At 47.6% G+C, this 278819-nt stretch overlaps 2 protein-coding genes across 5 annotated transcripts; one reads left to right on the top strand and one right to left on the bottom strand.

The window, feature by feature from the left end:
* Window positions 1–51575: 51575 nt before the first annotated feature.
* On the bottom strand, window positions 51576–55838 carry SOX8 (SRY-box transcription factor 8). The gene is made up of 3 exons (XM_075767402.1): window positions 55085–55838; window positions 53474–53712; window positions 51576–52535 (listed from the first exon to the last, which is right to left on the bottom strand). The coding sequence occupies exons 1-3, from the start codon at window positions 55525–55527 to the stop codon at window positions 51799–51801; spliced, it is 1419 nt and encodes a 472-aa protein (XP_075623517.1). The 5' UTR covers window positions 55528–55838; the 3' UTR covers window positions 51576–51798.
* A 7603-nt stretch (window positions 55839–63441) lies between these two features.
* Window positions 63442–268042, top strand: LMF1 (lipase maturation factor 1). Of its 4 annotated transcripts, XM_075767498.1 has the most exons (11): window positions 63442–63631; window positions 73943–74252; window positions 88743–88753; window positions 123426–123574; window positions 146656–146721; window positions 204352–204519; window positions 239717–239894; window positions 242997–243150; window positions 246245–246428; window positions 256661–256773; window positions 267712–268042. In XM_075767498.1, exons 1-11 carry the CDS (start codon window positions 63451–63453, stop codon window positions 267884–267886), a joined length of 1689 nt encoding a protein of 562 aa, XP_075623613.1. In that variant the 5' UTR covers window positions 63442–63450; the 3' UTR covers window positions 267887–268042. The 4 variants fall into 4 exon arrangements, with proteins under 4 accessions (XP_075623613.1, XP_075623610.1, XP_075623611.1 ...); XM_075767495.1 differs by lacking the exons at window positions 63442–63631; window positions 73943–74252; window positions 88743–88753 and adding exons at window positions 109009–109141; window positions 172389–172457; XM_075767496.1 differs by lacking the exons at window positions 63442–63631; window positions 73943–74252; window positions 88743–88753 and adding an exon at window positions 109009–109141.
* Window positions 268043–278819: the final 10777 nt, after the last annotated feature.

The following is a 278819-nucleotide window of genomic DNA, read 5'->3' as shown; positions in this document are numbered from 1 at the left end:
GGCATGACAGCATGAGGCTTTCTGGAAGAAAAAGGGAAGAAGTTCCTGCTGTCATCCTTTTGGGGCGAAACGTGCTGAGTGCTGAGACATGTGCTTGGGGGGGGCGGGGGGTTGGTGAGGTCTGGAGCTGCTCTCCCTGCTCCTGCCACCCTTGTGCAAGGGCTGCACTTCCCTCTGGACCTCACTTGCCCAGTATGGATGTTGGGAGCCCCTTTGGAGACTTACACCCTTTCCTCCTTCAGGGGAAAATCCTTGCGTGGATTCACCAGCACACCCGACTTTATTTGGGAACCAGCTTCACCTTCCCCATCCAAAACCCAGAAGAGGTGATGGCTTTGAACCCAACCTGATACATTTCATGTAGCCATCGCAGAGGGTGCTTGCCCCCAAAACTCTTGTTGAAAAGCTTCACTTGCACCCACCCAGCTGTGCGTGAGGGCCCACAGCTGGATTTGTCTTTTACCTTTTCTTCACACCTTGCTTAACAGTATGTCTTTTGCAGCCAGGACTGCAAAAGACAGTTGCAAGTCTGTTTTGTGGCTTCCAGTGGCCCTAAAACCTGCAAATAATACACACTGGAAATTCCCTAGCCTTGCCCATACTTTTGCTGTGTAAGTCTTGGTACCTCCCATATCATTAGTCCTCCTTCGGCAAACAGCTATTGTGCATTTGATACTTTTATCTTTTAACAGTTTTCCTTTACATTTTTCATCTGCTAAATTGCATTTTTGTGGGCTTCTCTCTCTCTTTTTATTTTAGTTTCTGTTAGTTCTTTCCCTGGTGTAACTGTACTCTTAGGAAGATTTTAATTACCTTTCTTTAAAGCCAAATGACAAGTAGAGCATGTCATTTGTAGCTAAAGTATCACTTGAAAATGCAAAAGCCCCGGCTTTATCAGGCTTAAAAGCTTTCCTGGAATATGTTCAAAAACTGCTGACTGGGCAAGATTAAACATCGCAATGTTAAGTAAAAGATCTCCGCATGTGGTATTCTTTTATTCCCCCGGGTGATCAAGTTAAACTGCAATGCAGCCCTCAGGCCTTCTTCTAAAATATTATTAAGTTTTTTTCTCCTTTGTGCAATAGGGAGAGGGGCTGGGGCTTTGGTGATGAGAATCTCAAAACAACTACGCCCGAAAGCACAGGGGAGCTGAAGCCACGATGCCTTCAAAAGAGATCAGGTGTTTCTAGAGCAAAGCAGCGACAACGGAGGGCACCTGAGGAACAGCCCTTGTGCAAACACACCGCTCGCACACATCACGCTGAGCAAGAACCTCCTGCAAGCCTGGACAGACTTGTAATCCCGCGGCACAGAAATGGTCTGACTGCATCAAGACATTAAGGGCAACCATTTGTTAAGATGATTTGTCACGTGGGGGTCAGCAAACCCAGCATGGGACCCACCTCTTAATTGCCAGGACAATGACTGAAAGTGGGACTGTGGCATAAGGTGAGCAGGACGACACGAGCCCAGCAGCATCGAGGGTGGCCACAGCGCTGGCTTCTGCGCCTGCCTCTGCCTGGGGAGCCTGGTGCTTTGGAGCAGACCCCCAAAAATCATACATGCAGGACGCCTGTTTGGGTGTGCCGAGGGGATGCCCATGCTCCCTGATCCCAAGGTGGCCAGGTCTGGGCTACTCATCAGTGCAACCCGTGTTTGTGCTGTACCCAACCTGCAGTCCCTGGGATCACCAAAGGGGTTTGCATCTTTCCCCCTGCATAAGACACTGCATGCAGACAGCCGGCAAACAGCCTGATGCAATAGCAGGAGCAGTAGGACAGCACAGGGTCCTTGCAAGAATCCAGCAAGGCAGAAAGCTGATACTGGGAGAGAAAAAGCCGTGGTGATAACCAAGATACACACCCACACCTGTAGACACACAGAGGTGGCTCTCACTGGACCCTGAAGCACAGCAGTGATTTGTTACATGCTCGTGGTATAAACCTCCTTAGATGCCAGCAGCAAAGCTAACAGCACTGAGAGAGTCTTTGCTCCAGCGTAACGCAGTGCAATGGGCAGTGAACACCCCGTGCTGGGGCACACCAGAGTATTTCAACCAGGCATGAGCATAACCCAGCACAGCACAGGTATTAGAGAGCTTGGAGGCACGAGCCATGCTGGTGGACCCCAGGGAGGCTGGGGATGTCACCCCATCAGGGCAGAGTCCTGAGGGCAAAGGGACCAGGAAAGGGGTGGGCAGGACTGGCCGTTCCCCACCCACCACCCACAAGGAGCTTTGGTTTGGATTTCCCTGAAGGCTGCAGGGAGCGGGGGATGTCTTAATTTATGGTAACAGGCTTTCCCTTCCCCGAACGCAATGAGATGATCCTGATCTGCTGGCCAAGAGCTCCTTAAAAATACTTGGAAAGGAGAATCCTGGGATGTGGAGGGGAAACACTTATGGTTTAAAAGGCACATTGGACTTCCAGGTCTGTCCAGATTGTCTCTGAAGAAATCCTCTGAGAGCTTGAATTACTCATTTTTAATACGAACAGGAACCACCTGCCTGCAATCACAGACATAAACTGTTGGTTACTTTGCAATGGAAGAGCAGCTTGAATGCTTTTTACTGTAATGTTTAACCCACTGTGTGTTTTGGAGCTTTTTCTTCTTTTAATTGAAAACACACTTTTCAGATGTGCAGTGTGCTCGCCTCTATCTCCCCCAGCCTCCCCAAGAAGCAAGAACAAATCCCAACCCTTGCAGAGGGTGCTCCGCAGTTTGAAGTGGGGAGATTTGGGGTGACAAAGCAAGTTGCAGGACTCGGCGTGCAAATACTACTGAGGCAGGGCTGATGAAGGGCCCAGCTCACCCACTGCATCGCCATGGAAAACGATCCACCACACCTTGCCCACCTCACCTGCTCGCTGCCGATGAGCCCACGCTTGGCACCCACCTTTGGCTCCCTCTGACCAGCGTCCGCATCCCTTCGAGCCACTCCTAACAGCACAAACATTGAGCTGCTTCTCCCCTTTGCCCTCTTCCTTCCCCAAAATCCACCAGGTTGATAGAGGGACACATCTTCATTTCTTTCTCCAATTGCTGAAACCTCCCAGGCTCAAGATCTGCCAGGCAGAAAGCTCAGATGGCAGCAGGAAGATGCTCTGTGCATCATGTCCCACCAGTTCCTGGGCAGCACCCTGCAGAGAAAGGACAATCCCCAACAGGCCAGCTCTTCACCCTCACTAACTGTTTTGCATCACTGAAAGTAAATCTCAGAAAGTTTTTTTCACTTTTTAAAAATTCCTTTCAAAACCCACTGAAAAAAGAAAGCAGCTGACCAAACAGTGAGAGAAACAGACAGAGGTCTCAGAGAAGGTAGCCCAGAAAGATTTCCTTTTTTTTCTTTTTTCTGCAGATTCATTGAACCTGATCAAGTTTCAAAAAAAAAACCACCAAAAGACAAAAAAACAAAAACCACACAAAAAAACCCCAAAAAACCCAACACCATTAAGACTTCTAGATCATTTTCTCTTTTTTTGGACAGACAGGCCAAGTAGTGCTCATCACCCCAAATTTTAACCATCTGGGAAAACACAGCTCTTAGTCTTGAGCCAAACACCCAACATTGGGGTGTTTTGCTGTTGTTCCTTTTTTTTTTTTCTCCCTCCCATCAGGCAAACGCAACAGTTTTGCATCCTTGACCTGTGTGTATGTTTGTGTGTGTGTGCGCAGCTGTGAGTGTCTTAGCAGCTAGAATCGCCTTTTGTCCCACTGGGTTTCCATAGGGACCGAGCACTCCCTTCAATGAAAGGCTCCAAATGAATGTAGCCTTCTCAGGGATATCATACAACCAGGCCTGCAAAAGCCTTTTATTAGGACATTCACCTCTGATGGGATAATTTTACCTATCAGATCACATAATCTCTTCCCCTGATGCTGAGCCAGGAAATGAAAAAAGACCAGTGGGGAGATTTTTGACTCAAGAGCTAGGTTCTGCTGTGATGACAGCCTTGATTACTTGGTCACAGTTGTCTTAAAAGACGAGTACATCGAGCGAAGCCTAAAATTACAATGCACAACTAGACAATAGTTGGGACAAGAAAAAGAGCAGCGACCAGACACTTTTAGATCAAATTATCAGCATTTAGTCTATTCATAAATATTTTAGCAGGTTAGTTGACTAGTGGAGCTCATCAGGCTGGAAGTGAAGATATCTTCTGTTGCTCAATTTTTTTGTCCATACTAGTAATGTTTGATACAAACACAGGTGACTGAAAAAAACACAGAGGTTAAGAGGATTTAGGAGAAGAGGACCGAGATTAGCACACAAGCAAACTGAAACGTTAGCCTTCCTCTGCTCCCGTGCTCTGACTTGTTACCACATCTCCTTTTCCATGGAGTAACATAATCATAGCAAAGAGAAAGGCTGCACAGCCAGGTGGAAGGTAATTAACAAATGCCTGGTTGCAAGAATAAAGTGTTTCTACCCCAGAGGAATGGAGCCAAGGTTTCCGCTAAGCCCTTTGGGTGCAACTCATCAGCCCCATGAAAACAAAGCTACTAACAGGCTGATGGAGAGGGCTCCTGCTGCTCTCTGCCCGGGGAATGGGTAATCATACTGCCAAGGCATGAGCCCCTGCAGGGAGGAAGGGCTGAGATAGTCCATTCTGCCCGAAAGCAGGATCAGCTTCTCCACTGTCCTTTCTGGCCAATCTGCTCTTAAAGCAGACAAATCTTGTCAGGAGATCTGTAACACTGCTTCACTATCCTCCCCCCCTTAGCAGCTTTCAGCAAAATTCAGTCTGAACCTTTTTGACTGAAATTTAAGCCTTCTCTTCTCCACCATGCATGTGGAGAACTGATCATTCCCTCTTTTTTGCAGCAGTGTTTTGAAGATTGCTCTCATCTGCTTTTCCAATTCTGTCTTCCTGAGGCCGAACAACCCTCGTCCCTTCACTTTATTCGTCAAGCTGTTGGTTCATGCTCACCTTGTGGCCTGTAAGAATCTTCAGGTTGTTTTCTGAAGAACCCCTACCTGTCCGGATGTTTTGCATCCCTTCCAATTGCTCATGGGTTGTTCCTGCAGCACCTCACACTTGGTCCTCAGTACACCCTATTTTGGGGGTCCCCCACTCAGCCTTGTTGGGAGCACTTTGAATTCCAACCTGTCACCCTGTACAAGGCAGTCCCTCCAGCACAAGGGTCACCTGCTAATATAGTAAGCATAGACTCAGTTAGGGTATCCTGATCATTAATTAGAAGATTGGGTAGCATCAGACCTTGGGCAGATTCCCCAAGCCCATGAGATCCAGCTTCCTCATCCAGGTGAACCACCACCGGCTTCTCCCCCCGAGTTCCTCGTTTCACACCCACCCTAACATAGACAGTGGTTTTCAAAGGCCAAAGAGCAGAGTCTTATACGTCTACCAACAAAGTAAGTCCAATGTAAGTAATCTGCTTCATGCTTGCACTTCTGTCACTGCACCTGAACAATTCAGCTTTTGAAAGTTAAGGCTTTTCCCTTCCAGAATGTCAGCATTTTGCTGGAAAACAGTGGCTTATACTAAAATGTCACCATTGTTCTCCCAAAATAACTTATATGCTTGTATAACATATTAGCTACATCCACTGAGCTGCTTGTCAAAACACTGGTTGTGTTCCCACTAGCCCATCTGAAAGAGCTGGGTCCTGTTCTTCCATTTTTCACCATAAATAAAATTACTTTTCAATATGAAATGCACAATATGGTTGCAGAGTTCAGTTGGCTCTTCAGTTAGGAAAATATCCTGCTTGATCTAAGCAAATATGCCAGAGCAGGGTGGCCAGCCTTCCTCGCCCCATGAGCCACAATGCAAAATCTCCACCGCACCAAGAGCTGCAAGAGCCACGTCACGTACATCAAAAACCCAAAGGGGAGAAAATTGTCTGGGGCATCATAAGGACTAAAGGCTGCGGGAGCAAAAAGGAGAACTATGAAGAATACATCCCTGATGGAAACTGGTCCATTCACCCTGGATGGAGTCCAGATCACCCTCCCTGAATTCAAAGGCATGACTCCACATTGACGGGAGTGCCACTTAATCAAAAATGCTTGTTTATAGTTTGTGCTTAGTGGAGGAAAGCCCTCTCCATCACTGACAATCTGTATCTATTTATAGGGATCTGAGGGGCAGAAGACAGAGACTCTCTTTGTCCTTACCTCGGGATGATAATTTCTGGGAATTCCACCTTTCCCTTGCCCTACAAGTTCATTATTGTCTTATTATGGGGAAGCAAGGCAAGGCAAAGGCATGCGATCCGCTGACAAGTCACCTCCTAGGGTATTTTCTAGCCAGAGCAGGAAGTTGCAGCTGGGTTGGTAACAAAGACATCTTCCCTTTGATTTTCCCCCTGAGCCATTCCCCACAGCCTCAGCTTGTTGCTTCAGCGTTGATCTGCCATTTCACCTCCACTGTGAGCCTTCCTCAAGAATATTCATACATGAAAGAGAAGGAAAACCCACATGGGATGTTATTCTCTTACAGCCAGACAGAGCCATTATGATCATCAAGTCTGACTTCACACGTCATACAGGACATACCTTTCCACACCAAGCTTATAAGCCCTGCGTGAGCCATAGCAGATCTTTGCGTAAAACTCCTGGGGTTAAAGTCTTCAAGTGACGGAGAATCTGCAGCACACCCAAGTGATTCCCTGCTTGCTCCTACTGGTGTCTGCAGCTTGCAATTCCTGGAGAGGGCAAGGACAGAAGGCAGGCACAGGTCCTCGTTCCTCTGCATCGGGAATGTTTAAATCGGCTGATGGGCACTGAAGACAGTCTCCATTCCCAGAAAGATCAGGGTCATTGCTAAGCTGCATCTTATTTATCACACAAAACCAGCATTTTGATCTGTTTGTAAACTAATCTTCTTGACAACGAAATCACTCCTGAAAGTCAGTATTTAAGAAAACTCGGTGGTGGAAATGGGGATTTGGAAGGACAGGACGAACAGGGAGGTATTTTCCATGCTGTTTCAGAAAAAGCCAGAGCACCTCTGTCAGTACCAGGGTGGCCAAACCAGCCCACCTCAACACCACAGACCCTTAACCCACAATTTCCTCTCTCCTCCTTGTTGCCACCACCATGAATTAGGTAGCCAACAGCTCAGGGTGGGGATTGCCTTGGCAGGGAGCTGCAGCAGCATCGCATTGCTGTGTCGGAGGATGTGCAGATCCACACACACCCCCATAGGATTGCACACCCCCCGACCAGGACATCCCCAAGCTTTAAGTTATCACCTCCTTCCTCTGGAACATCTCAAAACCATGCCAGGGGGAGCGCCGGGTGCCGAAAGGGTTAATCGGGGCTATCTGCTGGTTCCTGGTGGAGGCTGGTATGCCAGTGACCAATTAATCAGACCGGCCACTTTCCACTTTCCCCACTTCTCCAGCTGGGCTGTGTTATGATCCTGACCGCAAATAAAGACAGCGAGGAAGGAAAACACGGGCTTTCAGTCGGGCAGATAACCCAGCCTCCATTCCCAGGCAGATCCCCCCAGTATCAAGGGAGAGGCAAATCCAAGAGAGGCAGGTCACCCCCTCTCCTGGGGGGGTTCAGAGTTCAGGCTCATTAACGCTGACTGAACGCGAGCTAATCAGGGAGGAAGGGCTGATGTCAGAGCCCTCTTCCCACAGGGAGGAGAAGCCCTGGGCTCCCCCTGCGGCAGCAGGGCCATTAATTAGCTCATCGAGGAGCCGCAGACACCCTGCCCTGGCACTGCCTCTCCCACGCCCCGACCCCGGTTGGGGTGCAGGTGAGCGGTCCTGGCCAGAGCCCTCCACCACGCTGCAATGTGAGAGGGGAAAGGCCACGTCCACAGGTTTCATCACGGGTTGGCTCGAAGGAAAAAGTCATGTTTTAGGTGAAACACAGTCTTTGTAGAAGCTGAAGGACCGGGTGGAAGCATGGGATTCATTAAGGGCAGCAGCAAAAACCACACTGACTTTCCCAAGGTTGGGATTTTAGCCTGGGGAGAATCCAAACAACGAAGCAGAGTCACTTCCTATCATTCGCGCAGAGCTACGGTATCATCCTGCGAACGCTGCTTGCTGCTAAAGATGGACCAAGGTCCCTCCCCAGGAAAAGGGTTCATTGCTTTGAAAATCATTACAGAAAGTTGGCACAGTTGGTCAGTCCGGTTCATAATAGCTTAATCCAAAAAGGGCTGCTGAAATGCACGATTTTGGTTCAGTCCAGCTGGGTCCTTGTGTCGCATTCGTCATGGTGGTATTGGATGGCAGAGCTAGGCAGTGATATCGAGCGGGGGGGCTGAGACGGGACTCCCAAACATCTGCTATGCAAACCAAACACAGCCAGTTGGGAGCAGCCACAATCCTCAATCCATCGCACAGGGCAAAATTCTGGGAGCCGTGACCCCGCTGTGGTGGGTTGCTCAGGTGAGCCAGGTCTCTGCAAACACCTTCTCACCAGGGGAACTCACAAAGTCCTGAGTCTACACATTGGGTTCACCTGCAGCTGGTAGCACCCCAAACAGACCACCGTGCGAGACCAGCCGGGAGCCAAAGGAACATCATCTCGCCATTAAAAACATGCAGGGGAAGAGCTGCCCCTGGCTGGGTGCAGATGTCCAACTGCACCCGCACATTCCAGGCTGAATTCAATTTTCTGCGCCTCACCCAGGGCCCTGGAGAGCAGCAGCTGCCTCAGACTGCACCTAAGATGCATATAAATAGAGGCATAATACCTTATTATAAAGGAATGCATGCCTAAGCAGGAGATACTGTTACCTTCTGAGGAGGAAGGGGGAGGAGGCAAAATGCTGCGCAGAGGAAGGAAAAGTGGGCTGACAGGGATCTAAAATGACTTACAGTAACAAGACGTTGTCAAGATAAAAAAAAAAATCACATTAACCCCCTCCCCTTGCATTGCAGCAAAAGAAAGGGCCGAGCTCCGGCACTCTCCCCTGTGCTGTGCTGGGAGAGGTCCTGGATTTGCTTCCAAGATGGTGGGATGAGCTCTGCATCCTCGACTGCACAGCACAACCATGCACGGTGCCATCAACCCCTCTGCACAGGGGTACAGAGCAAAACCGATGAATTCCGGAAAATACCACCTCTGCACTGCAAGTCTTGAGGCCAGGTTTTAATTTGAGGGCTGAAAATTACTTTGAGCTCAGAGGAGAATTGGTGTCCTGCAGCATGCGGGAACCAGTATGACATCCCTGCTCTGTACCACATCCCCGCTGTGTGTGACGTCCCTGCCGTGTATGACACCCCCGCTGCGTATGACATCCCCGCTGCATATGACATCCCTGCTGTGTATGACACCCCCGCTGTGTATGACACCCTGGCTGTGTATGACATCCCCGCTGTGTATGACACCCCCGCTGTGTATGACATCCCCGCTGTGCGTGTGGAGTGTGGACACAACCAGGCTGAGTGACTTGGCAGAGGCCGTGTGAGCAGTCAGTGGCAGAGCAGGGCTCCGACCCTGGGTCTGGGTCCCCTGTCGCAGTCTGCTGTTTGTGCAATTTTGGGACAATCCTGCCCCTCGCCTGCAGCCAGCAAACATGGGCAGACGTCAGGGCTCTGCCTCCAGACCTGGCAGAAATCCTGCCTGACATAAATCAGTGGGCAACACACAGCAGAGGAGAGCAGAGCCAGACCCCAGCGCTCCCCGGCCGTGTGTGCCCTCTTCCAACGCAGCAGCCTTCGAGGACCTCATGGGTTTTTCTCGAGGGTTGTGTTATAATTGCGTGGGTCCCTGCGGAGCCCTGATGTCCCCGTGGGCTGTGCCCCCGGCACACCGCACGCACGGCTGCTCAGGGAGGTTAGAGCAGAAATGAATCTGTGTTGGGCTGAGCTTGCCAGCGCTTTGGCTTTGATCTTCCCAGCCGGGGATGTGATGTAACACCTGCAGAATTATACAGTAACGAGTGAAAGGAAAGTTTCTGGCAATTAAAAGGCACCGAAAGAGGTTGGGAACCCGTTGGGCAGCCCCGGCTCAGCGCAGCGCTCTGCTTGTCTCAGGTTTAGGGAGCTGGTTTTCAGAGGGATTTTTAAAGTGTGTTTGTTTTTCCAAGACCTATTGCCTCAACTTCGCACTTGTGCTCTTGCATTTGTCTGAGCGCCAATATCCCCTGTTAGCTATTGCCGTTGCACATCAAGAACGGGCGGCCGGGGCAGCCCCGCAGCCGGCGATGCCCCTTCCCTGGGCTGCGGGGCGGTGGCCGTGCCCGCACACACCGGTGGCCCCACGCAGACCCCGGGGCATCGCTCCGCTCCTCCAGCCAACTTCTGAGGTTTCTTAGCAATATTATGTGCTACCTCAGACCAAAGAAAACACATTTGCGGAGCATCTACTTTAGAACAAGGACACGAACCAGTGCCAGCAACCATGGAAACCCCAGAGAAAACAACTGAAATCCATGTCGATGTGCAGCTCCCGGTAGCTGCAGAAATTGGATTCCCACATGAAAGGAGACCTTTGGCGGCCACTGTACACACTGACAAACCCTCCGGCTGTCACCTTCCATCGATGCGCTGTTTAATAAAGCTGGGAAGAGAGGGGAAATGGAAAGCTCTGCTCATTAGTTAATGCTCGCCAAAGTACTTGGTAGGTGAAGCTGAAAAGCCTTATACAAAGGCTGGACATTCATCTTTTAGAGATATTCCTCAGCAAATTCAGGTATCAGCAACTTTGGGTTAGACAAGGGCTGACTCGAAGGCATTACACAGTTGTAAGGGAAGAGCAGGACCTGGTCCAGTTTAGTCTGTAGGACTTACACTGGGATAAAGCAGAGGGATGGGAAATGCACTCGAGACTTTTACCAACAGTGTCAGAGAGATCAAACAAATGTCCAGATTGAACCCTGCCACAGCAGTGGGTCCTTAGTCCCTTGCAGCAAAACTGGATTAAGCCAGGCCCTCCAGTCCAAGTATTTTTGTGCCCCTGACAGTGAATGGAGACTGTCATCGGCAGAGCCATGAGAATCTGCACCACTGAAGATGTGGCCCCCGGCTGATGGAAGCAAATGTCCTGAGTTTGGTTTGTCTTTGGGTTTTGTGAGAAGGCTTTTCAGGGAGAGGAGTTGGTTTTCATGTTAAGGATCCTTCAATTTCTGATGATTTGTGACAAGTGTAATCCCATACTAATTAGATTTCAGTGCATGTGTTGAAAGCACTGTGCGCATTTAGATCGGTTGGGGTTTATGGAGATTCTTGCTTGTTCTGCATAATTGTTTCAAAATTAATCCTTGGAAGCCAGAAAGCTCAGACCAGATAGAGCAGCCAGAAATCCAACAACCACAACAAAAAAATCACTTTTTGTTTTTTAATTCTCCTGATCTAGTCGGGTACTAGGCAGGTTACAATTTCTGACATTACCCTACCACTCAAAAATGTCCCAAGCTGTCTACTTTCATTGCATTAATGATATCAGCTGTGTTGACCTGCTCTTAGAGAGTTTTAATTCTGTTTGCTCTTGGCTAAACTCCATTCCTAATCCTATTTTCACCCATTTCTATCCAATTTAATACAGCTTCTGTAAGTCAAAATTAATTACTCCATGTGCTCTCCCAGCCCTGTGGTCTAAAGGAGTAATAGAGAAATCCCATCTCGTCGTTAACGACACCTCATGGCTGCTCTCATCCAGGGAAGCTGTGAGAGGGAAAGAGAGTTGGATAAGAAAATCATAACACTTTACTCATTTTTGCAATTAGTATGTCATCCTCGCAGCTCTCTCCTCAGTAAGTCTCCGCACGCCCATTTTCTCCTTGTTAGATGGTGATACCCATGGAGGAATGCTGATCTCCTGGCTCAGCACCTCCAGGTCAACCTCTCCCTTTTCCTTTACCTACTCAGAAATAGTTAATTTGCCTTTCATTTCCAGTATTAATTACTCCTTCTGTCCAACCTTTGCCAACGGAGCTCCCAAGGGGAGGAAGGATGGTTGTCTGGTCACACGTGTCTCGTGTTTCTTTAGTCAGGCCTCCTGGTTATGACTTACCCCACCTAGAAACTGGGTTTGTTCTTTGCCGTGATCCTGTAGATTTCAATTTAGTGAGATTTGTTAGTAAAGCAGAGTTCCTACTAAACTCTATAATAATAATTTCATCCCTGGTTTGTAGGCACCTAGGAGCTCTCGTATATCTATGTTATATTTATTCCTATTTTTTATTTCTAATTGTTTTAACCTATGTGCAGTCTCATGTCCTTCTTTTTCTTCTGTCTCTATAGATCTCATCCACACACTACATAGTTGAGAGGCATTTGAAATTTAGGGCTCATTCTCTGGGTTTGACTTCCATGGCAGAAGACTCAGAAAACATGCCACATCAAGGACACAAGAGCTCACCCAGCTGCTTACGCCTGTATGACACATCTGCACATCTGCAAAACCACCCTATCACGAGGCACCTTGTGTAAGAGCAAAAATTTGATTAATATAATATAATAGTTATATATGCAAATGTCTTTTCTCCTTTGCACAGACCACCAGAAGTTTTTTTCATTACACACAGCCCATGGATGGGAGTAAGCGTAACTTCAGTCACTGTCATTACAAAACTCAGGTAAAAGGGAGCCGTGCTAGCTGGGCAGCAACGCTATGGCAGGGTACTGGACTTAGGAGAGGATTTGGTCTGGCCCTTGTGAGGATGGGCTGGCTGGAACAGGAGCAGCAGGGGATATTTTGGGGTGTTTCCTGAGCTTCTGCTCCAAAGGATCTGTGGTCCAAGGTATTGGGACTCCAGGAGGTCATCACTTGTCTGGGGACATCAGGGGGCCTGCACACTCTCAGAAGGGGAGAGCTTTTCTATGTGAGCTCTCTAATTAAGGAAAAATTAATTACTAGTAGAGCCATAAGCTGGTGAAAGAGAAAAAAGAGATGTTTGTGTCTCTGTACACAATTGTGCACACCCAGCAACCAGTCTGGCCCAAGCTATTGCCTGTGTTAATGTGTTTCAGGGCTAATTACCCTTGTTGGAAATAGGACAGTGCAAAGCTTTAGAAGGAAACTTCAAATGCAATGTGACCAGCTTCTCAGCCAAGAGGATGCAAAGGGGAAATTTCCTCCCTCGTATTCAGTAAATTGTATGCAGAGGGTAGTCAGAGTCCACCACAAAAAATCAAATGGCTTTTCCTGGGAAGTGGAATGAACCACAAACATCAACTGCATGACACCAGTGAGAGCCTTACAGGGCTAAAAACATCCAGACAATAAAAAGGTTTGAATTTTCTATGTCAGAGAAGAAAATAAACCCACAATATAGTAAAGCAAGGAGTTTGCTTTCATATAAGATTAGATCATTCAAGCAGTCCCATGCTCTGTACAAAAGGGTACAATCCAGTTACAGAAGAAACTATTAACAATGTAAAAATAGGCATCATAAAAAAGATCCAAGAGAAGATGCATTTCTGCCATGCTCAGCTTGGCAAGGTATCACTGCAATGCTCAGACACATTATGCAGCATAGGTTATTTGGCATTTGGGGAAATATTTGCTTGGCTTCTTTCTTAATCATCTTTAATGCACCTGCTAAACCTTTACTAGAGGATTTTGCATGCTCCAAAATGCCTTGTGTTTTTGCAAGCAGCAAAATAGTATTATGGATATTAGGTAATCACCAGAAATTCAATTTGAATATATTTCCTACAGCAACACAGTATTTATGTGATGTTTATGAACAGCACACAACTTCAGTTTGCTCTCAGAATAAATGCCATTTTGCTTGTACCTCTGCAAACTTCCTACTCCAGTGGCTTTGATGCAGATACTTGTCATTAAGCTGTTAGAAAAAAGTCAGAATTGAGAGCAAGATATTAAAGAAGGGAGGTTGCCATGCCAAGAAATTACTTTCCTATGCAACGTATGAATGTCCTGCAGCTAATTTTAACAGAGACAGATACTCATCTTGAGTAACTGCAGTGTCCCAAGTATCCAGGAAAACAACTTTGTGGGCTGGAAATCATAATTTTCCTATAACGTATGCTAATTCACGTAAACAAATTGAAAATGAAAGCTTTTCAAAAATGAACTTGATTTCCATCACTTCATTGCCATTATATATGCTGCGTTGTGTTCTTTTTAACCTCAGTAAATTGTTCCTCTTTCAATTCTTCAGTAATTAGCACATCAGTAGGTGTTGGTCAGGAAATCATTTTAGGATTTGCTTACCACAAAGCAGTAAGACAGAAACATGCGGAAGAGTATTGCGAGGCGCTGTGCCTTTCCTAAGCGTCTGGGTCTTATAGAAAATAATAACATACTGTTGCTATTTCTTAATAGCGTTACCCCTTTAGCTTAAACAGCAGAAGTTCACGTTGCAGAGCTGACGTATTTTGCACAGGACCAGCCAAAAAATTATGTTCCTTCCTAATGAAGAATGTCAAGGTTTCTTAAGTCCTTTTAATCCCCACCAAGGGTTTTGGAAACTATTTGTGAAAAAAACCCCACACAAAAACACGAAGAAGAGAAAGACCCTGATTGACCACCCGCACCACAGAAGCCAGTAGCTTACTTGGTGGTAAAGCATCTCCTAAGGGAAGGAAAGGCCAAAACTGCTGGTTATATTTCATCTGCTAACAGGCTTGTGTTCCTAAACGATGATATGTAAGTGCTAAACTACAGCAAGCACAAAGGTGCTCTTTCATTAGTGGAAGCCATCATCTTAAAGTAATTAACTGGGGATTAGTCAGAAATGATGCCCAAACAAATGAGATATGGAAGGGCAAGAAATTGTATTCCTCTCTTGAACCTTGCGTTACGTGGAGCGCTGCCAGTGCAAACAGCAAAGAGAACAGAGCGTTATGTCTTAAGAACAATGAAAAAATAAGATTGGCAATTAGAGTTGGATGGTTGTTTTCAAAACAAAACGTCTTGGCGGCGGCCAGTGCTCTGCCTGCGACAGTGCTCTGTCATCTTCCGCTGCCCGGCATCCCGAGACGCCTTTCTTCTCTCTCCAGTCGGATCTAACGTGGATTGCAAGGGACTTGCTGCGGCTTCCACGGCTGTGAATCAAAGGCTGTGTCAACAGTATGTCAGCGGCATGAAGGAATAGCACCGCTCCTCACGCAAAGTTTTCTTCTAACAATCTCCTCCTTTTCGTTTGCCTTCCCATGACTGACGCATAATTCAGGAAGCAAGCGCAGGAACCGTGGGTTTGCTGGGAATGAAACCACACCGGCTATTGCAAGAGGAAGTTTTATGGCTGCGAAGCACCCATACAGCAAGGCTGGACCGGCCTTGCTTGGAAGGGAGCATAAGAACTGCTCAAGCACCATGTGCAAGGGTCGCTCACATCAGGTTCTGTGTAGACCAAAGCCCCGGTCTGCGTTGTCCCCCCCCAGCACAAAGCTGGGCCCAAGCTCTTCCCCCGGAGCTGTAAGCGCAGCGCAGAGAGCCAGCGCTCCCGGCCCCCTGCACGAGCCGGACCACCCCAGGGAAATCATGAGTCAACACAAAAATCCCAACCCCGCTCTGAACGAGCCTCGTGGCTCCCCCAAAACCTTCACGAGGCGCATGGGCTGCTGTCAAACCCTGGCAGCTTGTGTGTCCGTGCCGCTTCTGTTGCTGATGTCCTGATAAACACTGAATTTGCTCCCTTGGGAGCAGCAACCAGCGCTGCTGCTACTGAGGAACACCACAACCCAGCGCCCCGGGGCTCTGCAGGCAGCTATAAATCCTCTGACCTCTGCCATCCGCCTGCTCAGCAGCCACTGTAAATCCAGCCTGTGCTTCGCTTCGCTGCAGCAACGGAGCTCCCCTGGTAAAAGGCAGGCGGTTGCCTTGCAGACGCGGCGCACGGCGTGCTGATTGCGCTGGGAACAAACCTGCCTTATTGTAAAGCCCATATGGAGGAGAAGGAGGCAAGTTGTATAACCTGAGACCAGTAATTGAGTGTGTGTGTTAAGTAACTTTACAACCATGCTTCACTAGGAAGCCAATAAAATGGCAAAACACAATTGCTGGGTTTTAATTAAAAAGCTAACATTTAAATGAGGTGCATCATCTGTTTGTATTAAACGTGTTTAATTTAATTTGTTATAGTACACTTATTAAATAAATCAGCTTTATTGAATTTGCTATGCTGGTGGCATGCTGAACAGAAGTGAATGGAAAGAAGCCGGGTCTGGAATTTTCCTTTTAAATCAACTAAGGCTCTGTCTGCATGCAGCGACACTCAGGAAAATTAATTCCAGTTAATTAAAGGTGTGAATTTAGAGCAGATCAGTTCAGCCACCCTAAAACTCCAAGCAGACCTCTTCATTCAGAATTCAAATGCCATTGATTCAGTTCGGCTTGGCATGTGATGTGAAAAATTGAATTAAGGCCATTTTTAATCTGAATGAATGCCTGCCCCAGCCTTTCTTGGAGTTTAATTTGTCCCCTTCTTTTTTCTGAGCATCTCTGCATGGACCAGAGGTTTGCAGGAGCCACGCAGGTTGGGTCGGCAGCCTCCACTCTCCCAACCTGCAGCCTTGTTAGGATTCTCCAGCAGCCAGAAAAGCAAAGTGCTGATGGTAATAAACTCCCCTGGCTGGCACCACCTGGCTGATCTCTGCCCTGCTCTGTCCTCTCCCATCTTCACTTTGCTGTGGAAATGCAGTATTTCAGTTCATTGCTATGGGAGATCCAGTCTAGAGCTATTAATACATACCAGCTGGGAAGAAATTTTCCTGCAAACTTCGGCCTCTGTCCAGACCGCAAATCACTGGATGCCGCAGCTCCTGGGGCCAGAACTCCGGCTGTCCACCGGTACCTGGCCTCATGCTTCGGCTCCTTCATCTGCATCACGGATGGTCTTACACCTCAGCCGGGGAGCTGACAGACCCCCAGCTTCGCTTCCTCCAGGCACGGGGGTTAAAGATGCATATCCAGCACTGGTGTATCCCAATGTACCCCCAGCATCTGACATTTTGAAAAACACCGTTACGAGGCTCGATCTTTTCCTGGCTCGCCTCCATCCCTGCGCACAGTCAAGTAATACCTACTTATTTTACAGGATAGCCAGGAAAATTTCAAAGCCGCTTGCAAGCCCCTCTGAACTCCCCAGACAAAGCAGCGAGGCCGAAGCGTCGAGCATCGGGCAGCTCGCTAACACGGCACGTTGTCTCCGCGCCGGAGGGGAGCAGCACGCGAGCACCGCTGCCTCCCGGGGGGGTCGCACGTGCCGAACCCTCCCGCCACCGCCCCGCGTGAAAGAGCCCTTGTGCTCCCTGCTGCCGCGCGGCGAGGCAGCCCCTTGTCATCCCTTCAACTTTGTGCGCGCTTTTCCTGGGAGGAAAATGAAATTCCTGCCTTGGAATTGGCGCCACCGTGCCAGAACGGCAGTGACCTCTGTAACCACACAAGATTTAGTGGTTACTTTATTTCAGCTGTAATGAGGCTTTGTAAACCGCTAAAAGCCAAATGTTTTCTTCTCCTTTAACTCTTGGTGGATCGCGCGAAATAAATAACAGAACAGACGTGCTGTCTGTGCATGAATTGAGAATTCACTTAAAATTACCCAGCATCTGAAGTGGGTGAAATGGTGGTACTGAGAGCAGGTAGGTGCTGAGTGAGAAGTTATTTGGAGAAATGAGCCCTGAGCTCCTTCCAGCAGGCGCAGCCGTGGCTGGCCCGGGGCATGGGGAATGGCTCTGGGTGCACCAGGGAGAACATGATCTTCCTCCCTGCACCGAAACCTGCGGGGCAATTTCCTCCAAGCCTCACTCAGGCACACGTGAGAGGTCACCTAAGCTTGGCCAGCATGTGCCCATCCTTCTGATTTTCTCTACAAGCTGCATCTGCAGGAAGGCTCCTTCCCGTTAAAAAGAGGTCCTGGCTGCACTCTGCCAACTAACACCACCTGCCTTCGGCACTGACGACAGACACCGACTGATAAATTCAGTTGAAATAGTTGTTAGAGGGTATTTTTTTTAGTGATTAAATGCTCTTTCTTTAAATATACTACTTATTCCAGAGCCTGCTTCGCTGCGCCGAGAAGCATTAAAGATGGCAATGATCAAAATGCGCCGATGTGGCCGTGCTTTATAGGGAACTTCTTCACCCTCTGCTGCTAATAAACAAACCCATCCGGTTTTTACACTTTGGAACAAGTGTCCAAACCTTTGCCACTCCCATGCCAGCAAGACTCAAGGGCTGCCGGGGCGGTGAGGTGGGCTGTTTTGAGATGCAGCAGAAGGTCTGGAGAGCAGCACCATCCCCAGGACGTAGTCAATGCCACCACTGTGCCACCGCTGTGCCGCTGCCGCTGGGAGCAAGGGAGCCACGCAGGATTCATCCTGGGTGACCCAATTAATTTGGAACAACTGGAAACATCTTTCTCCAGGTTTAATTTGCTGCATGACTGAATACAGCCTGTGTGATGATTTAATGTGGGAGAGGGGCAGGGCCCCAGGCAGAGTGATGGCACTGCATCATGGAAATGGAGGCTTATTTCCTGATCCCAGCCCAAATCCTGACTCCTCGTCAGTTTGGCCCCACTACATGCTGGCTCCTGAAGGTTTGGGAATTCCCAAGCTGATTAACCATGAAGCCAGTGTGTAGCGCTTGGTGCAGGGCACCCAGAGACCAGGGATGTGCTGCACAGCGTGCACCCAAAACGAGAAGGGCATAACTTCTACCTGCTCCTAACAGAGACCAGCTGCTCATCACATGTAACTATTAATTGTCAGAAAAGAGTATCTTCTGCTATCCAGACAACTGCAATGAACAGTGCCCACTATTCCTCCCCACAAGGTGAATTCAGCTGCACAACTCTCCCTTCGCAGTCAAGATCAGCCCTTTGGGGTGGAGACACCAGGAGTCTGCAGAGGGTGAACCGAAAGTCAGGATTGCTGGTTTCAACCCACCCCTAGCTCGGCCCCGAGTAAATAATAACAAAGGAGCAACAAGCTTTCATCAGGAGACTAATCCACTCATGCTCAGGGAAGCTGAAGAATTTCCATTAAATTCAACTTGTGGGTATTTTTTGCCCAACCCTTTGCCCAACCAACGCCATGCAGCAAACTGTGGCTGGAACAAGGGGCTGGTTTCAAAGTGTTGGAGGGATTCACCAGATTTTTCCAAGCACACCATTTCTTTGTTCGTTTTCTGGTGAACTAATCTAGCTTGATATTCTAGTCTTTGTTACAGCCAGGACCTTTTCTATTCTAATTCACATATATAAGTCTAACCATTTTGGCATCTGTTAAGCTATTTGCTGTAACAATAATCTTGCATCAGTTTATAACTTACTGTACTGCACCAGTTTTATTTAAATAGATAAAGTCAGATTCCCACCTGCACTAAATTGGAGTGAAGTCAATTTATGCCATCAAAAGAGCTGGCCCAAAGTTTTAATTTCATCAAAAACCTCTTTGATCTTCTATTAGAGGAAAGGGAAAATAGAAGCACTTTATAACTGGAGGGGGTTATGCCACACGTTTTATCTTCTGCCTCTTAATCTTTCAGAGTGGAACTGTGCTGTCCCTTTCAACTATGCCTAGTTAGAGTCTCCCATCGCTGACTCTCTGGTCTGGACTGACGGTCAGGAAAGCCCAGGGGATCACCTCTTTGGCTTGACCTGCAGGACAACACTCCTGCTGGGTTATCCATTATGAGCGGAGAAGACACCTACACGTTGCAAATGTCTTTTAAGAAAGGCAGCGATTAATTCCACACCTGCGGTGTGCTTTGCACCTCTCGGCAGTGTCGGGTGCAAGACGAGATTCTGCACTACATGGACGTGGTCTTATCTAATCTCGCTGCTCTCAGGTTAAGGAAGGACCTTATCCTGTCATTTGCTCTTGCTACCAGGAAGAAACATCTCTGCATCTATGGTGCTTCACACGTAACACCAAACAAAGGCTTTACTGTGCAATACCCAGCAGCGTTCTCCTTCTCACCTTCCTCTTTAGTCCCTCCCTTGACCTTCCCGTGTTCCCTCAAATGAACCAGCTCTCATCCCATCGAGCAGCCTCTCTGCAGCCAAACAAATTTCCTGTCCATGTTACCAACGTAATTTCTCTGTGATATGGCCTTTGGGTTGAAGAGGAACCTGGGAAGGTTTCTGGAAAGGCATCTTTATGCCTCCATTGTTGAGTGGGCCAAGGAACACCATATGCAAAGGCATTTTTCCAGGTAGATTCCTGTTTTTTACACATTTTGTGTGTGTGTGTGAGATCAGTCTGAGCTACTGAAAGGGTCTGAAAGCTCAAACTAGGTCAATGTGCAACAATTGCATCATTGGATCGCTGCCTTGGTGATATGTATCTCACCGAGGACAAAGCCACCTTGCCTTGGCAGGCCTCTGAGCTATCATCTAAAGCTGATCGTTTTCTATCTCCACCAGCCAGGGCTGGATCTGAAACCCCAGGCAGTGATGGATGTATAAGCTGCCTACTCAATAAAACAGCTTACCCTGGAGCCACAGGAATCCCCATGCTGAGCTCCAAGCGAGGAATTTAATCAAGTTGGGTCTCCCTCATCTTCAGGAGTGACTCAGGCCAACTGCTTCAGAGGAAAGTGCAAAGAGGCAGCCATGGGCCAATGTGCCCAAAAGGGAAGTTTTGTCCTTACCCCTGTTAGTTAGAGCTTTGCAGAGCACTGAAGCATGAGGATTTATAACCTTTCCTATCACTTCTGGGTTTCTGCTAAGGGTCTCCGGCTCAGGGTGCTGGTGTTGCTCTGCTGTCCCTGCTCCCTCCTGGAGCCCTCCACTCCAGCACAGCTCAGATCACCTGCCATAGCACAAGGCATCAGCAAGCCCAGCCGGCGGTTGTGCAATAAGCTCTTGGAAACTCTGAGAGGTTAAAACATCTTTATAAACAGAGGAAGGGCTATAAAAGTTGTATTTCCAACCCTCTGCCTCTCCCTGGGTGCCTTTGAGTCATGTTCTTTATGGCAAGGCAAAAAACCCCAGAACTTTTAATTCAGAATCTCTGTGCTGAGAGCCACTCAAGATTAGGAAGAGGGCACTGGGTTCTCTTCTGCTTTTACAGAGTCTACACTGGGCCATGCAAGATTTTTTTCTAGAGGCTCTGTTAATGGGGACAGGACACAGATCTCAAGAAACACTGATTTTTGGCATCTGACACTAATGCCAAGTTGCAGCCTTGCACTGTAGAAGTGGGGACTGGAAGTCCCGAGGACCCAATATGGGAAACTGTTATGTGCATCGCACCCAAGCGGTGTCAGTGGGTTCAGCAGGACCACGTAGATGTGTGAGTACCACCTGGCTGAACAACAGGTACAACATCAGGGCCAAAGGGAGAATGAAAACAACATGCCAGAGCATGGGTCTTCCACACCCTGCCCAAAGGCTGACCCAACAGAAGAGGAACCCTGCATTTAATCCCCACTCCCTTTAGCTAACATAAAATAGTGAAGCGTGATCCAAACTCTACCTGCTGCCCCAGTACTGATTCAGCATCAGCAAACCAGCTCACACTATTCACGTATTCTATGCTCCTTTCAACTAAAGCTGAGCTAAAGCTGCATCTCCAGAGGCAAACCAGGTAAAGTCAGGCTTAGTTAATTCATTTTAAATAACTTTGACATGAGCCTGATATTTTCTTTGCCTAGGCAAAAGCAAGAACGGATTCATTCATGGTGTGTAAGACCATTGCCAGGCATACACCTGGAGCAGCAGAGGCTGTGACAAGAGCATGTGGGCAATTACCACGTAAACGTAGCTGTGACCCACAGGAAGATCTTACCAGCCAAGAGCTGGGAGTTACTCCCTGCACAGGAAGGAAAATCCATTGCAACCGTACATGAAGTAAGCCTGCACACTGCAAGAAGGTGTCTGCCACTTGGCTGTGCAGCAGCAATCACGACAGAAGTCCCTGGCTTGTGAAGTTGTCAAACTGTAAAGTTAATGAGGTAGAAATGAGAGTTCGGTGCAGGCGTCTGAATGTTCGAATTACTCCCCAACGGGTTCGCCCTCCTCTTATTGCAGCCTGCGTAAATGAAGTGACTAAGGGTCTCCTTGGACGCTGGCCAACTCGCCACTGCTGCTGCTAAAAGTGCGGAGTCTTGTTTTGCAGATTAATAAATACGAAGTTGCCGGTGAAGGAAGAACATGTGGTTTCTAAGAACTAGACAAGCAGGAAAAGCAGACAGACATTACACTGCTCCTTGTCCCAGCGAAAAAATAAAAGCCATACAAGCCATGCATGCACAAACACCCCTCCGTCGAGCACGGGAAAGCAGCGTTGGTGTGAGACAAAGCAGTGGTGTTTCGAGGAGGCTGGGGGATGCTGGGGGAGACAAGGGCTCAGGTGCTAGATGGAAAAAGTTGGATATTTTCGTGCTTTGCCACTGAAAGAGGAACTTGGACTGGATGAATTCGGCTGGCGTTGAGGCCTGCTTTACCTGTGTGGAGGGACAAGTTAAAGAGCACACAGCTGGCATGCCAGCAGGAGAAACCACCTGGTGAAGAAAGACCTTCCCTTTTGGTACTGGTGAGCGGGTGGCTCTGCAGAGAAACTCCCAGTAAGCATAGGTGTGCCTTCAGGGAGCCCAAGGGCGGCATGAGTAACACTGCAGGTGGAAACAAAATCAACAGACTTATGTGCTACGGAAGGGTGAGGGATGAATTGAGACATCTGCAAACAGCCTTGCTGGCTGGCTAACTCGTATATCCTTTTGGGAGCCCCACCAGCTGACCTGCAACACTATGTTGAAGTGTAGGAAGAATATTAATCGTAGAGAGCAAGCAGTAGAGCTAATTCCACGGAGACGTTCATGTCTAAGGCTTGGGACTATGAGATTTTGTTTCTCAAAACCCCTCCAAGTTCGCGTACAGAAGTGGGTCATGGTCTTCATCATGGTCCTAAAAAGAATTATGCAAGATCTCTGTGAGTAAAACTGAAGGAAGAGAAGAGCACGCACTGCAAATTTTGAATCATTTTCTTAATTGCTGGAAAACTTGGAGAAGCCTGGAGCTGGAGTTTGGGCTTGAAGCCCCAACATAACCACAAAGTTAGAGGTGTACCGATGATGGCCATGAGGTCAGTAAAATACCCTCCTCTTGAAATGAATTATTTCAAATAAATCCTGTCCATCCCTTCCTCACTGCTCAAGAGGTGAGGGGCCCTGTTAAAAAGCAGGGGCTCAAAGAACAACTTTTAGCTGAGGATACAAGCAAATTCAAAGGGATTTGGAAGTGGGAACAAGGGCTGGAACAAGCCTTTCACTACTATTAAGACCACAGGAGCAATCTAGTTAGGTTTAAAAGAGGATTTGGACGCCATCACTGTGTCTTCTCCACGCCAGAGGAACTGATCCATATGTCAGCTTTGAGAATAGACATCCCAGCAAACCCAAACCGTTACCGACGTGCTGATCGTCATGTAAAACAGGCCAGACTCTCACTGCTAACATCTGTACGCTCTGCATTATCAGCACCATCAAGTTTTCTGTACATAAGGCTTGAATCCATCCCCAGTGCATGTTATTTTGATAACGAAGCATCTGTTTAGATCCTGTATGGTATCCAGTGTGCAGACAGACACATGTAATGGCAGCCCAGGGGTACTCCGCTCTCTGATGATGACACATACAGCAAGGGGGAAATTGTGAAGATCAATTTTACACCTAATTTAACATGAGTTAACATGTCTCTCTAAGTTTGCTAATGGAACACAGTCCCACTGCATGTCACTTACAGCTGTTTCCTTTATTTTGTGACTTCCAAAATTGCAGAGCTGTGACTTTAGGAAATTGCCAAGCTGCGACTTTGGATTTTGCCGACTTGCGGCTTCCAAAAGGCTCTGGAAATGCTCCAGGGAAGGTCTGCAACAGCTCTGGGAAAGCTTTGAAGTGTCTCGTTGGGAGTGGGGATGTCTGAGATGATTCTAGAATATGTCCAGAGAAGCTCTCAGATACCTCTAGGACAAGGTCTGCCTGGGCTCTGGGGTGGTTTTAGAAAGCCCCTATGAGCTCCGGGAAGGATTATTGAAAAAGGCCAGAACTGCTTCAGGAGACTTTGTACTTGTGCTAAGGGGTTGGATCTCTGGGGCTCCAGAGAAGCTCTGGAGGGGTCTTTGTTGCCTCTAGAAAGGCTTTGTGGTGTTCTGAAAAGCTCCAGGAAAGGTTTGGTTTGCCTCCAAAGCAGCTCTGGAAAGGCTATAGAAAAGGTCTGGGATGGCTCGTGCAAAGGTAATGGGGAGCACCATGAAGGGTCTAGAAATGCTGCGGGATCTCCAAGTCTCTAGAGATCTGCAGACACCGCAGCACCACCCTGCAAAATCCTGAGTTGCAACTCTACAACTTCGCAGAGTTTCCACTTGGCCGCTTCAGGAGGCTGGGACTGCAAAATTCACATTTGTGACTCAGTGAATCACAAAGTCTGTGATTTACTGTGTTTTACTAATATTTGCAAGTGTTTCACATTTGTGGGTTACAAATCTGAGGACCTGTCAGTTGAAGGGCAATTTTCAAGCATCCGTTTGCTACGTTGCTGTTGCTCCATTACTTCTGCTGTTTCCTCCTCTCTGGTAGAGAAGAACCAGAGTGCAAAGAGGGCTTGTGCATTCCCATGTACCTGCACACCTTCCTCGTCTTCATTTCTTTCACCACAGAATCAGTGATTCTCCATACACACAATTTCCTTCCAAATTGCTTCTCCATATTTAATCACTACTAGGAAGTCCGCATTTCCCTGCCTTACTTTCTTCTACCCCTGCCTTACCTTCTTCTACCATAACAGATTACGTTTTCTTACGGGTTTCATACCAGTGTCCAAGGGCACACATTTTCCTCTGTCTTGCCTTGTCTCTGCTTTAATTTGTGCTTCCCTTCAGTATCCCTTTACCTTCCCAAGAAGGAACTAGGGGCTTTCTTCCACGTGTCTTCCAAGTCTTACTGGATCTGTGATTTTAACTCCTGTTTTGCTACTAAGACATTGCTTATGCTTGGTAGTAATCTCTAAAGAACAGGACTTCATGAGAAGGATTTCAGAAAAAATCAGATTGCAAAGTCAGCATACCAATCCTGTTTAATATAATTCCAACATTTAATTGTAATTCTTATTTAAAATATTTTCACCAGAGGATGTTTTGGCCCTAGTCATTCAAAAATGCATGAGAGTCTCATTTCCAGAACACAAATCATACGAGAGATGCCAATTCATATGAGTCCACTCAAGCAAGTCAAATTTTGCAGGGCTGGCACCACCTTAAAAGTGCTTTGTCCCATTGCTGGACTCTCTGTCCTCACCTGGGGACATCTTTCCTTAGGTCTCTTTCTGCAATACCAGTCCTGGCTGTATTATATCCGTCCACTGCCTGCTTCTGCCGCAGAGAAGGAGCTGAAGCCCGGTGCCGTTAATGGGGTGAGATGTTTGCAGAGAGCCCTGCTAGCCCCTAACATGCACGGGCTGGGATGTGTGCCGGCGACGGCTCCTTCCCACGCCCCAAACACAGCTCCTGCAAGGAAGGCAAAGAGCTGCTCACTTGGTGTCTGCATCGCCTCGCGGGGCACGGAAACACAAGATCTTGTTCAGGGGGAAAATAATATATTTCCAGAGCGCAGATGAGTTTACACACTGCAAGGCAACACTCTTTTAAAGCGGTGGCAACAGCTCCTGTTCTGCAAACCTCAACTTTATTAGCTCCCATCCCTGAGCTGGAGCTTGGGGTTGGTTGGGTTTTTTTTAAACACAGGTTAAATGCTGCAAGGAATCAAAGTGCTGCTTCTTCCAGCTGTCTTAATCCTCGGAAAAACAGCACAGCGGTTTCTTCCTATTGCAGTAACTAAGACTTGTTTCTGCTGTGTCCAAAGCTTGAGTTTATGCCATGTTCGCAATTTTACATGCCAAAATCCTCATTTACCCAAAGATATGAATTAGGCACAGTTCACATCGCCTTCTGTGCCTTCCATGCCTGTATTTTTCCCCTTTTCCTATGAGGGCTTTTTCATCTAGGCTGAGCCACCGGGAAAAATGTGAGCTGCCTCTCAGCTCCTTGGCTCCACTGCATGGATGCTGGGATTATGTTGCAGATGTTGCCTGTGCTGAATGTGTAAGGATACTACATGGTGGTGTCACAGCTGGACATCCCATTAATAGGAACAATATTTGGTTTGAGCCATTTTAATTGAAACCACGGCTGTAGCAGAATGTATTTTTTTCTTAATCGTACGCAAACGTGTTCCTCTCGGCCCTCCCCGCCTCCTGTGCGATAGTTATTGCTCTAAGACATCTGGTTTCACAGTTCAACAAGCACAGGCGTATTTCCACCATGTAGTTCTTCGCTTGTTGACAGGGCAGAATTTTTTAATATGGGGTTACTATCATCCAGACTTCCTCCACCTCCTCATTTATGTGACGGATACCTCTAAACAGTCCCTCAGCTCCTCCATCTTCAATCTGCTGGCCCAGTTTTATTAGCTCGCATACATGACACCTCGATGTCTGATTTCCCGCTCCCCTCCCCTTCTAGGTGAAATCTAAACCCCAAACGTGAACCGGACCTAATACTTTTTTTTCCCCCTTTTGTTAAGGTCTGTTCCATAGAAACAAGGCCAGAAGCTTGGAGCCCCTTCATCTTGCAAATAATTTACAGGCAGAATGAGCCCCCTCCCCATTCCTGACCAGGGCTGTAGGACAGCTCAGAGCAGAGCAGCTCTAGAATCTCAATTTTTTTTCTCTGTAACCTCAGATTTTGCACAGACATTAGACTTTGCAAACTGCTTTGCTGCCTGTATGAGTGTGAAGGGTACCACTGGCTCCAGGGTGCTTCAGGCTTCAGATTTTTTGCATCACAAACGGCTGTTTCACATCTGCCACAGTCACCAGCTTTGCTGATGTCCAAAAAGAAAAAGCCCTGCTCAGTGGCGAGGCCCTTCTCTGCAGGGTGGTTTCCGAAGGGGAATTGATTGGCAAAGGGAGAGGTGCCCTTCGCAGGGGAGCACCCTCGTCCCTGGGGTCGGGACATCAGTGGCACTTTGCCCCAGACTGAGCTGCCTACCCAACCTCCCGCTTCACTTGTGAACATCAAAACAAAAGCAGTTTTATCACCAACGCACCCCAAAACACACACCGCGGACCCTCCCACAGGGTCACGTTATCTCCCATCACCCTCCCTAATTTGTGCCTCATGCAGCTGAGAAAACCTGTGCCGGCAGCTCCAGCCCAGCTCCCTCCCCGGCATCCTGGAGCTGCTTCCAGCGTTTCCCTGCTGCACCGATGGTCTGGCCAGGCTGGGAGAGGAGCCGCCTCCGCCTGCCAGTGCCCTTCCAGCTCCAGCACGGGAATACTTCAGAGCCGCCGGTGACTCACGGCCACGGCTTGGGGATGCTGTCGTCAGGGGAGCGGACAGAGCTTTTACTGCTCCAGCTGAGATAGGGATGGCATCGTATGGTGTGAGTGTGACATCTCATGTAGTCACCCCGCTCAGCATTGCTCTCGACTCAACTTTGCGTCCTGCTGTCTTGGAAGGTTTTCTCCAGATATGGATTAACTCCTCCAGCGTTGGATGAAAGCATCATCAGCCCTGCTATAGAGACTGAAGGTGGGAAGGGAACTTGCACAGGGCAGAGTGGGGGTGACACGAGCCGCCAGCAGCAGGGACACACATGTAGATTGTGAAGATGGAGTCAGTTTGTGCAGATCATTGAGCAGATGAGAAAAGGCAGAGCTTATATTGCATTGGACTGGAGGGAGCCCAGTGGCAAAGCAAGGACTGCAAACGAGAAGTCTTCACTCTCCAAACCATGTTTTTTCCCAGCCTAGAGCTACATGTAAAATAACTCCAGCAGACCCCCGTTATCTGAATTCATGCACCACCTAAGAGGGGTTTAAGCCTGGCTCAGTGAGGTGCACTTTCACTGGAACAATTGCACCTGCTTGCCCAAGGTGTGAACTTGGCTCTTTATTTTCTTTTTAGGCTTTATTGTACAAAAAAGGCAAAACTCAGAAAAAAATAAAGTTGTTACGTAAGCTAAAAACAAACTTTACCTTTCATTCTTGGTTTATTGGTTACTGGAAAATAAGTTTTACAAACTATCTCTTGCAAAGGACTTGTTTTCAGCTAGTTTATATAGTAGCTTTTGTTCACATAAAAATTTAGAAAGCTACTTTCCCCTTCTCCTTTCCCCCCCCTCCAATACATAAGGGAGGTATTACAGTGTGAAATATATCTACCACTAGCAGGGCTGTGTTGTGAAGCTAAAATGAACACAGTAAATTCTGAGAAGGAATTTGTTTAACCTATAACCTTAAAGTAATAAGTGGAGTGCTAAATGTTTTGGCTCACACTGATATATTTTTATAACACTTGGCAAGGCAGCTTGGAGTCTGAAAGAAAAACTTGAGCGCTGGAGAAACAGCTCGCTGCCTCTCCATCTCCGGGAGGCCGAGTCTCGGCCCAGCACGGACCCCATCCCTCCATCCGGGCACCAGGAGCACGCGTGTGGCCACGTGTGCACATGAGTGTGCACACACGTGTGCCCGCAAGGTCCGTGGGATTCAGAGCGTGGTGGGACAGCAAAGCTGGCATGGCTTGACCTGGTACACCCTGTCCAGCCTGCCTGGTTCAAGTTGCATTAGTTGCATTCACTTTATTTTAATTAAAATCCCTCTGGAGGGTTTTGGAGAGAGCAGGGGCACCGGGAGCCGGTGCCTGAGATGGTGCGTGTCCAGCAGTGCTCCGTCCCCTCTGCGGGCAGCACCGGCTCAACCTCGGCACCGGCCGGGACTGACCCCAGGGGCCCCGGTGCTCCCCCGCGCCCCCATTTCCCCATCTGCCGCTGGAAGCAATAATTACCCTCCTCCCTTCAGCACGCAAACACGTCTCCCCAAAGATTTAAGGGGGACGCAATACGCAGGCCTGGTTTTTCTTCATTAACACCCGTCTGACGTGGATTTCAATAACATCGCCCCCTGCTCGTGCCACCACCGGAGCTGAGCAGCGGGAGCGCAGATGCTGCCAGTGTTTTGCCGTGAACTCCCTCCTGCACCACGCCAGCTTGAGCGGCAGGGCTGAGGGCGGTGGGCTGACCTTGGCTCCCCCGCCGCTCCCTCGGTGGAAACCCGGAGTGAACTGCCCTGAAACCGCCGAGCAGCAGTTTGCACGGCCGAGATGCAGACCAGGATTTGGCCCATCGCCTGGCGGGGGTCCAGGGTACAGTCTAGCCTGAAGCCCGCCTGTATACTTTGGTTGCAAACCCACGCGCCGTTGGTTAAAGCAAATCCTTCTTTCTTTCCAGACAACGTCACTTCTGTTGCATCTCGGCCCAAGGTGATATTTTTCCTGGGGAGAGACCAAGGGCGCAGCGTTTGAGCTGGGTTGCAGAGCCGTGGCAAGGTGCTGCCACTGCCACCCCGGGCAGAGCTTGCAGGGAGCCGTGGGGGGATGCAGGGGCTCTGGCTCCACATCTCCATTGCTGGGGGTCTGCCAAGGTGGGAAATGAGGGGATCTCCCATCGGGAAAACACCCCAAGGACCGCGGGCAGCCCAGATCCTGAGCAAGGCATTGGGGTGGTGGTATCCTCACACTGCAGCAGATGGGAAAGTGGATTTTGGGGGGAATCATAGGAGAGCCACGATGTTTCCCAGCCCTCCCAGTGGGAGCTGCAGAAGCATAGTGAAGGGGTCTCACCTGTAACCACCGATGTTGCCTTGATAAAGAGTAAAGTGTCTGTGCTCAGCCCAGGGTGGCAGGGATCCCCTCCGGTGCTGGATGCTGCCAGCCACCCCCTTCACTTGGGAGAACAGCATCTGACAAAGACCTTTCACGTGTCCTTAGTTTAAATATATCTAGTGGCACCCATTGCCGTAGCACTGAGCATCCATGCCTCTCGTCCATGTAGGACACTGCCCTTGGGAATTAGAAAGCGTTAATATTCTGTGCTTCAAGATGGGGAAACTGAGTCACAGCACTATTAAGTGACTTTCTCCAGGGTTCATGGCAAGCCCATGGCAGGTCAGGGGATGCCACTTGTCAGGACAATGTGAGAAGCTCGACCCATGTCTGTCGGCCCTCTAAAGCTCATGGGAGACAAGGGGGGGACCCATCTCCTGATTAGGGTATTTCCCCTCCCGTTAGCAGCCCCAGCAGAGCACACTGCTCCCCCCCGGAGCCCTACCCCAGGGAGCAGGGATGGTGGCAGCAGGAGTGTTTCACGCCCCTCGTCCTCCTCTATTTTTTTCTTTTTTTTTTTTTTTTAATTTGGCATTATTAATCTCTGGGGGGTATAAATAACCTTGCTTACCCCTTCCCTGCCTCCACCTCCCAGATCATTTACTGTGGATTAATATTTGCTAGCTCGTTTGCACAGTAGCCTGTAGATTTTCAGCCTCCTCGCTGGAATGATGTTGACTTGCAGAGAAATTACAGGGGCTTTACCCTGGTACAAAGCAAACAGTGTGTGCTGTAATCAGACTCAACACCTCAGCAAATAATGAAAAGAGATATTATGTGGCTATAATTTCCATGCGGGATTAGGTGTTTGTCTTGTAAAGCATTCAGGTGCCGCCGGGTGTATAAACGAGTGTGTAATTATGGTCATCAGGTTAAACAGAGGGAGCAGGAATCCGACCCGGGGTTGGGGCGTGCACAGATGGGTCTGACGGTAGCCGTTAATTTGCAGCTATGAATGGCTCTTACAGGTCCTGGGTATTTGAGTGACTCGGCTTCTATTTATGGTTCCCGAAAGCAGAGCCCGGTCCAAGGCTCACCGGGGTCCGCAAGGGCCTTTCCACGGCTCTGCGCCGAGCCCCCTTCAGATTTTGCTCATTTTGTTTTGGGGGTAGATCAATGGCGCGCTGTCCCCCTGGCTGGCACGGAACCGCCTTGTCACACACCAGGAGAGGGACCTCGCCTGCCTGTGGGGTTTGTGTTAGATCAAGGAAAAACACCTGGGACAGGAGAGCGTGGGGTGACGCTGCCGTCCCAGAGACACATCCCAGAAACGGCTCCTTGCTCTTCAGCTACTTTCTGGAGGGGTTTAGGGCACCAAGTGGGAAGGTACGATGGGACAGGAGCACACACTAAATTTCCTCCTGAATCGGTGCCTTGTTCCCTAAAGGCTGGACAGGGACCAGCCCGTTTTTGCCCTGGCCAGCCAAGGCCTGACAGCTATCCCTGGAAAAACCACCAAAGGCACCGAGGGCAGAAAAGTCCACCCACAATGAAAAGGTGGGGTGGTAACAGGCTCTTGCCAACAAATCCCAGCAGGGTCCAGCATGGGACAACCAAAGCCCAGAAATGGAAACCAGGCAAAACTCAGACTGGGAATAGGGACTGGTTTGGGGTGGGAAGATGTGCTAGCTGCTGTCAGAGACCCCATGGAAAAGTGACGGACTCGGCACCTCTGGATGGACTGCAGGGCATGGGCTGCTGTTCGGCAGCGAGGCCCCAGCCAAGCACTCCCTCTTGGCCCAGAACAGAGATAACCTGATGGCACCTCATGGCCAACAAGATGATCCAATGCCATCCCAGCCTCTGGCTCTATGAAACCGATACATTTTCCCCTGCATGGGCTAAGCCTACTCAAGCAGCTCAAACCAGCGATCTAATGTCCAAGCAAAAAGCCCTCCTGGATAGTCTGTTCCTCCCTGTGCCTGCAGGGGACTGGAGTCATGGGGACGAGGTGACTCCCAGGAGGCTCCCGGGCAGCCTGGCAGGGAGAGGAGCAGCTTTGCAAAGGAGGGAGCATTGCACAGTGGCCGTGCTCAGCTCCCGGCGCGTGTCCCAGGTAGGCAGAGCCCGGCAGGAGCCCAGCTGCCGGCAGCGGGATGGAGGAGGCTGGAGGAGGAGGCTGGGCTGGCTGCCCAGCTGGGAGGACAGGGCATCTGTCCAGGCTGTGGCACAGAAGCTAGAGGCCAAGGGGACGGTTTGCAGCCCCAGCAGCTGCCTGGAGCCATCCCGGCTGCCCAGCCCGAATTTACTCCATGGGGGAAGGCAGGAGAGCAATGCACCCCCTTAGCACCCGCAGGGAATCCCCCGCTTTTCCCTGCCAACGCGACCCCATCGCGCAGGTTTCCCTGTGCAGAGCCCCTCCAAGCACTGTGGGTCAATGCGCACAAGGAGATGGGTCCGCAGCCCCCCTGCTACCCCCAGCACCCCCACACAAGGGGAACAGCCGGGCCAAAACGTCTACGCCCCACTCACGCCTTCCCCGAAACGGAGTCGCGGCTTATTATAGCAAATGTTATTGCAGCGGCGAAAGAGGCTGAGTCCAGGAGCAGGCAATATCCTGCCTGAAATGTTCAGGGACCTCTGCCATGTGCACATTCTTCCACAGCGTAATTAGGGTGGCAGGCGCTGGCGACAAGCGCACAGTCTGCTCAGGACTGGGTTGTTGGGTTGGTTTTTTTTTTCTTCTCTTTGCAGGAGATTCACCTCAGATGGGGAACACACTGGTTTATTGAACACAAAATGTTCCAGAGGAAATCATTAAAGTGGGGTGGAGTGACAGAGCTCTCAGTTAATGTCACCTAAGAGAAAAAGGGCTTCCAGAAAAGAAGAATTCAGGAAAGCCCTAATGGCCCGACATGCTCTCGGTGAGAAACAGGGACGTGAAGCCGATGCTCTCCCGGGGAAAGGATGCAGCAAACCGATGGTTTCTGGGATCATCATAAATAAAATGTAGTGCTCGGTGCAGTACGGCAGGAGGGACGGAGAGCCTTGCTGAGGGGTGGTGGCAGAGGGGACGTGTGAGCTGAGCCATGTTTCTGGCTGCCTTCAGCCAGGGATGCAGGTTTGGGGGAAGCTGCCTCCACATCTTCTGAAGGCTATGCCTTGGCCACAACATTATTTTCGAATTAAAAGGTTTCAACTATCTCTTTTCGATACTCCAGGGCCTCTGATTTCGGCAGAGCCCATGCATCCCTCCTTGTTGGAAACTCATGCTTTCAGAAAAGGTCCTGGCAGCTGGAGTTGCTGGAGCCTGATGTGTCTCGGCTCCTGACAAGCCCCTCTGGTCGCTGCATCTCTCCTATCTCCTCCCATGCAAAGTCCCTGCTGCTCAGGAGGGGTTGGGTTCAGCCCTTTCCCTTAACACAGACATGGGCAGCATCTCATAGGAAACTGGGATTTTTTGCTTTGAGTGGTCTTGGGACCACTCGCAGGGCTGAGCTGAGCAAAGAACTGCAGATCTTCAAGCCTGCTTGTACCAGAGCCTTCATGGGCAATGAGCTCCGGGGTGCTCGGAGGGAAGGATGCTGTAGGTATGCGACCGGTAGAGTCCGGATGTTTGGTGCCCTGAAATAGTCAACATCGTACCTAATAATAATTCAGTATTTAAGTCCACTTCAGCTAGGGAAACACAGACTTTTAACCCAGACTAAGTAACCATAAAGCCCATCTCCTTGGATTGCAGAAGAACTAAAGAGTTTAGGGGGAAAATTTAACTACTGAGTAGGCTTGTGTTTGCTGAGGATGTCTGGAAATAACTTCTTAATTCATTCCACGCTAGGTGGGTATATGGGGGAAATGTGTTACCCTGAGTGCTGTTTTTGGGTTTCATGTTAAAGAATACACTTAATATTTAACTTGTTTTCCTGTTTCCTCTCTGGGGTGACCGAGTCCCCAGGGAGAAACCTCCACAGCTATTCTGGAGCCCAAGGATGTGATTCACTTCAGGCAACCTATGCAAACAATAACCTAAGTGTCTGTCATGCCTGTCCCCAGGAAGCGGAGGAAGTCTGTCATGCTTTAAGCTCCTTGGTGGGCACATCACTGCAGAGCAATTTTCTCCCAGCAGCGGCACGGCTGGGTGCGACAGTACCACTGCCAGGCGTTTGCCAGGCTGACACTCCAACCTTTAGACCAAGCTGAGTGCAAGCTTGGGGACTTCAACCCACCGGGAGCTGCTCCCTTCCTGAGCATCCATCCCTTTTGCCTCGCAGCTTCCTATCCCCTTACAGCCGTGGCCTTGCCTTCCCATTGCAGCAGGCTATCCCACAGAAAAACAGCACAAAGCAATATGAAATATATGTCCCAGAAAAAAAAAAAAAAAAAAAGGGCTGTGCCTTGGCTAGAGAATGAATAGCCACCTCCCAGCTCTGTGCCAGTCGGGTTTTCTGTAAGAGGTCTGGCAAGAGGCAGGGACAGCGAGGGCAGCCAGGGCTCAGCAGCCCTGCAGCAACCCAGCACAGCGGGTCGCCCTTTCAAACCGGCTCCGCGCCCCAGGCCGGGCTGAGGCTGAGCGAGAAACCTCTTCACAGCAAAGCAGGGGGGATATTTATTGCCACTGTCAGGATTTGGGAGTCAGACAGTGGCAGCAGAATACAAAATCCAAGCCCAGGGTACAAAATCCAAGCCCCTGGGGGTAGGGAGATGAAATAAAAGGGCTCTGTCCCACCTCTCCCTCCCGCTCTGAAGAATGGGTTTCTGGTCCTGCTGCCCGCATGGAGAAGCACTGTAAAAGCAGTGCCTGCAGCCTGGCCCGGGGCTGCTCCTTCCACCACCACGGCACAGTCCCCGCTGGAGCATCCCTCCGAGTCCCGGCACATGGCTGTGCCAGCTTCGGCTGAATGGCGAGGTGGGTGCTGTTGTGCCGATGGAGGAGCAGTGGGCAGGGATAACGCTGTTAAAAAGAGGGCAGGATTGGTTCCATGTTCCCCTCGGCTTTCACACCCTGCTTTCATCTCATCCAAAATTATGGCACCTTCTGCGGGCAAGGAGCAATCCAAACGGAGTTCCCTCTCCGTTTGCAGCTACACGGGGCTGTCTCCTTCAGGAGGAGCCAGAGAGACGCGAGTAACGGGGCCGTGGCCGCCCCGGCGCCGCTTGTACCAGGTTTGGCTGACACGGTGCTGCCCAAGCCCCTCGTTCCAGCAGAAACCCAGGGACCCCCTAAGGTGCAACACCCAGCACCCTCTCGAGGACTTGCAGGCAGAAGGGACCTTTCTGATGACATGCCAGGACCTTGGGCATCTGCCAAAGAGTTTTATTTGCTACAGGCGGAAAAGTTCTGCCCTGTTATGTAAAGCAACATCATCACGCTCGGTAAGAATGCAGCCATCTCTGGAAAGACTCGGATGAGCTATGAGAGAGCAGGTTTTGGGTGCCCGCTGAGCCCCTATCCCAGCACAGCTCCGGCAGGGCGAGGGACCAGCTGGAGGGGATGCAGATCTCTGGGATGAAAGGGAAGAGTACGTTAATCAGCTAAAATTCAGGTAGTTTCACAGAGGTGATTAGTAGATAAAATTTAGCCAGCTAATTGTGACAGATGCAGCTGCATTTGCACAGAGAGGAACAGGATTTTTAAAAGTTGAAAAGAGAAAGCTTTAAGGTCCTTGTCCTCCCAACGCTACGTCCAGAAATCCCTTTTGTAGGTGCAGCAGCAGAGCCATTGATATCCACCAAGAGAGCTGTAAAACAATTCCCTCCTGCCCTGGTATAGTTTCAAGTAGCCTCTACACGGAGCAAATGATGCAAATCCGTGCCCCTCTCTTTTGCATCTCATCTGCATGCCTCCTCTTGCACCACGTCAGTCTGCCCACGCTGCAGCCCTCAGTTCGGGGGGTTGAGGGCAAACGGGGAGGCACTGCCTACGCGGGATGGGGATGGGGATGGGGATGAGTCATTGGTGCCTTCTCATTCAAGGCAGGACCCAGCTTTAGAGCCAGAAACATCAGCTGGCATTTTCCTTCCTTATTTCCTCTGTAGGAACTGAGATGATTCAGCTTTGATCATCTTTAAAAAGTGAATGAAAGTTGCAGAGGAGGCTGATTTCAGGAGAAGATCCCTGAGTCTGGCCAGAGTAAGAAGGCAGACAGTGGGCTGCTCCACCGTCAGCAGAAACCACTTCATCTCACCCTTCCTTGTGCCTGTGTGTTGTCTCCAGCATCCCTCCTCAGAGAAAAGAAAAAGCAGATACTCACGGCAAAAAAAAAGCCCCTTTGCTCTTGGAGCAGTCGAGCAGCTGGGAATACCTCCAAGGGGGGCCCTCAGAAATAACTGCTCCCGTTTGTGATCCTGGTTATGGGCCTGGGCAGCTCCTGAGAGCTGTTGGGGGGCTGCGCTGAGCTGCAGCGTTCTCAGCCAGCAAAGCTGAGAGTGAGGGGCTGCAGGAAGCACCGAGGGGAAGCAAAAGCACAGCCCCCCGCCCCACACCGAGAGCCCCCAGCCTGCCCACGGCCACCCGCAGCCCCCAGCGAGTGCGAAGGCATTCACAAACCCTTCAGTCCGGATGATCACACCGAGTAATAATATTAATAAGAGTAATAAAACCCCGCTCTAACTGTGATAGGAAAGCCGGAGTGTGGAAGAAAGAAAAAATTATGCAAATGAGGCTTATCGGCTGATCAGAATAACAAGTGAACTTGATCTGGAAGGGGACAGCCTTCCTGGGTAATGAGGATTATTTACCCATGATTTCCCTTGCAAATCAGCAGCGGGTTCCCAGAGCCGGGCGCGCACGGGGCGATGCTCAGCGCCCAGCTACACCGCTCCGGGGCCGCGGTGCAAAGCCCAGGGAGCGCACGGGGCGCCTGGCCAAGTCTCCAGCTTTTTGCAATAAGTGCCGACTCTTGGGTAGGCGCTTCCACGTTGCTCCGGGGTTTAAGCCAGGTGCCTTACGGATGCATTGTTTTGCTTTTTGTGGCCATGCTGCATGTGTAAAGCAAAGGAGAGTTCGTGTCGTCCGCAGCCTCTGCTGAAGAGGGAGTTGCAAACCACAGAAGCGAGTTTACATTTTGGCAATTAGCAGTGTTCATAGCTATTTTTCTTGTTATTAGCGGGCAGAGCGTCTGTCCTGTATCACGGAACAGCACTCGCCAACGGCCTTGAAATCTCCTGCAGCAAGGCTGGGGTCTCAGCAGGCTGGTTGTCCTGTTTCCTCGGCTCCAAGGGATCTCCCTTTATTGAATCCAGCTTCCAAGCGGCGTTCAGAGAGCTGTCTCTTCGAGCTATTTGGGTCTTACCCATGCTTTCCGGGCCAGGACTATTCCCATATGCATGATCCATGTGTTCCAAAATATTAGTGCATTGGAAAGGTCCTAACTCAATTTCACTCTGCGTTTTCCAGACATTTATTGAAACAGTGAGCTGTGAAATTCTGTTGTGGATTCCCTCCGGCTCAATTTGTGTCTGAGATGGAGGAATCTGGAGAAGACCCATCCAGCGCGTACCAGCACAGGGGACATGCTCGCTGGGTGCTGACGGGAGTCTCTCGCAGGGATCCCAGTGCAATTGGTGAAGTCAAAGCTTTTTCCTTCTGAATATTCAGTGCAGGACACAAGGAAACATCACAAATAGCCAGGGCCTCATTGTCTCTGCAAGAGAGATGTTTGTAGGACTCTCGGGAGCATCACCTCCCTTTTTATTGAGTGCCCCAGCTCACTCTGCAGCCTTCTGCTGCCCCGTGGGAGGAGCAAATACCTGGGAGAGGGAGCAGATGTACCACAGACGTTGTGCTCATGCTGCTGGAGATGGACAGGATGTCAGGATAGAGCCCATCCCAAAGCTGTGTACTATCATCTTCCCTGTGCATGCTCTTCCAGGCTTCTGGGAGCAGGAATTCAAGGTGTCACCCATCACTGTGATCTACCACTCGGGCTCTGAACCAAGCACAATGGTGAAAGATCTCTGAGCTGAGGTTCCTGGTGGGCATACTGGTTTGCAGGGCAGGGGGTTCAGCAGAAGACATCTTGCCCTCCCAAATCTTGTTTCTGGTGAAGGACCTACTGTGGGACTGTGCTGGACCTCTCCTCCTTCCCACCCTAGCTCTGCTGGGGGATTTTCCATGGAACAGTAGGATGTGGCTCCTTGTAACAAGCGTTCAGCTCCAGAAACACCTGGATGGGGTGGGCACGTGGAGCTTCCCTGTGGGCAATCTTGCATTGCCAGCAGCACAGAGGAGCCACCACGGCACTGGTGAGGGCACGGAGAAGTCTGAGAAAAGGGGAACAAAATTATTAAGGCCATGTGAATATTTGGGGCAGAAGTCCAAGTTTGGCAGGCTCAGTGTGTTGAAACCCACCACACCCATGCCCAACAATGCATATTCATTTTGGTGTATGGGGGGGGGGGGGGGCGGGCAGCTGCTCACACGCTTGCGCTAGGACTTTGTTTCAGAGCATCATGCTGTGGGATAGGAACATCCCAGCACAAACATTGTCCCATTGTCCCTCTGCCCCAGTGCTCCCACAGTCCAGAGCCGGTCTCCAAAGAACAGATAGAGGAGGTAGTTCAGGGTCATGTTTCCAACCTCGAGGCCATCTGCACTGTATGAACTTGCCAAGTGCAGCGTTGCTCACCCCAGTAATCTACAGAAGGATTTGCACCATTGTTAAAAATGTAGAGGCCAGCTTGTTACAGGAGGTTATAGTTCAATTCTGGTAATGGTTTCACCAGGAGTTGCTGTAATAAAGAGCTTGGTGCTTCACAGGCTTTGAGCACTCTCTGGCCAGGTTCGGCTCTCATTACCCTTGTGCAAGCCTGAAGTAACGTTCCTGGTGTCAGGAAAGATGCTGCATGTTTGGAGGCTTATGAATGAAAACAGGATTTGGCCTAAGATTTCTCCCAACAAACCTTTCTCATGCAAATATGGCCATTTTGCACACGCCTTGAATACCAAATCAGTATGTTTTACTGCTCAGTCTCGCATTTCCCCACGTACCCCACACCACCACGGCTGTCCGTGCTGAGTGCCGGCCCATGGCTTTCCCTGTGCCTGAAACCTGAGGGTATATTCTGCTGGTGGTAACTCTGCTCATTGCAAAACCAAATCACTGTTGTTACACCAATAGCAATGTTGACCCATCAGATGGGATGACCAAGGGCTGCTCATGTGGGAGTATTTGGCCCTGGAAATTGGGAGGAGCAGAAGAAATCAGGACGTGACGGGGAACCTGAGAAGCCCACGAGGAGCTTTGCTCCAGCTCTTGGTCGTAGATGAAGGTGCCCAAGCATCACAGCACCGGGGAGGGGATGGGTTTAAAACCCCCAGATTAGGTAAATGACCATTAGGCAGAAGTGCTGGAAGAGAATGGCATATTTCTGTCACGCCGACCGTAACCAAGGAGCGGACCCCTCATTCCCCAGCCCCTTCAGGTGCTGCGCGGGACCGGAGCTGGGGGAATTCACTTTTGTCTGGCTCCGAGTCGTACTGATCCCGCTGCAGCTGGGAGGGGATTTCCCGTCAGCTCCAACCCAGCTGCTTAAAAAACTCTTCCACTAAGTGAGCTAATATTTCATGAATAAATTGAAGTGGTCAAGTCCCATTTTGTGCAGAAAGCACGGTTCCCTGCCGATTAGCCTCCTTGGTACTTTTGGGGATATAAATAACTTCACAGGCTCATTCTCTGCGCCTTTCAAAATAAAAGCAACATTCAGTTATTTGATTTTTTTTAATTTTATGCAAATGATCTTCTGTTCTGTGTTATTATGTAAACGAGCCAACTGAAATGGTAATGAGGGAACCCAGAAGTATGCATATATTAACTGCCGCTATAGAGCTTTACACCTACAGAAATGGCACTGAATTACATTTCTAAGGGAGGGACAGGTGTCCTGAGGGTGAAGATTTTACTCCAGTACTCGGTTACTTCAGAAATCCCTGTATATGAATGCTTCTTCCTACAGAGAATAGTCAGGCATTCAATTCAAAGAGCAAGTCAGTACTTCAGTCAGAAATTGCTTATTTTCAGTGTGGGAAAATGTGTTGCATTCAGTTGCCATCAGTCTGTGCAGCAGCAGTTCACATCCCACCTCTCACACTCCTGTAGGTCTAGCTCAGATCAGAGCTCACCTGAGGACAGAGAGCATCCGATAACCCACGATGAAAGCAGAGCTGTAGGAATTTTTCTCTCCATACGCTCCACTGCAACAGGGGAACCTATGGGGAAATCATTCCTATGTACGGTGGTCTAGGGCTTGAAGGGGGGAAGGAACATTTCTGGGCTCAGGTGAGCCCATGGCATGATATAAGTATAGGATGATATACATTGAGAACAACTTTTGGAGTGCTTAAGGTAGAGGCAAAGCCCATTTCAAAAAAATTATGTCCATGGCAAAATTCAGTGGTGTTAAAAGGGTAAAAATGTTTCTGCATCCTAAACCACATCCTTGCATGCCCAGCGGGGTCCTCTGCCTCCTCCCCTCCAAGGTGCTGCATGGGACACATCTCAAGCTAGAAAAACCGCTGTGAGAATAAGACGACAAGTAATATCTTCATTTTCTACACTCTTCAAGAACATTCAAGGGTTTTAACCGAGATAAAAGCATCATAGTTTCTCACCTTTATAAAACACCCTGAGAGCGCTGAAGCTCAGATCACAAGGGAACAGATGCCTCAAATCCTTCCTAATCCCCATGTTTAGCAGTGATGTTTGAAGCGATTAGAGGCACGGCAAGTACCGTTCCCAAGAAGGTAGAGCAGATGTTATACGCAGAGGTGCATTAAGCTCTCAGTTGTGGCTGGACTGCAGAAATGTTGGCCAAAGTCCATTGCAGTGCGTCTGACCGTTACGACTATTTGGCTCCAAACAAGGTGGACTGGACCTGTAACATAACAACACGGATCCGTTTTTCACAGTTTGTGAACTCACCGCTGTGTCAGGAGCCGGAGTGAAATCCAGGCACCTCCTGAAGGCAATGGGAGTCTTGTCCTTGATTTCAAGGCACTTGGAAGGTCAATACCTGCAGCTTCTATTTAATAATTAAATGAGAACTAGCAAGTAATGGAAAGTTTCTTATAGGAAAAACTACACCAAGTGCCTAGGTCTGATCCAAAAGCCTGTGAAAGCCTTCTGCTGAGCCGACTGGGTTTTGGAACAAGCCCGTAGTGGTAATAAAAATAAATCCCTGTAATTAGGCAAAAGGAAAAATCCAAAAGATGCCATTTCAGCCATTTAAGGCTCAAAATCTGTATCCTGGGGTTTGGGCTGGGTGGCCCTGAAACCTCAGGAATCCCATGAGCCCGCAGGAGATGGGTTGTGGGGGAGCTCAGCCATCCCTGTGGGGGACTCCTGCACCCCAGGTCTCAGTCTCCTGAAATGGCAATTCCCAGGTGAGCCTGGGTGCCCCGAGCTTGGGCAGGATGAGGAGACATCACCCAGTTTGGGATCTGGCTGTCCCAGATCTGGTGACAGACCAGCCCCAGGTCTGTCTGCCTTTCCCTAAGAAAGCTCCATCTGCTCCACCGGGTCTGTCCGTCCTTCCTGCAGGCATGCGTACGGCAGTCCTGTCGGGGCTGCTTTGCCATCCAAGATACAAATGTCATTTCAGGCAATGCCACAGACTTTTCTGCCTTGTCTACTTTCTCTAGAGTGTATTTTCCCAAAGATCTAGAAATTTATCACTTGGAAGGCATGGCCCAAAAAGCATTGCTCAGAAACCAGGAAACCCTGACTTTTGAAGAATGTTTGAAGTTCATTTTTCACACTGGGATGAGACAAATGTCACTAGCATCAGCACCAGGAGAGTTTTGGGCCCCAACATGGAGTCAGAGATGGGGACAAAATTCTCCCCAAGGTGGATATTTTAGGTTTGGAGCTAAAATATGCTACTTGCTTCCAGGAGGGTCTTTCCAGCCCAGACCAAGGTCTTTTGGGGTAGACAGTGAAGTACAGGTGATGGGGAACGGTGTGAGAAGGAGAAAGGAGACTGATTCCATGATGGTCTAGGAGACCATTCTCCGATTATTCTTGCCATAACCTGGTGTGTCTCACAATACGGTAATTGAGCAGAAAGCTGAAATTAAATAAAAAGAAAGATTTTTTTTTTTTTTCCAGAATAACTACTTCAGCCACAGAGCTCTGCCACAGGCAGAGGCCAAGAGCAGAGCTGGGTTCAAAGGAGGGTTAGATAAATTCGTGGAAAATATGCAACTTCTAGGCATAGCATTGAGGCAACGCAAGTGTCTCACAGCAATTACTAATGGCCAGAGGCTGGCAGAGACCAGGGGAAGGACTATTTTATACAAGCCCTGGTTGTTTCTCTGGTTTGAGGGGGGTTTTGTTTGCTCCTACATGTGCCTTTGCCGGATACTTTTGAGACAGACCTTTGCTCTCTTCCAGTGCAGATATTTCCATCTCCCCTCTTTCCTCCAAGCAGATCTGAATATCTACGTAGTTTGGGGATGATTGTTTTAGCATTTCTTTTTTTTTTTTTTTCTGGGCAGTTTCAGAGGATCTTTCCTGCATTCCCAGAAATAGAACACAAACATCTACTACTCGGATGTTTTGTTAAGTTATTTTCATTAAAAAAATAAACTTGCTTCCATCTGGGAGTTTTGTTAAGTGTTTTAGATATGTTTTTAACTTCTCTGTATCCCATCACCAGGAGTGGATTTCAGCCAACTATTCCAGGGCTTGAACACACAGCTCTTAAGGGATGGTTGGAATCTGGCTCTGAAGCTCTCACCTGACTTCGTTCTGATAGACATCGCTCCAAGCTCCTCCTCCGCAGATCTGATTTCTCCCAAATGTTGAGAATATCTGGATTCCTGCCCAAATTTTGTCAGTTTGGGTCCAGCTTTATCCCCATCTCCATCTGGTGAGCAGGAGAGGCTCTCAAAGCCAGCAGACCTTCTGGGGTTCAGGTGGCCCCGGAGCAACAAGAGCTTCAGAGGGGCGGGAGCAAGCGCTGGAGGACCTTGACAGCCTGGGAAATTGCTACCCACCTACAGAGAGTCTCATCGGGGGGTTGCATTAAATCCTCCTTGTTAGGAAAAGGGGGTGTTTGCAGGAAGAGGTGACTCGCTGGTCTCAAATAGCATGTGGGTGACTCACAGCTCAGCTCCAGGGGCCAAGATGCCAAGACGATTGCAGCAAGAGTCATCTCTGGTGGCAGAGCAAGTGGTGGTGGCATGCCCCGGCTCAGCAGGCACCAGCACTCCCCAGCAGATGTACCCCTCGTCACTAATAACAGCTTTTCCTTTGCCTCCTTCCCAGCTGCAGCACAAACAGAGAAGCGCAAATGGCAGTGTGTGTGTGTATATATATATATATATTTTTTTTTTTTTCTCCTTTCACAGTGTTAAGAAGCTGAAGTCTCAGGAGGAACATTATAATTTCCAGTGGAACCAGCTACCTTCCCACCTCTTTTTTTTTATTATTTTATTTTATTTTTGTTTGACATGCATGCCTTTACTTTCTCGAATGAAGAGTGCCACTAACTACCTCTTAAAATATTATTACAGAAGGGTTGTATTCTACTGAGAATGGCATTTTTTGTAATAACCCCATTTTCCTTTTCACTTATTCTTACCTAAAAAGTTTCAGATTGCAGCTCATCCATCTCCCTGACACCCAAATCCCCTCTCACGTTTTCAAATTTATATATATATTGTTAACCCGTTATTAGCCCATAGTACCCAGGAAAAAAAAAAAGAGAAGTGTGAGAAAGGGCCAGGCCCTGAGTGGAGGTGCAGGATGCGCGTGGGGGTACATCAATTTGGGATGCTGTTTTGGGGAGATTTGTCTGCAAACGAGTGGCTGCCGTGCCTGCTTTCTCTCTGCAGCCTCCCTCTGCAAAGGGCTTTGTGGGGACTGCTCGGTGTCACCGGTGGAGGGTGACACCCCTCGTTCTCCCCCTGGGTCTTGCTCCAGCGCCTGGTGGCAGCTCCAGCCTGCTCTGCCCCACATCACGTGGGGGATGAGACTCTCTCCATCCCCAGCCTGCCCAGACAGGAAAATCGGGGACCAAAGACTGCAGAGGAGGAGAAAAACAAACTACCCCTGCTGTTTCCTCCAGCCGGGACCGGAGAGGTCATTTTCGGAAGGATATGCATGTGTGAGCTCGTCCCAGCGGGACAACGGCAATGCACATGGTGCTAAAATGTCCCAGACCTGGGTTCCTGGGGTGGGAGGAGAAGGACAGGGGGTGGGAACGGCTTGGGATGCAGAGGCAGACCTGGCAACTCCGTGCTGCCCATGTGAGCCAGGACCCGTCCATCCCAGTCCATCCCAGTCTGTCCCAGTCCAGCCCAGCTCCCTCAGAAGAAGTCAGCAGGAGATTTCAGGCAGGCTGCAGGACGAGGTGCATCAGAGCTCTTGCTCCTCTGTTCCTTGGAAACACGGGGTTCATCCATGGCACCGTGCTGCTCCTCGTTCGGCAGCAAGCACGTCGGAGCGCGGCTCCCCGGTACCCGGGCAGGCGGAGGGGTGTTCGCTGCCTGTGCTTCGGGAGCGGGAGGGCATCTTGCATCTGGTTACCACACAGCAGCGAGGTCGGGCGGCATCCTGAGGACAGGAAGGAGGATGTTAGAAATGAAGTTATCCTCTGTGAGCTTCTGAGCAAAATTTAAAATGTAATCTTTATCACGTGAAAACCTCTAGGTTACGTGAAGGTGACAGCTTTCTATTTTCATTGGGCTGTAATGAGTCACTTGCAGGGAAAAAAAAAAGCTGTGTCTTCATTAAAGTTTCCCTTTTTTCCCCTGAAACTTGCAACCAGCTGCGTACAGACGTGACAGTAAACTGCTATTCCTGTTTGTTATCCTCTCAAAAAAATAACACGTTCCTCATCAAAATCACACCTACCCAACGTGCTGGGAAATTTTTTTTATTCTTTCTATCCCTTCGGTGTGTGTGGGTTTGATTATAACTTGCAGGCAACTGCTTAACATCAACAACAACAAGGAAACTTTGGCAGAAGCCGCCTCAAAGGATCCGTGTGCGAGATGTTCAATGAACTTCCTAGCTACCAATAATTCCAGTTGGCTGCTTTTCCTCGAGCTGCATCCTCCCGGCGTCGGGGTGTGGAAGTGGTCAGTGCCCCATCGCTCGCGGGGGCTCCTCCAGCTGCACGAGGCTTCCCCGAACAGCGGCTCTTTGGGAACGGGAAGGGGGGGAAGTGGGAGAAGTTTATTAGTTCTTTTCGTTTTTCTAAATGAAGCTACTTCTCGCAAGTCTAAATATTTACTGCCGTTTCTGGACACACACACAAAAATTAATAAAACTATCCGTGGAGCGAGATTCTGATTCCCAATTATTTTGCCTTCACAAAGTTAAAAAATAAAATAAAATCCCAACTTTGTTTGTGCATTCTTACTGCAAACACAATGCCAACAATGGCTAAATAGACAGCATAATAAATAGCACCACAATGCCAACATAAAGGCCTTTCTGGTACTGCATACAAAATATAAACTGTGCCATGCCATTATTATTCCGGAGCCCTTGCTGAAACAGTGCAGTTGAAATTCCACCCCCAATGTGCACCTAATCAGCCATTCAGAGCCCCTTAATGACTTGTCAGTTCTTTGCCCTGCCATTTTCTGTCCAATTAATTCTTTTATTGTGCACCGGATAAAGGAAGACAAAGGCCTTCCATGCAATAATGAATCATTAAAATTCAGCAGCTCCTCTCTTGTGCTCTTGGCTCCTCACCAGCAATTCAGGCTGTTTCGCATTCGTTATGTGTGTGGTGGTTAAAATTCACTCTACCTCAAACAAGACCTTTCAAAATGCTTAACCCTTTCCTGGGTGAAGACCTCCATCACTACATTGGGAATTTAGACATACACACACACACCCCCCAAAAAAAAAAAAAAAAAAAAAAAAGAGGAGGGGGACGAGCGAGGGGAGGAGAAAGGCAGGCAGAGGTATTTTGGGTAAATGTTTTAATATCACGTCTCTGACAGTCACAATATTGCCTGCGCACACATCCACAAACAAATACGGGGAGCAGGAGCCGATGCCAGCGCGGCTGCGAGAGCGGCCAGGCTGTGGAGCCGCGGCGGGACGGGTGTGTGGGTGCCATCGCCCCCGCCCGGGCGGCACTTTCCGACCCACGCCGGCAGCTTTGCATCGCTTTCCCTAAACCAACACAGCCCCGGGAGCGGGTGGCGGAGGCAGGGACGGACACCCTCTTATTTTGGATTAGGAGTGGCTTGGTTTTCATTCCTAATTGGTTTAAGATAAACTGAAAGAAGCCGGCTTTTAAACCTGAATAAGTGTGTCCAACCGGCTTTTTTTGCACGGGCTTCACTAAATCAGGTCAAAACCAACACTCCAGTTAAGCCAGTGACACAGTGTGCATGGCTGAGCTCCGCAGCCATATGGGAGCGGCTTAATAGGGGTCAGCAGGAATGCCGGCGGCTCTTTCAAGCGCAGGGAGGGCAGAGCCCCACTTTCGGCAGCACCCACCGTGTTTATCCAAGTACCAAACCGTTTCTGAGCAAGAGCCCCCAGGCTGGTGGCAACCACCACCCCACGGGTGACTCCCGTCCCACTGCGGTGGCTCTCCTGCCGGCAGCACCGCAGGCAGGTTGCAACAGAAGCCGGGGGTAGGTTTTGTTTTCTGAGCCCTGTTAAAACTGTTTTTTTCAGTGCAGGCTGTGTGGTTTCAGGGAAAGTCATCGCCTGCCATTTCCCTCCTCGTGCGGCAAGGTTCTGCAAAAAAATAAACTCACTTTCTACCTAAGCCACAAAACCAGCCGCTGCTCCGGCCACAGCCCCGCTACTGAAATCCGCACTTCTCCACAAATACTCTGCGACAGAAACCCCGTGGCCCAAGGCCCACGATGAGCCGCCTGGGCTGACCGAAGGGCTGTCGTTCATGAAAACCCCTGCTCATCGTCAGGGAGCAGCCCCGGCATCGCATCGCATCTCATCGGCAGGGATTGCCCTGCAACCTCTGCAGCTCCGGCGCGGGCTGGGGTTTCAGGATGGGAGGAGAACAAAGCAATTTGTAATAAGCACCATTTTCTGTGGTTTGTGCTCCAGGGGACTATTTTTAGCTCCTGCTGACTCATTTGGGAAATGGCTTCCCCTCCCCAAGCCTCATCCTTTGCCACTTGGTGCCATCCTTAATTCCTGCGTATAACATGCATAAAAGGAACTTAAAATGACACCACCTCGGCTCAGCTGGCCGGTGCCGGAAGAGATGGGACCAGGGCTGGACCAGGCCTCCCTGGCTCCCACGGTCCTGGCCAGCTCCCCTCACATCGTTAATTAGGGTGCCGTGTGATGAACCCCGAAAAAAACCTTGTGGAGCCTCTGCTGTGTTCACCACAGCACCTCCTCCTCTCGCCCAGCCTTGTCCCAGCAGCTCCCATGGCCACCAAGCCTTCCCATGGCAAAGGAAGGCTTCACACACTGCTGCTCCTGCTCCCAAAATCTCTCCAGCTTCGCACAGCAGTGTAGCTCTGCCTTACCAGGGTCACTGCCCGCAGCATCTGCCCGCTCCCCTGAAAATGGCTTTTGCTGCCCTCCTGGTGCTTAAACACCACGTACTCCAAATGGCACTCATGGCTCTAGTTATTTTCATTTTATATTTATTTTTTTTTGCCTCCAGATAGCAGGCAACGTGTAGCCAGGGGCTGCGAGCACCCAGCCTTGGCCACGGGAGGATAAACATCTCTTCATCTCCTCGAGCATTAGGCTGGAGATGCCGGGTGAGGACAGGCAGCCCCGCAACTGCTGCTTCCAGGAGCAGCATGTGAGGATGGCCAAATCCCTGCGTTCAGATCCCCGGGGATCCGGTGGGAAGAAGTCCTGCATGGGAAGAACCGGGGAGCTCCCCCGGCAGGGGCTGTCCTGTACCCCCACTCTTGTGGCCCCATGTCTCGCAGCAGAGCAGAGCTGCGGGTCGGCTCCGGCGAGCCCGGCTGGAAAAGCCAGATGTCCCGAGGAGGTCAATCCGTAGACAGGGAGCAGAGATATACCCATGCAAAAGTTTATTAAAGCTGAACGCTGTCGTAGAAATGCCATTTAAGAATTTCTTTGCTATGAACCTAATACACAACTGTAAAAAAACGTGTAACAAAAGTTGATATCACTCCAGGAAAAATTACAATAAGGAGGATGGGAAGGGACTTTTTCTTTTTCCACCATGCAGAAGGAATGTGGCTACGGTCTATAAAATTAATTTCCTCTTTCTTACTAAACAGTACCTTCTGAGCAATTCAGATAAATAGCAACATTCATTATTCTCTGCACCAAAAATAAAAAAAAGAGGAACTTTTATCGCTTGTGTATTCCTGCAATTATCTTGAGAACTCTTTTTTGTTGACAGCCAGGGGTCAAAAGCTGGTCTTGGTTTCACCTGATCCCATTGACTTCTGCAGAGACATTCCAGATTCACGCCAACACAAGAACCATCAGAGCCGAGCTCGGGACACACAATGCTGCCATTCACGTCAGGAAGACGCTCGGCTCATGGAAATTCACTTCTCTTTCTGCAGATGACATCTACACATAAAAGAGAAGAAAAGGACAATGCATGAAAATGCATTTGTACAAACAGCATTAATTTCAAATCAAAATGCTCTTCTCTGAATATAAACTGTGGCCCCAATCAGTGATTCTTTTCCTAGGGAAATGAAATGGGAGACTCGTATGTTTAAGCATAAATCTGGGTGTGGAGAATGCACTTCTGGTGCTCTTAGAAATTTCCAGCGCACCCTAAAGCCTGAGTCACTGGGATTATCCAGGCCAGTGAATTTTACCTGCCTATCACCTTCTTGAACATCCGTGTTGTAATGTCTCTGAATTTTACTCAACAGCAAATGTGCAGTGAGTATCCCTTACTCTGAGGGCAATGAAAAAAAAGGTTGAATGTCACCATTCAGCATTAGCTGGTCAAACGGGAGCTGCTTCCAGGAGCTGCAGAGGGGTCTCGAAGGCTCTCATTATCGCTTGTACCTACGGAACGGTATAGAGCTACAGCATTTGATTTCTGCAAATGTTAGCAAAAGCTAACTTGATTTTCCAACGCTTATAGAAAGCAAAACCAAGCGTGGCCAAAAGCAAACGGCTTTCGAGTCTGCATATTTTGGACGTGCATTTCCTTGGTGCAGTCGCCAGGCTGGCCCGGGGGCCCCTCGGCTGCGCAGAGCGGAGGAGAGCAGGGCTCTGCACAAACCCCCTGCAGCTCTGGGCCGTCCCCAGGACGTTGCACTCCCTGGATGTCACCCCGTGCCAGGAAGGCACGGCTGGTACGACACACCGGGAGGAGAAGAAACAGGAGAGAGGGAAGAGGTTGGTAATGTTCCCCAAGCCTGCGACCGGGCCCCATTCTGCTGGGTGCACAGACCCCCGTCACAGTCTCCCACGAGCCAGAGACGCTTTGGTGCAATTTTTAATTTCAGTATTTTGGGTGATTTACAATACCATCGCATACCAATATTTTCACTGTGTTTTAAAGATTAGTCCAAGTATCGCTGAAGTCAAACTTTGCTATTAAACACCAAGAACGAAGCAAAGCTAAGCACTGATATTCCCATCTCACCCTTTTTTCTTCTTTTTTCCCCAAAGCGCGTGACTCGGGAGAGGAAGCCCTACCTCAACACGCAGACCAGGCAAAGCCAAAACGCATCTATTTTTCAAGCACGAGTTAGGATAAGACTTGAAACTTGCATTGTAACCGGAGAGAGGAGAAAGGAGGAAAGAAAGTCTCCTCTGAAAGTTACTCTGCAGCTTTGGCTTACAGCGTAATAAAGTCATTTTGCCAGCAGTTTGTAAATGAGCGCAGAGAAAATGGTGTCCAGTTACAGACACTCTGGCAAGATAGCTCTTGGCAGATACTGCAAACTGCAAACTTGCATTGGGACACCGGTGTTCAGACTTTGTTAATGTTCTTGAGCTTCATTAATTGTCATCATCGCATTTATTTCCCCCCCCCCCCCCCCCCCCCCCCCGCGTTAAAACATTTTCCACAGCGCTGCACTGCAACCACGTCCTGAGCGCGTTTCTCAGGCGGGAGCATCTGAATTTCCCTAATCCCAACTCTTTCCTCCCAATTAGGGCCCAGTCTGAAAATCTTGAACTGGTAAAACCAAACTGCAACTTAGTTTATGTAACAAACAAACAAAAAAATAAAGTCACAAATGTAACTATTATACTGACTGCATTTAAAAACAAAAACACTACATGCAACATATAATTTTGTTGCTATCATAATTAAGAGGTATTTACAAGGGCTTGCCAACCAGAAAACAGAATTTGTTACTGTAAAATTCCTACGTGCTGTACAGAACAAAATGAACTTGGTCTAAAACCATCCAGTCTGACCTTGCAAACCCTTACTCATGTGAGCAGTCTCAATGAAATCCTATGAAATCCCTGGGATTACAGTCATGGAAATATACTTCTCAAGGAAGTAAAAAAAAAAAAAAAGAAAATAAAATCTCATAGTAAGACACCGTTTAAGTACAGGGAAAGGGAGCAAGGACAAAATAAAACCCAAACAAAAAACCCCCACCAAACCAACATATTAGGAGAACAAACAAAAGTGATCAAAACATTTTATTCTGAATAGCCTGCCTCTTTCAAAGCTGTTGTCCGCATTTCTTTTCAGCGCAGAAATAGGCTCAAGCAGAAAGAAAACATAACACGTACTTGATAAAAAGCAATTTTTAATTTTATCAAATTGATCTGTACAAAAGTTAGCATTGCTTAGGCAGAAGCTAGTGAAGAGAACAGATAAGTAACAGCCAAAGTCTTTTAAACTTTATACAGAAAAATAGATTGCATAAAAATGAGTTTTCTGTATTCTCCCCCACCCCCACGTCCCCAAAAGGAAATATGCAAAAAATATTTTTAGAAAAAGAGTAGGAAACGTAGAAAAGGTAAAAAGATGATAACCTCTGAAATGTGTTTTTAGATTTACAAAGTTTTAAAAGGCACAAGTTACCATAAAATAGATGGTTATTATATGCTCAGCATACAATGGAAGAAGTAGAAATATATCAATGAAATATTAGTCTAAAACTAAGTACCTAAAAAATTTTTTTTTTAGTGGAGAAGATTTTAGTTTCACAGCTTGATGGATGATATCTGGTCCCTAGAAGCCAAAATTAAAGCAGAAGTTGATAATTTCTCATTAAATTACATCTTCCTATAAAGTAGTCCTGGTTCTGAAAGTGTACAAAGACTCTGCAAGCCTTGAATTCAATTTTAACACCCGAAAGCAGGTAGCCAGAAAAATCGCCTGCTCCTTTTTGCAATCGTTTTAGCCTCCCAATTTAATTAGTAACTTTCCCCCCCTCGTTATTTTACATTCCCGTTTGAGTTTCTTGTTGGTGACCAGGTCTGCGATGGGCAGATTCGTTCAGTCCCTCTCTCAAACACGACTGCTGCAGCGGTTCAAAACGAAAAAAACCCAAAAACCAACGAAAATCTATAGACTCATAACACCATTTTATTGTATCATCTCCACTATTTTTATGCTCCCTCCCCACCCCATCTTTAAAATCTTTTAAAATTCTACTTTTTGCACGAAATTACTTCATTAATTAAAAGACAAAATAATACAGAACATAAATACATATTTAACAGATTTAAAAAAAAAAAACAAACAACAAAACACTTTAAACTTCCAAAAACAAAACAAAATGTTAATTACAGCCAAACCTTGCTTAGAAGAACTCTTGACTAAAAAAACAAACACTTCAGACATTTAATTGGTTGGTCCCACCAGACTCGTTTGTTCCCACGAGATTGTTACACGGAATAGCCGGGTTTTGGGGTTTCATCCACGTTGGTCCGAGTGAGTTCTTGCCCTCAAGGTTGGTCCGTTCCTCACATTGCAATAGACCCTTAAAGTCTCGAACAGCTTTTTTGTTTTTTTTTTTTTTTCTTCCCCCCCATTCCCACCCCACCCCCCCCGCTCCACTTTTGCACTTGTCAACTTCCACGACGAGTAAGTTCAGTTCAGTCCTCACAGAGGAGTTGAATGGTTTTGTCCTTCATTTATTCAAAAGGAATCGCCGGTCCTTTTTTTTTGTGTGTGTGTGTAGGGGGGGGTTTAATTATTTTTTTATTTGTTTAAATTGTATTAATTAAAGAAAAATAGAGCTCTGTCCTTTTGGAGAGTTTTGAAGCAAGGGGACATCCAGTCGCAACGAGCAGAGTTCCCAGTGGCTCAGGAGGCACTTCGGAAACTATCGCGGCACTCCACGCTCTTCGTCTTCATTCCTTCATTAGTGCATACATTGGGGAAGCCCTCGGGGGCTCCGCACATCCTTTAAGGCCTTGTCAGGGTCGTATAGACCGGCTGGTCCCAGTTAGCGGTGGGGCTGTGGGCCGGCGGGATGGACAAGCCGTTGAGGATGGGCGTTGCGTAGGGACGGCGGGAGGAGTGGAAATAGGGATACTGGTAAATGCTGGAGGGGTAGCCAGGGTAGGGGTTGTAGTAGTTGGAGCTCTGGAGGTCCGTGTAGTCGCACTGGGAGCTGGAGAAGGAGGCGGCGGCCGTGGCGGTGGAGGCGGTGGTGGCGCAAGCCTGGGCGCTGTAGGAGCCGTAGTCGGAGTGTGCGGGGGAGCCGTGGGACTGGTCGCTGTAGTGGCTGGGGCTCAGCTGCTCCGTTTTGATGTGCGGCCTTTGCTGGCCCGAGTCAGCGGACGATGGCGATGCTGAGGCCGGGCTTTTGTGAGTCCAGACCTGGTTGGTCCCACCGGTGCCCGTGGCAGAGTGGGAGTAGGATGCGCCGTAGGAGCCGGCAGCGGCGTTGGGGCCATGGTCGGCCGGCATGGCAGCGTGGCTGTTGAGCGGCAGGTACTGGTCAAACTCGTGCACATCAAAGGTCTCCATGTTGTTGATGACCTCGCTGCTCAGCTCTGAGATGTCCACGTTGCTGAAGTCGATGTTCTGGCGGCCGCTCTCCACGAGGCGGCGGCCCTCGTGCTTCAGCTCCTGCTTGCTGCCATGGTGGAGGTCGGTTTTGGGGGTGGTGGGTGGGGTGGGTGGCCCGTGGGTCTGGCCTGGGGACGAAGGGACAGCAAGGCTTTAGCAGAAGTGACCACAAAACACCCAACTCCTTCAAGGACAATTAAAATAATGCACATTTTTCCCCCCCTCTTATTGCAAGAGGGGAAGGGGAATTTAAATCTATGGTCCCGTGTTGGAGGTGGCTGATGTCCCCCTGCAACCATGCCAGGGACCATGTCCTCAGCTGGGGCAAACCACCCGCATGGGTGACGGTTCACAGTGGGGAGGAGAAGCTGGGGAGCGCACCGTGCCCACCAGGATCACCCTGGGACATGGCAGGACACCCCCGGCTGCACAAACTCCCCCTCCCCTCAGAAGCACAACCAGGGGGTGGATTCGGAGGGACCCGCTCGGCCTCTCCCTGCCGGCAGCCTGAAGCCAGCCCAGCTCTCCCGGAGGCAGAGAAGCCGTCCCGGCAGAGCGGGCCGGGGCCGGGATCCCCAGCCAGGCTGGGTGAGAGCGCAGACGCGTCTGAAGCTGCAGGACGTTCGCAATCCTCCTGGAATCTGTCAACACGCGCCCCGTGCCAATTCGCAGTGCTGCCGAGAAGCGGGGAGCTTCGGGGGAAAGCTGCGTCTCTGGGACCCGCTCCCCCAGGCGCCCTTCACATGGCCAACAGATTATTAACCCTTATTAGCTCGCCATTAATTCTCCCTGCTCCTGGGCCAGCTGGGAAACCGGGGTCCCTGCACTTTAGGGATTTCGTATCGCACAGTCAGCTCTATAAGCATTTACTAAAGAAAACCTTGGCCACGTTCACAACCTGCTGCAAAACCACAGCTCTCGGGGCAATGACTCCTGCTTTCGGATGGCCCCAATCCCACCGATATTCGTTTGGGGGGCAGATGAGCCCATGCCTGCCAGCGGGTTCATGTCCCAAATCAACATGCCTGGGACCTGCAGATTTTTTTTGCCCGTGGGGGCTGTTTACCTGTGTGATCGCCGTGATGGTGGGAATCGGCCATGCCTCCCAGCCCGTTGTCCGCTTTGTAGATCTGCGTGCCCGCATGGTGGCTGAGCTCGGCTCCGGAGTCAGAGTCGCTCTGCCCGGCTTTTACACTTTTCCTCCTCCGTGGCTGGTATTTATAATCCGGGTGATCCTTTTTGTGCTGGACTCTGAGCCGCTCAGCTTCTTCCACAAAGGGACGTTTCTCATTTTCACTTAATAAACTGGTTTGGGATGGATTTTTTTTTTTAAATAAGGAAGAGGGGGAAAAAAAAAAAAAAAAAAGAAGTCCAAAATTAATATCTTTTCCTTACAAATTTTCAGCCTATTTCCAGACCTACGCATTCCCACTTCCCATACACTGATTTGGGCAACCAGAAAATTAATTACAAAATGAATTTGCCGTGGCAAAAAAGTATTAATGTACTAATGCAAAAATGTATTAAAATACCAGCTATAGAGATGTGGAAAAAACTGACCGCTACCGATAACTGGGCAAACCAAAATCCCCGTCCCATTTTAAATGCCTTTGTCAAATATTATTCATATGTTTGCCCTACAAATGCCACCCCCTCACCGTGACAAACAACGCTGCCCATTTCCAGCTTTGATTAGTGCTTACAAAGAAACCACGAAGACAACAGCGATGGGATTATTTCTTTCAAAACTCTCCCCCACCCGGACCTCTCTTTGCAAACTCTTGGAGAGTCTGAAACCACAGCGGGAGCATCGCTGGCCCAAGCAGGCAGGAGAGATGCAAGTCTGGTACGGCCAGACATGACCGAATATACCACGCGGTAAAACGTGGCTCGTCACAGAGCCTTGGAAAGCAGAGCGCAGTCAATCGCTGCCCAGCAAAAAAAGTTTGCATTGGTGGGCAGTGCTGAGCACACGAGCACAGAGATAACAAGGGAAATTAGAAGATTAAAATAAGTGCTAAAAGTCAGCTTGTTCGGTTTTACAGTTTGTTAAGCAGCAAGCAAACCAAAGAAAAAACTTTTAGAAAAAGCCATCGTAAAAGAAGCGATTTTGTAAGTCTCCATCTCCTGGGGACAGGGACATGGGAAACTCTAGCCAGGAGAGGAAAGGGCCCAGGCTGCACATCTCAGCGATGGAGCAGGGAAACATCCACGCGTGACACAGCGCTGGGGCAAGACCCATCGGCAGCGCCCGGCCGAGCCCGCTGCGGCTGTGGGTGCCGGGCCCCTGCACGGGGCTTTTTTCGGAGCGGAGACCGGCATGTCCTTTGCAGCGTGCCCACACGCTCCGGGGGATTTCTGCAGTTCAGCCTGAAACGCTTCAAGAATCCCCCGCGGGCAGAGACGGCCCCAAAAAAAAAAAAAAATTAAAAAAAAAAAAAAGAAGAAAAAAATATTTTAAAAACCGGTGGGAGGGGGAATCCAGCCGCGCACCCCGAGGCAAAGCCCCCCTCGCCTCCCCGCACAGCCCGGGGGGTCCCGCAGCGCGGTGTCTGTGCGCGGCTCCCGCGCCCTCAGCCCGGCGCGGAGCGGTGTCCCGCGGGGGGTGCGCGGCGCGGAGCGAGGATGCGCGGAGCGGAGCGGTGCCCCGCGGAGGAACGCGCGTCCCGGGACTCACCGCCAGAGCTTGCCCAGGGTCTTGCTGAGCTCGGCGTTGTGCAGATGCGGGTACTGGTCGGCCAGCTTCCTGCGGGCGGCCTGCGCCCACACCATGAAGGCGTTCATGGGCCGCTTGACGTGCGGCTTGGCCTTGAGCGATCCGTTGCCGCGGACGGGCATGGGCACCAGGCTCCAGTCGTAGCCCTTCAGCACCTGCGAGACGGCGTCGCGGATGCAGGCGGGGAAGCGCTCGTCCACCTCGGCCGCGTCCACCTTAGCGCCCAGCGGAGCGGCGCCGGGAGGACGCGGGGCGGGTGCGGGGGCGCAGCCCAGACCCTCGGAGCCGGCGGGGGACAGCGGCGAGTCGGAGTCCGAGTCCACGTGGGACATGGAGCTGGTGGTGCCCGCGGGGCTGCACGGAGCCTCCAGCGCTTTGTCGTGCTCCTCGGTCATGTTGAGCATTGGTGGCCGCGGGAGGGGCGGGTGGGGGGAAAGGGGGCGAGGGGCAGAGCCGCCCCGAGGGCGAGGAGGTGCCCGGGCGGAGCGGCGGGGGCCGCGCACCCCTCCGCGGGCGCCTGAAGAGCGAGAAAAGATTTTAAAAAAATAATAATAATAATAAATCTAGAAGAACAAAAATAAAAGACACAAACGCGCAAAAATCAGCCGAAAAGCAGAAAACAACCAAAACCAGTCCTGCTGCCGTCCCGGCGCCCCGCTCCGCTCCGCGCCCCCCGCTCCCGGCCCGCCGCCGCGCTCCACGTCCAGTGCGAAACTCGGCCCCCGGCAACAAGTTACTTTAAGGCGAGGGCAAGCGGCCCCTCCTCCGGCGCCGCTCCCCATTGGCGGAGCGGGAGGGATTATTTACATAAGGGGCGGGGTTCCCCGCCAGCGGGCCTCGCGCTGCCCGCCCGCCGCACTCCCGCCGCTCCGCCGGCCGGACCCGCTGCCGCCCGGAGGTGCCGCCGCCCGGGGGGGGGGCGGCTGGATGCGGCCCGGCTGGGGAAGGGCCCCCCCTTCTTTCGGGGTCTGTGGAGTTCGCCTCTGCCGCTGCGTATTGTCCGGGGGGGGTGGGTTTCGCCGCACCGCGGTACTAGCGGGGACCCCCCGGCGGGGGGTGTGTGTGTTTTATACCCCCGGCGTGCGCAGAGGACCCCCCGTCTTGGGCGGGGGGGGGTACCGGGGAGCGGGTACGGGGCGGCCCGAGACTGCGGGGCTCGGCGGTGGGTTGCTGAGCCCTTTTCTAAGCCCCGCGGGACGCGACCGCCGCGGTGAGGAGATGCGGAGCGGGGACGGGGCGGCAGCACCGGGCGGGACGCACCGGGCGGTTCGTGCCCTGGGGACAGCTGGTAACTTTTTAAGCCCCCTTTCCAAGGGAGCTTCTAGGGAGGTCGGTGCGTGACAGAAACATCGGCGCGTCCCGGTTGCAAGCGGGGCTGGAGCTGCCCGTGTGCTCCCGCGGCCGGTGCAGCCCTCCGGCAGCCGTGCGCCCCCCGCACCCCCGAGCGCGTCGTTTCTCTCCAAGGGGCACATAACGGAGGAAAGCGGCGGATTACTGGAAGGAACCGAAACGAGCCCCTCCGCGTCCCCCGCCCCGTCTCGCCTCTCCTCTCCCCGCAGCCTTCCCACCTCCGGGCTCGGTCCCGGGCACCGGGGAACCTCCCCGGGAGGGCAGAGCCGGGGCTGCGCTGGCCGCGTCCCGCCCGACGCCGGCGGCTTTGCACCGTCCGGAGGAGGATGCGGCACCTCGGGGTGAGCCTTTGGGGTTGGGGGGGGGGGGGGTTGTCCGTAAAATCTTCCCTCCCTCCGGCAGCACCGGCTGCGGGAGCCTCCGGTGCGGGGCTGTGCGCCTCGGGCCCCTCGGCAAAATCCCCTTTTAAAAAGATCTCCCTGCTCGATCCGGAGGGCTGCCCCTCTTCAAGCGAGCCCTGGGTTTGCAGCATTTATTTGGAGCATTTGATTCTAATTATCCGTGGAATCCAGCCTTCTAATTGCGACTGGAAAAAAGCAACTCCCCAAATTCCAGTTTTATCCTCTGCTTCCCCCAGCCCGGCTACCCCCCGGAAAAAGAGGGTCAAGTACAAGATTTACAGGAAAAAAATAGAAATTGTGCGAGTGTTTCAAGCATTCCAGCATTTACAAAGTAACAGGAATGTGGTGGTTTTGAAAGCATTTTGTTTAATTACTGCAATGTATAAGAACCTCAAAATAAAACATATACATTGAATTTAAATGTAACACTGCTTACATGTGCTTTAATGTCTGTATGCTTCCTGTGTGAAAATGAATATATTCCGTTAAAACGCAAAGTGGGATTTTATTTTATTTAAATATTCTCTCATTTCCTTATTAGTAATTTCTCAAGATTTAGGCTTTCAGTTTGTAGAGTCACAAAATGAGTTACCCTTAGACAAAGTTTTTATAAAATATAATTTCACAAAGCATCTTTAAAAAAAATAATAAAATACTGTCTTTAATGCTCAAGGCATACTATATGTGTTGAACTTGCAAGTGAGGAATAACTGAACTTTTCTTCCAGGGCCCAATCCAAAGCTTAATGAGATTGTGGAAGAGTTTCTGTTTCTCTGGGCTTCAGACCGGTGGCTTTGCGCTGCTGTTGGCAAAACTTTTTTTCCCCCTCATGTGACATATAATTAACGCACAGTTCTATAATGCCTGTCTCTTTGGGTTCTCATAGCTCTTTAATAAGTTTACCTTACAAATTACCCGAGTCACAGAATTTCAGTATTTCATCTGTTTTTAGAGGTGGCTTAGTCAAAGCAATAATCACTATTTTTAGTCCATCTTTTCAAAGACAGCCTCTCTTGCGGAGCACCTTCCTCGGGAGATTCAAACCTCTTTGCAGGACTGAGGCTGGGAAGGGATTTGTGGGACACTTGGAGCTTTGGGGCAAGCCCATGGAGGCAGGAATGAAAACAAGAGCTCCTATTTTCTGATCCCTGTCTTCAACTACAAGTCAAGAGGCAGAAGAGGCCTCCAAGGACAGCAGGAATTAGACTTTGGTTTTCTTCCCCCTTGCATGCTGCTGCCTTTCACAGCTCCCCAGCTCTGCCCGAGGCAGGGAATTGCATTTTCCAGCCCACATGCTTGAATTCCTCTCTGTCCTACGCAGGTAGAAGGAGGAAGACAACTTTCTGTAGTTGCTTCCTCTTACTCCAGAGATGGGCACAGGGAAGAGGTAGTGCCTGGAACCAGAGCGGGGTACGTGTCCTCCTTCACGTTGATTTTGTGATCTTGCACAAACTATTTCATGTCTCTGAGCGTCAGTTCTCAGCCGAGCTGGCGGAGGGAGCAGCATTGCCCTGCCTCGCAGACTGATCTGAGCTGGGCAAGGCTGTGAGAAGCTGAGATGACACAGGGAGAGAAGGGACCTGGGAGCACCTGGGAAACTTCAGTAGCTCTGGTTTCCTGAGAAGGTCACTCATCCATGAAATGGAACAAGATTACGCTGGGACAAAAAGCGGGTTCAAGTGGTGTCATTTGTCTTACGGGGTCTCATGTTCAAATGTTGTGCTACAAAGTACCAGTGATGTTTGCACAGGGATGGGCAAATGATGGAGCTGCAGGGCAGGTCTTGCAGTGATCCTACGTGATGCATCATCTAGACCTGGCCTAACACTCCTCTGTCTTGACCCAGCCCACTGCAGAGCAGGCCCTGACAGCAGGATTTCCAGGAAAAGGGTGCAGATCTGGGAAGGAGGAACTGAGGTTCCTGTTTCCCAGTGGAGCCTTAAAGAGTGCACCCAAATGGGCTATGTTCAGAGAGGACTTGGTGGAAAAAGAGAGCTGGCTGTTCCTGACAGAAAGCAGGCACAGCAGAGGTCCACCAGCTGCCTGTCAGTATTGGTAATATTGCTTGATTTTCTTTAGAGTCTGACACGGTCTCCAATAAAGTTCCTGGCCAGCTCACACCAGCATTGCTTAAGATCAGGCACTAAATACGAGGTCTGCATGCTCGGCTCCATCACGTTGTCACTTGTCACCTGGGAATGCGCAGAATCCCCATGGGATGGAGATGGCTTGACCTCCCATGCCGGTTCCTCTCTGCCGTACCTATTCTTTATGCAGGAGTAAAGTGTGTGTGCGTGGACTTCAGAGTAGTTGGAGCCCCACAAATGTCAGGGAGGAGACATTTCATCTTCAGTAGAAGAGAGGGAAGGCATTTTCAGAGCATGAGAGCACACGGAAACCACTGCACATGATGGGATATGCTCTGCAAGGCGCACACATGCTGCAGTCCTTCCCTCGCTGGATGGAGGGCCAGCCCAAAGGTAAGCTCTATCGCTTAATCTGATCAAGCGGTAAAGTCATCATTTTTCAAAAATTGGCTACCTTTGAACTGTGAGCAGATTTTACATGGGAATTTCAAAGAGCAAATAGAAAGAGCCTTACAGGGGAACTAAAAACAACCCCGATCAGATAAGAGTAACCTATGCGTCGTGTTAAAATAAGTCTCCGACATCTGCAGGATTAATGCTCTGCCCAGAGGATTCAGCAGTTCAGTGGCAGCTCAGAGATTGCTGTGAAACAACGTTCAATCCTTTTCAGGAAAGCTCCTGATATGTGGAGAAAAAAAGGAAAAAAAAAAAAAAAAAAAAGGAAAAAAAAAGAAAAAAAAAGAAAAAAGAGACCTTTAATTTCAATTAAAATAGCAGCAGAAGAGCTGAAAAGCTTTGCTCTCAAGATGAACCATAGTGGTGGGTCCAATCCTACACTCTCTGCTTGTGAGGCTTCCAGCACACAACCGGTGCCTGCTTATGCAACTGCATAAGACTAAATTTATATTGCTCGGCTGCTTGCAGATCAGTTTAGGTCCAAAATTTGTCTTCCGTTTGCATGAAATGAGCCTTGCTCCTCTGAACAATTCAGGAGTAAAACGGACAGAACCTTTTTGCAAATTTTCATTAAGACTTGGGGTATTTAGTCCTTGGCATTTCCACAGCTCCCACCACTGTGCCTAGCTGTGCTCTCGAAATACTTGTTTTCACCTGCACAGCAGGAGTGAAAAATTACTCTGTACTGTCATGAAAGTCACTGTGTGCTCCCATCACCGCAAGAGCAAGTCTATTGCACAGCTTCATCCAAAGCCTGTCATTAGAGGTGTTTCCATGGATTGTGAGAAGCTGGTGACTCCAGGCTCCCACCACCATGAGTGGATGCAAACTTGCACCCCTTGCACAGCTGCTGCAGTCTGCTGAGAACAGGGGGGAAAGAGAGAGGCTTAAATATTAGTTTAACATTTATTTTTACCGTGTTAATGGGGTGCTTAGCTCCAGCATCCCTCCTCTTTCTGGTCAGGAATGGATTGGCAGCTGCAGGGCGAACAATGGAGGAACATGTCCCCCAGCAGCTCTTTTCCAACCCATGAACATTTACCTGGCGTTGATACAAGAAACTCTGCACACCTGCACTGGGCAAGACTCTGCTGACCTCTCTCCAGATTGAAATGCAAGTGGAGAGGAGTGCATGGCATTCCTAAGCCCTTTTCTAGGTTTTATCACGGCAGCAGATATCGGAGAAAAGCTTCAGTGTGAGTCAAAGGCAGCGAGGGCTTCATGAAAATCTTTACATGTTACATTGGGCCCGGTGTGGAATTTCTGCTAAAATAAAATAGCCCTTACTAACAAACACTTTTATGATTATTAATTTTTTAATATCCCAGTGGAAAAAGTTAACTAGCAGCTTGTTCTGAGTTTTTGTCTTGCAGCTTTCCCAGCCTGAAGCTGCACAACCATGCTGCTGGCAGTCAAGGACCCGGAGGGGAAAGCGATTACAAACCCGAAGGGGATGGCCTTCTCTTTCGGTCTCAGAAAACATACATGCATAAAGACCAAAACCCATGGAAAGGAAAATATATGTCTATGTGTTATTTCTGTTCAAATATTCTAAGATACCAGCATCAAAACAAAATTTGCTTTTGCGGGATCAACAACACATGTGTGCATTACACGTTAAAGGCCAGGCAGGACGCTGGCAAAAGATCTCGTCTTTCCTCCTGCACAGCACAGGCTGGGTGGCATCTTTTCAAAACAACGGAGAAGCACAAGTCTACTAATTATGATTACTGTGATTATGAATTTTGTCCTATGGTACTGCTTAGGAATCCCTCTTCCGAATCAGCACCCCCTCATTATAGATGCTGTACAAATACAGGAGAAAAAAAGGTAATTCTTCCTCTGAAAATCTTGTTCAGCCTTAATCCTGCTAACCCTGGAGTTAAAGATCAGATTTCCACAGGGAAGGATCGGGGATTTTAATGGCAAAAAATATTACCGCTGGAAAAATCTTCACTAGTAGAAGGAAGCTCCCAAATTTTTTGCGAGATCCCCATCTCTCATTTAGCAAACGCAGCTGAATGCTCAGTGGGATTGTGTATAACTGCATTATACATAATTGAATGTATGTTTTCTTTAGAGGAGTCCCCAAATGTTAATGCTGCTTTACAAAATAGTTATTTCTGCACACATTCACTTTCTCTGTTTTATTTAAACCCAATTCCTGGCAGCCAGAGGGGCAAAAGACTAGACCTGAATGAACACAGAGTAATTTAGGGTGCCAGGGACAGCGCGGTTGAGGTGCTGGCGGGGACAGCTGCTGGGTGCTGTGACAGTAAATGCTTGTTTCTCTGTCACTTTTGCAGCTGTTTGGAACACAGCAAAATAGGGTCGGGCGGGGGGACGTGGCGGCGCGCATTTTGTTGAATGAAGCTCAGCATCAATGATGCCTCAGCGCCTCCCTGCCGGCCTGACATTTATGAATCGCTTTCCCTTTGAGATTTTAAGGCGCAGAGCCTCGCTCTTAAATATCTTGTTTGCGTTACTTGCTTGGTTCTTACATTGTTTTCTTTTCTGATACCTTACTTCGAAAAGAGGGAACGTGAAGGGCAAAATCGTGACATGGAAATAAAAGCTCACAGTAAATAGATAAGCAAGCGGAAAACCCAACAGCGATGATGGTCCGTGCAAAGCTGTGTACCAGCCGGAACTCAGAACAGAGAGGAGGTCACTTGATGTTCTAATCTACCATTTTATTGCACTTTTTCCTTTATAGCTTGATCCATCCTCCAGTAAAGCTAAAGGAAAGGCTTCCATTGCCTTTTATGAGAGTTGGATCGGTCCTTTAGAGTAACAACATTTTCCTGCCATTTAATAGGCTTCAAACTTCGCAGCTCGTGTTGTTGAAAGGTGCTACTGGCACACAAGAAACCCCAAGCTCGGGTCAGCCGAGTTTGGTGTTTGTTCCTCATCATCCCAACCTCGGGGCGATCCTCGGCAACAAAAATCGACCCAGCTCAGTGCTCCCTTCCCAACTCTGGTTATTCCTTTTTTTTTTTTTTTTTTTTTGCTAAATCTTTACCCTAAACCCTCTGCTCTTCCTCAGTAATTTCCTCAATTATCCAGTTTGTTTTACAGACATGTGGAATCTGCTGTAAAAGTTTCATAAAGACCCCACAAAGGAAACTATTAGCTTACATCTATTTAAATTTATCTAGCCAAACCTCGTGGCTAATCCAAAGGGAGAGCGCAACTGCAGTATACCAGAGGCCTTTAACAAATAGCTTATTTTTCTTTCCCTATACAATGCACCATTATGTAGGTTTTTTTCTAGGGAGAACAATGCAAGCAGCAGTGATGGGAAACTGGAAAAACAAAAGAGGCATTTAGAAGGGACTGGTTCACAGCCTGAAAAGCATTGAATAATGTTACACCTGATAACAGATACTTTCTCAGAGACCATCGAATGGTTTAGCACGCTGGTATTTACTTAAGTGGGATACAGGACGCACGTCTGAACTCATTGATGACTGCCGAGGCCGCTTTATTAAAGTGGTTTTGCTAAAAAACGGTATTTATGAACACAAGATGGAATCAAGCACTTGATGGCTGTAGACAGTATGAAGTAGAAATCACGGCAGCATCAGGAGCGGCAAATGCTGAAAGCTGGAGGAATTTCACTTGACGCTTTCCCTCAGGGATGGAGCACAGGGGCGGCAGGGAGAGCTGAGGGGGCTGCGGTGCCGCTGAGGGCCCTGGCCGCCCTGGGCAGGAGGCGGATGACGGGTTTTGGAACCAAAGCCTTCCGTTTAGGTTTGGGGGGCTGTTTTGGTGGTTTGGTTTTTTTTAACTTTGCACTTTCTCGCTGTTTTTGCAAGGTCGGTCCCTGGGGCCGGGCCGTACGGACGCCACTTTTCGACAAACCACCCCCCTCCGCCCGGCCCCGCTGTAGTAATAAGGCCGCCCCGGGGCAGCCTCCCAGCAGCCGCAGGACCATCTCCCTCACGGCCCGGCCCGGCCCGGTGGCGGCAGCCCGCGGCGCGGCGGGGGGGCGGGCCGGCCGGCCGCACGCATGCTCGCTGCGGGCTCCGACATGGCGGCGCCCAGCGCGGCGCTGAGGCAGAGGCGGGCGGCGGCGGCGGCCGACGGCGCCCCCGAGGCCCCGGAGCGGGCTGCGGCGGGGCCGGCGGGCAGCGGGGCCAGGCCGCTGCCGCCGCCGGGCACCTTCTGGCTGACCCGCATCGTGCTGCTGCGATCAATAGCCCTGCTTTACTGTGAGTCTCCGGGCGCTGCCCCGCGCCTCTTTCCACTGCCCGGGGAGCGGGTGGGGGCCCGGCCCGGCGGAGCCCGGGGCTGCTGGGGGCGGCCGGGCTCGTTGCCACGCAGAACCCCGCGAAGTCCTGGGGTTGCCCCGTCCCTTAGGGCCTTTCCCGCTGCAAAGCCTCAGGTGGGGCAGGCGGGACCCGTGCCACGGGGAGGGGGTGAGCCCACGGGTGCCCCGACGGTGGATGCTCGCCCTCCCGTGGGTCCTGCCGCTGGTGCCGTGCGAGGCCCTGCCGTGGTGGGAGCAAAGGCCCGTGACCGTCTTACATACTCGGTGGTGAATTTCTGTTTGCGGGACGGGGGGCTGCAGGGTGCCTTGCCCCAGCTCCCGCGTCCGGGCCCCATCCTGCCATGGCAGGGGTGCAGCAATTGCACTGAGGAGCCCTGCCTGCCTTTTACCAAAGTACTGCTCAGTTTTGGGTGTTGGGGCTATGTGTTTGCATACGCAAAGCTTGAGGAGGTGACTGAGTTGTGAAATGGAAAGAGCCTCTTGTTTTCAACTCTTGCTTTGATGGTGGGATGGGGTCCCTGCAGTTGGCAGCTGGGACGACGTTGGGTGATGTTGGCGCTCCTGTGTTGAGCTGGAAGGAGAGTTTGCTCGCACCACGAGGCTGGTACCTGTCAGCAGAACAGGGCAGAGCTGGTAGTGCTCTTTCTTTGAGGTAGACGTTGTGAACTAACGGCAAGAGAGAAACTCCTTGTCTTACACAGAAGTGGGTGTTTCGCATTTTATGTAGCACTGGAGAAACACGACATCCTTGGGTGCCAAAACTACTGGTTGGGACCTGACGTGACCTTAAAATGGTTAACGGTGAAATCGGTTCCCTACCTCGGCTGTGCTCGTTTGGCTCTCACTTTGGCAAGGAACGCTGAGAGCCGTGCTCGGAGCCCACTAGTGCTCCACTGAAAAAATATTCACAGTGAAACCTAAACTGACATGTAACACACTATGTTACAAATTCTAAACTTGCCCCAGATTTGTCCACAAAATCATTAGGATTTGTAGGCTGCCAGCCTGCTTAGATTATTTTGCATCAAAACCATGCAGAAGTTGTAGTTTTGTATGGTTTTGACACGTGCTCTGTTTCTAGTTTGGTTTCAGCTCTCGGTAAAATGCGGGGTTATGACTCTTTCAGTCAAAATGAAAGTGATTCTGATATTCCCCCGTGTGTAAATCCAGACCGCTGAGTTTCCCGTAGCTCGGTTTGCAGTTTCCCTATGAAAAACTGATTAGCGTTCTCCGCTGTGTGTTTGGTGGAGGCCACTGATTTCTGATCACGGATTTGGGGTTATAAATGTGCCACGTTGGTGACCAAATGCCGTCCTGTAGGGTGGCAGTGGGAGTTGGTAAGGGGGCGATGTGGCAGAGAAGGGCAAAGAGCGAGTCAAACATATGGGACCTTCTGGTGAGTAGGAGACTTGATTTGGATCAACAAGAGCATTAAGAGGTGGGGAGTGAGTATCCCATGCAGGGTCAGGTGAGTTACTGCGTGGAAATGATTGAAACCTACAGGCTGCAGGGAGAAAGGGAGAGTGAGAATTTGTAAGCTAGAGGATGAAGCGGACGTGGCACGCTGGTGAGTGAAAGCAGCATGACAGAAAATAGGGAGAAGAACTGGACTTGGCACTTTCTGAAAGAGGAAAGGGGAGTGGGAAAGCCTGGGAGTGGCAGAAGCAGGGAGGAGACCCCAAAATCCTTCTGCAGTCCAGAGTGAGGAAACCTTTCTGAGAGGTGGCCTCAGAGGAAAGGATTTGGGTACCAGAGCTGGAAGGAACAGAGGAGGAGGATGGTTCTGCCCTCTGTAATGGAGGAGGTGCAAGAAAGGAAAAGTTTACCTGCTTATTATGCAATTTCAGCTTGATTGCTGTCAGATAACAGTGATTTCTGCTGTTTATTTTGGTTGAGTAACAGCCAGTGGACCCAAAGCAAAAACTCTGGGGTGGATTTGAGATTGGTCAAATTCCGACTCGGGCTGTCACTTGCAGTGGTGTTGGGGCTCCAGCTCTGATCCCAGCGCAGGGGAGACGCTGTGCAGCCTAACCGAAGCACTTGTGGGGTGGAAACTAATTGATGTGCCTGCGATGGAGAGATTGTGAACAGGCAGATTCCTCTGTCAAAGGCTGCAAAACCATGACACGGCTGTTGGGGTGGGATGCTCTCAAGGGAAGGTGGGTTGCCTTTTGATCTCTTCTGAGAGCCTGGGTTTAGAAACAGCAGAAAACAATTTAAAGCCTCTGTGCCAAGCACCTCTTCCAAGCCCTTTTCTGAAGATGGAACCATTTACTCTGACAGATTATTTTTTTCCCAGACGCGGTGATTCTGCACACGCCGAGTCTCAGACTTGCTGAGGAAATGGTTGATGCCGTTGTGACAGTTCGACATTCCTCAGTTGTGGGATGTTTTCCCCCTTCTTTCATTTCACCCTTTTAAACGTAACCCTTTCATTCCTGCTGTGTTAAGCAACAAATCCTTTGGGGGGGGGAACCTTGTGCTAAAAGTATCAGGGAAAGTGGTCACCCCTTGATGACTGTAGCTTCTGCCTATTAGTGCAGGTGTGTGAGCTGAAAGCTTGTTCACCTAGGTGGAAAGGGAGGGATGGGAGAGGGAAGGACCCTTTGGATGGGATGGAGAGAAACATGATTTGGGGTGTACGGTGATGCTGAGGTGAGAATCACTAAGCATGATTGGGGGGGCTGTCATCTCCTTCCTGCCCTCCGCCCCTTGAGAGGCTGTTTTATTGCCTGCTGTGGGCTGGGGAGATGCTTTCCCTCTGGATCTCCTCCTGTGGAAGGAGGACAGGGAGAGCAAGGCAGGTGTGAAGTGTCCTTCTGTGTGTGCTCCCTTCTCCCCACCCCTTTGGTTATAACAGCTCTCCTTTTTTTTGAAGGGAGTTTCCAGAAACAGCCAGAGCCTGGGAAGTCCCTGGCAAAGCAGCTGTTGTCTGAGAGGCAGGTTAGAGATGGGAAGGTGGGAGAGGATCTGATGATTCGTGGGGCCGGTGACCAAAACCACCTGCTGCTTGCAGGAATGGGAAGGAAGGGGAAAATGGATCCAGGCTGGAAGTGCTCAGTGAGGTTTGCTCTTTGTAGCAGGGCTGTGCCAGTGTGGTCCTCCCAGCTAAGCACTAACGTAAATGAAATGCCTGTCTCTGCAATTCTGTTTTTAATAGTAGCTAGCACGGTGTGCTTGTAAATGAGGTGACACCTAAATTCCTTTAACTGAAAGCCCTCAGAGGGACCTCTTTCTCTACTTCACTAAGTGAGTTGGTGCACACCAAGTTGTCAAACCTTTCCAGTGGAGGAGAATGTGAAGTAACACAGAATCCAGCCCTGAACAGTGAGGAACAGAACAATTGTGTTGGTCTTACCCTGTGCTCTGCTCCCCAGATGCCTCTCTTTTTTTCTGTAGGGGCGTCTTTGTATAGATGTGGGCCAATCGAAGAGACTTGTGTCACAGACTTCCACCATTGCATCCTGTTCATCACTCACTAATTGCAATCTCTAATATGGTAATTCACGGGACAGGGAGGCTTTGAGAAATGCTATTTTGAAGTCTGAAGGTTTTCTGTCCTGGTCTTGCGCTGTGTGATTGTTCTTTATGGCAGGAATTGACATTTTGTAAATACAGAAAGCCTTTGAGGTCTTGTTGGAAGTCCTGTTACAGATAAATAGCTGGTCCCAAAGCTCTTGACAACAAATATGCATTATTTGCTCCCTTCACCCTCCTTCTAAATCATTAAGTGCCCTTTTTGGATGATTACTATCATCAGATTCCAGATGTAGATGTTTAAGTAATTGGATACCACCCTTTCCAATTTACAGAGCCAGGCTCTGTAGAGTGCTTTGAAATAAAAGCTATTATTTAAATCCAGTTTATCTTCCTTTTCCTTATGTATTGTTTAATAGTAGTATTTTCTTTCCCTAGAGCTATGGGAGGTTCATGCTATTTCTTCCTAATTCTGAAATCTAAAGCCTTCTCAAGGCGGTTTGGCTTCCTGCAGGTTCCCAGCTCTCCCCAGTGTCCTTCCTCCTCTCTCTCTCCGCCATCTCCTCTGCTTTCCCCCTTCTCTTCCCTCAGTTATATTAAAAGGCTCCCAGTAGCTTTCAGCTTGCCTGACCAGGATTATAGTACATCTACAGACACTTTTTCTCCCCTGAAAGGTTTTATTTCATCACAGTGCTTGTTAGCAAGTCTGGACAGCAAAGGCAGTATGTTAGCACTGTGTCCCTCTAGCAAGCTACGTGTCCTCCATTTAACTCTGCACGAAAGAGCTGTGTAAGCGAGACAAGCACATTTGGTCCTGAGCAAAGCGCTTTCACCATGGGAAGGTAAATTAATAGCAAGCAGTGACAGTTTAAGGGAAACGATAACAAGAACCGAGAAGGAGAGAATCTGTCTCCCAGTTTGCTGTGTGCGCAGAGCTGGTCGGGAGCAGAGGGATCTTCTCGGGGCATCCTCCAGCTGCAGGCTGGACTGTCCCTGGTGTGGTTTTGAACAATCTGGGACCTATGGGGAGGCTTTTTAGCAGTGCCATGGCCCAGCCTTTTCTATTTGCTTTCACTTTATTTCAAACAAAGAGGCAATGGGGAGATAAGCACTTAAAAAGCCTCCAAAGCAACCACCCCAAAGTCTTTAGCTTTGCTGCAAATGGCAATAAAACAAAAAAGTGTTAAGTACAGACTACTTTGTTGTGTGTTTGTTTGTGGCTGTAGGCTTGCAGGATGAAAAGGGCGTGCTTGGTTTCACTCTGGCTCTTTGCTCAGTACTATAGTGTTGTTGCTTCTCTGTTGCAAAACTTTGCAGGGGAATTTATCAATTGAAAACTTATTTGATTACTTTCTCTGATAATCATGAAAAGACCATGCATATTCTCCCCCTTCTTCTTTTCAGTAGTACAACCTCAACTTGCCAGAATCCAGCACAGGGCGTTTTTTTGAATGCCTTGTTGGGTCAAAGGTGCACTTGATATATGGCTCCAGGCAGATTTTTTGTGTGTGTGCAAAGTGTAGTTTGGTTTTCATGCAAAGCTCTGTGCTCTTGGTTCATTTCTTCTTGTGGTTTGGGCTTTAAGTAAAAGTTAAGACTTCTTTTAATGGGGGGAGAGAGAAAGCCATATGACCGGAAAGGTTTGGATTTCACATCTTTAAATCTTTACAGAGCATGAAGAATGGGATTCTCTCATTCTCCTACCATGACAGGCTGAGCCTGGACTGGAGGAAAGGAACTGAGGTGACAGGGCAATATGGATAGACCAAATCATTTCAGATGGGTGACTGTTGTGTTGCATGCTTGGGTTGTGTTTATTGGTAGCACGTGGGTTTGAACAAGGAACGCGTTCAGTTTGAGGGGAGAGAGGAGGCTGGGAGGGGAAGGAGAAGGTGGAGGGGGGAGTTAATGGAAAAGTACGGTAAAGCACCTTGTGAGGTGAGGATAAGTAGCGAAGGTCTATTAGCAGTTGATGACAATTTACATGTATTACTTATATAAAGATCAGCTCACAGCAGGTAGAGGAGCGTGCTCCCATGTGAGCTGTCAAAGGCTCTGTCTGCCTCCTGAGTGGGAGGGAGCATGGGAGTCGCTGAGGCTGAGTTGTTGTGGTTTTTTTTTTTTTTCAATCCACAAAGGAGCGAATAGTCTGAAAAATGGCAAAGTGCTTCAGGTGGAAAGAGAGGAGACTGGCATGGACTGAAGATACTGAAATCTAGGAGTATTGGTAAAAACTCCAGGCAGTGAGCAGCCACAGGAGTGATGGGCAGGGTGATGGGGTTTTACGCTGGGTTTGGAGACTTGGAGGTGTGCAGAGCTATGCTGGGAGTCTGTAGGGGATGTCCCTGAATTAGAAGCCCAGCCATGGTCTCACATCGTTCCTGTCTGTGATGCTGGAAAGGATAACTATGGGAAAACATTGGCTTCTGCATCCTGGTCAGCAAAATGCATCCTGAACCCTGAAAAAGCGCTCTTCTCGGTTATGCTCACATTTTGTAAGATGTTACTGGAAAGTGAGAGTCATTCTGAGGGGTTTGGCCTGCTAAACAGGCTGGAAGGGGTGGGTGAGTCAGGATTAGGCCCTGCATTACCTTGTTCCATCCTGGCGGAATCCACCGTGGACTCCTGGTGCTGTAAATGCTGGAGCTGGAGGTAGCTCAGGCGCTGGTGGACGCAAGCTGCCTGGCGCATAGGAATGCGAGTCTTTGTGCTGTTCTTGCAGGAAAAATTAAACTCTGAACCAACAGGAGACACTGATGAATGCATTGCCCAAAGTTTGCAAATCCAGAAGTCAGGTATGCTCAGGAGGAAAGCAGCTTCTCCGGAGCAAGATGCAGAGTCTTGCAGCTTTGTTGGTGACTGAGATGCCACCCACTTGCCTGGCTAACAGCGGTGCTCAGCGTCTGCCAAATGCCTGCTCAGACTCTCCTTCACCATTCCAGCATCCCTTTGGGTAAGACCCTTCTCTTTGCTGCCAGAGATGGGAACATCCCTGGGTGGCATGAACCTTGCAGACACCCAGGAGCACAGCTTCACAGAGCACCTGGAGAGGCTGAGGTGGATGCGGTGCCCTTGCTCGAACAGTCTTAGTGCCTTGGACCCCATGGTGTGGTTGAACCCAGCACGGTGCATGAGTCCCTCGAGCATCAGCTGACTTACTAACCAGTGAATTCCAGTTCATGTAGTATAACTGCTCTGCCACTCTCTTGCCAGGAAGAAGCTACAGGACAAATGAGAGAAGCGATTAACCTTGCCCCATGCCCTGGCAGTGCAGTGAGCATGCTAGCCAGTGCCCAAGGTGGAAGCAAACTTGTTTGACCATGTTTACCTGGAGGGAGTGGGAGGATGGAGTGGAAAATCCCCAAATACGAGGCCAAAGGGAGAGAGGTTTCAGAATAGGGCTTAAGGAAGAGGAAGAAAAGCACAGGCTTTGGGGGCAAAAGGGACTTCCCCCCCCGACTAAGCCAGGATCAAAGGAAAGTTCCTGGAGAAGGGAGCAGGGACTGTGTTAGTCAATTTAGGGATACAGTTCTTGAGAGGGGTTCAGGGAGAGGAAGCAATGACAAGCCGATAAATAACTTCCTTTTTTTCACCTGGATCTGTGCATCTCCTGTGTTGCTGAAATCCTTTGCAGAATCTGTCTTAAGTTTCAACTATTGCATGTGCCTGGTAACATGGGAACCACGGCCTACAGGGTGAAGCCTTTTGAAGGCTTAGCTGGTGCCTTGGGAGAGTAAGTCTGGACGATTTGGTGGTGGGGTTTGGGAAGCGAGTGTGCCTAAGGGATGTGCCCTTCAAAGGTGCTCCAAAAGATGCTGGAGATGAGTGGAGAGGGAGCACAGTATGAGACAGCGGCTCACCTTGGGGAGTGTCCAGGAGAGGGAGCTGGATCCAGGACGGAGCAGCGCGTCTAGGAAATGCTGCACATGTGTGAGCAATAAACAGCACTCGCCAGACGTGGGCCCCGATGGCTTGGGAGGGCGATGGATCAAAACATAGATGGAACGATCAGGATTTGGTTTGGGTTAGATGAGTTCTTTGTCAAATTAGGGCTGTTGCCAATGGGATTTAGTTGTGAAATGGTAAAGTGTGAAATATCAGTGGTGCAGCATCTTGTGAGAAATTGATGTTCTGGGAGAAAACCACTTTGGAGGCCAAGCTGGGCAATCTTTAGATGTGCAGTTCATGCCAACCTATAATGCAGTCTTTGCTGCTTTCAGACTTAAAAGCTGTACAGTATTTTGTACATACAATGTGTACTTTTCTGCAATTGCTATAGTTTGTTTTTCCTAATTTACCCTTTCCTTGTTTATCTTGCATACTGTGCAGGGGTCTAATTTAGATTTTTTTTAGAAAAAAACCTGCTTAGCAGTTATGGGTTGAGGCAGCAATTTCTGTAGCATTTAGAGGTGAATTTGATTAGCGCTTTTGGAAAACTGTGCAGCAAATAGCAGTGCTAATCAAGGGAAATCAAGCTATGGAGTTCTAAGGCAGAGTTGGTCCTTTTTTTTTTTTTTAAACCAAAAACGAAGATATTAAGTTGTCTGAGGCTCAGAAGCATTATATTTCTGCCTGTTTCATGTGTCAAGCTTTCTGATTACACAGTTGTGCCTAACAGAGTGTTGGTAGAAAAATATGAATACTCTAAAATATAAAACACTTAATTTGTGGTCCAAAGCTGATTCTTTAGTGTTGCAATCTGGTTTTTTTCTCTTGTCCCTCCTTGTCCATAATTGAGTAAAATATTCTGCATGTTTTTTATTAGTTTGTAAAAATCCTTTGCTGTGCGTAGAAGATGGACAGAAAGAGATGTAACCAATTGAACCTCCAACTTTATTGTGTTAGTGCTGTGATTCAGGATCTGTTGAAATCAATGGGAACCCTCCTGGTGACCTCAGATATGGGTTGGATTGTGAGCTTTAGTGGTTTTTCAAATGAGAACAAAATACATGCCATGTGCAAAGAGACGGAGTACGTGTTAAGTGGATTAACTGAAATCCACTGGACGCCTTTGTGTGTGTCTGGGGGGAATGGGACATTTATTTTTATTCCCCGGGGCTGCAGACTTTTGGTTGCCAGTTGAACTTCAAAGAAATGGGAATCCAGGCCAGAACTCTGGGTATAGTTTCACAAAGACTTTCCACCAGCGTTCCCAGTGAGAGACACCAATCAGATGAACACCAGAATTCTTGTTTGCAGAATGACAGTATTCAGATAAGGAAGGAAACAGATTTGATCATTAACTAAGGAGGATTGGGGGGAAACAAATCGGCCTTTTGCAAGACCTCTGGTATTGCTGCGTGTGACGTGGCTGCTGTTTGGATAAAATTTGAAAGATGGGTAAGTTAGCTGCTGGGAGCAAAATGTATGGAGCCTAATCAGGAAATGTTGGCCTTCGTTTTTTTTTTTTTTTTTCTGAGAAATGGAGATTACTGCAGTTACGAACTGCAAATTGGTAACTGGAGGAGATTCCTAAAATATGAGATAATCCCTAGAAGCCGACCAACTTTCTCTGTAGAACATCAAATTCTAGGTCTATAAACTGTAATTAAATTGCTTATGTGCTGTTAAAAAAAGCATCTGGCTGTTCTAAGATTGTCCAGTGCAGGGGCATAGACGCTATAAATGAGAGAGCTGTAGTGACATGTAAAAAGTAGCAATTTAGAGCAAAGGAAAATATTAAGACTTGTATTTCCAACCTACCAGGATGTGAGAGGATCCAGAAGGTCAACCCATAGCATAACTACTGTCTTTTGCAGTTGTGATGGATAACCATTAACCATTATGCTGCCAAAAGAATTAAGGTGTCCTTTGAATGCCTCTTTAATGGTGTGTATGAGTTTAAGCTGTGTCATTAACAATATTTTTAAATATTAAGTGTTTTCAATATAAGGGAAAAAATTTCAGTACTTGATAAATGCACAGATAATGTTATGTAAAAATGGAGATATGTTGTCCTCTAAAGTCAAAGCATAACCTTGCAGGCACAATCTGCTATCAGTCTGCGCTGGGTTATTTGTATTGGGAGCAGCAGACATTGTAAATCACCACCACCAAAATGCATGCAGGAGTTGTTGTCTATTGATACTGCAAAGTGTTTTGTGAAACTGAAATAGGAGGTGTCGAGAAGTGCAGCTGTGTTTTGCTGCTGCAAAGCTGAAGGGAGCTGTGTGTGTTCTTCTGGCTGCTTCAACTGTGCTCCCCAGTATCTGTGCATGAACTGAGGGTTTCTCGGTGTCTCCAAATGCTTTTGCAGAAAGGAAATTCTGTCTGGAAGTCTTAAAATTAATGTGTTACTTTCAGTTGTACTCTGCAGTGTGATTAAGCCATTTTTCTCATCTGCATTAGGAGATGAATAGCGTATGTGACTAACCTAGGGTCACGCAGAGTCTACCAGAGCTGGGCTGAGCCTCCTATTTCTACATTGGGTCAGGTCGCTCAGTTACAGGGAGCTTTTCCCAGAAGTGCATCACTGAGTTTGCCTGAAGCAAGTGACATGTCCCTTACAGCTGTTGAGGAGAAAATTATCTGAAAACAATCTCTGTGCCGTTTCCTGGTGTGAAGGCAGAGACAGTATTTATAGAATTTCTCTGCCTTCAGCATCGTGGTTAATAGAAATGACTGTGTTGTATTTTAATGGAGTTGAGGATCTGTGAATAAATGCCTTCCCAAGGCATGAATAGACTTCTGTAGCTCTGGACTCAAAATATGTTCTTCAGCCTGGATGATTTCTAATACTGGGTTTTGTTTTTTTCTTCTCCTTGTTTTCCTCTAGTTGTGGCTTTCCTGGTGGCATACCATCAAAACAAGCAGCTAATAGGAGAGAAGGGACTGCTCCCTTGTAAACTGTACCTACAGAATGTCAAAAAGTATTTCAAAGGGAAGATAAACCTGGATGCTTTGAGCTATACACCAACAATCATCTGGTTTCTGGACTGGTCAGACATGGACAGCAACTTGGACTACCTCTCCCTGTTTGGCCTGGCAACTTCAGCCTTTGTATTGGTAACTGGATGTGCAAACATGGTCCTCATGGCTGTCCTGTGGGTTCTCTACCTCTCGTTGGTCAATGTTGGACAGATCTGGTAGGTTAACAATCTTCCTGCTTTGCTTCTCTCTGTAATCTCTTGCTGTTCATCGTACGCATTGATTTTTTGTTAGCATTTGAGGTTAGTAATCTGGTAAAGAGCAATGTAGGAATATGAGGTAAGGAAAGTGTTTGCCGAGTTATGGGCATGCCTCTGCTCTCTCTTACCTGGGATATCTGCCCTGATTTCCGCTGTCCTCTGCGAGAGGCAAATTGGCTGCATAACATGCCACGCTACACATCCCTGCTGTGGAGTTCTTTCCCTCGTGGCTGTTGCAAGGGAATTCCCCTAATAATTACCTTTGAGATGGTTTCTCAATTTTCAGTTCTATCCAGAAGAGAGCTGGGACACTCAAAATAAGCACATAAAACCTGTGGGGAAGAAGTAAAGGAGAAATAGTGAGTGTCTGCACATCTCCTTGCTGCAGGGAAAGGCTGTGGTGGAAAAGAAAAGGCTTTAGGTGGTCCTCACGCTTGTTAAGGCACCAAATACATTGGTTATGAGGATGGGCCCTTAGGAAACCACATTTCATTAGCTGACCTCTTCAAGTACCTCTCTGCATGTAGCAGAGGTGATGTGGTAACTTTGGGGAGGTAAGATGTCATGCTATGAAGGGGTGCCCAAGCTGTGAACGTGATATAGCTGTGTCATTGAAATGTTCTGGCTCTACAACATGTTACAGGACACCTTCCCTATAGATGAGCTCAGTGAATTTAATTTTAAGGGTTTACACGTGCCTGGACAGCCCTGCGTCTTGTCCTGTCCCATTCATTCCTATCCTACTCCAGATGGTATGTAAGTGGGTGAAGGATTACAGCTTCAGTTTTCTGAAAAGCTCTATTCTCTGAGCTCTTAACTCAGTGTGAACCTAAGACTGTGAAAGAAAGCCACAAAATTTGAAAAATAACTGGGTGGATAGTTTTCCATATCCCATTTCCAAGTTATTCCAAAATTGCTCATCTGTTTTTCTAGATGTTTTATGTTTCAGGGTGAGAACTCAAGCATCATCCTGCTCTCATTTCCAGAGATACAGGAGTCTGTGTCATTGTAGGAGCAAAATCTGGATGTGTTCCTTCACTTGTTTCTGTTTGTGTGTGTGTGGGGAAAACCCCTAACAACATCCCCCTCAAGCTGCAAAGGTTTTGTAGCTGGAAACTGGACCTACAGTGACTCCCAAGGCTGAAAGTTTAATCTGGCTTGCTCCTGAAGTAGTGGGCTAAGACATTAATGTGACAGACTTTCTTTGTTAGTGCCCACAAGGCACTCTGGGATGCTCAGGCTACTGGTGCTGTGGCTATAGTGGTGCTGTAATATCATGATAGTTTTGATTTTAAAAAAAGCTAGCTGGAATGTGTTCTCCATGTCTCATTGGGCAGTCGTGTTCTGTGCTGGTCCTCTGCTCCCAGTTGCTTTTCCTGGCAGAGGCAGACTGAAGGCAGAGGTGTGATGTCTTCTCTGCCAGTGCTGGAGGGGTGACAGTCCTGCAGAACTCTGGAGATTTTGCCAAAAGAAATCCAATTGTGCCTGTTGAAAGATGACCAAACAGTCAGGCTTTCAAGTCTTTAAGGGAGGGGTGAAGGGCAGGGGATAGAGAGGGGAGACTTCTTCCACTGCTGTACTGAACCACCACCAGTGTCCAGCAGACCATGTCCAAATGCCTCTTCCTGAGGGGGGTTAGAAGCTCACGGCCAAGCATTAGGTCTCTGCAGCTCTGAAGACAATGAGCTGGCCAGCAGGAATGCAAGCGGATCCCAGAGTTTGCTGTTTGTGGATGCTGTGGTTGAAAGGAATTGGCTCTTGGTATTTGAGATAAGGCTGTATTTTTCCCTCCTTTGCTATAGATTTGGAGTTTAAAAGTTACTTTGGCACAGGCAGGTGACTCCTGGTATACAGCAGTAACACACAAAGGGAATGGGTCAGGTTCTTCTGGGGAGAGGGTGAGAGAGAAAAGAAGGGGGGACAGGAGGCGTTGCCTCAACTTCATCTCTTCTTAATTGTGGCATTGAATATATTAAACAGGAAATGAGGTGGTTCTCGTAAAGGGCTGAGGGAAAAGAATCAAAGCAACCCAGCAGTACAGTTCATTCAGCTGTGGTTACATTTTTCATTAGATCCTCTGAAATGGGTCACTGGGTGGTCAAAACCATATTATTATTGTGCATACAGTGTGACAGTGAATTCCTGGAGAAGGGGACGCTGGGTGCCTAGGTACTTACAGTGCAAGTAAACATGGGGAAAGAGCAAAGGGGGGATTAGCTAATTTCCCCACCATCCTTCAGGGAATTGTGGTGACACTAGGGATGAGCTGAGAGTACCTGAAATCTCATGGATTCTATTGCTGATCATGGGTGAGTGGGTGGCAGCATTGGCCTTAAAGCTAAGGCTGGCTTTAAAACTTCTTTTTCACACTGGTTTGTAGGCGGAGTTAGATAGTCCATTAACTTTGTCTTACTCTCGAATTTGGGCAGATTGAGAGGTTTTGATGAGTTCTGATTGATCTCCAAAGTGTCTGTTGAAGACCACAGTGACTTTCTTATAAAGGGGGAAAGGACAACATCGTCAGGTGTTCCTGATCAGAGTTACGAGATAGCTCAGCAAAGAGGTGTCTGAAATGAGGAAGAAATTCCTCCTGTGGCCACATTGTTTTATAGTTACTGTGTGGTCTGTCTTAGGGTTCCTCTGCTGCTGTCAGGTGTGGACTCCTGCGAGCTGGCACAGCCAGTCTGGGCATGGACCTGTGGGCTGACCTGATCCAGAAAAATTCTTTGCAGTAGCTGCCTGGGAAGCCAGTTCAAGGAAGATACGGAGTGATAAGGAGGAATAAAGTTCTCTTCTTTAGGCCAGTGAGGAACAATTTATTCCTTTTATCGCCTTTTCTTTTTCTATTTTAATTTTAAATGTTTCTATTTGTTTTGGGCTGGAGTCTCCAGATACTTGCTGCTGAAGGAGCAAGTCTTTCAACTGCTGTCCAGCTGGCTTGGGCTCAGAGTCAGAGGAAGCTTTAGAAGAGCAAACCGTCTCCTTTGAAGGGCAGGACGTGTTGCCTGTGTGCCCTGGTACTGCAGACCTCCACCTGTGAACTGGGGAATACACTGTGTGTCTGGGGACAGCTGAGCCTGTGGAACAGCACGGCAAGGGACTAGCTAAAGGCCTTTGAGGGTGTTATAACCCTTAAGAAAGCTGCTGCTGGAGCAGGCTGATGTGAGCTGTTTGTAATGGATTTTGTGGTATAAGGATTACTTTGGCAACCTAAAATCCTGAGAACTGGGGCCAGGATGTTGTCCTGGCCCTAAATTCTTGACTTTGTTGGTTTACTGTTGGCTTTACCAAAGTGCAGGTGAACCATCTGAAATAAGATGTACTTTGGTGGTTCACAAAACTAGGCTAGCTTTTGGAGAGCAGCAAATTAATTTTGGTACCTGGGAAATGTGGGGAAAAGATTGTGCCAAATTTGAAAGAGGAATGCACTGGGAAGCTTTTGTAATTCTGGGCATTCTGTTCCCAAACCAGCTGTGGTATTTGGGGTCTGCTCAAACTGAACCTGGGCATGTTCTCTGGGGCATGCTCCCGTGGTGCCACACTCACATCACAAGGTCAATGTATCTGTCTTAAAATACTGGATTTTTTTTCCCCCCTCTGCCATTTTGAACTTTTCCTTTTGAAGTAGGAGACTGCCAAGAATCTAAAAATATGCCCGTGCAGAAGAATATTTGATGTCTGACCCATAGGTTGGGTGAAGTGCTTAATCATTATGTTAATTTTAGCCTTGATTTTTCTTGTAATTTCTGCAGACTATGCCTTATTTCACTAAAATAATAATAGTAAAAAGTGGTCCCAGTTTGAGTATAGTAGAAGCTATTTAATGAAGCTAAAGAGGCTTAAAAAGTTTTTGTGGGAATTCCTCGTACTTCAGCGCCCATTTTGCAGACTGCAAGTCCTGCTTGTGTAGGTTGAGTCATTGGAAGAACAGTGCAGCTCCACAGGTCCAGTACAAATGGCTGTGCCTTTCTCCTCGCTTCCTCCCTTCTGAATATTAATATAATGGATTGTTGTACTTTTAAACAAGAATGGGAAAAGCTGCTCCTTTGTTTAAAAGTAAAAATACTTGTTTCAGGTGACTTCATGAAACCTCCATTTGTGGTTTTATTCCCTATGGTTTCTGCTGGGGCATACGTCTGCAGAGATGGACCGTGGGCAGTCGAGGTCCTTTGTTAGTACAAGCTCTGCGGGAGAGGCGTTCCGGCAGAGGTTAAATCATTTTTGTACCAGAATAACTAATGCACTTCTAAAGTGAATTTGTAATTCTGGAATAAAATCACTTTTATCCCACAGTAAGGTGTCTCCAGAGAGCTATTACATTTTCTTATATAAACAAACTTTTAAACTACTCTGCCACTGATCTCCTGTTTCTTCTTCTGTTGTTTCCTTACTGAACCACCCCCTGGCATTTTCAAATGTCATCTGAAAACCCTTCCTTTCTCCTGGTTATTGTGTTGTTTCATTTTACAAAGTATATTGTCCACTGTTAGACAGTAGTATGGTTTGTAAGACATTTGATATGAAAGCTAGAATTGTGGGGTTTTTAAATCCTATTGCATTTTTTTCTTTCATGACTGAGATTCTGGTAGAGTTATAAGAGCTCAAGGGAATAGGTTAAACAAGCCAATAAATAAAATGTTACAGCATGAGGTGGCTACAGCATTCTTTTCAGTGTGTTCTTCCCTTGTGGAAAATGTTGGTGGAGCTACTGCTAACAGGTATTTAGGGTAAAATAAGACTAAGCAGTACGCCTTTTTTCTTCTGCAAGGAACATGAAACTGCGCAGTGCTTCACTACTGTGCGGCCCAGAGGTTGTTGGCGAGTGCCATTGGAGCCGTAGTCTTTGAAGCCCGCATGCCCAGGTGGTTTCCGAGAAGTTGCACATGCTGCTAGACTTTTCCAGAGCATGGAGAACAGGACGTGCCTCCGTCCTTCTGGCCCCAAATACCTGGTGTTTTTTCATATTTAGCTGATTGAACATAATATTACTAGCTTTTAACTTTACTGTTAAGGACTTATTGAAGGGACAGATCATGAAAGCATGTCTCTGAGGCATGTAATATAATAGCAATTAAATTACCATCCTCAGAAGTTCATTTACAATAGAGAAAGAAGAAAGACTTGTATGTCATGGAGGTTTTGTGGTTTACATGTCTCATTAAAAAACACTTGACCTATGCAGGACTTCAATCACGTCTTCTGTGTGCTAGCGGATGAACTTGTGAATGGTTCAGGCTGAACTTCATTAAATGCTAGGGGGCTGATGAGATGCTCAGGGCTGTGTTTTCACTCTCCAGGAGGATGTTAGTAGCCATTAAATGGACCTCTTCCCCACTTTCTTTCCTCTTATATTCTAGAGCTTTGTTTTTTCAGTCTAAAGCAGTTGGGTTTTTGTCTAGTGTCATCCCATCCAGTAAAGGTTAGAAACACATCTCTTCTCAGTTTCTTATTTCAGCTTGTAAAACAACCAGTGTGTGAATTGTGGGCTGGATCTGGCAAAATAACATTCCCATTTTTAAGTGTAGTGATTTGTGACCCTCTTATGATGAGGGCACAGCACTTATGGAGATACTCATTTTATGAATAGAAGAGTCCTAGTCTGACATGCAAAATACAGATGGAAGAATCACCCTTTGAGCTTCCAGCAGACCGGAGCCAGATCATGGGTGAATGAACGTATCCACGCGGGTGCGTTTGAGCTAATGCACGTTTATTAAGTAGCATGGGTAATTCGGTAAGAGTCTTTTAACTGCCCTCAAGCAAGTAGGGAATAGGAACTTGTGTGTCCTGGGTTTCATCAGTACGCTTGACTCACTTGGGAGGTTCACTGAGACCTCACTGTACAGGCAGGAGTGGATGTGTTGGGCTGTATGTAACTGTGTGACCTTGGCAAGGTCTTTCCATCAGTTTGTATTCTGCTTTATCTGCCTGTCTGGAAGTAATACAAGCTTGTACTGAGGGACTGTGAGGCTTAATTGATATCAGCTTTACAGATATTAAAGTTTGAAGTGCAAGCAAAAATTAATGTTGTGCCTGAATCCAGTGTACAATTTTGTGTGTTGGAAAAAAAAGTAGCTTTTTAGATGAATCACATTAATAAATATTACCTTGACGCATATGCTAAATTAGGAGTCATCTGATGTTTGCTAGGGGTTCTGCAAATAACCCTCTTGCAAAGAACCCTTTTTGCAACCTGGCTTTATTTTTCTAGCTCTCCAAAATATCCCAACCACAACAACAAGAAGAAAACTTAGAATATCCTATTCCTTTATCTGGCCCTGGCCTTGGCAATAAACCTCAGGAATTTCTTTGTTATTGTGGATTGCAGCCTTACATCCCTTTACTCCGAACTCCCCTCCCTCTTTCCCCAGAAAGAAAAGATTATCTCTAGAAACGTAAACCAAAAGTTGAAGGATCTCAGGGGGTCATCCTTCCTGTTGAGGAAGCTGCTTTTTGGCACTTCCTACTCACACAGAAGAGAGGGAGTGTATCGGTTTCAAAGAATGCTGTGGGCAGCCATGAGCAGTTGATATGACATATTAATGAAAACAAAGATTAATACCATGTGACACTGTTGCCTTGCAGTACAACTGGGAACTAATGAGGCTAATGAGAACCATATTTTTGTTTGAGAGATTAAAATTTAATCATGGCTGATGTCAGAAACGAATCATTTAGCATTTCCCCCCCAGTGTGTGTAAGGTTTCCCCTCCCTGCCCTGGGCTGGCTTTTGGTTTAGCAGCAGTCCTTGAGAGGAGCCATCCCCTTGCCATCTCCTCACCTGGCATTCAGTGTGGCTGGGAAGGAGGGGATTGATGCCATGGCCGGCTGGCCTTCCTTAGGCCCCAAGACCTGTGAATGCATGCTCTGTGGTGTGAGGTTCCTTGTTTTGGTTGAGTTAAATGCAGGTGGCAATGGGTTGTGTGTGCCATTAATTTAGCTTGGTCTCTTTAAAGGGGCAAGTAGGAGCAGAGAACGCGGTTGCCATAGGATGTCCGAGGAAGTTTGAGTGTGCTTCTGCCCGCATCTACTCCAAAAGCCATGCATTAGTCTGTGAGAGTTGAGTGGACTGAAAAGGCAGGTGGAGATGAACCTGATTAAGAAGCCAGGTCCAGCTATGTTATAAATTTGAGAGGATCTGCATGAGCTGTCGGTAGAAGAAGAGCTGCCAAAAGCTTTAAGGGCTGTCAGGGGATGCTTCGGTGGGGTCTCAGGCCGCAGCAGGTCTAGTTGTTGCTTGCTTCTGTGAATATATTCCTGGAGAAGAACTGACCCGCGGCAAGTTTAACTTGCCATTGAAACACGACAGGAAAAATGAGAGAAAGCGGCTTTGGTAAAATGGCGTGCCAGGGTTTCTTGAACAGCTGCAGCATGGAAATTGCAGCATTGCTGCTGAGGCTATTGATTTTGTAGCAAGTAGTGCCTCTAAGATTAATGTCATCTAAATAATGTAACTGCCTGTAGGATCTTAAATAGGTTTAAAAAGAGGGAAACTAAAGAGGAATTTAAATATTTTACATTAATTGGTTGCACGTGTTGTTTTGACTTACTGTAATTACTGGCTTTGCTTCACTTAATAGCACCTTTGGAGAATTTTTTTTTTATTTAAATCTGCTGTAAGATAGCCAGAGGTCTATAAAAATTATTCACCTTATGTAGAAGAGATTGTGTCTTTGTCTACAGTAGAACACTGTGCCGAGGGTCTCCTTAAGGTGTGTGCAGGGGTTGTAGCGTTATGTCCATACCACAGCGGGTGTTGGGGTGCTGCTCCCATGAGCGTCCCATTGCCAGCCAACGCTCCTTCTGCCCCGATGCCTGCTCCTTCTGGTAAACAGGCAGCGTGGAATTGCCCTCTGAGTCCTGGTTCAGAACCTTTTATCGTATTGATCCCAGTGATCGCTTCTGTGTAAATGTCAGGACTGTTACCTGTATCTGGCATGAGGAGAGCATAGAAAAGCAGCGGTGTGTGTCTGCTACTTCGCTTTGCAGAAAGCCTGACAAAATAACTTAACGTCGTAGAGCGTAATGCTTTGATAGCATAGCAAATGTCAGCAAAAGGCACGTAGCGATATTCTTTCACCTCCTTCCTGCTTCCCCTGCCCCTAACTTGATTGCATGAGAAGACCATGTTAAATCATCAGCGGCAATTGGAATGAGATATGGGGTAAAGCCATTGCGCAGGGAGCTGTGTATACTCTATGGACAGTTAATAACACCCCACTGTTTCCTTTGCGCAAACTGTCTCTAGCTTCCAGTCACTTCTGCAAATCACAGCCGATGAGAAAATGAGAGCAAAGAAATTATCAGAAGATTATGTGGTTAGTGGCGTGGCTGTGCAGTGTCTGATGTACCACAGACCTTTGCCAGAGACTAAGACAAATATTTTTTAATTGCTTATTATCTGGCACATCTAATTGCCAGCTGTATTCAGTATGTAGACTTGGGTATTGATTCCACAGCTGAAAGATTTAGGGAAAGAATGAATAATGGTTTTTTCATGATTTTTTTTTTTTTAAACTGTAACCTGCCAAATAGCTTCATGCACCCAGTCTGGTCCAGCACACGTTCATGTTGTTTAACTCATCTAACTTCTCAAACAGCTGTGGTTGGAAAGAATGTTAATACAGTGATTGGTACAGCCGAAAAGCAATCAGGGGTTAGGGAAGGGTCCAAGCCGTGGTGGGATCTGTGTTTACTAACTTCCCAAAGGGTCTTAATCAAGAAATTTATTCTTGAGAACAGGGTTTGCTACCAGTAGTGCCGGCTCATCGCTGGACTGGGGTTACTCCACAACCAGTTATTTGCAGGGCTGAACCATGTTACTGGAGAAACGTTCCAGGCCTGTCTGTGGCAACAGCAGCGCTGTTCTGGAGAAGAGGAGGCAAGTGACTGCAGGAGCAAGCAAGCTCTCTTGGGGGAAGGGTCTGTGGTAGAAAGTAGGTGGAATCTTGCATTAGAATAACTCATGTCTTTATGAACTGAGTGTAGAGGAAATGACTGTGCTTTCACTGAAACCTGTAGCCTTGCTGCAGGCTTCTTCGTTTAATGTGGAATTGCACTCAGTTTGCAGAATGGTTGGCAGTGAGGGGCCAACCTTTGGAGAGATTAATTAATGCAATTAAATGACTTTTTTTTTTTAATCAAGGAATGGAATTACTGAAATGCAGTTTTTCTGAGATTTTACCTGCCAGCATGCTGGCAGCAGAAATATAAAACCTTTCTACTTGCTGGTCCTGAAGAAGGTGGCTTGCAGCACTCATTTTGTGCTGCCTCCGCGTGCATGCATGTGCACCAAGACACCGCAGCGGGACTGACCTCTTGTTCTAGGGCTTGAACATGTTCAAGCTGATGCTGACCCCTTTATTTTCCATCAGTGTCTGTTTCCACTTGCTGTGCATGTGCTTTTCAAGTTTATTTCTGCCTAGGGAAATGCAGTGATTTTGGCAGGTCTGGGCAGCCTGGTGCTCCGGCGGGATGAAGCGGGTCAGAGGAGCTGTGGTGCTGCTGCAGTCGCCTTCCTGCTGCCAGCTCCTGTTCTCACCTTTCCTGCCTTGGACTCACCATCCGGCTTAAGGAGCAGCTCAGAGTAGGGTTCCCGAGGCTGCCACTTCAGCATCTGGTTTTGGCACTGGAAGGATTTAACCAAAGCAAACTTCACTTGAGTTTGGCAAATTCTGCAGTCGCGTAAGCCAGGGCTTGTAATAATTTTTAGCTTTGGAAATAAGCACAGACAGAACAGCGGGCGAGTGCCGGGGCTTAGTTGGGTAATTCACATTTGGTCTCTTAACTGAGCCTGGTTCCCTGCCTTGCAAGGGGAAGATGAAGCAGTGCTTCGATGACTTGCCGCCTGGGAGCTGCCGCTGGCTCAGCCGTGGGGAGAGCCGTGCGACGGTGCCCGACCGCGTCGCGGCTGCGCAGGGTGGGCGTGGGTGCGAGCACCCGGCGTGGCGCCAGGAGGGCGGCCGAACCGTTCCTCATCCGCTGGTTGGCTCCAGCTCTGCTCAGGCACCTTTCCCAGCACCACGTGCAAACTGAGGAGTAAACCTCATCCCCGGGCACTCTTTTTTTAATGTTATCCCTGTTCCTTCCATTTAAATGTGGATGTTGTAATTACAGAGTGCAGAATCCCAGTTTTTAGAGATCTGTGACCACAATAAAGTGAATCCAGAAACCAGACGAGTGGTTTCATTTACTACCATTCTAGCTTATTTCCTCCCCCCACGACCGCTGTGCAATACTAAAGGCTTGGCAGCAACTGAAACCAGCTGTCAAAAATGTTTCTTACCCCCGCACTTTTCAGAACAAGTTAATGATGTTCTGAAACTAATGGTGCACTAGACTAACTCTGTCATCTCATTTTGATGGACTCTGTCTCAGTGATGTTTGCCAACTGGCTTCTTTGTTTTGAGGCAGTGTGTTGAGGAAGTGGATCCCCAGGTGCCAGGTACTGTTCATATATATACATTGAAAAGATGGGGGGTTTTTTGTCCTGAAGTGTTTACAGCTTTAATTTGGTTGGTATATTGTGGTTCACCAAGCAAGCTTTCAGGCACGTAAACCAGTAACTTTTAGGACCATCATGTGCAAGACAGCCATGGATGAGGTTTTCCACTTCTCAGAGCTAGGGAGGTGTCAGCCAGCATCTTGTGTCTGGTTGTCACGTTGCGCTGGAAGTGGCTGTGGCCCCGTGCTGGGCAGAGAGGAGGCACAAGCCTTGACGACAGGGAGGAAAGTGGCCTGTTGTGGTGAAAAGTTGAAGGAACTGAGTTTGATTAGTTGAGAGAAAGGAAAACTGGGAAAGGAGACAAAGATCTTCAAGCATGTGAGAGCAGCAGAGGGGATGGAAAGTAGCTGTTCTGTGTTGACTGTCTTCACGTGGATAGGACAAGAAGCTGTTGGTTTACATGCTGGAAAGGAAGATACATGTTAAATGTAAGGAAAAGCCTTCTAAATGAACTATGGAGGAACACTAGGCTGAATACCTGGAGAGAGAGGTGGAGTCTCCATCACTGCTTAGGCAGGCATCTGTCAGAGGTGATTTTCATAGTCTGTCCTGTCTTGGGGCAGGTGGATTTTCCATATTTTCTATACTTCCATGACTTAGCCCTTTTTTTCCTCCTCTAATGCAATGCCTGGATTTATGGCAAGCAACTCATCCAGCTTTCCCTGTTACTGAAATTTTGGAAGCAAGCTCCTCACTCTGCCAGTTGTGTGTCCATTGCCTGCTGCAGTCTGAGGCCGCTGCTGTCTCCTGGGGAGATGGTCCCCTGCTTCCTCCTCTCCCCAGCTGGGTACTGGGGGTAAGACCGGGGTAGTTGATATGTCACATTTCCACCCTTCAGAGGGAAGGGGTACCTCACAGTGTAGCTTCTGCCTGGTTTCCATTGTGGAGAGGTGCTGCTGTGGAAACCTTGTTACAGCAGATTTTGGAGCCATATCCTGATGGAGAATAGAAGCTGTCTCTGCACTACTCAAATACCCTTTCCCCCATCCCAAGTAATACAGCCCAGAGAATGAGATTCATAATGGAGATGAAAGTTGACATCTGGGTTCACTTTCTGTAGAGGATGTTCTCTGTGGAGAACAGTGAGAGAAGCTGTTAACACCAGCTGCAGATTAGGGATGCATCAGGGAATTATCCTGCCTGTGGAAGTCAGTTTAGTTGGAAGGATCTTGTGGTGTTGGGCACTGCTGGGATGTGAATGGTGGGTAGGATTGGGTTTGTGTTTTTGGTTTGTTTTCCTTTTTTTTTTTTTTTTTTCCCCCCTTGGATTATAAATACAGATGTATTTTCCTAGTAAGCATCAATAGATGTGAAGTTCCTATCTGTGTTCTAATACTAATTCTTAATAGACTCTATATAGAATTTTGTCATGTTTTACAGACTGATAAGAGGAGTCCCTGTCCCAGACGACTCTTGCATTAAATAATCTGTGTAACTATGGGGTAGGTGAGCAGAGAAGGAATGCAAATTGGTGTGGCAAATCTGGCCTATCTGCTTATCCTCCTCCTTGAGCAAATAGGAACCATCATCCCGCATGCTTTGCGCAAGAAAAAGGCGATGTTTTCTGCTGGGTTGGTTTGGGAGCTCCCTGTTCATTTGCGCAGTGGTGCCTGCACATGGTGTGGAGACATGTGAAGCACTTGCAGAGCTGTGTCTGCAAACCCAGCTCAGCTCCGTGCTGCTTCCACCACGGGCACTGATGGCAGAAAGTATTTTCATCAGGAGTGATGTTGTTTAATGTAGTTTAAAGTATGTTTTGTTGTCAATTTTTGCTTTCCAGGAATATACTTGAGCTAGAATTAATCAGCATGACAATGTGGTGAAAACAGTTTAACCCAAATATTTGATGATGTTTATGATTCCCAGCTGATACTTACAGTCTTTCTAAATGTGACATGAAGTTTGCCTCTAACGACAAGTCATGGCTAATTACATTGTTTCTCCAGGCAGAAAACAGAAATGACATCACATTTTAATTTGATTTAGAAAATCCAAATGGAATATACTTTGAATTTGTAAAATTTCTGGTTTTGACAGTGTGCAGATCAAAAGTTACTCTGCTGAAATTTGCCAAAACCCCCAAACCCACAAAATCAAATCCATGTTTTTACTTGCTGTTATCTATGGGTGATACTTCAAATGCCCAGGCAGGCAGTAGGGGGAAAAAAAAAATTTAATAAACAGTTCTGTTTACTCCATATAAGCAAGGAAGAGGACCTTGAAAAGGAAAAATGGTAATTAGGTTCCAAACAACAACCTGAAGTCTGCAGGAACTGGGTACCTGCGTGTTTGTACCTATTAAAAAAAAAAAAAAAAATCCTTGCAAGAATCCCTGCTGCTTTTATGTATTTGGAGTGGGCCATTTGGTTTGGTTTCCTTGGCATTTGTATCGCAGGCTTCTTCAGAGAAATAAATTCACAAGTGTTTGCCTGTCATCACATGACAAGTTATGGAGCCTAGATTGATGTAATCAGCAACAGACACACGTCAGAAAACTTAATGTGGTTCAGAAGAATACAATATTTTATTAATTCCTCATTTCGTGTGTGTCTCTGTGTGTGTGTTTTAAATGAGCCTCAGGGGGTTCTTAACTTCTGCCAAGAAATAAGAATAATTCGTACAAGTTTATGTTTAACTGCACCACAACTGTGGTGGAGAATAGCGAAGTTAGGTTGCCCTTAATGACAGATATCTTTATAAAGAGCTGTTTTTATTAAGAAAGTTAAAACTTATTGTGCATTTTAAAGTTATTGCTCTCTATACATCAGTAGCTTTGTATGAAATTGTTGTTAAATATGTAGTAAAATATTTAGATTGATGGATTTTTAGAGCTGTTCAAACTACATGTGTATGAGTAAAATTTGCACACCTATTCAAGACGTTTTCAGCAAGAGCAAATCTTTCTGAAAATCTTTAAAAGTCTGGGGTATTTTTTTTGTTTTGGGGTTCTGGGTTTTTTGGCTTTTTTTTGTTAGTGCAATGTAATATGCTACAGATACAAATAATAAAGCCTTGATGTGGGATTGAAACCATCATGGGAGTAAACACAAGCTGTCTGTTGAAGAACAGCTTCTTAACTTGTTAACCTTTGGATTTTACTTTTAATTGGAACTTGTAATCTTACAGAAAATCACTAGGTTGTAGCTAAGGCTCAATGTAATTTCAATGAGAAGACCAGTTAAAAAAGCAAATTAAATGATGCACTAGAGTGTGGAGAAAATTCACATGAAAATGGTACAGTAAGCACGTGTTGCTTTTCTTTAGACACGGAGGATTGATGAGCAACTGATGCACAGCACTCGGCTGGCAGATGGCACAGTGATATACTTTTCTATGTTAAAAAGGCAAAAAAAAAAAAAAATAGTTCACCTGTGAGAAGTAGCTTCTTGCTTTGCAGCAGTGTGGGCTTCACCAGAGCAGAAGTATACATTGAGCTTTGCATTGTTAACAACTTCAGTTGTTGTCTTCTGCCTGGGAAGTGCTTAGCGTGCTTTGAAAACCGTAAATGAATAATCTTGCAGTGGAACCTGGTTAAGCTGTGCTATCGACTAGATTTCTCAAGTCAGAGAGAGGGTGAGGAGCAGCCCTTAGTGAAGCCTGGTATCTGTTGTGATTTGGGACTGTGCTGTCTATTCTGGGTATGCTGTGTTAGCAGCTTTATCCAAAGAAGGGTGGCCAGTTGCTTGGAGTGTTACATAACAGCTTAATTTGCCCAGAAATAAGGGAATTTGCTCTTCTTGCGTTTCCAGGTAGCAGAAATTTTCCCTTCAGTACGTTTGAGTTGCATGTTGTGTGGCTCAGGCATGTTTCTGTACTCCTTAGCAGATGTGTTTTGAAACTCAAAATGTGTGAAGTTTTATTTAAAACTAATATGAAACATAGGTTCCTACAATTGATCAACCAGGATTTTAATTTTTTTGCTTTTTCTGCATTTTGTTTTGCAGGTATTCCTTTGGTAAGTGAATAAAAATGAGAAAAAAATCTGCAGTAATAATTTATTGGTGCATTCGTGGGTATGTAGCTTTTACATTACTCTAGCTTGCTTTCTCTATCTCTGTTAAATATTTAAGTTACTATTGTCTCTATCCTCTGCCTTTCATTTAATTTCTTTCTGCCCATGTGCCCTTAAGGACAGTAAAACTGGTATAAATTCTGTAAATTGAGACTGAGAGAGACTTGGTGGAAGAGTTGTCTAAGTACCAACAGCATCACTTGGAGGTCTGAAGGACATCCCTTGGGAGGAAACATGTTCCTCCCAAATTCCAATTCCTTCTCCACTGGTGATTTGTATGAACGTCAAGAATCTCTTACTCAATCGTCTACTTTCCCACTGGTGTGAGGTGCCAATAGCACTTCTGGGAGGTTGATTCGTGCTTTGCACAGGCTGGGTTTTTTTCAGTACTCCAGCTCACAGCTGGAGTCTAAACAGAAAGTTAGAAATCCCAGTAGAAACAGTAGAAAACCTGTTTCTATCTGTGGAAGGAAATATTAGGAAAACTGCTAGTGTATATCCCAGAAAATCAAAAGTACTGGCATGGCATGTCTTAAAATGGCCTGTTTGGCTGTGTCTTCTCATCCTTTCAGCCTGGTGCTCATGCTGTTGGGTGGGTGGGTGGAGAAGGATGCTTTGGCTTTGTGTGGATGAAGAGGGGATTTGTTGTCACTAGCCAGTCATAAATAGAAATTTGGTTATTCTAATATAAGGCACAAGAACAGGTAAAGTCTCTTTGTGTCTGTGTATTATGGAGACTTGAAAAGTAATGCCCCAGTATGCCCTTCCCCTTCTCCTTCTGGGAATTGCATCTCTCTGTTTACCAATTGATGGTTTTAATCAGTTGTAAGTGAATGAACTGGTTTGGTGCATGTGTCATCATTAAGATGGTGCTTCACCAAGTGGAGAAGCAGAGGAGTGTGAAGAATTGTTTCCACTCCTGTGTGGTTTAGATAATACTTTTGCCTTGGATGTGGATATGTTAACCAGCTGGACTTTACAATATGAATCCAGACTTTTGTGGGTTACTGAGGACACCCATCTTAGTTTTAACTCAAGCTACTCATCTTCTGTGTGTGTTTTCCACTCTCACTGATGGTTGTAGAAAAACTGCTTTTTGCAAGTGGTGTTTTATCTTTCTTTGGCCTTTCTTTAAGTCCCAACTGGATAGCCACCCTATGAGGATTACTAAAGTCCTTTGTACGCAGTAGGGTCTCCCTTCCTTGTTTTTGGCTTAAGGGCTACTTCTGAGTAAGATGAATGAGATGTAAATCTTGAGTTACTTTTGTTAGAATACAGGAAAACCACAATATTTTTGTTATAATATAGCTGAAACAACAACATTGTCATCCATTGCTGTAGAAGTACATTAAATATTGCTGAGCTCTGGAAGCCTTTTTCTTTGGTAGCATCTACTTCAAAGCAAGATCTTTAAAAAAAAAAAAAATATTCCTGGAGAGATCTTTGTAAATGCTGACTGTTTCCTATTCCCCTCCAGGAAATGTGTGCTTTTTTTTGATACGTCTTAGGATGGATTTTGGTAGCCTCTATTAAAACTGCAGGCTGTCCCTATGAATTTTAAAGAACTGCAGAGTCTGGAAATAACAACAAGCTGTTAGGCCAAATGGGATCAACTGGTATTGCCACAGGTTTTGCTCTTTGCTCTTACTTCTGTCAGGTAACAGTTATTAAAAACACTCCTCACTTCAGGGAATGAACTGTGAAACAGCCGTGCAAGAGCTTTCGCAGTGCAAAGCACTGACCGCGTTGGACTATTTATCTTCGAAAGGTGAAGAGGTGCTCCACAATGCAAATCCTGGAGCGGGTGTCAGCCGGGGGGTTAGCACTGTTCTGAAATTAGCCGAGCTGTAATAACTTCTCGGCTTTATTTATTGTTATTTGGGTATAAATTTGGCTTTAGACGTAGCGTGGCATGTTTCAGTGGGCGTGTGGGGGTTTTACTTTGGGTCCCTCCCCGTGGTTAAGCACAGCTCAGGCGTGCGAGGCTCACTGCCAGGAGATGGGAGTGCCTGACTTGATGGCCGCTCTTCCTCCCTGCTTTTGGCAGTGCAGCGCTCTGGTTTTTGAGTGTGGACTGTACTCTGGTGGGACTGCTCGTTGGCTAGAGTATGCTGGATGGCCCTGCTTCTTAGCTGAGCTGAAGCTGCCAGGAGCCTCAGGGATGGATGGATGGATGTGCTGCCTGTCCTTGGTGGAACACACCTGCAGGGCCAGCAGCCAGGTTGCTTCTGGAAAGCTGAGCTTTCATGCCAACTTCACTCTCAGCCTAAATCTCTTCCTTGAGCTTTGGTATACCAAGGACTTTCCTCCATGGCCCTCTGTTCGAGCCCCTTTCTAGGTGCCCTGGTGACCTGTGTGTGCCACCATGAGCCAGCTGGCCACGCTCAGCACCCTTGGTCCTGGCTCAGCTCCAGAAATGGCAGGTCTCCCTTTCTCTGAAGGTTGCAGCTGTGGTGCTGGGACTAGAAAGAACCAGCAAGGTCAACTTGTTATTTTATCCTTCTTTAAAATTAAGACATCTTTTCTCCTGGCTTAGAATGAGACCAAAGCTGCTTCAGCAGATTGGTGGTGTTGACAGCTTTGCTGTTTCTGACCCTTTCTGAGCAAGAGTGTGTTCTCCTAGAGCAGTAGTTCCTGATAATGCTTCTGTCTGAGATACCCCCAAGGACTTCCCACCCCCCCAGTGGAAGCCCAATTTAATATGTTATCTCCATTCTAACAGAGGCTTTGGAAAAAGATGATGCTCTTTTACAGGCTTTCTTGTCCTCTTTCTTCTAGCCCCAGATATTCAGAAGAGAGTTTGATGGCCCTAAGTCTGTCCTGAGATATTGGTCAAATGAGATACCAGTGGGAAGCTAAGCAGAGCTGCAGAAAAGCTGCAAAGATCGTGTGAGTTGTAATGAATGGCCATGTCTCTCTGCAGCATAAAAATCCAGGTGTGGTGTGGGAAAATGATGTAACTGTCCAGGGAGATTCTGACTCCACATCGTCACCTCGGCTGTCGGATACCTCTCGGAGCAGCAATCTGGATTCCCAGCAAGGAACACGCAGAAAAGACAGAAATGTGTCTGTTTACCTTTTGGCTATCAATGGGATCATTAAACTGAAAGGATTGAGAAGCAGCTGATGTTATTTGACTCTTGATGCACAAAAGTGTCCTATTTGGAGCCAAAGCAAATGTTTCCTTGGGGATTGTTCCAGAGAGCCTTGCTTCTGCACTCTTTGCAGACCAACTGTATGGCGAGAATTAGAAGCCTATTTTAAAAGTAAGAGCTTTTTTTACCTCTCCCAGTAAACTTTCTTGTTAACTTTGGTATGGAGAGAAGACGATCACTGAAGGTTGAATTAAACTCCTAGGTTTTTTTTCTATTATCTGTAAGCATGGAATAAGCAAATAACTTAGTTCATACCCATGCCTGCCCCCAAATTTTATATTGCATCTATTATCTCAGAATTTAAGATGAAGTGTGTTTTGATTAGAAGTAGAATAAAAAGTTGAGAACCGAGTGTATGTAATTCTCCATTACTTGTTAAATCCTCACTCTTTACTTCAATGCAAATTGTTCCAAGGAGGATTTTCTTTTAAAAGGTCTTCAGGGATCTCGAATTTTAGATGTGCATTGACATAAAATTAAATGTTAGAGTGCACAGCTGGGGTTCTGGCTGTACAAGATTGAGCTGTTTCTCCTTTGTGAGTGCATGTTTCCAAGGAAGGGGCAAAGTTTTCATATTAGTTGCACTATACTCGTGAACAGTGCTATGGTCATGGAAGAAAACGAGAGTAAGTCGAAATGACTGAGGTCGAACTTCACTAGTGCAGGTCTAAAGCTTAGTTTAAAAGCATACTGAGATGGGGATGTGTGTGGGCTGAACTGTGCCCAGAGCTAACCAGCTGATTGCTGCAGACCCATTTGCAGTCTCTGCGTGGTGGGTGTGAGGTTGCCCAAGTGTAAGAGGATTCACTGGCAGAGGTTTGCTTTCTCATATGGCAGCACATAAGTATCATGCCAGCACCCGGTGGCACTTGTTACTCTGGCAGCTCTCTGTACAGACGGCATGCGGGAGAAACACTGGCAGCAGGACGTGGAGGACGGGTTGATCTGTGTTATTCCCGGAGAACTTTGTTCTGTTCACAGCAGGAGACTACGGAGCTGTGGCGTGAGTGTCCCAGCAAGCCCCTGGGAATCGCTGCAGGGTTGAACACCCAGATGGCCATAGGCTGCTATTTATTCATCCTCCCCCCCCATGCCGAGATGGGAGGGACGGGGCTGCTTACTGACTGTTCCTGGCTAATATTGTGATCTGCTGTTCCTATTTCTCGTGTAAGAGTGGGAAACTTTTCTCTCTGTCTTATTAAATCTATTTTTCAAGCTGTCACTTAACCAGGTCTAGTGACAGAGTCGGATGTTTATGTGGCCCTGGACACTTGAACTCTGGTGTTTTCAATCACAACAGCACCTTTTGCCAGCCGTTGTGAATTAAATACTCCTCGTGACCTTTTACCCTCGCCGCTCTTAAATTCATGCTTTAAAAACAGCTTAATGAGGGGTTTACTGGCCCAATTGGAAGTTTTTATTAAAACCTATTAGTGTGCTAGAGTAGCCTGCCTGAAGGAAACGATTAGCCCAAAGCAACTAAACTCGGAGCTGGCCCCTAGCCACACCAGGTTTTCACTAAACTGTTTCCAGACCCACGTTAACCCTAACACTGCAGCTTGCATGGTATTCATATCCTCTGCTTTAATTTATAGCTTGTCTGATTCTCTCCCCAGCCTTTCTCCATGTTCACGAAAGCATTTCGGTTTAATGTAATTAGAACTGTGTTAAAGGGCAATGTGCCTTCATTCAGGCCTGACTCGTTTGAGAACCTCAATTAAGTGGAAGTGTTGCTCCAAAGTCTTCTGCTGCTGCTGCCGCCTGGGGAAGGAGCTGCCCTACAGTCGGGGCGTGGAGCCCACTGGGACAAAGCTGTGATGCTCCCGGGGCCCTGGTTAAGCATCCCGTGAGGAGCATCCCAGCATCAACTCGGTGATGCAGCTGCGTTGGTGCAGCACCCCCGGGTTTGAAGTGAAGTTTGTGTTATCTGGAGGATGCAAACCTCAGGACAGCACACAGGTGCTAGAGGGTAGAAATCCTGGCTGGCTTCTGCTGCTAACTTCCTGTTTGCTTTAAGTCCATACTTTACATTCAAAACTAGACCAGTGGCTCTTGCCCATCTTAAAAATAAACTTTACAATGCTACTGAAGCCCTGCAGCCACTATCTTTGTTTTCTTGTGCTCGTGTCTCCATGAAGCTGAGAAAAGCTGGCCAGAGCTCCTATACATTCAAATAATTGCTGTAGCAAGTCCCATGCCCCAAAAGTGCTGAGCACCTATCAACTTTGTATGTATTCCCTCCCCATCCATGTGCCTGGCTGCTTCTCCAGGCTTCCTGTGATGTCTCCTGAATCCCCAAGGTCTTTGGGGAAGGGACTTCCAGTTCTTTTATATATATATATAAAATATATATTTTATTTTTTTTGCACAGTAGCTTGCCTGTTTGTAGATGTCTGCAACTACTGAACTGAAGGCATGAGATAATACAAAGCTTGTAAGCTGTATTTCATGTTTTGCTGGTGGTTTTCTTTGTTGTCTGGCTGCTGAAATGACTGTCCATGTGTTAACGGTACCTCCCCAAAGTAATGATACATCACCGAGGGAGTCACTGATGTACGTACTGAATGCACTTGTCAGGCTTTGTTTTTTGTTGCTAACTTGTAATCAGGGAAGGCAAGTTGAAGAGTGAGACATAGACTCTCATTTACAAGCCCTTGTCTTAGCCTGCAAAAAAGCCAGATTCCCCCATAATAACATTAAAGATAGTAAAATATCAAAATTAATAGGAAAAAAAAATTAATCAAGGAGTTGCCCATGTATCAACTAGGCTGCTGTTTAAGTGACAGAGGCTTAGTTTGTGGGATGTGTTTTGAGCATCATAAAATGATTTTCCATAAACGAAGCACATAACAAAAAGCAACTGGTCCCTCTCTACACCATGTATTTCCAGAGTGTCACCTCCTGTCTTTATTTTTACTGGCATATGGATGCACCAACCTTGGGAGGTACCTTTTAAAAAGAATGTTTAAGGAAAAATCTGCCATTAAAGTTATTACTGTAAAGTAGTGCCTTTGATTGCGGCAATTATGCAAATGATTTTAAGGGATAAAATACTTCTTAACAAGGACTGATGTAAATGGTGGTGCTGGAATGAGTGCATAACTTCTTCAAACGAGATCTTTCTGTGCAAGTAATTTTCTTTCAGCCGTTTGCCGTATTGCCTGGATGTCGACCTGTGTAACCGATGACTGGCCTGCGGATGTGATTTTATTTTCTCTTAGTACAGGAATGTAAGTGGGTGGAATGGGAACGCTGGTCTTGCAGAAACTGGGAAACCCTTTCCCTAAGCAAATTGTTTCTCCACAGCTCTTGTGACTGACGTTTGTCCTAGCCTTAATAAAAAGGAAACAAACAAAAATGCTTTTTGCAGGCAGAGCTTTTCCTCAGAAAAAGGCAAATTGGACTGGGTCCAATATTTAATATTGGACTGGGTCAAATATTTAATTTCAAGCAGAGAAGTTGGATCCTTGTCTCCCATAGTTTGGAAGAACATTGACCACAATTAGAAGACAAGTAAATGTTGTTGGTGTGGCTAAGAGACTTATCTCCTATTTCAGTCTGTGGTACTTACACTAAGCTTTTAGCTCTTGGTGGAGCAGCAATGCAGTGCTGCATGGTGCATGGCATCAGTTATGAGAAGGTTTACTGTTTCAGTTAAAATTATTCCCAAAAGGTTTCAGTGGACAGTCAGTGTCTTGACTTTGGACTAGGTCAAGGATGTTCTTCCCATATTACGGATTTGTTGTCATTGGCCCTCCTGCAGCTGGCATATAACGGCATAAAAGCCAAAAGCCTTTATAAAGTCATTACAGTGAGTAGCCATGGACATGGAGCAATACGTGACGTGAGGGATAGCTGAATTGCTGCATCTCTTTGAAACCTCAGATTAAAAGTATGGTGGGAACGCAAAATGGGTGTGTGTGTGTGTGTTAATGATGTGTCTAGTCTGCCTGGAAACCTCTGTTGTGGGCAGAAAGCTGCAGGAACTAAACATAGTGGAAAAAAAAAAAAAAAGATCTTGAAGGTCTGGTAGCACAGATGTTGTGTATGGGTTTTGGGATGCAGTGAGTTACAGGGTATTTTGTTCAATGTGTGCTTCAAAAATGGGCACGGCCCGCCCGAGGCTGCAGAAGCCTCTGTCTTTGGCAGCCGTGGCCACGGACAGCCCCGTTGTTCGGTTGGCGTTGGGCTTGCACGCGAGCGCTGCATCTCTGGCGAGCGCTTGGATGCTATCACACAGATCAAGCTGCGATGCCCAGTTTGACTGGAGCAGGTGTAGTAATTTGCAATTATAATCATAGCTTCTGTTTTTGCAAGTCTGTGTGCAAATGGCAAGGGTATTGTATTCAAAGCTTCATAACCTCCATGTTTTCTCCTGAAATTCTTCCCTTTTTGGGTGCTTTTGGGTGCTTTTCCCCCTTTATAAGGGAAGGATTTAATGTGCTGACTGCAATGGTATTAATGTCTGCTTAGATTTTTATCCTTTTAACAAGGTTCTAACAAGCAAAAATTTGTATATGTGGGTATTTATTTTAAATGTGGGCATCTTTGTACTAGGAGAAAGACAACGCAGTTCGATTAATTGCTATAAGTATGTAAGAGTGCACCTATTCACAAATATACCTGAACAGTTTGGGACTGAGTTCACTTGTGTGCATTATAAAGCCAGCACTTGTTCTCCTTATCTTGCATTAGTGTCTCCGTTATCTGCTATCCTAAGCTTACGTTGGATTTGTGTTAAACCTTTCCATTAAACTTGTGACTTTGTGCAGCGTTCTCTGTTGCAGCTTCCTGTGCAAAAGTGAAAACAAGATTAGGGTTAATAAAAATGCCAGCTCATTTCTTTAAAAAATAAAACAACAATAACAAAACCCAAAAAACAACCAACTTTATAGTAGCCTTTTTTGTAGAGAGGTGTATCTGAACAAAGGCACTGGCTCTGATCATGCTCAAATTCTTGAGGAGGATTTGACTTATGTCCAAACATCCCAGCTTGGACTGATTGCTACTTGTTTGTGTAAAAAAAAAAAAAAAAAAAAAAGGCATTTTTTTGCCAAAGAATAAAGCTTGTTCCAAGTGCACGATAGGCAAGGGAAATGCTGCCCACCGCCGTGAGGCTGCCACTGCTTCGCCGTCTAATAACACACAGGGATGGCGCACTGTGTGAAACGGGGTAACCTGAACACGATGCCCACTTGTTTGGGGGGGTTTAAGAAGGTCGAATGTAATTACTCCAATTGGAGTGTGGTCAGGAGAGGGTATGATTAATTCCCCAGATCCCTCAGAAAAGCCTGTGGGAATTTTAATGACCCTCGTGATAAGATCCTGAGTTTTGCGCATCATTCAGAAAAGCGGAGTTCACCTGCCCAGCCCTGTGGACTGCTGGGTGTGCTCGGATTCGGGACGGATTCAACAGCGAGGTGCAGCGCGGACGAGGGTGCCATCTGCAGAGCCACCATCCGTGTCCTACAGCACAGACGGTTTTCCGAAAGGTGACCAGGCAGGTACGACCGCTCTGACCTTGCTCACGGTGTGAGTTAGCAAGAGGTTGCAGTAGTTGTAGTGACTGTTGGGAGTTGTTGGTTCTCCCTCTTTTGGTTGTTCTGACTGAATCACACAAAAGCGTGAGTTTTCCCTCAGCAAAACTGGAGCAAAGTCTTTCAGCAAGGCTAGCCTTGTACAATAGCCACAAAATTGTTCCTGTAAATACTGCACTATGTGATTATTTTTTCCTTTTGCTCTGTTTTTAAAAACAAAACCAAAACTCGGACAACTGTTTGAAATAGGATGTTGTTAAGTGCTTAGGCAATTCCAAAGGACTAGGCTTTATTTTATGTCTTCACCTCATTTATGGGTTACTGCTGGGTTTTCTGTTTCTGAACAGTATCTTCTTTCTGGCCGTAGCGCTCACCTATGTGTTACCATGCTTGAAGGATCTTGAGTGTGCTGCTGCGAGCTGCCAAGCAGGAATAATGGCACTCTTGTTGTCCCCGCGTTATTTGCCAGTTGTCATAGATGCCAAGAGTCAGTACAGCCCAGGCATAGTCCATCTACTTGTTTTTTCCGTGTAGAAAGCAGTCGGTTCTAGCAAGTATGTCTTGCAAGCCAGAAGGCCAACATAAAAGCATTCTACACCTCAAAAGTGGGAGATAGTAAAGTTTTTTTGATTTTTAGCGAGAAAGACAAGTTGGTGAGAATCCAGTGAAAACAATGGATTAGCTCCATGACAGTGTTGGCTTCAACAGGCTGACACTTCTCAGCAAGGTGCTGTTTAAATTCATTGAGAGATCGCCAGGCTTTTGATGGAAGGAGGATGAGAGATGGGCAGAGTTGTCTTCAAGGCATGCTTCGATCAAAAGTTCAAGTCTGGCATGGGAGAGCAAGTTTTATTTTTCTATTTTTCTGAAGTTAAATAAACCTTGATGTGCAGAATAACCCCTGAATAATAATAATAAACTGAAGGACATCCAAGGAACTGCTGCCGGTTTTATTTTTCATTAACCACACTGTCATTTCTAACGTGCATCTGATTTATCTGTCTGGTTAACCATTCAAATGCCCTTTTTCTGACCTGATATATATCACATAAAAGCTTTATGGCAGTAATTTATAGAGGATGATTACAGCTCTGAATGTGAAGTTTTGGAGCACCATTCTTCTTGGGGATGATGAGTCCAGTTCGATGTTCCCAAGGTATATAGTAGAATTACAAATTAAAGGGTTGTGGTCTTGGGACTTGGCATCTCAGGGCAGCAAAAGGAAGTTTTGTGGGGGCCTCTGAGGAAGGTCAGTGAGAGTATGGGCCCTTTTTAAGGACTCCAACTCTATTGGTATTTTCTTCATCCTTCCTTTGTTCTGAATTTGATCTGGAGTGTGGAAGTTTGGGTGGAAGTCCACAGATCTTGGATGCTTTCCATCAGGAATGTTTGATGAATCAGAAATACACTGCAGTTTGGGTCAGGTTAAACGGTCTAGATATTTTTTCTTTTTTAATCAGTGATAGGATTTATAAAGCAATTTGTCTGGAGAATCAGCAGCAGACCTGCACCGTACCCCAAATGTCTCTGTTCACAGTCCCAACTGCTCAAATGCAGATGTGGAGGGAGCAGTAACAGCATTGCAATGGAAACAGCATTTTGGAAGGAGGAAGAACACTTCAGTGTTCCTGCCTGTTTGTATCCGGTACTGACTTCTCTTGTCCATGCATTAAAAGCCTGTATTAACCCAGTGACTGGACCAATAAAACAAAGGGCCGGTTTCAGGACACGTACCCTAGCGTGCTCTTGTCTTCTTTTTTCTCCTTTTTCTTACTGCAGTGGGAGGAGTGGGGTGTATGGTTCCTTCTTTTAAGTCGCCTTTTTAAGGGTATTTATTTGACTGCTCAGCACTACTGAGGGCTAAGAGGTTAATGTATTTATGCCGGCAGAGTCCCTTTTTGAAGCCTGTGTGTTTCTTCACAAGTCTGTATTTTGAAGTTTATTGCATTTTCTGTGTTCACTCCCTGTATAAAGACTGGTAGAAGTACTGGCGTTGGGTAATGGAGTGAGAGCCAGAGGTCAAGTTTGATCTTCCTCTAAGACTTGGACTCCTTGATCTCCCCGGAGCCGGGAACAAGCTGTCGCTCTTCGCTGTCTTTGCAGAAATTGATGCAAAAGTGAGTGGCCGCATGAATGGAGCCATGTATGGATTTCTTCTTAAAGTTCCTTTGTCCAAAAATGTCACTTCCTTGAAATGGAGATTATTTGTGAAACTGCATTGGTTTGAACAGATTTCTGGATCAGAAAAATAAAGTCAGCGTTTCTGAAATTGTTGAAACTCGTTTTGTCTTGCTATCTTTAAATTAGAAAAAAGTGTGTCATAGTTCAGAGAGATTTAGTATATAGAAATTTAGACATCAGTTGCGCTTATAACAAAAAGCACTTGCACTAGTGTGTTTGTGCATGTGGAAAAATGGAACTGTGCAGCACTTCAAAGTTGAATTAAGATCAAATCTGTAGGTTATTAGCATCCAGAAATACTGCATTTCCTTTCCTCTCTCCAGATTTAAATGGGAGCAGACAGACTGATTCGTGTGAAGAAAACGTTTAATGACTTAGCATCATTTAAAACCTGTATCTTTGTAAACTTCATGGGATTTGACTGCGTTCTTGAGCATCATCTGAAACTTCAGATTTTGGATAAAATCATTCCAGGAGCGAATGTGCAAAATTTGAAACAAAACAGAGGGTGTGCAGGGAAAGGTGTGTGCTGTGCTGTTGAATTGTATCGAGTGGTGCCTCAAAGATACCGGGTCAGGGAGCTTGAGCCTCAGAGCTGCCAGTTTTCTTACTGTCCCCAGAGCATCTTGTTTGACTGTAAGGAATTTACTGCAGCAATGGGAGTTGAAATATCTTGTGTGTTTTTACATGGTTTGTGGCATCTTTGAGCAGAAGTCGAAGCTGATGCATCTGCTTCCTGCTGAGCCCCCTGTGCTTCAGCACGTTGCTGAGTGGGATGCCCTTATTTTCTTAAATACCATACTAGCGCTTGAGTGCTACAGTTCTATGCTATCAGTTTTGGTTTAAGGAGAATGCTACCTAGCCAAATACTTCTGACCGCCTCCTCGTTGGATCCACCATGTTCCATTAAACTCTTAAAAAATTTGATTCATTTATTTATTTTTAGTCTAGCGAAATAATTTTCTCATGGGTTTCTTTTCCGTTTCTAAACTGGGTAAAACCGCAGTGTTAAGCCATCCTCTTCCCAGTCATATATAGGAAGTGAGCGTGAGCCAAGGTACATATTTTATGTTAGTCAAAAGAGATAAGTGTCAGGATTTCAAAGTAAATTCCACCCTGCGATTTCCAGCACTGAAATCTCTGCTGTACCTTGGCTCTCATGCCTTGATTCAGAACAGTTGGCGCTCTTATTGCAATTCTCTTGTATTTTCATATCCTTTTGTGTGGAGGGGTGCCCGCATGCATGCCAAAATTATCTCTGAGTCATAATCCCTCTAGGAAAACCCTTGAATGGCAGGAAAGCTGCCGGTAGCAAAGCCGGAGAGGGTGCTGGCCCGTGAGCCGCAGGTGTGCCGGCCGGGAGGGCAAGAGGAAGGCGCGTGATGCCCGGCTTTATCGTCTCGGAAGGAGCAAAAGCGGCTCCTGTCCTCACCGAGCAGAAGGCTTATCGCCTGAAGGAGGTGGTCCGTCCCCAAGGGTACGTACCTGTCGTGGGGAGCACGCAGGCTGTGTTACCGGTGGGGAGGGGGGTGAGCCGTGGTCCCGCTTGCCTCGTGCGCATTAACTGCATCTTCTGCATCCTGTTTCCCGTGACATCGGATGGGGATAAGCTTTCCCCAGGGTGCTCCCAGGCCGTTACGTAAAGCCGCTACGTAAGAGCGAGAGGTTGCTACTTGGTTAAGGCCCAGTGCCTAAAATAACAGCGTTTTAGTAGTGGGATTTTGATTTCTGTCCTATACTTGCAGGCTATTAGGTGATTAAACTACCATTAAAAGTGGACTAAGCAGCTGAAGGTTTTAGTGGAGCAGGTAGCTGAGGTGGGGAGGTTTATGAGGTTATTTCTTAATTTACCATTTATTGTGAACATTTATCAGGGGTAATTTTCTCTTTTGTTTTATGTTTGAGCCATGCTGGGTCGTGTCCGATTCAGCAACTAACCTCAAACTCGGCTGGAAAACCTGTAGGATGGAGCCCTTCGTTTCTGCGAGCGGGAAGGAGCAGGAACCCCGAGCAGCAGGCTGCAGTTTCAGCCGTGCAGACCGAGCCTCACAACAAGGATTGCTCAACCTCCCTGGGGCTGGCCAGCTCGCTGGCTGCGTGGGCAGGCTGGGCTCCAACCTGCCTGCCAAAACCCCTGCAGGGATGGCTTCCAGGGATGGGTGGGAAATGGCAAAGTCAGGAATAGGTCCTGCAGCTCCAGCCTGGTCTGCTGTCACCACCCAGCCGTCTGCCTTCAACAGATACGGACTTTTTTTCCCCTGCAAAGGAGGGGTTGGGGCTGGTGCAGAATTGACCAGAATTGCACGTGGTGGAGATCTGCCTGGGAGCTTGAGCAGCGGGACCGAGGGGAAAAGTCATCCTGCAGTTCCTCAGAAATAGGGTGGTGCTTTTGTATGGGAAGGGTGAAAGGAGAGAGCAAGGATGATCCCCCCAAAAAAGAGTGTGTGTGTGTGTGCAGGGAATAAACAAGCCGTGCAGTGAATAAGCAGTGAGCAATCTGGATGCAGCGTAGGGAGGAGATGTTGGGAAGGCTCCTCTCGGGGAAAGGAGCAGTGGGGAAAGGTGAAGGATGAGGGGTAGGAACCGATGGGGAAATCGTTCTTGTCCCTTGTTTCGAATTGCTGAGGTAATGCTGTTATTCTCGAATCGAGAGCTGGAGCGCGTGGCAGAGCTCAGTTCCCCCGTGTGATGTCTCTGCTCGGCCTCGCAGCTGCAGGAGGAAGGCTGTTGGCGATGGGAGTGACGGGCCGCTGTGGCTGTGGGACAGCCATTTGTTATCACCAATTGTCACAGGGGCAAACGCTGACAGGATTTTTTTTTTTTTTTTTTTTTTCCCTCCCCTTTTAATGCAGTTTGGTAAACACGAGAGCCAGATTCCGGGTGTAAATCTGAAATGCGTCAGTGCAGTTGGATCTGCCCAGCTGTGCTGGATATCTTGCTTGGAGGAAAGCACGGCACAGAGCCGGTATGCCAGGCTGCTCCGCAATGCTTGGAGATGCTGAAAAATTACCAGAGGGATGGGGAAGGGCAGCAAGGAGGGAGGAGATGCCAGGGAAGTATCTAAGGGGATAACGCAGAGCTGTAGCTCTTCCCATCTATTCTGCACTTCACTAAGCTTTAAAATGTCAGGTTTTGTCCTCTGTATTTAATCAATAAGTATATTATATTCTCATTTACATGGCTTCTTAATATGATGACTTCTGGCTTATTCAGCTTTCAAAACAGTCGTGTCTGCTAGCTAATGGCCAGGGAGAGGAGGAGGAGGACACTTTGAAGTTAAGATTTGGTGCTCTAGATTCAATACTTTAAATTTTGAGCTTCAGAAAATCTAGCTATAAGAATTGATATTTACATGGAAGTGCGTGTGCCTTCATCCCGAGGCTTCAGCAGGAGGCTGACCCTGGGAACTGCCCAGGCGATGCCGGTACTGAGCAGCCCCAAGGTGCCGGCAACCAAGCCGGGACCAGGAGCAGCCACGGGGCCTTGAGGTCACCCAACTCTGCCCGGGGCAGGCGCTGGCACAGAACTGCATCGCTCCATGCCGATTTCCACACTCGTGTGTATCTGTGGGCACGGCACAGAGATCTTTGTCCTAAAAAGCTTCAGGATTTACAGCTGTGTTGGTTGTCGAGCCCTGGGGAAGGGAGTTGGAGGGCTTTCGGTGTTAAGAGCTGTCTATGTCCCTGTTGCAGAGGGAGGTTCAATCTGAAGGGTCACGTGGGCTTTAAAACTTACCCCCAAGATACAGGAGTGAACCAGACCTCAGAGCAAAGATAAATCCACATCCCTGGGGGTTTCTCGTGGGCTGCTGGGTCTTGTGATCGGTGCTGTAGCTCCTTCTGCGTTGTGATACGGCACAGCTCGTCCTCTAATGTCCTTGCTCGCATTTTGCAGTGTTGTGTCAGCCCTACAGCGTAGCTCAGATGGTGATTTCATTTATTTATTTATTTTTAAAAGAAAGTAGCTTGATGCATATATTCCAATCTACAGGAATACGGAGAGCTCCAAGATCTGTGTGGTGAAAATGGTATATAGATAGTTAAGCAGGGGAATTTGGCCAAGACTTTCTGGCACACAGCTTGGACAGTTATAATAATTTATTATAATATTTCCCCATCTGTTTGTTATTATTAAATATGAAGTACTGATGTTGCACAATCTTACCTTTTGGATTTATGTCCAGAAGAAGTCGGTGTACGTTTTTATTGAATACCTTTTAACTCTAACTTATGGTTACAAACAGCATTTTGAACTTCTCCTTTGTGAATTTAAAGCAAAATTAAATTAAAAAAACTCCTGACACGTGCCACTCTTTAAGGGTCAGCACTTTCTCTTTGGAAAATTATCCTGTACATTAGTATCTTTCTCAAGTGTTTTATTTCGCTTCTAAATCTTGGGTTGCCAGCAGCTTCTTTTCCTGCTCAGGTTGTCCGTGAAAGAAAGCAGTTTTGCAGTTGTGTCCCTGGCTGTGCCCGCACGGAAGGCAAAATAATCTGTATTTATCCCACACCAGGTATAAAAGTGCCGTGAACTAGAAAGTTCACGTGATTGCCAGAAAATACCTCTTGCTGCTGGACCGCTGGTGCAGCCGGGGCCGGGGAAGCAGTAGGTATCTGTACGGTTTTGTCACACGTGCCGCTTTGCGGGGCCACCCTCTGTAATGGAAACAACTCTGCAGACCAACAACCATCCCCAGAAATTCCAGATAATTGCTAAAAACTCTGTAGATGCATCACTTGGAAGAGGATCTGGGCTGTCCTTGTGAAACACAGCACTTTTTCACCCCTGTCGGTCCAGAGGCTCGCTGTGCTCAGTTGTCTTTATTTCCACATTTCCAGATGCTTTAAAAAATATTTTGTCTTTGATTTCTGTACTTATCCTCCCATGTAGTCATTTAGAGTGGGACATTGTGTCACACTAAAAAGCTATTGATCTCTTTTAAATGATTTTCTAGACTTTGAGCTGTACTACATTTATTAGAAGAGTAATTTCTTGTATAAAAGTTTACTGTATGTGGTAACATTTAAAAACTGGCTATTCTGTAGAGCAGTTATTTTAACAAATAATGCAGATGCTTTAGAATTGCTTTTGGTTCCCTTACCACGTTTCAAATGATTTTTAAATAAAATGGTTTTTTTCTCCTTTCCATCCAGGGCTTTATTGGTGTGAGCATACCGCGGGCTCAGGTGTATGATAAATCACTGGAGTAAGCAGTGCTGGTGTTCGGGCTACCTTCACACGTGTTTCCAGTTACTGAATTTCAACCCCCAGCTTTACTGACAAGTTTCCCATTAATGATTGAAAGTTTGCATCAAAGACTGGATGGTTATTTCTAGCGATAAAAGGAACGCATTCTTTGAGCGACTCTTTTAGAGGTGTTTCCATTCACTTGCAATTTCAGCATTAAAGCAGTTGCAGGATATTTTCCCCTGCTTTGGGGTATTGATAACCATTTGTATGGAAATTCCCCAAGCGGTACCTGCTATTTTGTGTTTCCAGGTTGGCTTTACATTGCTGAATGCTTCACGAACTACACATTCCCTTGCTGGAGCGCTCTTTGTTCTGGGACACGCGCGTTTTCAGCCTGAATTAATAACACCATAGAGTGAGGACAGAAAAGCCAGTGATTAATTCATATGGTTCATTTTAGGCACTGAAGTAATTTGGATTTCTTACAGCGGGGAGAGCCGAGCGGGTGTATGAGTCTTGTGGTATTGGGACATATGTGAATAGCTGTTTAATATCGGTTGTCACTATCCTGTGTGATTTTTTTTTAATGTGGTTGATTTCAGTGGTTTATATAAAAATATAAAAAGCTGCTTCTTCAAATTAGAAGCAAAAATTCTAATTATATGCTACAGAATATCCTCGCAAGGGAATTTGATGTCACACGCATGGGAAACCCACCACCCAGGTTGCCGGCAGCATAACCGTGGCTGGCTGCTTCGTGGCGCTGGGGCGGCGAGGGGCAAAGGAAAATCTTGCTGTACGCTGTGTTATGTTATCGTTAAACCGCTGAATCCTTCCAACTGGCAGCTTCTCAGCAGAACTCGGGGAATGGTAATATTTGTGGGAAAACATACTGCTTTTGTTCTCCCCTCCTTGCTTTATCAGGAAGGCTTCACGGCGTTTGCAGCTGGGCTGGAGAAGGGCGATCATTCTGGAGTTGCTGTAGGTAGATGTTTGCTGGGATGCCCAATTCCGTGTCTTCCATCAGAAAGCCATGATGTAGGATCCGTCAGAGGGGCAAGAGAGTTACTTTTGTTGAGGCGACTTGAATCAGGACTGTGACCAGAGGTTGCATGAGCATCAGGACATCGTTGCTTGATAACTTGGCTGTGCAAAGCCTTTGCTCAGCACTGCTGGGTCTTCACACCTCGGTGGTGGGTTGTGCAGACCCAGCCAGCCTGCAAGTGGTGGCCAGGCCATAGTCATCTGGGCTTCTCTTGACAACAGAGTTTCGGTGAGCAGCCTTCGTGCTGCTACATCCTTAGGAATCTATACTGAATAGCTGTGGTCACAAATGGAGCAAAATTCCTGCTCTAAACGTCTCCAAAAATTAATTTGCAATTGGTTTCAATTTTGTAGCAGAAGCAATAAGTAGTAAATGTTTGTTCAGAGCTTTATGAAGTAGGGAAAGGGCTAACAATTATACAAATGCATTCCTGGGGGGGGGGGGGGAAGCCTTGCCAGTTAAACAGTTGGACAATTTAAAATGAAAGATTGCATCCTGTGAGTGTGATGGTGGGGTTTCTTGTTTGTTTTTGTTGTTGTTGCTTTTTTTTTTTTTATGATCTCCTGGCTAGAGGAGAAGATAGATGGGACTGGATTTAGGGTTGTCTTTATTGCTGTGTTTGGTTACTGACTATGGGATGTGGACATGAATAAAAATAGAATTGTGAGGCTTAAAATATTTTAGCTATTGCTTCATAATGTTGCTGTGTTAAGAGCTTCAGGATTCCTCCATCGCTCTCTCCAGCCCTATAGGTGCAGCAGCAACAGTTGTCCAGACCCTGCAGCTGGAGGGGGTGCAATACCCTGGGCCAGAAATAATTAGCATACTTAATTCCCTGTCAAGGGAAATAGGTTTGATGGATGGGGCAGAAAACAAGAAATGAAGAGCCCTGCAGCTCTAAACCTGCCGGTGCCACCGCCGGTGCCGCAGGAGCGGGTCAGGAGCGGGTCTGCATCGCCTGGTGTGCTGGTACCTGAATTATGGGGCAAAGCCACCTAGCCCAAAGGACACGAGAGAGCTGGTAAACTGAGGCAACGGCATGGTATGAAACACATCGTGGAAGACCAGAGACTTCCCGCAGAGCGCACGGCACGTGTTTAGTCTTGCATAGTCATTTCTGCAGAGTGCAATTATGTAGTTACTTTGCCTTGGGTAAATATAGATTTCAGCTAGCACGAGTTTGAAGTGGATGTTGTAATTTTGGGAACATATATCTGTTTTAATTTCCTTTCTAAGATTTTCTTGATCGCTCCCTTGATACTTCTCCCATCAAATTATTCTCTTGACAGTTGAGTGTGACAGCTCAGGTCTCTCAAGTATATTTGCTCCTGTCCCAGATGAATTTGGGCTTGGAAACGGCATCGGAGGGGACAGGTCGACAGAGCAGCCGCTTCTGTGGCAATGCATGGAAAGTGCAAGCAAAAGGGGAGAATGGAGCGTTTGCCCAAGACCATCTTTAGGCACCGAACTTGGCGGTTTTAGGGCTCGATTGTGCTACTACCGTCCTCTGCCCACAGGGCACAGCCTGGACCATGGTGCAGGCTCCGGCGCTCGGGGGGGGGGGCGAGTGATGCTCAGCCTTCCCACCCCACAACCTGGGCTTGGGGAGGGACCGAGCACGGGGCTGTCACCCAAACTCCCTGATAACACTGCAGGGGTGAGGATTTGTCCCGGGATTAGGTGACAAGTGCCGCTGTCGGAGCGTTGGCGTACCAGGGGCTGAGCCCAGCCGGGACGGGGCGGATTGAGCCATCTGCATTGAGTGGTGTCCTGGAGCTGCTGGGTGATACGGCTAATGATGGGCTGAGTTACCAGGGGAAAACTCCTCGTTTTCACCAAAAGCTGCTGAACAGCAGCTCTTCCACCTTCATAATTAGATGGTGTCTCCGAGCCCTTCGGCTTGGCTTTCCCGAGTGTCTCAGTGAAGAAACACTTCTGTTTACCCGGGCAGTTACTACTTGTTTAATCACTGCACTCTGCTCTACTATCATTCTTTACAAATAGTTTCTTACCTGAATAATTCTGTTTAGCTGGATTTAACAAAATAGTGTGGAAAAAGGAAACACAAGGCATGTAGTATTCTGCATGCAGTGATTCAGGAGGAGTTACAGGGCAACACTGCAATACTCTTTAATCTACTGTGGTCATTATAAATCCTAATAGATACCAACCACGTGTTGCTCAGTGTTTATACCTGAGCAGCAAGTCTGTGTTCAGACTCAGGACACCGCCTTTGCCGAAGGTCTAAATAATAGCTTTGGGGTTTTTTTTTAAGAGTATAAAATTAATATCTAAGTTGCTATTTTTGCCAGGTTTGGTGTTGAATTCTGACTCCTTGGAAGCCAAGCGTGGCTTTTCAGGGAGTTACCTTTCAGGAAAATGTTTTTTAAGGAATATTTTTATTTTTACATTTTGTTAGCACATAATGATATTGACTGTTCAATAGTAAGGAACAACTCTGCAAAATAGCTGGCAAACAAAGACAAATATACATTCTTTTCCAAGTGTTGGGGAAGATTAGGCAAAGTAAAAGTAACTTATCCCAGCTGGCATTCTCAACCATAAAATGAATGTGTAGTGTTTTCAAAAAAATAGGTTGGCTCGTAACTTCCAGGAATTGAGAACTTTTGGGTTTCCTCAGGCAATATTAAGAGTGATCTTTCTCATGGAAGATCTCCAGTTAATGTCAGTTAACTGTGGCTGTGTCATTAACAACATACTTGATCTAGCAGTTCTTAATTTTTTGTAATGAAGTCCTAGGATATCTGCAGAACTTCTACTGATGCATGTCAGAGCTCAGATGCGGATACAGGTCTTCCTAATGAGAAAGCATATGTGAAAACACATATAAAGTGGTCTGTTTTCCTCTAGTTTTGGTGTTTGCAAGGGAAGAAAAAAAAAGGTTATTGAGGAATTCATGCTCATACAGAAACAAACTCAACATTGGAAGTTTCCTTGTTACTTCTATGGTAATAAATTTTGGGTGGGTTTTGGAAGTTTTTCTCCTCTCCTTCCCTCGTCTTATTTCTTTGTGGCTGCATCTTTGTGTTGGAGCCCGTCCTGCCGTGCGTGGTCCCCATCCCAGCATCCCATCTGCAGAGGTTGATGCCGGGGGGGCTGCGGCAGCCCCCACTGGGCACAGCCTCCCCACGCGCTCCCCGCAGACTCCCCAGTCTCAGCTCCTCGCTGAGCTCCTGGCAAGACCTTTCCAAGGTGCATGAAGGTAAGACCCATTTTCAGGCACAGGAAATAAAGGACCTAGAAATGTCAACTTATCGTGCCCTTCAGGCGAATGGGAGTTAAATATTTGGAATATATTAATGCTAACTGGCCTGTGTTGCTAGGTCTAATTTCCGCTGAAGGGAAGCACGTTCGTATTTATTTTAAACCAATAAAGCAAACCCGGGTCATTGCTACGATGCTTTGCTGGGCGGGCAGGTGACACCTGTAGGGTTTAAGCAGTGGGAGCCAGCCGGATGCCCCGTTACCATGGTTACCAGCACTAACACCTATCCTGACAAAACTGGGGGGACTTTGGGGTTAGGCAGTGGGTCTCGGGGTCACGTCCGCCTGCCCGTGCTTGGGGAGGTGGCAGGGACCCCACGCCCGCTGGGGGCTGTGCCTCGGGGATGCGTGGCTCCCAGGAGCATCCGTAACCCTGCCGGGCAGCCTGGGGCAGGGGGACTGGGGCCCTTTGCTCTGTGTGTGTGTGTCCCCCCCTTTCCCCACGGCCGTCCCCGACCCCAAAACGTGCAGTTCAGCCATGTCTCCTCTCTGGACTCGCACCCCAGCTGCTGTTACTGAGGCTTCCTTGTTTTTACAAAGTGGATTTCAGAGTTTCTTTTAAAACTGTCATAAACAGTTAAAACAACTAAACCGCAGCTGTCAAAATAAATAACCCTGCTTTGTGTTGCTTTATCTTTTTGTTTTCTTACCACTCTGAAACTTGCTTATTCTTAAAAATGGAATCCGCAGTAATTCTCACAGCTGCTGGTTCAGATTAATAAGGGTGTCTGTCTCCGACTCTCTTGCCAGCGTCTGAGATTTTGAAGTTTAACAAGTAATATCTATACATGTGGCGAGGAAACGTAGCGAATGGCATGTTAATAAGAGCAACGCTTAATGAATGCCATATCTGGCTGTTTCTCAACATAAACCTGATTTATACTTACCTTTATCAGCTAAAGTCTAAATTTATATTTTAGATGCATATTATAATTGGGTATTTACCCCTGTTATTTTGTAGGTTGTAAGCCGAGCTTCTTTATGCTTGTGTTTGACATGGGTGGAGGCTGCTGTAGATGTCTGCTGTGTGTCCGCATTTCATACAGCAAGTAAAATATTAGGACAGGCTGAGAAAAGAGCTTAAAGAAATGACCTGAGACCTTAAAACTCTTGCAATTATTTTTCTCCCCTCTCAGTATGTCCTGGTGAAGACTAATGGGTAATTTGGTCACGGTGAGGAATTTCTGTGCTAGAGGGAAGAGAAAAGGCAAAATTAGGGCAATGTTTGGGGCTACTTCATAGCAAGAAAAAAAAAAAAAATTATGTTTTTGACATGCTGCTTAATAATTGTAACTGTTTCTAGGGGATGGGTTGGAGAGGTCATCATCTGAAATCTTGGTGTCAGGCCTGCAGCATTTTAATTAGCTTTTCTCTGTTTAAGCTGGAAACGGCAGGATTTGGTTCAAGGTGGCTGCACGCCTTGTCTCTGAAATGCATTAGCGGATTGGCTTTAAAGGTGTCCAAAGGACACTTTTGGCTTTTTTCCCAAATGAGTAATGATGGGAAGAACACCAGCTTTTCTATGGGTGGGTTTTGTTTTGCTGCTTTGGTAAATTGTCCTTTGTATGTGGCAGCAGGTTCACCAGGGTAGTAATTATGTTAAAGTATTTCTGATTTATTGTTTATAACTTTCAGTGTGTTACAAGTTAGTTTAGTTGTTCAAGCACTGAATTCAATGGTTGCTGATCTGGTCCACCTCTTTCTTTGTACCAACAGGGAGATTTCAGGACTCGGAAGACGTGGTGCATAGTTCAGGTCTCTCAACATCAGCATTTCTGCCTGTTTGTGTGTTTGCTCATCCCTTTGTACCGTGCAGGGAGAGAACGACTTCCTAACGCGGTTGACTTTTTGGCATTTGTCCCGTAATTGCCAAAAAACTGCTGCTTCCTCCTACGTATCCATCAGATCTTTTTAAAATCAAATGGGTTTTGAAAGCAGCTTTTTTGATTTCCTGAGATCTGCGTTTGGACTTCCTTCCTCCAGCTCCCTCTTTCTTCCTTTGTTCTTGGGGGTTAAAGCTGTGGGTGTTGAGGTCCCATTAGTCATTTTGGCCACTTCTGAGCTCATTATGTTGAAAGATGCCTGGATGAACCCATTCCTGAATTACAGCAGATTTACATCACCGAAGCTTCGTTAGAGTTAGTTGAGCTACTTCAGAGTGATGTAGTTGAATGGGGAGGCTTGTTTACTTCTGCCAGGATGGAGGGGATGTCCTAAAGGACACAGCAATATCAATTTTCTTATCTAACTGTAATGCTGAAAAATAACCTTCACTCCAGACAGAGCAAATCCCCTTTTAGAATCAGAAAACTCATAGGTACTATAGTGATTTTCTCATACTGTTTTGTATAAATATTATCCTGCTCTTTTGTTTGTTTGTTTTTAAAGGTTTTAAGTGTAAAAGATGTTGCAGGAATGTAACCAAAAGCTGCACGTGTGGGTCACAGTAGTTTCTGGAGTTTGCTACCACTGAAGGAAATGGGCCCTGCGGTCCTCTCCTTCTGATGGCTGTTGGCTGGAGCGCTGTTGCTGTTGCCTTGGATGAGCGTGGTCGGCGGGATCCGGGCTGTGCAAACACCGGCTCTCCCCAGGCTCCTGCCCAACGCCTGGTTGGTGGGGCCGATGATGCCTCCTGGGCATTTGGAGCGCGCGTTCTGTAGGCATCTGATGGTGGGTTGCGTGTCGCTGTGTGTGGATGTGAGCGTTTGTCATGGTGAGTGGTGGGACCCTGACCATGGCTGGTGTCTCTGGCCCGTGCACTGGTAAGAACAGCCCACTGGAAACCAGTGTGCCGTGCCCGATAGCTAACAGGCGAAGTTCTGCTCTCCTTCTCTGGGAGTCCTTTTTACTACCAGGACCAGTGTTTCCTCTCCTGCACCAGGATGGCCTTTCACATTCAGCCTAAAACTGGCCATAACCTGCTCATGGTCTTCTTGCATCTCACTATTGAGATTACACCTTTGTTATTGCTGCTGTGGTCCTGTGGCTGTTGGGGCGTTGGCTGGGTATATCTGCCTTGAGGTTAATGAACTATGCAGCCTTTTTTTTCCTACTCCGTATACAAGCTGTCCTTTAAAGGTGCTATATTCAGGAAAAAATCAGGGAGGCAGAGAAAATTTTAAATGAGAGATCTGCTTCAAACTGGTGGGGAAGCTGGATGAAGGAATCATCCCTCGGTGAATATTTATCTCCTACAAGTGTTGATTTTAAAACACGTGCTTGCATGAGGCTAAAATGTGATCTCCCAAGAGCAACGGGAATCTCACATGATACAGCAGGAAAAAATTGTCTAATATGCTTTTTATTTTGAGACTTACTTTATGTCTGCTAGCAAAATAGCTTGCCAGGTGCCTTCATGGTATTGGTTTTAATTTGTTCTTGCTTGAAGTGTACAAGTGGGGAATGATAGTTTTGAAATGGTGAAGAAAGCGGGCTGGTTGAGCTGTTAGGCTCAACGTTGCCATGCTAACCATGTTAACAGCTGCTAATGGTTTCTTAAGCTGCCAAAGCAGCCTGAAGATAGATTTAACACCCAACAGACACCTGTTTTTAGCAATTTAGCTCCACAGGCACATGGCACAGTACTGCAGGGGTCCTGTCCATAAAGAACAGATAAAATGTGTTCAACAGGTTGCTTGAGAAGGTGGAAATTGCTGGCTTTCTACTTCATATTAAGGCTTTCTTGGTGGAGAGTAAGGAGGAGAAGCACAGCAAGAAGGAATCTAACCTGGAAGAGATGAGTACTAAATGGGTTTTTTTGGTATTTCAAACTCAGTTACATCTTCCAAAGCTCTTGGTGTCTTTCCATCAGTCAAAGGACCCTCATGTCCTTGTTTGCAATGTCCTCGCAAGGTTCAGAGTGCTTTGCAAGTGGGAAAAGGTGCCACTTCTCCGAGATGCTTGCAGGCTCCTGTTCCATCTCTGAAAGAGTCCACCAGTAGCAAAGCCAAGTTGCGAGATCACCTTCCCAGGAGTTTTAGCCCCAAGGTGGTGTCGGAGTCCTCACTGGCTGATCCCAGCACTGCCTCAAGTTTCCTGAATGAATGTTTGTGCTTCTTCACACCGTTTTTCTCCCTGCCTCTTCTCTTGGTGCAGGTGACCACATGAATTGCAGTGGCCACCAAAGCCGAGCAGAGGGCCATGCCCAGAGTTGGGGGTGTGCTAGCGGGGGGCGGGGGCCTGTTGGGAGAGGCAAGCTGAGCTGGGGAGGGTGTGTTGGGTGCAACAGCGATTGCCTTCTGGTATATCTTGGTCATGTTGGGACAGGCTTGAGCTGCTGACCCAATCAGTCCCATATCGGTTCTTGATCAATGTGGAGAGGAAAACATTGATTTCCTTGTGAAAGAGAGCTGGGAGCTGATGGTCATCACTCTGAGGCTTTCAGAGCCCCCCTTCAGCCTCCTGAAGCTTTGCTTGACTATTCATTGCAATAAGGGGCTTTGAGAGATTTCAGTTGCTGGATCATTGTTAGCTTCACGCAGGGAAGGTGCTGCAAAGGCTGGTGCAGGATTCCTGTGCTGAGCTCCCTGCGGGGAACAGTGCTGCGCTTGCAGAGCTCCGTACAAACCAGCTGCGAGCTGAGCAAGTGGGATGTTCTTACATGAGGTGGATTTCGAGCTTTTTCCATTCACATAGCAGGAACGGGTATAATAACCACCGATTCCGGATCAAGCCCTGACTGTTTTGGTTTGGGACATGAGGCTTCAGTCTTTGCCTTTCTTGTCCTTAGGGTATGTTCTGGTTTTGCTTATTTTCTTCTAAGCCAAAACCTCCTGACTGTCTGCACTTGACTGTGCCTTCATGTATTCATTTCATCTGATCAGTGTGGGCTTTCAGATAGAAAACTCACCAGAAAACTGTAACTGGATTTTAGTTATATCACGGGCTTCAAAGCAGTCGGCACAGAAAGGATAATTGGAAAGAAAATCCCTTCCAGATTATAATTATTTGTCCCAGGAATCGGAGTTCCTTAGTGATGATACATACTTTCCCTTCTGTTTTCCTAGTGCCATGGGAACCTGGCAGTAGATGGTCTCCACTGGTATGTGCAGTGTATACCTGAACCTTCGCACAGGGCAACGGAGGAATCACGATACTGGATTCAAACCAGTGATCCATCGAGACTTGCTTCCAGCAGTACCAGAGCCAGCTGCTTCAAAAGAAAGTGGAGAGCTGCGCAGTAGGCAGGTTATTGGTTTCGCAGGGAAAGATTCCCTCCGATGACTCCTGTCAGCCGGGGATTGTTCTCTGCCTTTGGGCTTTTTCGTTTCAAGCCTTTAAAGCTGCTTTCTTTTCTTCTGCTGAGGATTGATTGAGTGGGAACACACTGTCGTGCCCTGATGCAACATGTAGCACCAATACTGAATGGATTGTGTCACCTGGTCATGGTGACATCACTTGTCCTTGGCCTCTCCTTTCATTCTGTGTCTGTTCCCGGCTCTGTTCGACATCTCATTTCACAGACAGTCCCTTCCATCGCTTCCCATTTCATTTACAAAGTTCTCTGTATTGCACGTGGTTTGTGGACTGTTGCAGGATGCCCAGCTTTCCGCCGCCCCCCCCCCCCCCCCCCCCCATCTTTGTGGGCAGCCTAAATCCCTCTGATCTGTCTAAATTTATTGATGGCCATCATTGACCCTGCTCCTAATAATCTGTTTGGAGGAAATGGGATGCATTCCCCACTGTGGGAGTTGTGGGGATGGTGCTGGAGGACTGCAGGAGGACGGTGGGGAACCCTGGGAAGCCACTGTCATCTCTTGGCTGTGAACCACTCCTGATGCTCATTTCCCTCAGCTCACCAAGAGCTGTGGCATGGGGCTTGTGGCTGTTGGTCATGTGAAGATTTTGAGGGACAGCTTGAGATGTTGAGAAGTCCAGTGAGTAAGCAGTAGCCGCTGTGGTTACACATCTCCAGACACAACACAGCCCTCACTGACGAGCAGCGATGCTTGCATGTTCTCCTTGCCTCGATGGCCAAGCTTGAGAGATGCCAGTGCCCGTGAGTTCATACAAACACAGATGAAATTATTTTTGTTACTTTAAGACAGAGTAATTAAATACAGTATATACGGATCCCTCAAAATGACAGCCGCCCACAGAGCTAAAAACAGGAAATCCATTAACTTCATTATTTAAAAAATAAAATAAAAATTCTCCCAACTGATTCTTCTGTCACTTAGAGTTCTGCATGGAAGGAGGGCTAATTTAACGCTGCATTAACTCACTGTTATCACCCTCCTGTTACCTAAGTAGTTTCTAATGACTACCCTGGAGAGCACTTGGAAGCTTTTAAAAGTTTTTATGCTAAATTTTTTTTTTCCTGTGTGGTTTATACTTTAAGAACAAAAGTTATTGATAACATTTTTCCAAATCTTCCAACAACATCAAGAACTATTCTGTTGGCTGCAGAAATGTGATCACCAGTCTGTTATCTCTTTGGCAAATGAGAAATTTGAAACATTTAATATAGGTAAAAATGGAAATTTCCCTATTTGGGGAAAGTGGATATGGCGGAGTCTGACTGCTGGAAGCTAGTTCAGATCTTGGGCTTGTTGGTGTTTGGGGCAGCAGTGTGTCCTGGGGGTGGGAGTGGAGGAGTGTGGTCCAGGACAAGGTGCCGAAGGGGACTCTGTCCTTCAGCCCTCTGAGCTTTGGCTTTCATCGCTCGGAAAAGACTCGAGACCCCTTGGGGCAGGCGGCTTGCGAGACCTGTCTCTGTTCTGGGGTCTGTAAGTGAAAGGCACCACTGAGTTGAGAAGCAATAAATCATTGTCCTTCCCCATTGTCTTTTCCTCAGAGCTGTCGTGGACCAATTTCTTCCTTTTTTTTAAGCATCTCTCCTCCTTCCTCTGTCCTAGTTCAGATGTGCTTCTGAGGTCAGCATCTGCTGCACCCAGAGGTTTTTTTTGAGTGACTTCAAAATGAAGCATTCTGGTTGCTTTGCAGTATTTTCAAATCTTGACGTTGAAACTTTCTGCTTTATAGCAGTTGAAAAGAGAGCTTTGCTGAGCTCCGATGGTGTTGCAATGCTAATGCCTGGGCTTAAGTTCCCCCCGATTGCAGAACTAAATTATTTCAAAGTTATGCCCTGTATGCGTGCTCTGCCTGTTGATGGGGGAGATTCAGAACTGCTCTCTGATATTATTAACAGGGTTTTCGTGTTCACACACTGACTGTGTGACTGCGGAGAGACCTGGTCTTTCCATCAGGAATCACCAGGAATCCTGTCCATCGGGAGCCCTGGGAAACTTTTAAAACTTGACACAAACTTGAACGTGTCTTGTATGTGCTTTTTGTGCCTCTAGTTTTTACTGATATTTGGAAAGCTAGAGAGCGAGGGGAGTGAGTCAGTCTCCCTGGCAGGTTCGTTGTCCTTCTGGAAAAGGAAAAATGACTGGAAAAAAAGGCAAAAAGGGACAATGGTGTAGGGGGAGGACAGCTGCTGGCGATGCCTTCTGGAGTGCCCAGTGTTTCTGGGGTGCAGAGTACGACCGATCACAGTGTGCACTTGTGCTCAGCGAGTTAAAGCGATTCAGTGACCACCCTCTGCTTTCCAAGGGTTTCCTTCTCCTGTACTCTAAGCTGTTTGCATCTAGCTGTTGCTGTGCTTAAGCCTGAAATGGCACAGCAGCGGACGGATCCTGCTCACTTGGGTTTTTAGTGTCATCTCCAGCACCGTGATGCTCGTTCCCTGCCCCGGGGCCGGCCGGTGAGCCCTCTGCCTGGTGCTTGTCTCGGGGGGGGAGGAAAATCCAGCACGTTTCAACAGGTGGTAGCTGGGACATGTGAAACTCCTGCATGAAAGTCAAACCCAGTTGAAACTGGTGATAATTTTGCCATGGGTTTTAGTGTGGCCAGTATTTCACACTGGAGATAAAAATGGTATTTGTGGTTAGCTGGCAGGCACGGTATTTTAACTTACTAGAGGACATGAGACTTCAAAACAATGCAGCTCTTTTTAGGATAGTTAGAAGCTTTGCTCTCCTTTGAGGAAGTTGTTGCTAGGAATGATGAAAGTTGTAAGGATTTACAGAGTATTTTGTTTTTAAAAAATAAAAAAGGAAAAACCAGAAACTTGTATTTTCCATGGGTGGATTTTTTCTATTTTGGTAGGTTTGGGGTTGTGGGGTTTTTTTGTTTGTTTGTTTTTTGGGTTTTTTTGTTTTGGTTTGGTTTTTTTAGGATTTATCTTTCAAAGTTGAAAGAGGGCTAGGTTTGACCTGACTGTTCTCCTTTAAGGCAGTATGCACTTATTAAAAGAAGTATTGATGTATCAGTACAGTTCTGAGCATTTTCTAATTTGATCTGCGTTTCTGCAAGTGGGAGATGAGTACGGGTGGCGTGGAGGAGGAGGACACCCAGCCAGGGAAGGTGCTGGGGTGAGTGGTGGGTGCAGAGGCGCAGAGCAGCCCGGTGCCCGTGGGAGCACGCCGGCAGGTCAACACCGAATTCCTCAGCGCGTTGCTCGCTGCCGGACACGAGCCCGTTTGCATCATTTGAACCGCGCGTGGTAGTTGCAATGAGTATTTGCAGACTAAAGTCCTTGGTCAGAATATTCTGTAGTCATCAGCGTAACCCATACTGTTTTCAACAGGTGTTTTAACGCTATAGCTGAAATTATATCATACTAAATTTCAGGGAGGTAGGGAGGAGAGGCTCAGGAGCAGTTAATCTAAATCCAGTGTAAGTCAGTCCGTATTGAGTATCTCCCTTGCTTTGGCTGCCGGGGCGTCTGACACCCAATATTCATAGGGAGACAGCTGCACTGTCCGCTCCCCAGCTCCTCTGTGCTGCAGAGAGGGAACTATAAAATGCGTGTACATGGTAGAAGCATTTGTCTGTGCCATGCAAATTTGCTCTCTATAAATTTTATGTGTAGGTAGGTATACACGAAGAAAGGCGGTTTGCCGTTGTACCTTATCCGATATTTTAGGACGGGGAATTAATAAAAATAAATTACCTGAGCTATTTCTGCCATGACTAGGTATGGGTTTTGATTTTGACCAGATGATTCCCCCCACCCCCACCTCAGAAAAATAGATTAATCAAAAATAAGAAACTTCATACAAAATAGCCACGTTCAAAGATAATGTAGTTCTGAAGGCTTTCTGCCCTTCTCTGCCTCATTGCTCGCTCCCCGATTGTGCCTGTAAACAGAAAGCTGGTCTGAGGTGCAGGAAGGCTGAAGGTGCAGCGTGCAGGGCTGGGTGGGAAGGGGTTGCACTGGCTTTCCTCCATAGCCATGGACAAGCTGCAATAACTTGGCTGGTTTTTTCATCAGATATTTGATGATAAATAATAAAGATGAAAATTGGAAACCTTAATGATATAATGCTATGTAATCTATATTCCATTAGAAATAATACACTCTATAGGGAGCCATAATGGGGCTGCCTTGGACTTTTCTGGAGACTGTTCATACCAAATTGACTTTTTTTTTACATGTTAAGCACCAGTAATGTTTTCTACAGCACATCAGATGTTCCTGCCAACGCGTACGGTCTCTGCCGGAGGACTCGGTGAGACCGCACGGTGCCGGCTTTTGCAGTTCCTCTTTCAAGCAGCAAGTACTTTTTGACTCTAGAGATCACTTGATGTTGAGCTAAATTTCCTAGCTGAAAACTTAAACTATTGGATGGTTTATATAATTTTGAAGAAGAAAAACATTTGAAAACCCTAAAAGGAATATGGGAAGGCTTTTTTTCAGTTTTGTTTTTGCTTCCTCTCCCTCCCTGTCTTTCCTGCCCCCCTGGCATATCCTCCACGCTTCTCCTCCCCTGCCCCAGCAGAGACCTCTAGAAAATGCCAAACTATGGAATTTGCCGCATCAAGTTCGGAGCATGTAACAAACATTTGAAACGCGTGTAGGGCAAGTGCAGCCACCATTGCCAGTTTATTTTATTTCAATCTTTTTTTTCCTCCCCCCCCAAAAAAAAAAAAAACCCCGTGGCTCCCTCTCCGGCTGCGCGGGAGATAACAATGGGGCGCTTTGTGCCGCTCTGCAGCTGCTGAAATTTGACTAGATCCAACTGAAGAAAACAGGAGCAGGTGGGTCAACAACGTGACCCTTTCGTTCCCAGCAGTATCAGTGTGCGCAGGGGCCGCAGGGACCAGGGCGGAGGTGAGCCCCGAGATTTAGCCCAGGCAACGAGGAGGTGTTGGTTGGCGCTTTGGGGATGGGGGCTACCTTTCTGACATAGCCCTGATGCCTCTAAATATCGTGGGGTTTGCTGCCATGTATAAAATGGGTTTCACTCCAAAAGTGCTAAGATTGGGAAATGTCGCTGTACGTGATAAAATGGCATCACTACAGGCAAGACATCTTTGCTCTGTTACCGGTGCTTTGATTCCCATATAGCCGCTAGTTTCTCAGTTTGTGGGATGCTCCGTGGCTGCTGTGCAGATGCTCCTAAAGCTCCTGATGCCCAGCGCCTGCCCTCCCACAGCCCCAACGTGGGGGATCATTTGATTCCCCTCTCTAGGTCCCCCCAGGTCACGGAGATGACTTCCTTCATGTCCATGTTTTTGGCTGTGCTAGAATTGTCCTAAAAAATGTTGAGGGTGGGGCTTTCTGCAGCTTGGAGGAGGGTTCGGTACATGATTCCCCGTATGGTTGGTGGAGATGGAGGATGCGGTTGTGTTGGGCTCCTTGGCCTGGCGCTGCCACATCGGCAAATACATCTCGTCAACGCTGCCCGCTTGACAGCAAGAAGAGGAGAAGGATGGGGGAAAAATACTGTTATTAGCTGCATGGGTCAGCTAAGTACCGGTTGTTGCTAAGGTCTTCCCTGCCACGGTGTGATGACTTGGTTGATTCCTTGTAGGTGTCACTGTGTTTGGGCTTTGTGAGCTGTGGAAGCGGTGTTAAGAGGTGGCAGTGCTCACACTTCAGTGGTGTTGAACAGACACGTGGTTACAGGCTCACCTCGGTCTAAGACTGCGAGGGATTTTTGAGTCTGAGACTTTTAAGGGGTAGACGTGAACAACTGTTTGTAAGTCAGCAGTTAGAAACGCAAGGTTTCTGTTGATGGATCTTGTAATCTTGCTTTCTAATATCAACTTACAATAAAGTGAATGTGAGATGGAGCAGAGCTCCCCCCCTTTATGCTGTACTGTGGATACAGTTGTGATGTTCAACAGCGTGTTCACGTCCTTGAAAGTCTCCATGATTTAGCTGTAATTTTTAGTAGAAAACATGACACGCGTGGCATCTTGGATAATCCTACCATCACAAGCACTTGCATTGCTTATGGAGTAGCATCAAGCACCGAGGCTTAATTGTTTGCACATGATGAAGCCTGTAAGAGGACTAATAAATTACAGTCAGGATGAGATCAATGCTAAATGGGGAAGGGGAAAGCGGTGACAGCTTTGGCAGTGGGTCGGGAGCAGGACGGCTGCCGCAGGGAAGGCTCCCGGGTGAGGAGCTGCTCGGGGTGGAAGGAAGATGGATGGAGGCTGGAGAAGGAGCTTCTGCTGCTGAGGGCAGGGTATGTGACAGTTTGGGTGATGTGTGCTAGTACGGAAAGTTGATCTGCATGACCGCATTACCAGCTGTGGAGGCTCAGTGCATCAGGAAGAGGGTTGTTAATAAATCAGAGGCTCTCCGTGCATTTCTGCATCTTAAACTTGTTTTTTAGCGGGAACTTGCTCTGATCTGCTATGAAGGTCAGTAGCAAAGCACAGCGCTTCATCTGCACTAGCAAACCTGCCGTTACCGGGTGCAGAGCAGCCAGAGCTGGACAGGATTTAGCCGCAAGCCGAGGAGGTTTAGACGGAGACTTCTGAAACGGTGCTGTGACCGTAGTTTGTCCTTGGCTGCACTTGCAGTTAAACCCTGTTTGGTGCCGGCTTAGCTGCACCCGCTGCCAGCCCCCGTTGTCAGCAGCGGGTAATTTAAGAGGTTTCTCCCAACAGCTGGCAGCACTGTTTACTCCGGTCCTCCCTCCCGCCACGGCGCTGAGCTGTCCCCCTCGCTGGCACGGTTCGCGTCAGATTATGCTGTTGGGCTCGCAGCCGGGTGGTGGTGCCAGGATTCAAACTTGTCGCTTTGGAACAAGAAGCACAGGTGCAGGCTGAACTCGTGATCCTTGGAGGCCAGCACATACCGGGAAGGCTTCGGCTTCGCTTCGGACACGCGCGCGCGCTCGCGCACGCGTCCCTGCGTGCTCGTATAACCCATTTAACGCGCAAGAAATGCGTCACGCAGGATCGCACGATCCTTTCGCATGCAAAACGCCTCCCTAGGAGTTCGGTTTAAAAATAAATTTTAATAAAATGCCACTGCGTCCTGCTTTGCGAGAGGCGATGCTGCTCTGCGAAGGGAAATGCATACGTAGGGATCTAAAGGCCGTTTGGAGATGCACGCCTTCCTGCTCAGCCATCCAGCGTGCATCCTATACGTCTGCAGGGGAACACAGTGATTAACATATGAAAACGCTGATAACAGTGGGATTCTTGTGCAGGCAGAAACGAAGGAGATATACTACCATTTTGGTGCCAGTTAGACCCGTAACTGCTATTCGTGGCTGGGTTTAGTAACAATTAACCTTTCACATTTTGTATTAGCCATTGCTTTCCTGGTGCAGCTGCTTTTATAACAATATACTTCTCCCGTCAGAAGCGCTAATTTTGGCAATTGGGGTATCTGCTCCAGAAACCACAGGATGTATGGAGGGACAATGGGGATTTTTTTAATAGCTGTTTGATGTATAATAATCTCTTGGGAAAAAATCCAGCACATTACATCTTGATTTAAAGGACCTTGTGCATATTAAGAAAAAGGAGAAGATTGCACGACTCTTATTTCAAAAATGTTAAAGAAAATTCAATGTAGTTTTGTGTGACAATGTCAAGCCTTGGGTTTTAAAAATCTGGTCTTGGTGTGCAATCAGGTGTCTCTGACTGGGGCTGGATGAAATTAAAGCCTTTGGTAGGTGTTTCCCTGTCTGTTTGGGCTGGGTGAAGGGAGATGGTATGGACCAACCTTTGTTGCTGCCGTTTGAAAACTAGTAAAGTGCCTGGGGGACTCTTGGGAAGGAACAAGTGACCCACGGGCACTATCTGGTTTAATTTATGTAGACATGTAGGAGGGAATACCAGCATCTTAAATGGCTCCAGTGAGGTTGCTGAGTTTTCAGGAATTGTCTTCACTAGTGTGCCATTTAGTGCCTTTTTTTTTTCTTAAAAAAATGGCTTCAGGGTGCAATTGAATCACACAGAAATATTTGAAAAAATAAGAACGTGTGATTAGAGGTAGGACAAAGTTGGACTAATTTGGTTTTGGCATCAGTACGTTGTTACTTGAAAATGTAGTGGAGGTTAGACTTCACCTGTCAAAACAGAACTGCGTTCTGGCTCTTCCAGAATAATCATTTCAATATTTATACTCTTTGCTGTGCTGGAAAAAGAAAATGCAAAATGCAGATTTGCATGAAGTAGGTCATAGTCTGCCTTCTCCAAAGCGTCCGGTATCACAGGTAACAGGTTCGCTGTGTGGTTACAAGGGCTGTGCTTTGATCTCAGCTCTACTGGTATGCAATCTCGAGTAATTTTGCTAAATCCAGCGATGTGTAAAACTGGCTTGATGGATGATTTGGACTTTTTTCATTATGATTTTTCTTTACGATTAAAAATTCAAAGCTTCTGGTTGCACGGTAATGTTGATGATGAATAAGACTTAATGTGACTTTAATCATCATCTTTTGAACGTAAAGTCTGCCCCATTTTGGCAAAACCCCAGTAAAGTCAGTGGGACCGGTGGCAATGGCTCGGTCAGTCCCTGATCTGCAGGAATCAGCAGCGGCACCGATCAGTTGTGTGTGCCTGGGTCACCTTGCCAGTTCCCAGGGATCTTAAATCTCATTTTCCTTTGCTTCATAAAAGTCCTTATTTTTTTTCTCTTGCTTCACGCTGCGTAAAATAACCATATAAACAACGAAAGTGTCAGTGTGCGTGCTTGAAGAGGAACACCACAACCCAGTGCACCAAACGTAGATGCACGTCATTCACGCTGTAGCTTACAGCACCTGAATTCCCAGTGTGTGTGATCTGCGTATTAGGACAGAGTTGGTACCTGAGTTCCCCCAAGTTACATTTAAAAAGCATTACAGGTTGGGTTGTGGTTTTTTTCTTCTTGGGTATTTAAAATTTGTGAAAGGATAACTTACAGGACTTGTACAGTAACTATTTTCTTTTTCATTTCTCCCATGTTGGCACTACAGGATGGGAATCGCAGCTCCTGGAAACTGGGTTCCTGGGGATATTCCTCTGCCCGCTCTGGACCCTCTCCCGCCTGCCCCGGCACACTCCTCCTTCCAGCATCGTCATCTGGGGCTTTCGGTGGCTGATTTTCAGGATCATGCTTGGAGCAGTAAGTGGGACTTCATGGGGTTTTTTGTCTTTTTGAGGTGACAGCAAAAGGAAGATCTCATCCTAGCAGAAAACCTGCCCCTGGTCCAACACGTTGGAGTCCTCTGGTATAGGAATTTTTCTGGTTACAAGGAGGGAGCATGCAGCAGGAAATGCTTCGTGCTCTGGTTCACGAATCTTTCAGCTTATTATTAGTGTTTATTTTAGGGAGGGCAAACATAGGAGTAAGAATATCTGTGTTGATATGTTGGTGCTGCTCTTGTGATTGGCTCTTGAAAAGGAATAAAAGTGAAGTTTGAGACTTGGACATTGTGACTTTTTGATAAGATGGTTGGGAATCCAGTGGGTAATTCCCAGGACCCAGGAGCTTTACCCTGAGTTATTTTTTCTTTGTGTGTGCTTTACTGAAATGTCATTCTCTGCTCTGTGTTTTCAAAGAGAACAATTGCTGCATTACTGTCCCAGTGCCAGTGGAAATTCCCAAGTAGCTTGTAAAAGAATCCATCAGGAACTGACACATCTTTGTTAAAATAAAGGTGTGGCAGGGGCAATACCCTGTCATCTGGATCTGCATTTTGGACATTTCAATATATCCCAAAACTTTAAGCTAAGGTTCATCACTGTAGAAGGAGATTGTGAGCAGGTAGGACATTCCTGTGTCCGTTTGCTCTAAAATCTTTCTCTCACCCCAGTGCTTAAAGTGCTTGAATCAGTAGTCGAGCTCAGTAAGCTCTTAATTATCCTCCTGCTCTTAAAAAAAAAAAAAAAGTAAAATAAATGAACTTTTTTGTGTGTGTTAACCTTAGTGTTACCTGTTTTCAAGACAACTTTGTTAGAGGAGAATGTATTATCGCAGTAGATATTCTTGGAAAACGCGTGCTGTACGCTTGTTGCATCAAAGGGTGGCTTCCCAGCCCGTGACGGTTCAGCAAATTCAGCTTGAAAGAGCAGAAAATTTTACTTTTTCGTATGTGTTGTGGAAGTGGCATTTCAAAACCTACTCTTTGCTGCTGCATTAATTTCTTTGCCGTAGCTATTGTGTAGCATTGCCAAATTTTGCTCAGCTTCCTAAAGCTGCAATTCTTGCCTCTTGTTGATTCCTGCAATTCTTGCTCATTATTAATTAAATAGATCTGGTCTTGTGGGGTAATACAGATGGATAAAATGATTCCTGAAGCTCTGCTCCAGCACAGCTTTCTATGACCCTATAAAATGTCTGCATGTGTGGATAATCCCATAGATTTTAATGCAACTCCTGGCTGAAAATATTCAGTAAGGGTTTGTGGAACAAAGTCGCCTTCATAATGCTTTTAAAATGCCCTAAGGCTTTTGGTTGGAGTTCAAGTGGATGGTGCTGTCCTAACATCCTGCTGTACCTGGGGATGGAGGCTACTGGATGCATCTGTAATTGCAACTTTACTTTAAATTATAGAAATCCAGTGCTTTAGGAAGCCTGACTCTTTTAGAGAGAGGATCTTGTTTGACACTCTCCAGGATGAGAGCTGGAGATGGGGCTAATGGGAAGATCTCTGTGCTGGGCTGAACACACAATGTCAGGACACTCGTGGCAAACAGGCTGTTGTGATTAGGTAGGTAAATGCAAAATTATTTAGGCTCTTGTGATCGGTTTCATGGAGTCTTTTTCTGGGACAGCTGGGAAATTGGTATTAGAAAAAAGCTGGAATGGTTTGTAGCAAAACTGCTGATAGGAAAGGAATCAAAATGGGAGAGTCTGCGGAGCTTGGTGCTGTTTATGGGAAAATGATGTTGGAAGGGAAATGTGGTAGCCAAGGGAAGTGGAGTGTACGGTTTTGGGAGAGAATGCTTAAAAATGGCTTGCCTTAAACCAACAGACAGTTTGGAAATCTGGGTGGGCTCTGCTGCAAATCAGAGTCCCATCGCCTGGAGAAGCGGTTGGGGTGCATCAGGGCTGGCACCACCGCAGCTCTTGCTGCACAGAGGTTCCATCTTCATAGCCTCAGGGCTGGATCTGTGATGGTATTTACTGCTCAGTGTCGCTTCTGCATGAGATGGCCTGTTGGTTTGCTGCTGGCTCTGTGCAGAGCTTCTTGGTGACAATAATTTGCTGTCCATGTGAACATCAGAGATGAGATGTGGGTTTCCATGCAGGTCATCCAACTGGTATGAAGGGGATGTTGTTGTCTAGTGAGACAGTTCTGTGGATGCTTTTTTGGATGAGAAATTAAGGATGGTTTTGTTAGATTTTTGTGAAGAAGTATCTTCGAAGCATGTTCTCGATGCTTTCTTCTTTGGACATCATGTTGACTTGGTTAAAACTGAGATCTTTCAAAGTTGGCTGGAGAAGATCCCAGTCACATCTTCCCTCAAGCAGGCTGGAGCCACATGTCCCCAAGCCATGGGATGGCTGCAGGGGAGGTCACAGTCCCGAGGGCGGCTGCTCCCCACCTGAGTAGGGACTTGCACAATTTTAAAGCAGTGCTTAAAGCTTAACACACTAGCCACTATTGAGACACGATTTTTACAGTAGTTTTCAAGTATTTTAAGCAACCGTTTAGGGAACACAGTTGAAAGCTGCTAACCTGCCAGAAATATCCATCCACTCTTTATTACAAATTAAATTTCCTGTCCTCTCCTTTAAGCAGAGAGTGATAAGCACTTTAGTAGCTGCCCTGTGTGGTTTCTGCATTATGTTTTTGAGGGCAGCAAGGGTCTGAATTGTTAAAGATTTGGGAGTGCAGTAACATAGCACTGGCTGGCCTTTAACGACAGCCATGGGGACCTGTGTGGGTGACCTGGGGGGTCCCGGTCCCTGCAGGACCCCGGTGCAGTGATTTGAGAGGAGCTGAGAGCGTTCCCTGTCTTGTTGGGTTAGATCCCATGAGGTGACCTGTTAATCATCTAAATTGATGAAGTCCAAGTTACCCTAAATAGAAGTTAGACTTGGCTTTGACTGCAGGGCTTGGGGGCCCTTGGTTGTGAGTGGGCTTTTTGTTTTATTTTGGGGTGGGAGTTTGGGGTTGTGGGGTGTTTTTTTGTTGGTTTGGGTTTTTTTTTTCTGGGTGCTTCATTGTAAATGTATTATTTGGGCCATTTATCACCAGTGATGTCTGATGAAAATGTCAGCCTAGTCCCTTTGTCCCCAGTGGATGGAGGCTGACTCCTGTGGTCTTGATGCTTCTCAGCTTCTGAAATGCTGCCTCTCAGTCGTGATGCCAATTAGAGAAGGAATCAACAGACCATGACACCAAGTGTAGGAAGATGCAGCTAATTTTCTTAAGACAAGTTATATGATCACCAAGTTTGTATCCTGCTCCCCTTTTAAAATGGGAGTCTGACCCTGCTTCGCTCCTTTCCTGCTAATTTGTAACATACATTCTGAATTATAGGACAGGTTGAATAGAAAGGAAAACCATGCTCACCAAACATCTTTGTTACTGTTATCTCTGTACTGCTTCTTGGTTTTATCTAGAGAATAATAACTCTCCCATTATTTTGGGGAGAGCCCTCTGCAGAAGAGATGCTGCCCCTGGAGTCCCTTGTCTGTCTGGGTTACTGATCTGCAAGTAACAGGCATGGGAGAGGAAAACATGGAAAGGTCATTAAATGGGGATCTATACAAGCAAGTGGAAATCGGTGATTGATGGTATCTTTAATGTTTTGGGGCCCAAACACGTGTATGTTTCCTTCTTGGCTGGGGTAATGACGCTTGCAGGCACTGGGAAACGAGTTTAATGTGTGAAACCAAAGTGTCCTGGAGTGCAGGTGCACCTGCGCAAAGGCCATCTTTGATTTCTTCCCTAATCTGGGCAGGAGCTGAAACATGTGCACAATTGTGGGCTGAAGAAAGTTTTTCCCAGGGGTGGGATTGGCAGTGATTATATTTTACACAGAAAGAAAGTTCGACTTTCCCGCACAGTTCTCCAGGGGCTCTTCTGTTTGGGGTAAGGCTTTCCTTGTAAAGTGCCATCCTCCACGCAAACGGCGTTCCCTCGGGTCGGCTTGGTTTGTCTTACTTTGTGCTGGATGTTAGGTGAGCAGTGCCATGTGCGGTTTGAAACGCACCTTAGATGGACGAGCTTGTCTCTCTCTTGCAACGTGATGGCTCCCAGTGAAGACTTCAGGTCCTTATCCCAGAGCTCTCCTGTTTTCTGCAGTCAGTTCCTGTATCATGAACAGTACATGGGGGACAATTTCACCTTTCAGCCCCCTCCTCCCCCCCCCCCCCCCCCCCCCCCATTCAGCATATCGTATTTGGGAACTTTTTCCATGCAGACCTCTAAAGCAGCCAGAGACTTTGCATTGAAGCGCTAGGAATTCCTACCAAAATGAATGCTGATGTGCCCGTGCCCATTGCAGCCCCTCTTGTTTCAGCCTGTGAAGGAACAGACGACCAAGCCCAGAGAGCTGCTGGACACAGAGTAAAGCTGACTGTAAAGAAGGCAGGCTGAACCTAAAGAAGGTTATTTCCTGACCTGAACTGGCATGATTGTTATCTGTCTCCCCAGAGCACATTAACCATCGTCTCAAAAGCCTTCCATGTCCTATCACCCCACATGCTTGTTTACAGCCTCCTAGTGAAGCAGCGTTGGATGTCTTTATACTTTCTACCACATAAACCATAGAAGCTGGTGGAAGATGTCTGAGCAGCACGTCAAACTCAGGGATGCACTGCGCCTGCTCCTCTGCTTTGCTGCTGCCTTTTCTTTTGTGTCTTCCTGTTAATCTCTGTCCTGCTTAGGAGGTGAATGTTGCTCCTGACACTCAGCGGCATCCCCAGCATGGTCCTGTTTCCTCCGCTCTTAGTTTCAACCAGATGTTTTGCTGATGAAGCATGTGAGCACCGTCATGCAGCTCTGGTCTGGTGTAAGGGAGCTTTGCTGTTTCCTGCCTCATCCTCCCCCAAAAGATCATGTCCAGATCTTGCTTTATTGTGCGTGCCTCCCCTGGGGGCTGGCTGGGCTTGCGTCGGGGAGATACAGCGTAGGAGAAATAAAATCATCCCGGCTGCGTACTTGCAGGAGGCAAGGAGCACAGGCAGGCTCTGCTTCTGGGGTTTGATTGGCAGCAAGTGCTGGGCTGATCTCAAATATTGCTGGCTTTTTAAAAGGCACAATTATGTGATTCAATCTATATGTTTGATGTTCCTAATAATCCATTAGTGCAGGATGTAAAGACGGATGCTTCTTAGGAACACGCAGAGGCAACAGAATAGCGGTCCCTTTGTGCGAGTGAGCAGCTTGTTAGGAAATAAGTGATGCAAACAGACATTTACGGGGCTGATTTGCCTCAGAAGTGCTCAGTGACTTGATATCTTCGTCGTTTTGCTTGCGGCTCTCTGTCACTCTGATTTCTTGAAGCTTGGAAGATGCAAAGCGTTGATTCATGTTTCCATGGGACTTGAGAGGTGGGTAAGCAAATGTGCATCCTCAGCCCGTCAGGCGTTAGCCAAGGACGTTAACCAAACCACGGTGACTTGCTGAAAGGAGCAGCCCACGCTGTCAGCAAGGCGCTTTGCTCGGCAATGTTGCCTGCTGGTAATTAGGTGTTTTGACATCTGCAGCTACCTGGGGAGACATCGAAGGCACGATGCTGCGCTCTCAAAGCCTCGGCCCTCTCTCAAGTATATCTGTTTTTCAGCAGGCCGAGTTTGTTTTCCAGCTGCTCCGTTCCCTGTAGAGCCATTGTTGGACTCGATGCGTTTGATGGGTTTGAGGACGGTGGGGCTGTCTGCGTGCTGCTGGCCTGGCTCCCCGGTCTGGGTCAGCCTCTTCTCCGAGCCCCTCGCCACAGGCTGGGGGTCCTGGGTGGGTCTCGGGTCCTGGGTGGGTCTCAGCTCCTGGCAGCAATTTAGCCAAACTGCAGATTTTTATAATCACCTGATGCCCAGCAATGGGACTTGTTTGAGGAGTAGCTGTGCTTCCCTGGTTCCGTGGAGCAGCATCTCCCCTGCATCCCGTGGCTTTTCAAAGCCAGATCTCCCTGGTGCTGCCTGGGCTCTGGCCGGGTCGTTTGGGGAAGATTCCGGTTTAATTACCAGGGCTGTGATGATACGCAGCACTAATACCCTTTCAGCAAATGTTAGTCCCGTTCTTTTTTTTTTTTTTTTTGGCAAAAGATTTGAAAGTAGATGACAACTGTGGTGAGTTCATATATTCTGTGTAATTACCTGTTGCGGGTGAAAACTGTGCTGGGGGAATCTGAATACCTGCCCTGCTTGTGTTGGGGGGAGGCTGGGGAGCAGCTGAGAGCTGATAATTGCCAACACCATGTTGTTGAAACTTCGTAGTAGCTCTTTGGATCCTGAAAGTCATTAGTGACTGCATACGTAAACCATAAAATATAGTTTCTGTTTCTTCATTAGTTGAGCATCTACAAAATGTTGCATGTGTACTTGCTCAGAAATGTGAGAATTTGATTTTCGTCAACACCTGTGTGCGTAACTATAGTAACACTGATAAAACAGAGTGACTGAAAAAACATGTGTAAAGGGATAGGAGTACAGAAACGTGATTTAACTAGATTTTGGGAAGAACCCTAGGCAAAGTTCATCCTGTGGAGCCCCCTGCAGCCATCCTCGGTGGGTAAGCGGTGGCAGCGCTGGGTGTCTCGGCACCTCTGGATTTCTCTGCCGTGGGGTTTTCCTGCGCTGCATCAGCTTTAACAGCCCCTGTCCAGCTTGCGGTGTGGTGGCACGCTGTGCTGCGGAGGAGCTCGGGCTGCATCTTGGTGTGCATCGAGCTGAGTCTTGACTTGCAAAGGCTGATGTTTTCGGCAGTAGACATGATTTTTATGATTTCCTCAGCGATTATTTCCAAGGGTTGCCTCTGTTACACACAGCTCCTCCAGTGTCACATCAGAAGGGTTTTTTGACAAGAGGCAGTTAAATGTGGGGCTGTTCCCTCCTATCAGCACATCCTCCTGTCCATAAAGCAGATATAAACAGGGTGTGTAATGAGTTCAGGTCTAACTCGGCATAGTATTGCCTCTCCCAGCTGGAGCTGATGAACTATGGTGGTAATGATGGGACAGGTCGAGGACTTACCAGGACAAAAAGCAAAGCGAGCAGCGAGTCCCTTATAAAAACTACCCTGCTGCTAGGGACAGAAAATATGACTTAGGGACTGCGATGGGGAAACACGTCCCAAGCTGAGCCAGGGGAGAAACTGGGTGAACACGGGCAGAGCAGGAGTGAGGATGTGGGAGCCCCATCTGGCAAAGGATGCCGTGCCAGTCCCAGCGAGGTGCCGGGGCCCCTTCCCGCTTGGGCAGGTTTGTCGAGTCTGGTGCTGCCAAAATTGTGCACAGCCGGGTTCAGACCTGCCCAGCTCCGTGCCGAGATCTGTCCTCGCACCGTTACATCTTTGGCTTAACCGGGGGAGCATTAAAGAGCGGGCAGCTTTGAGGAGACGCGAGTGGTGACGCGTGATAGCGTTTGCACGTGCACCATCTCTCTCGCTCTGTGTTTTTTTTGAGGTTTGGAGATATTCGAAGAATGCGTGTAGGTTTTTAACAAGCGCGTATCAGCCATGCATGGCCTGGATCGCTGCCGCAGACGAAGTTAGCGGAGCAAGTCATGCGAGGAGCCCTGCCTGGAAGCGCGAGCTGCTGCTGTTTTACTGCAGCTCTGTGCGGCTGCAACCGCGCAGCTGGCACTGGGGGAGCTGGTGCTAGAAGCAGCACGGAAATGTCATTATCCGTTTACGGCTGGTATTCCTCCTGTAAAACATGAGGCACACGAATTGCCTTTAGGTCAGGTTGGACTCAAGGCCAATGAGAAACGAGAGCCGAGACTGAGTCTTCTTGCACCAGAGCGAAGGTGTTTGCTGCTTGCAGATGGCGCACGGCCGCAGTGCCGTCGGGTGTTAGTGGTCCCTCTGGAAGCGCCCAGCAGTGACGATGTGCTTCAATTTATGTGGCTTTTCATCATCTCCACTTAAAGCCATTTCCTGTGCGTCTTCCCTCCTTGCCTTTCTCTTTGTGGGACACAAACGTGGAGCCTGACAGTTCCCTGTATTACACACAGCCGAGGGCTGGTGGTTGCTGTGCTGATATCACGGATCCCATCCCAACGCACGCTCTGCTCGGTGGGAATATCTGTCAGAAATGGTGATCGAGAAGGTTAAATGCTTAGAGATTCCTACTCTCTTGTTCCTGCAAGCCTGCTGCATCCCTGTTTCGTGGCAGCATGGACACATATATACAAGTGAGACTGTACACATGCAACACAGCTTGTTTGGACTGTTCATGGAGAGGTGGTCATTTCTCAGGGGTTTCCAATAAGCACTTTATTTTGCGTCAGGATGGGTTTGCAGTGCCCTGTTAGCAGACAGCAGCGCTGAGATGCACACGTTTGTCGAAAGAGTCAAAGGACTAGGTAGGTAATAGTTGCCAGCCGGATGATGTGATGTTCTGTACAAATAATTATCGCTACCAGAGATGCAATGGGGAGGTGGGGGGGGGGGGATTTAGGTACCGGGGGTGTAGCAGAATGTTGGGAAACTGGAAGTAAATAGGGAATTAAGGTGAAGCTGTGTCTTGCAAAGGATCACAGACATATGGAATAAGTTACCAGGGAAGGTGGCTGGAGCAGAGAATATAAGTGAGTCTGAGACATCTTGATTAGTTTCTGGAGGAAAGGATTGAAGAGTGTAGTGAAAAAGCAGGGAAACAGGATTTAAAGCACATTACCACTTTAATTTAAAAGTGCCCAAAGCAAGGAAATTCAGATTTAAAGCTGCCAATCTATCACTGGCTGATGCAGGTGTTGGGGTTGGGAGGACTCCGCGGGGTCTGTGTGCAGATGGGTCCGTGCCCTGCAGGCTCCGCTCCCCGACCGGGGCTGTGAGCTCGGGCAGGTTAAGCCCAAGCCTCAAGTTTGCCCCAAGAATTACATCCTTTAATATTTGTCTCATATAATAATATGATAATATTTATAATATATCTTTTTATATAATACTATTACAGTAATCCCCTGTGTGTGCAAGGTCCTTGATGTCTTCCTCGTGCGTCACCCTTAAAACTGTTGCAGGGGCTGCTCCCGCTCGCCAGGCTGGCGGCACACAGGGAAGGGGTTTCTGCTCCCCCGATCTTCATGTTTCGGAGGGCCCTTCCCAGGAGTCGCTGCTCCCGCTCCTCCCTGCGCAGGGTATGCCATGCGGAAGGTCCTGAGGGACGTGGGGAATTTAGGGAAACCCAAGTGCATCTTTTCAAATTGTGATTTGTGACTTGGCGGTCCCTCCCTTCAGTTTACTTTTTGTAAACAAAATTTCTATATTTCCCCCCCACACACACTGTCTGGATTTCCCTTTCTGAATGTAAGTACAGACTGAACCCCTCTCTGAGCTGTTCAGGTACATCCTCGGAAGAAGCCACTGCAGAACAGAGGAGTCCCGGAGCATTTTTTGGCAGGCAGAGAATTAGAAAATAATCTAAATCCTTTAGTGTTTCAAGTCTACACAAAAGATACAAGGGGGGGAAAAAAAAAGATAATTTAAACTGGTAGTCTTGGGAAAGAAGTAGTGCAAAAAGATTTATAATAATTAGCAATAAATTCTTCCACTAAGTTCTCATCATTGTTTCCTAGTAATTGTTGCCCGTCTTTCACATGAAGATGTGTTTTCACAGAGAAAGCATCAATTATTTCCAGATTATTTGTATGTCATTAGGTATTTAATCTCTTCTAAAATTATTTTTATTTATTTTTACAATTAGAAAATATGTTTCTTTTGACCAACTGCAGCAAATTATTTTAGAAACTAGTGGCTCGTGTTAAACTTCATTTTTCTTTATTTTGTTTTTGCTTGGATTCTGTTAAAAGTGTCATAACGTGGGTGGCATTTTAAAGGTTACTGGAAAGGGTGGGGATGTGATTAGCTAATAAGGGAGATGAACTTTCTGGCAAAAATAATGAAGACTTTGAAGCAAACAGAATCTGGATGCCTGTAGTAAAATTACATTAGATGTAATGAAATAAAAGTTGGAATTTAGGCGATCTCTGTAAATATTAAAAAAAAAAAAAAAGGAAGAAGAATCAAACGGATGTAGTTGTCATTTCAGTGACAAGCGTGCCCTGATCCTGGGCATTATGGCTCCGAAATTGAGAATAATTATGCTAATTTGTTTTATTACATTAGCGTGGGTAGGAGGGAAGAAAGGGAGCTTTCTTTTATGGCTTTCTCATTATTCATAGGCGAGCGCGGCGGGGCCAGGCTCCCAACTCCCGCGCCGGGGCTTCATGGGAATTTTTGGAAAATGATGTCTGCAATGTTCTGACCTTTGCCGTCCCAGCTGCAGCCCTCCTCCTCTCTGCAGGGATCCCACACTTGACTCCTTAGCAACCTCCTTTGTGCCTCTGATCTCTCTCCATTTGTCTAGTAATAGCCCTTGGCAGGAAGACTTGTTGTTCCTTCGGTGGCTGTAAAAGGCAGGGAGCTGCTAATGCCAAGTACTTTTCAAAATCCCTTTCACCCGCTCCTTGCAGCGCATCTTCAAAGTCAATCAGATGCTGGTGCAGTCATGGTGGCTTCTCAAAGGGTCTTTCTGGGAGCCCAGGGGAAAAAACAGCAGCAAATCAAACAAAAATCAACACCAGTGACTTCTCTTTCAGGACAGTGTTTTCCAGTCCCTCGCGTTGAGGTGCTTGGCAGTTGCGATTCGCGGTGACTCCGGTTTAGCTTTTGCGCTGGACCGACCCGTGCCCGTTGCAGCAGCATCTGGACGTTCACCTGCTCTGCGGATGGGACCTGTCCTGTGGGCTCACAGTCCCGGGGCCGTGTTGGAGCCTGTCCCTGCCCGTGCGGGAGGGCACCAGCCAGGGCGGTTTGTTCACCTGAAGGGGGGTCGTTCCGGAGAATCCTGTAACCTGCTGATGTTGGACCAGAACTAATGTTTTCCAGGTGATGGGGACGTCCCATCATCTTGGCACAGGCTTGGTCCTGAACAGGGCTGAGTGTGGGCTCTGCAATGATGCACAAGGTACAGAATAAACCTATTTAAACAGCAGTGTCATCTGATGAGCATAAGCTTATCATTCTCTGGCTAAGGGAGAGGTATTATAGCCTGTTATTTCACTCTGTTTGCATGGAAGAAGCAGGAGAGATTTCAATTACCGGCTGTTCATGTAATGAGAGGTTTGTGTGCGCATGAGGTACGGCTCTTCTCTAGAGCCTTTACTTTGCTTCTGTCAGAATTGTAGAAAAATTTTTTCCACAAATCCTAATACCTGTGTCACGTCTTCCACGTGTGGCATTTCTAAAAGGAAAGGAACAAAACACCCTGCGGCAGCACACGCGATGCAGATCATCCTTCCCGTGCCGCAGAGCCTGCAGGTGGGAGACCGGGCTTCACGCGGAGGGTCTGGCTAGGTCTGGCCCTAACCCAGCCTCTGCCACCAGCACGGTTGGTGGCAAGCCCTGCGCCAGAGCGCTCTGCAGTTGAAGATTTGGGCTCATAAATTATGCAAATATTTAAAAGTATGCAAACAATTTAGATAGCCATAACATGAACCTTGAAGCATGAAAGGACCATAGAAAATGTATGGAATTTGCAAAAAGCTACAGCCCTTGCTGGTCTTGGGAATTAAATATTGTGTCCATTATGAGGTATATAAGAAAAAAAAGTCATAAAACAATGTCTTGGAATTCAGAGGCAGTTTTACACATCCAGCAGAAGGATTGTGTTACTGCTGTAGTGTCACACCCATCAAGCATCTTTCCCTGGGGACTACAGCATTTGGGCATGATATTTATTATTGAGGCTGAAATAAAATCCAGAAATTTTTCAAGACTTATTCTTTCAAATGCAGAAGAAAGCTGGAGCAGGCTGGGTGACCTGGAGCATAGCAGCAGGGCAACTTTAGTGCTTTAGTATTCCTGTTGTGGCATAAAGGTGTTGTGTCAGGTCCCTCGGATTCGAGTGCTTCAGGTGCCGGGGTCCGGTGTGACTGAGGAGCAGCGTAGCTGGCTGGCCCCTTACAGCCCTGTCCTATCGTCCTTAACGATTTATTTATTTTTTTTTTTTTTAAATTTTAACTTTGTAAAGCTCCTTCCTCTTCTGTAAACTTGGGGTCTAAATTACAGCTGGTTTTGTCTTTACAATACACTGATATATATTTGGCTTTCAAAAGGTGTTGAAACCCCTTTTTCTGTGGGTAGCGGAGGCCGGCGGGTGGGTGAGTGCCTGAAGTGCAAGGCACCGTTTGGGATTTTCTCTGGGAGTGTTTCATATTCATACTATGAGAAAAATTAAATTCTAGAATTTAGGATTGCCCTTCATTTGAGATTTTTTTTTTCTTTTTCGCCCATCTTTTGTATTGTGAAGACAAGGAAAGAAGGTCTTTAAATTGACTCTAAATTTATAACACTGGTGCCCTGTACCCCACCCTTCTCTCCAGAGCCGGTATCAATAGGGGTTTGCAGACATAGCTTGAGTCACTAGGCTTTTTCTCGGCTTCCCGTGCTATTGGCCTGTCTGTACCATTTTTTTTCAGAATTAATTTTGGGCTGAAAAAGTCTCAAAGAGTGCTTTGTTCCTCCTTGACACTCACTCCAGGGAAAAAAAAAGAAAAAAAAAAAAAAAAAAAGAAAAAGAAAAAAACCCGTGGAAAATCTGACATCTGCATTGTAGAGAAAAATCAATAGATAGGGAGGAATATAATTATCCCCCACTCCTGAAAGAATTTTTAAGATATTTTTTTGTAACAGTGACTCATATCGGCTTAGAGCTTGAATGACATTTTAATTATTTAGGCTTTTTTTTTCATTTTGAATCACCAAAGTACAGCAGCCTGAAAGGGGTACAGTTGGGCAGAGCAATCTGCGTAAGATGAAAAGGAAGGATTTGGCGTGTCGGAGTTCAGCCGCTTCCCTCCCTTCGAGCGGCGTCGGAGCAGGAGCTGCGTGGCTCAGGGGCGTGCAGAGCAAGATGCTGCACCGCTCCGCAGCGAGGGGTGATGGATCACCCCCGGGTCCGTGAATCATGTTTGCTGGCATCAAGTAGATGAGGAAACAGTTTATCATCTTTGGAGATGTTTTGCTGCTTATGCGAAGCGTAAAATCCTTACGGAGTTGTCTGTGATGGTGCATCTTGAGCTGATACTTGTTGCCTGGGTTTGATTTTTTTGAGGATGGGGGTCAGGGACAAAAGTGGGGCTGGTGGAGTCGATGGGGGAGACGGAGCAAGGGCAATGCTGCGGGTTTTGTTTGGGTGTGGGCAGGTTTGATTAGAAGGGGATCTGCTAATTAGAAAGGCAATTGAAAGGAGAGTGAACAGAGGAAGGAGTGAGAGAGGTCTGAAGTAAAGTCGGAGAGCAAAAACCGTGGTCAGTGCCGGTCTGCGTGGGGCAGAGATGGGGTGAGAGCTTAGTGGGAGGTCTGGGTGAGCTGGAGGTTAGACCCACGTGGACCTTCCCCGGAGGATGCTCCCCCTCATCTCTGTTGGGGTGGCTGAGCTGCATCCAGGTGGGATGACAGCCTTGGGTTGTGCAGTGGAGGGAGGGAGATTGGGGATGGGTTTCTGTGGTGGCTGTGATGTGGACATGGTGGAAGGGCTCATCTCCACCTCTCCTGGGACACACCTGCATGGTTCCCACACTCTGAGCCTTCTGCAGATCTGGAAGGTCTGTGGCGGGTCCTGGGGGCCCAGGGGGGTGGTTCCCCTTACGGAGCCTCTGGCCAGTGGTAGGAGGGACGAGGCCATCTTCACAACTCGGTGTTTTGCTTAATCCTTATGGCAGGAGCTAGTGGTGATACAATAAAAAGGAGCAGTGTCCAGATGTGCTCTTCTCACTGAAAAAATGCAGTAGAAAAGCAAGGAACCATTCCCTTCACGTGTTCATCCTCTCTGTGATTTGAGAAGGCGATCCCTGGCATGCCACAGTGCAAATTCAGATTTCGGTACCCTGACACCGAACAGTGAAGTGTCTTCGGGGGAGGCAGCCCGCAGCTGCACGTCCCTCTTCCGTTCTGCCTTCCAGTCGCGTGTTCCATTCCCTGTGCCACCACGTGCCGTGGCCTTAGGTTTGGGATTTCTGCCACGATTTGATCAAACTCGTGAAATGCAGAAATCGAAAGCTGTTGGTAAACTTCCCGTCTATGGCTTAATTTCCCCTGAAATCCCTTTTGTTGGATACTCTTTCAATGATGGGGAAAGAGAGGGGGCATGTGAGGTTACTCAATCAAGCGAGACTGGAATTGATTCAGTGAGAGTGAAGGGGTGATTTTGATTTCCATCCCCAAAGTCCCCTGGCCCCCAGTTGGCAAACTTTGTGACTGTGTTCCACTGCATTTAAAAGAGAAATTACTAGTCATGAATAGCTAGTTTTCAGCAGGCTTACTGAGTTTTATAAACTGGACTGGTTCGGTGCCTTTGCTGGCTGGGTCAGCGGCAAGCAGGCAGGAGGCTGAATTTCTCCAGCATGGGTTTTGCTAAGAATTTTCTGGGAAATATATATTTATTTATTTTTTCCTCTGGTTTGCTTGTGGATCTGCTCAGGTGACTGCGTGGTCATCTTTCCTTTAACACTGTAGTAAGCTATCAGAGCTAGTGATGATGCTGGAGGCAAAATAGAGTCTTGTTTCACATAGTCGATATCTTACCTACAGCTGACAAATAAAAGTACAGTGACAAAAGTCATCTGTGACACTTGTGGTGTATCCAGGGCGCGCATCGGCTGAGTTTGGAAATGCTATTTCCATGTGACTGTGAACACATGGACGCAGAGCAGGGCTGGTGGACGGAAAGTGCATGGGGGCTGAGCAGGGACGTCAGAATGGCTCTGGTGATTAAAACCAGGCTTTTTATTGAACACCATTAAAATAATAATAATAATAATAAAAAATTCCTAAATGTAATTTTCCTTCTCCTGTGAAAAATGCTGGTGAATTTAATGCACCTTAATTGTGAGAGCCTGGGAGCCCTGAAGGTTGGTGTTTCCAAAGTCCAAGCAGGTGCTGCACCTCCATCCTCCCCTGCGCTCCTCGGCCGTGCCCTAAAGGGAGCAAACTTAGTAGGGGAGAAGGTATTGAGCACATATTTCATTCCGGATGCTAATTCAATCCAGGGTGAACGTTTTATAGTTCTCATGCGGACAGCAGCGCGAGGAGATTTCTGAGTGTGCGGAATGGCCTGGAGCCGCAGTCAGCTGTAAATTAATATGACAAAGATCTCAACTTTCCCCTTCCCCAGGCCAGGTTTGCTTATTACTGGAAGGGGTTTGTGTGCACGTTCTGGCTGCCACGAGCTCGGCTGAAGTGATCAAACCCCGGTGTCTTTGTAGCCACCATCCCATCAGTATGAATTTAATAATTCTGGTTAGAGCTGGATTCAAAGCAAGGCCACAGAGGTGAAAGGGCAATTGCTAGTTCACTTAGCCACCTGTTTCCTTCCCTTTAGCTTATATTTAATTTGTATTGCTGAATACCTTTCCCTTCTGATATGCAGGGCTTTGAAAGTCCCTTCACCCGCCCCCAATGTGCAAACAGAGCCAGCATTTCTGGGGGTGCTTGGTTTTTTCCTGGGGTTGTAAGCATGCATTGGCCTTTATCTTTGGGAAAAGAAAATAAACTTTAAAAGCCATTTTCCTGTCCCCCTCCAACACACAGATGCACTTTTTAATTTTATCTAACGATTAGAGTGTATCATAAAAAGGGAAAAAATCAAAAGTGTTTGCAAAAATCCCCATCTCCTGCCCACGCGTCTCCAATCCTTATGTGCTATTTTATAACCGCAGTGTCCTGAACTGACAGAGGAAGCCGCGTGCCGCAGGACCGAGTGCTCCTGGCTGGTGCAAGGTATTTAAAAGACACGTAGATGTGGCACTTAGGGACGTGGTTTAGTGGGACTTGGCAGTTTGGTTTACAGTTGGACTCGATGATCTTAAAGGTCTTTTCCAACCTAAATGATTCTGTGAGGTCCTTGCGGGGCTCAAAGCTTCGCTCTGCGTTGGTGCAGCATCCCACCCGACGGGATCTTGTTTGGTGACACTGACTCCTTGGTGCTATCGCCGTGCGAACAGTAAATACCCATATGCAGCGTGGCATCAGATGCTGTTTCAAATTGCCTGGGATCTGGAGGTTTTCTTCTTTATTTCAGACTTGTGAAATGTGGTCAGTGTGTTGTAAGATAACCGGGAGTAATGACGTTACCAGCTGGCACGCAGCCCCCGCTGCGCAGGCAGCCTAACTTCGCAAGTTTAATAAAAAGTCAGGGAGATGGTTGTGTTGGACAAGGAGCTGAAAGCGGGATGAGAAGGGCTTTCCTCTTCTTCATGATGGTGTCTTATTGTACTCACATCTTCGGGATGCTTCAAAAAGGGCCATAAAAGCTGGGATGGTGTAGTATGTTGAGGTGCGGTCCAACCTTCAAGGTGAATTGCAGCAGGTAAACACTTACCTGTCATTTTTTATCACCCGGCAGCTGGAGCTCAGCGAAGAGCTCAGCTCCTTGGTAAACAGGGGCTGGCAGGACCCTGCCCCATGTTCGGCAGCAGTTTCTCAGGAATTAACAGCGGCTGCCCTTGGAAATATTTTTCTGCTTATTGCTTACCTGTAAGCGTGGCCAACTTCTCACAGCATTAATTTGCACTGAGCTAACAGATCGATGTTGATGTTGTATCAAAAAACACGTGGTACCTGAAGATGCTTGACCACCACAGGGAGAAATTAAAGCTGGAAGGGGTGGAAACAGTCCTGGCATGGACTGGAAACACTGGAAAATGTGAAGAGGGCTCTGCAAGTGTTGCTTTTTTCTTTTTTCATTTGCTTCCTAAGCCTTAAACTTATTCTATACAAAACCTAGAAATTTAAACACGTGAGAGAAAGAGTGATTAAGCTGGAGGCTGGTACATCAGGTTTTTGGTAGCAGCTGCCTGAAGCTCCCGCCTGGAAGCTACTGAACAGTCTAAGTGCCTTCATATATTCTTGGACTTTGAAGGTATCAGGGAGATCCTACTCTCAAAAAATGCCAGTAACAAAAATCTCCTTTGTTAAAACGTTTCCATCCTGGTGTTTCTGACCATCAGGCATTGCCTCCAACACAGCCTTAATGCAGCAGAGCATCAGGTTTGTTCTTAAATTTGTCCCACCTTAGGCTGATCTGTGGAGCTTGGTTTAATCACGTAGTTAAAACTGAGTGCCTTGCTGCGTTAGAGCCTAAAGACGGGCTGTTCCCTTTCTCTCCTTTCCTTCTGCTCAAGCAACGCTGCCAGGAGGTAGCTGGAGGTATGAGACCTGACTGCAACGTGCTGCAGGAAGGAAGCAGTTAGAAATGTGATTTTGGGGTTGTGAGCCCTGCTCTCCAAAGTGCTACTAAGTGATTTCTTACCTTTCCTTGTTTTCCATTTAATTTGTCCATATTGTTTACCTCTTAAACTCTGCTTAATATTTTTGCCCCCAAAATACTCCTTGCAAGATGTTTGTAGCTTATGTCCAGATGAGAGGGAGGTCTTCCAGGTCTGCTGGAGTCTCATGGGGTTGTCCCCTCTGGCTCCTTTTCCTTCTGGTCCCTCGCAGGTCCTCTCCACGCCCAAAGAGAGGACAGTTGGGGTACATCAGAGATGCACGAGCCTCTGCTTGTCTGCGAGCAGGGGATGGGGATTTTTTCCCCGTGCTTTGATCTGTGGTATGGCAGCGTAATCTGCTGCAGCTGTGGAGTCCAGGCCAGTTCAATATACACACTGAAATCTTGAAAATGGATTTGGAATTGTTAGCAGACTGAGAGAAATCCAGTGAATGTCAAGCTCCAGCAGATGTGGGGATCCCCATTTCCTCCCTTCCCCCCTCTGTCCTCCTGTGCTCCCTTGGACCCCAGGTCTCCTCTTAGTCCACTTCTCTCCTGGTGCTTCTCTGGATGCTCCTAGTCACAGTTGGAGAACTTAAACTGTGCGTTAGTGCGTAGGGCATAAACACGTCTGCATTCAGGTATTTTCAGCTACCAGTGTCTGAAATCTATATGTTTCACTGCGAACAGTTGCAGGTAGTCCACAGCAGCTACAAAAGGCTGAGCAAATTTTTCCTCTGCATCTGCTCCGTTCAGCCTCCGTGTTGCGGTTGTGCCGTTGGGGTGTTTGCAGGTTCTGCTACAGGGCTAGGAGTCTGTCTGGGTTGGAGAGGTGTTGCAGGTTGTCACTGCACGGGTGTCTGCCGTGCCTGCTGCAGGCGGTGGAGGCTCGTGCAGGTATCGGAGATGATCTGCCTGCGCGGGGGAGATTCCTAGCACAGGTGTTTAGTACAGTCTGCACTGCCTGCACGACCCAACAGTGGTTGGCTATTCTTGCTATATCAACTAGTGTATTAAAAAAAAAAAAAAGTCAATTCCACTCCCTACAGACGTTGTCTCACTTGATGTTATACGCTTATATAATAATTTGGCAGTTTCTACACATAGAAAGAAGTACACCATTTGTACTTTGAACTCTTTCTGTGTTTCAGAAAAGGCTGGGACCAGGGAATATTTCAATCAGAGGATCTGCTAGTTGTGCCTTTTTTTTGGTTCTTTTGGTGACCTTGTACTCTCCACCCTGTAGGTTCATAGCTCTCTGCTCCTGTCCCTTCTATTAAGGAGGATGCAAAACAAAGCTTCCCACCATTGAATGTATTGGTCATCATTAGCCAGTTCCTATATTTTTCAATTTGCATACTTAGTTGATATAAGCTGAGCTATTTGAAGATAGAAACCACGACCTCCCTGTTGTATAGGACTCTTGGTTTTTTGTGGTTCTTCTGGTTTTGTTTTTTTTTCCATGTTGCTCCATCTGCCTGGGGACAGCGGTGGTCTAGAGAAGCTGTGCAAAACTGCAAGGGAAGCTGTGTGGATCTCATCGTTGCACAACTTGAGACTGAGCCTAAAACTGAATGCATGATTGCTGGGCTTTCCGCAAGATAGCGTTTCTCAAACTAAGTTTGCATCTTCAAGAGAACAGAAGCCAACTTCCAAAACTGTCAGCAGGGGCTGAATAATTAGGGGAGGGTTTGTAAAACCAGAGTTCATCCGAGCGTGGAACAGTAAGGTATGTCAGAGGGGTACCCAGGGGTGCACAACTCCTCGCAGCAGGATTGATTAGCGAGCCACCACGGCTTGGTGGCCACGCTGGGTTTGGGGGATGTGGCTTCACAGCAGCCACAGGTACAGCCTCATGGGTCTGCAGTGAGGGTCTGTGCCACATTCATTCTCCTTTCGTGGTCCGCCTCAGCAGAGACGAAGCTACAGAGCACATAGATTTTCATGCACTACGTGCTCTTGTTTCTTGGTCCAACGTCATTTGAAAACTGGAAAACTCACATGCCAGTGTGGGTGTGGAAGTGGACTTGAAGACAGCAGCAGTGTCAAGACAACTTGAAACACCCCCTAATTATGAGAGTAGGAGTTTTCTGTGCTGAAAAACAGATTTGATATTAAGAGCTTTAAGTGACTTTCCTGTTGGAAAGTTCTATAGTAAACAAAATGTGATTAACTGCCTTAGTGACTCATTGCAGGAAAGATTTTGATTTTCAGTATGGTGCTTTTCTATCATATACTTGTTTTAATTATCCCTGCTGAATAATAGAGCTTGATAACAGCTTGGACAAGGTAGGAGGGCAGGTCATCAAGATAGCTGTCTTTTTTTAATATTCCAACATTCTTACACAGAGCCTTTCTTCGCGTCCATCCTGCCACTGACAGGGCTGCCGGCTGCAGCACATCCTGTGAGATGCTATCAATGTATCCTGTAACTTTAGAATAGGTTCGAGGGCTAGAGCGAGCTGCGGATGATTCAGGAGGAAGAGATGAAGCCGTGACTGTTGACAGCGACTCTGTCTTGTCCCTGCCTCCCCTGCTCTAGCCCTCGCAGAGTGACAGAGAAGAGAGCGATGGGATCTGCTGAATACTCGCTAGAGAGTAAAACTGCAGAGCAGCCGACAGTACCCACAGCTCTGCTTTCCCATCCCGTGAGTCTTGTATGGTAGCACTTTGCATCCATCGCGCTTTTACCTGTGCCTTTACGGACCAGGCTGTGCTTGGGGGTTTTTTGGTGGTGGTGCTGGTGAGGGGTGTCCCTTTCATGGTGATGCTGAGATGCAGACCTCCCAGGCCGGGGTATTTCTAGGTCTGAGCTCCTGGCGTGGACCCATCTCAGCTGTGCATGGAGCCACCCCCAGCCGTTCCCATTGCAACCTGCGTAAGATGACAGCATGTGCGAGGTTTGCAGGTGCCTGTTTTTTCTGAAGGCTGCTGGGAGGGCCAGTGCTCAGCCTTCAGCGTAGCTCTTGGGGAGTTGCACAGGTCTGAAGGCCAGCAGGGATGTGCAGGGTACCAGCATCCCACAGGCTGCCTGCCCTCCGGGGATGAAGTGTGCACCATGCTGCTTTGGTACCCTTCCTCGTTCCCGTGTTGTGCAGAGCCGCATCACATGCCACAGAAACCTTTGCCGCATTGCTCTCTTCCTTACCAATCACTTCTGTAGATAACGATGACTCTCTACTATATCTCCTTGTTCTTCCTTGCTGGTTACGATGGCGTCGATTTGCTGTGTTGCATCTGTAGTGCTTGCCTCTGAGGTGATGCTTTTGCTGCAGCTCATAGGTGATGCTGAGAGCTCGTGGGGCCTGTGCCGTCTATCCGGTGGTTTCTTCGTTGACCGCAGGATGGGATTGTGTAGAAATGACTCTGCCGGGGCGGGGGACACACCACGTGCTTTCATCTTGCTCCATGAGATGTGCCATGAGGAGTTTGGCCTTTTACTGCCTTAGCTCTACCAGGTTCTCTAGGTTTATTCTTGGCTAAAAATTACAGGACATAAATTGTCTGGATTTGCAGATTTAGAAAATGTGTAATAGTTTCTGTTTACTGTCCTCTTCAGTTAGCATTGGCATGAAAAATATTTCATTTTTTTTTATGACTTGGAAAAAAAAAGGAAAAATTATTTGGAACAGCAGATGGGTGAAATCTGCTTGAACTTAGCAAGGTGCATGATAGCAGGTACAATTTAAGGCTGTAAATAGTCCTCTTGAAGGCTGCTGGGGTCACCTCTATTCACAGAGACACACATGTCTGAACATCATCTGGCATAAGGCTCAGACCAAGAAAGGTGCCTATTTCCTATTAATTTACCTGCCAAATAAGCTGGTAACTATTTTTGTGGATCTTTGTTTACTTAACAAAGTCTATGTTGGGTTAAGCCCAAGGTCCAACTAACTTCTCATATTGTCTCTAACAGCCACTATTAACAGATGCTTGGGGAGGAATGTAAAACACAAAGTGATCTTCTGGGGCAGCTCCTGGCAGTCAAGTGGTTTCGGGACTTTCCGGAGAGGAGGTTGCGTTCAGAAGTTCCCCCGAGCCTGTCTTCTGGGAACGTCTAATTCCTTTTGAACGCATTTGTACTTTTGGCTCCCATAAAGTAAATGATTTGCTGTGTGGAAAAGTATGTCTTTTGTTCGTTTCTAAATCAGATACTTGATCCTTGCATCAGATTGCCTCTACGTCTTGTATCAGGAGAAACGGTCAATAATCGTTCCCGGTTGACCCTTTCCATGTCAATCAGGAGTTACTGGGCTCTGCTCTCTCCTCCTTTCCACGCCCGACAGCTCTGGGCTCAGACCTTGTACAGCTTTGGGAACCAGATATTTCTGCATATTTACTTATGAGATCTGGACAGTTTTGGGGGGTCTTTAACTGGAATTTGGAATCTTTCTTGAGCCCCAAACCTGTAAAACGTTAATGCTGCAAATGAAGATTTTCTTTTTAAATTATTACTATTTTCTTTTTTAGCAATTTGCATGAAACCAGTAGGCCAGGATGCCCCATAGTGCTGGAATCTCCTCCTCCTTTGAGCTCTCAGTTTTTAGCACTGAAAGGTCACTGGTCTCTCCTTGAAATCCTTTCCTACTGCAAATGCGAAGAAGCTTCAGGATGCTCCTGGTGTAGCTGGCCATGGGTCCTTACAGAAACTCCCTCTATTTTTCTACTAAGGCAGGCAGGAACATTATAATTAGTGCAATGTCAGAGGTAGGCAAATACCCCCTAATTGTATGCAGATGATAGAGGCTCAACCTTTTGACTAGTGAAGCTTTCCTCAATTTGGGATATTGTGATCCTAATCAGGGACCTTTCCCCGTACATCAAAGCCATCAGGCTGAACCTGCATACCTTCAGGCTGGCACAGCTTGATTGCAAGGCTTCCTGCTAGCAGGCTCATCCCTGGCCAGGTGTCTTTCCTGCTGTGGACGACTGATTCCTTTCTACTCTTCATCACTGCAGCAAAGAAATTTAATCCCAATATTACTGCCAGCCCTGGAATGGACCCACTGATTTGGAAATTTCACCCTCTTGTTGCCCTGAAATATCAATGCACAGCAACCTCTGATACCTGCTTATTTCATTGCCAACCTCTAACCTGAGGTGGAGCAGACCTGTCATTAGCGCATTCATCTGTGTTGAGATCTGTCAGCTTCCTTCCTCTTCTTCTCTTTTGTTTCTCTAATTACTTTGATTGCATCTCTATGTCCAGCTGAGGGCTGGTGAGGCTGCTGGGTCCCCATCCCAGTCTGTCACTATTTCCTTTTCAGAGGCAGCTTTGCAAGAGACAGACAATTGGGTCTGGATTTTAAAACTGTGCACGTGGCTGGGTTTAGGTCTGCAGTCTGTGATACAGAGATGTCCCAGTGGCAGAGCCTGATTTTTTCCTATTGCTTCTCGAAGCTCGGTGCCTCCTGCGTCATACCCAGCACTGCTTGAAGCTGATACTGGGAGCACTGGGCGGCTCACAGCTGCTCTGCAGAGATTCGGCTGTGGGTGAAGCATCTTGCAGCACCCTTTGAGTGACCTGGCATATTCCACAAGGATTTAGTGTCCACTTTTCAGTAAACAGGCAGTGGAAAGAGTCATGTTGGAGCTCTTGTTGCACTGTGCTCCCTTGGGGACGATGACTGGGCCTGGGGTGCAGATGTGGTGGGTTTCCAGGGGGTCATTCCAGCCTCTGTGCTTCCCTGCCGTTACAGGCTCTCCCTGTAGTTTAACCAGAGTATTAGGCATCTTGAGATAATACCTTGACGTACAAGATAAAGTAAAATAAATATTTGTGACAGTGGTTTTTCTCTTTTTTTTTTTTTTTTTTTTTCTTCCCAGGGGCTGATTAAAATTCGAGGAGATCGCTGCTGGAGAGAGTTAACTTGCATGGATTATCACTACGAGGTGAGCGATCTGCACATTAAAACTAATTCCTCTTGTCTGCTTTACTTTGGTATAAAAATGTTCTCTAAGTTTTTCTCTTCTGCCAGGCAGCTCTCCATGTTTTCTTCCCTTATTGTAGCCTTCTGTCTCAGGCAATGCAATCAATGTCCATGCGCCAGCTCGGTGATGCTGTTTTTCCCAACCACAGTCCTAAAGGACCAATTTCTCCCCTCCCCTCACCATCATAGACTGCTTGAGGAGCAAAGCTAAGCCCCGCTGAGAACTCCCTCTGTAAAAATGCTACAGGAGAGGAACAGAAAGGACTTTTCTGTAGCATTGTGCTGAATGCGTTCTGCTTACGCTTCCAAAACGCAGACATATGTGGACAGAAATAGAGCATCCCAGTGTTCTCCAAGATGCTGAGCACTAATCGTTGGCAATTCAGAATTATACGGTTTTATCTTTTTGACATCTGTTTCAGTGATTACACTGCATTCTGATTATAAACTGTGGTTTGTATTCTGGCTCTGAGTGTTGTCTCCTCTTTGATTACAGAGAGAGGGAGCTCAGCTTCCCCTCTCTTTTTACCTATAGTTTTGCATTTATGTTTTGTGTAAACTGTTAAAAAAGAAAGAAATTGCTGTGTATAGCGACACTGCTGGGAGCGTAGCCCTGGTTTAACGAAGGAAACGGTGCTGAAGCAATATTCCCTTTTCCAGATTAACATTGCAGCCAGTGAAAATGGCACGCTACGTTATAACACCTCTGCTCTATAATCCATATCCGTCTAACGAGCGGGTGAGCGCGCCGCATCTGTTAGCACGAGGCTGCAAAGTCTCAGCCTGGTGCTGTGCTTGTCCCATGTTGGTAAGAGCTGGGTACCTCTTCGTGCCACAGCCGTGCGATTATTTTCAGCCAGCCAAGCCTGAGCTGTCAGTCCCTGGAGATGCACCTTTGGGGTGACGTTCTCAGCGGACCTTCATCATGTCTGGAAACCATTTCCCCCTTCCAATTAAACCTGGCAGAGGCTGACTTCTCTGACCCGCAGAACATGTTCCAAGGTGTTGCCTATGAATTACTTTTTACGCGGTAGGCACGCTGAGTAGTGGAAACAGGGATGCTCCTACAGGACCTCTGTCTTTCCACCCTTGTGGGAAGAGAATTGCATGTGAGTGCCAGGGACTACGTTACCAGTCCTGTTACAGGATTGGGATTCCTCTCCCCAAAATAGGAGAAAAAAAAAGTAAATAAATCTATCAATTTCCCAAGTGCTGACACCTCTATTTTTCGCTCCTGTGACTGATTTAACTGGTTGCACATTTTGAAATGGAATTTTGCAGGTCCAGAAAGCTGTATCTGCCTTTTCAGCTTTAATGCTCCTTGTTTGTTGTTATCATTTACTTTTAATGGGGTTTCGCCCACTGACTGCAAGGGTGGCCCTTTACGAAGGCTGCTGCTGTTAGCTCCTGTTGGGCCATCGGTGTCCTGCTTCATTCTGAGGTAAGCTTTGGATGCCAAGACCCGTCAGTGCCATCGTTCTTAATCCTGAGCGCAAAGGTGGCTGCAATAATTGTCCTTCATTTTTGCTGAGCAGCACGAGGGCTCTGCTCCATGTGCTGCCGGGCACCTGGCAGCAGTCTGCGAAAAGCCAGCTCAAAGCGAGCCCCCCCTCCCAGAACCCCCGGCCAGCTCCGCTGGTGACCCCAGCCCACAACAGTCAGCCTGCAAAATCCCAAATATTTCAAATCAAAACCAGAATCAGTTCTGTAGCCCAGAAGGCTAATTAAGACCATTCCTGTCATATCCATAACGCAGGATCCCCAGCCCGAGCAAGTAATTGGGAACAGGGGCAGGGGGCAGATCGCATTATCAATATCAATTATTTTAATCTGCATGAAAGAAGCTGCAATAAAAGGAAAATGAAAGAGGCCAAACTTTGTCTACCAGTGATAACAGACAAAGAACTGCAATTCACCTGCTGATTTCAGCCAGCCAGAGGGAGGAAGAAAAGGGCGAAGCTGAAGATACCTCTGCAAGGGAGGGAGAGAGCTGGGAATCTGCTTGCAATTAGGATGATAAAACTAGGTATTGGACCAGCTCATAAGTGGACCTGGGCCAAATGTAGTCTGCTGTGATGTATGTTGGCCACCCCAGCTCTCCTGTTCCAGTCCTGAGCTGCAGTCCAAAATCTACATGGGCTTCTCTGCCAAGAGAATTAATGAAAACACATGGCCTCCATCTCTCGCGTGTTGAGCGCGCCCTGGACTATTTATTTGTAGTAGAACCAGCAGCTATGCTTGTGGAAAATAACATTTCCACTTTTGTCAGGAATCGTGTATAAAATAGTAAAATGTTGTTATGGCTTGGGTAATTAAACGGAGCATATTTTTCCTCCCTCTTTCCTTTCTAATGTGCAGGGCCTTAATCCCAGCCTTTATGGAGATCTGTTCCTCAACTGAAGACTCTCTGTTTAGGGGGCTTACGATCTGTGACGCTGTGTAATTTGGAGAGGGAAATGGCAGAACGCATGGTTTACATAGGAAAGGTATTTTCCTACCAGCCGAACGCTCCTCTGATCCCTGAGGAGTAGATGGGCTCCAGAGTAAGTGTGGAAGAGAAAGGCAGACACTGATGGAGATGAGAAGACTTTGCTATACCACCATACACATCCTGACACATGGAAACTGCCTGGAGGTTGGGATGAGGGGTGGGGGTAGAAACACGCAGAGGATTAATCATGGCTCTGGGTGCCAGGAGTCCCAAACTCTAATCGTAGCTTGGCAAGACAGCACGAACAGGGAATTTAACCTCCTTCTGGGTTAGTTTCTTTGCTAATGTGGCCAGAGGCTCCAAGGTAGATGCGTACGTTTGCACCCTGGTGTGCCTGCAGGTCGGGGCTCCTGCTGCCCGTGGTGCCCCGGAGCTTCGTGTGCGGTGGTGTCCACATTAGCGTGTGAAAACGGACATGGTGGTAACTGGCAGGTGAAGTCCTGTGGACTGATGTGCCATGGGCTTTATTTAGCATTTGCTGGGTTTGCCATCGTTCCACGGCAGTGGTTAGATGACTTTTTTCCCTATGAGAAGTCCCAGTAAAAGGGAGGCTTTTGCTTGGTGGAACCTGTTCCTGATGCAGTTAATGCGGAGAGAAGCTGCTTCTGGGTTTTAGGTCTGTTTGTCATCATGATTATTAAGCATTTATCTACTGTGTACACAATGGTTTACAAATATGCGTGCAGCGGTTTGCAGACTGGAGCTAGAATTCTGCTTCCACTGGAACGCATGGCACGGATCCCGCCGTGTTTGGTGGCATCCCGCCCGTTGGGCGAGACAGAGCAGCCTCGGGTCCCTGCTTGTGTGAGCGAGGAGACATGACTGAGCGTGTCCCCCTGTCCCTGCCTGTCCCTGCCCGCTCCGGAGGGCATCCTTCCCCCCCTGCAGAGTGCAACACCTCCCTCCCATAGCCAGGCTCCCATATGGACCAGGGAAAAAGTCTGCTATGGAAGGTTTTGTGCCACTTGAGGCCATTTCTGGAGCTTGCGCAGCTTGCAGGACATTGCCCGGGCATGGGCTGGAGCGGCTGTCTAACTGCCGTTAGTAGGTACCAGGAGTGCGAGCCAGGCACAGGATCAGGGAGCACCAGCCTGCTCCCCAGGGGCCTCTTACAACTCCCTCCTGTGCCAAGCTTTATCTGGCCCAGGCTTTGCTGATTCTGGGTGTGCTGCTTAGCTGGCACAAGCACAGTGTCTTAACATGCTCCAAATGGAGCAAAGCCTCTTGTGCAAGACCTGTATTTTAAAATCTCCCCACCAAACCTGCGGCCCCCCCGACCCTTGCGCTTACACTGCAGAGCACCTTGCGACCATATGTCTTGGCACGGGGCAGGTTTGAGTGGCACAGGCAGGAGATGAGCATTTCTGAACCGCAACCACTCCAAATGGAGCCCGTGGTTTTGGATGCTGGTGGTGGTCTTGGCAGAGCAGTTAAGCAGATAATCTTAGAGGTTTAGAAATGAGAAAGTCCTACGTGGTCACATCTATCGTGTCTCCCCGTATTTCGCTGCAGAAGTACTCCCTGTGGGATGCGATCCAGTGATGCGTTTTTATAATGGCTGCCAAAGTATTGTTGCTTTTTAATTACAGACAGATATCTTGTAAAATTCAGCCACCAACTGGTAGGAACAGCTGCCGAAGCAGCTGCTCGGCCAGGCGAGCGTGTGGAGGGGAGCCCCGCTGGGCGTCCCCCTCCTCTGCCGGCTTTGCACTGACACACTGCGCGGGAGCTGTTAAACACATCCGGGGGTCCCTCATGTCCCGGTGGCCTGTCCTCGGCTGGGCCAGTGCTGGGTGAAGCTCAGCAGAGGAGCGAGCCGTGGCACGCACCAGGCAAGGAACCTGTGGCCCTTCTGCTTGCGACTGGAACATCTCACATTTTATATTTTTAAGATAGCTTTTTTTAAGTGATGTTTTGAAGGGAATGCCTTTTGTCCAAGAGTTTCTCAGTGATTTGCATCCTTTGCTGCAGAAAGCTGGGCTGGGAAGGTAAACGTACTACTTGAGACAAAGATGAGGCAGAGGCATAAAGGGGAAGGAAAACAAAAATCCACTCCCGAAGCAACAAAATCTTTCTCAGCGTTGGAAGTAAGACCCCGGATTTGCTTCCTCACTGTGCAGTTATCTGTAGGTACTCGGGGTGGGTCGACTGCCACCAACCAGGAAAGTCTGAAGGACTTTGCTGAACCGGCCTCTGCTTAATAACTGAGTCACATTTTAGTTCTGAATTTGTCAGTGCTGCTGAGAACAGCTTTGTTCTTTACGTAAGAAGCTGTGCAGCCACAAAGGTCACTTCTTCTGATTTGTACAAATTGTCGCTAATTATTCTGTAACTGTTTTTCTTAAATAGAGGCTGTCAATCAGTGCTCCAGCTTCTGGCGTAGAGCAGCTCTCCGGTTCCTGGAGAAGCTCTCCGGAGCACAATGTCTTTTGTACCTAATTACAGGCCTGCTGACTGATAGCTGTGCTGATAAGGATGAGAAGGAAGCTCTAACTGCTCTTTAACTGCCTCTTGACTTCTTTTCTCCCTTCTTTTCACTGGTTTAGGCCTTGTTAGACTTTTCATCTAGCTTTTTTCAACCAATTATGAAACAAAAAGTAAATAAAATCTAGCAATTCATTTGGATAAATCAGAAAATGATCTCCTTTCATGATCCCTGTTTCTCAGGATGGGCTTTATTCCAACAGTTTGCATTGCTGGAAGCAGAAATGTTCCTAACAGGGAAGCGGGTACTCAGATCTCGTGCTCAAAATGTATGTTTTAAAGTTACAAATTAATATGAGGGAAATGGTGCTGAATTAAACAGAAAACAAGAATATGTAAAAGAATTAACCATGCAAAGCATTTTGGAGATCATCTTTTTATTAACATTGTAAAATATTTGTGTAGCATCCTAAGTTTACAAGCATTGGCCCTTTACAGCATTTTCTCCATTCTGAAGGCAATAAAGGTGAGTCCTGGCAGGACCGGTGGCCACAATAATGAATTATTAAGGCCAGCAAAACGTATTCCCAAGCTGTGGCTTCACTGTGGAACTCCCAGGTGTGGCCTGGCTATGGGAGCTCAGGTTTGACAGGTGGGCTTTCCAAAACCGATGTCTTCTGGGGGAAGCACAGATCTTCCCCTTACGACAGCCACCAAAGGGAAACCGAAGAACCCACCTCGGTGTTTCAGGCACAGCGTGGCCCAGTCAGTCGGTTGGCACCTTTCCCCCTTGTTGGTATGAAAGCGTATGATTTTGTTTCATTGAATGCAGAATAATTTGCATCTCTGCTCCTTCTTTCATGCACAGTGTGAACTTGCACGGTTCTGCTGATGGATTTTGCTGGTTCCCCTTGGGACAGGAGGTGCTGGGTCACGGCGGTTGAGTTTCCAAGGTCAGGGCTGCTTCCAAGTCCTGGTGCACATGTTATCAGATGAGGTTTGCTGCAGAATTGCTGAGGCTTGGAGGAGGGACAAGATGCAGCCTTGACATGGGGAAATTTTACGTATTTTTCCAAAAGCATTTGGAAAGGGTGTGGAATTCCAGCAGTCCATGCTTGCAGGGCCTGGGGTGAGCTCAGCACTGCTGGACACGTGGCTGTGAGCCCAGGGTGACTGCCTGCCCTCAGCATCTGGGAGGGTTTGAAGAAGTGACCGTGGGATTTGGTAAACGTGCCTTGGGTTTCTGGAGTTGCTGGCAGCCTGTCGTTACTTGAGACAGTAAAATTTGTACTCCGAAAGCTGTGTTCTTATAAAACTATGAGTGAAGTGAGTTGTGATCCATCTCTACCCTCGTTGGACAGCTTGCCTCATAGAAGCCAAAGCTGGCGTTGATGAGTCTTTGTAAAGGCAGCAAGGCAGAGGGAATGCGGTTCTGCCCGTGATGGATTATAAATGCAGTTTGTTTTCATCTCCTCTGGTAAAAGCAAACTGTTCTTTGCGTTAAGACGACTGATACCAAAAGGGAGAGCATGCTTGTGTGCAGCCTTTTTTTTTTTTTTTTTTTTTTTTTCCCCCCATTTGGTCATAAGTTTTGAAAAATGACCTTTTTGGAGGCCTAATTGAAAAACCAGTTGTCCTCATTCACACATATCGAAGGGCTGCTTAGTGTGGATTTGAAGCTGAGGATTAGGTGCTTTCTTCTGGTTTTTGGTGATTTGCATGATGTCATTGCTAGCGCTGGAAGAAGGGCCCATTCCTGACCTTGCCTGTGATCAATTAAGTAACAAGATCCATCATAAGGTAAGTGCATGAAGCAATAATATTGGCAGATAAATGTCAACACAACATCAAAAGCTTATTACGCTGTATCTGGATTTTGTATCAGGCTGCTGCAAGAAGGTCTCTATCTGACACAGGTTTTCAGATGAATCCCAGGTGCTCTATACTGGATGCAAGATATCTTTGAATGCAATTTGCTAGAAGTGTTTGTTATTCCAAACTTTGGGCTGGGCTCTATTGTTTTAATAGTAGTTAAATGTCTACATCACTTAAAAAGAGGGAGCAAATGCTTTTAAAGGCGGAATTTGTGCTCAGCTTGGGAAGATAGGTATTGCGAGATTTGCACGGGTCGGGTTTACTGGCGGAAGCCCAAGCAGAGATTCGGTGACTATTTCACTTCCAGCCGAGTGCCTGTCGGAAGGAGACCTGTTTTCCAGAGCTGGGGTGCTGGCAGCGGGTTCTGCTGTGGATGAGCAGCGCTTCTGCAAATGAGGTCTGAGCTCTTGAAAGCTGCAAAGCAGTAAATTTTTAGAAGCGTAACCGTTCTTGTGGAGTTGCAATTTTAGAAGACATAATGATAAATACTGATGTTTATGCCCAGTCACACTGCTTTTTAAAAAGGGAAAAGGAATACAGATCTTCTCTGTAGTCAAAAGATGCTCCAGAAGAACTGAGGTGATCAATAACGTTGGACCTTAAGCAGAAGAAAAGCAGATTTCTCCTACTTGTAGGGACATGATAGGTGATATTTTATTCCAAGCAGAGCAGGCAGGGAAGCTGCTTTCCAGAGTCATGCGCTCGTGAGAGCGTAGGTTTACTGTCAGCCAGTGTTTGGTCCAGGAGTCTGGCTTGTATTACCCTGAGCAGCAAACATGACAGACGAATGGTGAGTGAATTCCCAACCGCCTCAAAGTCAGCATCAGTTCAGCTATCGTCTTCACCGGGACCAGGATCCTGGCAGTGAACTTAAGAGAAGGGGGAGCAGTGTGTGGTCAGAGAACTATGGAAATAAAAGGTAGAGCTGCAAATCAGCATCCTAAAGCAGACCCAGCATCTTTGGCCCGGGCTCAGGAAACCACATACTGCTGAAGTAAATTGGACGTAAGCAGGTGCTGAGAGAGAAACTTTCAGAATAGCTTTAGAAGGAAAGTGATGGCCGGAATTGGAGGGATGGGATAAGCAGGCAGTAAGTGATCCCTCCCAGACGCCGGCTACCACGGGCGGCAGAGCACCGGTTTTGCTGCGGGATTTTATTGATCTCTTCAGTGCAGTTCAAGAACTGCTTTTCTCTGTGCGTTTCTTCACCAAAAGCAACTGTATTAAAACAACGAGAAATAAAGTGAGCAACCCCTGTGATTCTCACGTTGGTATTATCCAAGCAGGTCAGTGGCACCTGCCACTTGGGTCACCCACCGCTTCCCACTGGTTGCCCCAGCTTTCCCCTGATTTCCAGCAATATTAAACAAAAATAGGATAAACTTGCAAAAGTTTAGTGGAAATGCCCCCCAGGGAACTTTCTGTTGTGAGCCTTTAGAGGTTTTTGAAGCGTAGGAAGACATTATCCCTCCCCACTGCCGGGATCAGCAGCAGAGCTGTCAGTCACACGCTATAAATGCATTGGGAATATGCCAATACCGTTTTCAGCAGTAATACAATTCCTCTTCCTGGATTCTTTTCTGTTTTTCTTAAGGATTTGTTTTAAGCCTGGTGAAAGCTTCCTGTACAACTATTGGATTTCATCTCTTCGTTACACTCTCCCACTGTTTGAAACTCGTTTACAGACCACCCAGGACCCTCATCACTTGCCTTAAATATTCTCCTTTTTTTCTCTTCCTGCCCCCCCCCCCCCCCCCCCATTTGGTGTTTTTCAATCCTAATCAGATTAATCCTTACAACCCATTCACAGCCACTTAATCAGCTCTCCATGCTCTGACCCTGTACATGGCTTTCATCCTGCTGGCCAGCTTCTCCAGCGGACAGGAGCAATGGAGCCCATCGCTTCCCTCTGCCTACCAGGGGCTGTGGGGAATCATCTGCTGCTCACGAAACGTTCAGGACCCAGGAGGTTTGTCAGCTTTGAAGATAACAGAGGCAATGCTCCAATAATTATTTAAATTGTGGATTTATGAGCTAGTTAATGGTGTGTTTTAAGAACTCTGCAAAGAGAAGAAAGATGACAAATTTCGATGCTATCTGGAAGACAGAATCAAGAGGGGAAAATGGTAGAAAATTTAAGAGCTTTCCAGTCTTTCCAAGTAACATGTCTGTTATCTCTCTTGCTTTCTGGAGGAGAATTGCTTGGTTGGCCTCCCCAATATGGTGTCAGCAACTCCTCTATTTCTACCACGGCACCTTGGTCCCTGCAGGCTCCACAGCCTTGTCCACCAGGCAGGACTGGCTGCCTGGCCCGGGTCCCTCTGCCGTGATGGAGCAGCCTCGACACCCAGCTTGGGGCTTGCTCAGACCTTGCCCCAAGCGCTCACACAGGTGTACCCACCCCTGCATACTCTGAATGGTCAAAACTAATCTCCATGACAATATACTAATTTTTTTATCATCCTTTGAAGCACACATGGACAATAAACAATGTCTTTTCTGGTCTCCTGCATAGCCTGCCAGCTGCAGTCCAGGGAGAGGTGGTCTTCTCATCCATTCCCACCTTCCCTGATGTTTGTAGGGGATTAACCATCATTCCGGTTCCATTGCTTCAGAGACCTTTGGGATGATGCAAACTGTTGGTGTCTGCCAAAATTCAGCACTCTTCTTTTTCCGTAATGTTTGCTCTCAACGGTCCAGAAACCTAAGCAAAACTAAAACTTGAACACAGCGATTTCATATAGTATCAGCTGCAAAATGGTGTATGCAGACCTCCAACGTACAATTAAATTATCCAAAAACCAGCCTACATCCTTGCCATCTGTTTTTCCAGGGAAAGCAAAATAACTACATGCTTTTAATTGCAGATAGAGTTTAAACAAATAGGGTGTTGGTTTTACAAGCTGGTGCTTTCTTCTTTGGAGATCAGATTACATTTTCATCAGATTATGAAAACGTGCTACTGTTTCATCTCTTTGACCATTAAATGTGTTAAATTGTTTAATGAATTTTTGCATAATAGACAAGTCTGTCCTAATTTAATAAGTAAAACGTTGAATTCATTGCCTACAAAATAGCAGACACACAAAAAAGTTCTCCTGAAGAAGCTGCGTTCCCAGTGGTGGGTGGGTTTGCACATCTCTCCTCCTCTGGTCTCTTCCTAGGATATTCTTACGGGAATAACTGTAAGAAGCTATTCCAGGTCTCAGGTTAGCACTATATTAATTATTCATGCACCAAAAGTTTTAAATTCAACTCAAAGTTTTATTCCACAGAAATTTGTGTCTGTCCAGGAGAAGGACCAGCCATTGGCAGAATTTCATAAACAGTAGAGCCCTGTCATTTGCTGGTAATAGTTTGAATTATTTGCATATCTTCTATTCACATTTACTTTATGCTGTTTCCATGCAATTCTCTGTGTTTTCAAACTTTCCGTGTTGAACATATACTTGATTCGAATTGCAGCACACAGGTAATGTCACTTCAGTGATCAAAGGGCTGATGGCCCAATACAATTCCCTTCCTACAGCAGATTGGGAGAAATTCCACATATTTTTCCAATGCAGGTTTTTTCTGTCTTGCAACTATTACAGTGCTCACAGCAAGCCCTTGTAACTGTAAAGAGAAGAATACGGTATTAGGATGGTGCACGAATGAGTTAATAGTAAGTCTCTGCTGTGGTGTTTTGCTCCAAAGTCGTGTGCGCCAAACTGACCTTTAATCTTGGAATATAAATCACTTTCTAGTCCTATTATTTGTAAAATCCTACAGGCTTGCAAATGCACAAAAGAAGCCTTTGTCTCTTATTAATTTAATTTATAGGTTAAAGTTTCAAATCAGTGGCAAGCAAAAGCTGATTTACTATTCACTTCAGGAATTGCTGTTCTGGAAAGCATGGCGTTTGCTAGACTGCCTAGAAATTGTGATATGTAATTAGGAGCTTCTGTAATTATATGTAATGTAATATAATTTGCTTATCTTTTTTGGTATGTATTATACATAAAAGCTGGGAGGGTAGCTCAATGTGGATTAGCTCTTTCAACCCTAAAAACTCAACAGATCAGTAAAACCACTGTTTTTGTCTTATTCTATTGAAATTGTGGCAGAATCAATGTTTTCAAGCATTTGAAGTTGCTGCCCTTTTCTTTTACGTATAGAATCATTCCATCATCTGTTGTACAGTGCCATTTGTGCTGCAACAGAAAATAGCTCCATACTGCTTTTATCTAAATTTTATCACAGTATGGAGCTTTTTCCTGCCAGTTTAAAACAAAACAACTATTCCTAATTTTTTCATTTTATTTAAACTATGAAATTCCCGCGTGGAGTGAGCTGTGGGACACTGGTTTCTCTTCCCAGATTTAGGAGTGTGTCCATCTGCAGTTCAGACCCATTTCTTCCACTTCATGGGATTTCTAGTTAAGCAATTTTGTAACCAAGTTTTCTAGTCTGTCTCAAAATAACTCAAGACAAAGAAATAAAACTTTGTCATAACCATGCTGTCATACCACATTCCAGGGTAAAAGCTTTGACTGCTCAGGGTGCTCACTAGAAGCTTTTACCTCTTGACCAATTTACGTGGAAAAGTAGGGATTGTGAATTGTTGCCCATGCAATCGTTATGGAAATATTTGCATTAAAAATGGCATTTATCTTACTCATATTCATGAATTCACTTATCTATATTTTCCAAGGATCATGTTCTTCCTCTTCCCTTTCAGCCTGGCCGTCTCGATGGCTAAAAGGGGTTTTATTGCTTTAGCATTAATCAAGACATTTGACAGAATTGAACTGGATCCTGTCCAATTAGACTGAGACAATATTGAATTTCGAACTGTCATGTTGGATCCATTTGAATGTAACACAAGCTTGTCGGTCTCTGCAATCAATACATCAGTTTAACAATCCCAGCCCGAGGTGAATGAATGCCCACCTTTCCCCTGCAGCCCTGGCCGGTGACTGAAGCCAGTGGAGCCGTGCCTGGGCTGCGTGCTGGGGTTTCCCCTCAGCTGCTGAGGGCACCGAACAAAAACTCTATGGGACAAGCAGGGAGAAGGTTTTTTCTCTTCTTAGAGCCACGTTCAATGAACTCACCATCCTCAAGGAACTGCTAACATCTGGAGTCCTGCTGCTGATTCCCCTTTTCCCACAGGCTCGGCACTCCAAGCCGTTGGCTGCCTTGGTGACTTGGGACCAGCACCCATTTTTTACCCGTGTTTACCCTTAGGAATATAGATATAAGGAAGAATTTTTTTTACTACTTTTACAATTTTTACAATGAGGGTGGTGAAACGCTGGCACAGGTTGCCCAGAGAGGTGGTAGATGCTCCATCCCTGGAAATACTCAAGGTCAGGTTGGATGGGGCTCTGAGCAACCACATCTAATTGAAGATGTCCCTGATCCTTGCAAGGGGGTTGGACTGGATGACCTTTAAATGTCCCTTCCCACCCAAACTATTCTATGATTCTATTATTGCTTTTTTAACTTCTGGGTGTCAGGCCATCCCTGCGCATATGGAGGAGAGCATGGGGAGACATTAACCCACAACTGCTGGAGCTAAGCAAATTCTGCTCTGCAAATAATACTATTATAGAGCATTTATTGAAATGTAAAATATGAATTGGCTTTAATACCCGCTAGTCTAACCGCACCGCTTGCCACAAAGAGCATGTAGGTTTGTTGGTAGCTCAAGGGCCTTGCAACAGTCTTCATCTTGTTTGATAAAATTTCCTGTCATCTGTCTAAGGAGTAGAAATAGTATCCCACACAGGAGGTGGCCCACGCTCTGTACGAAATGAGCTAGGACTGGTAAGTCCTTGAGGCAATAGTTGCAATTAACAGTTTGCAAGCAGCCCACAATGGAAATCTGCTTGAATGTGTTACCCTTGGCCCTGAGGCAAATAAGTGAAATATTTTAATTCAAGGAGTTAATTGCAATTTTAGCAGCCTTTCAATACCAAGTTTGGCAGATGATGTGAAAAGCTGTCCTGCTAAGCCAAATGACTGGGAACACTGGCACAGATGTTGAAACCCAACATAAGCAAGAACTGGCTGGCAATGTTTCTTGACTCATTATGTCGTTCATTAATGATTTTTTAGTGTTGCTGCCACACTTTAAGTTGCTGCAAATCACCTAAAAAGTATTTCCAGCAACTACAGAAAGAGAGCCCCATGAGCAGATAGCACAGTCACATCCTGAGATCTCTAACCAGCTCAGAGTGCCGTCTCCCTTTGCCCTTGCTCACCGGTTCTGTTGGTAAACAGAGCTGATGGACGTTTCACGGCCTGTTCCTCCTTTTGAACATTGAACCTGAACTATCTGAGTGCACAAGGGATTGACAGGAGAGAGCAGGAGCCAAAGAAAACTGCAGTAACCTCTTTTCTCTGCCAAAAGAAGTGAAAGGATAATGTAGCATGTAGTTATCAAAGGGTAGTTTTCTCAAAGCCAGTCAAACCTGACTTTCCTAATTGAACTTTGGTTTTATTATGTAGAGAGCAACTTGCTTTTGTAACTTGCTGAGATTAAAGTTCACATGAGGGTACCTCTGAATTCCTGCACCCCTGGTTTTGTATGCTGACCTAGGGTTTGGGTGCTGTTGTTAGAGAAACTTCTTCTTCCAGCAGTTCTTGTGCCAACCTTGATTCTACCAGAGGATGCTTGGGAAGGTCCTACAGAGATTGTCAGAGATGCTGAGGGTGCCAGGGGAGGATCAACACCTGAAACCTTCCGAGGGGAGGCAGCTGACCCCTCTCCCTGCCAGGGTGCCCTGGTTCGCTCCTGGGGCTCCTAAGGGGATGCTCTTCTGCTAAACGTGTTTTCCTTCTGCCAGCGGTCCCCGTGGAGTGGCCTTCCGGGGCAGGAGGCAGTTGAGAGAGGCTGGGGAGCTCACCATTTCTTGGCCACATCCTGCTGGAATACTGCTTGTAAGAGGTGCTGCGCATTTCCAGCAGGTTGATCCCTTTGTTTCCCAGAAACCTGCACACGCAAAGTTTTAAAAGGGCAATCCTTTAATTCTTTAAGCCACTAGTCTGAATTTCACCACGGTCTGTGAATTTGTCATCATTGAAAATTTCCTTTAGAAGTTTTGTAAGGAATGCAATCAGAAATATGTCTTTAAAAGGCAGTTTTTCCTCCATTAACGCATTTCGCTTCTGCAAAATGTTTGATCATTAGTATTCCTCTGTGTATGTTTGTGTGCAATTTTCATCAAGTTGCTCCTGCCGTACATTTTCCTAACCACGAGCAGGATCTAACAGTGCTTTTTATAACTCCCTTTTGCAGTTATCCGTGCCAAATATGCAGCAGCAACGCACGTGACCCGACTGTGCTACCAGCAGACGAGCGTTAGCTGATTACCTTGGGGGGATGTAAAGGCCAGCAGTAGTTAACAAACATGGCCGGTTAGCTGCTCAAATATTGGCGATTTGCTTTCTATTGTTTTATTGCTCCTGTAAGTCTCGGCAGTATGATTAACATCAAGCCCGTCGCTTTCCTCATTACTGTAATGAGTTTATCAAGCGAGGGTGGAGGGGAGTACCCGGGGATGGAGGAGTGCGATGCTGCGCAGATGTGAAAGCCACGTGTGTTGTGGTATGTAATTAAACACAAAACTTTCGCAGCTAGAAAGCACTTCTGAGATTTGTAGCTGATGTGTTTTCTTGTTTGTGGGACAGCTGTAGGCAAAAGGAAAAGGTGCTGTCAGAAGGACTGTTGAAAGATAAGTACAGGGAGGTTTTTTGTTGCTTTTTCTTACTTCTGAAAGAAAAAATCTTCTGAAGGTGGCAATTTAGCAGCTTGGATGCTTTTGAGGATTTTATCCATGGCTTTGTCCTGTTTAGTGTCTTTATATCCGTACCCCATATGAATTACTGGGTCTTCCTCTTCTGCCTGGCCAGAATAACTGAGGAGTGACCCAGCACGGAGGGTCAGGAGTGGGACCCTGCAAGGCTCGAAGGGCACGAGAGAGAAGCTGAAGCACAGGAGCGGGGATTTACCCGCAGGCTTTGCTCCTTGCTCGGCACCGTCTCCTGTTTTGTCTGACAAGGATGAGTCCGGGTTTCATTTTATGGGATTTGCCTCCGGCAAATCTCAGAGGAGCTCGTGCCAGGCTTGAGACCTTTCAGCCTATCTCCCTCTGAGAGTACTTTCTTTGGGCAATAATACGGGCTTTTAGCAGGGTTGCCTCCACATCAAGCGTGGTATGGGTTTAATTTGCTAGTTAAGATGTTACTGACTTCTAGATTTCTAATGTTTCCTCTTCTACGAAATCTTATATGTCACCTATACAGGAGCCGTTTTGGCCGGGGGTTTTGGGGAGAGCACTCAGGAATTTCTTACTGTTTCTCTGGCACTTTAGTTCAATTTACGCTGTACACTAAAGAAATAGTTCCCTTTAGGTTAGGATAGGTTACACGCTCTCCTCCGTGGAAGAACAAAGGGCTGTCTGTTACAGCGAGCATGGTTGTAAGTTGGGAGGTGATGCTGCAGATGGTGAGGATGCGAGACGGGCTTTTGGGGATGTATTTCACGTTTAGGGGGTTGACAAGAATGAGAACATTGCAATAAAATAGGACACAAACAACCCCTTAATATAGGAAATGTAGAAATAAATGAGATGATTAAGCGCAGGGTGTTGTCTGCATTGTTTCTACAGCAGCCCTTTGTGGTTTGGGGAGACTGGATCCTGTGGTCCTGGCTTGCTGAGAGGGGGCAGTGGGGTCAGGCGGGTCGTTGCAGCCCTTAGGCAGTATTGGTGCCTGCAAACAGCTCTGCCCTTCTCTGGAGGCTGGGCGGACTCCTCCACCTCTGGCTCCGTGGATTCTCTCGATGCTGAGCTTAACTTCCATCTCTGTACCAGATTTGGGCTTTTTCAGTGCTGCTAAGATGCTGGTCTAATGCCATGGCTAAAGGTGGTGGCCAAAACTGGGTGAAATACCTTCATTTGTTTTGTTAGCATCAGTATTTTAACCAGATCTACATGGGGAACGTTAGGTTTTGCCTTCCCCTAAGTTGTCCCAGGTGGTGTACTGTATTTTTTGCTGCTTTTTTGGTCGTATTCTCTCCAATGGCAGACTGATAGAGCCCATCCTTGCATCTCGGTGGCAGAGGAGCCCTGTGTAGGGCGTGCTTTGACATTCCCACAAGCGCATGACATAAAAGCGCTGTATAGCCATAACCATGATGTCTCTTCTTGCAGACTTTTAGTCCACCTCCTTTTTAGAGCCCGTTGGAGATGTGCTCTGTGGCCTGGTGTTCACGTGGCTCTGGTGCACGCAAACCTCTGCACAGTAGCAAGCCCTGACCTCTCTTGCACGGCTTTTCACACTGGGAAAAATGAACCCCCGTGGACCCTTAATAGGTGTTTTCATGTTTGGTTTAAGGAGGCTCCACAACATGCTGGTTTTATGGGTATTGCATTTGTGTGCACCAGAGCTGGGTTTAGGGTCCCCCTGGGAGGAATGGCCCAGTTACTCCCCCACTCTTTTCTTCCAGAAATTGTATTTAGAGGTAAAGCAGCTGTAAATTTGTATAATCTCTCCTCTGCCATCAGACACTGCTGCTGGGGTATAGGATTGAAGGCTGCAAAAAAGCGAGGCAGTGATTTTTACCCTGGAACAGTGGTTGAAATGATGACTTGAAGTTTGTTTCTCCTGCTGTTAACATAACCGCTGCCTTTGATCCCAAAGAGCAGCTAGGACAAACCTGGGCATGCATTGCTGAAAGTGTGCAGATTTCAGCACCTGATACCACGCAATGAGAGTTGACTACTTAGATCTCCTCCTGCTCCTCTTAGACAATCCCAGGCCTATGCCCTTACTCTGTACCTGGTTTTTCCCAGGGCAAACATGGATTTTCATGGGGTTTGAGGGGGCTCTGCTTGGACTCAGAGACCTAGATCCAGGGAGTCATTGTAGGAGGTCATCCACATGATGACCAAAGACCAGAAGCCATCCAGGGCATGGTAGCCTGGGTAGTCAGTTGGGAAGGCAGGGAGAGACAGACTCTGTCTGAAGCCAGATGGGTACACAGAGCTTGAAAATAATTGCCAGCTTTGGATTTCAGCAGAGCATCGGACTCGACATGCTTGTTCTCAGGGGGAATTTCTACCACCCATCCTTCATCCATGGCTCCAAGAGGAGTTGTCCACGTATCTAGTTGCCACTTTCTAAGCCCCTGTTTCTTGAAGGTGATCCCCCCCTTTGCCAGCCGGTAGATTTGAGCCCAGCCTGCCTGAGGTAATGCCAGACCTTGCACTTCTGTTCTGCACTTTGTGAAATGACTTAGGAAAGAGTAAGCACCATCAAAAAAAGGAAATGGGTTTCATTGTGGAACCAAGAGATCATACGTGTCTGATGTGCGCTGTACGAGTACATGCCAGAAAGGTGACAGCCAGGTGCCGTGGGAGTATTTGACTTCTAGCCAAAACACGCTCTTGTAAAAGCATCTTAGGAAGCATTCCTTGCACCGTATGTATGTCCAACTTGGTCCTGAGTATGCAGCATGCTGGCCACCAGTGTGTCCAGGGGGACTCAGATGTCAGTGGGTAGTAATTAGTTCACCATTTAGCACTGTACATTTTTAATGGTTTTATGGCTTCTGAGAGAGCCCGACTCTTGGATTACTGGGAGTTTTTTGTAGTCCATTAAGAAAGCTTGCTTTAGGATTTGGTTCTACCTGCTGAAAGAATTTATGATAAAAGATATTGAGAGCTTTGTCTTGTTTCATTTACAGATTTCATGGAATAAATTGTATCCATGTTACAGGACCATGAATATATGTCTATGACACCAGCTGTTTTTGATAAACTATGTCTCAAGTAAATTAAACACAAATTTTACGAAACAATTATGCATCGGCCTTTTCATTCCCTTCCCTCAAAGTTTGAATTTAATTTTATTGCTTAAGATTTAGCAGAAATTTAATACTTTATCTTCTTCTGAAGAGTGAACCATCTCTCCGAGGCCCAGCATTCCTTTGGCTGTACAGCATGGATTTTGGGTTCCAAGCAAAGCTTATGTTTTGCCAAACTGAAGTTACTCTGTACCCAAGCAGCCCAAGTTTAGTGGATGGTTAAAACTTTTGAAGTTTGCTCAAGAATGTGCTTTATGTTTAGTTGCATGGCACGAAAGATTCCTCCTTTTTAATTTTTCATTTAAAGCAGCCTTTGGTCAGAAAGCCAGACTCAACCAAGATGTCACGAGTCACTAATCTTTCAAAATGCTGGGTTAGGCCTGCAGAGGTATCTGTTTATTCAATAAGGATCCAAGAGTTATCTTTATTGAAAGAAAGTAATTTAGAGCCACTGATGCAGCGCTTAGTCTTGTGGTTATTAGATGAGCACCTAATCTGCTCTGCAGTGGGGATGCGGTCTTCCAACTTTACTAATGACAGGAATTTCATTAGTGTCTGTGGGGCTCCAGTGTAATAAATACTTCCATGTGTGAGAGTTTTGACAGTTCAAGATAGGAATTTCGTGGACATTTGTGCATAAAGGCATCCACCAGCTCAGGATCATTTAATGTATGATTGAAACAAAATATGATTTGTGTTGCTGGAGAAGGAAAACCTGGCATGTGGGTGGAAGGGAAGAGGGTTTAGAGGGTGTTGTGGGCATGGCCGAAGCCTGGGGAACCCTGAGATACCATAGTGTTGATGTCATGGGAAATGTCGTGGGTCAAGAATATTGAAATAGGATGTGGTGGTAAAGGAGGATGCGCAGAGGCAGATCTCTATGAAACCAGGCTTCAGAGCTTCGGCTTCAGAGCTTCAGCTCCTGATGGCACAGCTCTTGTGGCTTTTGGCTCTGTTTGCTGCATGGAGGACATCTGCATCCCAGGAGAGAAAACTGGAAAGGAAGCTAATACTGTTGAAGTGCTCAGCAGATGCACCCAGGAGCTACCTCCTGGGTCCAGAGTTGGGGCTGCTTCATGCGTTGTAGAGCTGCTGGCTTAGGCTGTCTCCAGGAGTGCCATCTAGTGCTTCCCTATAGTACTGGAGCATCCCAAACCCTTAGTTTTGGTGAAAGTAAGGCCTCCGTTGGCTTGTTTTGTTGCGCTAAACCAAGGGCTTGTGGAAAGCTAGGTACTTTTGTTCTAAGTTTCTTTGGAGGCTTCTTGTTTGTCTTGTGCTGGGCATGGGTTTTTGGATTGAGTGTGAGATCTCCTCAAATAGGTTTACGTGGATACTGCAAAATTAGCTTACATTGTGGTCCTCTGTGTTTGAGAGGGGGAGTATCCCTGTAGAGACTCAGGCGCAGTTAGGTGAGGGCAAACAGTCCCCTCTTCCCTTGACTTTTGGATCACAGCATGGTGCTGGGGACAGACAATGGATTCTCCTTCCCCAGGGGTGCCTGATGTAGTTCCCAAACACAAAAGTTAATTTGTTAGAGACAGGCTCTGGTCTGATGACTGTCAAACCATGAGCGTGCTCTGTATTAGCGAATATGGTTGATTGTGGTCTTTATGATACACTGCTCCATGGAGTTACCCCCTTGATATTAATGCTGTGGGGCAAAACTCTTGGCTTTAAATGCTTATTTCCAGTCTGCTCGCTCAAAGAACATCCTTTGTTCCTTTAAACTAAAATTGTGGAGTTTCTGTGGCAGGATAGTGCCCTGGGCTATCTCGTAGGAGGGTTGAGGTGGGTGGAAGAATGATCACATTATTCCCTGTAGACATGTGGTTAACTGCACATGCGGAGGGGCTGCTTTTATGGGCACGAGTGTCTGCGAGAACGGCAGGGTTTCTTCTGATTTGCAGGGGGAGGAGGGGGAGCCATTTGGGTTTGCCCCAAAGGGCTTCACCCCAAAGGTTATCAAGATTTTGTAGCATTTGCCTTCAGTGAGCTTGGCTCTCACGTGAAGGTCCCCAGCTCCCCGTCGACACATTTGCAGGCAACTCTGAATTGCATCACTTTTTATGAGTTTGTGCCAAGGCTGTATTATTTTAATGTGGCTGTTAGCGTGTAAATCTGTCTGTATTGTGGCATATAAACAACAGCGTTTTCCCTTTGCAGTTTTTAAAAAAACTGCAGCGTTGTTTATTCCTCTGTTTTTCATCCAGCAACACTGGGCATCTCCTGCCCGAATGCAAAGACTGAGAAAGTGAGTCCCGTTTTAAAATTAAGTAGGAGATTGTCTGCCTCTTGATATTTGAAGTAATTCCATTTCTAGTGCTTTTCTAGAGGATGTTCTTGGGTAGCGAGCTGGTACAGCGATGATACGATTAGGGGCAGGGGGTGGATGTGGGGGCTTTCAAAGGCAGGGACAAGGCTTTCCGCATGGGACACTCTGGCAGGTCCCCGAGGCATGTGGCGCTGGCAGGAAAGCCGTTGTAAAGCCATTAAAGGTGTCACGCTTCTTATCTGCTTTTTGTTTATTAAAAAAAAAAAAAGCTACAAATAAAGCAGTGTCACAAGATCCTACTTGTAATTGAGGGTCCTAAATTAATTAGCTATGGTGAATGTTCTGCATGGCTTTCACTCTCCTCTGAAGAAGGACCCCTTTGTGCATCACGGCCGAAGGCTGCCCGGGCAAGATCTGCACATGAAATACCTGAGGGCATCACGGGGCCTTTTCCTCCCTCTCTTACTTTCACACTTCTCTTCTCCTTTCCCTGCCTGTCCTTTCAAATTCTTCCGATGGGAGGATTTCCTAACATCTCTTTTCAGCGTCACTTCCTCTTTGTCCCTTATATTTCCCTTAATGCCTCTAAAATCCCCAGTAGCAGTAGAGTTACCCCTGTTGTTTGATTTTTAACGTCAGAGCTGATGCCATGGATTTCCAGATCTTCGTGGGCTGGTAGATGCAGACGATCCTTTTCCGGGGTCTGATGCTGCTCCTCTCACACCGCTCTGTTGATTTGACCGCTGTGACTGACACTTCTTAGGTGATGTGCTGCTTGTGCTCCTCTGCTGTGCCTCTTAATTTGGGGCTTACCGGTTTCTCTTTAGATTTGCTTTTGGTAGCCAGTTAAGATCGACTCTTTTTTTGCTCTTTGTCTGTTGACTGAGCTATGGCTTTCGAGGGTACTGGCAAGAGGAAGTCTGGTTTTCTCTAGTATTGGTCAAGGGTACTCTAGAGGTTTTCTCTAGTATTGGGTTTTCTGCCTTTTTTCTATTCCGTCTCTTCAATTTTTTTTCTCCTGCATAGCAAATTCAAGTCTACAGACAATAGTTGTTAACTTTGAAAATACAATTGGTTTTTATATAATTATATTTTATATAATTTATAAGTTGTATTTTAAAATTATAATTTAAAATAATTAACCATCAACAGATTCAAGGCCCTTCCAGGTTTTACATTTTATTTGTGCTTCCTGATCGTACAGGACTGGATCCTGCCCTCGCAGTGCGTGCACAAGCTTTTCCCCACCCGACACCCCCTTTTGTGTGGGGATCCGCAGCTGAGGAGCGGACCTGCTGGCGGAAGAGGAATGTGTCCATCAGCCCCAAAATAAATCAGGATGGGAAGTGTGTCAGGGAAACTAATCCACCAGCTGTTCCACCAAGCTGTCACTGATCGCTCAAAGACAAGAATTAGACCAGTCTAATAAACATGGGGACGTTGTTCTGCAGGCACGGCCTGGCCCGGGTTGTCTCCGCTCCCTGTAAGGGAAGGTGTTGAGCCAAGCTCCGTGCAGAGCGTTCCCGATAGCTGAGCATCCTCTCGGAGCAGGCGCCCTCTTTCCGATGGGTATGTGCCATCAGAAAGGTGTTCTGCTGCCCCAGGAGCTCCTCCAGCTGCCGCTGTGTTAATGTAGGTAACCTTAACGAGGGGTAAATCCAGTGAAAACCCGTTCCAACCCCCGCAGCCAACCTACCAGTACAATCTGGGAACCTGGCTGTAATCTGTTCCAGTTGTAAACTTACAATCAGTCCTCACCCTACTACCCTTTTAATACTTTTGGGGCTGTTTAAGCTAAATCTGCTCAGCATGAGTATAATCTTATTTTACTGTTCAATGCAATGTTGTTGCAAGCAGGCCAGGCTAATTAAACTCCACAGTCGCTTGTGTACTGACACTTTTGATAGAGTAACTGGAGTAATTCATGTTTAAATCCAACAGCCAGCAGAGCCAGGGCTGACATTGGAGACATATTTCATAGAGCAGTAATGAGCCTAAATTTCAGGTATGCGTCCTCTTCCCCAGCCCTCAACAACATGGCTGCGACACACTGTTTACTCAAGGAAATTAAAGCCAGCAATGTGCATGCTGAGTTTTTTTATTTGTTTTTTTGTGTGGTTTTTTTTTTTTTAAAAAAAAATAACCAAAAAACCCCCTCACGACACCCTCCCTGACTGTTAAAGTTTGTGCATGATTGATTTTAGTGGGTGGATTAAAAGAGCAAATCTTTTCTACCACGTTCCAAATCATACATCAGAAATCATAGGGGAGACATTTCTGCCCTGGGAGTGGGGCGTACGTTATCCCGGTTTTAATTGTGAGGCCTGGATGTGTGCGAACTGTTTCTTAACGTAATTGGATGAGGGTCACTGGCTGCCCTGAGATATATGGGCACACTAATCAGAGAATAATTTCAACCAAGGTTGAAGTTGCCAGTAAAAGTTGTAAAAGTTAATTTTATAGGAGTTTGTACAAAATATCAGCGAGCAGTTTTGTAGTTATGGTTTATTTGCTTTGTCTGGTGACATTTTTATTATGTTTTATTATTACTATTTGTGTTTCAAATGCAATTTTGGGCAGAGGGGAAGAGAGAGGAGGGAGCGCTGGCCCGATTAGCAGCTGGAGCAGCATGTGCAGATGGATCGACCGAAGGGAGGGGATTCATAAAGCGACATGAACTGCCTTAGTCACAACCAGAATTAAATCAAGTTGTGGTATGATTTATATATTTTTACCTTTATATTCTTTCCTTTGGTTTCCAACAAGCAGCAAATCCCATCCAGTGTGCATTAAATAAGTGGGTTTCCATGTTCCATAGCCTGTTGCTGTGTACGGATGGAACGCGTTCAAACCGCTGTCCTCAGCTGAGCTCTGCCGTCGCTGCAGGCAGGGAAGGTGGGACATGGCTCGCGTGGTGGGAACTTCACCAAACCCCTCTTGGAAGATAATTTTTGTGATACGACTACTGCTGTAGTTAATCTGCCCCGATAATGTTAGATTGTGCAGTTACTATTAGTATTAATAGATATGCTGAAACGCAACATCATCAGGTAGAGATTGTTTCCATTTATATTCTTATTTCAGGTGAAATGTGTCATGCTTGGATTTTTGCCATACATGCCTTTTTTCCTCCATAAGTTTCAGCAGTCTGTTGTTGACCCGTGCCTCTGATCCAAAAGAATTTCTTAAGGACCTAATTGTATGAACAAGCATGCAGTAGCTCGCAGTAAAAAAAAAAAAAAAAAGAATTTGTGTCGCATTTTGAAAACGTGCAATGGGAGAATTAAAAGTTAAGCAGTGATGGGAGTTACCCTGGAGCTCAGCAGAGAGAAGACGTGCGGGGATGTCAGCAGAGCCTCGCTGGAGCTCCTCGGAGCCCATCTTCAGAGCCTTCCTGCTGAACGCGAGCAGGCACCCTGCCAGGAGTAGGCTCTGCTGGGTACCACACCAAAACATACAGTATAAAATGTTATAGCCCTTATAAATGAGTAATTGCTTTGGAAAGAGCCCTGTTAAAAGAGCAAACGATGTCAGTGCCATGAAGTTACCCATTAAACTGGAGCAAACACCTAGATGGTCCAGGTGAAGTTGCTGGCCGACAGTGACAAAGCGCTGCTGGATTACAGATCAGCTCTTGTCTGCGCACTCTGAAAGTCTGGGCTCTGGCCCGAAGCACGGTTCCCTGCTTTTTCAGCAGCATGACTTCAATGTACTTTCTCAAAATAATTTTCTGTGGTCCTGGAGAATCCCCTGAGCTTTGCAGTTTAAATAAAAGCCAGACCTCAAATGAAAGCTTTGTAACATTCAAGCAACCCACGTTGACAGTTTCTTCAGCATGGCACGACCCTTTTTCCAAAAGCAAACAAGATAGTCATACTTCTCAATGAAAGATTTTGGGCTACTAAATGGCCTGAAATGCTTTTTGATGCCTCTCTGGTTACCTGCGCTGCTTTTGGCTGGGGTAGAGTTAATTTTCTTCACTGTAGCTGGTACGGGGCTGCGTTTTGGATTTGTGCTGAGAACAGTGTCAATAGGGATGTTTTAGTTCCTGCTGAGCAGTGCCTACACACAGCCAAGGCCTTTCCTGCTCCTCACCCCAACCCACCAGTGAGTAGCTGGGGGTGCACAAGGAGTTGGGAGGGGACACAGCCGGGACAGCTGACCCCAATGGCCAAAGGGATATTCCATACCATATGACATCATGCTCAGCATATAAAGCGGGAGGAAGAAGGAGGAAGGGGGGGCATCCAGAGTGACGCCGTTTGTCTTTCCAAGTCACCGTTACGTGTGATGGAGCCCTGCTTTCCTGGGGATGGCTGAACACCTGCCTGCCCATGGGAAGCGGGGAATGAATTCCTTGGTTTGCTTTGCTTGTGTGCGCGGCTTTTGCTTTGCCTGTTAAACTGTCTTTATGTCAACCCACGAGCTTTCTCGCTTTTATGATTCTCTCCTCCATCCCTCTGTGGGGGAAGTGAGCGAGCAGCTGCGTGGTGCTTAGTTGCCGGCTGGGGTTAAACCGTGACATTACCTTTATATTTGCTTCTCCCAAAGAGAGAAGTTTGGTGTCTGGAGGTACTGTTGGTAATTTTGGGCTTGTGCTTGTTCTATCCCCAGCAGAGATGTTCGTGTTTGGTAATGAGGCGTGGCAGTACTGTCTCATCAAATTTTCCTTGGAGGATGTTGAGCAAGAGTTTGGAATACAGGTTAGGAGGGAATCGTTCACAGCAGTCTGTCATGATTTCAAAGGAGCATCCTTGATTTGAAAAGGTGTTTCAACTGCCCCGTGTTTTATCTGATGCTACCAGCACACCAGGTTGCTCCATAGCTGCAGTGCTCCTGAGGTTGGTTCCGGTAACCTGAGGTCCTCCTGCAGTGGGGAGTTGGCTGGGAGCCCCGTTCTCCCTTACATGCAAGAGGTGAGATGGACGGCCAGGGAACAGGAGTGGGAGACGCGCAGCACCAGGCAGCTCCAGGTTGAACTCTCTGAAGGTCCGTTCCTCAGAAATGATCTTGTGTGGTTTATTTACCATCTTTTAAATGAATTATTTTTACCTGAAATTCACTGGTCTAAATGTAGTGTTCTTCAGCTCACTCCATGCGCCAACCTCAGCTTGTTCTGGGTGACCCACCTCTGTTGCAATACAAACTCATGACAGCACAGAGGAACCTTGCAGAGAGGCAAAACGGGATGCGTAAGCACAGGTAGCTGTACATCAGAGCCCTCCGTACGCGTTGGTGTGGTGGTGACCTTTCCTTCCTAGCAAAGCCGAAAGCGAGCAGAGCGGGCGGACAGCCCGGCAGCTTATTGCCAGGCTGCTCTGGGCTTCCAGCCTGGTCAGCACTTGGGTTTGTTCCTGGTCACAAGAGTTTTCCACAGTCGCTTCACATTAGGCGAAAATATGACTTTTCGAAGAGGGGATTGTGTAATTGGAATTGTTTTTCAGAGCCTGTTGTGAGCGTCATTCTTATTCACCTTCCTGTTACTCATCTTAGCATGTCATCTGAGCTCCAAAATCTCTATTGTGTTCTGCTGGACTGAGCCTGGTAGTAGAAAAACAACTTAGGAGGGACCTCGGGGGACTTCATCACTAATAATAAACTGCTGGAGAAATCAGCAAGTATTTTGCATTGGCATTTAACACGAGATGGGCATTTTGCCATCTGACTTCAGAGAGTAGCTGCTTTTCTTTTCTTTTCTTTTTTGGTTTTTTTCAGGCCCACTGCATGTGTACTGAGGTAATACTGCTAGGGCTGCTCAGCTGCACATCCTCAACCGTCTGCCAGGTGATTTTTTTTTTTTTTTTTTTTTTTTTTATTACATAGGACTGATAAAATCGAATGTAAACAGCATTTGAGAAGCGTTCCTGTGCTGGTGGTAGAATGGGAGTTGAGAGTCGTACATATTATCAGAAGCAAGAGAGACTGTCAGTATTAAAAATTAGGAGCCACGTGTTTTGCAGGTCTATTCAGTGTCTGCAGGACGGGTAAAATGTTAGGGCTACAGCAGCTGTTGGTTGTAACATCCCCGGGACAGTTGCATTTCCTTATTTCTGCAAACTTTAAGTAATAAAGTTCAATTGCATCTGTAGTTTTGAAAAGCAGGGAGGTCACTCATCCCTTTGTAACATCTATAAAATATTTGGTCGCAGGTCTCACCCCCTATATAAAGACAGGAATAAAAGATATTTTCACAATTTATGAATTGAAGCAAATTGTTTCTTTTTAGTAAACATATGACTATATTGGGAAACGTGTTCTTTTACATTCTTCTCTTTATATACTCGTGCACTGTGGCATTGTCAGCTGTCCCAATCAGTGCTGCAAAAGGAGGGGTGGATTTTTACAGTGATTTACCTTTTCACTCTTGTGCTTGCACCAGTGAGAGTCAGCTACTGCTCTTATCTGCTGCTTTCTGCAAGTTCTGCTTGATGCGTGTGGTGTGCAGGGCAGGGGAGCACACTGCTTCACCGGGGCAGGGGGAATCCACGTGGGTTGACGTGGTGGCCGGTGGGTACCAGGGCCCGGGACGTCCTTGGTCGGCATTTCCGTGTGCGGTTGCTCCAAGTCACAAAGCCCACGAGCAGCGTCGGTGCAGGCAGATGTGAAACGTGGGAGGCCAAACGAAAAGTAAATGCCACTTGATTCTGTTTATGCCTAATAGTGACATTGTCTAATGCGTGGTTCCTGGTTTGCAGAGTGACCCTGTCTGATGCGTTTCTGTAGAGCAGGATTCATTAACACGCTGTTTAGGGAATTCTTGAATGCTTTCCTTCACTTTCCTTCATTACCGCAGATGTTAAATTTCAAGAGCCGGGCTGCAAACAATATTAGCCTGGGGATGACAGATGGACGCTTTAATTTTGATACCTGCATTGCTCCAGTTTCGATGCTGAAGTTTCATTAACCAGAACAAAAAAGAAAGAGTGGGGATGGGAGAGACCTCACGTACGGGCACGTAGCTCTGATGGTGGGTGAAGCTGAGCTCGATGGGACCTGGTGGCTTCCCAGGTCCCTGCCCTGAGGGCTGGGGAGAGGATGCTGCAGGCAGTGAAATGCGTGTTGTCCATACCTTTGCTTTCCCCTATACGTCTTGAACTTGTAGTCTGTTTTTTTTTCAGTTTTGAACCAATGCTAGGGGGTTGTTTCTGGCTCGTGGGGGTTGTGGGGTGAGCAGGGACCAGATGCAAAGCTCCTGAGAGCTCTGGTGGGAGAGCAGCACCCAGGCTGCAGCGGGCTTTGCATCGGGCCCCGGCTTCCCGTGTCGCACCAGCTCACCGTGTGAAGAACAAAATTAAGAGCTCCAAGACCCTGCTTTAATTAAATTCAAAAGTGCCCATAAATTCCACTCATTTTTCATTAACATGTAGAATCAGGAAATCATGCTTTTGGCTCTCAGACTTCAATAAGGAGCCCAGCGTAGTCTGTCTCCTGTAACTTTTTGATGGCTGAATCTATTAACGGGTGAGAAATTACTTAATTTGACTCTTCTGTTTTATCTGACATTGAGCAGTTTCACAGCTCCAGTTCCCAGATTCAGGAAAACGTGTTTAATTTTCACCATGCATCTGTGTGATTTGTGATCTGTAACTTCCTTCTCTCACTTAAGCAGATAGTATCAGTACAGGGCCTGTTGAAATTTAAGAGGATGCCTGTCTGGGTTCTTATTTATTTTGTTTTTATGTTGTTATTATGTAGGTCTACTCTAAAGATCCTTGTCCCAGCCCTGGGCAGTCCACATGGAGGGTGCAGCTGACCTGGAATATATTTTTATTTTTATGTGTTTTAATTTTATGGTTTTTATTCTGTTTTTTATGTTATTTTATTTTAATTATTATTTTTATATTATTATTTTAATTATTATTTTTATTTTATCTAAGAGCTGCCTTTGTTTCTTGACGTGTAGTAGGTTAAAGAAAACAGAATTCCAGATCTTATTGAACAAAACTAGGATGCACAGACTCTATCTCCACTGCTATTTAAAGAGGGTAGTGGTACAGAACGGGACATGGCTCTGTGGTGTGTGGTCTCGTGGTGCCCAGTTTATTTATTTCACTAAAGTGGGATGCAGAAATAGTTCTGTAAAGTCCTCAGTGTGGATAGGAACGGATTTGAGGACAGTTCACTTGCTGTCTAAAATCCCCTTATCAGTTCTTGGGGGTGAATGTGAGATATTGATTATTCTCAGCGCTAGTCTTTGCAGAATTTCTTAAAAAGAAAAAAAAAGTGGTTTTAATTATTATAAGTAGGAAAAATGTTTGCATTATTAAAAACATCTGCATCCAGCCGAGATTGCTCTTATCAAGTGAAACGTTAATTGCTTTTGACTGAAGCAGCAGCATGTTTATTCAAATATGCCTTTCATTTTTATGATACTGCTAATTAAGCCCTTTATTTTATTTAGACAATTATGTCTAAACAATTGTGGGGTTACAGTAGCTCTAATTGAGCTCTTATTTTCTTACCTGCTTAAAGATTACATGTGGCTTTAAAAAGAGAGAGGTGGGGCTGAGTTTATGTCCTGGAGGATTTTAAGCCCCAGAATCTATTGCGAATTGGTCAACTTCCAGTTCCTGTGTCTGTCTGCAAAGTTTACAGGGAACGTAGAGGGTTTTGCTTTATTTTTTACCTTTTTTTTTTTTTTTTTTTTTTAAAGTGGATTCTGCTTTCCACAACCCTGATTTGATGTTCTGGGTGTGTGGGCTGCTCCTCCCGGGAAGCCCAGACCTGCTCCTGGTGTCACTGCCCAGAACAGAGCTGAGACCACGTGTAGGTCTGCGGAAGAGACAGGAATATCCGTTGCACTGATTCGTGGATAAACCCTGAGCTGCTTCGATTGCAACCTCGTCCCTGTGTGCTTTTATTCCTACTGAGCACGTGCATTTGCCCCCATTTCTCCCAGCTCTTCCTCTTCTTCCATCAGTATAAACTAGCAGCGATGCTACTAAATTCACCGGGGTTGTGGGAGAAATGCAGTCCTTTGCTTGCAGTTTGGTTTCTGTTTTTAGGGATGTTGGAAGGAAAATAGGATCCTTTCTCCTCTGGTCACCAGGCACCCATTTCCCCGTCTTCTCCTTGTCTCTGTGCCTGGCACCCGGAGCTCATTGCTGCTCTCCGACACTTTAACTCTTGCACCCTCGTCTTGCTGTATTGGCTTGCTCTGCCACACTGTTTTTCTTGCATTTTTAAACTATATCCATGTAAGGTAAGAAAAAAAACTTCCAACTAGTAAAATGTGTATTTCCCGGTATTCTTTTTATTTATAAATTCCTCTGTTGGCTTGCTTTGCTGCAGTTCTGAGCTGAGAGGTGTGTGCCAGTTCACTCTCTTTCCTTATTCTCGCTTTATTTTTCGCTGTCTGCCCTGTTTCCTTGCTATGTGATTTTCCCCTGTGTGCTGCAGCCGCCTCGTCCCCACTTTCCCAGTGACATCTCCGGGGCTTTTCCCGAGTGGACGGGAGCGAAGGGCTGAGATGGCCTTGCTGGAGCTGCCTCTTTGCCAGCACCCCGGCAGGATCCGTCCGGCTGCTTTAGCCCTCCCAGACCACGCTCGTGCTGCTGCTCTTCGTCGCTGCTTTGCCTTGAAAAATTGCTGTGAGAGGAGAGTGTGGAGCAAGAGAGGCAAGATTTTTCAAACTACTGTATCAGTTTAGTAACGGGGATCAAGAGTTGTCTTAACTACATTTCCTAAACATATTCCAGGTGTGAAATCCGTAACTTGCCTTTCCTCCTTTCTCTCTCTTTCCTTCCTCTCCTCGGGCACTGTGGTGTGGGTTTCATTCTTGGCCGCAGCTAAAAGCCGCAGCAAACCCTCCGTTGTGCCCAGCTCGGTGGCAGGAGCAGACCCTGGTGGTCCCACGGCTTTGCCAGCGAGGGTTTCAGATCTGCGCCGGGGGGATATTATTTCTTGAGATTCTTAGTGCGGACAAGAGCCGTGGAGTCCCCGCTCGGGGTTCGGATGCGGTTGCAGCCGGTGCTGTTCAGGTAGGGAGCAGAGGCTTGGCGGAGTAAACAATGAGCAGGTGGACAAGCAGAGATGGACAGGCGGGCAAAATGAAGAATATGCCCATCAGTCTGGTGGGCAGCAGTCTCCATGTGTCGTAGTAATACCACGTGATTATTTTAGCACAAGACGAAGGACCACACGTACAAGGGAGGCACCAGGACTTGGTGTCAGACCCTTGGTATCCATGAGGCCGGGACAGGAATGTGCTGCTCGGGCTCAGTGCGGCTTTTGGGGAGCAGGCAGAGGAGTGTGTGCCTGCGTCCCGTGAATATATCTCCGTTACACCTTCGTTATCCCATGTCTTTGAAGAGGAATTCATTATTTTAATCACTGAAGTATTTCCTGGTTTTGTTGTCAAACACAGAGCTGAAGGGCAAGGGAACGTGATCATTTTCTTGCTTAAAAACTTTCATTTTTTGCATCATCAGGAGAGAACACGAGTCCTTATGAACAGCTCAAGCTGCTTTAACTGATTTTTCCGCCTGGAACAAATGAGCATGGCCCAAGAGTCCTGGGAAATTAATCTCTGTTAGTGCTCCTGTCGTTGCTGTGCCCGGGCATCTCCCTGCCAGATTAGCCCAGTCCCCGGAGGGCACCGGGTGTTTCTCTCGTTCAAGGCGAGAGCTTGTTCTCATTTTCCTTTAAGGTGGTGGCCTTCTTCAGCCGTGTGTGCTTAGGGCCGGCATCAGCGGTGTGCGTGTGTCCGTGCTGCAGACATCTGTCCTGCCAGGAGATTCCTCTCCCGGCTCGGAGCGTGGGTGCTTTTTGCGGGACAGCCTCCATCACCCACGTGGGGCTGATGGACGTTCCGCTCTCGGGTGCGGTGCCCTGCCCGCTGCTCCCCAAAGCCTCTGCTTTTCCACTGAGCTCCAATGCACACACACACGCAAATAAATATAAATAATATTTTGTAAACAGCACGGGGGTGGGGGGATGTTTTGAGCCTTGCAGGCTTGTTTGTAAGGAAAAGCAGCTGAAGACCTCCCTTGCCTTTTCCACCTTATTTATAACTGCGAGGCTAGTTATTAAATTAAAAATACACGTGCCCTTTGGGCTTATGTCCATTTTAAGCACCAAGGTTTGTATTTTGGAGCTTCTGTGGTCTGCACCCTTAGAAATCTGGGGTGCTGTGGCCCTTTCCCTCGCTGCGTTCCCATCTGCCGTTCCCCAGTACCTCCTCTGTGGTCACCGAAGAGTTCGGCAGTGCTGAGGGGCTGGTGGTGACGGCGATGGGCACGGAGGGGATCAGGGACCCCCCCCAGGCCATTAGAAGCTGCATGTCCCTGGGACTGTCATGGTCATCCGAGGTGCAGGTCCCCTGGGGTGCAGACAGCTGACCCCCTTGTCCTCATCTTCCCTTCCTGGAAACCAAGCAAATAAAGTTATTACTAGACTTGGGCTAACTAGCAGCACGGGTTAATCCAAATTTAGTTGGCGTCCCGCAGTTTGAACAGGAAGGTAATGTTAGTGCCGTACCTTTTCTGTCTGGGATGGGGCAGAGGGGTGTGCTCAGCCGAACCAAGCAAAGGGGGATGAAGAAAATAACTCCTTCTCTTGCTCTTTCTGCCCTGCTATCCTGTCCTGGAAAACCTCCGTGCAATTTGAGAGCCCAGAGGGTTTGCCGGTGGTCCCATCCGGCATCTCCCCCTGCTCGCTGGGGCGCTGAGACCCCGGGCACTGGCAGGTGTCTGTCCCGGGGGGATAACTGTCCTGATCAAAGGGTATTTACTGTCCTGGGGACAAGGAAAGGCTGTGTTATGTCAGGTGCGACCGGCGGCTGACAGGCTATCTTGTCCTTGTGTCTTGATCCCCGTTTTCCGGAGCTGTTTCGGAAGTGCCACGTGCAGAGGGGTCCCCAGTGCAGGACCGGAGCAGGTAAGGTGCAGGCTTACCCGCCTCCCTCTGACGCGAGCTGGGTTTGTTATTGCTCTCCCTAAAACTCAGCAACAAAGCCGAGTTTCCTTGTTTGTGTTTGCTGGGAATGTCAGGGGGATGATGGATTTGGCTGGAAAGGTAAATAATCTGCCGGGCTGAAGTGTAGCCCAAGCAACCCTGAGAATGTGCAGTCACTATCTTGAAGGCCTTTCATTTGTTACGTTTGATGTGACAGATTTGGGTGATTGCTCAATATTTTCACTCTGCTTTGGACCCACACTGTTTATTTCTGTTAGAAGTTACTTAAACATCCCAAATTCGTTCTTCTTAAACAGTTGCTTCAGTCTGTAGAGGCTTTAAGGCAGTAGATGCCTCTGACTTTGCTTGCAGTGCAAATAAATAAATAATCCTTTTCCAGGATTTCCAATTTAGTTCTGTTTATTTTCTTTTAATACACACACATGCACACAAAGTAGCTGAAGCTACAGGGCATGGTGATGCATTGGGTTAATTCCATCCTTGTTTGTTTAAAAGTGCTGCACTGCGATGTCCCGGAGCAGGGAGATGGGGCGCGTTGGAGAGATGCGGCGAGTGGCGTTTAAATCGTGCTGAATTCAATGGCTGTGCTGCCGGAGGAGAGACGGGCATTGCTGTGGCTTCTGAAGAAATGGAAGCGTAGACAGCTTTTGAGTAAGACAAGGCCGTAGGGTCGATGGATCGCCACGTGAAGCCTGAGTTACAAGTAATTTGTGAGATCCCTTTCCCTTCTTCTTCTGCTGGGGGAAGCACCGGCTGGCTGCGGGGTCTGGCGTGCCTCTGCTGCCCTGCCCTGCTCTCCTGGCGTGGTCCCCGGAGGTGGGACAGCACGGGACGTCTGCCATTCCGGGTCCTTCCCAAGCCTGGTCCCTGCCCGGGTTCCTGCCTCTGGCGTGTCCCGGGAGCAGCAATATCCAGGTCTCCAGACCCCGACTCTCAGCCTGCAGAAGTGGATGAGACTGTTGGGGACTCCGCTGCCTTTTGGATGTGTCCCTGTAAGAGAACAGCAGTCATCGGGGCTGGAGCTATAGGGAGCTGCTACCTTAATTAAGACTAATTAAGAGCGTAAACCCTTTGGGGTAGGGCCCTGTCTTTGTTTCAGCCCCACAGGCAATATAGTAAAGCAAATACACAAAATAATAAAGCGTTAGCCATGTAATACAGCTTTTACTCAAGAAATGAAACCTATTGTTTAATTTCAGTATTGTTTAATTTAAACCTATTGTATTGCCAAGCTGAAAAAGAGCGGGGTGGAAACCACCCCCCCCCACCCCCCCGTTAATGCTAGTGCTTTGAAATGCTTACAGCTGCTATCACATAAAACCCATGGAAGGATTATTTTCAGAAACTTTGTTGGCACGACCGTAAGTTCATTCTTCATTGTCAGCCAAAGTCAGGCTATTTTGGGGCAAAGCGTGTTGAATTTGCTCCGTGTTCAGTGCTGGCTTCCCACGTCCCGAGGGAGATGCAGAAGGGGGACGAGGGGTAGCCCTGGGGCCCGTACGCAGCACGGGATGCTCTGTGAGCAGGAGGGGGGTGCAGAGGCAGCTCTTGGGGTTCCTTGGAGCAAGTGCCACTCGGGCAGGGGGAAGGGCATCGCAGAGCATGCAGAAGTTGGTCATCCTGACCTTGTACAAGGTAATTTGTCACTTGTATTAAGTCGGTAGTAATTTATGATTGAGGTTTCCTTCCAGGAGCATCTTACCAAGGGCTCCTTGGGATGCGGTGTGCAACCAGAGATGTCCAGTGGCAGGACAGGTAATGTAAGGACGGAAGCCATTTGCAATAATGTTTATAAGCATAATAAACCGACGGTGCAATTAAAGCTGTGAAATGTTCCCAGAGCAGAAAGGCTCCTCGTGCCAAATGCCGATTTTGCTCAGTTTGACCTGGAGCATGGATACGTCCGTGGGACGGTGCCTGCCGGGTGCGCTCAGCAAAATGCTGCCTGCACAGGGACAGAGGTGTGGGCAGAGGTGTGGGCAGGGCTGTACCACCCTTAGCCGGGCATCCGCTGCAAGGGCACGGCTCTTAAAGTCCTAATGAGGGCTGGGGAATGGAGCTCCCTGGTTTTTGTTTTATTTCAGTGCTCCCAACAAAACAAGCTAATATCTACCCAGTGCCCGGAGCCATTTGGAAGCAGATTAAAAGTTTTCATCGGCTCTTCTTAATAGAGCCAGATAAACCAGGCTAATAGTCATGTGTTGAGTTATTGAAGGGAAGTTCAGGTAATATGCAATCACCTTTAACCTTCGGCTTCCTAAGACCTCCTGCTTAGCGATTGTTTGTCTGTGGTGTAAACCATAGTCCAGTTCATAAATTATTATGTAGTTCCACTAACCTTAATGCAGTACAGGTTTCACGGTGTTTCATTTTGTAGTGTAAGCTAATTCTGGCTGTGCACACAATAAAGCTCCAACGTTGCTAGAATTAACCCTTTCCATGACAACTAGGAGTTTGCCAGTAAGTGAATTATCGCTACTTGTGCACTGGTGTCTGTATTATGTTCGTGGGCACGATCCACATGTAATTCTCTCTGTTTGCAAGTTCCTAGTGAATCTGAAAATTTCCCTGAGTAAAACATAGCAGGAAGCTTTTATAAAAAATAAAAAAAAATAATTAAGATGTCATTTTTAGAATTCAAAGTTAACACCACTGTGGTGATTTCAGCCTAAAATTTATGGTTAACAATTTTACACCAGCGATATTAGAAAAATGTATTTTGGTGTAATGTCACGTAAAATAGTTGTCTGATATTTTTTAATTGAATATGAGCCAGTAGAGCCGTGCATTGTGCAGTATCCTCTCCACTGACCCTGGCAAGGAACCAGTCCCAGAGGATGTTCGGATGTTGGGTATCTCTGCTTGAGTCTGCCTCCTCATCTGAAGTGGTGGGAGGTGCAGCTGAGCCCCTCTTGAAACACGAACGTCCAAAACCACCCGCCTAACGCCAGTGCCATCCGCACAGAGCTGTACCCTTCCCTCGCTTGCGTAATTTCACTCTAAATGAATTTTATGCCAAGGACTGTGATTTCAATCTTGAACTTGTTTCTCGACGTTTGGTGGGGGGAATGTGTGTGGTTTCTTTAATCCCAGTGGGTTTTTGCTACGTTTTCCTGTAGTTTACTTTATTCCGAATTGCTGCCAGAGTATGACAAATCTTGTCCACCTAACGCATTGTCTCGGGCTGCTGAAACAGGGAGCGAGGAGCCCGGCCGGCTGCGCAGGGGCGATGCTGCCCTCTGCGGGAACGCCGGCCGCCCCAGCCCCAACGGCCCCCCCCAAACCCCGCTGGCTCCCCGCACCCCTCTCCTCCCCTCGTCCTGCTTTTCCTCCTCTGCCTGCACTCAGAAAGCCTCACCATACAGGTCGCTGCCGCGTGTTGTAATCACGCCGTGGAACGACCTCGTGGTTAGTCCTAACTGCAAAATACTGTGCAATATTTTTCTCCCCATGAAGAATCTAAAATCGAAGCATTAGACCAGCGTTCATCAGCAGTCTCTGTCTGTTCTGGGTTTTGTGCCTCAGGACTCCCGTTTTCCCCGCTTTGCTCAATGTTTCATGCCGGGTCTCGGGCTGGATCGCGGCGCAGTTTCTCGGGGTGCTGGTGCACGTGGGTGGGTTGCTCGCTCCCACGGTGCTGGGAGAAGGGCTCCCACAGGAGCAGGGAGCAGAAGGTCTCCCGTATAGAAGAGCATTTTTATTGATGTACAAGTCTTGCCTTTATCCACTGCTTCATGGTACCTTAGAAATATAATAGGCTAATAGATTCATATTGCTTTAATAACAATAATGTATTCACTTAATAATACATTAAGATCGTGTACTGAGAATTTAGTTGTAAATGATGATTTTTTTTCTCCTTATGAACATCTATGGAAATTTTATTTGTATTCATACACTTCTTTTTAATCACATTCTGAATTTCTTTCAATAGTTCCTCCTCCTATTCAGCAGTTATTGTTTTCCATTTAAGTAGCAGATACCCTGCCCTGTGGTGAGGGGTGGCTGATATGCAGCATCACTGAAGGATAAAAAAAGGTCAAAAACCTTTTGAAATGAAGGGCAGAATCCTGCTGCTTGTGGGCACTCCGAGTTGCTGTAGCCGGAGGCTGGGTGTGCAGGCATTTCCAGGGTGTTTATGCCCAGACTGCTCAGCAAGTTTTTGTATTTGGACTTTGACATTGTAATTTTTTTTTTTTTTTTTTTATGGAGAAGCTGTGAGATGTGAAATTCAGGTATTGCTGTTGGACAAAGCAAACCTTACAGAGGAGCTGCCGTTTTCTGCAAGCGGTTGCCTTTCGCCTTGCTCTCCAGCAGCCCTGTACACCGGCGTTCTCAACGTTTCTTGTTTTTGGAAAAAGTTATTGCTTCATTAGCTCTGCAGGACCTGGATCGCATCCATGAGGTGGGAGATTTGCACCAGAGGAACTGGACTGCCATTGAGGCCTGCCTCGTCTCTGATCTCTGTCCAGCTGGCTTTGGGAAACCCTCTGCTTTCTTGGTCCTCGGTTCCTTCTCCTAGAGCTGGATCCGATCCACTGTCCCGCTCCGCCGCATCGGCTCACCTGTGAATCCCATTCTGACCCCCTGGCCCAATAGCCAGGACCAGGTTACCTGCTGCTCCCCTTGGCTTGGGCCAGACCACCTCCAGTGCTTCCCACTCCCACCCTGCTCACGGGGCTCCTCCTTGTATTATCCCACTCAACCATGCCGTACAGACCTTGCTCAGACCAAACAGGAGCCTCGTACAGCCTCTTCATCGCCCTGCAGCCAGACTTAAAATATAGCAGTGCTCTGTAGGAGAGCCACCCTATCTGCCTGCTCTTCCTCCTGGGCCAGAGCTCTTCCAGCTGGGTTCCCTTTCAGTTCCTTCTCCTCTTCTAGGGTGGGTGTCCATCACCCTCCTCCTTCAGCCACAGTGGAGGTCCTCAGTCTCTGGAGGTCCTTGGAGGCTGGCTGTGGTTCACGTTATCGTGGTGGCCTCTGCAAGAGAGATCTCAAACCTGCGGAGCCACAGGTTCTCTTCTTCTGGCACCCAGCATGGTACTAATGAGGGGAACTCTCCTAATCTCTCCTTTCTCAAACAGGCCACCCAACTTTTGCCAGCAGGCAGAACATTCAGGACAATGCAGGAGAATTTGCCTGCATTTTCAGCTGGGGTTTTGTCACCTCATTGCAAACACTGCATGGTCCAGCAGGTCTCTGGACAGCTTTTCCCCTCTGCCCTTTGAACGGGGAGTAATAGCCAACTTGCTGGTTGAAAGCAGGAATGAGTCTGCACTGGTACTTTTATTTCTGATGGAGTATCTGCCCTCAGGCTGCCATCTGCATGACTTCGTCAGGGTGGTGAATGCTGTTTCGTCATCCCCTTTCTGGCCAAGGGCTCAGCCCCCAGAGTGGATTCCCTCGTACAGTGTTTTGCAGGTTCTGCTGCCTCTCCTGGGAGCTGTGGAGCTCCTTTCCTCTCTGACACTGAGCAACGTGATTATTGTCATCTTCCACTGGCCTTTGGCAATCAAGAGACTCTTTTGGGCTGAGTCTAGCCCACTGCAAAACTGGAGTCAGAAGATGCTTGAGATACCTCCAGGCAGCCAAGCCAACAGCCAGGTATTTCTGTTGTTCACTTGTGTATTTCATTATCTCCCCTCCCAAAATTGTCTTTTCCCCTCCAGGCATGGCACATTTGCAAACAAGGCAGCAAACAGCCACGACCGTACTGAGGCAAATATGAAATTGTTGATTCAGAAAGTGCCGGGAAACAGGGCGTTTCTCAACTCCATCCCACAACTGGGGTCTTTTCCATATTGGTGCTACAAATGGGCTGTTCATTGGATTAGCAAGTTTATTTTAAAATGCTCAGTTTTGAGGTAGAAATGCCGTTACCAGCAAGCTGCTCCCCGGTGGAGTGCTGTGGGCAGTCGCAGGGTTAAGTGACAGTAGGAGTTTCCAGCAGCACATAGTCACAGAATATGGTGACGCGGTTGTATCACATCACATTAATTGTACCGATGTGGTTGCAGAAGATGGGGAGATGGCATGTGCAGGTCCTCACCGCGGGCTGGGGACAGAGCCCCTCCTACCTGCATCACTACTCGCATCTCCTTATAGCAGCCTGATTTTTTTTTTTTATTTTTTTTTTTTCCAGGAGTCCGTTTTCCTCCCAGCAGCAGCCGCCGATGTTAGTTTTTCCATATCCACCGGGAACCACACTCCTTGTTAAAGCTGTTCCAGGGCGGGAGGAGGGGAGGGATCCAGTTCCTTCCAACAACACGCCGTGCCGCTCGCAGCAGGCGCGGACTGGGGCGAGCAGAAAACATTGACCCATTGAGGAAAGCGGCGGCCGCCGTAGGCACATACCTGCGACAGGCTCCGTGCTGCAAGCTGACACCTCTTGGCACTGTCCGCACAAAGAGGTCCCTAATAATTTAAGAATCGTCTTTAACTGTAACTAGAATAAGAACAAAAGCATAATTTTCACGTTCCTGTCGGCTTCTTTGTGACCGATCTGGGGAGCCTGGAAAAGGGGTCCTTCAAGTGCTGATTTGCCCCCGCTCCTCCCCTTTCCTGGGCTTGTTTATCTGTATTTATTCATTCATCCAAGTCTTAAAATAGTTTGGAAAGTTAGTTGCTCTTTGCTTTTCCCCGCAAAGCTTATGAGAGGAGGACAGTGAATTTTTAATGAGGCTCTTTCAAAGCGTTTGGTGGGTGTGGAAACCAAAGTGCTGAAAACAAATCCATACAAATCTGAATTTTATAACCAGGCTGCCCTTGACTTCCCTTTGCGGTGACTTAACTTCCATTCTCCCGAACCTCTGCAAATCTCTTTGGTAGTTGGTATCAGTTTCCTAGATTGCCGAAGACCTGCTTTCTCCAAGCGAGGAAGAAGGACGATAATTATATCTACTGTGTGAGCGCTGTGCCCGTGGCTTGCTGGGGTCTCTGTCCTCATGGGGAAGAATGAGAGATTTATTTACATTCAAAGCTCTTGGCCTCCTCCATCAAAATGCGGTGCTGTTTTCCTTTTCATTCTGTGAAACGCAGGTTTATAAAACGGTACTTCTGTGCACAGCTTTTTCTTCCCGCCTCCCAGTTGCGTTGCCTTAGGGACCAGCTGGACGTTTAAACGTGCTGCAGGTGAACGGGGTGTTGGAATCACGTTTTGGAGTACAGTCCTTTTTAAGTCAAGATGTACCATTGGATAAGAAGTTCATGTAGAATTACTTTAGCCCTTAGCACTCTATAACAAACACAGGACGGGGTTGCTGCTCTTGCCTGTTCCAGGTGTGCATTATAGCATCTGGGAGGAATGCCGGCTTCCAAAAAGGTGTGAACAAATGTGTGTGCAACTGCAGGACACTTCTGTACTTTGGTCCACAGGGTCAAGACCCTGTGCAGACGCTTGGTCAGGTTTTAAATCCGTATTTGTCTGTGTGAATATCAGCTTTGCATATGAAGCCTCAGGGCTTGCGTGTTGTAGCTGCTTGTGCGCGCGTGTGCAGGGCGGCTGCTGCAGTGCCCGGAGCTGCGCTGGCTTGGTGCTCCCTCAGCTGAGGAGCAGAGGAGTGCTTTCATACAGCAGCCATTGCTTTCTTGGGAGGGGACATCAGGAAGGAGTTTCATGTGCGCTACATATCGAGAACTTCTGCTCTGGGATAAGACTATCGAGTCTTTTTTTATTATTATTATTTAACTGGAAAATTCTGGTTTATTTCTTTATTCGTGTGGGATTGCCTTCAGAAAATTAAGTTCTATAAGATCAACCACAGTAATGTTTATATGGAGAAAATTATTTGGGTAGTTTTGATACATATGCTGGCAGTGAGGCGAGGAAGTGGAAAAAAGCGGTTCAGTGCGGAGGGGAGGGATTGTCGGGGGGACACGGGAGAGGGGCTGGGCTTGGGGCGACGTAAGCACGGCTGCGTTCACAGCCTGGGCGCATCTGCTGAAAGATGATGACAGATTGTAAAGCATCGTCATCCTTGAACTGAAGTGGTCCCAATTTAGAAGTCTAATTAAAATTATCCCTGTCCACCTTTTTGCATAGCATGTCCTCCAGCCGGAGAGATGCCACGGACTCTTTTGTCCATCTGACCTGGAGGGGCTCCCAGCGCTTTCCGGAGTCAGCCGCTCTTCCCATGTTTGATCCCTGGGAATGAGAAGTTATTAGCAGTGGGTACCAGTTTAGCATGAAGCAATGGTTAGCAGTTCATAACTATTTTTTCCCCTAAATATAGGAGGAAATTGCTGGCTGTGGGGAACTGTAGATGTTTTAATGGCAAGTGCTGTTAAAGAGTTTTACTTTCTGACTCACTTATTTGTAAATTTTATTCTCATTAGTGCATCAACTTGGAAATTTGCTAATCACTAATACATAGGTTTGAGCAACTCTTCTTTTTGGGTTGGTGCATACTTTTAATGCACTGAGCTGCTTGTGTGGGCGAGAAGCTTACTTTTTAAATATTTTGTGGAAGGCACAAAGTCTCAAAGGTGTTTTATGTGGCAAGCTAAAGATGTAATTTAATAACAACAAATAGTTGAGGGGTTATTTGGGGAAAGTTTGCCTCTGTGTAGAAGTGCGGAAGAATGTAATGGAAAATCCAGATTACCTATGCATGGCACGTTGCTTTCTGTTGCCCCCCAAAAGGACGAGCCTGTGGCTTTATTTCATTTGACTGCTCTTTTTATGGTAGAGTCTGATCCTAAAATCTTTGCTTTTCCCTGCTGTGTTTCTGTAGCACACAGGGTAACTGGCTGTGGGACATGTTCCTTTGCTTCCTTTGGTGCCAGGCTTTCAGGAGAGCTTTCCAGAGGCAGTTCAGGGGGTTGAACCCACTGACCACTCGTACATTCTGGTTGTGATTGTAATAAACCACATTTCTCTAGATAAGGATTTTTTTTTTCCGCTCTTTCCAAAAGCCCACGTGCCAAGATACTTACTGAAAATTCAAATTTCGGGGGGGGGGTGGGGGAAAAAAAGAGGATGTTTTCAAAGTCACTGTAGACATTTCCTGCTCCTACCAGCTATCCCCTTCTCGGCACTGAGTTAGAAAAGAAAAGGCCGGCTACAAACCCTGGCCCTTCCCTCCTGGCAGCTTGCGGGAGCTGGGGGCACTACCCTCCATCCTCCGAGATAACGCCTGCATCACGTTTCAGCTCCTGGTGCCGTCCGGTAATGAAGTTACGCCTCGCAGAGGAGAGGGATTATAAGGGAAATGTAAAATGATTCATAGCAGAAGTGGCATGAAATGTCATTACAGAGGAGGCGATGTAGGCGGGGGACCAAGGGACGGGGAGACCCCTCTTCTGTCCTGGCCGATGGCGTTGATTTAATATAGCGTTGATTTAATACAGCGTTTTAGCCACGTCACTTTTTTGGTACTCCTTTCCTCCCTTAAGTTATGCCGTGTCTTTATTAGGATTTCTACTCTGATCTCTCACTTCCTCGGTATTTCCACGGCATTCAGCATAACTGGGTCCCAGACATGGACAAACTGCTATCCAAACAAAAATACCGGGGGTTTTGTGCAAACACATTTGGGATGAGCAAATGGGACAGCTCTGAGCTCACTCTCACCTTCTTGTTTGCTCTTTCTTGGCAGTGAGATGCTCAGGACTGGGCTTAGACGGTTGGAATAATCCGTAAATTATTGGCAAAATTTGTGGCACATTGCTCAGGTCTGTGCAGTTAGGGGCAGTGGTTCTGTGTAACAGAGATGTATGGCTTTGCTCTGCATTGCAAATCCAAATTATTTAAATACTTGGGTAGGCAGAGACGTGCGTGGGGGTGGCCTCATCCTAACATTGCTCTTTTGCTCTCCGAATTTCTTGTGGACAGTTGCATTTGCTTTATTTTGTCCTTGATTTAAGTACAGCTGGAAAGGCAGCTTAGACTGTATTTAATAACTAGTCCTTCAACACAGAGAGGTGCAGAAAGTAATTTGTCCCCTTGCCAAGCACCAGAAAGAATGGGCATTTTGTTCTTTGCTTCACGGTGATTTTACCTGGGTGTATTATGGAAAGAGAGAAAGACTTGTGCTACTGTTACCCTGCACGCTGTGTTGATTTATTGAAATTGGAGCCTGCGAGTGTGAGTCGCGAGGTACGTTCTGACATGGAATTTCTAGGAGAAATATACAATTGGCCTGGTTATTATTTTTTCCCTCCTCCGTTCACTTGGGCGTGTTTCCAGCTTTTGCACTAAGGAACAAGACTTTAAATTTGTCTTGAATTTTAACACAATGCAGCTTTGCCGCCTTATTCTCAGCCTTTTAGTATAAACCATCTGAGCTTGCGTTCTTGTTTCATCTGCATCACCTTGCTCACCTGCTCTGAAACGGATAGTTTCTTCTCTTTTTTTTCTTTTCTTTTTTTTAGAGGAATGAATTAAAAAGAGACTGCAGGCAGTTGTCCTGCTGGGCTGAAGCTGTGACTTCGCGGTGACTTAAATGTCATCGTCCCCCTTCGTTGTGCGTCTGCACGGACTCGGGTTCCCTTTGCCGGTGTGCACATCCAGGGCAACCCATCGTCTTGGCACGGGAGCTCCCAACGGAGCCAAACCTCTCCTGGACACAGGACGTGGGATTTTCCTGCTTCTGCCCGACACGTGGCCCAGGAGATGCTGCACTCTGCCTCAGAGCAGGCGGGAAGAAGAGGAGGAGCCAGGCTGGGCTTAAAATGGGGTTTATCAGGTTATTGAATTGGAGCAGGATGCTTGCAGCAGAGCGGAACGGAAGAGGTTGGGCGAAATCTTGGACATCACCTGGTCCAAGCCCTGCTCACACATGGCCTCAGCAAGCTGGGGATGCGCTGGAATATCTTCCCTTACTTCAGCAATTCTTAGGTTGTTGTAGAAGCTTAGGATGCTGGCATTGCAGCCGGTGCTCTATATGGCCATTTTACTTACAAGATTAATGGCAAAATGGGATGAATTTGTTGGGCTGTAACAGAGCTTTATCTCTTGTTTAAGTAAAAGCACATGTGAAAGGCAGGAGGAGGGTTTGTTGGGTGAGACAGTGTAGCTGGTCTGTTTTGTAGGGCTTTATTTTGATTTATGTGCTCATATTTATCTATAATTTTGTATCTCCTTCCAGAAGCTGGTAAAGACATTGCAGATGCAGTGGGATGAAAATGTAGGGATTAGAAATGGCCTGTTCGTTACAGGTAACGAGGTCTGAGGAAGGCGCTTGGCCCAGGTTCAGCTAAAGCAGCAAAACAATTATTGCTCTGCATCGGGCGGGCGCTCTCGCTCACTGGGAGGAGAAACTCCTCCTGGTACGTAAAGTTGCCGGAGGAGGTTTCACTCGGGCATTACGGTCGCATATATAACGCGTGGGAGAGTTTCAGCTGTACGCGGTGAATTATGTTCTCACTTCTTAGTCTTTCTATTAAGATGATCACTTAAAATCTATCGATGTGTTATAGAGGGAGGACACGGGGCAGCTGAGCGTGGGCTCCTGTGTGGCAGCCAGATGTGCGCTGGCACCGGGGAGGGCTGGAAGAGTCGAACCCTCTCGTATCTCAGTACGGCCTAATAAAGCGCGGGGTGCCTTGGCTGTGGAAAAATTGACGCAGATGAGAAAACCACAGGGAAGGAATTGTTTGGAGACATGGTGCTGTATTATCCATGTCTAAGATCTGTAAAAAGAGTAAATTCCCTGATGGCAACTCCAGTTATTTCCACTTAAGCTGTATTAAAATATATGAAGAAATCCTTCTCTTAATTAATATTGCCAGCATTCATATATATTTTTTCATATTTCATTATGTTTAGAGCAAGAAATTCTGGATGAGTATTTTGTACTGATTCTTCCAGATACATTTTGTATCTCCTTATTAGACATCTAGACTGCTTCTCCTCCATTTTTTAACTATTTACTGGGCAGGTTTTAACTCTTGTAGAAAATCTCTGATTTTAGTTATAACTGCGAACCCAGCGGGGTTACATTGTGAACGAGCCTTGAATCTGTTCCCATTAGCAAATTCTTGACAAATTAACTTGGGATTTGAGCATTGTGGCGCTTAGATTTTCTCCATACTTCACCATTAGCGGGTTTCCGTTAATTATTGTCCCGCACAGTTATTAACAGTATCTGCGATCTTCAAGTTAAAGCGCTTCCACAGGCTGATGTTTCTCCATGGAAAATATATCTGCCTCTTGACACACGTAGTAATTGAGCAAAACACTTCAACATGTGCTTGCTTTGAGACCTGGAGCAGTCGTTTGCCGACGGATCGGGACCGTCACGGCGGCGGTGGCCCGGTGAAAAGCAGCGGCCGTTGCATTGGGGTGGTAAGAGGCAATTTTGGTGAACGTACATAGAGCAGAGAGCTGGAGCTGCTGGAGCTGCTGGTGTGTGGAGACCGTGGCAAGTGAGCTCAGATCTTCTGTAGTCCTCCCGCTTTCCTCTCTTCCAGTTTGATCAATGGCAAAAAGCCGCCTTTCCTCTCTGGTGAAAGATCAGCTCCCAAGTAATGATGTCCAGCTGTACTGACAAAATGTGATTGCTCATCAGTTTGGTTGATGACTTAATCTGGGGCTGATTAGCATCTTGGAGACTGTCCAGACGATCAAAAATGATGCATAATTTTGCTGCGGGCCACAGTTTATTTAACATTTTAGCATCCTCCCAGCTCTTGTGTAGCAGCAGGGGCTCGCGTTGCAATGCGTGTTCGCTCTCCAGTAAGCTTAGTTTTGGGGTGGAAGGGTGCGCTGAAGCCAGGCACCTGTGGTAGGGAGCTGGAATGGCTTGGCTTTGTGTCACCAGGTCGTAGCCGCAGGGGATGTGTCGGTGCCTGGGGCATCACCCGGCAAGGCGCAGGCTTCAGCGGGCAGAGGTGCAGAGCATCCTGTGCTCGCCCCTGGGCATTGCTCCCAGCAGAAGCTTGCTGTGCCCGTGGGATGATGATAGATCCACACGAGCGATAAAAATCCTCTCCTTCCCCAAAAAGCTGCTTCCTTAAGCAACTGAATACATTTTCTGTTTCTTCTTGCAGCTTTCACCTCATCAGCCCAACAAGACTTTTTGCTGCCGAGGGGGTTTGGGGAGCAGGAGACACAGCAAGGATGGGGAGGACAGGCACAGGGACAACTTCTGCGGCTGCCGGGAAGGCTGAGCTGCGGGTGAGGCGCTGCGGAGGCAGCCCGACTCCTGCCCGGCAAGGGTTAAAGCTGGAGCAGGGACTGCTGGAAGAGTTCAGTTGTTTCACATTAGGCCGGGGCGGCCCTGGCTGCCTTCCGTGCTCTGGGAGCCGGGGGACGAGTCCCCAGTGTTAAATCTGCGTAACCGATGCCGTACAACTGGCACCAGCCTTGACCACAAGTGGCCGTTAAAATAAACATCCCCGGGCTTAACTGACAGGCAGGCTCAAGGAGAAACAGGCCTGCATGACGGGGAATATTAAATACCCGGCGAGAACCTAACTTCATCAGACAAACACACACACGCACCCCCCGGCATCGCCCCAGCCCCGCGGCATCAATGGGCGCAGTGTTTGGGGCAGGCGCGTGCCTCTGCCGGGGGGGTGACGGGCTGGTGCCAGCGGTAGGGGAATATGCGAGAAATCCAGCCCCGAAACGCGTCCCGGGTAAACACGGTGGTTCAAACCCTGCAGCAGCACAGGGACCAGCCGGCACGGGCACCGCGGCACCGGGGGAGGCAGAGCCGGAGGAAGGGGGCTGGCATCCCTCGGTTAGTCGGGCTCCGAGCTCCTGCTCCGGGATGTTATTTGGCGTTAGGAAAGGAGGTAAAAGGCTTTATTAAAAATGAGAAGTTTGGCTTAGGTCGGCAGTCTTATTTATAACGATGATTTGCAAGCTCTCCAACTCAGGACAAGTGTGAGGGCATTATTATGTCCACGGGGATAGCGGAGTGACACATTTATTGGGTGGAATTTATTTGTCTACAGAAGTTATTTATTTATTTTTTAAGAAAAAGCATAGAAACCAGCAACGCTTACAAAACAAGCAAGGCGATTACACAAGTGCGATACTTTACGGACCTCGAGGCCCTTGAACGTTGAAATGCGCGTTGGTTGGTGCTGGTAGGAGAGACTTCACCCAGCCCTGCAGGCAGCCCAAAGTCCCTCTCGGTTAACAAGCTACTCCAGCACGTGCTGCTTAAAATCTGTCACATTTTTGTGCCGGAAGGTAAACCACCAGACTTATTAAGAGTGTACTGTAGAACTTTCCATTCCTAAATTGTCCTTAAAAATATAGGTAATTATTATTTTTACCCAAGGAAGGCCTTCAGCAGGATGAGGACATTTATAACAAGCACACTTTTGTATCCAGGTGTCCAAAGATGCCCGAGCCTGTTTCCTGGCATTAGCAGGATTTAATATTTCTATCTATGTCACTATGTGTATTACTTCCTTGCAAATTGTCATGTCTTTGTAAGAAGTTGCTATTTTAACCTTTTAATTAAAAAAAAGAAAGGTTATTTGAATGATTTCCACGTGAGAAGCTGCAGTGCCTGTTTAAATGGCTGTAGAGGTGCAATTTATTGGTGAGAGAGAGCAGAACTGGCTGCTGGATTCATCTAACTGTTGAAAGAGTTTGTGCATTGGCTCTTTGTGGCAGAGAGTTTTCTAGTGAATTGTTTTACTTGTCCTCAATACTTTCAGTTTGCATCCTTTGTTACTAGGGAGAAAGCTTAAAACAGAAGTAAGCCCTGCTAAGCTTTTTGGCTACGTGTTTGGGACGGCTACCTGTTTTTTCCTGCTTTCTTTTTCATCCAGGGGAGAATGGCTAACACAGGAGGTCACACTCACTGCTTTCCAGACTCTTGTGCTTTTTTTTTCTTGCTTTTTTCCCCTAGGAAACAAAAGGATTATTTTTATTCCATCCTGCTCTATAAGTGCTTTTAGATGAACAGGAGATTTAGCCCTCAATTCTCCTGAATCAGCCACAGCACATCCTGCGGAGCTGTAAAGCAAACTAAGTGTGAGCATCATTAAATATCCAGTGAAAGGGATGAATAATTTCTATGCCCATGTAAAAGGCCATTTTGAGCAAGTATTGCAGAGAAATCTTTTTGCCTCCTTGCAGTGTATCCAGGAGCTGTATTAATTCAGCTGTAGAGAAATAGTGACATTTGTAAAATACTGTGGACTAGAATGGGCAGAATTATCCTGGTGTTTATATCAATGTAGTTACTAGAGGAGAATGGGAATAAGATGTATCACATGTTATTTTATGTCTATATTCAACTTGGATTGAATTGGCATAATCATTTTGGATTAAAAAAAATAAAAAAATACATCTTCATTATAATCATGAAGACCTGTCAATAAATTGGAAGATGTACGTGGCAGAGTTGTCAGGCATTACTGCTGAAAAATGGGCTGGAAGAACACGTGAAACAAGATGAGAACATGTGTTAGAAATCTCTGTTTCAGCATCTGAAGCAAAGGGGTGAGGTCTGCAGGAGCAGAGACATCTTCTGTCTGCTCTGGGAGGTACTTGGGTGTACTTCTCCCTACAGAAGGGTGGAGTAGCTCCATACCCTGTGTACTTTCTCAAATCCCAAGGACCTTTATTTTCATCTTGCTCTTAATGACCAGATCATAAAGAAATAAGAATGTATTGATCTAGTGCCACAACGACTAGAGCACGGAGGAGCAGACTTCACTGACGTTACCCACCCCAGAAGCCTTGCCTGGGCTTCTCAAAGTCTGTGTGCTGGGACTTGTAGGCAAAACAATCTTCAGCTCGTTTCACCCTTTCCAGCCTTGCAAAAACATCTGGTCAGTGTTGGGATCACTCTTTTGTTTCATTTTAATATGAAAGTTTCAATTTACATTATTCTCCTTCTTTTTCTGACTCAGCTCAAAGTCTTCTCCGTAAAGCTCAGGTGACTCGCAGAGCCAACCAGCACCAGGATGCCTTTCGCACCGTACCCTCGGCCCCTTCCACCCCTTGGATGTTTCATTTACAGCAGCGACTGCTCAAACCAGGTAGTTAGTTGAAATGCCCACATTTGAGACAGATGATGTTCAGCGTACTCTGTCTCTTGGGCAGTTGGAGAGTTAAATGAGGCAGCCCGTGACGCCGAGTTCCCCCTCCTGCCCCCCAGCACTGGATTTGCCCTGGAGCGCGGTGTCGTTCCAGTTCGGAGAATTCAAATGACCGTCCAGGTAGTCAGTTCCTACTGGCACAATTTACCCTTTGTGAACACATTTTATGAAAGATCCCACTGTTTGTCTCAAGTTGTGGAAAAAAAAAAAAAAAAACCCCAACCCTAACCCAACTGTAAATGTCCAGGCCACGAAACTGCCTAATCCAAACACAGGCACGAGCCGGGGGCTTTGCTGGCGTTCACCGCCCGCGGGTTTTGCCCATGTGTTCCTTGGCCTGGTGCTGAACGTCGTATTTATGAGCGCACACCAGGAAAAAAAAAAAAAAAGTCCTCTGAAGGAGATATGAACCTGGTTTTAGCACTGGACTTTTAAAAAGGGGAAAAAAAAAAGTGAAGTAATGAGGGCCTTTGGGAGAGCAGCCACCGTCCATTTTTAGTTGTGAATGGTTGGTTAAAGCCCAGGGTCTCTGGGTCTGCCTGAGCAGGCATAGCAGTTGGAAAGATGTTCGGAAAGATGTTCTTGCACTCTTCTTCTAAAGCAGTGAATTTGCCCTTCAAAGCACAACCCCAAAGAGAGAGAAGGGACTGCTCTGCATCACAAGCGTCTTTGGTGTAGATGGAAAATGGGCACTGGCTGGTTTGGAAATTACTTGCAGTTTGGGGCAGATCCACAAGTATGATGTGACCCTGCCAGCTCCATCATCCCATGCATCTGTATCCTGGGCTTTCCCTGCTGCAGGAGACCTCGCAGCCTCCCACGCTGGGAAGGGGGGGGAGTGCTGGCACCTTTCGGATGAGAGCAGAAAGGCTGAGTATAACCTGGCAGCTGCCATGGTCCCCGCAGGCATCCCAGGTGCTCGCAGGGGTGTCACGCTCCTCAGCAGGGTATCTCCCCTCACTGCACTTGTTCGCACCTGGACATAGTGGGGTGGTACCAAGAGACCCAGAAGATGATTTGCCTGTAGATCCTCAGCAGGGAGACCCAGTAGTGCTCTGGGCATATGGACCTTTTCCTAATAGAGTGCAAGCTTGTGTTGGTTTTTTTTAACGTGGCAGATATAGTTTTTCCTCCTCCTCTTCTGACCATCTTCTATGCTGTAGGTTGAGCTTCAGCTGCTTAGGGCAGCTTGTGATCTGTATTTTTAGTACTTAAATTGAATTTTAAACAGTTTTCTGACCCTCTGGTAGTTGTGGCTCTATCTGTTGGCAGCAGAACACCATCACAGCCCAGGGATCTGCAACTTCTGATGGAAAACAGAGACCTTGATTTGCAAAGTCCTGGGGTAGCTTTTGGTTTGTACATCCTTGTCTCTGTTGTACCCTCACGTTATGGTCACCCATTTCCCGTGGCAGGCAGCATCCTGGTGCTGCATCCAAAGCTCCCTGCTCATCTGCTACGTCCAAGGGCTACCGCAAAGCAGAGAATAATCATGATTTGAAACTGGGAGCTTGGCAAAGCAGCCCTGTGCGACAGCGGTGCTGGCTCTGTGCTGCCTTGCTGCGTAGTGTTGACTGAATATCCTTTTGTTTACGCTGGTTTAAAAACATGCTCATTTTGATATCCTTCCACGGCTGTGTTATCGACTGCCAGGGACTCTGCTGAAAAGGTCAGAAAATCCCAGTTCATTGAAAATTCTCGCAGAAAATTACTGTAGTAAAATGGTCCGGAGAAGACCATGCAAGTGATCTTGCAGAGCTCACTGAGGGGAATCATCAGGGGTGAACAGGACAGGGTTATCAAGGGGATCTTCGAGGTGACAGAGATCTCAGGGAAATGGGCTGTGGGACCCAGAAGTGGTCCTAGCTAGAGTTGAGAGCATGGAATATGCTGGTCGCTGGGGTGACCCATGCTCTTTGGGATGAAATGTTGACATCCTTTCCTTCAAAACGTTTTGTATTTGGGCAGACTAAGGAACTGCATGAGCTTTAGTGTTGGGGATGTTAAGCACTATCATCTCAGTCCACTTGATGGTAGAGCTTTGGTTCTTGCAGGGATGATAAATGCTTGGCGTGATGTCCTGGCTCCGTTTCTCCTCCTTTCGGCTGCTTATTCCCAGGATGTGGCAGTGTAGCTGTTGCCTGTCGTCTGATTTACCAGTTGCTCGTAAGGGGGTACCTGGTGGGAGCTGGCAAATCCATCATCGTGCTCATGTACCAAAGCGATACCTCTGGCCTGCAGGAGAAAAGACTAAATGAACCCAAAAGCAATGTGCGTTAAAAGAAAATGTAAAATGGCAGAGGCCACATGAACTAAGCAGAGGTATTTTCTAGCTGTCTAGTCTAACGTTTGGTATCATTTTTCTCTAGGATTACAGGGGCTTTCACCTCATAAATTTGTGCCTGTTTGAGGTCGTTAATCTTTCTTTACATGTTGCCTTGCAATTTTAGAGCTTTGCCACCATCTGGGATCACATTTTAAATGGAGTTTCCACTCAGTACGTTCCTTTTCATGAAATTATTTATATATAGAGAAATATATAATAAATATATCAGGACTGGGTTGTTTTTAAACATTTTCAGTGCTTTCGCAAGGGCTTACCTTGTGTGGAAAAACTTGTCTTCTCTAATAGTGAGCCATAATAGTGACCAATTAAGGGATCACATTTGCAATATGCTCTTAAATGGCAATTTAAAATATTGGTGAGTGACCTGCCTCGCAATCCACTGGGGAAGGTGAGCTCTGTCAGAGAGCGCCGGGCCGGGGAGCACGTTTCTGTGTTGGAAAACCTTGGAGTATGAGACGCACCAGGAAAGCACCATCTGATGGCAACTATCCAACCTGGAGAAGGATTGCTACAGCTGCCTCGTTGCCTTTGGGATGAGACCTTCTCGGTAAGGATGTATTGCCCTTAGCTCCTGTTTCTCGCAGTCTGGTCCGCTCCCTAAACCAAACGTGATCCATCTCTGGGGCTCTTAATAAACGAGCCTTCTCCCCAAAGGCAGTAATGACCCGCAGTTGGTTGCACCAGCTTCTTCTGGCCCCGCCAGAGCCAAGATGTCTGTTCCAGGCCCCGCTAATTATTTTAAAGGGATTTTGAACAAATAAATAGCCTGAACAGTTCAGTGGTTCCTTGTGTAATTTTAGCTCTGGACCCCTCCAAGAATGTACAGAATAAATAGGTGAATTTGTAATACATCCACAATTAACTCTATATACAGTGAGCAGCTCGGAGGCACGCTATGGAGGAATAGTGTCAATAAACAGGTATGCTGTGGGCTGTGGAAATGTGGTCTTTATTATTGGAGAAGGATAGCTCTGACCAGGAGGTAGGGTGCAGTCTGGAAAAGCAAACACTGCCACTGTAGAGCCTTCTACCCCCCCCCAACTTGTTGGAATTCAAAAATCCATTATTCAGTGTACCCCTGGTAAAGCACATCCTCGCTCGTGCTGGTGTAAATCAGGGCTGACTCATCATGAGCAAAGCTTGGCTTTGTAGCTAAATGTCACAGATGTAGCAGGAAGGTTTCACCTACGCTGGTGACTTTGCAAGTGCAACTTTGTGAATAGGGGAAAAAAAATAATTCCTTGGGATATTTTATAATGCCGAGGCATGAAATTGCACAGCAGAATTTTCTCCCAAGACCCTTTCCCCTCCAGCATCTGTAGCCGCGTGTGCAGCCATCATTCCCCAAGAAACCCAATGCCCAGACGTGAATCATTTCTCTGATTTTTCATGCTTTTAACTTTTCGTTGCTGAGGCTTCGCTCAGCCGGGAGAAGTAGGGACCTGTTTCGGCTTTGAAAAACCTTAGACGGAGGGGCGGCTGGGGAAAGGAGTTAAAAATGAAACAGCAGATTTATATATATAAAAAGTAAAAATATATGTTCTACATCTGAAGTTTATTTAGGTCCTTTGGGAGAGTGGCGCGGCACTACGTCTCTACTAAATTGCCAACATTTTATGGTCGTGCTGGCACCGAGTCAAACACACATCTCCTTGGCTTGGGTTGCTGTCTTAAAGCGGGCAGATTCCAGTATGTTTTTCTATGAACTGAATATTACTATTGACTGGACAAGGGAAGCTCTGCCTAGTAAGAACATATAGGTAACTTTTCTTTTTAATAGATCTATCGAGACTTAATTATTTTGATATTGTGTTACTGCAGAACTGACCCCTTGCGACCCACCCGGACATTAGATCTCTGTGCGTTGTAAGACAGATACAACTTTTTAATTTTTTCTTATTACTTTATTTTGATTGGAATCATATTAATAATTGGAAGTTTCAAAGGTCCTACTTTTAACCCATTAGCTGTTGTATATGCAAGCGTGTCAGTAACAGGCGCGTGGAGGTTTGCGTGCATGAACGTATGTGCGAAATATACACGGCACGAAGGACAGCTGGGATTTACACACGAGGCTGAGCAGTTTGCTGTGCAATTTCCTTTCAAGCCCCTTGCCTACGTGTGTATCTTTGTGCAGAATCACTGTATCGGTCATCAATCAAGGTTGCTGCACATGTAGAGTGCCTACCACAAAGCCTCACCCCCGAGGAGGCAGCAGCTCCCCGTAATCTCCCCGTTATGAAGAAGGGTGTTTTGCGGGAGTCGTTGGTTACTGTAGAGCACGAGACGGTCTGACTTGAGTCAAGACACACATCTTCCCACACTTCCCAGCAGCTGCGAGTGACCCAGTTTATCTCCTTGCTGCTTGCTGCCTCTTGCTCTTCTGCACGGGGCTGGGAAGCTGTTTCTGCTCGGGCTTGGGAAAGTGGAGCTTTGATCTGCAGATGCCGAAGGAGGAAGGGTCAAGATCTGAAGCAGAATAGACTGTCAGAAAAGCAGCTTGTTGGATCATGTTGATCAAATTATGCTCTGTGATGGAGAATCTTTTTTTTTTTTTTTTTTTTTTTGGTCCAAAGTACAAGAGAACTGAGAGCTTTTCTTTGAAGCTGAGAAGATGAGTTCATGCCTCAGTGCCTTGGGAAGCTGTAGAACTGTGCTTTACAGTTCATCTGTTCCTTCCACAAACGCTCAGGAAAACATTCACTAATACCGCTCAGCCTGGCTTTGCAGGGTGCCGCTGCTCGTCATGCCTTTCTCTTTGTGCCAAAGGCTTCCCTCTCTTTTGACCATTGGAGTCTCCAGTGCCCGCAGGCTCTTTCTGGAGTGTTCACTCTGCCAAGTTAATCCTATTTCTTTTGACCAAATAGTTGCTTCCTCTCATCACTTATTCATATTTGCTGTTGTTCCATTTCCTTCTGTTTTTCAAGATTTTTCTGCTATTAATTGCACTCGGATTTGAGTATTTTGGTTAAGTAGGTGCCTTTCAATGGGAGCAGAAATGATAACGTCTAGAGTGTGTAGGAGTATTTATATCTTGCTTTGTTTTTCACCAAGCCAGAGTTCTGCGATAGGCACCCAGGGTGATGTTTTGAAAGGGCATCCTTAGTGTTGTTTTAATATTAATGCCAAGTATACTTTTGGTTATCTGAATCAATAGATAATCTGAGTTTACTTTACACAGAGAGGTAGAATAATGGATTTTTTTTATTCACCTTTTTGAAACTGATTCATTCATAACTCACTGCTGTTGTCTGAAAGACGCCTTGTGAGTTTGAGCTGTTGAGGCGCTCAGATGAGCAAGCAGATACAGCCGAGGCTCCTGAAGCCATGCCACAGGCTATTGTGCAGTGAAGGAAGGTAAAACCCCATTATTGCAAAGGATAAAACTTACCTGAGATATCTCTGGGCTCCTCCTCATTTGTTACCTTGAGAGGACGCGGTCTTCCCTACCCTCCAACTTCACACTCCCGTGCCGCACGGTTACTTGCATGGGAGTCGTGCCGCTCAGGCTATAAGAATAACATCCCAGCCCTGTCTGAGCAGTGGGTTGTTCGAGGACAATGTGAGGCTTGTTTTCATGCACGCGTGTAGGAGAGCCCGGTGATTTCCCTAGGCTGAGCTGGGGTATCTAACACTGGGATTAAATACTCCGTCAGAGTTTATGTAATGCCATACCAATAAGGAGGCTGAGAGGAGAGACCATGTGCATTTACAGTCCCAGAGAAGAGCGTTTACTCTGGTGTATAATAGCCTTCTGTTGGGTTTTAGTAGCGTATAGTTTAGTAAATTAGGAGTCTTCAGGTACTTAGCACTTTAATGGTTCTCACTAAGAACATAATTAAACCATAGACCCCTTAGGGAGAAAAAACAGTTTATTGTGCATATTTTTAGAATCTGTTACCAGCCCTCATAAAACCTGGTAGATACAAGCCAGAGAACATGCCTTAGCTGGCGACCCAGAATTCATTCAGCAGCCCCCGCCGCGTGTCGCCCCGCAGTCACACGTTACAAATCTGCCCCGTGAATTATGGAATTAATTTGCCCCAATCTGATTTCAAAACGCGTTTGCAGCGCAGTTTTTCTCCAGCTGCTGGAGGTGTGAGGGAGGCAGAAGGTTTATTATATTGCACCTTGTGCTGACACATAAAGCTGGTTTTTGCTAATCGTTTTTTTATTTAAAAACATTTTATGCCTCACAGAGGTATCCAGAAACAGGGCTTTTTGGAGACAAGGGCTCTGCTCTGTTCCTCTCGCCGTACGTCTGCCTTGGGCTTGCTATTTAGTTGCATCTGAATTGGAGCTGCATTTTTCTGTGTCTCTGTGTGTCAGGAGTTCACAGTTCTCGACGTAGGGGAACTCCCGGCTGCTTCCTAGGATGCTTCTCTTCGCAAAGCAGCCACGAAGTAAAGCGTAAAGCTCAAAATCCCCAGCGAAACGAGCCGGGTGAGGTGATCCTGGAATGTTTTACCCTCCTCCCAGGCTCTGACACCACCGCCGCGATGTTTCTGCAGGATATGATTACGCTGGGAAAGCACTAGGCATGCCTGTGTTGGGCAAGTTTCCTCTCCGACCCCAGCGATGCGCCCCGGGTGCTCTGGCCCAGCCCCAGCTGGGTGCTGCGCAGCGGGACCCACCGGACGGGGCATCAGGTGCCCCAGCACCCCTGGGCAGCGGCAAAAAGAAACCAGAAAGCTTTCGAGCATCACAGGTGCCTGTGTTCAGCACCGCAGTGATTCACACGTCGCTCTGGGTCTTTGCTCTTGCCTCAACGCCCCTTCCCGAGTAAACACGGCTCTCTCCCTGGGAAACCTGTGCCGCGCTGCACCCGTGCTCGCAGCATCTGGAAGGCATTGGGAGGAACACACACACAGAGCGCTCTCCTCCTCCAGCAGCCTTTTAACGAATTTCTGATACGTGTGAATCACTTCTCTATCGCTGTGTTTTGTTTTACGTACTCGAGGTTTACACGCTGGAGAAGTGGCTGCAGCGGTGGGGAGGAAGGGTCCCTTTCTGAGAGGGTCCCCAGAGGCTCCATCGCCAGCGCTGCTCTTACCAAATGTATTTCTTTCCCTCTGTCAAAACAAATGCCGAGGAACCGTCTGTTACTTGTGCTGTCTCTGCTGCTGGTTTAGACTTTCACTCTTGCTTATCATTTGAATTACCTTGCCTGTCGCACGGCATTGCCCACACTGACACCACAATAGTGTCAGCGCTGATAAGGTGAAGGATGGCGACGCTGTAGCACCTGGGAGTGAATTATTAACCCACACCAGATTTCTGTGCTTCGCTTCTCCTTTTTCCTCATTTCTACTTCGGGACATGAATTAGACTGCTGCTAAAAAGCATAAACCACAGCAAACCGCAGCAGACCCGACTTGCCAGCCTGGGCTGTTCCCACGCGAGCCCCTTTGTGCCTGCTACGTGAGCCCAAACCAAGAACTTTCTTCTGCTTCTTGTCCCACTGCAGTGGGACCGGAGGCAAGAATTTTATCTTTCTGCCCTTAAGCACAGCAGATCGGGGCGGGGGAGCGATATCTTGAGTTCCAGCCCAAAGCAACAAGCGGGGTTTGCTGGCTGCATTGGCCTTGATAGATGAGGATGTCAGCGTGAGCCTGTGATGAAGGGGATGAGGAACCGAATGACATGTTTGATAGCTAAAGATGGTCTTTGCTTTAAAATTAAACAGTGTCAGGCCAGCCCTGCAACGCAACAGTCAAATGTATAGTGCCATCATGTTACGAGATTTAATTTCATGTGCAAGTAGGTATGTAATTACATGTGTAATACTGCCTCTTCTCTGTGGTCCCCAGCCGTAAGCGCTGCCCGCATCGAAGGGAGCGGGTGCAGGCGCACCTCCGTGGCACACCGCCTTTCTGCAGCTCTGGCGTGTTGGGATCAGGCAGTTACATGCTGGAAACCGGCTTATCTCGGGCTAAATGTTACAACCTGTATGGGTGATACCTCATCTAGGTTGGTTTTGGTTCAAGCACTTAAAAAAAAAAAAAAAAAAAAAAAGAAGAAGCCAAGAAAGCAACCTGCCTTTTTGGAAGGATAAAAGCATTTCTCAGCAATTTGGGGTCAAGGTGAAAAAATCTCTTTGTGAGCCTCCCTGACGTTCTGGGAATGCTCAAGAGCAGTCCAACAAGGAGATTAACTTGAAACAGGTCCCATGCGGAGGGGAAAGACCCTCGGTGGCACCCGGGGCTGCTGCCGCTGCCCCGGGACGGGGGGGGCTCTGACCTCCCGCCCCCTTGCCGGAGTGGACTTGGCAGAGCTCCTTGACCCCGACACCGCTCCATCCGGTGCCGGTGTCCGAGGAAGGAAGGATGCGGTCTCCTGTCCTAAGGGGTTACAGCAGCCTCAAACCCATATAAAGCAACAGCTTTATTAATCCCAGCTTTGCTAATAAGGAATTACAATAGTTGTGGGATTTGGCAGTGGAAGCACACTCAGTTGCCATGCATAGTACAGTATTTTCCCTTTTTTGTTTGTATTTTTTATTTAACTACAAATAATTTAAAGATGTGTTGTGTCTCCTTCAATTAAAATTTGCGTCTTCATCCTCTCTTTTTTTCTGTCGCAGTTTTAAAACAACACTAATGAATTTGAGCTTGTCAGATATGCTAAGATAAATTGCTAACTTCTTTCTTTTTGCAAAAATTGCAGCATTTCTAAGGGTGGCGGTTATTAACATATCAGGATTTGGTTTTGTTTCCTTTGTAAAATTTGTGGCTTTATTGTACTGGATGGAAGATCTCCCAATGTCAAAAAATTTCAGGCTGATAGAAGAATAATATTGTCACAAGGCCAGTACGTAAATACCTTAGACCAATATAGCATGTTTAGAGGAATTACACTTTCCTCTCCCAAATTATGATTTTGGAAAGCAACTCTACCACTACATTTATTTCAAATTTAAACATTTTGAAAGAATATCTCCTAGGTTTTGAAATCTGGTTTCCATTCCTGGCTCTGTTTGACCTACTGCGTGACCCTGAGAAAATCTTTTTCTCAGTTTCTGTATCTGCTTAGTTGCTCTGATGATCTTCAGCACTCATGCAGAGCAATTTAACATCCGTTGGTGTCAAGCTACATGTAACATTTCAGTATTAAATAATAGCGTTTTTAATTTGAGTGGGGTTTAGTTATGTTGAGAAAAGAGAAAATTAAAACTCTTGTTTTTTTAAAAGATGTATTGGTTTAAAAATTCCTTGGGTTTGCATGAAAAAAAAGGAATGAAGTAATTTTCTCTGAAAAGAAATGAGTGCGCAGAGGCAAAGGATGGTTCTCCTGTGAGCAAACTTAGGGTGAGAAATAAAGAAAAAGGCCAAGAGCTCTGTAGCTCCCCCGATGATGAACCTTGGAGGGGGAATTGATTCTTTTTTTTCTTCCATCCTTCAGACACAGCCAGTGCCCAACCCCATCGCCTACTTCATGCATCGCTCGCCATGGTGGTTTCATCAGTTCGAGACGCTGGTCAATCACTTCGTCGAGCTGGTGGTGCCATTCTTCCTCTTCCTGGGTCGGCGGATGTGCATCGTACATGGCCTCTTGCAGATCCTCTTCCAGGTGAGGTGCTCCTGGGTTTGCATCCTAAGGGTCGCGTCTTTGCCCAGGATGGAGCAGGGTGTGTTCAAAGGGTGTAAAACCTCTCCCGCTGCCTGTGCCTGCTGCCCGGCAGCTGCCTGCCACTGGGGGCCATAGGGTGGGCTGGGACCTGCATGGTCCAGGTGCAAACACACGTTCCTAACGCCGGCTCCGTAACCTGCAGCAAGGACACGGGCACGTGTGCCAGGAGTAGCGACGCTGCCGTCGCGGCAGCAGCGTGGTTCGCTGGAGCCCATCTTCTCCGAGCAGGAGCAGCATCCAGAGGAACTGACTCAATCGGCAGGTCAAGAGTTCAGGCTCAAGTGAATCAAGATGATTCACAGCTATTAACTGTTGGCTCTCGGGTGGTTTGCGCTGGCGTGGCTGCCCTTAGCGTGCTGCTGGAGGTCTGCTTCCCTTGCTGCTGGTTGGGTTTCCATTCATATAGATGGTAGAGAAACGTCAGCCCAGGACTAGTGCAAAGGGTCGTCTGATCTGGCGGCTGTGGAAGGCTAGGACGAACACTTGCAATTTCTCCAAAAGTTAATTTTTATAGACATCTTTCACCCTTTGAAGGGATTTTTTTTAATGTTTAACATTCAAGGGCTGTTCTTTATCTCTGAAAATGTTTGAGCTGTTTTTTACAACCACCAGATTTACTGAGCCTAGGTTCGCAGTGAAAATAATTTATTCAAAAATTAATGGCATTCACATTCCAGTTGATTTTGGTTTGGTTTTTTTTTTGTACATGAAATAAATAAATCTGTGCAAAAGTCAGAAGACAGAAGCTCCTGCATATATACTTTCCTAGACCACATCTGATTTCTCTCATCTCTGCCCTGGCATAATTCGAGGAACTCATTAAACCCCAGCCACTCTGCCTCGCAGAAGCACAGCTTTCAGCCCTTGCTGACTGCGGTGTTTGTTCAATATCATTTCAGCATCGTGAAATTCATACTCGGTAGCTGTTACTGCTTCCTGTAAATACGTGTGATGATTAAACTGGAGAACAGCTTATAAACTCTATTGGTAAACCACAAAAATGCTGATCAGATTTTAAAGGGCTGACATAAAAGCCGTGGGATTTGTGCCCTCGCAGAGATGCCCGCTCTTTCTCCTGCTCCTGAAACACGTCCCGTTGCGTCTGGGTACCACCAAGCATAGAGCTTGTACCTTTGCTTGCTCAGCACACCTTTTAGGGTCAGGTTTGGGTTTGTTGGGATGGATCTTCTCAGGCAGCTGGAGGTCCCGGCAGCGGGGCAGAAGAGGTCTGACCCAAAGAGGTCTCGGGGCCACGAGGTGCCAGTTGTGTTGGTGACAGGTGTCACACGTGAGGTTTTTGGTGTCACTGGGAGAATTGTATTCAGCCTACCTCTAAAAGAAAAGACAACCTGCTCTTTTGTCTCATGGACAAAACAAAGCATCCCGTCTCTGTCGGCTGCTCGTCGCGGAGGGAGGCGGGTGTTGAGTCATCCCTGATGGAGAGTGGATTAGCAAGCAGGAGTTGCGAGTGGTAGTACTTTTGCGTGTAAGGAAGCTAGGGAGGATGGCAATGGCTCTTTTTAAGGTGAATAGCCTCAGATGAGCAGCCTGTCAGAAAACAAACCACGTTGCCAAATTCCAGGCTTTGGCATGGCTGCCTGGTCTCAGGGCAGAGCTGTCGTGCTCTGCTCCCTTCTGCGTTGACAGGAAGATAATAACGTAACGGACTGAGATGGCGACGCTTTGTCTTCGCATCTCTGCCAGAAGAAACTTCCATGACCAAATGCTCCTCTCTCATCCCCGCCTCGGCTCAGGGTTTCTCCGTCCGGCTGGCGTTCACCTCCAGCGTCCTCAGGGCTCCTCCAAGGGCCCCTAACGAGCAGCACAACTCTGTGCGGGGGGACTTCAGACGGAGCCAGGGGGATCTGAAAAAGCCAACTACATACAATAAAGGCTCATAATGACATATTGTAAATGCATGCATCTAACCACCCTTTAATTGGCACTTTATTGATAGTTTGCAATTACTTATTTCTATCATGAGGGGAGTCTGCAAAGGAAAAAAGGGTCTCAGTGTAAAATGCAACTCTGGTGCATTTATAGCATTTCAACAAAAACCTGTTTATTTAATATTTACTGCCCTTTTCTTCATTCAGAATGACTTTTATTGACAATACTTCTGCTCTGCAAAGGAAGCAATAAAGTTTAATGTTGATATACCACTTAATTCTGCTTTTCAAGATTTGAATTGACATTACATGCAAGTTTTATTGGACATTTTATAATTGTTATTGGAGTCATGGTGGCTAGGTTGAGTAAGTGTATTTTTCCAGATTCCAACTGGCCTGGAGAATATTGCTTTGTCAGGAGCCCAAAACCAGTTGTGCTTTAAAGAAAAAAGTCGTCTTTTTTTTTTTTTTTTTTTTATTAAATTGTGAACTTATTCTTCTTGCCTAGTTCACATTTGTAAGGAAAAAGGCTTAGTGAGTTTGGAAACGTCAGAGAGGAGGGGCTCGGCAGCCCGCTGGCTCGGCAGAGCAGAGAGCGTGCCAGGAGGATGGATGTCTGTCCCCCACCGGATTCCCGTGGGGTTGTGCTGGTCGTGCCATATGCACATCGTGCTGGTCCTGGTGCGCCGGACTGTCCTGGGCCACCTACCGTGCGGGGGATTTGGGTGATGATGGTGGAAACACACACCGCGTAGGCACGTCTCTGCTGTCCCCTTCCCATACTCACCCACCCACTCATGTCCTCACGAGACTCGAAGCGGGGAGCCCGAGGAGCCGGGACACCCCAGGGTTTTGGTGCTTTGAGTGCATTGATGTTGCTGTGATCTCGGTTTGGGGTCTGCCTGCTCTGATACGTGGCCCCGTAGCTTGAGCTTCCAGAAATCTCCCCCTTTGGCTGCTTTTTGATCTTGAATAAATTGAAGAGTCTTTCTTATTGCAAGTCTCCTGATATAAATAGTCTTTGCTTAAAAAAAAAAAATCAAGGAGCAAGTTGAATGCTGGCCAGTTCCCATTAAAAAAATCATTATTCATTGTTGCTAACCACCAGATTGGGGAGGGCTTTGCAATGTACAGCTGTGGGTGTAGTTTTTGCAGGACATCTGCACGCAGAGAGACTCTCGACCAGATTGCAGCGCCCAGAGCACATTTGCCAGGATCGAAGGTGAGTGGAGAGAAAAATGTCATCCAAGATTTTCCAGCCAGCCCCCATCAGCCACTTGTCCCCTGGGCAGGCTGTGGAATTGCTCCCCTGCCGCCAGTGCAGCTGCTCGCAGTCCCGGCCAGGGGCTCGGTCCTGGGGCTGGGGACTGTCCCCACAGCGTGGCATGGGGGTCCCACCAGGCCGCCTGTCTCGTGCACACCAGGGTCAGTAAGAGTGGGTGTGTGTCCTCCACACCGGCGACTCCCTGCTCCCAAGAAGGAGGTTTGAATGGGCTGCGCTGACCTTCTACTTAATTGCTGGGTGAAACCCTGATCACAAGGAAGCTGTGTGCACTGAAGAGGTGGCCATGGAGGGGAAGCTCTGGGACACGGCACCTCCGAGGTTGAGGAGTCTTTCTCAGCCATACAGCCAGTGTGGCCAACAGGCAGGTTCGTGCTCAGCGGGACTAAACAGTTTGACTATGCCCATCTTGCTTTCTCCCATCACACATGTCCCAAAAGCGAAGACTCTCAAACTCCAATCTGCAGAGGTTAACATCACCCCATGAGATGTTTTTCTTCCTTTAGTGTCTGCTGGGATTCAAACCTCCTGGTTTCTGAGACCCAAAGTAGTGCATCGACCCATCCCACCTGCAAGGGAGCCTGCTCAAAAGATCTCAGCCGGCATGAAAGAATTAGCAGGTGATGGTTGCAAAGCCTCCCCGTTAAACTGTCTGTGCTTAGAGCATCCTTTTGCATTTAGAAAGAAATCTTAGATGAAGGGCAGCCAATTACAGAGGATCTCCAAGGTAAATATGCAGCATTGTTTCAATAAAACATTCTTTCTAGCATTTACAGTACATAGAAATCCAAATCTAAAACAGAAATTAAACTAAATGGACGTTTAACTTTTCAACATCATTAGGGATTTATTGTAAGCAGGTGCCAGAATTGACGTGCCGAGCAATGCTGCTGCAAATTGTCTCTGCCAGGAATAAAGCTGGAGGAGAGACTTGTAACTCAGCTCCTTCCCTGCTCAGCTCTGCGCTCCAGCCCTGTAAAAACAGGCTGGTGAGAAATGGCCAGTCTGAGCCACAGAAACCTCCAAATAAGCCTGAGGTGGAGTTTGCCCTTTGCTCATGTATAACCAAGTCCTTAGAGTTTTGGAGAGCTTGCTAAATATTCAAAGCTTTTTGCTGTCGTTTATTGTTGTCCTTCCTGAGGAGTACAGGCACATTTTGTAGCAGCTATGTAGAGGCGTGACCACGTTCACCAAGACGCTCATGTCTGGAGCAGGGACGTGTGCATTACCCCATCAGGTTTAAACTTCCAGTGCTGGGGTTGGGGTTTTGGACACCTTCTCTAATTCATAAGGATGGGGTTGTTTTCACTGAATGTCTCTTGGTGAATGTGATGTTCACTTAGCGGGATGGAAATGCAGCTGCAGGTGATCGCAGTGGCCAGTGTTTTACAAATCACTTTGATGAATGATTCTTTCATTTTGAGTCTGATGGTACCAATTGGCTAGTTTTGTAGTTGTATTGAGGTCTGAGCCTCAAAAATATACATGTAGATCTGAAGCACCCCAAAGTTCAGGAGAAATCAAGTCCCAAATGTGGCTGTTAGTAGCTGGAGGTGGAAGCAGAGGTCTTGGAGGGTCTTGGAGACCACAGGTGAGGTCTGGACTTTGTTATTCTCGGTTCTGTAGAAGCATCAAGCCAGAGCCTGTCCGTGCCCGAAGGAGCTTGTGGCTTTAAGGGTGAGGGAGGATGAAAGCGCTGCGTGGGGAAGGCAAGTCCTCTCCCGTGCCCGCAGGTCGGTGGCATAGGACCCCTTCCCACCACACCACCTACGAGAGCATTGCGTCATCTCCCTGCTCATGCTCCCATCCTCTGTGCACACACAGGCACGTTTGCGTGCCCGTGGGTCCGTCCCTGCGCTCAACCGCCCACGGGCAGAGCGAGCCGTGTACCAACGTCCGAGAGTGAAACCGGAGAGGGTGCAAACCCACAGCCTTGCTGCTCTGCGGGTGTTTCGCTCTTCTCTGGAGCTGGCTCCTAAAACCCTGAAGCTGCATGTTTTTCACGACATCTAATGCATAGCTTACACCAGCAAACGTATTTCTTGGCTCCTTAAGCCAGGCAGTAAAATTACACTGCTTGGCAAACGAGTTGATGAGGGGAAGCGAGAGGAAAGCCAAAAAGCCAGGAAAAAGCCACCTTGCCCCTACGAGCTGGCAGGTAGCGCTGGGTTAGAGAGCACGGCGAGGAGGCTGCAGCGCCCGGGTGGGAGGGAGCTGAGGTTTCTTAAAGCCAGGGCTTGGTTTCGGCTGTGCCAGATGGGAAGGAGCTTCAGTATCACAAAGGTAAAATCCAGAAATAAATAAACAGTAAATGGAAAGTATAAAGCTCGCACTGTTGGAAAGGCAAGGTCATTCCTTTGCTTCCATGGTGCTGTTCTAGGTCATAGTCATATGGGCACAGATTGGGGTTTTGGGGATGCAGGGGGAGTTTTAGGCCTTCAAATCCCTTTGGATTTGGATGAATTTGGGGACCCTGACTCCTTTTCGTGGCCCCTTAAAACTCCCAGCACGTCCTCCTGCACGGAGCATCCCCTGCGCAGCCCCGTGGCTGGGAGCTCCCAGAGGGGACCGTGCGTGCCGGGATGAGCTCAGCCCCCAGCGTCACCTGTCATGACAGAAGTTCCCCGAAGGAGCCGGAGCGGCGAAACCTTGGGTTTGCCAGTTCTTGACTGCCACCCACCCTCTTCCCGCGGAGGTTTGGCAGTGGGCTGAAATTCAGGCTGTCCCAGGATGTTTTTCAGCAGGAGCCGTGTAGAAAGCAGAGGGATGACAATGCCAAGAGCGAAGCTGAATTCCAGCCCTGCGGAAGGCAAAGATAAAACCTCCGCAGTCAAAACCCCCTCGAACTCAGAGCGCTGACAAAGAAAGTTCCCGAGACAGCTCTCGGGGTCTGGCCAAGGAGCTGTGCGGGAACGCGGCAGCTTTACGAGCTGGTGGAGGGCCAGGGGTTAGGGAGGACCCGCTGAGAGGGAGCCCCTGGAGTGGGGGGGCTGCGGCAGAAACCTCCTGTGGCAGAAACCTCCGGCTCTTTTCCCTTGGAAAACAAGCTCTGAGCACTACCCTTGCCCAGCCAGGCACTGCACCGGAGACACGCAGCCCCTGCACTCCTGGGAGCTGGGAACACATGGGAGAGCGGGCAGCAACGTCATTTTCCTCCTTTTTTTTTTTTTTTTTTTTTTGTTAAGCAGAAAACAGTTGTTGAATAGATATATATTTTCTGACCTTTCTTTTTCCTTGGCTTGGACAAACCCCAACCTCCTAAAATTTTTGATGGAAATGGACATTTTCCTCTAGTTGATTCTTTTCCCATGTCCTCTCCAAAGCCGTGCATGGGAGGCGAAGCGGGGGTTTTCCCCCCTCTCTTTTGGGAGGGGAGGACCAAGCCCCCCGCTTCCACCGCTGCTGCCTCTGCCATGCCGCAAGATGTTGGAGGGATGAACTGCCCTTCCAGCCACACACGCGCAAATTAAATCATGCTGTTGCAGTGCCACAGCTGCAACATATTGTGTTGCTGACTTAGGAGGTAGCAGGGGTCACAGCAGCAGCCCAGAGAGAAGGAACAAAAATTAAACAGCTCCCCCCTTCCCTGCAGAAAGTGTCTGAATCCAGTGTTTGTTTTCACTTGTCAGATATGAGCTCGGGTTTGTTCTTTTTCTTACGCTGGTGTAAATCAGATGTGTCTCCGGGAGGATTATCAGGGTTACACAAGTCCCAGGCTTGTGGCGGAAGAATCAGGCCCTTCGTTTGTACGTTAATTATGCATCTGTAGGACATTTGCACTGCTCAAGCAGTTGTTTTTCTTTATTGATGCAGGGTAATGTTGTTACCTTACGAACACATTGTGCATGAGAATAAAGCTGCTGCCCCATTTGCCATAGGAGCCACCCCAGGGCTGCTGGGAGGCAGCAGCCGGAAAATTTGGGCGTCTGTTCCGCACTACCCTGTAGAAATCGGCACCGTGAGTACCCTTACGACCATAGAGGAGTCTGCAGACAATATTCTTCCAGGTGATATCCGCAGGCCAGCCTCTGATTTCACTTGCAGATGCCCCGTGAGGTCGGACGCTGGGGAGCTGGTCCCCCTGGCCCAGCATCGCTGGCAGCAGCATCCCCGGGAGGGTGCGGGCGGGTGGGCGTTCGCTGCTCGGGCTGGGCAGCGGCGCAGCCCTTCCCCTGCGAAAACAAAGAGGAAATTCAGCCTTCACAAAAGTCCAAATTTTGTTGATTTTGTTGTGGTTTAGAAAGAAACAACAAACGGAGAACGTCCCAGGAAAATTAACAGCAGAACATCAGTTTGCTGGTAGGGGAGGAATTGTCCGATGGAAAATAGTTTTGTAGCTCGATTGTTTAAAAATCTGCTTTGGACTCGGGGCCGAGACGGACGGTGCAGGGAGAGCGTTTTAAAAGGTCGTTTGGGAACCTTGAACCGCTGGACTGGGCTTATGGAGATTAATCATCAGCGCTGCAGCCTCCAGGTCGCTCGGGCCAGCCCTGCACACCCGTCCCGGTCCCAGGGGCGAGGGGCGGCCGGGGTCCTCCTGCCCCTCACTCCTCCAGCCTCCCGTGCTCAGCCCTGGCGTGGCTCCAGCTCGGCTTTTCTCCACAGCAAAACAAAAGGAATGTGAAATCAAAGGAGTTACAGAGTAGATTTTCTGTTACATTTAAGCCACCTTAAATTAAATATCAAGCTATACCCCAAAAAAACACCCAGCAACCCACCAAACTTAAGCAGGCAGAACCCAAACTATTTAATCACTCCTTTATTTGATTTCGCATCCAGCTTGATAATATCTGTTGCGAGGCAAGGCTGCTGTGCCAGACACGAGAATACCAGCACATACCACCCCAAATCAGCAAATAACGCTGCTCGTATAATGGTGTCTGGTATTAGTTAGCAACAAGTTAAGTTCTTGCATTCTGCAGTAGTCGGAGTGACTTAGAAACACTTACTGTTAGCCATAGGAGTGCATTTAATTAGCTTCTGATTCAGGGGGCTGTGGGGGGGTTTCTCGTCTTTTTTTTTTTTTTTTTTTTTTTTTTTTTTTTTTTAAATCATTAAATAAAGTATCACCCTTAGCCAGTGCTGTAAACTCTATTTTGATTGTGGCTGCAATAACCCCTTTGGGCGTCATTCAGATTGTACTAAACAGTTTCTGGAGAGTGCTGGTTTCTCTCAAAATAAACCAAAGTCCGGCTTTGACAAGCTCTAATGAAAAACAAATTGTTATATTACTTAGAAAAATAATTTGAAGGAAGTCTGAATTAGTTGTAAAGGTGGAAAAGGTTCAGCTACTTGAAAATAGAAATTTGGAAGGTATTTATTTTAACCATTAAGCCAGCGGCCTTGAAATACAGCCTTGTTTGTTACAGAATGCGCCTAACGAGAGACATGAATCATGCTGTTAATCAGTATGGGAACTTGATTAATTGGAAGGGGGACCGTCAGTGACTCCAACAGGCGGAGCCGCCTGGCAGCAGTCTGCGACGGAGCCCTGGAGCTGGTGTGATTTACCATCAGTCATCCTGCTGGCACGCACAGAGAAACTTTGGAGGGATCCCACAGCCTTGGGTTTGCGGGTTGTTGGTTTTTTTTAAATTGAAAATAAAATGTGGTTATTTGGGACGCTGTCAGCCTTTGATTTTTGGTGCCTCTGCGTTTGGTTGTCCGACTTGAAATGTGCTGGTTTTCCACAGATGAGAGTTCAGCATGTCTTGGAGGCATCTTGTTGAGATATCCCAGGCCAGGACGCATGTCATCTCACCTTTGCTACCGATAGCCGTTTTGCTTATTAAACCTGAGAGCGAGATTTTACACCCAGCTATGAAATCAGATTTGCATGGGAGGCCCCCAGGATGCAGAGTGCTGCCATGGCTGTAAAAACGCAGCAGGAAGGTCCGTATTAATTTTCACTGTTGACTGGGGCACTTGGTTTTGGGGCCAGGAAGAGCTTGAGCGAGTTTGGCCATCCAAGAGCACTGTTTTGTTTCAGAGCAGCATATGTTTGCTCATATGGCAAAAGGATACGGTGGCAGGGAGGGGAGAGAGCGTGCGGCCACTCCAGAGGGATGAGTTCCAGCTGAGTTTCAGGTTCGTTGGTGGAAGGTGCCACGCGTGTCGGGCTGTCCCAGTGGGGGTGGCACAGTTTGGTGCCGTTGGTATCATCTCTGTGTCACGGTCACCACCGTGGCCAAGCCAGGGAGACCCAGGGACGAGGTAGGCTCCGGTAGCCCCCTGTCCTTGGGCGTATTGCTAAGCATCGACATTCAAAGATCACAAATCAGATCCAAAAATTGCAAGGTTTGCTTAAGTATGATGAAAATGCAACCAATTCTGGCTGCCCTTGACGTTTCTTCCATGTTACAGTCTTCCAGGGTACTCTCAGGTCTCATTTTCTGTGCCGGTCTGTGTGGACTTTACACCACTCTCCTCCTCGCGCTACGTGAACACCTTTCAGAGCCGTATTAAATGACATGGCTGACATCCACCACATGTGGTCCTTCCTTTGCCAAGGGAAATGGTTGTGGAGTACGTAGGCTCCTAGGGCTCTGGGGCAGAATTGTTTGGGTTTTTTCCCCCCGTTTTAATTTTGCATTTGAGTTTCGCTATTTCTCTGAGATCCAGAGCCTTTGTGTCTGCAGTCCTCTAGCAGAATTTCCAGGTGCTTGGGCTCGAAGAGAAAAATCAATTACGACAATGTTGTCAGTGAAACGATATGAGTTGGCGAGGCTGCAATAGCTTCAAAACATCTGCACTTTCCAGATGTGATTCGCTCGGTGCTATGCTGCAGTGTTTGGGTCCAAACAAGGATAGGAGATAAAGTATGTGTTGCACATGTGATTGCATATATGTGTAAGAGTATGTATAAAACATTATGTCTAATAAGAGCCAGACCAGCTATAAACCAGGGATGTTACTGAGTCAATGACATGATCTTGAACATGCAGTGGTACCGTATTTCCAGTGATGATTATTTATTTATGTTTAGGTGTAGCTACTATAGCTAACTAAAACCATTATGATCCATTAACGTCGCCCAAGCCAAAGGACTCACCCACTAATACGTGTCAAATGTCTGTAGATTTATGCAGTTTCAGTGTAATGGCTTGAAGTGATGGTAAAGTTCTTCCAAGTTTAATCACATTTTCTTTACCTTATTCCTGATCTGAACTGGTCACGCTGCATCTTCCGAACCCTTGGCTCTCACCAAGCCTCTGCTTTTTGGCAGGGTAACGGTGGTGGTGGTGGTGGTGGTGGTATTTGGATTTTGGTTTCTCTCCCCCCCACCATCTAGATTTCAGGACTTTTAAATAATGTTTTATATTCAATTTCAAAAAAGTAGAAATCAGAACAGCCTAACTGGAAACAGATGGCAGATTATGAACTTTTTTGTAAAGGCAATTTATAATACATGTATTATGAAGAGAATCATTTAATAGTGTCAGATATAGACGTGTGAAGACAGAACGTGCCCATTCGAGGAGTGGAAGGGGCTGGGAGTGGGCTGTTGCCTTTGGTGCCGTGTTCTGGGGGGTAAGGGAAGGATTTTGCCGCAGTTAATGACTACAGCGAGCTCTCCTGGCTGAAGTGAGGGGTTCCTGCCGTTACTGCTCTTTAGTCTTTCCTCTGGTACTGCTGACTGTCAGAGCAGTTTATTTAAATTTAAATTCGATTTCTGGGTTCAGGTTAGCAAAGCCAGGGAGCCCAGTGGGTCAGAGCTCCTCTGACAAGCCGTCCCCTCCGTGTGCTGAAAATCTGACTGTTTCGACTCTACCTTTAGCCACGTCCAGATTTCCCTGCAGAGACATGTAGCTCTATGCATCTTCCTCACCGGCAGGAACAGCAGGAGTCTTCCTCGGCTGCTGCGCTGCAGAGAGGGGTGTGCTGGGGGTGAAGGCCAGCGCAGGCTGTCTGCATCGCTGCAGTGCACGCGTCGGCTGTGCTGGCACCTCATGATGCTACAGGTGGGCAAAGACCTGAGCAGCAGCTACTAACTCATGGGCCAGGTCTTCATTTGGTGCAATCACGGTAACTCAAAGTCCACCGAGACATACCTGTGTGCCCAGATGATACCTGCTGTCCTCCCAGGTGGTCAGCTCAGAGGTTTTTGATGATTTGCATATTTCTGGTTTTTCTGCCAATTAGCACAACTTTTATGCATGCAGGTATTTGGGTTTAAGCACACCTTGTATCAGCTGGATGTACATCAGTAGAACTGCCCACGATCAGAGGTTCAAGTTTTACCTTGCAGAAAGATTGCACAGCTTAGATTAAAGCCTTTCAAATGAATCCCACGTAATTTCAGAGTAAAGACAAAGCTGTGGAACTTTGTGTCCGGGCTGCTTAGGGATAGAGGTGAAGATGGATTTTTATAGTGTCCTGCTTTGATGAAAATAACTCATTTGCTTGTTCTGGGCCAAGTTGCTGTGTTTAATGTTTCTCTGTAATGATGCAGCCTCCAGAGAGGTTTTATTTTGATTTGGAAGTGTTGGGATGAGGATGCAGCTCTAAGATACTTTAGCCCACACGCAGTTTACACAGCTGTATTATCCGATTCCCCAGGCACCACAAAAGACATTATCTCTTTGGTGATGCAACAGCTAGAAATTGCAGGAAACCTGTGTCACTCATTACTTTCATCTTCCTATGAAAACTGGGGTTTCTTGGAGCCGGTGACTCAGAGAAATTGCCGATCAGTGCAAGATACTCTTGGAGCAGCTGTGGTTTGTTTGCCGCGCTGGCCGAGATGAGTGATGTTGCACTTGGACGCAGGTGGCGGTGCCCAGCTCTTCCCGGGGTACATGCCCACCCACACATGGGATGGAGATGCTGTGCGATGGTCGGTGGTGATCCTCGCCTGGAGATTTGTTTGCAAAGCCCAAGTCTCACCTTTCCTTTCCTGAGGGAAATGTTGGCATTTTGCAGAAGGATAATGGATTTTTCTTGCTGCCATAAAATGAGACGGTGGCTGAGCTCAGCTGAGCCTCAAGCTCCAAAATACCTTGTTCCAGGCCGGTGTTTGTAGCACGAGGCCTCACCTCTCTTGTTTTCCTCCAAGGGACTCTCGCCTTTTCGTTTCATCTCTCTCAGGAGCACACTGACGGTCGGTCTGTCCACAGGAGGTGCTCTTGATTAACTGCTTGGTTCACACATATGTAACTCACTTTGAGGATGGGTTAAGCTGAACAGGATCAACATAGGTTTGGTTTGGGCTTGGTGTCCACATGTGGAGCTATTCAGGAAGAGATCTGGCACTTTAAATTTACACCCTACTTTAATTAGAAAAACTTGCAAGCACTGAGAAACCTTAGATCAGTGCCAGTTTTGCAAAGATCGAGAAAGCAAGTGCCTAAAACAATGTTCCCTACTCATCACATCGGCACTTTTCGTGACTTGTGCTGATGAGAGAAGAGATGAAAGACAAAGTCCTGGAGGCTTTCCGGTAGCCATGTAGCTGATTCATTCAGCTAATAAATATCCAAGGATCTGAACCCTCTCAAAGCTTGAAAAGCTGGTTCCCTTGTCTGAGACATATCGTTGCTGAACTCATACTGGTGTTAGAGGAAACATCTATGTGTGCAGAGCACGGGTCTCCCAGTTGCACAAATTATGTGTACAAGGTGGTGCAATGGGAGCGTGGAGAAAGTCTAGCAGAAAAGCTCACAAAATAAGCAGTAAATCCTTAGAGCAGTTTGGGAATGTTTAGTACCAGATGATGGTGCGTGTGGCATGGCAGTCAGGGTTGCTAGGGCACGTGGACTGATTTCTTGCACCTTGCAAGCGAGCAAGCAGAGAAGAGGAGAGGGTCAGGTATTTTGGAGGAGCCCCTCTCGTTGCGGTGGCAGGTTGCTGCCTGGCTGCCCCTCTTGTTTCTGGAGCCCCCCTGTGTCACCTTGGCTGGTTTCTGTAGCGTTTGGGTAACGCTCTGCATTGAGTTTGTGCCAACAGCCCAAACTGTGGCTGTTATGGCCAGCTTGGCACCATCCGTTCAAGGTGGGCTTGAAGTCGCATTCACAGCTGTGTGTGCTCCGTTAGCCTTTCTCCCCCAGGACACAGCAGAACCTTCTTTTCCCCCTTTGAAGGTGTGAAAGCCCCAGGTCTGCTCTGAGAGTGAGAGGAGCGCCCGAGCCTGCTGTGCTCCTCCAGCGGCAGTGGCGAGCCGTAGCCTTTGTAACCAGTGAAGCCATGAAAACAAGCAGATGAAACGAGGAACCAAAACCTCCCATGCCAAATGGTCTTTGCAGAATGCTCCCCCCTACCCCCCTGGTGTTTCATAGCGATGTGTTTCCTGTTCATCTGCTCCAGTTTCAGGTCATGAGCCACAGGAATGAAGTGACCCCTCGCCCATAAACTCAGATATTCGCCTCTGCGTGCTCCTGGGGTGCAGAAGCAGTTGTTCTTATCTGTCCGGGTTTTCCAGTGCCTGAAGTGTTAGTGCTGGGCAGGCACAGATCACTCTAATAACTGTACTGGTTGTTTGTTTGTGAAGTTAATCTTTTTCCTGGTAAAAAGAGATTGATAAATTTGTTTTCATCCGTACCTTAACCAATTCTTCTGCAGGAGCCGTTTTTACCCAATTTCCAATGCTTTTTTGCTAATACTTGCCTGGATGCTGGGGTCTGTGCTGGCTTGTGCCAGGAGTCCTGAAGCTGGTTAGCATTCAAGGTTAGAGTTTTTCTCTGTATCTCCTGCATCCTCCTTCCTCGAGGAGACAGTGGATTATGGAAGAGGTTAAATTATGAAAGCTCAGGTCACTCTTCCTGAGCAAAGTAAGAGGTTAGGAAAAGAACTCTGCATTCCTATAGCATGAAACAGGTAGGGAGAGAAGGAAGGACAATCATTTCTCATCCGCCAGTCAACCATCACGTCATGGTCTGCTTCAGAGCACCTGCCAGCTCCTGCTGCTAGGTGCTGTGGAGAGATGCAGAAATACAGGGGCAGTAGAAAACTCAGAGCATAGTCAACATAAATTTTAAAATTTTGCCTGGAAAAGCAAATCATACTGTATTGTTTGTGTGGATCAAGGTTGGGAATTAGCATGGTAGGAGTGGAGAATGGGAAAGGGACAGGGATTGCTTTTATTGCATCAGTAATGTCATTTATTCCATAGCCAACCCTTGAAAACCAGTTCTAATCCCCACGCAAATCCCTCTGTAGCAACAACGGCAAATCTGCCAGTTCTCCTAATCAAACGCTGATCATTATTTCAGGCCAGAAACCTCAGAGGGAGCGAAGCCAAGGTAAAAAGGGTCAGGATCTGGGGGAGGGGGCACTCTGAAACCCAATGCATCCAAATCAACTCCGTCTCTGTGATTCAGTGGGCAGATGGGATGGTGCCAGAGACACTACGGGGCCAATATTTTTCTTTCCTCCCCGCAAAGTGTTCAGGGGCAGACAGTGGGGTCCTAGAGAAGTACAGAGATCATTTTCCTGGGGCTATTGAGAAGAAATGTGACCGCAGACAAGATACAGAGCTTCAAAATCTTGCCATGCATCCAATGTTCCTTCCCCCTTCCCCTTCTCCACCCAGCAAACACGAAGTGATCAGCTGGAGAGCCCCCATTGGGGCTGTTGCCTGACTCCAGTCCCGGTTGCCATCAGTAAAAGGGTTGTTGGTGCCGACAGTATCTCTGCTGTAGGGTTCTCCTCTGGCCCCCATCACCGATTACTGGAGCGCAGGGGAAGGGGAGGGAGATGTTTTCATGGAAATCTGTACCTCAACCGTCTTGGCAGCCAAACCTGAAATGGCTCGAGTCTTTTGCCCCCAACTTCATGTTTATTGTCAATCTGAAACTCCACCTGTGATCACCACATGTGTCCTCTGCAAGACTGCAGTAAATTAAAGCACAACAGGGAATTTTAAGAAATACATCCTCTTCCTTCTCGGAGTCAGGTTACATCGACCTCCAAACATCTGGACTCAGTGTCCTAGGGCTCCCAGAGGTTCTGCCGTATTAAAGGTTCATCTGCCTTTGTTAAATTCCCGGCCTTTTCCCTTCCTCGTTGCCTCCTCTTGATTCAGCATTGCTTTCAGTGTGGCTGGCCATCTATGTAATTGGTATTTTATGTTCAGTATGTAAAACACACCATGGAATTTTAGTTATCTCTTGCCATGGGTAAACACAGATCCGTAACCCATTGCCATTTACTGTGCTCATGGGAGAAGTCTAAAATAAAATATACTCCTATTTTTTCAAAAGCCTAAATTCTTTCTAAGCTACTGGTTACCAACATCCTAAAAGACTGAAATATAATGTTCATTTTTTTTAAAAGAGCTATTCCCTAGTATTCCCTAGGTCACAAAAATGCATTTGTTGGTATGATGCCCCTTTCTTTGACATTCCTTTGCCTGATCTCCAGGTTGCCCTGATAAGCAGGCAGGCTGTAATCACCACGTCCTGCTAATTGAAATGTAGAGCACAGAGGTGGAAGCCAGTGGGTCCTGCTGCCTCCAGCTGCTGGGTTTTGTTGAGAGTCCAGAGCAAGAGACAGATGTAAAAGCCATCGGATGGCTGTGCAGGAGCTGCAGTTGCCAGTCCAACAGTGGTCCATGTGGTCCCTGTTCGGAAGATGATGCTGAACTACAGCATCTCATGGAAATCGCCCCATCCTCACCCCCGGGGTGCAGCACATCTCTGTGCTCACCCCCACAGCACCACAACCCTTTAGCTGTTGTGCAAAACGCCCAGAAGGAAAATGCAGCTCCAGCTTTTTGCTTTTTGCCTTCCAGGCATAGGCCTCAAGGTTTTAAAGACTTACATATGTGTTTCACTTGATGTGCTCTGAGTATTCCCATTGAAGTTAACTAAGTGGATAAGACTTTGCAGGATTAAAGCCAAATGAGTCCTCACCCACCATGCTGGGAAGTCTTGTTGAAGTGGGTCATTGGAGGGAAAGGAGGAGGAGTCAGTACCGAACTTGCCCCTTTCATTTTATGCTTCTTTTTATTTAAAGGATATTTTTTCTAAGTCAGCTTGGGGGGAGAAAAGAAAAAAAAAAAAAAAAAAGCCCCAGGCTGTGGTGTAACCACCACAGTCAGATGTTGTCATGACTACTAAACAAGAAACCTAATTTATAAAATGAGGGAAAACATATGAATGTGAAATAAAAGAGAAAAAAGAGAGAGACGATCTTAAAATATTAACTATGATGTAGAGAAAAATACAAACAGACAGAGTTAGGAAATTCCATAAGGAATATGACTTGTTTAATATTAATCATAAAGGAAAAGATTATGAGAGCTCTGAAGAGTGCCAAATGAAATACTCCACACACATCCAGTACTGTGATAAGAGTCCTTGCGGTGGTTTTCCTTGGCTGCTTGGGTAGTCAGTGCTCTGGGCCGTGCTCCGGTGGAGATGTCCTGGTCAGAGGATGCTTCAGGGATGTACATGGTGGTTCTGCTGCTTCTCTCTCTGTGGTGCTTTTCCTCCCTTGCAGTACTGGCGCAGTGTGTAACTGAGTGCAAACCTCCGTCTCATCCACGACAGCCAAAATAATCTGTACTTTTATTTAAAATTTCAGTACGTTGGGGAAAGTAATTGTGTTTGAGGATGTGGAGGGATTTCTGTGAATGAATCAGGTCAGGAATTGATCTGGTGTTCCTTTAGCCACAGCTTAATTGTCTTCCAAAGCTGAGGTCACTGCAGAGAGGTGTCTGGGTGTGTGGCGTGGGAACCCAGCCCCCACATCCCCTGCGGTGTGTCTCAGGTGGGCTCTGCTGCTCCCGTCTCCATAGGTGCTGTTTCACACTGCTGCTCTTCTTGCCTCTGTCTTGCCATCTGGGCTCTCCTGAGTTGGGAAAGCATGTGGAGATCCTGAAAGCAAAGCATTAGAGAAGTCCCAGATGTTCATGATTGATCACGAACACTCATGAGCTCACAGGCTAACGACAATTCCTTGTCCAGGGCAAGGTCAAAACAGGGAACCCTGAGGGTCTTCAGTTCCAGGCTCACCCACAAGACACCTCCTAGCAGGTACCAAAAGGCTCCTTTGGAGGTTGCTGGGTCTATGCTAATACCTTTTGTTGTGTTGGGCTGGCACCACTCATCTGTTTTCTGGTGACAGTGCCCTGATGTGGCCCAGGGACCCATGACCACCAGCACCATGACAGCAGTGGTACCACCACAAGACGCCAGAAAGGAGCTGCTGTGACCACAATTGCCGATGAGTGAGTACTGGTAAATACCTATGTGGTATCTCGGGTGGAAAATCCTGGGCAGAGCTGTAATTTGCTGCTTCGTTAAACTTCCCTCAGTCATGTCTGAGCTGCTCATGTATCTGTCACGCAGAGATTTCAAGGCTAAAATTGTGCGTTGGGAGATTAATGCCTTGTGGCACGTCCTGTGCTCTGTCGTGTAATTTTGCAGCGGTGGGGCTGGCTGCTCGCAGGCCACATTGGACCCGGCTCTCTGTTTGGCACTCAATTGTAAACATTTTGGTTTACAGAAACCTTAAGGGTTCCTTCTCACTGTCAGAAGAAATTAAGCTACAAAGCCATACTAAAACTACCCGTAACAATGTCGGACTGAAGTCTGTACCATGAAGGTCCAGGATGTAGATTCCCACCCAAGCCAGGACCTTCCAGGGCTGTGGGGCAGATTGTCTCCATGCCAGACCCTTCCAGCACACGTAAGCAGTGCTGCCGTCCCGCTCTGGCTCACAAAGTCCTTTTCCTCCCGCTCGCAGTCCCATCCTGCTCTAACCTGGCACCAGGCGTTCGCATGCAGCTGCATCGCCAGAGCACTAATCACAATGTTGACGGTGCAGAAAAACTGGACCGGCAAAGCTCCCTGCGCCTTTTCCCAGATCCCTGCACCTTTTCCCAGATCCCTGCGCCTTTTCCCAGCTCCCTGCACCTTTTTTCCCCGCTCTGCACTGGCGTGCAGCAGTATTCAGATCTCTGCTCCTTCTGATCGCTGCCATTTCAACCAGCAGCACCAGCCAGTGCCAAGCAAGTTCTGGGCTCTTCTGCTCTGCGTCCTGTTCCCCCTCTTCTGTCTTAATGCCACACTGGCTGTCACCTGGCTCAGAAGAGCTCATTATTCCACTTTGCTAGACGAGGCTGTTTGAATCACAGAACCAAGCGATACTGAATTTTTACTCTCTCTGTCTGTTGACAAATCTAATTTGCTGGTGAATAATGAGTAACCTTTTAAAATCAGCCCCATGGCTGATGTTGATGCACTTGGTTTTTGTTTAATGAGTCACACGCTCGTTTTGGAGCGTAGGAACTTACGGACAGGCAGCTGTATCTCATCCTCTATTAGAGATTATTTTGAGCTGGAAAACCTCAAGCCCCATGCAGCTTTTTTCCAAGAGTGCATCTCTTCTTGATAACAGTGCGGCTGCCATTAGGTTCTCATCAATGCAAGGGCTCATTGCAGCGTTACTCCGCCAGCAGGAAGGCTGTCCAGTGACAGCTCTTCCTGGAATATCCTGATATACATATATTTTCATTCCTCTTCCAAGGTTCATCTCATATGTAAGCGATCAGTGCAGCAGCATGAGCAGGGATCTCCTTGCAGCTGTGACCTTGAAAGTGGGTGGCATTTTCTGCTTCCTCTCCAGCATCCTCCGGGATCTACATTTCATGTGATCCCATCTGACATAGGCCAAATCTGTGCTGGGAAAAGTAGTACGATACTACCAGGAAATACCCACTGCACTAACCTCTTTATGGTTGAGATCTTCAAAGCTCCCTGTAGGAGACAGGCTCCTTAGGCAGCTTTTGAAACCGTAATATGCCATGTGTGCAGACAGCCACCTATTAGATAAATCACACAAAGTTTATTCTTTTGCATGTGTCACTTCAGACCACCTTATCTTTTCTGTCTCGCTCCACAAACGTAAATGCAGGGCTTTAGCTTCTTTTAAATGTTTGCATTACTATCTAGTGCTAAATGGACGCAATTGGTTCCTGCGTTGGAGGTTTATTTCAGTTTTCTACAGGCAAATAAAGTGCACACAAGTGCACAGATAAAACAAAAGCCCCTCCAGCGAGGCTGGAGCAATACTGAGCATCCTGGTCCTCCTGGGTTCTGCATGTCCTTCCCTGGCTCCATCCCACCAGCCGTCCTCGGGCATGATTTGGTGCTGTGTAGAAGGAACTGCTCGGGGAGAGGAGGGAAAGAGCTGAAAGTTCTCCTTTTTTGATCATTTCATAATTTACACCTCATTCCCATTGTAACCTAAATTACAAGCAAGGCGCCCCAACACTGAAAAGAAACTGCTGCAGATGGCAGCATAAAAATGTGTTCTTTAACACATTTTGTGTTTTCTTAAGCGTATCTGGTTTTGCCCAATGTACATTTCATTTGCTATTTACTTAAGTCCCCGCCACTGACAGCTTGGGGATTGCTAAGCTACCATCTGGGATGGAAGTAAAATGCCTTTTTTTTTTTTTTTTCCTCTCCTTCTTTTGGCCTCAGAAAATTTAACAAAGGCGTTGTGTCCACCGGTTGGGCATTTTGTATTTTAAATATGCAGTGCAATGTGTCAACGAGCTGGCTGGTTACATCATATATTTGTCACAATTTTCAACCCATTTTCTAATGGGAGCAGCCGGTGCTTTGCTGCCTGCTGCAAAGGCTCTTCACCGGCAGAGATGCTGGGGCACGGTAACTGTTCTGCACTTTCTTCAGGTTTCTCCTCTTTTTTTTTTTTTTTATTAAACATAGCATTTCTACTAAAAATTTTATATTCAGTACTTCGTTTTTTATCCCTGAGGCTTTTGCAGGCTTCCTTTATTAAAATCAAATGGTAACCAGCCCCAAATAAGGCACCGGATTATTTTTTCTCGGTGTGTTTTCACGCCACAACTGTTTTCTATTTCTCCTGAGCTTGCCGAAGCCCGCGGCCGACAGCTCAGGTCCGCGCCCGTACGTGTATTAGCTCCGAACGTGCTGCGAGAGGTTGGTTTGGTGGAAAAATCCAGGTCATCCTGGATTTTGAAATACGCCCAGCCTTGGCTTTCAGTGACACTGAGTAGCCAACCCAAGTTAAATATTTTACTGCAGATGTTGCTAAGAGCTTAGAGTTACTGAAATTATGTACTTTAACGAGGCAAAGAAAGTAGCTGCAGAAAGATATAAATCAGAGAAGCCACCAATGTTTTCCACCATAGTGTCAAGCTGATCAGATGTGACATCCCCTTTACTTTTTCCTTGCGTTTTCCTTACGCCTGCGGATGTGGTTGTGTCCTTTCCTTTTAACTTTAAAAGGAAAAGATGAGTTTGAATCTGTGTTGGGATTGAAATGCCAGTGAATTTGGGGAGCGGAGTCCCGATCCAGCTTTTGCAGCTGGCTGCTGTGTCTCCACAACTGGTCGAACCAAAATCTTGGATTTGAATTGTTTTGAAAGGGATTCGTAACACAGATCATGTTTCCCTATGCCAGGGCTGTCTGAGATCTGAGGTACTTAGCCCGCCCATCTAAATTTATTCCAAAGAACATCGTTTTCCCCATACTCTGTCTTTAATACTGATTTAATCCAAATTTTACCAAGACCTGGACAGATACAAGGAAAAAAGTTTGCTATCAGAACAGATTTTTTTCTGATGTGTTCTCCTTCTCTAATGGGGTTTGCTCTTATTTTGGCAATTGTTAGATACGTCTAAATATTGTAGAAAAAATGAATTTCAAAGGAGCCTGCAGTGACTGTGTGTGGACAGGGAATTGAAGTATTTTAGCATTCCTTCAATCAAGGAATATAAACAGTTCCATGTGACTTCAGACTGATCCAGGATTTGAGAGAGCAGGGTTTAATTCACATCATTTCTTGCAGAGGGAATTTTGAACCCACACGTGTCTCAGTGAAGAATGTCCTAATTAGTAGAGAAAAGGAGATTCTGGAAGAAGGGCTTTCACTTTCTAGTCTTAATACTGTTCTACTTTATTATTGATAATTCAATAATCATCTAGCATTTATTACAGTTAGAGTTCTGGGCTTTGCCATGTAATTGGTGAGCAAGTTATTGATTTCTGCCTATTGACAGGCTATTTCAGATTGCAATTAAAACAGGATAGACCTCAAACAAGGATTACTTCCACTAGGGTGAAAAATGCTTTTGCTGAATACTTCTTTTCCTGTATGTTAACGTTAGGACATGATGCTTGCTCTGAAGCAGAAACAGCAAATGAAATGGCGTCTGCGGTTTGATCGACTCACGAGTCAAACCGCTGGCTTGTCCTTGCAATGACTCGGTCCTGTTGAAGCTGGTGGGAAGGGCCCTGTGAAACTGTACACGGGTCTCGGTCCTCTGAAACCTGCTGTGCCTGAAACCCGTGTGCCTTTTGGGAAAGACCAAGGTGCTAGGGATGCCTCGTGAGGCGTTCTTGATCCCCGCTACTGTGTAAAGCTAAAGCCATCATTTTGCCACTTGAGTAAGTGACCGTCTGCTGGGGCTTTTTGCACACGATTGAATTCAAAACACCACCATGTGGAAGTGATTCTCCTTGGTCCCATATTCCATATTCCTTAGAAATATGGACCTAAGGTCCTCTCATTCAAGGGGATGTATAATCTGTCAACTTAAAGGCAGTATTTCCTCTCTTGAGGGCTTCCCACATCCTCGCATCATCTTAATTCATCCGTCTGACATTCCCTCCTTGTTCCCTATCCACTAGATGAGCCATGTGCTCCGTGGCTCACCAAAGGCATCTTCAGTGTGACTCGCAGGCCGTGGACAAGATGTCCAGCGGACTCCTACCAAACCTTGCGTTACAAATAACAACCAACCCGAGTGGTTTCACAGGGACGACCCACCAGCCAGATGTCCAGCTGCATGAGCAGCGCAGGACCACGCCACGACCACGTCACGACCACCTCTCGGCAGCCGGGCGGTTTCCCACGAGGATGGCCTCGGCTGCTCCCGAGGCGCTGCAGCCCACAGCACCGCAGGTATTTGTCTGCATCCGCTTCCAGAAGCGCATCCAGCCAATAGCACAAGCAGCCCATGTAACTGTTTAGGTTTCTGACAGTTTTATAACCTTAAATTTGCACCTAATGGAAAACTATGACAGTTAATGATTAATTGCCATGTTGGAATTTTTCTTATGATGTCTTAATATCCGAGTATGTAGCAGACCTCAGCAGAGAGGAAAAATAAAAACCTGCAGCAAAATGCTCCCAGAACAATTTGACCAGGCAAGTATTGCCCAGTCCAGCTAGTGCTGTCCAAAAGACATGGTTATATTTAGGATTATTTTTTTAAAGCCATAATGCTATTTACTAGGTGTCTAGCTCAAATTGGAAACTGGCTTGAAAGGAAGCTGTGAAACAATTTTTCACGGGTGTGTTCTTCAATCACTTTTCAGTAGAAAGTTGGTTTTGATATTACAAACCAACTGCTGGTTGTTAACCAAAACAGTCAAGAGCTCGTCATTAAACACCACTGCTGTGGCACTCTTAAGACCTTACTGCCGTGCTAAAAAGAAAAAAAAAACCCAATGCATCATTTTCTTACAGTCAGGTAACTGCTTTTAGCTTATTTGCCATTGATCTGCCTTATCTTGTGTCTGACTGTCTCCACCGGTTGACAGACCTGGCTTCGTAGCTGCTCCACGTTGGCATGCAAGCCACCCAGCACACGAGTGTCCCCGTGGCCGCAGGGGTTGGGAGCTGGGGGCAGTCTGCGGTTTGGGGCTGTGCACGGGGGGAGAGCGGGTGCTCGAGGAGTCTGTAGCCTGACCCTGTTGCTGTTATTACAAGAAGAAAATATCAGGCACAGGATGGCAATTCCACTTGTGTGTCACTTCTGTAAGCTCAGATTTGATGGTGTCCCACAAACCAGAATGATGGTCTTCAAGCATCCTGGATGAGAACAGGGTTTCCTGGGAAAGGTGCTCAGAGCTGGGTCTGGCCCATGTAATATTTTGACAAATCCACAAATTCTGATTGTAAAAAATCCTTTCCAACCTGCTCTCCCTGTGGAGGGCAGAGCTTGCTGTCCCTCCCAAGAGTGTGGTGTGGGGCTCTTTCCAACATAACCCATCTGGAGATACCACTGAAGCAGAGCACTTCTGCTGGACTTGAACTCTACATTTGCTATAAAAGTATTTTTAGAGTGGGACGGAGCTGGTTAGCAAACCGCTTGGACCATTAATAGATGTAGAAATTTTTTAATGTGCTGTTTGACTTTATTGATGAAATGAGCTAATCAGAATGAGCGCTGCTCTCGCGCCGAGTGAAGAAACCCAGGCGTGCTCTGGGGGAACAATGCTCTGGTTTTCCACAGCGCTCTTGTCCTGTGGATGGATCCTGAAGCATTTTGCAAACAGCACGTCTGGAGCTCTGTGCCCGCGGTGGGACGTCACCGCTCCTCGGCCATGTGCCGGGGGGGGCGACTGCCAGGGCTGCAGGGCCCCGCGGGGATGCCGGGAAGGGCTGTGGTGCCCTGGTTGTAACAACCTGACTTGGAGTTTGGGTTGATATCTTCTGCATCCTGCTTTTCCCAGCTTCGTAGAAAATTCCATGGTCTCTTTTATGACCATGAGTAATCAGGAACTTGGTTTTACATCCTGTTTCACAAGGCCCCATAATTACATGCTGATACGTTTTTTCTCGGGACTGAATCGGGGCCAGATCCTGATCTCATGCTGGTACAAACCAACGGGGTAGTTCGCTCCGGTAGCTCTGCCTCTTCCTGCTCCACCTCCTCCTGACAGCGACAGAAGTTTTGGTGGTGACCTGCCAAGTCTTCTGCTAATGGTTAGTGTTTTGAGTCAGTGCCTCGTGAGTGTTACCTGCCTGCAGGGCTGGTTTGGGTTAGCAGCTAGAATTGTTTCTGAGTTACCCCTGTACGAGCTCAAAAGCTGAGAGTCTGTAGAGAGGGTCTCCCTCGCTCTTTTGCCACCCTCTTTTCATGTGCTGTCATGTTCTCCATGGAGAAACTCTGTCCCAAACTTAGAGGAGTTGGTCTTACCTGGGCTTGCTTTCCTCCTCCTAAACAGCATCCTAATCTTGGAGGCCTGCCAGTAAAGTCAACTTTTTGGAGCAAACTGGAGTAAAATCAGGAAGGAATTACCTGAAATTGGTCCTCTGTTGGATTCTGTTGAAAAGCTCGTTGAGATTTGCTGGTCCATGAGAATGCTCTTTGGTCTTTAGTAAAAAATAAATAAGGTGTTGAAAGGTTTTTGCCATTAAGTGTCTTCATGACAGCTTACCCCTTTACCATCAGGGGTGGAAAGATGTTGATAATTCAGAGCAGAGTAGTGAAAAATTCCTTCCTTCTGTAAAATTATTCTTTCATTTTATATTGGTCCAACACTTACATAAGCAGTCCTTCAGCAGTTATTTAGCCTGTAATATATTAATGTGGAACACTGTAGCCTCTAGCAAAAGAGTCAACAGATCAAGCAACACCAAGAGGTATTTTACATAACAAAGCTGCAGAGCAGAATAAATGTGTCAAAGTCAGTAATTTGGAGACGTATCTTGGCTCTGCAGGAGCAGGACAGGAGGAGTCCGGTTGCAGTTTAGATCCAAAGTGAGCAACCAATCCTAAATTCTCACACAATACATTGGTAATTGAATTAAATGTATAAAATTTCCTGGAATAGGGATACTTACTACAACATCTTGGGCTACATGATAAATAGAATAAACTAAGTTTTTAACCCTTTTGGCACAGGACTTGTCTCTCATCCCGGTATCCCAACCGCAGTCCTGCATGTTTCAGAAGGGGCAGCCCGCACTGAGTCCGTGCTTCTCCTGACCACTCATCCCTGGAGGTCAGGTGGAGGGCTGGAGTGTGAGATGATTTTTTATATATATATATATATATATATGGAGTGTGTGTGTATATATCTCTCTCTATATATTAAAAAATATAATCACTCCTCTCTCACTCACTTGCTTCTCTTTAAATTTTTTTCCATTGAAAATCTGGAAGTTGTGCTTATCCATAGAAATGCTCTGCAGTCAAATCCTATAATCTGTGGGAATTACAGTAGGTGGTTCATATAGCTACAAATTAAAAATGAGTAGGGAGTGAGACATTTATATTGCTTCACATTTAGATCAAGAACAAATGTCGGGTATGTAACAGGAATGGAAAGGGTTTGGCTCCCTATTGCTTTAGCACAGTTCTGTTTGTAACTTTAGACCAGGTACTTAGACCAGGGATTGCAAAACCCTTACAGTGCAATTTGTAATATGTCAAAATCTGACCCACTTCAAGGACAAATTTTAGTTAAGATTGCTGCACGATTGCATTTGTGCGTCTATAGTTATTTTATTCCTCAATGTTTCCATTCTACATTTATAAGTTCAGGGGAGTCTCTAACTGTACAAGTATTTATAAATATTTTAAATACTGATCTCTGCTTTTTAGGGAAAAATATGGGTCTTTTTTAACGCAGTTCTTCAAGCCCCCAGCCATAGTTACTCAGGCAAACAGAAATCTGTATACAGCGTGTGAATTATAAAATGTGTTGAATTCTAGCTAATTCCTCTGCCTCTAAGTGAATCATTTCCATATATTTGGTCGTGTCTGAGTGACTCCTCGCTAACTAGAGGTGTGCAGCATGTGTGTGCAACGGGCATCTCAAGGTTTATTATTTTCTTATTTCTGTATTAAATGTGGTAATAATATGTGGGTTCTCTCCTATCATCTTGTGGTAAGGAAATACTCAGCTTTTGCCTATGAAATCGTGTTTTGGATACTAAATTTGGGCTATTTCCTGACTCCACGATATTCCCAGTGAGCTGGGTAGGTGCTTCCACCTCTTTTGGAAACTCAGGGCTGAGGTCTCTGAGGAGCATCCAGGTCTCCTGAGATCAGGTGTCCCCACAGCAGGTGAAGGATGGAAAAAGGGAGTTTACTTTCTCTCCAGAGCTGTGTTTTGTAATGTAAATTAAGTCGAGATCACCTAATTCACTGCGTTTCCAAAAGTAAACTGAAGTCAAGCCACGTTCTTTTGCGTCTTACCAGCACAACTGACTTTGTTCCTTTTTCTCCTGGTACTTCCAAGAGCTTTCTGAATTTCTGTGGGATTCACAAAATGATTTTATCTGCTGTCTAAAACAGAGCACGTGGACAGAGGCAGTTATTTTCCTATGTATTTTCCTGCACTAAATAGCTCTGTGAAGCAGAGATTAAATCCTCATGCAAATACTGAGTCAAGAAGTTAACAAGAGATTAAATTAATAATAGGGGAAAATTAAAGGTTCTTGCTGTTGTTGTTTAATGGGAATTTTTTGCCTGTGCCTACAATAACTTTTGGGAAAAAACTACGTATATAAGTATTTTTCAAACTGAAACCAGATGGGGGAATGATAGCCTGTTTTTCTTTGTGGGAGGCTATGTTTTCATGGTACGCAAGTAACTGGAGGCACATTAAAATCAAATTTGGCTTTTGAGGCTTGTCCTTCCTATCTCTTACAGGAAGGACCAACTTTTGATGTTATGAGTAGGAGATTCTCTGGCGGCAGGGCCACAGCTTTCAGAAGAGCAGAGTTAACCGCTTAACCAAAGCCAAAGCAATGTACGCCCGTTTGGACAAAGCTGGTATTTTTTTTATAAAGATCCATCCCAGGCAGAGATGGCATGGAGACTGTGGGTGATGAAGTGTCCCCAACGCAGTTGGTAGCTCTTGTGCTTTCAGTTCTGGTGGCACCAGCATGCCACCATCCACCTTTCACCCAGCCCAGGGGCTGGGTGCCCAGAGGAAACCAGAAAGAGAAGAAGCCAGCAGAGAAGCAAGGAGTGATGCTGGGGACCGGGCAAACAGACTGAGGTGGGTGATGGCAGGTCTCCTTTTCCCGTGGTGTCACCCATACCACCAGGATTTGTCACCCTCTGCTCAAAGGCATGGCCTGGTTGGGTCATTTCCAAACTCCCGCTTGTCCCTGGTTCCCACAGGGAGCTGAGGAGCCCATAGTGCCTTTGCTCAGCCGTGGCAGATGGGTCTGGTGTGGGCACTTCTCTCAGCTGGGACCCTTGCCATTAGGCCCAGCATGGCTGTGGAGTAGCACTGTTGTCACACACAGGATGGAAAGGGATGAGGACCAGATGGTCCTGCCAGTGCCAAATTCCACTGCTTTCCCTGGTAGCTCCAGAGGGCACGGCACATGCGTTCTTGGGTGGTGACATGGGCTCCTCCTCACATCTGCTCCTTCATAAGGATCCATAAAATCCAGCTTAAAAGACTGATTTCCTCTTCCTTGGTGACATGCAATTCCATTGAGGAGCTTTCTTAAGTTCTGGAGATCCAGCAGCAGGTCCATCAGGAGAAAGGGTCTTTGCTGTCCGCATGTGGCTCTGGGCATCTGCGATAAGAAGATCCATGCAGGACCCAGGTACTGCAGTTTTGACAGCTCACAGATGAGCCGGGCTCTTTATTCTCCAGCTTTCACTAGCACAGGGTGAGTAAGTGGTGGTTTATTTTGTGTGCAAGGAAGCAGGTTTACTTTCGGTTTTTCTACAATATTTTTTTAATTGATAAATTTGGTCTGTGTTTTATCTTGAAATGATTAGTGCCTTTTTTTTAACAGTCATCACTAAAAAGTCACATCTCACGTGGCTGTTGGTATAATTAATACCAGTAACAAAGCAGGATGACCTCAGCCACAAGCTGGGGAGAGCTGGAGAGCACTTAGCTAAGTCAGATCTTTTCAAATCCATCCTAGGGCTGTTAAGGAGCTGGTTGTTGAAATCCTGTCAGCATTAGTGATTATCTTTGAGAATTCATAGAACATAGGTGAAGTAATGAAAGAACAGAGAAGAGCTAATGAGTACCTGTCCTCTAAAGAGAGAAAAAAGGAAGAACCAGGACATTACAGAGCTTTACTGGAAAAATAGTGGGGAAAAAATGATGAAACAGGCCATTTCTAAATACCTCCAGAAAACGTGGGGGATAACTACAGCTGTCATGGTTTTGCCAAGAGCAGACCATGTAAAAGCAGTCATCTTTCCTTCATTGACAAAACAAGGCACATGAATAGAGGATAAACAATACATGCTTTTGCTGAGGCTTTTGAAACTGTTTCACATGAAGTCTCATAAACAACCCAAGAAAATGGGGGCTGTAAGAAGTAGGTAATACCATCCAGTGGACAAAACAGGTTGGAAAGTCTATTCAGCAGTTATCAATGGCTCACTGTCAGAGGGAAGGATTTATCAAGGGGTTTCCCCAGGGTCTATCTAGGAATATTCAGGGTTGTCATTAATGATGTCAAATATTAGCAGACCATGCTCAGGTAAAGGGTATTGATGCACATGATGAATATTCAGAATAATCTTGGCAATGCAGTCGAGTCAGCAGGGCTGCACTGTTGCAGGAAGGACAAACATCCTACTGGAATATATAAATTCTTTGTGCTCCGAATATATAAATACTTCCTGCTCTCTGCCGCTGGTCAGGCTGGAGCTAAAAGCTGTGGCTCAATTTTGGGCATTCCCTTCAGGAAAGATATGTCCCAGCTAGAGAAAATCCGAAGGATGGTGAGAATAAACAGACATCTAGAGACTGGATTCACAAGGCAGGGGCGGACCAACTGGGATCGTTTAATCCAAACGAGAACATTACTGGGAGGGAAGAGGCAGTGGATGAGGGACAGTTTTCACCTACATGAAAGGCTATTGCAGATAGAAGAGAAGAGTCTTTGATGCTAGTGAGCAGAGTAGGGGTCATGGGATCAAATATTGTCAAGGAAGACTCAGGCTAGATATTAGGAATAATTTAAAGATAGTGGAGCGGGTAGCCCAGGAAGGCCAGGGACCGGGCTCCATCACTCACAAGGCTTCTAGGAAGAGTTTAGACAAACCCACTATGGTACAGGTAGAGACGACTCTACCTTAGGGCACCAGGAAAGACTGGACAGCTTCCTGAGGTATTTTCCAGCCCTCTGCTCCTATGTTTTTCTCTTTAAATAAATTATAGTTCTTTCGGGCACCCCAATTTTTCTCTTCTGTGCCAATGGCTTAATATCAGAAAGCTCTGGTGCTGCATGGTGACCGTGTCCCCATGCTCGGATGGAGCCTGCAAGCTCCAGCCAGCCCTCGACTGTGTTTAAGAGTTTACAGCCCGTTGTTGTTCCTTCTGGACAAATATACAGTCTGCTACACAGAATATGAGCTTCTCCTACCTACTGTATGTTTATAACAATCTGTGATTTAAAAAAATAAAAACCAGCCAAACAAAGAAGTCTAACCTGTAAAAAAGTTATGGGTGTAGGTGCCCATTTTCTGACAGAGGGGTTTGGTAACAGTGCAGGGGACAGAAATGTAAGGAATAATTGTTTTTGGGCCTAGAACCAGGAAAACTACTTTTCCAAATTAATCCAGTGAGAGCCATGAATCCACAGTATTTCATATCACACTTCATAAAACTCCAGTCATAATCCATAAAACTGACATTATTAGATTAAAAACCTCAGTTCCTCCTATAAGGAGCTCGCTCATTAGACATGCTGTAGTTTTATAACCTTAAAGTTCCTACCCAATTACCATGATTAATACTGTGCTTTAATAAAAAATTTTTTAAAATCACCACAGGGGTTGATACCATCTGTTTGTTATAATTGTGCATTTAAATATTGTCCAGCAAGAGAAAGACACTCGGTAAACACAAATCAAGACCAAGGTGGGGAGGGCACAGCCCATCCACTGCAGCAGAGGTCCATAGGGTGGAGATACGGAGATACGGTTGGGTTGCGATCGTGGTAGGAGCACAGAAGGGCCAAGCCTGGCATGGTGCAAAGGCTGAAATTACTGTGAGGTATACGCAACAAACTACTTCTTCATGCAGCTGATGGGGAAGGAGCAGCGATGCTCTCCGTGCTCTGCCAGACCAGCAGCACCAGCTCCTGGAGGGGTTTGGTGTCCTTACCTTCAAAACGTGGGTGCAGAGGGGGTCCGGCACCCACACACCTGCTTTGCACGTGGGTGAAATGAGACCTTGGGAAGTTTGGTGGCTTAACCCAAATGACCAGCACCAGTGTGAGACGTGCACCCCCTTCAGTTCCCGGGGCAGGAGGCAAGCACGCGGTGATCGGAGATCTCTCCCCTCACTGCTCGGAGAAACTCGTGATAAATTAAACTTCCCGCCAGGAACCAGCGCGGCTCTGCTTTGCCAGGGCAGGGAGAGAGCAGGACACGGAGGCTTAGGAGGTTTCACACAGAAAAGGAAGGATTTAGGTAAATGTGCACTGCCTGCCAAGGCAAATACTAGTTTGAATCGCAAAGAATCCACTAACCCTGGGGGATGCTGCGCTCGCAGGATCGGTGCTGCAGAAGACACCGGTTGCTCAGCTGACAAAGCTTCACCCTTAATGCTGGCCGGACACGTCGATCAAATAGCGTACACCTTGTGCAAAAACGGCCACAAAACCGTTTGCTAGGACAGCCACCCGTCGGCACGTTTGAAAAATTGGCTGTTTTCCTGTTAATTGACTTTGAAGCGGGAGTTCCTTTGAGGTTTATTTTTGCAAAGCTGAGGGGTTCAGGGTGCTCAGCACCCCTCAGCAGGGTATCCTATTAACCCGTGTTTGAATCCGCTGCCGGTGCCCGGGCAGCAGCCGCAGCGGCCGGCGTGAGCATCGAGACTCGGTCGGAATAACAGAAGTTAAAAATGTGTCAGATTCGTGATTCCACCCACAGACCAGAAAACGCCAAACTTGTATTATTTTTGAATCCCTTGATTTTTAAGGGCTGGTGGAAATAAGATATCTTGCTTCTGACTTCCAAGCAATAAAGAGAGGTGAATCACTACTGAAAAAACCCTCCCATGGACCACCCAGTCGCTCCATACGAAGCTGTAAAATGAGCCTCCGCAGAAGTGGCAAAGTGCAGAACTATTTTCTTAATATTACTGCAATTGCACGAGGCAAATCAAATCAGAAAAGGATCAGAGTTTCCTAACAAAGTAGCTAAGTGAGAAGTGCGTTAATGAATACAGGCTGATTAATATGCATTGAACTAAATCACATTCAGGGCAAAGGTGGAGCACCAAACCTTGAGTACAACGTTATGCTCAAGAACCTGTGTATGTAATTCAGATTTAAATACTTTTTTCCCCTCATAATTCTGGATAATTATCCAACTCAGGATAAATAAGTAATTATTTTTTAACTAAATAACAGTTAGGACTTTTTTTACTTAGTGTAATTGGTCAGATCTCTCACTTTTTTTAGGATCATGTGACTCTGTTACTGAAGAGTCCCACTGGGGTTTGGAAAATTGTAACTTGCAAATCACCATATTTTAAAAAATGGTGCCTATCATATAAAATATGAAATGACATGATTTTAACATTTATTTGTTGTCATTTTTAATAAGAAAATGTACATCTTTTTAACAGAACACTGGCTGAAAGTCCTCAGACTGCAATTGTGAATGCGTTGTTGATGTTTGCATTTTGGAGTAGTATTTTGGGAGACCACCTCTTATGTTCGAGCAGGAGAGCAAGCAGCACAGTGAGCCTGTTTCAGGGGAGGAAAGGGCACGATGGATGGGGGCACTCCAGAATAAACCATAGGGAAACTCTGGGGACCAACATCTGTCCACATAGGTATTTTGGGGAGGACTTGTAATTAAGACATTGGATTTGTAATTGGGAATTTGGGTCCTATTTCAGGTTCTGCTGCAAGACTCCTCATGTGGTCCTGAGTGAGTTTCTTTAAGGCGATATCCCCAGAGAGCGTTGCTGAAAGAAGAATTAGGTGCCAAAATTCTTCCACTCTCTGCCTGTAACACAGCTGTAATACATCCTAATTTTGATCTAGCTTTGTCCGGTATGTTTAGATTTAGGTTTTTTTCAGGACAGGAACTGTCCTTTTACCATCTGTTTTGGCAAGTCCAAGCTAAATGGGTCCACATTGCAGTTGGAGCCTCCTCATGTTACGTGAGTATAACAAAATCCTAATAATGCCCAGAAGTCCTTGAAAACAAATTAAATGTGCTGCTTATGAAGTAAGGTGGTGGGCTCGCTTCCTTGTTCCCACCCATACAGTTGGCATGGCCATGGAGACCTTGCTCTGGAACAAGCCCCAGCAGAGATCAGAGACCTCTGAATGAGGTCAAGAGACACATCTCTAAAAGCCAAGGGCAGCATGAAGAAATATGTAAAAAAAACATTGCAGCATTCCCAGACATCCCAGGATTTAGGCAAAGACTTGCTGTTGTATGGTCTATCTTGTGCTGCAGTAAGTTTTACCATGATAGTGGCTATGTGATACATTACACAGTGGGGTTGATATCTGCCAGTGTCTGTCTGAGCTTTCATCATCGTGGCCAGAGGAGGAGAACCTGCAAGGTTCAGTAAGTTTTCCTCTTTGCTTGGAATGTAGCTTTTTGGTGTTCATTGTGAGGGTTTTGGGTATGTTGGAGAAGGTAGACCCACAGGTGTGCTTTGCCATGGGAGTGGCAAGTTTGTGATGGTCTCCATCTCCCAAAGAGTCATCCTGTGTTTGACTTGAGTTCAAGGCAGCTGGGTTTCCTCCAGAGACCCACTGTCCTTGGGTGCAACATGGGCTGGAGAAGCAGTGGAGAACTTCAGTTGTGCCTCTTGGGTCTGTGGTCAGTCCTTCAGTTTCTGCATCTCCTCAGGGTTTCCAAAAGCTTCATTGCTTGTTCACTGAGAAGAGGAGACCAGTGGTGGGGCTGAGGTTAATTTGGTAGGAGTGTGGTCCATGCTGCAGCTCCTCTGCCTGTGGTGAGATGCTGGGGGTGTCGTGGGTTCACGTGTTTGGTCTTGCACTGTCTGGTAAGTCTTCCTTAACCACATGCACTAAAAATTGTGAGTAAACAGTTCACAGGAGGATAAAGTTCAGCTGTGTGCATGGAGAAATGTTCTTTAAATAAAATAAAAGCGGTGCTAATCAAGGTTACAGCTTTCAACCCAGCTGGAAGGTGGGGGAAGTTCTCATTAGCTGGTCTGAAGGCTGAAAAATAAATGACTTTGTTACATCAGGGCATTATTTTTCAATGTGTAATACATTAAGTCAGCTTTATAACCTTCATTTTTTATGGATAAGATGGTGAGACTACTTTCTTTTCTTCCCTTTTTTTCCTCCTCTTTTGTTTTAATGTGTCTGAGGAACAGCTAGTTAATTAGGGCTAAACCCCAAGTGTGACTAATGGGACAAGAATCCAAATCAGCCTCAAAACTCAAATAGTCCCAAACAGGCATCAGCTGCTTTTCTCTTCTTGTCTTTGCATGTGTGGATTCCCATATATTGCCTTATGCCAACACACTAAATCACTCCTAACATGTTCCTTTGTGACCGCTGCGATGGCTGGTCAGCCCTGGGGAAACCCAGACGTGTCTTCACAGCCACCACCCTGGGGTTGGCTTCGTTTGATGCGTTGTTTTGCTGGCACTGGAGCAAGTTCACAACGTCACACTTGCATCTGGTGCAAGTCTTGGTGTCAGCAAGGTTGTGCTGGCAGCAATCCTTTCTCGGATGAAACGTGGAGCAATTCAATGCTTCAGGTGCTTTTGGTTAAAAACCACATTGTGTATGAAAGTAAAGCAATGAATTTTTGAGTCCATCAGTTCTCAGCATCCTTGGTGGTGTCAGTGCAGGCCGGGCTCCTGCCTTCCCAAGGTTAATGGGCAGATGGGATGAAATTGGGCTGTGCGACACGTGGGATGATGCACCGTGGGTTAGGAGCAGACACATCTGTTTGGTGCTGGGAACCACGTATTTGGAAATTGCTTATGTGTAGGGGGTCTTGTGTGCACAGGCTGGCAAGCACTAACGTGACACCCCAGCGGCGAAGATAAACGTGGCGTTAAAACACAGCGGGAGGGGTGGTTCTGGTTGAGCATGAGAAATGTTAGCATCGCCGTACAAGTTCCTGGTGAGACCTGTCTGATATCCTCCGTACGGTCCTTGTCAGCAGCCAGAAATATTGATTGAACCTTGCTCGGGTTGAGGGCATGTCTGCTGGGATAAGCAGGCAGGGAAGTCCTCTGGCAGAGGAGACCAGAGCGGTTTGGCTTGCTCGAAAGTATAAAGGAGGAGAAGGGATGTAATTGTACAGATAATACAAGTGAGGTCTATGAACAGGTAAAATACTGGCTTAGGAAAAAAAAGAGTAAGTATAGGCTGGGCTTTAATAAGTTTAGGCTGGAAAAATAGAAATTAAAACCAAATTAAACCCAAAATTCGGTTTTATATGAAGCTCTAATGAAAAGCTCTGGTGGGCGGTTGGCACGTACGTTGAGCAGGGGTGTACCTGCACCTTCCCCATGGCCGAACGTGGCGAGGAAGTGACGTCTTACAGCTGCAAAATGAAGCCAGGTGCTGTGAAGATGTGATTCATGACCAAAGGTAAATGGGCAGCACCCAGACACCATCTCCTGATGCTCATTAGGACTTGCTGGAGAACTGCAAGAAAGTTCCTCATATTTTTCAAGTCACCATAAGAGCAAGACAAAAAATAACACGTTCCTACAAAAAGCTCTTCCCAATGTGTACAAATATTTACAGAGACTCCTCTGAAGGCTTGCAGATTTTTCCACTTTCTCTGCCTTACACATGCAAGGCATTCTCCTAAATGGCCAATAAAAGCTAAAATGAAAAAAAAAAAAAGCCTCTTAAAAAAACGCACACTTCTATATATAATGCTGCTCTTTAATTAGAAGGTCCAATATTTCCTCCTGAATGGTTTCAGGAATGTGACTGTCACAGATATGTCGGCATAAGCAGGAAGCAGACGATTCCCCTGGGGCCAAACCGCTGCGCAGTCACCAGGAGCACTATGGAAATCAAGTCACACTATACCCTGGCTGATCTTTCTCCTGCTGAAAGCAAGGGCAGAGCTCGCGTTGCAAGCCAGTGGGGTACATTTGGGCTGCAGCCTGGGCAGGGAGGGAGAGGTTTGCCATCACTGTTGCAATCATGGAAAATCAGCAAAGTATGCGCTAGGGCACTAAAATCCATCCAGCATTTCCTTCACCAGGCTTTTCTGTTGTCATTTAAACAGATGCAACACCCTCTGCTGCCTTCTTTCCTGTTTAGGTTCTTCTGATCCTAAGTGGAAACCTGAGTTTCCTCAACTGGCTGACCATCGTGCCCAGCATCGCCTGCTTCGACGACGTCAGCCTGGGGTTCCTCTTCAGCTCCGGGCGAGGAGGGGTGAAAGAGCAGATGGCGCAGATGCAGCTCAAAGAGGCAACCGGGGAGCAGCTTCCCCTGGGTGAGTTATTCTCAGAGCGGGGGACGAGTTGCACAGAGGTGTGTTTGGTGTGCTTATCTCAAAAGCTGTCTTCTGCTTCTGGAGCAAACCTGGGTGGGCAGGGAGATGACTCTGCCCCTGCACGGTCTCCTCTGTGGGTTGGAGGGTGCCTGGACCTCACGCTGCGGAGGATGAAGGTGAAGCTGGTGGCTGGTTCATAAGGGTCTGCGGGGACGTTTCCACGGGAGGATTGCCGCTAGACAACATGTCCTTCATGTGGCACCAGTGTCCACAGCGAGTCCGGGCAGCTACAGCTCTGACACCTCTGCTCCTGAGAGTCAGTCCTCCTTGCTCTCACCCCAGTGAGTGTCAGATTCAACCCAAAATAAGCAATTTGGAGTTCCGCAATTTATCTTGCGGGTTTCCTTTTACCATTTCTTTTGACTATTTCAAGTCAAGGACAGAACACCCAGCGCACTTTGAGGTGAGGATTTTGTGTTAGAAGTTGAGTGCAAAAGCAGCTCTCGCGTTTGCTCTCCTCTCTCCACGGTGGCATGGTGGCCCTGTGACCCATCTACCTTTTGCACCCACAGGTGCTAGGGCTGCCCGAGCACCCTGCTTCCCTGGTTAAGTAACTGGACATGAGGTTGGTCTTCCAGAAAGAACCAAATTGATTGTTGATCTGGTTTGGGTCCAACAATTCTTTAGCTAACTGGGAAAGAGACTTGGCTGCTGGGAAGGTGGCTGTTCCCCATTCAATGACCTGGTTGGAGAAGGCGAGGGGAGAAGATGCTTGTGGCCACCACTGGCAGCATGGGCACTGCAACGGCACGGAGCGAGTTCCCCAAAGCAGGGAGGAGGTGAACACATGTTCACATTGTGAACATGGAAAAGCAAATACAAGACGTTTTGTAACTGAACAAAAGGGATCAATATGTGGCTGATATTTCCTTCTGAAGGGAGTTGTCAAGCAGCCCTCTTCCAGAAGATCATCTGCACAAGCAACACTGGGATATTTTTCATGGGGCTGCATAACAGATGGAGAGTTGTGTTTGTAGCATTTTTATAAACCGCATATAAGCAACAAATTGCTTATAATATCAACAGCAATCACAGATGCTCATTTTTAAATATACTAAACATCTGTCAGAAGAATGAAAAATGTCAACAAGATGCAGCATCTGTCTCTAGTCCTTTCTCATCTACCAAGAGACACAGCTTATTAACAGAAGTGTTGGTTTCAGCAAGGCTAATGCAGTTTCATTAAACTTTCTGTCTCCTATCTTACATATTTTGCTGGAAGAAATCTTTAACAGCTTTTCCTCTCCGGTAGCTTTGCTTTAGAGGCTGGGAGAGCCTAGAGCTTTCCCACCAACTGTATTTTTGCATCCAGTCCCAAGCAACACTTCAGTTGCACCTTCCTTTCTGGAGGAGAAGCCAAAGGGCACGCCTTTGCTATGGCACTCGGTGAGTCACCGTGAGGGGGAGGTAGATCCCTTTTTTGAGGAACTTGTTCCTTTTCTGTGATGTTCGCCAGAAAACCTTACTGAGCCAGGGTGCCCAAGCAAGGAAAACCATCCATACTTACCACCGCTCTGGAGTGTAAAAGTGTCCCTGTTTTGGGCTTTTAAAAAGGAGTAATCCATAAGTAAAGGGTAGAGTATCTATAATATTCTGGGTGAATTTGGATTTCTGCATATTTTTTCTGCTAACAAAGCAAAGGCTGCTGAGCTGGCACTCACGGGCTGTGTGGCAAGAGGCTTAGAGGAGCCCTCACCCCTGGGTCACTAGAGCAGAAGACAGGAGGGTATCCAGCCATGCCCTTCTCGTGACCTGATTTTACAAGGCTCTGGCCACATCCTTGAAGTGTGTGTGTGTCATTCCTACTGAGACCCCATTGCTAGTGCTCAGCTCCTGCCTGCTTGATCCAGATCCCCTTGGATCATGTCCCATGCTTCTTCCCCAAGTCTTGTTCCATCCTTGCCATGTTGGGGGTTCTTTTCGTGTATTAAACCCTTTTTCTCTATGACTGAGTAGCTGTGACCCCAAGGGCATGATGACAGTCACCACCTGCTGAAGGACGAGCAGTCCGCGCATGGCCATAAAGTGTGACCTGAGGAGCTGCTGATGCTGCCCATGGGGTGGAGGGCTTCTGTGTCTGTACCTGCTCTTTAATTACAAGCTAGAAATTTTAGCCCATCTAAAAGACAAAAAAATGCCTGACGGACTCATACTGCTCTCGCAGCAACACAGGGGACGAGGAGAGGCATCTCAGCAAGCTCCTTCCCTAATCAAATGATTCTCCAGAAATGTTCTCAGACTAAACAATTATTAATAGCTTCTGAGAGGTTCAAATAAACATCCCTCTCCTGCAGAGATAAGGGGAAAGCTACATGCAATTGCTTTGAATCTGATCCGTTGGCCGTTAATGTTAAACAAATTTAAAATGGCCGTAAGGGTAGGAACCCCTCAGAGGTCACTTCTGCTTATTTGTCTGATTGCAGTAGGTGTCTCCTTAGACTGAAATCCAGCACAGCTCTGTGCTGTTCTGCAAACCGAATAGCAAAGCGCTGGTGAAGCAACACGCGGCTCATACATAAACAATAAGCAACAGAGATTTGCAAAAGGCAAATGAGGTTTGAATGGAGCTAGTGAGCAAGAGGGAGGAAAATGCAAGAAATGAGCCTGGGTGGCGAGAGCCTGGGGCAGCGGGGAGGAGGCAGCCACGGGCAGGAACGGACCCACGGGGAGCTGGAGGCACTCCACGCACGGCTTACAAACCAGGAGGGCAATTTTGAGCAAGGTGCAAGTGCCAGCTGTGTTTTTTCCCCTGTATTAAAGCAATGATTAATCTTACATTTCAGACATTTTTCTTTTTAGCCCTTTCTCAGACTATTTAGAGAAAGGCAGATCTCTGAAGCGATAGCATATGGCCCTTGGCAAGGTCGGGTTGATTACGGTGGAGCATTTGTCAGCCTGAGCCCGAGAACTGAGAGCAGCTGTGAGCACCCAGGCAGGGTCCTGGCTGCCATGGGGGGGGGTCAGGCAGGGGAGCGGGGGGAGCAGAGCCCATCACTGGTGGTCAAAGGACCTTCTTCTGGTCTGCTTTTGTGTCCCGAACAGGCTGCTATGTCCGCAAAGTGGTGAACATCTCCTTTGGCCTCCTGATTGCTTATCTCAGCATCCCGGTTGTCCTAAACCTGCTCAACTCCAGACAAGTCATGAACACCTCGTTCAACCCTCTCAGAATAGTGAACACCTACGGAGCTTTTGGAAGGTACATGTGTTTTAATGGCATATTCTATAGCTCTGCTTCCTCTCCAGTATAGTCCAATAGCCAGTCTGTGTGCCTTAAACCTAAACAGAAATCCTTGCAGTAGCCAGTAACTTGGAATATCTGTTTATGAGAGAGAAGGAGAAAAGGAGCAGTTTTCTTTCCCACTGAATTATAATTTATTCTCTTTGAGCCACTTTTAGTTAGCTCATTATATTGATGTAGCAAATGTAATAGCAGGATGAAAATATCCATAAGAGTTCATCCAGTGGATAGTCTTCACCATCACCAGCCCGCTATATTTATGGTGAACTTCTCTTCCCCTGCGCACGTTTGTTCTCCCCGCTGTAAATAATTCACATAAGCTATTGGGTAGCAGATTGAAGGCCAACAAAAGGAAGTGCTTTTTCCAACGAGTGACTTGGGGAATTCATTGCTACAGGAAACTGTGGAGACGAAAGTATAAATGGCCTCAAAAAAGAACAAGACAGATTGAGAGGACAGGCCCAGCAGCAATCTGGCTGCTGCCTTCAGCTCAGGAAATCCCACTTAAGGCTGCAAGGTGGGACTGGACAAGGGAAGCATCTCCAGCTGCCTTTGCAACCGGGCTGGTTTTTAAGCATCTGAGTGTGGGGTTTCTGGGGACAGGTCACCAGGCTTAGGTCGGCCGTGGTTGGGCTCACCATAACCATTCTCGTGTGCTGTCCCTCCCTGCCTCTTCCTGACCACGACAACTGAGAAAATGCTGAAAAACAGGGCTTCATCAGAACAGCTTGCCCCAGGGGCAACAACAGGGCCAGTCTTCTCTGCATGGACCTCTGGCTTTGCCACCACCTCACCATGGTGTGGTGTTCCCCAGAGGTCTGAGCCGAGAGGTGGGATGGGCAGCTCTTGGGTTAGTGGGCTCTGGACAAGGTCCCACAGGAGAAGCCAACAGATATTGAGAAGGTTTTTATAAAAGGCGAAGCAGGTTGGCTGTTGAGAGGGCTGGCCGAGCAGTTGGTGAATGGGAGGAGCAGGTCTCACTGTGAGCACTGGAGATGCAGTGATGTTTTTTGATTTTTTCTCTAATTTTTCAAATAGCAGAAATTTCTGTGGAAAGAAAAGAGTTAGAAAAAAGTATGATTAAAAGTATCAACACTGGGAAAGTTGTGAAAAATGCTGAAGTTTCTCCTTTTTTTGAGAGAGAGAGGGATAAATAAGCCCTAAACCTCTTTGAAGGCTGGAGTGGTGAAGCTATGGAAGATTGTTTTCTTTGGGTTGTTGTTCTTTTTCTTCTTCAGTCTATGGTTTCTGTTTCAACAGTTACCAGAACCTAAAGAGCATGTGATGAAATGCTGCTGTAATATGTTTGTAATTCCAGCCTATGTAAACCAATAAAAAGAGGATTGCAGCTTATAATGAATATACGATTATGTGAAACTTGACATATTTTGAATCACACAGTAGGAACATACTTTTATTAGTAATTTGGTGTCCCTGATTTACAGTGTGTTTCTAACCATTGGGCAGCTGGCCACGGCTCATAACTCAGCCCAGTGTATAATATGGAACTTGGCTGGAGAATCCAGAAATCTATTAAATGTAGGTAACAATTATAAGCGGAGACATACAGCATTCCTTGGGTTGTAAGCATCTATCACTGGAAGCCATCGGGGGAGAAGGTGGAGGCTGTGTGTTTCCAAACTTTCGATTTCTTGGGTTAGAGGAGGAGGGACCAAAGTAGTAAAAAATTAAAAGGGTGTTAGGAACTGGACTACTTTGATAGGCAGAGTTACGCAGTTATGTGTTCGTTATGGAAAACAGCTCTCCAGTGTAGGTGAGCGTCACTGACAGGTCATTGAGAACTTGATGATGGTGTTTTCACATGGGCTTTCCATGGCCTGGAGAGTTTGCCATCCCCACTGCTCTACCACCTTGCTGTGCAGAGGGAGTCCAGCCAAGCAGCAAAGGGACTATGCGTGACCTGCCATAAGGCTGGGGTGCTTTTTAACTATACATCAGCTGGGTATGGGGGGCTTTTTTGTTTCCATTTTCTGCTTTTCTTGGCTTGGCTTGCACTGGCTCACACGTTACCTCCTCCTCCTCCTCTTGCTGAGTAATAGCTCCATGAGACCTGTCTTCCAGCCGGGACGGTGAGATGATTGGGCATGTAGAGACAGCTGTTAATGGTGCCCCAAGAGTGAGCTCCTGGGGGGTGCTCCATCAAGGGCCAACCACCTCCCCAAGGCTCACGTGGCTGTAGCCAGTTAACCGGGGTTCATTGCGAGCATGTCCTGCCCTTTGCCATGGCCAAGGTTCAAGCTGGAGCTCAGCACCCCACGGCCAGAGGTGCTGCAGGGATAGCCAGGCTCACAAAGGGATGCTGGAGTGGTCCCAGCCGGAAGCTGCTCTGCTGATCCTGCAGCTGGAGGTCTCAGGGCCAGACCTTCAAAATGCAGGGGCACGATTTCTATGCACAATCACCGGTGAAACCTCCCTGGCAGATATCATCGGTGGCCATGCTGTTAGGGCAGCCACACATGCCAGTTACAAGCCTCTATTTTTGCACATGCTAAAAACCTGGGGGATGGAGCAACGTTTTGTGACCATCTCTCATCTCCGCTTTCTCATAACATTCGAGCTTGTAGTCAGAAAGCTCTTGTATCATGGAAGTCATCGGGGTAACAGAAACAAAGGTTTTCTTCAGAACATGGGACAAAGAGAAGAGTTGGTGCAGGTTGAAAATGCTTATGTGGGACTTGGGAGACACTCGTTATATTCTCTCAATGTCTTAGACAAGCGTTAGGCTCTGATCTAGAAGGACAAACACATCAATTTTAATAGGAATTATCTTTTTTGGGCCATAGTCCCTCCTTGGACTGGCACAGCTGCAGTGTGGTAGAGGGAAGCGTGGGAGGATGTGAAACTTGGAGTTTTTCATCTACTTTACTGCTAGAGAGAGAAAAGTCTAATGGATAGACAGGTTCTCCGAAGCTTGACCCATCAGGATCCAACTGCACCACAAGGCCATTGACTCATGTGGCCATGTTGACTCTCATGAACTAGCATTTTACAGGACTTGAGACAAATAACAATATCATGGTGTGTCCCACAGCATTACCAAGGAGAGAACAGAAGTCATCCTTCAGGGGACATCCAGCCTGGATCCCAATGACCCTGCTGCTGTCTGGGAGGAGTTTGACTTCAAATGCAAGCCTGGGGACTTGAAGAGGAGGCCATGCTTTATCACCCCCTACCACTACCGCCTGGACTGGCTCATGTGGTTCGCTGCCTTTCAGGTACGTGTCTTTGGGTGTCCTGAGACTTGGGTGTCCCTGGACCAAGAAAAACAATTTATATGAATTTACTATGTGTTGGGGTGGGTGGGTGGATATTTGAAGCCCCGGCTAAGTTATTTATGTTTAAAAAAAGAAGAAAAAAGGTTGTATTCCTAAAGGATGTCTGCTGCTGGTGTAATGAAACTCTTGGAAATTTTATGTGAAGCATTTTAATTGTTTCTCAGCAATAACAAGAGTTAAAGGCATTGAGAACGCCCCTGGACTGCACCTGCCTCGCGAAGCGGTGGCACGGAGGGGCAGAAGCTGCCTCGCAGGGTGCCTGGGACTCACCAGGGCTGGCAGCTGCCCGCTCCGCCGACCGGCTTGAACCCACATCCCTCTCAGGGACGCCCCTGGGGACACCGGCACTTGCTTCCACTGCCCGCCTGCCTGCATATGGACGTAGGGTCCCTCAAAGTATTTTCCCCATGTGGTATCAGCCAACAGGTGACAGACATAAATTAAAAAAGAGAAGGGAGGAAACTCGTAAAATTAATTCTTGCATATCTTTTAGCCTATTCTGCAAAATCTTATTTGCATGAGAACTTGGACTGGATTTTACAAAACCGGGGCTTACAGCAGTGGCATGAGGCAAACCCATCTCAGATTATCGCAGGCTTTTCTCTTTGTTCCTGTGTCCTCTCCTGGCGTATCCTCTTCCCTTGCTCCTCTCCCCCTGCCCCAAACTTCTCTGTTTGCTTTCTTTGTGGTATTTTCATTTAGGCGCCTTTTGGATTCCTCAGCGATGACATAACCATTGCTCTTTGGCTATGGTTTTATATTTACCCCACTAGTTTTTGTGTGCTGGAATTTCATTTAATCTGCATTAGGTATGCTTATCCCTCAGCAAGACGACAGCAAAGGTTAAAACTGAAGGCGGCAATGGTGCCCAGCATTACATAGAGGTGCAGAAGGTTGAATGGGAGCTTTTGGTTTAACTCTGACTGTATTTTGGGAGGACTCCAGCAGCGAAGAAATCCAGCTCACCCACCCAAAGGTTGTGTCTGCAGAGGAGAGAAACGTTTCTGGGATGAGAGAAAGACTGTTTGTTTCCAGGGCAGGAATATCCCACAGGCTTTCAAATACAAAGTGATCTCAGGTTTAAGACCAGAGGAGGACAGGGCATGAATACTGATGCATCACAGGCGAGCGCGGGCTGTGCTGGTGCTGAGAGACGCCGTCACAGCCCAGTGCCGTCTCTCCGCAGAGCCGGGCCAGGTGCTGAGTGACCGGGATGTACGGGAGCAGCCTGGGAAGGAGGAGGAAGAGGAAATAACGTGGCCTCCTTTGCGTCTTTATTATTAGTGTTTAATTCACTGAAAGGTTCCCCCAAGTGTTTCTGTTCGCCTGGGCGCAGGGGGCTGCTGGAGTGCGTGCCTGCCGAGGCGTCTGTCCACACCAGCTCATTAGCAGCAATTAGCGCTGCGGGTCTCCTGGCACCTGCAGGAGGAGGGTGCGTGCCTCCCGCTCGGGTGGGTGCGTGCCAGAGGTGTGCATCAGCCCTGGAGCACATCCGTCACCTCTCCACTACGGCAGCACTGGGTGAAACGGGTCTGTTACCCGTTCCCGGCATCCCAGCGTGTGCATCCCGTGCCCAGTGCTGCGCTCCCTTGTGCCTTCCTGCCGCTGGGGACTTTGCTGTGCCCCCCCCGGTGCACACAGGTCTCCGTGAAGCAATTTCAGATCCTGCTTAGAAGAGGTATTAAAAAAAGGTGCAGAAAGGAGGAAAAAAAACATTCTGAAAAGCGGGGATGACTCTTGTTGAAAATAATGGGAAGGCTAGTAGCCTAGGCACAGCAGCAAGCATTTTCAAATCTGGTCGTTCAGGCATGTAAATACCTGCTTAAGTGTGGAAGTAAATCTCATTTGTAGTGGCCGAATGTTTGAAAACTGTGAGCTGCGTGTTTAGTGCCAGCTGTCACCCCTGGGAAAGCTGGCTGTCCTGCCGTGCCCCCCCACTGCAGCCAGAAGTCGCCGTCGTTCGGTTCTTGTTCAGACTTGAGTCACGCAGAGCTGCAGAGAGGACGAGAAACCAGAAGTCGAAACCCCAGAAGAAGTTTGTGAAGCCAGGCAAGTTTTGCAAACCCCATACGGTAGTTTACAGAGTCCATAAAACCGAGTTAGTTCAGCCTCTGGATTAGATTTAATTTGTTTTTAAAAGTTCTGGATTTTTTCTACGCCGCTGCTCACCGTCTGCCCCATCACTTCCCGAGCAGGCGGCCAGAGGGCTGGTTTTGCAGTTCGTTGGCGGTGGCCAGGTAAGGAGCTGACATATCCAGCTCTGACAGGCTGCAGAAAAGCCAGGGAGTTGGGGGGGAAGATATTTACCATCCCTTTGTGCTGCTCGTGACAGGTCCCTCTTTGCACCTCATCACCGCTTGACATACGACGCCTTCCTCCGCTCGGGGTTTCCTGCGAAACTTTCCACCTTGGCTATAGCTGCAGGATTCGCTTTGAAGAGCCGGAGCAGGGGAGAGCCGGGCCCTTGGCACGGCTGGTGCGGGCCGGCGTGGTGGGGGAGCCGCCGGCACGGCCTCGGCGCGGGAACAGGAGGAGCCGCGGTGCTGTTCCACCTCTGAATTGCAATTTATTAGTTGACTGCCTCTTAATTTCGTTCCAGTAGTGCCATAATTATATGTAATGTAACATGGCATTATTTTCCAGGAAACAATTTTCGTGATGTTAATTTTATTATCTAAATATAATATGCCTTTTCACTTGTTTTCTAAATCCCCTCTTTGTTTTGTATGTCTCGACATCCCGAGGGTGCTGTAGCTCTGAATTGAAGCCCTTCATTTAGTTCTGGCAGGGACATAACCCGTCCAGAAACATGTCTGCGTTGCTTCTTCCCGTCTGCAGAAGGGGAAAAACTCCCACGAATCGGCAGCGGCGTGCGGAAATCTCTGCGACCCTTTTCAGTTGTTTCTCAGCAGCCGCCTCGGACGGGACCCCCTTCGCTCCATCACCCAGCTGATAACCTGGTCACAAAGATAATGTGTCTGTCGGTCAGGAGCTGATGTTCAGGGACTTGTTGCTGAGGTCAGTTGTTCTGGATCACCTACCTCCACCGAAGCACTTTAAACCAAGGACTGAGCCAACTTAATGCACATTTTTAAGAGGAGCCATTGCTAACTGAAAGAACAGCATGCTGTGCTCATTGCATTTACGGATGCCTCCAAGCTGGAAGGATAACAGAGGAGAAGGTCTAAAAGCCCAGTGTTCCTGCTGGTTTTGGTCCGAGCAGGCAGGAGAGGCGTGTGCGCTGCTGCCCACGGGCAGGACCCATCGCCTGTCCCGGGACGGGATGGACCATAGCATCGTGCTCCGGGGAAGCCTCTTGGGCTGAGTGTGCATCACGAGATGAGCATGTTTGTGAAAAGGCATTGTGAAAAGGCAGACACCATACCGTGATAGGTGAGCAGGCATTTGGCATGCATGATGTCACCCTCCCATCACACTCAGCTGAGGACCCAGCTCAGGAAAGATGCAGCCAGCTGGCGAGGGTGCAGAGGAAGGACCCGCAGGAAGAGCAGCGGTGCAGAAACCTTTTCCCACAGCAGCAGAATGAACAAATCTGCATGGGCGTCCTGATGTCAAAACAGGTTTGGAATAGGTGAAAACCTACTGCAAAGAGGAAAGCAGCAATCTGTTTTCCATGGAGAAGGGAGGAAATAATGGATGAAATGGCAGAATATGATTTAATCTCAGCAAAGTTCAGGTTAAGCATTAGGAAAAACTTTCACCCCTTGACACGTTATTGTGTTAGTGCAAAGACATCCTGTTTTTACAGAAGCTGGAGACAAGTTGTTAAAGCTTTGTCTGTCCTCCAGCTACTGATGGCAATGCTCTTGTAATTATTTGACTTCTCATTTCTGGTGGGCATTTGTAGAAGGAGCCCATCCATCACAACCCAGAACTGAGCTATGCTCAGCTGGTACAAAAAATGTTACAGACAGGTTTTTTGGCAGGCTGTGGGTGGATTCAGTATCATTAATAAATAGCAACCAGAAAACAAAATGCTGCTCATAGTTCTGGGGCTTCAAGTTGGTCACTTTTCCTGGTAGAGGGATGTCTTGGACTTTACAAAAGCCAGTTGTTTATCGTACCAAAGATTTGTGCTTCACCAGTGGGCAGCTGTGGAAAGCCCTCAGCGCTCTGAAAAAAAAGAAAAATCAAAGGGAAGGCTTTTCCCCTCCTTACTATGGCATGAAGGTTATTTATTCTATCTGGGGACTGCATTTGGCCAACGTGAAGGCAGGCTCTTGGTGCTTACCAAATAATAACTACTCAAAAAATAACAAAGCTAATGCCATCTTCATATTGTTCTTTAAAGCTCAGTGTCTTGTTGCATTGTACTTTGAAGCTGCTCCAAAAGTCTCTGAATGTCAGGACTGGCACAGAAGCCTCTCACACCGGTGGCCCGTGTTGCTGTGTCCTACGGGGCTCTGCAAACCCACCGCAGAGCAGCATTTGCGATGCACTGAGAAGCAATGTGTGTTTTCCCGATACGATGTGTATTTATAAACTTCAGCTGCCTTCCTAAGAGGAGAGAGACACTTCAGCAACGGGATTGATGCTCTGAGGATCTCCCCTGGGTGGTAAGAGGGAGTCGTGATGGAGACTTCACGTTATCGCACACAAACTGAGAAAAAGTAACCCTATTTATAGAAAAGGCAGATTAATATTTTTGTAAAATATTTTATTCAAGCCTCTGTTATCTCAGTCTTCCAGCCAGAAGGTGCTTACAGGAAAAAGCTGCATGGCAGCAGAATGGAGGAGGAGGAGGAGGAGGTGTGTGTAACGTAATAAAACCTAAACCTCATGTGCAGTGTACTGAGCACAGCCTTTTACATTTCCTTTCTTCCCCCTTCTAAAAATACAGGCCTCAGTTCACTTCCATTTTCCATTGCAGCATTCATACATTTTGGTCCATGTTCAGCATGTAAGAATTTTATTTTCTTCTTTTAACTGTGATTACTTGTCTCCCTGTGAATATGAATAATTTCAAACCCCCACGCTGCCTTTAGACAAACTGCAGGCTGGAGCAGGGGCAGACTCACCTCTAGTAGTAATACTGTGATGGAAGTGCCCAGAAACCCACGTAAGCCTGATAGCCTATCGTGCTGCGCACTGTATAAATACAGAGCAAGACCTTGTCTATGCAAGGAATGATTATTGTCTACAGTGGCTATTGTATCTCCCTGTCTAGACTCTATTCTGGAACAAAGTGACTTTTCTTTCCAAATAGAGAGGTGATACGGGAGCTATGCCAGGTGCGCGATTTCCCCGTATAGGCAAGATCTAAGAGCCGGTTCCCAAAGTCTTGCTCTGCCTTTTATTCCTCAGCCCGGACCTGCCGTGCTCTGCGCTGCACCCTCCTTCTCCAGGGACCTGCTGCTTTCCCAGGCATTTTCTAATAGGACGGGCTAAGGGGTGGCTTTTAGTGAGGCTTCAGAAACTGCCCCCACTGAAATCCTGTGCGTTGAGCCAGACCTGCGGAGAAATGGCTCGTCTCTTTGGGAAACTAATAGAAGAGGATGTGGTTATTGGAGATAATGAGAAGTGGTGCGAGCTGACGTAGCCTTTGACCTTCCTTGGTTAAGTCGCTTGGGTAGCAGGATGGTAGCAAACGACGGTGAGCTGGAATATTATAAAAAAGCAAAAGAGGGCATTAGTTCTGCCCTCTTTTCTGTGGGATGTGGATTATTTCTCCAGCTGATAGCTCAAGTTCCCTAAACAGCAACAGTTGAAGGCACTCAGCTACAGAAGTGGAAACAGCATTGTAAAGAGCGATGTGAATATTGGCTGACCATATCCAGGACGGTGGAGTTACCGCTTTACATCCCCAAAGCGGGTAGGCTGTGACGCGAAAAATGCCCCTTACGACATAGCGCGGGAAATGTAAACACCCCCACACACACCCCTCTGTCATCCACCCTCGCACACCAGCGCCGATGTGAAACCATGCAGGGCTCCCAACCATGTGAAATAATAATGCTGGGCTCCCGTGCCAAGTTTCCAGCTGTTTCCACATGTGTATCTCATACTTACCTCCTCCCGTGCGCCTGTGCCAGGACCGAGATTCAATAAAATGCCACACTAATCCACAGTCCTTTTTCATTAAATGACCAATTAAAGCTAGAGGAAAAAGGTTCTTATTATTATTATTTCAGTTGGGAGCATGTTCCCTGTAGCACCGGGTGGGTTTTATATGTATTTTTTGCGATGATTATATTCTCTTCTACTTTGTTATCTCTGCAGAGTTTTGTTGCTACTGCGTCTGGTTTGCCCCAGCTCCTTGCTGGTGCCTGACTTAGCAGTGATTTGGTTTTAAATTCTGTAAAGTTATTAAATACTTCTGTATACAAGTTAATGTTTTCAAGGTGAGAATGCCATGTTTATACACTGGTAAAGCATGTAAGTGGAGAGGTCAGAGAATATAAACAGTTGGAGAGAGGTCTCGGGGCAGCCTTGCTCCCAGGAGGTGGTGGTACCCCGGGGCGCGCAGCGATGCTCAGCTCCTCGTGCTGGGCCATGCGCAGGTGGGGAGAAGGAGCAAACCCCCATCCCAACGCAGCGTACGCAGAGACGGGCACGGAAAGCCAGCGGGGAAGCAGTTACCTGAGCACCGTATGGGGCTGAAGCCCGTCAGGAAATAAAAGCTCAAGGGGTCTTAACAGGTAGTGCCAGGTCCTCCTCGTTAGTCCACTGTCTTATACCTAAAACTTGATTTTCAGAGGTCTTGAGTGCTGGTATGAGGTGTAAGGACAGTTAACGATGATCTGGCTTGCTGGAGAGCTGTGCACGTTGTGTTTCCGTGGGTCTGCGTGGGCTGTCCGTGAACACAGAAAAGCTTTGGCTTTGTGGTAAAGGTAGCGTTACTTTGGGAGCCTTAAGTTCTGCCCGAGGCGTTTTAGTTGAGTTGATGATGGGGGTTTTGTGTGTTTAGATTCCTTAGTTGCTCTCTGTGCTAAAACAGAAAGAAAACTCTCAAAAGATAAAGGAGGGAGGCATGTCCCTGCTTTGGGGGGGCTGCACCTCCCCAGGGATGCTCTGTTCCGGGTTGGGCAGTGAGTTGTGGAGCTCATGACATGTTTCGGCATGCTCCGACCAGTATCTTGTGGCAGCATGCTGTGCGGGTCACTGGTTCCCCAGTAATCCCAGCACAGGTACGGAACAGGCCCTGCGTGGTACGAGGGGAGCTGCAGTCCCAGTTTTGGCTTTTTTGGGGTTTTTTTATCAATCCACCGGACGGCTCAAGCTCTGACTCTCCTGGTTTGCACGCCCAGAGCTGGCTAAAGCAGAGCTCAACGCCCGGCGAATCCCTCCCATCCTGACCCTTGCAGCTCTGCAAACGGTGTTGGGGTTTGGGTCTCACTGGATCCACGGACAGAGGAACCGTCACCTTCCCAGCTTGTGGTGTGATGCTTCCCTGGACGCAGCCCAGATCTCCTGGGCTCTTTTTTCCTCCCTTTGCCGCCATATCACTTTACAGAGTAATGAGCTCAACAGCGCGGTCGTTAGTGCAGCTCGGCTCCCGCATGCTCCGATCAGCGGCACGCGATATCTAAACCTTTGTGCTGGGGGGAGTGCGGGAGGCTGCACCGGGTGGAAATTTCTCACCGCAGACTTTGCTGGGGCCAGACATGTTGTAAATTTTACAAGAAAAACACTTTACAAACCAGAAGTCCAACTCTCGTGCGCATGGAGCTGCTAATTAACAATTTGGAGACCATGTGAGCCAGGGAGCCGATTCCACCATTGCAGAGCCTCTTGCTTTTAAATCAGGCTTTGAAGATTTAGGTTCTCCATAAAGCTCTAGCTCCGGGAGGCTGGTGATTTCTGTTTCTGTTCTACAGCTTTTCTCCAACTCGCATACAGGAACTCTCACACCTCCCAGGCCCTCCTAGAAATAGCACTTAAAATCATACAGAGTTCTTTAAAAAGGGATCTCCAGGGAGGCACGGAATGCTGAAGGTCTGACTTGCGATATTTGATCATCTGCAATTGCTGTTGCGCCTCTCGGGAGGTCCCTGCTCACAGCCAAGGATGCTCCGGGCTGCAGGTCCCAGCGTGGCACCCATCCTCCCAAAGCCCGGCCTGAGCTGAGCATCTCGGGCATTGCTGAGCCGTCGAGGGGCACAGAGTCGCTCGGCGCGGCTGGGAGCCTCGGCGTGAGTCGTCCCGTGAAACGCGACACGGTCAGGCCCTTGGCAGGGATGCCGCTGGCTTTTCCTGCAGCCCTGCCAGCCCTGGCGGGGTTATTGCGAGTCTTGCAAGGTTTGTGTTTAATGTCTTGTGTGATGCCAAGCTCCCGGCTCCAGGGCTCAGCGCCGCTCCCCTCCCAGACCGCGTCAGGGCCGCAGTGGCCTCGGTCCCGCGGGGGCTGAGGTTGCTCTGTCCGTCCTTGAGAGCGGCCACCACCTCCTCTGCGCCGGGAAGGGGACCAGGAGATGACGGGGGTGGTACGGGGTGTTGGTGGAGAGAGGGGTGCGCCGGCGGTTAAACGGGGCTTTGGGGTGGGCAGAGCACGGCACGGGGCTGGTGGTGAGAAACATCGCTGGCTCCACCACCCATCCGTGTTGGTGGTGCAGGCGGGACAGCAGATGGAACAAGCTGCGCGGTAAGGCAGGACAGAAGCAGGCGGATGGGGAGAGTAATCTTTTTAAAAAAGTTGTTGGCTTAAATAACTGTGGTTTTCCTCTAAATTGTGATGAGCACGGGTCAGAAACCCTGCGAGGTAGAGCTGCCGCTTGATGGGCCTTTCCACCAGTGTTTGGTGTTTTCCATCTCGTTTCTCTCCTCGTTTCCCTTAGCAACGGAAATAACAAACTTTACCATTAGAAAAGCTTTGCGGAGTAACTTTGCCTTGATGTTCTGCATTAGTCACAGTCCTGCAGGTACAGCTGCCGGGTTTCGCTTTCCCACAGTGTCCCCTACTGCTTGCATTAAAAAATCCATTTAGGTACACTTTAATAAAGGAGGGAGGAAAAAAAAAAATCTTAATGGAAGTATAAGGCGTAGAAAGTCACCAGAAGGGGAAATACTTTTTACGAAGCCTCAGCAAGAATTCCTGTGAAGAGCATGAGATGCGTGGATTCCTGGAGGGAGGTAAATGCAGAGTCAAGTTCTGCCACTGCAGCTCAGACCGTGGCTCCCGAGCGCTGCTCTGCTCCCTTCAGTGGCCGCATGAGTGAGGGTACGGCACAGGCGCAGGATGTAGGGAGGACAGATTAGATTAAAGGAAATAAAGAGGAGAAAGGAGTGGAGAAGTCACTTTCTTCTGTTTTCTCTCTGATAACACAACAGGGGAAAGCAGCCTGGTTTAAAGCGATGAACGGATCGTCGTTTCAGAATGTGGCAGTACTTTTCCTCTGTGGAGCTTGCTGCTAAAAGAAATTATTAAAATCAAGTGGTTGGGGGGCAGAATAGGCAAGAACACCCCCAGCTGTGGTAGATACATGTACAGTCAAAAAGAGATTTGTGATCCGAGGTGGAGGAAGAGCTGCAGCTGATGGGTGTTGGGGAGAACTGGGGGGGTGGGGGTGGGTGCCCCGTGCCAGGGAAGGGCTGTGCGTGTGCCGCACACCTCCCTGACTGGCGACACACCGCACTTTCCCGGTAGCACCAGTTGCAGGCTTCTCCCTGGCACTGGGACGAAGCAGTGCCGCGGGCTCGGCAGGGATGCAGGGCTGGCAGAAATGCCCCCTCAGGCATCACGCCTTGAGCAGAGGTCACTGTCTGGGCTGGGTGAAGGTGGAGATGCATCCCTGACCGTCATCTAGTCTCTCTAGCTGAGCTGTGGCCATGCTCTTCGTCCCCCTCAGCTGTGACGTGAATTCCTTTGGGGATGCTTGAGATGCGGGATGCTCCTTTGCCCTTGGGGCAGGCTGGGAGAGTGCACGCGACTTGCACACCCTCAGTCATGTCCGCACCCTTGGGCATGATTTCCAGATGAGACGAGCTCACTGACGCTCTCCCCGCTCCCTGCGGATGCCAGAGGGTCTCAGTCTGGACCTCCAGGTGCTGGATGCCACGGGATCTGTTCCCTGCAGCTCCGGGAAACTCATCGTTTGCTACCCGAATGGGTTGTAATCTCTCCCCAGAGACCATGCAGAAGTCTTTAATGCTAATAACACTACACGACAAGCCCAGCAGTGCCTAACGTTTATATTTCTTATTCCTTCCCCAAGACCTATGAGCAGAATGAATGGATAATCCACTTGGCTGGGAAGCTGCTGGCCCAGGAAGAGGAGACCTTGTCCTTGATGGCAACGAACCCATTCGCGGGCAGAGCACCCCCACGGTAAGCTTGGGGTTTTGCCGAGGGAGCTGGAGGTACCCGGGCTCCGTGTTGTTCCTGGCTTGACCGTGCGCACGTGGTTTCTGCTGATGGATTGGGTTTTGTATTTGATGGTACCCGGGTGGTCTTTAAATAGGGTGGGTTTAAGATGAGGACACCATGAAGAGCTGGTGCTCCCAGCACCTTAATGCCTTCCTGGTGGGGACATAAGGACCTTTTGGTGGAGCCCGTTCCCAGGCAGATCTGTGAAGGGCTCGGCGTTGCTTCTCTTGGACAGAAACCGTGACTGCTGAAGTGGTTTCCTGCCCATCAGTTTTATATTTTTTTGCCATGATCACTTTGGGAGCTCAGATCAAAACTACTGTTTCTACCGGCCTACTGAGGTATTTCAAAGACAGTGGAGTCCTACAGAAATGATTGTTTTTGTGGACACTTGTCTTGGAAGTGTTTGTGTTTTCAATAAAGAGACAAAACAAACATCAGCAAGTGAAAGGCACAGATGAAAACCTCAAGGTTTTCTACAAAAGGAAATTTTTCACAAAAGTGTCTATTTTCTTGCTGAAGTTATTTTTAGCTGAGAAAACATTTTAAGGGAATTTTGGATCAACTCAAGTAATAGTATGCTCTTGCTAATATTTTCAGTTTGAGGCTCTCAAGATGCACTGCAAACAAGGATGAAGGTTCACAGCGCCATGTGAAATGAACTTTCTCTTGAACCCAGCTGATGTTTTTCAGCTTTAGCACAGTGCATCCCCCAAACCTTCTGAGGAGAGACTCTTTTTCCAGCAAAGACGCTAAGAACTTCCACCTTTTACCAAAGTGCTTCCTCTGGGATGGTTTACACATCCCAAGATGCTATTGATGTATAAACCCCAAATGGTTTATACTCTGAGCTGAATGTATGTCTGTATATAGTCTGCAAAAACACAGAGTGGAAACACAGGTTGGAATACAACTGCTAAGTGAGTTTCCTACCACCATATTTGAATATTTCTAATTACTCATTTCTGGGGTTCCCCAGGCATCCAGCCTTGTCTTGTAGCACCTTATCAGAGCGTCAGTACAGGCTGATGGGAACATGCTGCCTCCAAGTACAGGAGCCAAGACCACTGTAAGAACAGTTATTGTGGGGTTTTTGCACATCTTCTCGTTTGAGAACCCATTTTCCCGCCGGTGCAGTATCGCAGGGTGAACCAGCGGGCGCTCCTGGTGAGCAGGGCAGGATCCTGCCCATAGCCCACAGGCTCACAGCCATACCAGAGTTCCCAAAAACAATGATTTATAGCTCAGGGCGCGTTACAGGGTGGTGTTGCAGTTTGTTGGGTTACACAAGCAACGGATCTCTTACACGCAAATAATGATGCCTTGGCTCCGGTCCAGGAGGGCTCTGGGGAACCTCTATTAATTATTGCTACAAAAGGCGTACTGGGCTAGACCAGCACAGCCCTTGCCACAGACAGCTGCAGCTTTAATAATGTTTACGGAGGGGTTTTAGCTCTGTTACCTGTGCTGGGGTTGGCCTTACATGCCAGGAGCAGCGCAGCGATGCTGTGCAGTCAGCTGGCCTGGCTCGGCGGCGTTGAGAGGAGCATGCTATTGCACATGAAACCTTCTTGCTATGGGTCATGTTCCCATTTTGGCCGTGTTTTCTCTTTGTTTTTATGGACCTTCATTTGGCTGCATGTGCATTTATCAGCCAAAGTAGGGTCTGTGGCTTGTGACAGCAAGCTGGACCTCCCCGCTGCTCCCTGCCACCTCCCTTTCGGGGGCTACTCAGAAGACCCCATGGAGGTATGGGGCATGGGGCAGCCCCAGCACCTGTGCAAGCGCCCACGTGGCGAAGGCAGTGGGCACCTCGTTAGGGTGCTAACGAACACCGGCTCTCATGGCAGGCAGAAATTCAGCCCAGCGAGAGGGCTCATGCACCAGGATCTGGCCGGAGCTGGGCCCTTCGGGAGCTCGTCACGGAGATGGTGTTGGGGCGTCATTCACAAGGCTGAGCTGGACCAGAGAACCGGTGCTGCGTCGGCTCTGTCTCAGGTGGATTTATCAACCGAGTCTCACCAAACTTTGCTTGTGTCCGCACAGCTCAGCGGCGTAAATTCACTGAGCGGTGTTCATTGCGGGGCATTCCCTTGCATTGCTTTTTTTTTTTTTTTTTTTTTTGAAAAAAAGAAGAAAGTGAGCCCTGAGTGCTAGCTGACCCTGTGGGTTTTTAGCAGAACCTGGGACCTTTAGACACTGAATCACCAGTTTGAATTAGGTGTCCCCTGGTGCCAGCAGCCAGAAGCCGTGACCATCTGGTGGCTGCTGGCAATAAACGGCTCTCGCAGTTCACGGAGCGACAGAAGCATTTGATAATCCCAGAGCTGTTTATTAGCACGTGTTCCCCACTGCCGTAAACATTGTTCCTGGCACTCGCTGTGACTGAGGCTGAAAACAAGACGTCGTGACAGATTAAAAATCAAGAAAATGTACATCACATCTTGTCTTCTGAGACTTTGCCATAGACAGGCTGCATCTCTTCTATGCTTTCTGGCACCAGTGGTGTTAAAAAAAATTAAAGTAGTTGAACACAGGAACTCATTCTAAAATTGAAATAATGAAGTGGGATGTGGCTGGGCTAACATTGCTCCAGGTGGTGAATAGGGGGGTTTTTTTTTATTGTATTCTGTAACAGGTGAGGAAGTGAAATGTTCAGGAATTTAAAGCAAAACCAAAAGCAAATCTTTATCTTTGTTAGTATTTATAGAATAATGATTGCAGAGCATATAGAGCGATACATGCTGATCCAATGAGTAATTACACAGCAGCGTGGACGCTGTGGTGAGCACACGGTGCTATAGATCTTGTTGAACAGGGTCTTGATTCATGCGTTACCTTGGTTTAACCAAAGCACAGACTCTGTTTTCACTCTTTAGCAGCTAGTTTATAGTAGGAAAAGATCAGGATCCAGCGCTGGTTTTATGTGTCAGCTGCCTTTGCTCTGGCATTAGCTTTGCTTTAAAAGTTTTTCATGGGTCTAGTGTATTTTTGGGTGGCGTAAAATAAAAATAACAATTTACAAATGCTCGTTTTGGCTCAGACCAAAATCCAGCACCCCGTTTCACTCTGCGTCCTGGGTTGTGGGTCACGTTTCGGGTTTTGGCGAGCCAAATCCAAACACCTGGGACATTGACACCATCCGGATTTTTACCCAGGTGCGAAGGCGAGGGCTGAGGGCACGGCAGGGTGCTCGGATCCTGCCCCGGGCTTTCACCTCTGTCACCGATTCCTGTTGCTATTTGCATTTCTTCGGTTATTGCTTGTTTGCTGTTAGCACTTCACCTGCGTAAGCAAACTGAAGTGACTGACTGCTTTTTTTTTGCTTTTTTTTTCCTTTTTGGTTTTTGTGCCCCATCCCGGTTCTGCTGGGTTTACACTCGTGGCGCTTGCAGCTGACATGGGCACAGCGGCTCCGTCAGCTGCCTTTCGCCCAGCGTTAGTTCTGCGCAGAAGGGCTCGCCTGCTCAGGTTTTTGGTTTTTTGGGGGTTTTTTCCTTTAAATTTCAAAAACACCATTTCTTTGTTTAATTTTAAACATCCCCTTGTTGCACATTGAAGCTTCTGGCAGGGCTGGCGAGCCCTTTGCACCCACGGCACAGCCCCGGGCACATCCCCACGGGAGAACCATGGCCAGAACCCGAGCGATGGATCTGCACCCTCCGATCTGGGCAGGTAGCAGGATACCGACTTTTTTAATGCAGACCCCTTAGCAGTCTTTAACTGCGTGCTGGGTGCGGGCATCCTCAGCGCTGACAGCTGCTTACAGAGATTGCCTTTTTCTTATAATTTCATTTGAGTTGTGAACAAAAGCCTTAAATTTAAGCCTCAGTGGTAACACCTGGAAAGAAAAGATAATTCAGGGTGGCTGTAACAGTGCTGGTTTCCAAAGGGCATCCCTGCACCCTCCTCACCCATGAGCCGGAGCCCGCCTGCGGCTGCTCCCACCTTGCAGCTAAGGATTGTGCCCAGTGCGGCTCGGCTCCCTTCAGTAGCTGGGTGGAAGAAAAGCTAATTTTCCTACCATATTTCGCCCCCCCCCCTCCACTCTGAAGGGAATTTTGAGACTTAATTATTTTCATTCCCTGCTAGACTAAATAATTAGGGGAAGGGACTGTTTTCCATAAGAACATTACGCTCCATACTCCACGGAGTTTATTCTGTTAATGGAAACTCTACACCTTAAATAGCCAAGGGACTTTCAAAATGAGTTAATGCCTTCGAAATGAAATTTCTGAGACCAAAGTTTGTAGGTTTCTTTACAACTCTAGAAATTATAGTATTTTTTCAAGTGTGATAAACTTAAAATGAGAAACAGGTGACTGATTAAAAATGAGGGTATTGTTGAGCGCCCAGCCTAGCTGAGTGTGAAGCTTTACTTCAAGCACAGTGATGTTTGTGGAATGTGGATTTACAAAATATTATTGTGCAGCGGATAGTTCATAAAACACCAGCCATCATAAATCTGAACGGTAGGGCTTTGGCTGAGAAATTAATAAGTGTTTAACACACCGTCATGGAAACAGACTGCAACAATGAAGGAAAACAAAAATCAGATTTTGCCTACGGAAGGAGGAAAAAAAATCAGGTTTATTTTTGACTGAAGTGTTCGGTGTCTCTGATATTAAATCATGTTCACTTAAGGACTTTTATTCCAATTATAGTAGCACTTTGTTGAAAAAGCCCCAACATGTAGCTGAAGACCTGATTTGTAGCAGTGGTGTTATTTATGGAGGCAGCGCTTCCCATTTGATGCTACCTGGCTGCAGGAAGGCAAGAAGAATATAGTGTTTGGTATTTTTTTTTTTTTTTCATTTGGTTGCCCATTTATTTCTAATTTATGTCACAGCTACCAGGCGTTATACCTGGGGGCACGCTGGACTGGATTTTCAGGCCGTGTAAGTCACCGTGGACCCTGGCAGAGGGTGTAGGTGCTTTCCCGTGGGACCTGCGGAGATGTACAGCTCAAGCCATGGGAAGGGCTTTGTCGTATTTGCACGGTGTAGAAGCCACTTTGGGGGCTGCTCCCTTGGACATCCCCCAAAAGGGGTGAAGGTAATTCTGTAGCTATTGAGAGTAGTGCTGAGAGCAGGCAGGGTTGTTGGAAAATACGGACGTCATTGGGATGTAGGTGGAAATGGCATTTCTGTTCTGCAAGGTCTCTCCCCAGAAGGCTTCAGAGGAGGCAGGAGCGGTGTTCATGGGCATGGGATGCTCCGTGGGGATGCGAGTCCTTCAGGGTTTGAACTTGGTTCTGCTGAATCCCAAGTGACTCCTCTCGCCCTGAGGCATTTCCCTTCTGGGACAAGTGTCCTCTAAGTAGCCGCGTGGTCCACACAAGGTGACAGCGTAAGGGAGCGATGTAAACCTGAGAGTCCCCAAAGCCTCCTCCACGAGCCCTGGTGTCTTCTGCACAGAGAAGTAAAATATTTTGTATGTTTTTCCCACCAAAAAGCAGCTTTGCTAGCAATGAAAGCTATCCTGGGAAGTGACAGGATCCTCAGAGGTGAAAAAGTGTAAACGCATTCTTTTGGCTTTCTCACTGGGTTTTGCCATGGCGAAATGTTTTATTGCAGTTCGTTTCTTCTTTCCCTATTTACTGTAATTTAAAAGAAAATCTTTAATTTATTGTCAACATTATAGCATCTGATATTATCAGAATGAAAGGATTCCACTGTCCGGAATGAAAGATGAATGGATTTTTTTGTGGTAAAAACAACCTCAGTCTTTCAGCGTTGTCAGGGAGAGCAGAGCTCATCTCAAAACGTCAGGATTTCCCCCAGGGTGGGAAACGTGGTTTCCAGCCACCTCTCACAGCGGTGGCAGATGCGGCCACGGGGCAGGTTCAGCGTGGCCGGACTGTGCCGCGTGTCCCATGGCCGTGGGAGCTGTCTGCCTTGGCAAGGGCAGCTCCTGCCTCGGCTCCATCGGGAGCATCGGCCGCATCCCCATCGCACCTGCGAAACGCTAAACTAAACCCCACTAAAACGCTGGGTCTGTCCACGCCAAAAGGAATCCCAGGAGTGCTGTGAGCCCCGAGGAGAGCCACGTTTCCTTCCCCCATGGTTTGCTCTGCCTTCAGTATAGATGCAGCCTCTGAGCCTCCCTTTCTAACCTGTCCGTGGGGGAATAAACCCACTTTTCCATCTCCCAAGAGAGTTTTGAGGATGCTCCGGCTCTGCAGGGCCAGACCTTGCAGGAGTCTTGGAGAAAGAGAAGTCACTGGTGTTGAAAAACAACCCATAAAACTGCCCTTATTCTGCAAACTTGGGCCAAGATGAATTTATGATCCTGCCTGCTAACGGGGCTAGAATAAGCAAGAGAGCCGATGATGGAGGCTCTGTTACTGTAATGAATCTGTACTTTCCACTGCCACTTGCTCCCTGATTTACAATGGAGTGGGGAACCTCAAGATAAAAAAAAAAAAAAAAAAAAGGCAAAACAAAACAAAAAACCCAAATCGAAAAGACGCCCCGTGTTTTGGTTTCTTTCTTCCCTCTCCCACCCTGCCTTACCCTGTCAGGCCATTAATTCTAACAGAAACCACCGGCTCTGCTTTTTTCCCTCGAACCCCTCAGCTGTTGCAGGGAGACAGCTGCACCCTCTGGAACTAATTACAGCTGTCTGGGAGATTTAGCCCTCCATCCCAACAACTCCAATATTGCTGCTAATTTTTAACACGTACAGTTGGAAGATGTCATAATAGGCTGATATATGATCGAATCTTAAAAGTGCTACAGCGCAGCTGCTACCGGGCATCTGGCGGGATGAATATACTGATTTAAAAAAATAATGCTTATTATTTTTAGCCTTTCTGCCCTCCCCGAGGATGTAGCTTTGCCTGATCCGGGTGGTGATGGAGAGCGGGTGCTTGCCCAGAAGGGTAGTGGCAGGCAGGTCCCGGCATCCCGTGCGGGGCGGTGGGTCCTTCTGGGCAGCTCGGTGGTCCTCCCTCTTCCAGCCATCCGCACGGGGATCAGCGCCGTCACTCTGCCGCACGGCTGTTTCGCTTCTCCTCCCAGGCACTGCCGTTGGGCTTGGGAGAACCTGCCAAAGGGGCCCTTCTGTCCCTTGTCCTCCATCGCTGCCGCTGTTACAGCAGGGAGGGGTTTCCATCTCCTGGAGGAGAAATGTCTGACTCGCTTTATCTGACTGTATCTTGTTTCTTGCCTCTCAAGTGACTATTTTGCCCTCGTGTGTCTGGTAGGGGACGTGTCCTGGCCTCAGCTGGTTCAACCTGATCCTTCTCCCGAGCTGTTTCCCCGCCTGGCCGCGGTGCCTGGTGCTTCCCAGGGAGCCGGGAGGAGCTGCTGGCTTGCGTTTGCTCAGTAAATCCTGAGAAGCTGCTCGCAGCCGGGATTGTCCTTCCTGACCTTTCTGTCTGTCTCCTCTGAAACGTGAGTCTTGCTCATCCTTCTCCAAGTATGAGTGACCACCTGTGGCATTAGACTCCTTCAAGGTATATGAAGTCAGATAGCTTCTTCATGACCTTCTTGAAGATGTTCCCATTTCTTCAGAGCAGCAAGCAACGTTCACGCATGCCAGCACTGTCCTGCACCAGAGAGGGCTCAGAGACCTGGGGATCCCTTCCACCAGCCAGAAGGTCTTTGTCTGAGCCCCAGAGCCGCACAAAACACAAGCAATTGCTGATAAGGTGATCTGTAGCCTGTAGCAGTTTCTTGGGCTGCACGCAACCAATGCAAGCGCACGTGTCGCCTGAGTTACAAGCTGTCCAGGGCTCCAAGTGATGCTTGTAAACTCTGTGACCCCTGAAATGATGGACTCTGGGGTGTTAATGCTCTGGCTGTGTTAGTGCAGGAGTGCGTTCGCTCCCCGAATCGCAAGAGGCGGGAGCAGGTCCAGCGAGGCAGCACTGGAGGAGTTTGCAAATCCTGTAACTTCAGGACTGAGGCACCCAGGTAGATTATAAATACTGGGGTAGCTTGTAAACTCTATGAGCCCTGAAATGAGGGGCTCCAGTGAGTATTAAACTGCAGCTTTTACATCCGTGAGCCTTGCAAGGAAAGATTCCCACAGGTTCCAGGTTTTCCATGTTTGTCTCACAGCCCCTAACCCTGGGAAGGATGGAGAGGATGGATAGCGTAGGGTCTGGATGCTGCCATTGTATTTTGATGCTCAGAGGTATTCCCACTGCAGTTTCTCTGTCCTGCAGCACATGTTGGCTGCTGCAGCCATGTAAAGGCTCTTTGGTACCTCCATTGACCAGAACAGAAACCTTCAGGTCTTGAATCCCAGAGAAACACTGGTGCTGCAGGACAGTGAAGAGCCATGGGCTGTGGTGTGCCGGAGCTTCATAGCTCATCACTGGGTGAGTGGTTCAGCTCCTGGAAGAGCTCGGCTCCGTGGAGTTTACAAATTGTGCAGGTTCTTCCTCCATGGTTCTTGTCATCCTGACATGGACTGTGCATCCCATCACTCCAGCTCATGGCTCAGGTGGAGCGGGCTGGGGGGGGAAGCAGAGTGACCGTGGCTGGGACAAGAGGGTGGCTGAATTTAGAGGTCGAGGGGCTCGGGGGGACTCTTCAAATTGATTTGGGCTCTGAACAGAAGAGCCTGAAACATAGTCAGATAGAAAGGGAAACTTTATGCCACAAAAATGCACCTTCAATTGCATGTGGTCGCTTTAATGCTCACACGGTTCTAGTTTTACATGCCGATCCCTTTGATAGCAAACATTTTAATAGACAGAGAACATATGGGAAAAATCATACCAAATCAGATGATAGATATTACTTAATCTGGGCAGGCAAGCCCATTCAAAAGGGACAAGGAAATTTTCATTCCAGAGGGGTTATAGGCCAGTCCTTGAGGCTGGGGAGAAGGTGCTTCTGTGTCTGAACAGAGACCTGGCAGCTCCCGAGGTCTCCTAGGTCTGCCCCGGGAGCTCAGATTAGTCAACTGCTCTCTACGTTCTGCATTCCCGTCTACAAAATGGGAGCTTTGCCAGATGGGGTTTGCAGATAGCTCCTTCCGCGTGGGGCACCCCGTTACACCCATATTGTGGGTGTATATAGAGATGGGTCCAGCTTGGCAGATGCTCTGCAGTTGCTTACTGAAGAAAAAACCCAAAAGTCCTGGTGTGGCAGGCGGAGAGAGGCTTCGAGCAGGAGAGGGACTGACATAAAATCAGCCACTGAAGCTTTTTTGGGATGCAGGTATGTTTTTTGAATTCAAGAAAGCAATTGAGCAGCACAGCTTGGAAATCTAACCATCTCGGGCAGGAGCCTGCAGGCTACCTGGACCTGCGGGAACGTTGCTGTTCAGCAATGCTTTAATTATCAACAGGAAATTTTGTGCTCCTGTGAAGTAAACACTGTGGGAGTAACACTTCAGCCCCTGTTTGACTTTTACCAGCCTCAGAAAGGCGGGGGGGGGAGAGAGGGTGTAGAAATGGCCCTGACTATAATGAAGCCAGCAGCTGCAGGGCAGCATTTATGGTGATGAGATGCAGGTTTGTGCACCCCGAGCCCCCCAGCCAGGGCTGTGCCATTGCCCCCTCCTTTTCCCATTTACCTTCCCATATTTGAGGGCTGGTACCCTGTGCAGCTCCACTGGGCTTCCTTGGATCCCTCTTTTGTCCTCAGCGGAGGGGGAAACTTGGAGATATTTGTCGTGTTTTTGTTCCAGCCAGGAGACAACCAAAAACCAGATGATACTGCTGGTTGCTGCAAGTCAGCAGCAAGCGATGGGCATGATGAACAGCTCCGCGTTAATGTGTTTTGTTAGGAGAATCGTTTCTGTATTGCTCATCTGGGTACCTGGCAAGATTTAAATTGAGATGTCGAGATGTGATTGCAGGAGACCTTTTAATTGGGTGCAGTTTTATCCGTCATCTGCAATCTCCCCTGCTTCCCGTCGGAGTGCTGGTGTTACGAAGGTGAGCGCTAATGACAAATATATAGGAGGCATCCCTAATTATTTTAGCAGTAGGAAGGAACTTTATGGCTGCCCGAGGTGCAGCCCCAGGAGCGAGCAGCTGCGGGAGCGCAGTGCCCTGCTCAGTAGCAAGGTTTGTATTTTAGTAGTGAAGCAAAGCAGGTTTAAATGAGCATTGACATGACTTTGACATTTTTATATTGTGGGTTATTTTATGAACTTATCCAGCAAATGCGGCGATGCACTCTGCAAACAGGGACCACAACGCTGGAGGACTGGGGTGTTACTCCTTCTCTTGTCAGCATGCCCTACATCAAGCGGGACCAAACCTCCCGAACCGAGCGGCATGGTTAGCCTCCGAATGTGTTTCGCGACACTGATGAATGCTTCTTTCTGCACTGTTTTAAAATCTCCTTTTCTGTCAACTCCCAGGGCGGCCAGAAAACAGATGCGCTCGTAGCCCCGCTAATAAGCTGTGGAGCAGAAGGAGCAGCCGCTGGCTGGGGCAGAGGGATGCTGGGGAAGCTGGAGCGGGAGTTGGGCTCTGTACCTAAAAATATCCCAGGCAGAAGTACTCGATGGTTGCTCTCAGAAAAGAAAAAAAAAAAAAATCCTACTTTTATTATTATTCTTTCAAACTTGGTTGTAGAGAGGTGTGTGGAGCACACGGTGGTGGTGCTGAGCACACAGGGCAGGGGTGTTAAAGCCCCTCCGCCTTGTGCATCATTCCTAAATTGCATCAAGAGGAGCCTGGGAGCTCCCCGGTGCCTCGCTCCAGCAGGGATGGCTGCATTGCTGTCTCCGGCTACCCCAGGGATGGATGGAGCTCTGGGATGAGAGAGCCAGCCAGGCCGAGCACCCTCGAGCTGATTTCTCCATCCAGCTACAGAAAGCTCCAAAACTCCACTCCCAGAGGACATTAAACAGGGTCTGACACCTTTCCACCTCCGCCTGGCAGTGGTGCCAGCCCCCCTGAGCAGGCTGTGCTTTGTTTCCCTGCAGGTGGATCAGAGGGGAACACTTCAAGTACAAATTCAGCCGACCCGGGGGAAAGCACGCCAGCGAGGGGAGGTGGTGGATTCGGAAGAGGATCGGCCCTTACTTCCCCCCCATCAACCTCCAGGGCCTGAAGAAGTTTTATGAAGACAGGAACTGGCCGTACCCCGTGCGGCACTGATGGAGGAGGACGAGCAAGGTCGAGGGACTGGCTGCGGAAGAGGGGGAGCAGTCAGCTCCCTTATAAACTACACTTCTTGCCTCTGTCTGTAATTTTTAACCATATCCTTGTTTACACGTACTTTACAAAAGGTTCCCGGCCAACCTGTCCACCTGCTGTTGTTGTCTGTTTTTTCTCATCTGTTTCTGTCTGTTCATCCTTCTCGCCACAGCCATGCCTGATGATTGATTCCTTTTGCCAGGCTGCTCCATTTGGAAATTGTCAGCTCCATAATTTGGGAGAAAGGTGAACAAATACTGCAGTTAGTTTTGGGTAGGTGTTGGTGATGCTTTCCCCAACTTGTTGCATTGTGTGATGGCTGCAGAGGTGCATGAGGAGATTTCGGGGCAGGCTCCTGCCTCAGCCAGTGCCCCCCACGGCTCACAGGTTCCCTGGAGTCCGGCATCAGGCAGAGCAGCCAGGTCCTGCGGAGGTGATGCTGGCCCAGCACAGGGCACTGCTTCTCCATCCCATCCCATCCCATCCCATCCCATCCCATCCCATCCCATCCCATCCCATCCCATCCCCTCGTGTGCCGCCAGCACTGAGCCATCAAAGCTGCTTTATTCCCAACATAGCTGTCCCCACGCTGCCCTCGCTGTCACCCTGGAAGGGCCCAGTCACCACCTTCTCACCACAGGTTAATGACCAGGCTGAGCTACGTGTCCTGCCCGCCGGGCATGGTCCGGCTGTCCAACAGTTTGTCCCCGGGGCAGCACAGCAAGCCGGGGCTGGGCCGTGCCCCCAGGCTGGGGAAAACACCCTGGGACCTCACCCCGAATTTCCCCTGTCCCTCCTGTTTGCTTTGGAGTCTCCCCTCATCTCAGTCTGTGTTTAAAATCACCCCAAATTGTCCCACCACGTGGGTTTTGCTTGGTGAGCACAAATCACAGTGATGGGAGGGAAGTGAAAGCAAGTACATGGACAACATCTGAAACAGCCAGCAACCGGCTGGGGTAGTTTATAATAATCGATTGCTTGTTAGCACATTCTGCTGGACACGTTTCTTCTTGCAGGGGAAAAAAAAAAAAAGATCAAAGCAACCTGTGTAACGCATAAAACCCCGTTGTATCAGGCTTGCCTACAGAAAGCCGCAGGTTTACTGAGAAACCCGAAATAGCTCCTTGCTGGAGCTGCCGTGTGGGCTCCGTGACTCAGCCCCGAAGACAAGCGCAGCCCTGTGCAGCTGCCCCATCCCATGTCCCATCGCTGCCGATGCTCGTGGGTCGCCCGGGCGGCAGCAGCCGGGTTGGAAAGGCGGCCGGAGTCAACAAGTCTGCCACCAGCCCCACCACATTTAAACAGGTCTTGTTTTAACGGGCCCTGGCCTGGGAGCGCAGACGCGTGGGGCTGCGCTTTCCTGTTTGCTTAACCTGGGATTTTTATAACTGGTGCTTTTTGTCAGCGGTCCTGAGGCTGAAATCCGCCTATTTGGGGAGCTGGCGGAGTTTGGTGCCGGAGGTGTCTGACCGGCCGGTGTTCAGGAGGAGCCGAGCACCCCGCGGGCACGGTCCAGCGCCGCTGGCTGCACAGACCCAAGCAGGAGCGGGCAGGGAGAAGCGCAGGAAGGGGCTTGCCGGGCTTTTGGCAGTGACATTCACTTTGCCCCTGGGAGGAATTCCAGTGGCTGGAAAGCTTACCAATAAGGCTTTTGCCCTTCCAGAGCAAATTCAGCCCAAGGCACGTGCAAGGGGAAAAGCATTGCTGTGTGCCGGGCTCTGAAGCAGCTCGGGGCAGAGCCATCCTCCCCGGGGGCCACCAACCTGGCGGGGACCAAACGGGCACGGTGGGAGGCAGCGGTGGTGGCCGCGTCTCTGCCCCCCGTCCCCAGGGCTCATCCTGCTGAGCCCATCCCCTCCCACGCGAGATGTGCCAAAAGCCAGCGAACGTGGCTTTGAAGGAAGAGCGGGTCCAGACTGGGAAAAGCAAAGCAGCAGGTAACTCTGGCACCGGCACAGGGTAGTGCGGGCTGTGGATGGGGGAACCGAAATCCCGTTTCACACATTTCTTACCCCTTTTTGACTGCGTGTACCAAATGGGCACCGCTGACAGTGTATTTCTGGAAAGGGATTAAAGCAAAGACCTCTTGCATAACTAGAAGGAGATTCACACACTTTTCATTTTTTCTAAAAGTGTTTAAAAGGGAAACCAGCAGCGTCCCCGGGAGAGCAGCCCAGCCCTGGCCCCCAGTGCCTGCCCTGATGTGGCTCACCAGGGACATGCCAGCTCCCACGGGGCCGAGGGGATGGGCAGTAAATAAGGTGAGTCCTGGGTGCTGCAGCATGCGTTTGAGGGAGTGCCTGGTGTCATGTCCGGGCGTCTGATGATCGTGGTGAGCCCGGGCTGCCGGGGCTGTGAGAGCACGGCTCTCCCTTCCTGTCTCCAGTGCGTTTGAGGGTGCATTCGCACAGGGCTCCCTCTTGGCTTGTGGTTGCTTTTCCTGCCCAGCTGCTCTGTCCCCAGTAGGTCTGGCTCAGCATGTCCGGAGGGAGCGGGAGGACCCTCACATGCCCTCATGCCTGGGAGCTGGGAGGGTCCGAGGTCCTGTGGGACCGGCGGTGCAGGCTCTGTGGGGTCCTGGGAGGTGCCCAGCTCTGCCAGGGATGAGCCAGCTGGTGGGGACCGATGGCTGGAGGTGGCACCCGGGAAAGCCGTGACAGCGGCAGAGGTGTAGAGCCCATCGCTTGGAGCCGTCGTGCTTCTGCAAGATGTTAACGCTCTTGGCTGGGGACTGGGAAAGTCCTATATGTTACCCGGTATTTTTCGAACCAAGACGAATAGTTTAATTGTGAGGCTTGGAGCAATGTATAGGGCGCTCCAAATTGTAAATAACATTTATGACTCAATTGTGTTTTCCTAAATATTTGCCATAGTTGGAAACCAATGCTCTTCTACGAACAATGGAAGAACATTTTGTTCTGATTACCATGTGGAGAGATGAGGGCAAACGCCGTGATCCCACATCTCGCTCCCATTATCGTCCTTCCTGGCTTGGCCGGCCCGCCGAGGGGCTGGGGATGATGGAGGCCAGGTTGTGTCCGTCGAGATCCAGTGTAGTTCACAGATGGGGGTTCACATCTCGATGGCCGTGGGAGAAAATGGTGTGGCTCCATGCCGAGTATCTCCATCTATGTGAGCTCAGGAGCTGCCTTCCCTTACCTCATTGCCAGACGTTATTTAAAGCATTTTATTTATTTTTTTATTTTCTTCTTCTGTGGCTGAAATTGAGCCCTGGAGTTGGATGCACCAAGCAAGGCTGGACCCTGTCCCATGGCCCTGTCTCACGCCATGGGACCTTGGGCAGGATTTTTTCGGCAGGTGAGTTGGCCGAGAGCATCTTACGCGGTCTGTACGCTTGACGGTCTTACGGAGCCTCCCATGAAAAGGCACTTCTCACCCTCCCAGCGCTCAGGACAGCCACGGTCATGCTGAGCTTACCCCACTGCAGAGCCTGTGCCCCACTGTCCCCTGCCACCGGTGCCATCCCTGCCTCCTCGGGGCCGACCCCGCTCCTGGGCGGGGGCTTGCCGCAGCCAAAAGCCATTTAGGATCCCACCTCTGTGGCTGCACCCATCCCTCTGCCGGGGGCCCCTGCCTCGGGATCCTCCAGGCAAAGCCGGGGGATTTTAAGTCGCTGTTAAAAGCGACTCTGCCCCCCAGCCGCGCTGTCTGCTCCCCGTCCCCACCCGTCCTTCGGCTCTAATGCAAACAAGCTGGCACGGGTGGGCAGCCCCGTCCATCTCCGTGGGTGCCGGGGAACCGGCAGCTTTGGTAACGGCTGGGGGGTGAGGGTGCCCCCCTGCATGTGTGACGGGTGATGGGTGACGGACGTCCCCCAGGCATCCCTCGCGGGCTGGTCACTGCCAGCAAATGGTGCTGGCCTCCCCCCTCCCCAGTTTAATTTCTTTTGGTTTCCAACCTCTGGGTCAGGGCTAATGGAACCCAGACCGGCATTTCCATTCTTGTTTGCTGCGCATTGTGCTTGTTAAGCTTTTTTTTTTCTTTTCTCTTTTTTTTTTTTTTAAATCAAAAATTCTTGCTCCACTCTGGAGCACTGGCTGGAAGATAATACACATTCAAAGGCAGTGAGGAAGGTGCATGCAGGGAATTAAATTAGAAACGTTTCCCTGGGATAAAATTTTTAAAAAGAAAAGAAACAATTATTTAGAGGGGCTGAGGAAATCGGAACCACATTGTGTTATCTGTTGACTAGAAGTTTTCTTGGAGTGATTTTTTTTTTTTTTTTTTTTTTACCCTGAGCTATGCACTGGAGGTAAAACTCTGTGCCATTCCCAAGTCAGCGCACTATAAATCCCTTTGAAAGATAACTCTGTCGAGGTCTGCTCCTGCCAAGCTCCTCTTCCTCAGCTGTCTTTGAAGACAGGAGGGGGACACCCACCAAGCACCCAGCAGAGAGGGTTAGGGTCCCGACATAAACTCCACCGGCTCTCAGGCGCAGGGTTGGGGTCCATCAGTCAAAGCAACCATCAGCTGAACCCCGCCCCGTGACCGGTCTCTTATCTTAGCTGTGTTTTCCCAGCTCATCCCCTGATCCGGAGCCCAATCAAATCCCGCTCTCTCCTGCTGTTCCTCTGTGAGGTCCAACCAGGTCCCAGAGCTGCTAGTGCCAAGAAGGGAAGGACGCGGCCGGGCTGCTCGCCTCACGTCGGCCCTGGGCAGCTCAGGCTCCCGCCACGGCCGGAGCATCTCAGGGGATGTTGTTGGATCAAAAATAAGCAGCTTTATTTTTTATTTTATTTTCCTAGACTGAAGTTATTGACCCCTGAGGTATTACAAATGCATCTTCCAAAAGCCGCGCTCCTCTGTCCGTGTGCGTGGCAGTCAGTGGCTCTGCTGTGGTGCTGGGTGCTCCGCAGCACCTCGAGTACATCACCCACAAAATCATGGGTGGGGAGGAAATCGCTGGGAGAGGCCTCAGTTTGCACACAAATTAACTGACACCTTTCCTCCCCCGCTCCTGGGCAGGCTCCCCGCGGGGAATAGGTGATGCCGGGGGGAGCGGGGCCATAGGGAGTCCCAGCGTAGGATGCTGTGGTGTTTTCATGGAGGACGGTGGCATCATGTGGCCCCTCCAAATGTGTTCTGCACATGTTTGCCAGGGACGGCCAGGGCTCAGGGCACGCTGCCTTCCTCCCTGCTGAAACCCAAGCGCACCACTACATTCAATACTCGCTCGGCAATGGCCTGCTGCAGAGAGCGTTCAGCCCTCCAGCTTGGAAAGGTGCCCCGTGCTCCCTCCTTCAGAAGGGTTGGGGCGTGTGACTTGTGTCCCCAGAGGTCCCTCCGTGGGTGATGTGGGCTTAGGAGGGTCCCTGTTGCCACACTGGGTGGGGGGAGGAAAGGCTGGAGGGGGTCCTACGTATCCTCCTGGGGAGAGGAGTCACAGGGTCGAGGATGCTCCTGTTTAACCTGCGCTGAAGGTCGAGCTCCTGTCCCTGCATGTGGTGAGGACATGCTGGACGGGGGACCACGCTGGACCTGCTGGCGCTGCCCCTTGCACCCTGGGTCCTGCCCTGCTGGCAGCTGAGTTTCCCTTCGTGGATGACCAAACAGAAGGGGTTCAATTTTCTGCACATCCAAACCCCACATCCCAACACGCCCAGGAGTTACTGAGAGTTCCAGGGATGGTCCCTCGGGGCAGGTTGTCCCCTTCAGCTTTGTTTTGTATCGCTCTAGAAGTTTCCTTGCTTGGATTTTTTTTTTTTCCTGATGTTATCGCAGTTTGTTTTTTTTTTTACTTCTGCAACCTTTCGACCTGCTGCCGGGTCCCTGGGGGTACCCGCTCTGCCGCACGCCTCTGCCGGGGCTCCCCAAGGTGAGTCCTGGACGTGACCACCACAGCAGGTATTGACCCAGTGATTCCAGCTGGCAGGAGGTCCGGGCTGCAGGACTGGACTGACTTTTTTCCTTTTTGCCAAGATTACAGCATTTTGAAAGCCCGAGACCCCCTAGCAAGCACAGCTGGGTTTGTATTTCCCCACGCTGGCCACCAGCTGCGGTGGGGTCAGATCCTGCAGCCTTGGCCGAGCTCATCTGGGCTGCTCTTCCCCAAAAAAAAGAAGATTCCCCGGGCTGGTTTTTTTAATACCACATAGAAATGTCTATTCCTGTTGTTGCTGCTGGGGAACACAAAGTGAATATATACGGGCAGATGGATTTTAGCTCAATGTCTCATACACAGGGAGCGGCTAAATCGCTCCATGCTTGCATAATTTGGGAAGACCCAGCAGTGTGATTTTGGGAGCGAGCTGGAAGGGATGATGCCCATGTCGTGGGTGGTACGGGAGGCTGGGTCAGACCGTCCTGGGGTCCCCAGAGGGGCTGGGTTCTTTGGTTACTTTATTACCCTGCCCACCATGTGAGTTTTTGGCTCAAACTTCATTGAATATAAAGTTCCAAGGACTTTCAAGGTTTTATAGATCATCTACCTGTCTCCAAGCCCTCCAGGGGAGCCGTCTTCTGGTGGTAAGATGGAAACCTGTGCTGTGTGTTAATGTGCAATGTGTTTACTCTCCCACAGGAATTTAAGATTCAGCTGGAAAATGTTTAATGATGGATTTATATTTGGAAGTTCTGTTTACCTGTCGGGGTTTATTTCTGCTGTAGGAACACAGAGAGGTTCCTAACTCCATCATCATCACGCCGGTCACTGGGCCCTGGGAGGACCTCTGCCCCTCGCCAACCCCCCTCGAAGTGACAGCCTTCCTTTTGAAAAAAAACTCTAAGATTTGGGGAAAAAAAAGTCATTCCTTCCATTTCATTTTTTGAGATACACCCAGGTCGCATTTTCAAACCTTTCTCTGGCTAAAAAACGTGGATTTGATTCGTGTTTTGGGAACATGGCCCCTGCAGTGGGGTCAGTCCTGAGGAGCTGCTGGACAACGTGAGCTTGTGCCGTGCGAGGTCCTCGTGCAGGGCTCACGAGGCAGTGCTGGTACTAGCTGTACTAGCAGCTCCAGTGCACCAACCCAGAGATTTCCTTATTCCTGGATCATTTATAAATTGTAGTTGTTTGTTTTAAAGTAGCCAACCTTCAGTCTGGGAATTCCCGTAGAAAATACACGTATTTGTATACCTTCCCCGCTCCCAGCTGCTTTTAGAAGCTGGCTTTACTTTAACACATATTAAAGGAAAGAGCTTTTTTCCTTCCCAGTAGATTAAGTTTGGCTAAACAATTCAGTGTGAACTGCTGGGCATGAGGCAGAAACCTGTAGGCTAAATTACCCAGCTGCTATAAGTTTAGAGCAGCATGGGATGAATTTCAGGATCGTATATTAGTTTTCATTTAATCTGATTATTCTGGGCTGGAGTTCCTGGAGGGTCTTCAGGTTATTGTCAGTCAAAAGAATCTTTAAAAGCTTCCATTTGCACTAAACTTTTCCCATTAGAAGTCTATTTTCATTATGGATCGATTTTTATTTTAATGAAAAAATTATTCTCCTAAACCCCGCTTTTTTTTTTTTTCCCCAGCTGGGGTTAAAACTGAAGCTGCAACAGGGTCTTGCCACTCAAAATACCATTTTTCTCTTTTGCTGCAGCCGTTGCCTTGGTTGGAGGAGCTTGGGCAGAGGACGAGGGGGCAGATGATCCAGAAAGGCATCTCCTCTGCTCCCAGCGATGCTTCCTGGTACCCGCCTGCTCATCCTCAAACCCTTTCCTCACCAGAAAAATGTGTTAAGTGGCTTGAATCCTGGGGGGATTTCTAGCTCAGAAGTCTCAGAGACTAATGCAGGACTAATTGATCTTAAAAGCTCGTTAGTGGATGGCTCAGAGTCACGCTGTCAATTCATGGGCTGGTTTCTATCTGCCTCCCCAGTTTGGGGAGCAGCACAGCCTGGCTGGGGGGGGCGGTGGGAGCAGCACCCCCGAGGGCCAGCTTGGTGGTGGTGGGGTTTGTCCTTGTTGGTCTGTCCTTTGGGCAGGACTGGTGGCTTTGTGGCACGGTGTGGCTTCAGGCTTCCCGGGGCTGAGCTGAAGGCACCTCTCTGGGGCGACCATCTCGCCTCGTGCTGCTGCTGCAGGTGGGACGGTGAAGGGCTGAGAACCTGCCCCAGGGCTCTAGCGGGAAAAAACCAATACAGAGAAGTCCAGAAATAAATCCCAAACCTGTGTTCGTTATTTATGCAGGATTTTACATTGGATGTGCTGGCCTGAACCTTCTGGAGTCCATGTGCCATCCGTGCTGCTCTGGCAGGCGATCCCAGCGCTGACCCATTGAGGGACCAGGACCATGCCAGCCCGGTGCAATGCTTCGCAGCGACACCCACATCCTGGTACATTGTCACTGCCTAAAATCCTCACTTTGCTCAGGTTTTGCACGCAGCCAGGTGGGGAGGTGGGAGCTGAGCTGTGGCACCAAATCATCCCTGTGCAAGCTATGCTCCAGCCATGACGTCGGGCACCACGTGGGTCCCCCCGATGGCATCACGGTTTTCCATCCTGCTCTGCCTTGTTCCTCCACCCACGAGCTGGTGGTCAGGACAACCCCCTGCCTTCAATTTTCCAGAGCCAGGGGGATTTTGCCATGCCCTTCACGTCACCAAAATGCCAGGTTTTCCCCCGTTTCCCCTGGCACAGACTGGGAGCCTGCTTCCTCCGCGGTAGCAGCTCCGGATAAGATTGCACATAGCTGAGCTTTTCCCTGTGCGTGCCTGTGGCTGGGACAATTATACTAAAATCACGCCACCTGCAAGCGGTTAGTTAGAATAATAAATAAGTGATAGATTATCAAATAAAGCATTGGCTTCAGATGAGGTCATCCTGGCACCGTGTCGTGGGTCTCGGAGGGTTTGCAGGCTGCTTTCCTGCTGCTGATGGGCTAAATAGCTCTTGTATCAGTCAATAAAAAAGTTGTAGAGATTAAAGAATCAATTAGGCATTAGCCAAAGGGGCAAAAGCGTAACCCAAACATGCTGATAAAATCCAGTAGGTGATTATGGGAATGGTTCTTATTTCATTTTACTTTAGAAAGGAATAATTGCTCGTTATAGAGCACGGAGCAACCTGGACTGGATACTTTTCCAGCTTTATAGAGGAGGAAATCCTAGCGTTTGGCTGACTAATGCGGAGGCATGTTGCACTTTAGGGCAGAATGGGCATTTTTTGATCCTTACTTTGAGGAACATCATTTTGTCCCTGCAAAATTGGCCGGGGAGCTCGGTCAGTTATTTGGTGCAGCCTCGGCCCAGAGCACCCTTACCCACACCAGTGCACGTGTTTGGGGTAAGGAGAGATGCTCTCAGGGGAGGCGAGAGGGGTAGGACCAAGTATCAGCGCCTGGGTATGTTGGAGCCCCAGGGCTCTGCTGCTTATCACACAAACTTTGATTAACCAAGTAAAATCTGATCAGCTGAAAAAGCAGTTAGGGATGTATATATTGGAGGGTTTTTTTCCCAATATTTACCATATAGCCTTCCATTTTCCAGGAACAGACATCTGCAGCACTGGTCCTGGCCTGGGCTGGCTGCTCACGGTAGGTAACGGGGCTGCGCAATGGCACGTTCTGCTAATTCATGCGAACATTTATTTAGTGTTAGTCTAGTCAAAGCCTTACTTCATTTGAGGCCAAAAACAGGGAGTACCCGCTGGAGGATGGCTCCTTGAGAAGGAGCGACCGGAGCATCCCACCTGGCATCCCCACTGCTCGTGGGCCGCTCCGGGGATGCGGCAGCTCTGGAAACTCTGCGGGCGAGCTTGGGGATGAGCAGCAGGACGGGTCACTCTGGTTTTGCCTGTGTGTTTCTGCAGCAATGAGGCGTTCGCCAGGTCATTTTCCAGGGAGGAAAGTTCAAATGAATTGTCACTTTTTTTTCCTCCCTTGTATTAAGATGAAACGTTTGGTTTTGCAAAGGGAAAAAAGCATGGATTGCATTGTTTCAAGCAATTTCTGTTTGGAGCTATTTCTGAAAGGGAAGCACGATGCTTTTGAGTAGATTTTTAAGTCATTTCTACCCTACAAGAGCATTGGCTGCTCACTGCTCCTGTCCAGAGCAAACATCCATTTTGAGATGGAGCAGCTCCCCAGGAAGGGCTGCTCTGCCTGCACGCTCCCTTTCCTGCTTAAAAGGGAGAGATTTACAAGCAAAAAAAGCAAAAACTGAGCCATCCTGCAGGCGCTCTGGGCCTGGGGTTACTTTGGAGGTGGCACAAGGACATCACGCCATGGGGACAGCAGCCACCAGCATCCTCTTTGCTGGAGCACGCTGTGCCAATTCACCTGGCCGGGTCCCGCTGCCTGCACTTCTTCCAGCCAAGCTCCCAGCTGCCTGGCCCTGCCTGGCCCTGCCCGGCCTGGATGCTTATATATCCTTCACAAAGCATTATTTTTATGGCGTGTATATAAAGCACACGCACAACGTACATCACCGCCGGGCTGGCAGCGTCTCTCAGCCCAAGCTGGCCGGGTCGGGAACGAGCTGTTTATTGCTCTGTGCCCTCGCCTTGCAGCTCCCCGTGTACGTGCACGGGTGGGTGAGATGGGGAATTTGTTTTTCCCTCTGTTTTTATTTTTTCTCCCTTTTCGCAGGTCATATACCACCAGGCCGTGCCATGGCTGCAGGCAGATTGCCTTGCGTGGGTTTGTTTGAGGAACGTTGGAGAGTTTATCCCAGCTTGGCCGGGGAGGTGTTTGCTCCCCGCTCAGTGCAGGCAGGCTGGGGCAGAGCTGCACCACGGCTAAGGCATCGCCTGGCCTCTGGTTTTCCACGTGCACAAAAAAAAACAGAACAAAAAATAGAAGCCCAAGGTCTAGCTGACTGGCCAGCGTAAAAGCTCTTGCAAAAGCTAATTTTTGCCTGGCTAACGATGGACGGCTGCAGCGTCGGGTGGGGTAGAAACACTCCCGGCTGGTGCAGGACCGGCCGCTGCCACGGCG

This window comes from Balearica regulorum, chromosome 15, assembly GCF_011004875.1.
Source record: "Balearica regulorum gibbericeps isolate bBalReg1 chromosome 15, bBalReg1.pri, whole genome shotgun sequence".
NCBI classification, from domain to species: Eukaryota; Metazoa; Chordata; class Aves; order Gruiformes; family Gruidae; genus Balearica; species Balearica regulorum.
The sequence above is the reverse complement of the archived record's forward strand: the minus strand, read 5'-3'. Positions and strand labels throughout refer to the sequence as shown.

What these genes read in the sequence shown, in the direction of transcription:
- SOX8 (XM_075767402.1), bottom strand. Translation starts at nt 55,527, where the DNA reads ATGCTCAACATGACCGAGGAGCACGACAAAGCGCTGGAGGCTCCGTGC. An exon ending in ACCCTGGGCAAGCTCTGGCG is followed by an intron (nt 53,713 to 55,084) that starts GTGAGTCCCGGG and finishes ATCCCAAACCAG; the next exon opens with TTTATTAAGTGAAAATGAGA. An exon ending in CCATCACGGCGATCACACAG is followed by an intron (nt 52,536 to 53,473) that starts GTAAACAGCCCC and finishes CTTCGTCCCCAG; the next exon opens with GCCAGACCCACGGGCCACCC.
- LMF1 (XM_075767498.1), top strand. Translation starts at nt 63,451, where the DNA reads ATGGCGGCGCCCAGCGCGGCGCTGAGGCAGAGGCGGGCGGCGGCGGCG. An exon ending in ATCAATAGCCCTGCTTTACT is followed by an intron (nt 63,632 to 73,942) that starts GTGAGTCTCCGG and finishes GTTTTCCTCTAG; the next exon opens with TTGTGGCTTTCCTGGTGGCA. An exon ending in TCTTGCAGATCCTCTTCCAG is followed by an intron (nt 204,520 to 239,716) that starts GTGAGGTGCTCC and finishes TTTCCTGTTTAG; the next exon opens with GTTCTTCTGATCCTAAGTGG.